Source organism: Aotus nancymaae, unplaced genomic scaffold (genome assembly GCF_030222135.1).
Source record: "Aotus nancymaae isolate 86718 unplaced genomic scaffold, 86718_ANA_hifiasm-v0.15.2.pri h1tg000059l, whole genome shotgun sequence".
Classification (NCBI taxonomy): domain Eukaryota; kingdom Metazoa; phylum Chordata; class Mammalia; order Primates; family Aotidae; genus Aotus; species Aotus nancymaae.
Window position 1 is genome coordinate 60672947 of NW_026988473.1, and position 234533 is coordinate 60907479.

At 39.9% G+C, this 234533-nt stretch overlaps 2 protein-coding genes and 1 pseudogene across 4 annotated transcripts; 2 read left to right on the forward strand and 1 right to left on the reverse strand.

Moving 5' to 3' along the window:
- Positions 1-20565: 20565 nt before the first annotated feature.
- On the reverse strand, positions 20566-22369 carry LOC105729055 (melanoma inhibitory activity protein 2-like; annotated as a pseudogene).
- A 5764-nt stretch (positions 22370-28133) lies between these two features.
- On the forward strand, positions 28134-199104 carry ACER3 (alkaline ceramidase 3). 3 transcript variants are annotated; one of them, XR_010338372.1, is made up of 12 exons: positions 28134-28236; positions 105373-105483; positions 138067-138119; positions 148677-148729; positions 158353-158434; positions 163638-163673; positions 167211-167269; positions 181235-181336; positions 182882-182986; positions 191808-191853; positions 192359-194914; positions 197233-199104. XR_010338372.1 is itself a non-coding variant. In XM_012469609.2 (11 exons), the coding sequence occupies exons 1-11, from the start codon at positions 28134-28136 to the stop codon at positions 192410-192412; spliced, it is 804 nt and encodes a 267-aa protein (XP_012325032.1). In that variant the 3' UTR covers positions 192413-199104. The 3 variants fall into 3 exon arrangements, 2 of the variants coding, with proteins under 2 accessions (XP_012325032.1, XP_064221386.1); XM_012469609.2 differs by having other exon boundaries at positions 192359-199104; XM_064365316.1 differs by lacking the exons at positions 28134-28236; positions 138067-138119 and having other exon boundaries at positions 105406-105483; positions 192359-199104.
- Positions 199105-200926: 1822 nt separating this feature from the next.
- On the forward strand, positions 200927-212302 carry B3GNT6 (UDP-GlcNAc:betaGal beta-1,3-N-acetylglucosaminyltransferase 6). Its single transcript, XM_064365621.1, has 5 exons — positions 200927-201005; positions 201666-201846; positions 210259-210410; positions 210561-210744; positions 211147-212302. Exons 1-5 carry the CDS (start codon positions 200927-200929, stop codon positions 212300-212302), a joined length of 1752 nt encoding a protein of 583 aa, XP_064221691.1.
- The last annotated feature ends 22231 nt before the right edge of the window (positions 212303-234533 follow it).

Sequence of the window (234533 nt, forward strand, 5' to 3'; positions counted from 1 at the left end):
TCTTACGGTCCTGCTGAGATGTGGGCTTGCTGCTCTTGGCCAGGGAGACAGGTTTTCAAGGACTATTCTGCAGTGGGATAACCTCATCCTTTATGCTAGGAGTTGCTAGTTTGGCTCCCTGAGGTGTGGTGGAGAAAGACCACAGGTGTTATCTTCATACAGAGCCAGGTTCCCATTCTGCCCTGTTGCTTCTCTCTGAGCTCCGAATTCCTCCCCTGAAAAGAGAGGATAATATCAAACTGCCTCAGAAATAAGCACTCCTTGGCCACACCAGACCGTTGTGAGACAGAAATTAGGGGACATATGGCATATGTCTGGCACAAGGCTTGCAGCCTGGGGGCCCTCAGTAGTTGTTAATCCCTTCCCCTTGTCCCACGAGAGGGAGTGCTGGGAATGGCATCTGCCTTCTACATGTCTTAATCCACAAAACTGCTGTGACGGTTGAAGGAACAAGTGTGCAGGTATGTGCGCTGTAGAGGGTGAGGAGCTGTGAAGGGCAAGTGGGCTCTGATCACTGGCAGGGAAAAAGGAGAGGCCGGAGATTCTGTGAAAACTTCCTGAAGAAGCAGCCCATCCCCAGGGAAGATTCCTAAGCCTAATCTCCCAAAATATGTGCTTCTTTTGTGGGAATAACTCCCACCCACTAGGTAAAGAGAGCCATGGTGTCCATATTTTATGAAAGTCATGTTGGTTCACATGCAATGTTTCCAGCAAGTTCATGTTTTGAAGCAATCAGAAGCAAACTTTCTCTTAATGAAAGAGGAATTATGAAGGCCCTATAAAAAACTGAAAATCAATATAAAAAGGAGAAAAAAAAAACCCAAAACACTGAAAATCCTGCAGAAGCACTTTCACTGGTAGCTGCTGATTTGGTGTCTTTAAGAACCCAGTATCAGCTGGGTGCAGTGGCTCATGCCTGTAATCCCAGCACTTTGGGAGGCCGAGGCAGGACGATTGCTTGAGCCCAGGAGTTTGTGACCAGCCTGGGGAACATAGTGAGACCCTGTCTCTACAAAAAAGTCTTTTTAATTAAAAAAAAAAAAGAACCCACTACCCTTTCCACTATGTTAGGCTCTTTGGGGGAAGCGAAGAGTGCAGATGAAGAAGCTGTGAAGAGACTTCCTCTTGTATTTAAAAAACTTTAGTTTTTGAAGAAATCTAAACCTTAGATCATATTTTTCACCTTGATGAATCCAATTTCCACTACAATAGTATGCCATAAAGGCCCCACATCTGGGAGAAAATACAAAAACCAAAGGTTTAAAGCTGCCAGGATGAAGTGACTATGATGCTAGGTGCAAATGCTGGTGATTTCACCCATGGCTGTTTTACTAGGATCGGTCCTGTTTTTGTTAGAGCTGTGCTAACAAAGATCATAGGTTTTTTTTTTGTTGTTGTTTTTTTTTAGAAAGAGGAAAAAAGAAAGAAAAGAAAGAAAAAAAGAATGAAAGAGAAAGAAAGAGGAAGAGAAAGAGGGAGAGAGAACAGGACTCTTGTTCTATTGCCCAGGCTAGAATGCAGTCTAAAAATGGGTATTAAAAACCTCTTTTATGCCAATAATTGTGCTTAACAATGGAGACAGGAAGGAATAAGGGAGGAAAATAACAAACAAGCAGCCAACAAATATTTCATTTAAACCTGTGAAATGCTATGCAATTGTTGAGGAGTGATTTACTTCCAATTATGTGGTCACTTTTAGAATAGGTGTGATGTGATACTGAGAAGAATGTATGTTTTGTGGATTTGGGGTGGAGAGTTCTGTAAATGTTTAGTAAGTTTACTTGTTCCAGGTGTGAGTTCAAGTCCTGGATATCCTTGTTAATTTTCTGTCTCATTGATCTGTCTAACATTGACAATGTGGTGTTAAAGTCTCCCACTATTATTGTGTGGGAAAGACCATAGGCTTTAAATGCTCTGCTCCAAACTTTGTTGTTGTTGTTAAGCCCACTAATTTTTACATCACAGTACTTTGCAAAAGGATTTTGTTTTGCTTTGTTTTATTTTCAGGATGACATACATCGAGACAAAAATGCATCCATCAGGATTCCCTGGACAAATCTGAATTTCCCAAATTTCTAAGATGCAAGACTAAAGTACTTTGGGGCTAGTTCATTTCTCCTTAACCACAAGTTTTCCATTTAAAGACATGTTACCAGGAGAAGAAAATACTCTTTACATTAAAAAAATGAAATTCAGTTGTTCCCTCCTCCAGAAAGTGCTCCCTGCAGGTTTCCACCAGACTGGGTTAGAGGATCCTTCAGCTTTCTGCATTTATGTCTGTCTTGGCTCAGCCCACATTATATCATGTGGTCATTGCCCCATGTCCATGTCTGTTCCTACTCCCTTGATATGGTTTGGATGTTTTATCCTCTCCAAATCTCATGTTGAAATATGACCTGCAATGTTCAAGGTGGGCCCAGTGGGAGGGGTTTTGCTCATGGGGTGGATCCCTCATGAATGACTTGGTGCCCTCCCCACAGCAATAAGTTCACACGAGAGCTGCTTGCTAAAAAGAGTCTGGTGCCTTCCTCCTCTCTCCTCTCTCCATTTTTTAAAATTTTTTGAGACAGGGTGTCCCTCTGTCACCCTGGCAAGAGTGCAGTGGCGTGAACATGGCTCATTGTAGCCTTGACCTCCCAGGCTCGAGGGATCCTCCCATCTCACCTGGAGAGTAATTGGAACCATGGGCACATGCCACCATGCTTGGCTTTTTTTGGTTGGCTTTGATAGAGACAGAGTCTCACTATGTTTCCCAAGCTGGTCTTGAACTCCTAGGCTCAAGCAATCCACCTGCTTTGGTCTCCCATAGTGCTGGGATTACAGGCATGAGCCACTGCACCCAGCCCTCCTATCTGTCTTGCTTCCTCTCTTGCCATGGGACACACAGGCTCCCCTTTGCCTTCTGCTATGATTGTAAGCTTCCTGAGGTCTCACCAGGAGCAGATGCTGCCATGCTTCCTGTACAGTTCCCAGAACCATGGGCCAAATAAACCTCTTTTCTTTATAAATTACCCAGTCTAAGGTATTCCTTGATAGGAACACAAAGGGGCTAACACATCCTTGTTGACCTAAGGAAAGAGGCTGAGGCAAAATTTATTTAGAGAGTTTATTCAGGCCAAGGTTGGGGACAGTTGCCTTGGGGAGTTCTCTCTTCCGCCTTTGTTACACACAAGCTTTAAAGGCACAAGGGGACAAGAAATGGGCTGATACAAAGTTGCTTGACAAGGGCCGGTATGGCGCATGCATGTAATCCCAGCACTTTGGGAGGCTAGGCAGGCAGATCACTTGTGGTCAGGAGTTTGAGACCAGCCTGGCTGACATGGCAAAACCCCATCTCTACTAAAAATAAGAAATCAGCTGGGCATGGTGGCATGCACCTCTAATCGAGCTACTAGGGAGGCTGAGGCAGGAGAATCACTTGAGCCCCAGAGGCAAAGATTGTAGTGAACTGAGATCATGCCACTGCACTCCAACCTGGGGGACAGGGCAAGACTCTCACTCAAAAAAAAAAAGGGTCAAAAAGCCCCAGCAAAACAAAGTCACTTGACAGGGATTCTCATTGGCTTACAGAAATGACATTGATTAGTGATTGGCTATAATTGTTGAACTATAGGATACGAGTTATGGTATCCAGTGTATGGCATTTTATGGCTACTTGGCGTCAGTGAGTCTAGAGCCCACATAGCAAGTGGCTTCAATAGATAAGTATTTAGCTCAGGGGAGTGATAAAATATGACTGCTGTCACATGCTGCCACATTTCAGTGCCTCGCTGGGCCTGATAATTAAAGGGGCCTCACATCTCTCTGATGAAAAGTTGGTTTTCTTTTTCCCCTCAGCCTGGGTTCACTGGTCTTTAAGAGTCCACGGCACCCAGGCCAGGGCACAAGGCCAGGCACAATGGTGGCTTCAGGAAGCCTTGAGAACTGAACAGAACGATCCAGCAGCAGGTTGGAGGCTGGTGTGCCTCTTGTAGGCCAGTTAGTAAGCCTGTATACAAACACTTGTTATAAAGCTTGCGAAATATTTCAGCTTTGTTTACTAGCTCTGGCACAGGCTTCCTTACAGCTCAGAAATCCCCCTGGGCCTTGGGAGCTGTGTGGACGTATGTGAAACCTAGTGCAGGACTCAGAATGCTGCGTATGAACAATGGGAAAAACCAAAGCCGCAGCATTCAGGGGGCATCCGAAAGCACTGCGCTACTTCAGTCCTGCTCTAAGCTGCGCTCTGCCATTCGCACGCTGTGTAGCCTGGAGAGTCACTTTGCCTCTCTGAGCTATAGTTTCCTCATCTATAGAACGAGGCCTGTTATGGACGAATGTCTGTGTCCCCCTAAATTCATATGTTGAAATTCTTTTATTAAATACATTTTTTAAATAAAAAGTTTTTACTTAAAAATTTTTGCAGGGACGAGGTCTTGCCATGATGCCCAGGCTGGCCTCGAACTCTGGGCTCAAGTATCCTCCCACCTAGGCTCCCAAAGTGCTGGGATGACAGGCGTGAGCCACCGCACCCACCCATATGTTGAATCTCTAACCCCCAAGGTGATAGCATTAGAAGGTGGGGCCTTTGTGAGGTGATCAGGCCATAAGAGTGGAGCCCCTCTATGAATGGCGGATTGGTGCCCTTATGAAAGGGATGCCAGAGAGCTTTCTTGCCCTCTTCCCTCCGTGTGAGGATACAAGGAGGAGAAGGCAGTTTGTAATCTGGACTAGGGCTCTGACCAGAATGTGACCATGCTAGCAGCCTGATCTTGGACTTCCAGCCTCAAAAATGGTGAGAAATAAATTTCTATGGCTTATAAACCACTCGTCTATAGTACTTAAAAAAAAAAAAAACAGCAGCCAGAACTAAACCAAAAGCCTTGGAATACATTTCACCATTTGTTCAGCAAACAGATTTGTCTTAAGGTCCTTGTGACGCACTGGCTCCCCTTGGCAGGGAAATGATGAAAGACAAAGCTGTCCTCCGGAGGTCACAGCCTGGAAAGTGAAACAGGCTCACACCCACATAGTCCCTTGATGGAGAGAAGAGGAATTCAGATTTAATGAGCACCAAGTGCATACCAGGAAATTTATACCCCATATCTAATTAAATGCCTCATGTAAAGTCAACATTATTATCTCCATTTTATAGCTGCAAAAACTGAGGCTCAAGAGGCTAAGTGACCTATTTGTGCTCATGAAGCTAGCAAATAGCAGAGCTGGCATTTAAGTCCAAGTTCGTCTGATTCTAAAGACTGAAATGGTTCCCACCCAACCTGAACAGTTTGTAATTCCATGATTTAAAAAAAAATTAAAAAGATTAAGTCAGGAGAACACATGGCCATTTTCCTTCCTTAGATCTGGGCTTATAATAATTTAATTTTTATTTATTTATTTTAAGACAGGGTCTTCCTCTGTTGTCCAGGCTGGAGTGCAGTGGCACAATCATGGCTCACTGAAGCCTTGACCTCCTGAGCTCAAGTGATCCTCCTACCTCAGCTGCCCCAATAGCTGGGACCACAGGTGAGTGCCACCACACCTGGCTGATCTTTTAACTTTATGTAGAGACAGTAAAGATATAAACAACTAAATAAGATGATTTCAGTTTATTATAAGTTCTAGGAGAAATACAAGCTAGAATTACTCCGGTGTGATTGAGGGGTCTGTGTAAGTTAAGGTAGTCAGAAATGGCCTCTATGAGGAGGTGAAATTTGAGCAGAGATGAAAAGATTGAGAAGGACCTTGCCATGCAGTGATATAGCAAAAGTGCTTCCTAAGCTTCAGGAACAGCAGGTGCCAAAGACCTGAGGCAGGAACAAGCTTGACTATTTGGCTGGCATAGATTAAAGACATGGAAAGTGACAGTCAACGTGGCAGATAAGAGGGAAGTGGGATCACATGGGGGCATGGCATGGAATTTAGAAAGCAAGGAAGAGTCACTGATGGGATGGAAGCAGGCGGGCGATGTCTACATATGCAGTGAAAGAGTGAAAGTGAGAAAGACCTGGATGGCTTCCATGGACACTCCTGGTATAGGAGGCAAAACGCCATCTTTGGAGGGTTCCCATAATTAGTATGACCTTGGACTAATCACTTTACCCTCCAGAGACTGTAGCTTTAAGATTAAATGAGATAATGCATGCCAAGCTGCTGGCATAGTACCCAGACCTAATCCTTAGGCAGCAAATGTTTCTTCCCTTCTCTCTTCTCCCCACTGGCCTGTGAGCTTGCCAGGCACAGGATCTTGTTAATGGTGCCTGAATCTGCCCACACCCTCAGCACCAGGCACAGAACCCAGTGAACAAACAACAGACATGTGCAGAGTCTTGAGGTTGCCTTTGCAATATTTCACATATCTGTCCGTTCAATTTCATTCTTTCTGCCAGAAGTGTCCCCCAGAGCATCATCTCTTATGGAAGCTATGCCAACGGCCACCTACTGGTGGTTTCCTTCAGGGAAGGGCTTGTCCCCCTCCAGCTATACTGAGCATAGTATGAAATTTGTCTTTGTAAAACACAGCTCAGCCCGTGCCTCTGTGTTGCTTAGAAGCCTTTGTGACCCCTATGACTGGCCCTCTTCACCGCTGCTCTTTAGGCTGGTGTTTGAGGCTCACTACAGTCCACTCCTGGCTGTCCTTGCTATGTCCTCTCTCTCTGCCCCCTCTAACCCTCTGCCCCATACCCGCCACAAGCCACAGTTCCTTAGGCTTTGACATCATTGTGCCTCTGCTCACAATGTTCCCCTGCCTGGAGCAGCCTCCCGTGAGCATCATACACTCCATATTCCAAGGTCCTTCCTACATCTAAGTTTTCACAGCACTTCACAGTCCTGCTTCCTGCACACTTGCTGCTGTGAACCTTGTGTTTACCTGTGTGCATGACCAAGTGGACACTCCATAAACACAATCACAAATGCATGTCCCCACTGTACAGTCATGTCTCTTCTATCTGTACGGAGGAGGAGAATGCTGTCCCCATCGTATGGAGGGACATGTCTCATCCGTCTCAGAACCTCTCATCTTGCTCATGTTTTCTTGAACATAGCAGGAATATAATACATATTTGAGAGACACATCGGTCACCTCGTCTTGTCTGTTCTAATTTGTAAAGGTATCTTGAATGAGTCTCCTGTTCCCCTTAAGCCAGGCCACATCAGCTTTCACTTGGACTGTGACAATGCCCTCTTAACAGTCTCCCCTCTTTCCATCTAAGCCCCACACAGATGACCAGAATGATTTTTCAAAAATGAAAATCCGATCATGTCTTTATTCTGCTGACAACCTGTCATGAGTTCCCCATTGCCACAAGGAAAAGCCTCAGCTGCCTCCCTCTACACCCTGATCTTTTGCTTCCCTCTTCCCCATCTCCCCTGAGACACCTCCTTGGATTCCTCCTGAGCTACCTATAATGCCTCAGCAGCCCTGCGGTGTTTCAGACCTCTCTGTCTAGGAACCTACTGCCTCCTCTTCTTCAAATGACACCCCCACCTCCACTCCCTGCCCACATCATCTGACAAACAGCTGTCCATGCCTCCCAACCTGGTTCTGATGAAAACTTGCTCTGTGAAGGAGATGGCTGACTGCAGGAAGAGCAATCTGCGCTAACCATACCTTCACCCGACAAAGGTTGTTGGGCATTCTCTGTGCTCCAGACACTCCCTCTAGGCAGTACTTGAATGGTCAGGTTGCTATGATTGCAGCCATCACCCCATATGGACATGAACGGGTTCAAACCTACCTCATTTCCTAGCCTGAGAGCCCTGAGGTCAGGGGCTACCCTGACTGTCATCACTGAGTCCTCACACAGAGAACCGTAAGTGAACCACATTGTATACAGGGGAGAGGGAGGGAGGAGGTCGAGTGAGAACCAGAGCGGGACAGCTGCCAAGGTCCCACCCCAGGCTGACAGGGTGTCTCCATCTTATTTTAGAGCCCAGGATCTTACAGATCAATAGCAAAAAGATACTTCAGCTTCTGCTGTTCTGAGGCTCCAGTGCCCCGGCTTCCATTGAGTGGTTCTCAGTGGCAAAGTCCTCGGGAAAATCCGTACAACCCCCAAATTGTTAGATCAATGAACAGGTTACACAGGCTGCTGGCAGCCCAGCACAGGGCAAAATGCATCTTTGTTACCATCCGGGTAGCAGGAAGTAAGTTCTGGCCTTGGCTTCAAATGTGCAAATTCAATGTGTCTGTTCTTTCCTTTAAAAAAGCTTTGCCGATGGCTCCTTTGTGCTTGGCACTGGGGACAAAGGGATAAACTAGACCAGATTCCTGCCCTGGAGAAGCGCCCCATCTGGGGAAGCAGGCCAGTGTGTTCAAAGACACTGCCCTGAATGAGTAAGTCACTGCATGGCTAAGTCCCGAAGAGCGATTCTCCAAATTTACTTTTTTTTTTTTAAAGCTATTTAAAAGAAGTAAATGGAGATTTTCATCAAATGGGATGGCTTTAACAACTTTTTAAGATTTCTAGCTGCCTTTAGTTGACTGGCCTTTACTTTATCTTCAGGATATTATTTTGAGGAACGCTCACTGGGCTCAGACTGTGCTCAGTTCCCAGCTGCTGCAACTGGAGAGATCTGGAGTAGACAGGAGGGACCCCCTGCAAGGAGCGGGAGTCAGTACCAGCAGACGCTGGCCCCATCCAGGGAGAGAGGGAGGCTGGAGGCACAAGAGGACACACAGTCGTCAAAAGGGAGAAGACCGAGGGACAGAGAGAGAGGGGAATTTGCTGGGGAGGGGCAGAGAGCAGGAAAGCCTTAGGGACAGAAGGGGAAATGCAGGGGCCAGAAAAGAATATATCCAGGAGAATTCTTTATATTCCAGAATGTATTATTCTAATGTAAATATATTCTTGAAGAATATATTGTTATTCCTGAATAAGACTTTATCAGTGATATTTCTTTTTCCTAAATATATTCATGAATAACATGTTCATAAATATATTCTGGAATGCTCATATTCTAATAACTTCATTCTTCTCGTGTCTTTTGGTCTCGTCTTCTCTCGCCCCTCACTCTTTCCTCCCTGCTGCTCACTCTCCCCTCTCCCACTCTCAGCCTCCGCTTCTCTTTGACCCTCAGTCTCCTACTCGTTTTGCAGTCAGGCAGTGGCTGGGAATGGAGCGTCCTGAAGGCTTCCTCATTTGCATTTCTCCTGCCTGCACTAAGACTCTAGTAGCCAGAGTTCCTCAGGCTTCTTCCTCTAGTTCTGTGTTCCTTCCCCTCGGTGTCTCCAGCATGCCAGCCCCGGGCTCCAAAGGTGTGTGTTCTAAGAACATATTGCCTTTGTTGACTTAGCCTCATAGACTGTCACTTCCACAGGCCCTCCCAGATCAAAGGGCAGTGAAGATAGACTCTATTGCTCAAAGGAGGAGGATCAATGTCACCCTGGGACTGGCATAGGCTGGTGCAGCCATCTTTGGAAAATACCAACTTCCTCAAATGAGTCTTTAAAACCAGCTATCTGCTGTTTGCCGAATATAAATCTAAGATAAAATAATACAAAAAAAGTGAAAGTAAGAGTAAAGAGAGAGTTACACCTGGCAAATATCAAACAAAAGAATGCTGGTGTAATAGCTATTTTAATGTTAGACAAAAGAGGTTTTAAGGGTAGAGCATTACCAGAATTAAAGAGGGTCCCTAGGTATGATAAAATGTTCAAATCGACAGAAGGATAAAACAATTCTGAATCAATACACATCCAATAGCATGAATATATACTCACATATATATATATATGAGACAGAACACACACAGATACAGACCTGGTTGGTGCTTGCTTACCCATTCTTCATTCTTTCCTTTCTCTGTGTGTTTGTCCAGTTCTTTGTTCAAAACACCAAGAACCTGGACATGCTACACCAGTAACACATACACACATACTATGATCAATAGCTACAATTTCTGTCTCCGAGTATGCAAGCATTACTTTGAACTGCATACACTTGGTTTTTGTGGGTTCCAGGTGGGTCATTACTTGCAAATCAGCGGGTTCTGTTTTAGCCATAAAATCGAGTTTCATCAGGGCTATGCTCTGGAGAGGAAAATGTGGGTCTGTGATATTGCAGATACACCTATTAACTAGCTATGGGTTATTTGAAAATTCTTGGCCACATTTGGCCCAAACTTTGCTGCCTGTTGTGCAATGTGTAGTTTGTCCTGGTTCTACCATTCACTTCAATTCATAAGCTTCATATAATAATATTGAGCACCCCCTTGGTTTCCAACACACTCAGATTACTCATAATGGTCCCAACTTGTGTTTTGTGTCACCTGTTAGTGTGCATACCCAAAACATCGAAGTCCATTGGAACAAATTGTAAAGCAAAGTGCAAGATCATGAGAGGAGTGTGTCTTTATATGATGGACTCATACATAGCCAAATTTATGTGGCACAATCAATTCGTAAATAATGCCTTCAATTCCCTTTTGCTGTATGTGTCAGAACAATTTCCTTTTAACTAGTATCATGTTTTGACTTAGGTTTTTAGTATGTTTTATTACAAATATCCAGAGACAACTTTTTCGGTTGAGTCCATTGGAAGGACAAATTGTTCAAGTGGTCCAATTTTCTTATCTATAAAATGAGGATAGTGATACTTATCTTGCTAAGTGACTGGGAAAATTAAATAAAATAACGCATATAAAAATGCTTACTTATCGGGTGTGGTAGCTCATGCCTGTAATCCCAGCACTTGGGGAGGCCCAGGCAGGCAGATTGCATGAGCCTATGAGTTTGAGACCAGCCTGGGCAACATAGCAAATCTCCCTCTCTACATAAAATACAAAAATTATCCAGGTGTGGTGTTGTGTGCCTGTAGTCCCTACCTGAGAGGCTGAGGTGGTAGAATCACTGCAGCCTAGGAAAGGGAGGTTGCAGTGAGCCAACATTGTGCCATTGCACTGCAGCCTGAGCAACAAGAGTGAAACTCCATCTCAATATATATATGCTTACTCAAATGCCTGGCTAGCAGGTGCAGCGGTACACACCTGTAGCCCAAGTCAACTTAGGGCTGAGGAGAGAGGATTGCTCGAGCCCAGGAGTTCAGGTTTTGTCTTGGCAATGTAGAGAGAATCTGTCTCTAAAAAAAAATAAAAATAAAAATTTTAAATGACTTGGCTGGAATTAAACAGGCACTTCATAAATAGCAGTAGTAGTGGTGGTGGTGGTGGTGCTGGTGGTGGTGGTGGTAGTTGTAGTAAATGGTCAATTTGCATTGAATTTTTGCTATGTTCCAAGACATTGCCCTAAGTACTTTAAACTCATTGTCTCATTTACTTCTAATAGCACCGTTATGAGAGGTAAGTATTAGCTTAGTTTTCAGGTGAGGGAGCCAAGGCATATACAGTGTAAGAAAATAACTCAAAGTCACAGAAATAATAAGAGGCATTGCTGACTTCAGATCCGAGATCTGTCAGGTTGTTCGGATTTGATCCCATGGGCAATGGAGAATCACCAAAGATTGATTGATTGATTGCTTTACCTATCTGACATCAAAGTCTGTCTACCCTATCACTAGTAATCATTCTTTTAAGTGAATGATGCCACTCTACATCATTTGCATATGCAGCAACAAGGCCTGAGAGGTGGACAGGAACTGGGTCACAAAGAGCCTTACCCGTCATGTAAGGGAGTTTGGACTTTATCCTACTCTTTTTTGTATTTTTTGTAGAGAGGTAGTGGAAGGAGAATGGATTTTGAGTTACACAGATGGCTCACTGTGTTAGGCACTAGGGACACACTGAGAGCCCAGACACTTCCCTTGCCCTGAGGCTGCCTGGAGTCTGCCTCAGTTTCTCAAGATGTGAGTCCTGCCTCATAATGACCCAAGCTTGCAGACCCAGGCCTCAAGAGATTCTGATTTTTTTTTTTTGAGACAGAGTTTTCATTCTTGTTGACCAGCCTGGAGTGCAATGGTGCAATCTTGGCTCACTGCAACCTTCAATTCCTGGGTTCAAGCAATTCTCCTGCCTCAGCCTCCCAGGTAGCTGAGATTACAGGCATGCACCACCATACCCAGCTAATTTTTTGTATTTAATAGAGACAGGTTTTCACCATGTTGGTCAGGCTGGTCTTGAACTCCTGGTCTCAAGTGATCCACCTGCCTCAGCCTCCCGAAGTGCTGGGATTACAGGCATAAGCCACCTTGCTTGGCCAAGATTCTGATTCTTTAGGTCTCAGCTGGAACATAACAAGCAGCGATTGTGATACTCTCTTAAGTTTGAGAGCCGCAGATCTTGCTGGTGAGGAAGACAAGCAGACAGATGATTACAATGCAGAGTGATGTTACGATCAGGAAGAGTCTGGAGAAAGTCTGGTTTGAGCTGAGACTTGAAAGATTAAAAAACAGTTAGCCAAAGTGGCAGAAAGGGAAGGGGAGATTCAAGCTGAAGGGAAAATGTTCACAGAAGTCCAGGAGTGAGAGAAGGGGCTCTTTTAGGGAACAGAAAGTATTTTAGGAATGCAACAAGGCTTGAGAGGTGAGCAGGAACTAGGTCATGAAGAGCCTTGCTGGTCATATCAGGGAGTCTGGACTTTATCCCACAGGTTGTGGGAAATCACTGAAAGTTATTTTGTTGTTTGGAGAAGGACATTGATAGAGCCCTCTGGCAGCCACAGTGTGAAGAATAAATAGTTGTGGGGTTGAAGGAGGGCAAGACTTTCCTCAGGGCTATCAGAGGCAATCACAACTTGGACAGAGACAATGGTAGTGGGGGAGAGAGGAAAATGGACAGATAGAAGAATCCACAGGGTCTGATCACTGGATAAGGCTGCATGGAGATAGGGAGGTGTAGCTTCTTTCTTTCTTTCTTTCTTTCTTCCTTTTTCTTTTTTTCTTTCTTTCTTTTTTTTTTTTTTTTTTTTTTTTTTTGAGACAGGGTCTTGTTCTGTTGCCCACAGCTCGCTGCAGCCGCAACCTCCTGGGCTCAAATGATTCTCCCACCTCAGTCTCCTGAGTAGCTGGGACTACAGGTGCATGCCACCACATCTGGCTAATTTTTTAAATTTTTTGTAGAGATGGGGGTTTCACCATATTGTCCAGGCTGGCCTCGAATTCCTGGGCTCAAGAGATCCACTCTCCCTACCAGAGTGCTGGGGTTACAGGAATGTGCCATTGTACCCAGCCAAGGCTCATTCTTTAACAACTGGGTCAATGGTTGTGAATTTCACTATTGTAAAACAAACAAAACAAACAAGCAAACAAAAAACAGTGGAAGAGAAGCCAGTGTGGAGGAAAAATGGGATAACTTTAGAACATAGCAAATCTGAGATCCTTATGAAATACCTGGCAGGACATGGTGGCTCACACCTGTAATCCTAGCACTTGGGGAGGCCGAGGTGGGTGGATCACCTGAGGTCAGGAGCTCAAGACCAGCCTGGCCAACATGATGAAACCCTCTTGGCCAGGCCTGGTGGCTCACACCTGTAATTCCAGCATTTGGGAAGGGCGAGGTGGGTGGGTCACCTGAGGTCAGGAGTTCGTGACCAGTCTGGCCAACATGGTGAAACCCCATCTCTACTAAAAATATAAAAAATTAGCTGGGCGTGGTGGCAGGCACCTGTAACCCCAGCTAATTGGGAGGCTGAGGCAGGAGAATTGTTTGAACCTGGGAGGTGGAGGTTGCAGTGAGCCGAGATTGCACCATTGCACTCCAGCCTGGGTGACAGAGCAAGACTGTCAATAAAGGGAAAGGAAAGAAAGAAAGAGAGAGAGAGAGAGAGAGAAAGAAAGAAAAAGGAAGAGAGAAAGGAAGGAAGGAAGGAAGGAAGGAAATAAACCCCATCTCTAGAAAAATTAGCAAGGCATGATGGCAGGTAACTGTAATCCCAGCTACTCAGGAGGCTGAGGCAGGAGAATTGTTTGAACTCGGGAGGTGGAGGTTGCAGTGAGTTGAGCTCGCACCATTGCATGCCAGCCTGATCAACAGAGTGAAACTCCATCTCAAAAAAAAAAAAAGAAAAAGAAAAAGAAGTATCCAAGGAGAGCTGTCCAGTGGATAGTTGGAAATGCTGGTCTATGGGAGATCCTGTCAGTTGCTTGCTGAATATACTGTCCCCCTACTTTTTTCCTAACAGAAGCCAATTTCGTTGGACAGTGTTGTGCCCAGCTAAAACATCCACTAGCCTAGACTCTCTTGCCAGTCTTCCCAGACTATCTATGGTTGGTCATGATTCCCCTGTTCTGACCAAAGAGCTCTAAGTGAATATTAATAGGTGTAGGTTCTGAAGAGGCTGTTTCCTTCTCCCTCCCTCCCTACCTCCCTCCCTCCCTTCCTTCTCTCTCTCTCTCTCTCTCTCTTTCTTTCTTTCAACGAGACAGGGTCTCACTTTGTTACCCAGGCTGGTCTTGAACTCCTGGGCTCAAGTGATCCTCCCGCCTCAGCGTCCCAAAGTACTGGGATTACAGGTGTGAGCCACTGTGCCTGGCCTGGCTATTGTTTTCTTGATCCTGGCTGGCATTTGCTTTTTACCCTTGCCCTTCTTCCTTTGTCCTGCCTAAACAGAGTTGAGTTTCTCGGACAAGAAGCAGCCATCTTGTGACCATGAGGATGAAGACCATGCCCTAAGCTGGGCAGAGCAGAGAGGAGGACTCTGGCACTGTGGAGCTGTTGCAGGGTCCTGGGCTGTCTACTGCCTGAGAAAAATAAACCCTTCTTTGGTTAAGGCACTGGAACTGGTTTTCTGTCACCTGCAGCAAAACATGATTCTGATTGATTGAAGAGCCGAAGCTGTGGAGACTGATCTGGGTTAGAGATAGAGATCTGGGTCAGCCTCCAGACGGTAAGAGTGCTAGGGTAGATACAAGAAAGTCAGGCACCACGTATGTCAGATAGAAATTACGAGTTAAAGAAAAGAGGGGGCTTGGCTTACAGACAATATTGAAAGGAAGGAATTCCTGTTCACAAGGCCAGTGTCTTTAGGGTACTTTTTTTTAATCGTTGACGTTTCTGTAACCTTACTCGAAACAAGATAATCGAATTAGAGCTATTCAATTGCTACTCCTCTTCATGCAATTTATTTTGTAACAACTTTCTACTGGAAAAAGGCTGTTGACTCTGCTGGTTTGTGTGGTACTTACCTCCCAGGGTGTGGCTCGGGTATTTTGGGCTCAGGAGCTGACTTGGTAAACCTCAGCTCTTCTCCACCAAGCAAGAAGCCCTGAAGTTCTCTCTGGGAAAGCTAGTGCAAGGACTGTCCAGGACCTATGCTGCAGTTTAATCTGACTGTTCGATCCTTTGCCAAGATTATTTGCCACAGCCCTCCAATTGATTCTCCTGATCTCCCCCCTCCTCTCTACCCTGCCCTACTACAAAAAAATCCCCAAATCCAAATTTACTTCCTCTAACACATGGATTTAAACATGTTATTCCCTTTCCTGAACACTAAGATAAACCCCAAATGCGTTATCACAGCATGTTGAGCCCCAGCCTTTCCATCTTCGGTCACTGATGTTTGTCCTCACTCCTCCCTCATCTCTGCACACAACTCAGCCACTCTGAATGTCGCATTCTGCCTGTTTTTCTCTTGCCCTTTCAAGCCCTTGCAGTCTGTTTCTTGCCCAGAAATGCTTTCTCTATCTTCTGCTCTGACCAACCACCCTGAACAACCTACTGCAGCCAGATTAATTTTCTGGTTTGCCGAGCAGCTAGGAATGGCTGGAAACCTACATTTTCCTTCTCCTTCAACCCTTCCACACAGCCTCCCTCCAAATCCTGTTGATTCTACCCTCTAAACATCTGTGAATTTGTCCTTTCCTCTCCAACATTATCGCTACTTGCCCTATCACTGCAATAGTCTGTTCTGCAGACCCCATGTCTTTAGTCTTTCCCAATTCAATCTGTCCTCCCCTCAGCATATGTAACCCACATCAAGCTCTTGCTTAAAACCCTGTAGGCCCTTGATGGTATTGTCCCTGCAGACCTCTTAAGCCTCATTGCCTACACTTTAGATGGAAACTGAAACCAAACACAGTGCTGGCCTCTAAAGAGACCTCCAGTTCTCTCTGTCTAGCATAGCCCCTTCTTCCAAGTTCGCACGGCCAGCGTGGCACAGCAAATAAGAACATGACCTCTGACACCAGACTGCCTGGGTTCCAGCCTAGGCTCAGCTGCTTATGATCTGGCTGCTGTTGGATGAAATATCTAACCTCACTTTGTTAGTTTCATCATCTGTAAATAACAGCTAAAACTAGTTCTTAATTCCCAGGATTGCTAGAAAGATTTAAAAAGGTAATCCTGGGCTGGGCGCAGTGGCTGATGCCTGTAATCCCAGCATTTTGGGAGGCCAAGGTGGGTGGATCACCTGAAGTCAGGAGTTCCAGACCAGCCTGGCCAACATGGTGAAACACCGTCTCTATTAAAAATAAAAACTTAGCCAGGCATGGTGATGCATGCCTATAATTCCAGCTACTTGGGAGGCTGAGGCAGAAGAATCACTTGAACCTGAGAGGCAGAGATTGCAGGGAGCCAAGATTGCACCATTGCACTCCAGCCTGGGCAATAGAGCAAGACTCTTTCTCACAAAAAACCCCATTTTGACCTTTGAGATTTGTCTGTTTTTCCTCTTCTATTGCCTAGAAGAGTGCCTGACGCACAGCTGGGGTTCCTTAAATATTTATTAGAAAGTGAATTTACTAAGTTGTTTTGTGTGTGTTTTGTCGTATTTCATTTATTACCAGGTCAAAACTGGGAGCTATGCTATTTTGCTCTGTATTCCCAACACTAAATCTTGCTTGATAGTAGATGTTCAATTCATTTTGCAGATTCCCATGGAAAGTTTTGAAAGATGTAATGAAACTAGAGGAGACTCCAATTGGGAGTAAACGGGAGAGAACATGGGGCACTGGCAGGAGACATGGCAGCAGGTGGCCTGCGGCCAAGGTACAGAAGAGGGCTGCAAGGGGAAATCCTGGGAGACGAGGGGCCCAGGAAGTCTAGCTCTCTCAAGGAGCTTGAAATTGACTTTTGTTCTCTACAATCCAAGTTTCTTCTGAGTTTAGAAAATAAGTCTTATGAGAGAATCAGGCCTTATGACAAAATCAGGCTCTAGCACTAATGCTGCCTGGAGAGTGGGGCTTGGGGTCCAGCTGGGGTCTAATGCCTTCCTGGGTCATCAGGATGGCATCAGAGTAGAGTCTCAATGTCTGGAATTGGGAGTGATGATTAGTCTAATAATGTTTCTAGAAGCATAAGCATCAGCAGGTTCAAAAAACATTTATTTTTCAATGCTTATCACACATTTTAAATAAAAACAGAAAGCTCCAAAATGATTTGTATTTTATAACTATCTTAATAAAACATGTATATGTATGAAAAATATCTGACTAGTTACACACCAAAATATTATCAGTGTTTACTAAGTGATGAAATTTCAGATGATTCTTGATTCCTTTCTCTCTCTCTCTCTCTCTCTCTTTTTTTTTTTTTGAGACAGACTCTTGCTCTTGCTCTGTTGCCCAGGCTTGAGTGCAGTGGTATGATCATGGCTCACTGCAGTCTTGAACTCCCAGTCTCCAGATATCTTCCCACCTCAGTTTCTCAAGTAGCTAGAACTATAGGCCTGTGCCACCACACCTGACTGGTTTTTAATTGTTTTGTAGAGACAGGGTTTCACTGTGTTACCCAGGCTGATTCTGTACTCCTGACCTCAAGCAATCGTCCCACCTTGGCTTCCCAAAGCACAGAGATTACAAGCATCAGCCACTGTGCCTCAGGTGATTCTTTATATATTTTTTTCATTGTGGATTAGATTTTTTGTATAACTATATTTTTTAGTGTGAAATATAATTTAATTGTGAAAATGTAAATTGGTACAACCTTTGGCATTGTCTACTAAATTTGAAAAAGTGCAAACTTTCATTCATAGGTAATATGCTTATATGTGTGTCAGAAGGTATGTAAAAATAAAAGTTGGGATAGCAGTGGTTATAATAGCAAAAGTGAAAAACAGCTTCATATTCATCTTAGGAGAATTGATAAATACATTGTGGTATTGTCATACAAAAGAAGGCTATACAAGAGTAAAACTTGACCAGGCATAGTGGTTCACACCTATAATCCCAACACTCTGAAGGGCAAGGTGGATTACTTGAGTCCAGAAGTTTGAGATAACCCTGGGCAACATAGCCAGACCTTGTCTCTACAAAAAATAAAAAAACAAAATAAAAACTACTGAGGCATGGTGGTGCGCCTGTAATCCTAGCTACTCAGCAGACTGAGGCGAGAGAATCCCTTGAGCCCAGGAATTCAAGGTAACAGTGAGCTATGATGTGCCACTGCATTCTAGCCTGGAGGACAGAGGGGGACCCCATCTCTAAAAAGATAAAAATAAGAGTAAAAATAAATAAACAAAAGCCTTATGCAACAACATAGATGAATCTTAAAAGTATAGTATTTTAATGAAAAAAAGAGCAAGTCTCCAAATAATACATTTCATGCGAGTCTACTTATATTAAGCTCAAAAACAGGCAAAACATATGTCCAGGGATATATTCATATGATTAATGTATACAGAAAAGTAAAGGAATGATAAAAACAAAATTCAGGAGGACGGTTGTTTATGGAGAGAGGAAAGTGATGAGATCGAAGAAGGATACACAGGGGTTCAAGGAATTGACTAAGGTCCCATCTCTTAAACTGGGTGATCGCTGTGTCAACATTCATTTCATTATTTTTTCAAATACTTTACATAAGTTATATATATTATTTTAGTATATTATATATTTCATAATAAAGTTATTTTTTCTCATCTGTATTTTTTAAATTTTCCATAAGGAACATGCATTACTAGTTATATTGAACAGAGAAAGTAAATAATAAATGCAATAACATTTAAAAAATTTGTACTCTTTTGTGCCTTTTCTCATCCTTGCCTTTCTATAGCACTCATTCACTTTGTATTTATTGATGATGTAATCTGTAGCAAGCTATGTGCTAGGCATACAGGGGTGACATATGATTTCTATCCTAATGGCACTTATCCTCATGAGTGCTCTCTATATCTCTGTAAAATCCTCTGAGTAGGCTTCATTATCAATATTTCACAAATCCATTAGCAATTTTTCTTAAAGTAGCTATTAAGCACCTGTGCTCTAATGCCAGCCTGCTAGATTCAAATCCTTGCTCTGCTATGAACTAGTTATCTATATTCGGGCAAGTAACCTAACCTGTTTGTACTTTAATGTCCCTAACCTTGAAATAAGAAAAGGAACAGTATCTACCTCATAGGATTGCTGTAAGATTTAACTGAATTTATATATATATAAATACATAAAACAGGGTCTAGCCCATGGTAGATGTTCAAAAAACATTAATGTTATGCTGTTCTGTAAATATCTCCTGAGTGCCAATCTTGTGTCAGGTCCAGATGAAGATACAAAGATAGAGTGGGAGAGGGTCTGGAAGACCAACTCATAAACAGACTATTGCCAAAAGTGAGAGGGTTACAGCAGAGGGAAACCAAGGGTCTGCAGGAGAACAGAGGAGGCTCATCAACCCTGTCTGGGGTTCAGGGGAGCCTTCTCAGAAAAGCTAGGGATCTGTCCCCAGGTTGAGGTCTGTTGTCTTTTGGTGACACTCCATGTCTCCCACAGAGAAGTGGCTAGGTAGTATTGAGGGGCTGCCATGAATGCACTGAGCTGTAAGAGGGACCAAGAGGTAACTTGTAGATCGTAAGATCATTTACTCTGTGGTGAGCCTACACATTTGGTTTTTGTGGTTTCAAATTTTTCTTTGCAGTTGTGAAATGGTACAACATATCTCATATGGAAAAATTAATGATAGTTTGGATTTCTTTTGTCATATTGAAAACTGGTAAAGAGAATTTTCAGTAGGAATCTGGTTGAAAGCTTTCAAAATTTTGTTGTTAGTTGAAAATAAATATTGGCATTGGAAATAACCTAAATACTCAGTAGTAAGGGAATAGTAATATATCACAATTAAGTAAATTGTGGTTTATGTATAAAACTGGATATGATGTAACTTTTTTTTTTTTTTTTTAAGAAACAGAGTCTCTGGTGAGCCGAGATTGCACCATTGCACTCCAGCCTGGGTAACAAGAGCGAAACTCCGTCTCAAAAAAAAAAAAAAAAAAGGAAACAGAGTCTCACTCTGTTCCCCATGCTGGAGTGCAGTGACACATAATAGCTCACTGTAACTTCAAACTCCAGCTCAAGCACCCTCTCGTTTCAGCCTTCTGAGTAGCTGGGACTACAGGCACACCAACACACCCGGCTAATTTTTAAAATTTTGTGTAGAGACATAGTCTGACTATGTTGCCCAGGCTGGTATTGAACTCCTAAGCTCAAGAGATCCTCCTAGTTTCGCCTCCCAAAGTGCTGAGATTAGAGGCATGATCCATTGCACCCTCCCTGATGTAACTATTAAAGTGATATTTATGAGTATTTTTTTCATATTTAAATTATCCTTATTTACAAAATAATATCCTGAGAATTGTAATTCCATTAAGCTTCAATTTGAGCAAAAATATAATCACTTAAGTAACAGCAGTTACTTAAACTGAAAATGAGATCAGTCAAAATTACTTTTGAAGAGAGCAGCAAAAATATTATCAGGTTTCTTGCTGTGGTTCTGGATGTTCAGTAGCAGGCTCATTTGAAGGCAGAATTAACCCTTCTACCTTCAGAATATGGGGGTCAGGGGAAAAATCCAGGTCTTGGGGGAAGGTAAGGAGGAAAACCCCTTGGTGAATAGACATTTCTCATTGCAAATGGAGCATGTAGTGGATCAGGGAAATCCCTTGGTGGAAAGTAATCTCGAGAAGCTCCAAACATGGTTCCTGGAGGAGGTGGGAGGAAAAGGAGGTCCTCTTCTCATGAATGGGCCCCTTGTATCCACTGGAAACAATGGACCTCTGATTGGAGCAAGAGGTGGAGGAACAAAGCCAGGGCCAGTTGCTTCATTTTCAGCAGAGAAAAATGCATCAGGCACATTTAAATTACCAAGATCATCTTTGGTATCATTTCTACTGGATTCCACTTCTGAAGGCATTGATCTGTCCATTTTATCCAAAGAAGGCATATTAAAACGTCTGAGTTCTGCTGGTTCAGACAGTCTACAAGAATTAGAATAAAATCTGTCTTGCCTTTGTGGAGGAAGAGCTGAATCAGGATATGATTGTCCTGGTGGAGAAAACATCATCCTATGGTCCTGTTCCTATGGGGCAGGAACACAGTGTCAGAAGGAGCCCTGTGAGGATCGGTTAACATAGCACAGCTTGATTCTTCTCTTTCATTGGTGATCTGATGGTCCAGAGGATTCCCTGGGCCTCTTGAGCCTCTTCCTCCTTCCCCAGGAAGTGAAGGTGAGAGTCTGAGTGGACCCTTGAATAAAATTGGAGGAAAGAGAAAAGCTCTAGTTTCAAATGAAGGCCGACTCAGTGGTGAGGGACCATGTGGGGAGTGCTCTCTGCCAAATGCAATATTTGGAACATCAAGTGCATAAGGGTCTTTTTCTAAAAGTTCAAATTTAAACTCTGTTTCAGTTAATTTTTGTCTGTTGTGATCATTTTCTTTCCTTAAATCATTGAGGTTTCTTTCAGCAGTCTGAGCTGCCAACCAATTATGATGTGCTTTTTTCTCATAGGAAATAATCCATCCTTGATAATAATGAATAGTTATCTCCAATTCTTCTTCAAGATCTTTGGCTTGCTTTCTATAGGTCTCCAGCTTTTCACTGGCTTGGCTGATCTTTTCATCTACTTTAGAAAGTTTCTCTTCTTTCTCTAACCAGTACTTTTCCTCTACTGTTCATTTCCTGTGGAGTTTCATTTCATTTTCTTGATATAATTTAGTCATTACTTTAAGTTTCTGTCGAAGCTTCTGATTCTCATTTCAAAATGTGTGTTTTCTGACTGCAAAGATGCTTGTTCAGTCTGAAGATTTTTAATATGCTCTGTAAGCTCTTCCTTTGTTTCATCAACTTCAGATAACTGAATATTAATTTGGTTTCTTTCTCCTTCTAAGGTTTTTAAAGAAGCGTAATTTAACTTAGCAGCATGAATGAGTTTCTTCAAAGCTCCTTTTGGAGTATGATCTAAGTAAGCACAATTTTCTGATTCACTGTCCACTTCTAATTCCAAGTTACCATCATCCGTTACATTGTCTCCAAGCATAGCAGCCCGATCGTTCATCTTTAGCAAGCGTTCAGTCAGAGTGTTGATGTGATTTTCCTTATCATTTAGAACTTGTTCTGTGTGTACTTTGGAGTCTTCAAATGTTATTTTCTGTTTATTAAGTTCACTCACTTGTTCTTTCCATACTTCAGCTTCTTCCAAAAGCTGTTTCTGGTTCTCCTGAAGTTGAGAATTTTCATTCAAAGCATCTTTTATTGCTATCTTTAGTCAATCTTCATTCATTTGAAATATCTTGAAGATGATTTTGGCTTCAGTTACTTGTGATTTGAGGGATTTTGACTCATCTGATAGAGACTGTATCCTTTTTGAAGTCTCTGTATCTGCTAGAGACTGTATCCTTTTGAAGGTTGTGGTGAGCCGAGGTCACACCATTGCACTCCAACCTGGACAAAAAGAGTGAAACTCCATCTCAAAATAAAATAAAAAAGTTTTAAGATATAATTTACACACCATACATATTATCCATTTAAAGTATACACTTCAGTGGGTTTTTTTTTTTTTGCATGTTCACAGAGTTGTGTAATTATCACCACAATCTAACTTTAGAACATTTTCATCATCCTCAAAAGTTACCCTATCCCCATTAACAGTCACCTCCCATTCCTGCTCCCTTTCTCAGACTTACTCAATCACTGATTTACTTTGTATCTTTTTAGATTTGCCTATTCTGGATGTTCCATATATTATAAATGGAATCACAACATGAGGTCCTTGGTGTCTGGCTTCTTTGATATGGCATAAAATTTTCAAGGCTCATCCATGTTGTAGCATGTACCAGTATTTCATTTCATTCCTTTTTATTGCAGAATAATATTTCATTGAATGGGTATATCACACATATTAATCTATCCATCAGTTGATGGACATTTGGTGTGTTTCCACTTTTTGGCTATTGTGAGTAATGCTGCTATGATTATTTTTGTACAAGTTTTTGGTGGACATATGTTTTTAATTATCTTGGTATATACCTAGGAGTAAAACTGCTTAGGTCATATGATAACTCCATTTAGCATTCTGAGGAACTGAAAAAGTTCTCAAAGTTGCTGCACCATTTTACATACCAGCAAGGTTTGAGGGTTCCACTTTCTCCACATGCTTGCCAACATTTGTTGTTATTTGTCTGCTTGATTGTGGGTAACCCCCCATATAGGCACCGAGGAAAGAGACCTAAGCAGAACCCTGGCACAGTTAGGGCTTGAAGAATATCTCAGTTTATCGTGTTACTACCCAACTATTTCCTTTTATATAATCCTTTATATAATCATATATTAGTTTATAGAATTAGGGCTTGAAGAATTCCTTTATATAATCATATAATGGTTCATAGTATGAGTGCCTAAAGAATATTTCCCTACACATATATAATTATATCTTAGTTCATAATTGGAGAATGCCTAGAGTGGACACAGTACAGAGCATTAATTAAGGAATAAGCAGCTTATAATTGGAGAAATGCCTAGAGCAGACACAGTGCAGAGCATGATTTAAGGGAAAAACAGTTATACCAGGACAAGAATCCATGGTCCAGGTGGCAGCGTTCAGTATCGTGAAGATAACTGCTGTATGGCAGGCCTGGGGCAAGAGCCACTCCTCCTGATAAAGGAGTTGTAGGACCTTGCTCCAGTTCTTGTGGAAGGCTGCCCTCAGACCGGCAATCCACCTTGATGACTGTGAACTTTATCAGCTCTTGCTACTGTGCTGCTCAGAAAGCATTCCCCTATAGAACTCATTGGAAGCTGCCAGCAGGTGGCATAGACCCTGACAGCTCTGTCACTACTGTGTGACTTAAAGCATCCTCCTATAAATCTTCTTAGAAGTAGTTTGCCCATAGATAGAAGTATTGCACACTGCACCCTCTTCACTGCGCACGGCCCACCTTCAAGCCTCAGTGACCTAATGGGAGTGGACCACTTACTGCACACGGCCCTTGCCTTGATGGGAATGAACCCCTTGCTGTGCACTGTCGACCTCCTAGCCTAGGACCACACAGAGAATTGGGAAGGTGACCTAATGGGGGTGGACTCCTTGTTTTATTGCTCACGACCCTATCAGTATCCTTAAAGATGATTTCACTCACTGCCCTGCCCCCTAACCTATACACAATAAATACTCACGCTTCTGGACATTTGGGGCCTCGCCTGACTCTGCTCATAGGTGGCGTGGTCCCCCGAGCCCAGCTGCATTTTCCTTGTACTTCTGTGTCCTGTCTCTTTATTTCTCGGATCCTGCGCCTCAGCACAGCGTAAGGCACACCCCACGACCCTGTGGGCCTTCAGCCCTACACTTGATTATAGTCATCCTAGGGTGTGTGAAGTGGCATCTCACTGTGGTTTTCCCTTGCATTTTTCTAATGGCTAAGATGTTGAACATCTTTACATGTTTTTGCTGATCATTTGTATATCTTCCTTGGAGAAATGTCTATTCAGATCCTTTGCTCATTCTTTAATAGGGTTTTTGGGAGTTATTTATCCTTTGATTATTGAGTTCAAGTTCTTTATATAGTCTGGATACAAGTCTCATATAAGATATATGATTTGCAAATAATTTCTTTCATACTGTGGGTTGTCTTTTCACTTTCTTAATGGTATCATTTGCAACAAAGGAGTTTTTAATTTTGACGAAGTTGAACTTACCTATTATTCCTTTTTTCATTTGTGTTTTTGGTGTTTTATGTAAGAACTCATTACCTACTCCAAGGTTACAAATATTTATTTTTATGTAAACTTCTAAGAATTTTATAGTTTCAGTGCTTACATTTCAGTCTATGATCTATATTGAGTTGAATTTTGTCTATTGTAACAGGAAGGGCTCTAATTTCATTCTTTTGCATGTGAATATCCAGTTGTCACAGCACCATTTGTTGAAAGACTATTTTTCCCCTATCGAATTGTCCTGGCATCCTTGTTAAAAATCAATTGACCATAATATAAGGGTTTATCGCTGGACTCTCAATTCTGTTCCTTTGATCTACATGTCTATCTTCACACCAGTAACTTCATTACTATAGTTTTGCCTTAAGTGTTGAAATTGGGAAGTGTAAGTCCTCCAGCTTTGTTCTTCTTTTTTAGTTTTGACTAGTCTGGGTCCCTCACATTTCCAGGCATTGCTTTTATCCTCAAGGGGAAAATTTTTTAGGAAAAAAAAAAAAAAAAAAAAGAACTGCAGGAATTGTGAAATACATTTTGTGTTTTCTGAGTGATACTTCTGCAATGCACCTTTTCTCTTCAATGAGGGAATTTCTCTCTTTTAAGTTCAGTCCCAGTCATGGTAGATTTCCATTTTCACTATTGATGAACACTGTGCAGAGTATTGACTCAGCCAAAGCCTCATCCTGCCTTGAGTCAGTTGGCTGGGTCAAAGGTTATTTTCACATAGGAGGTTTCACAACACCCTAATTTTTTATGTACTGCTAGCTAAGAATTATCATACTCTATCGTTTTGGTTTCCGTACTGTTTTGATTGTACACCTCATTGGCAAATCACTTTAGAGTATGAGTTTTTGAATATTCATTTTGAGTATACAAATATATAAATATTTCATTTATAAATTATAGATGCTCATGATTATTATATAAACACATAAACAAAACAGAAGTTTTAGAAGATGAGATAAAATGACTAGAAATAGATGGTTCCCCACCTCTCAATGGCTTTTATCTTGCTGGAGACGGCCCTCTTGGATCTTTCCTGTTTACCTCTGTGTGGTCCTAGTACCCAGCCAGCCAAACGGGACCTGGCATACAGCAGAAGCTCAATCATGTTCGAAAGAAAAATTTCAGGCCAGGCGGGGTGTACCTCAGGCTTGTAATCCCAGCACTTTGGGAGGCCAAGGCAGGCAGATCACTTGAGGTCAGGAGTTCGAAACCAGCCTGGCCAACATGGTGAAATCTTGTCTCTGGTAAAAACACAAAAAGTAGCCAGGTGTGGTGGCAGGCTCCTGTAATCCCAGCTACTGGGGATGAGAGGGTGCTGAGGCATGATTCCTGGGAGGCGGAGGTTGCAGGGATCCAATATGGCGCCACTGCACTCCAGCCAGGGTGACAGATCGAGACTCTGTCTCAAAAAAAAAAAAAAAAATTCAGCTAGCTTACTATTTTTATTAAAATACACTGCTTCCATCCCTAAGTTTTGCACCTAGCAAGTAAACGTTCTGCATCTATTGTCTGCCAATTGGCTAGGGTTATTCTGTAGAAAGGCTATGGATCTCTTCATCTCTCCTTGTCTTCTTTTTTACCTTTGACTTGCACCACATCTGACTTATTTAGAAAATAGCAGTTTTATCATCCTTAATTGATACTCTTTATTTCATACCGTGTGGTCAGGCAGAGTCCTGATACTAAGACCATAAAGAATGGCAAGCAAGGTCTCTGATCAGGATGTAGCACAGCAGGAGTGAACAAAAGGCAAGGAAGCTCTAGGGTGTGAACATCTGGGAAGGCTTCAGGGAACTGGATTTTAAAAGAAGAGTGGGCAGTTAGCCAAATGGAGAAGAGAGTTAGGCTGTCCCAGTTGAACTGTGGGAGCAAAGACAGGCGAGCCAGCACATTCCAGCAGAGGGGTAAGTTTGAGTTTGGTGTAGCTGAACACAAGGGGCAAGGGTGGTTGCATCTGTTTTAGGAAGAGCTCTCTGGCAGACCCGTGGAGTATTAGACTTTTTTTCCTTTCTTTTTCTTTTTTTTTTTTTTTTTGAGACGGAGTCTCGTTCTGTAGCCCAGGCTGGAGTGCAATGGCACAATCTCGGCTCACTGCAACCCCCGCCTCCCGGGTTCAAGTGATTCTTCTGCCTCAGTCTCCTGAGTAGCTGGGATTACAGGCCCGTCCCACCACACCCGGCTAATTTTTTGTATTTTTAGTAGGGACGGGGTTTCACCGTGTTAGCCAGGATGGTCTCGATCTTTTGACCTCGTGATCCGGCCGCCTCGGCCTCCCCAAGAGTATTAGACTTTTTATTTATTATTTATTTAGAGACAGGGTCTTACTCTGTACCCCCAGGCTGGAGTGGCACATTCGCAGCTCACTGCATGCAACTCCACCTACCTGGCTCAAGTGATCCTCCCACTTCAGCCTCTCAAGTAGCTGGGACCACAGGTCCAAGCCACTGCTCCCGGCTAAGTTTTGTATTTTTTGTAGACACGGGGTTCGCTGTCTAAGATACTCGCAGACCTGCGCAGTATTAAACTTTTGAAGCTGGAAGTAGGGATAGGCTGTTGGTTGCCTGGAAAGCAGTGCACAATTACAGACAGAATGTGGAAACCTCTGCGCTTGGAGGCCCAAACGAAGCAGGGAAGCTTTGCTTTAGTGCTTTAGCTAGCAGCATTCTTTTTTTAGGATCTCAGAACCTACTTTTTTTTTTTTCTTTCTGTCCTGGGTTGTTTACCCTTTCCCTTTGTCCCCAAGAGACACTTACACCTTTATCAGAAAATTACGGTTTATTTCCTGAGCATCGCGGGGATTGGTTGGGGGTATTCTGTTTTGGGGTTCCATTGAGGCCTGTGGCTCAAAGGAAGACATAGAGGCGCTGCGCTGCACAGGTTTAATCAAGCAAGGGCTTGATTGAAGGCTTCATTCCACCCCCGCCCCAATTAAACCACACACACAGAGTTAGAGGCTCTGACACACCCTGACAGAATAGCCTCAGGGATGCCAGGAATCCCCCCGCAACGGCCACTGGCGTGTCTACGCGGGCCAAGAAACACAGGTCCCAGGCTCCTTCCTGGATTACGCCCCTGCCCCGCCCAAGGGTGAAGGGGGGCGGGGCCAGCCGGCGCCCTCCGGGTGGGCCTTGCGCCAGGTCAGGTCCGGCCCGGCCCGGCCCCATGCCCCGGCGGCGTCGGTGGGCGGGGCCTCCCTCAAGGCAATGCCAGTAACGGCGTCAGGCCCCGCCCCTCGGGGAGGCAGGGCGGGTCGGGAGCGAGCGCGCGGGCTGGGCTGGAGCCGGCCTGGTCGGCAGCCTAGCCCGGCGCAGTGAGCGGAGCGCCTGGGCGGCGGCGGCGGCAGCGCGATGGCTCCTGCCGCGGACCGGGAGGGCTACTGGGGCCCCACGACCTCCACGCTGGACTGGTGTGAGGAGAACTATTCTGTGACCTGGTACATCGCCGAGTTCTGTGAGTGTGGCCTGAGGCGGGGAGCGGGGGCGAGAGGGCACCGGGCTAAGGAGACGCCATGTGAGGAAGGCAAAGGGCGAACCTGGCCGCGAGGGGAGGTGCCAGGCCTGGCCCCGGAGCTGGAGTGTGGCGCCCAGGGCCAGCGAGAGGCCGAGGGAAGCGGGCCGGGAGTCCAGTGTGTCGAGGGAGGAGTGCTGGGGTATGGGTGGGCGGAAGGGGGCCTGAGGATTAGGGGGGCGCAAGAGCAGTGGGAAGTGGCGAGCCCCTGCTGGACCTAAGGGGGAAAGCCTGAGGAGCAGGGCTGGGAATGGGAATTCTTGTCCGAGGGCGGAGTGGGGCCAGGCTAGGAGAGTGGAGGACCCTGCCCCTTGGAATGAGGGCCCAGGACACCTGCTCTGCTGTTGCCACCACTACCTTAGCCAAAAAGGGACCGTTCCTATCTTCGCTTTTTCCCCAGTCCGTGAGAATTCTACCGTGTTTCCCTTCCCTTTTCTGTTCTTATTAGACCTCCTCGCTAACCTCCAGGGAACAGTTTTACCAATCTGAGATCTGAACCACCCCTACCCCCCAGGATGTCTTCAAGTGCCAGAGGTCATCTGCTCTCTGAGTATGATTATTCAACTGTCATCTTGCACCAGTAGTCGAAGGCATCTTGTACCTAGTCTGTACCTTCTGCTCCTGCCAGGCTCCCAAGAGCACAAGGGACCAAGTCCCTGCCCCACTCTGTCCTATCCGACTGTCTAGGAGTCAGGGGTCATTTGAGGACACTGCTTCCACTGACTGGACCTTCTGAGGATTTAAGAATTCTTCTCTAGCTGCTGCTCTGTCAGGCACTGCTGGCCAGGTTGGGCTTATTCTGTGTGTGTGTGTGTGTGTGTGTGTGTGTGTGTGTGTTTCCTAGATGATTTTTCCTGCCAGGCTAGGAAAAATCTGCCACTTCTTTTTCTATCATTTAATCAGGTTTTGAGAGCACATTATCTGATCCTTCTTTTACATACCTGCTTCTGGCAAAGTGCAGAGACTATCCTTTGGCTAAGGATCACTGCCTTCTTTTAGTTGGATCTACTTCTCAGGACATGAAGTGAAACTCTTATTACCTAACCTTCTCATTGTTGAGTTCTGCTCCCAGGCATCTGTGCATGGCTTTGTGGGAAAGAGGTAAACATATCATGACAAGTGGTCCTACTTTATTCTGTTCTGATAATTGGCTAAGTTTCCAAAAAAAAAGAGAAAAAACACTTTTTGCAGTTTTCAGGACTTTAGTACTATTCTCTTATGACTGTGATTTAGGCTGAGACTCACTTTTCTTGAACTATTAGTTTAAATGAATAATTTTTACATAATAATAAATATGGGCAAAGGAATCCTTTGTAATGCAATTACTTGGAAGCCCACATGTTGGCAAAGGAAGCACTTTACCAGTTTGTTAGATCACTTTGGCAAGTCCATGCATGGTCCAGAGGACCATGACAATGAGGGAAGAGATGAAAACCATGCATTCAAAGTTGGAAATGTGGAACATGGAAAAGAGAAACTCAAGAGTCCTCAAATATTGGATGGGCTATCATATAGAACAGCTAATTTTTTTTTATTAGAATCTGGAATTAGGGCCTATGGGCAGAAACTATAACAGGGAAAATTTTGCTTCAATGTAAGGAAAAACCTTCTAACCAATGATATGGGAAAGGTTGACTTAGGGGACAGAGGGCTTTCTGTCACTGAAAGTGTTAAATCAGACATTGTTGAATGAACTCCTGAATATTTTCAGAGGAAAAAAATTAGCAGAGAAAAGGGGCTGGCCTTAGTTGGTCTTTAGATTCTTTGCAGCTTTATGGGTCTACCTAGATAATAATGACTCAGTTTACAACCAAGGTTTTGGATTCAAATCAAAAGAAAAAACTGGGCTGGGCATTGTGGCCCATGCCTGTAATCCCAGTACTTTGAGAGGTCAAGGCAGGAAGATCTCTTGAGGCCAGGAGTTCGAGTTCAGCCTGGGCAACATAGTGAGATCCTGCCTCCATAAAATATAAAAAATTAGCTGGGCATAGTGGTTTGTGCCTGTAGTCCCATCTACTCAGGAGACTGAGGTGGGAAGATCACTTGAGCCCATGAGTTCAAGGTTGCAGTGAGCTATAATTGTGCCATTGCACTCCAGCCTGGGCAAGAGTTAGACCCTGTTTCTACAAAAAAAATTAAAAATGCAAAGAGAGAAAACTGGCAGTTAAGTCATGTGGACTATGAGAGAGCAAGATACCGTGTTCTGGCAGATAGCTCTGAGAAATGGGAAATGAAATTTGTTCTCAGTGTGCTCAGAAGAGGAAACTGCGCAGACTGCAGGGAGGGTTTTTACATAGGAATCAGAGGGGTTGCAAGAAGAGGATGAATAAATGTTGGCAGCCCTTTGCACATATACCTTGGGAGAAAATCGTCTGGAGGAAGTTGAGGTCAAGTCATCTTACCATAGCAAGTCATCTTACCATAGCAAGTCATGAGTATCTATAATAGTATATCTTGGACCAAGAGAATTTGTTCTTTGAAAAATATGCTTATTAATAATAATATGTTTAAAATGTGTTTAAAGCAAATGCAATTTTAGCATCATGATAGTATTTACATTAACGATAGTATTGATGATAATATTAAGGATAGTAATGGCAATAATAGCTATTATCTAAGTGGTCACTATGCGCTACACTTTGCTAAGCACTTCATATATCTTATCTCTTTTGATCTTTATAGTAATTCCAAAAAGAAGGTATTATTGTCCGCATTTCAAAGATAAGGAAATTGAAGCTCTAGGAAATACTTTACCTAAGATTAGAGTAAGTGATGTAGAGATAGTATTCACACTGAGGTCTGACTCTAAAGCTACTATCCATGTTACTTCTCCATCATTACTTCTATCACACATTCGTTGTTTTTCTCTTATATTCAAGAAAGGAAGACAGATATGAAATACTATGGTATCACAGAGGACAAAATGACCAACTATTCAGTTTACTCAACTATCTTTCAACTATCTTTCAGCATTAGAATATATGTATTTTAGGGAATAAGGAATAGTTTAGAGAATTGCATATTCAGATATGGCAATGGTTCTCAGTCACTTTCAGCACCTGGAAACTGTCTTCCTGCATCAGCTAAGATTAGTTTAAATACCTTTTGTTTGAGCATATTATAAGGACCAGGGGAAAAGGTATCTCATTGTGAAATAATAAGCCCTTTGATGTGCCAGAAGTTAAAGGTACAGGTAGTCCATGCTTTGCATTGTAGCGTGGGACCATACAAATGACTATTTAAGTTAAAACCAGGTAACACTATGTTAAAAATCAATGGGAAAAGTTATGATTGTTCTGTGACCTTTAAAACTTTTTGTCAAACGTTGTAAACTCTCTTACTGTTGGTTATGAATATATAGGGAAATGAAAAAAGTAAGCATATTTATTTAGTATACTTTAAAACATTAAAAACATTGAGAAATAAACTTTTTTCTTTATAAAAATCACTTATCAGGAGTAATTTAAACAGTGCTTGCCTTTTCGTCACATAATTATAATATGGAATGAGTATTTTTTCTTGTTTCTTCTTAGTATTTTATTTTATTTTATTTTTCAGGCAGAGTATCGCTCTGCTGACCAGGCTGGAATGCAGTGGTGTATCTCAGCTCACTGCAACCTCCGCCTCCTGGGTTCAAGCAGTTCTCCTGCCTCAGCATCCCAAGTAGCTGGGATTAATAGGGACATGCGACCACAACTGGCTAATTTTTGTATTTTTAGTAGAGATAGGGTTTCATCATGTTGGCCAGGCTGGTCTCAAACTCCTGACTTCAAGTGATCCACCTGCTTTGGCTTCCAAAGTGCTAGGATTACAGGTGTGAACCACCATGCCCAGTCATCTTTTTTTCTTTTAAATTAAAACATTTTTAAAAACTTTTTTTTGGCTTTGTTTTTAGCAAGCTACATCTACACTAATGAAGGCCAATAGGTTTTGGGTTTTTCTTTTTTGAGACAGGGTCTCTCTCTGTTGCTTTAGCTGGAGTGCAGTGGCAATCACAGCTCACTGCAGCTCGACCTCCCAGCTCAAGTGATCCTGCCACCTCAGCACCGCATAGCTAGTACTACGGGTGTGTGTCACCATGCCCAGCTAATTTTTTTTTTGGATTTTTAGTAGAGATGGGGTTTTGCCATTTTGCCCAGGCTGGTCTTGAACTCCTGAGCTCAAGCACTCCTCCCATCTTGGCCTCTCAAAGTGTTGGGATTACAGGCATAAGCCACCATGCCCAGCCAGGATGGGTGCTATCTTTTCTAATCTGTACCACCTTCCAGAATTTATCCTTTGTACTTTTAATATTGTGAAATCTTTGTAAGAGTTCCTTTAATGCAACAATTTTTTTGTTAGCATCATTTCTCCTGGGACATCTTTATCTTTTTCACCACGACTACTTTATTCATTTATATTGATAAGTTTGCCTTCGCTGAGTTTCTCAGGCTGCATGTTTTTGTTTGTTTGTTTGTTTGTTTGTTTTGAGATGGAGTCTCACTCTGTCACCCAGGCTGGAATGCAGTGGTGCAATCTTGGCTCACTGTAACCTCCACCTCCTGGGTTCAGGCAATTCTTGTGCCTCAGCCACCCAAGTAGCTGGGAGTGTGCCACCACACCCAGCTAATTTTTGTATTTTTAATAAAGATGAGGTTTCACCATGTTGGTCAGGCTAGTCTCGAACGCCTGACCTCAAGCAATTCACCTGCCTCAGCCTCCCAAAGTGCTGGGATTATAGGCATGAGCCACCTTGCCCAGCATTTTTGTTTGTTTGTTTGTTTTTGAGATGAAGTCTCACTCTGGCCCAGACTGGAGTGCAGTGGCACAATCTCAACTCACTGCAATCTCCACCTTTCAGGCTCAAGCGATCCTCCCACCTCAGCTTCCCAAGAAACTGGGATTACAGGTACACACCACCATGCCTGGCTAATTTTTGTATTTTTTTGGTAGAGATGGGGTTTCACCATGTTGGCCAGTATGGTCTCGAACTCCTGGCCTCAAGTGATCTGCTCACTTCGACCTCGTAAAGTGCTGAAATTACAGGTGTGAGCCACTGCCCCCAGCCCCTCAGACTACATATTTAGAGTCTCTTGAATGGCAGTAGCGTCAGCATTCCTATGGTCAGCTATTTCTTCTATAGCTCTGTTTACATTTGATTGAAATTTTACTTCCAACATTATATATTTTTGTTTCTCTGCTACCCTTTCATCATTGTCGGCCAATTGCCTCTTTCTGTTACTCATTTTTGTAACATTGCACATAAGTTTATCACCAGGAGACAAGGAGGCAACTCAACTACATACTCTTTGCTTTCCGTGCATGAACTGAATAACAGGTATCACGTTCATTGTGACTGATCACCAACAGACATTGAAAGAAGTGACCTGGTTGGTCACTGATTGTGATATACTTCTGTTACTTGTATAGTGACTTGTGGACTTAAGATGTAGCAGTGAAGTTTGTATTATATTCATCATATTCAGCTACTCACACTTAGTATATAGTGGTAACTGAAATTTGAATTGTGTAATGGGTAATTGGTGTTATTTAACTAAACTATGATAACTGAAATTTGGGCATATTGGAAGCCTGCAAATTGAAGACTGCCTGTATATTTCTAATCCTCAGAATATTCCTATCAAGGAATATTAGGTGTTGTTACCCCATTGTAAATAGGAGGGTGCTGAATCTTGGAGAAGTTAAGTAAGCAGTTCATCATCATACAGCTATTAAGTAGCAGAAATGGTATTCAGATTTAGGTCTCCTAACCCTTTCTACCAAGACATACTATCTCTAGGAAGTAGAGTTTCAGATGCTGTTGATTTAATGGAAGAAATATTACCTAAAGGGAAATGGAGGGGAATTCTAAGCTTTACTTATAGCTTCATGATGTGAGCCATCATGCCCTGGCCAAATTTTCTTCATTCATTCTTCTGACAGTGTAAATTTGGATTACTTCTACCTCTTGGCTGTTGTGAACAATGCTGCTGTGAACATGGGTATTCAGAAAAGAATTGCCCAGTTAAAAATTATTCAGAATTTTTTATTTATTCAGCAGATATTTACTAGTGTCTATTTTGTCACTAAGAGTATAAAGCTTTATTTGAAGACAGCGTCTCTGTTCAAAGTAGCCAAGAGGCCAGATGTGGTGGCTCATGCCTGTAATCCCAGAACTTTGGGAGGCTGAAGCAGGCGGATCACTTGAAATCACGAGTTGGAGACCACCCTGGCCAACATGACGAAACACCGTCTATACTAAAAATATAAAAATTCACCAGGTGTGGTGGTGTGTGCCTGTAGCCCCAGCTACTTGGAAAGTTGAGGCAGGAGAATCACTTGAACCCAGGAGGTGGAGATTGCAGAGAGCTGACATTGTGGCACTGCACTCTAGCCTCGGTGACAGAGCGAGACTCTGTCTAAAAAAAAAAAAGTAGCTCAGAGGCCAGCAGGAGTATGAACAGACAAGTACAAACAGGCACATTCTTTCTTTCAGTTGAAATGCCTTCCTAAAACGTATTTGATCAAAGAATGTCCAAGAATTGACATATTATGAGAAAGGGTTTATCAGAGAGCTTATAAATAAAAAAATAAAGAAAGCTAAAAAATACTTGAAAATTCCCAATTATGATTTTTATGGGACCTATCTGAGTCTAAGGAGGTAACCTAGTTGGTATGACTTTCATGGATGGGAAGAATGACTGTTACGATCTTGTATGATCATCTTGCCATGTCCTTTTGTCTATGAGTAAGAATGATTCAAGCCAGGTATTGTTCCTTCTCATAGGTTTGCTGCCCTTCTCCCCATGCTATTCATAGAAGTGGGCAGAATGAAAGTAGAGCAACCCTGAGTCTTTATACCTTTACTATGGGATTCACTTAGATGAGGGAACGAGGTCTTTTCTTCCTTGCTGCTGCAGCACAAGACAAAAGCTTTAATCAGCTGCCTCTGCCATACAGGTATATGATGAAAGGCATTTGACTGCTTGCAGCCCTTTGCTATCTTTTGTTTCTTTTCCTTTTCTCAGGTTCCTTCCTACCATCCTCCCTGAAGAATAACCTCAAGTTAGTGAGCACATATCAGGCTTCTTTTTTGGTCTTGGAACTCTGTGGCCTGGTAGAGGTGACATCCCTGTCACATTAAGAAAGATGCTTCTTTCTCTGAAGATTATTGACAGGCAAGCAGCATTGCCTCCAAATTATAACTCAAAAGCATCATAAGTCAACTGAAGAATGAAGGCCAAATGAAAGGACAAATTGAGTGTACAAAAGAGTTTAGGTTTAATATATCTGTGTGTGTGTGTGTGTATGTGTGTGTGTAGCCCATGATTCCTGGCTCATAATTCCCATATCCCTTTTTAGAGTCATTTATTATAATGTTGGGGCACTATAGGCCTCAGAGTAGGCCTCAGGAAACAGAATCTCTGTCTCTCTGATCTTCCCTGCCCTTCTTTCACCTGCCCAAAGCAGGACTCTAATCTGACTGTGGGTCACAAGACCCTCATTACAGAGAGAGTCCTGCCCCATACCCTGGAGGTAAGAATGCTGCGCAGAGGAATCTGAACAGATAGGCTTTGCTGGATTTCTCCATTCTGTCTATTAATATTAGATTATACCCTTTTTTGTCCAATCATATTTCAACATGGCTGTTTATACTTCAATTATGCCTATCCAATGAAGTCTGCATAAAAGATTCAAGAGGACAGGGTTTGGAGAGCTTCTGGATAGCTGAACATGTGAAGGCTGACAGAAAGGTGAACAAGAACTCATCCATATATTAGGAGGGTGCTGTACCCTAAATCCATAGGACAGAACCTCCTGTGCTCAGGACCCTTCCAAACCTGCTCCTGTGTATCTCCTCTTCTGCCTATTTGTAAACTTTAAAATACCCTTCATAATAAACTAATAAATGTGTTTCCCTGGGTTCTGTAAGCTGCACTTGTCCCAGCCCCAGACTTGGAACAGGTGTCTAAAGGAAGGGGGCAGTTTTGGGGACTGATCCCTCAACCTGTAGGATCTGACACTATCTCCAGGTAGATAATGTTGGAATTGAATTAGATGACACCCAGCTGGTGTCTGCTGCAGAACTGATTGCTGTAGAACTGATTGGGTTTCCCCACACACACTTGGTCACAGAAGTCTTCTGTGATGATCGTTGTGTTGTGAGAACAGAGGAAAAACACAGTTTGAGTTGGTTTTTGCAGACAGTATCCAAGTCAGACTGCCAGTTAATTGTTTTAGGTACTTTGATATATGTATGGTACACTGGAATGCAAGGAAAGGGTGCTTATTACAAACTTAAAACATAGATAGGTTCATAAAGCTTTTATAGAGTTAGTGCTGCAAGACCTCCCATGTAAGCTACTTACTCATTTTTAATTGCGGAAAAATACACATAACATAAAATGTATCATCTTAACCTTTTAAATGTACATACAGTTTGGTAGTCAGTAGTGTTAAGTACATTCACACTGTTGTGCAATCAATTTCCAGAACTCTTCATCTTGGGAAACTGAAACTCTGTATCCATTCCCCATTCCCTCCTCCTTCTAGTCTGGCAGCCACCCTTCTACTTTCTGTCTCTCTATATATTTAACTACTCTAAGTACCTCTTATAAGTAAAACCATACAGTACTTGTCTTTTTGTGAGTATTTTATTTCACTTAGCATAATGTCCTTAAGGTTCATCCATGTTGTAGCATGTATCAGAATTTCCTTCCTTTTTAAGGCTGTATAATATTTTATTGTATGTGGTTGCCACATTTTCTGTTTTTTGAGACAGGGTCTCATTGTCACTTAGTCTGGAGTGCAGTGGCACGATCATGGCTGATGGTAGCCTCAACCTCCTGGGCTCAAGTGATCCTCCCACCTCAGCCTTTCAAGGTGCTGGATTACAGGTGTGAGCCACCATACCCCTGCCTCATTTTTTTATTCATTCTTCTGTCAGTGTACACTTGGGTTGCTTATACCTCTTGGCTATTGTGAATAATGCTGCTGTGAACATGGGTGTACAAATATCTCTTCAACCCCCAAAGGTGGGACTGCTGGACCATGTGGTAACAGAGTAGCTGTTTTAACCTTTTCATTGTAAAGAAGGCTTTTAAATATTTTCTTTCATGAGTGCCATGAATTTGTTATCACTCTTGCATAAATTATAATTTATTATTACTCCTACATAAATTACAATTGTTAATGTACTTTATCCCTGTTTTAATTAATCAAAGGCACATGTAACTCACCAAGACAAGTTCCAGATACTGTTACCATGCTGTAATGATTCATATGAGATATAGCCGCTAATTACTTTAATGCATTGATATAAAACAAAACAGCATAATATTTTCATTACAGTCTTCTTGTGGATAAATGTGATTTTTGAAACATTAAAAATAGCCAACAGAAATAATGATAGTTAACATTTATGGGGTTTAATGTACAAAGTTCTATGAGTGTATTATCTGATAAGAACTCTTATTACAATCCTTACAACAACTCTTAAATTAGGTCCTGTAGTCCTATTTTAAAGACCTGGAAATTTAGGGCAGAGAGTAATCCCAGCTACTTGAAAGGCTGAGGCAGGAGTATCACTTGAACCTGGAAGGCAGAGGTTGCAGTGAGCCAAGATTGCGCCACCGTACTCCAGCCTGGGCAACAGAGCAAGACTCAGTCTAAACTTTTCCACTTTGCAAGTGGCAAAGCGAATATTTAAACTCATTCAGTCTGACTTCCAGAGTGCATCCTGATTCTCTCTTTTCTTGTTTTACTTTTGCAGTTAGCTTTTTGAGGTATAATTTACTTACAATAAAATGCATCTGCTTTAAGTATATAGTGTAAAGCAAAAAGTATCTGAGACAAGTTTCAGTCAACTTACAAGTTTATTTTGCCAAGGTTAAGGATCATGACCTGTGTGACACAGCCTCAGGAAGTCCTGAGAACACATGCCTAAGGTGGTTGGGTTACAGCTTGGTTTTATGTTTTAGGGAGTCATAAGATGTCAATCAGTACATGTAAGGTATACATTGGTTCAGTTTAGAAAGGTGGGACAACTTGAAGTGGTGAGTAGGGGGTACAGCTTACAGGTCATAGGTGGATTTAAAGATATTCTGATTGGCAGTTGGTTGAAAGAGTTAAGTTATTATTTAAAGCCCTGGAATCAATAGAAATCAGTATCTGGGTTAAGAGAAGGGGTTGTAGAGACCAAGGTTCTTATTATGTAGATGAAGTCTCATTGGAGGCTGCCCTTAGAGGCAATAGATGGCAAATGTTTTCCTTTTAAAAGATGCTAGACTCTCAGCTAATCTCTTCAGGATCAGAAAAAGACCTGGAAAGGGATGAGAATGCTCTATAGAATGTAAATTTCCTCTACAAGAGTCAGCTTTGCAGGGCCATTTCAAATTATGTCAAAGAAATATATTTTAGGTAATGTACTTTGATTTCTTTCAGAGGCTCGCTATTTATCATGTGATGGTATACTAGAGTCAGGTTGGAATTTTGTATCTTGTTGCTACAAAAAGTCTGTTCTGTCAGTCTTAAGATCTCTATTTTTTAATGTTAATGCTGACCAATTGTATGCCTGAATTCCAAAGAGTATAATGAAGCATATCTGACCCCTCTCTCTACCACCCCACCCTATCCCCCTTCATTCCTCAACTTTACCCCTGAAATCCTGGTATGGGCTGAACTTTTTTCTTTTTTCTTTTTCTTTTTGAGACTGAGTCTTGCTCTGTTGCCCAGGCTGGAATGCAGTGGCACAATCTCGGCTCACTGCAACCTCTGCCTCACAGGTTCAAATGATTCTTCTGCCTCAGCCTTTCAAATAGCTAGGATTACAGGCACCTTTTGCCTAGCTAATTTTTGTATATTTAGTAGAGACAGGGTTTCGCCATGTTGGCCAGGCTGGTCTCCAACTCCTGACCTTAGCTGATCTGCCTGCCTTGGCCTCCCAAAGTGCTGGGATTACAGGTGTAAGCCACCGCACCCAGCCTTGAAGTAGCCATTTAATTCCAAAACAATGTACTTAACTACCATACTACCTTGCCTTCCTCCCTTACCACTTTTTAAGATGCCAGTGAGTCCAGGGACCTTATGGTGGGAACTAGTGATCTAATGTTCTCATTTTACAAATAAGGAAAAAGACCTTAAGAAGTGATCTGCCTAAAATTACATTGAAAGTTAGTGATGAAGCCTAGATCAGAATCCACATATAGTAGTTTCTCAGTCTGCGAACTGATGGAGCTGAGGAGGATGATGTCATTATTGTTGATGTCATATTGATAATGGGTTACCAGATCACAGGACTTCCACCAAACAAAAAGTTTCTAATGAACTGTTTTATTATGGTGAAGATACCTGACATCTATGAAGTGTTTTATAACAATGGGCCTCAGACTTTAATGTGTATGTGAATTACCTGGGAATCTTACAAAAACACATTCTGGTTTAGTAGATCTGGAATGTGGCCTTAGAGCCTTCCCTCCCTCCCTCCCTTCCTTTCTTCCTTCTTGAGACAGGGTCTAACTCTGTTGCCCAGGCTGAAGTTCAGTGGCATGGTTATAGCTTACTGTAACCTCAAACTCCTGGGTTCAAGGGACCTCCTGCCTCAGCCTCCCGAATAGCTAAGCACTACAGATGTGTGCCACCATGCCTGGTGAATTTTTTATTTTATTTTTTGTAGAGATGCTGGAAATCTCACTATGTTGTCCAGGCTGGTCTCGAACTCCTGGCCTCAAGCAAACCTCCCAAAGTGTTGGGATTATAGGCATAAGCCACCATGCCTGGCTGAGTCTGCATTTCTTAAAAGCTATCAGCTGATTTCAGTGCTGCTGGTCTGGAGACTACACTAGGAGAAGCAAGGCTTTAACATACACAAAGCACTTTTATATCTTTTATGAGATGTAGGTGTTATCCCTGTTTTTATTTAAGGAAAGTAAGTTCAAAAGGATAAGCAGTTTGTTAAAGATCACAGGGCTGGTATTGGAACCTGGGTTTCTAACTTTTCAAACCAAGTTAGGTGTTGATTACCCTGCATGATAACAGTAGGCTGAAAACCTGTATGTGAAGGAAAGCTTGAAAAGGATCATTCTGGGTGATGAGCTAAATTGAACTTTTTTATTTCAGAAACAGTTTTCATCCCTATTTTTTCTTAGTGCCTTTCTCAAGCTTAAATGAAATCACCTTTTAGACTGAAGTCTATAGTTAGCAGTTAGAACTTAGTACGTACTTGAAGGCTGAGTACATTTGGAAGTCTAATCTTAGTAGGTTTTCAAAGATATTAACCGGGAAGAATTGTCATTTGGTGGCACATTTTGGAAGAAATGATTGATTTTTTTTTTAAGTGGAACAGTAATTGAGGGGTATGTGTGTGTGTGTGTGTGTGTGTGTGTGTGTGTGTGTGTGTGTGTATAAATAAGAACGGTACAATTCCTCAAATAGTAATTTGGGAAACTTCACTGAGATAGAATACATAGTATAGTAAACATTTAAATGAAAGTCTTGTCTAGTGCATTCTATTTCAGGTTAAAATCTTAAGTTGTTTTTTTCAGTTTTCAGAATCTACCTTTGTTCCTTTGCCAGCTATTTCCAACAGTGGAAAAAAAACTCACCTGGAGAGTTTTAGTTAGTGCAGAACATTCAAAAGAAATAAAGGCATGAGGAAACATTTTAGGACCCAGCAAATGATAGATCCCAAAAGGGACAGTAAAAGCATTTTATGGTGGCAGGAAAGTCCTAGATTATTTTACTTTGAGGAAAGTACATGTTATAATGGAACAGCTGCCCATTGGACTTGAGTCAGAATCAAGATTCCTATCTGGACTTCACTCCATTGAGCCTATGACTTAACCTCATCAAATATCATTTTTCTCATTTTATAAAAACTAATAGAAAGAAAGTTTATGAGATTTAAATGGTATAATCCATGTGAAAAGACACCATGAAGTACCAAAATAAGTTTTAAAAAAACAAAATTAACCCATACTTTATTATAGTTGTGGCTTCCTTACCTGTAGTGATTAGTTTTATTTGTGAACTTGGCTAGGCTATAGTATACGCTTATTTAGTCAAACACTTATCTTGGTGTTACTATGACAGTATTTAGTAAATGTGGTTAATATCTATAATCAATTGACTTTAGGTAGAGGAGATTACACTCATAACATGAATGGCCTCATCCAATCATTTAAAAGGTATTAAGTGCAAAAGCTAACGTTTCCAGGAGAAGAAATTCTGCCTTAAGTTTGCAGCATCAACTCCTGCCTGAGTGTCCAGGGCATGGGTGATAGGGATGGGGCAGTGAAACCTTTATTTTGGGAGGTGTACTTGATTCCTTACTTTGGTGGACTTCCCATTTCTCCTTTTCTCCTACCCTTTTTTCTTCCTTCTTTGATTTGTTTTTAAATTCAGGATTTTTAGATGTTTTCTGTGGGAAGTTCAATTAGATTATCTAATGTTACTTTTTATTAACTAAATGATAAAGACCAAATTCTAACATGGCATGAAAAGCACTTCATTTTTTTTTTTTTTTTTTTTTTTGAGACAGACTCTCGCTCTGTTGCTAGGCTGAAGTGCAATGGCGCAATTCAGCTCACTGCAACCTCCACCTCCTGGCTTCAAGTGATTCTCGATTCCTCAGCCTCCCAAATAGCTGGGATTATAGGCACACACCACCACTCCCAGCTAATTTTTGTAGTTTTAGTAGAAATGGGGTTTCACCATGTTGGCCAGGATGGTCTCAATCTCCTGACCTCATGGTCCGCCTTCCTCAGCCTCACAAAGTGCTGGGATTACAGGCGTGAGCCACTGCACCTGGCCAACATTTCATTTTTATAAAATGAAATTTTTTACACATATAACAAAGTTGGAAGAATTCTTCAGTGAATATCCATTTACCCACAACCTAGATTAACCTTTTATTACACTTGTTTTATCACATACCGATTCATTTTTCCATTCCTTTCTCCATCAGTTCATTTTATTTTTTGGTACATTTTGAAGTAAATTGCAGATATCTGTTTGCTTTCCTCTACATACTTCAGCATTCATATCATTAAAGTTTAATTCCTTGTGTTTTTCTTTTGATGTAAAATTTACATTCAATGTGATACACAAATCATTTTTTTTTTTTTTTTTGAGATGGAGTTTTGCCGAGGCTGGAGTGCAGTGGTGCAATCTTGGCTCACTGCAACCTTCCCATCCCAGGTTCAGATGATTCTCCTGCCTCTGCTTCCCAAGTAGCTGGGATTACAGGCATGCACCACCATGCCTGGCTAATTTTTGTATTATTAATAGAGATGGGGTTTCACCATGTTGGCCAGGCTGGTCTCGAACTCCTGACCTCAGGTGATCCGCCCACCTCAGCCTCTCAAAGTGCTGGGATTACAGGCGTGAGCCACCACTCCCAGTTTGTAATACCCAAATCTTAAATTATTGTTGCTGAATTTTGAGAAATGCATATACATATATAATAACCTCTATCAAGATGTAGAACTTTACTATCAGCCGGGAAAGTTCTCTCATGCCCCTTCCCTGTTAATCCCCACCTCCATCTTCCCCGTTCTCTCCAGCACAACCACTGTTCTGATTTTTTTTTTCCATACCATAGATTAGGTTTGCCTGTTTCAAAACTGCATAGAATTGGACTAATCTAGTATTTACTATTTGGGAAGACTTTTTTGTTCAGCATGTTTTTGAGATTCATCCATGTTGCTATGTGGTAGGATTCCACTGTATAAATATACCCCAGTTTGTTAGCTCATTTTCCTATTGATAGACATGTGGCTGTTTTTAGGTGTGGGCAATTATAAGTAAAGCTGTTTTGACATTCTTGGACAGATCTTTTTATGGATATTTTCTTTTCTCATAGGTAAATGCCTAGGATTGGAATAAATGGGTCATAGAATACGTGTATGTTTAGTTTTATTAGATGCTGCCAGACCTTTTTCCAAAGTGGTTGTACCATTTCACACACAGAGCACTTGATCCACATCCTTGTCAACATTTAGTGTCAATCTTTCAAATTTTAGTCTTTCTGGTGGATGTGTAGTTGTGTCTCATTGTGCTATCCAGTTTATTTTTAACTCTTCAGTCTTTCTTTCATTTCCTTGCCCTACTTTCACTCTTGCCAAAACAAACTATTTACATATACATTAATATCCCATGCACTTTTTATTGTTCTATTGTTCCCATAGAACTAATTGTTTTAAAATTATGAAGTTTGTGATGGTTATTCAGCAATAAATAACTGAAAACTGTGTCTGAAGTTGAGTTTTGAGAAATTTTGATTTTCTGTTGTGAAAACTCAGAGTATGTCATCTTATACCATGCCTTTTATTCTTAGAAGATGAGCCTACAGAATAAAGGTTAGTGCTTTTATGAGCGCATCTGAAGATTTCAAAAAAAATTTATAAGCATCATTTTATTTATACCTATAATGTACTCAAGACTCAACAGAGTAATTTTAACCCGTGAAAGCAAGTAAGTACCTCAGGGTTGAAATAATTCAGTTATGAAGCTGGAAAAAAATCTTTGACTCATCATAGGTATAGATTCTTGTTCTAATGTATGTTCTTTAACTTCTCAGAGCATGCTGCTTTTAACAGCAAGTAGAAAGACTGGCTAAAGTCAGCGAACAGCAGAACTCCAAAACTGCATGTTAAAATCTTGATGCTGCCATAAAAGCTGTGTTTTTATGATCTTCATTCACTTATTCATTTATACAAAATGATAAGGAGAGATTCTAGCTAAGATACTTTTCCTGAAATGAAACATTGTAGTTTCTAAGCTATTTCACCTTCTGAGTAACAGTTTTTCCTTTTTCCTCCTTTCTTTTTTTAAGCAGATATGAGGGCAATCTGACTTTGTCTTCTGAAATCCCATTGATCACTAGAGTTGATTCAATTAATCTTGCCATTCAGATGACTGTTTTGTGTTCAGGAAGTCCAACCTAAAGGTTGACAAATGAAGATAATTATGACCTTGATAAAGGAGGACACTCCTTTGATTCAGAGAAGTCATCATTAAAGAAACATTTAGCACCCTCTGTGTTCTTCCCTGATCTTATCTTCTTCCTTTCCCTCTGGAGATAACCAGTATACTTAATTTAGTGTTTACCATTTCCTGGCTTTTACCTCTTTGCATTCCTAAAAATATACTGTTTAGGTTTACTTGTTTTATATTTTATATAAGTGATGAAATTGTACTATGTGTAGATTCTTCTGCAACTTGCTTTTTTTTTTGTAACACAACTTGTGCTTGTTAGTATCATTCATGTTCCTGAGACTTGACTGTGTTAATGGATATAGATATAGTTCATTAATTTTTACTGTTGTTTAGTATTCCACTGTAGGAATATATTGATTTATCCATTCTTTAATCATTGGACATTTTGTTGTTCCCAGGTTTCTGCTGTTGTAAATAAGGCTGCTGTGAACATTTCTGTGCATCTTCTGGTACACAGAAATGTAAGGGTTTCTGTAAACTGAGGAGTGTAATTGTTAGAATATAGGTCATGATCATATTCAACTTTAACTATTAGGTTGGTGCAAAAGTAATTTCGATGTTTGCCATTACTTTCAGTGACAAAAGCTTCAATTACTTTTGCAACGACTGAATAGAATTTCTCGAATTTTTTGGTCTCATGATCCCTTTACACATTTAAAAATTATTGAGGACTGCAGTAGCTCTGTGAGTTAAATTTATTTGGTATTTACTGTATTAGAAGTTAAAGCTGAAAAAAAAATTAAATCTTTATTAATCCATTTAAGATTTGTGCCTGTGAGAAAGGAGATTTATGCCCTGTCTTGTATCAGTAGTACGTTTCTTTAGATTACTGAGTAGTATCCCATTGTATGAATGTAATAGTTTGTTTATCTATTTTCCTATTGACAGATACCTGAACTGTTTCCAGTTTTTGGCTATTATTAATAAAGTTGAACATTCTTATACAAGTCTTTTTGTGGATGTATATTTTCATTTTTCTTGAATAAATGCCTAGTATTAGAATTGCCAGGTTAGGGTTGGTTTATGTTTAGTTTTATAAGAGCCTGTAAGACTTTTTCTCCACAGTGATATATCATTTTTCATTCTCATCATGAAAGTTTTCATCCACAACAATGCTTGGTGTTGTCATGCTTCTTAATTTTATCCATTCTGGAGTGTGTATAGTAGTATTTGATTGTAATTATAATTAGCATTTACCTGATGTCTAATGATGTTGAGCATATGTTCTTATGCTTATCGGTCATTTGTATATCTTCTTTTGTGAAGTATCTTCAAGTCTTTTGCCCATTTAAAAAAATTGGATTGTCTTTTTATAGTTGAGTAATAGGTGCTCTGTAGATATTCTGAATATAAGTCCATTTGTCAGATGGATGTTTTGTGACTATTTTCTCCTTGTCTATGGTTTGCCTACTTCATTTTTTTAAAGATGTTTTTTGACGAGAAGTTGTGTATTTTGCTGAAGTCTAATTGATCAGTTTTTTTCTCTTATCATTATTGCTTTTTTTTTTTGAGTTGGAGTCTCACTCTGTCACCAGGCTGGAGTGCAGTGGCATGATCTCGGCTCACTGCAACCTCCACCTCCTGGGTTCAAGCAATTCCACTGCCTTAGCCTCCCAAGTAGCTGGGACTACAGGCATGCACCACCAAGCCTGCCTAATTTTTTGGATTTTTAGTAGAGGCAGGGTTTCACCATGTTGGCCAGGATGGTCTTGATCTCCTAACCTCATAATCTACCTGCCTCAGCCTGCCAAAATGCTGGGATTACAGGTGTGAACCTCCAAGCCCCACCAGTTATTGCTTTTCATAGCTTGTCTATTCCTATGTTTTCTTCTGGAAGCTTTATAGTTAATTGCTTTATATTCAGGTCTATATTCATCTCAAATTTATTATCACATATGGTGTAAGGTAGGGATTGAAGTTTATTTTTTCCTCATAGGCATATCCAGTTATTTTAGCATCATTTAATCATGTAATCTTCAAATAGATGTTTCACTTCTTCCTTTCCAATTTTTATGCATTTTATTTCTTTTGCTTGCATTATTGCACTGGCTAGGACCTCCAGGGCGATGTTGAGTAGGAATGGTATCATGAGTGGACATCCTTGCCTTTTCTTGATCTAAAAAGCAAATAATTCAGTATTTCATTATTAGGTATAATATTAGCTATAGGGTTTTTTTTGTAGATATCCTTTATTTGATTGAGGAAGTTGTTTACTTGCTGAGATTTTACCATGAATAGGTGTTGGGTTTGCCAAATGTTATTCTGTATTGAAGTGATCATGTGATTTTATCCTTTGTTAATATAACTAGTTGATTGATTTTTGAATGTTGGATTAACTTTGTTTTGCTGGCCCACTTGAACGTGATATGTTATCTTTTGTATGTATTGCTGGATTTGATTTGCTTGTATTTTTGGCAGGGTTTTTGCCAGGATTTTTTGCATCTTTGTTTATAAGAGATATTTTTCTGAAATTCGTTTTTTTGTTAGGTTTCTTACATCAAGTTTTTAAGTTGTTTTTCAAGGAAATTTGTTTATTTCCTCTAAATTATTGAATATATTAACATAAATTATTTCTAATATTCTCTAATTGCTTTTTTAATGTCTGTAGAATTTGGGGAAACTCTGTTCTTTAATTCCTGAAATAAGTAATTTGTATATTCTCTCTTTTTTGATAATTAATCCTAATGGTTTATTCGATTTTATTAATTTATTTTATTTTAATATTATTATTTCTTTGAGATGGAGTTTTTGTTCTTGTTGCCCAGGCTGGAGTGCAATGCCACGATCTCAACTCACCACAGTCTCTGCCTTCCGGGTTCAAGCGATTCTCCTGCCTCGGCCTCCTGAGTAGCTGGAATTACAGGCATGCGCCACCTTGCCCAGCTAATTTTGTATTTTTGGTAGAGACGGGGTTTCTCCATGTTGGTCAGTCTGGTCTCAAACTCCTGACCTCAGGTGATCCACCCACCTTGGCCTCCCAAAGTGCTGGGATTTCAAGCATGAGCCACTGTGCCCGGCCTATTCAATGTTATTAATTATGTCAGAAGAACAACTTTTGACTTTGTTAATTTTCTCTACTTTATTCTTATTCTGTTCTTTATTTTTCCTTCTACTTACTTTTATTTAATGTATTCCTTTTTTAGTTTCATGAGATGGAAACTTTTAATGCTGATTTTATATCTTTCTTTGTTAATAGAAGCATTTAAAGTTGTAAATTTTCCTCTTGGCATACAAACGATTTTTCCTCTGTGCTCACAACACAATCAACACAAAAGATTTCTGTGACCAGATGTGTGGGGATTTCTCCCCACCAACAGACAAGCAATCAGTTTTGCAGTGGACACTAGCTGGGTATCTTTCAATTCAATTCTGACACTATCTACTTGGTAGTATCAGATCCCACAGATTGAGAGCTCAGTCCCACAAGACTGCCCTCCACTTCCCATGCCAATTGGAAGCCCATATTGTTTTACCTGTGTTTCTGACTAACCTGCTATGAATTGGATTACATTCAGATTCTTCTTGGCCTCTCTGTGCAGCATTCTTTCCTCCAGGGTATGGGATGGGACCCCTTCTGAAATGGGGGTCTTGTGATCTGCAATTAGATACAGTAGGTCAGAGAATTTCTTTATGTCCAGCACTGAGACAGAAAGGTGAGGGATGATTAGAGTATATTTTTTAGTTTCTATGGCCTGCCATTGGGAGAAATAACAAGGGCTATGGGAATTATAAGCCAGAAACTGTGGATGAAAACATATATATATATATGTTATGTATGTATACTATCATAGCACTCCCTAAGCCTATTGTGCTGGTATTTGCAAGTGGGGCCTTTGAGACATAATTAGTTCATAATTGTTATGACTAGGATTAGTGCCCTTATAAGAAGATGCCAAGGCTGATGTGGTGGCTCACACCTGTAATATCAGCACTTTGGGAGGCTGAGGTAGATAGATTGTTTGAGCCCGGGAGTGTGAGACCAGCCTGGGCAACATAGTGAAACTCATCTCTACAAAAATAAAAAAAATTAGCCCCACATGGTGGCACACATCTGTAGTGCCAGCTACTTGGGAGGCTGAGGTGGGAGGATTGCTTGAACCTGGGAGGTCAAGGCTGCAGTGAGCTGTGATTGCAGCATTGCACTCTAGCCTAGGTGACAGAGTAAGACAATGTCTTAAAAAAAAAAAAAAGTAGAGTTCCTGAGCAGATAACAATTTAAATGTTCTTAACAGGGCCACAAATTATCAGGTTTATCTTTGCTCTATATGGTTTGGTTTGGGTCTATCATTTTATTATTGTTATTATACTAGCTTTTTTTTGTTCTTCTTCTCCTGCAGTTTAACAATTATTTGAATATTATTTTAGAATTAAAATATTTTACTGTTGACTTTTTAGCCATTCTTCTTTGCATTATTTATTTAGTGGTTACTCTAGGGATTACAGTTTATGTCTTTGACTTTTCACAGCCCACTTCATGGACCACTTCATGAAAAGTGTAGAAGCTTGCAGAGTAAGGCAACTATATAGGATCATATCCAACCTACCTTGTTCTTTATGCTATACTTGTTATATGTATTATATCTATATGTTATAAACCTCCAAATATTGGCATACTAAAAGTAAATAAGTTATAAATAAGTTAAAAGAAAAAGGAAACATTGTCTTTTGTAGCTTACCATTTCCGATGCTCTTCACCCTTGTCTGAGGATCTGCATTTCCCTCTGGTATCATTTTCCTTCAGCAAGTTGAGCTTCTCGTATCTATAAATTTCTATACTTCATTACATTTTGAAAAACTTTGATCATTATGTATCAAATTTTTTTTCTGCTTCATTCTCTCCTTTCTATCCTTTAGCTCCAATTACAGATATGTTGCATAGTTTACAGGTTCATTAGGATCTGTTTAGGATTATTTTGTAAAAAAAAAAAATGTTTTAAAAAAGTCTTTAAAAACATCTTTTAAAAATGAGAAATCTCTCTCTATGCATGTACATATTGGGTAGTTTTGATTGATCTATCTTTATGTTCACTTACTTTTTTCTCTGTCATCTCTTTTGTCTGTTAGGCCCATCTGGTGAATAATTTATTTCAGATATTACATTTTCAGTTGTAGAGTGTCCACTTAGTTCTTCTTTAATATTTCTATCTTTCTCCAGAGATTTCCTATGTTTTTATTATTGTTAGCATATTTTATCTTAATTCCTTGAGGATAGTTATAACAGTTTCTTTAACATCCTTGTCTGCTTTCTCTAACATCTAGATGATCTTGGGGTCAATCTCAATTGATATTCTTTTCTCTTTAGAATAAGAACCATTTTCCAGATTCTTCATCTGTTAGGTAATTTTATACTTTATTCTGGATATAAAGAATGTTAAATTGTGGAGAGTCTGATATCTTTGTTTCTAATGCGTGTTGTTTCTGTTGTTTTAACTGGCATTTAGTTATCTTTACTGACTTGACTTGAACAGTGTACTCTTGTTTCTTGGCCAGCATCTCATTTGTCTTTAGCTGAACTTCTTTCAATCTGTTATATGCACATGTCGTTCATGGTTCAATCAGAGACATCGGCAGTCAGAATTTAGGGATCCCTTCTTTGTTTTCCCTTTCAAGATTCCTCAATTCTCTTTAATGCCTTATATATATTTTTTTCTGTCTTCAGTGTTCTGGTTCTGGTTCCCCAGACCAGTAAGCCTGTGGTGTTACTTTTCCGTTTCTTATGTACTATGTCAGCTGCACTTATCCCAAGGCTAAAAGATGTGAAAATGGGAATTCACTTTGTGCAACTCCCCTTCTTGAAATGTGTACTCTGCATTAGGATTCATCTGCTTCTTACTCTCCCATGCTTCCAGATAACCTCTTTTTGTATTATCCTAGATTTTACCATATTTTTCTGAGGGGGAATTAGATAGTAGGGCCTTATTCTATCATTGCTGGAAGCAGAAGTATATATGGACCTTTTTACTTTGTTTAATTTCTCTGCCCATTATGTCCATGTTTTGTTGGACGTACTTGTAATAGCTGATCTACAATCTGCCAGTTTCATCACTGTCATTTTGGTGTTGCTTCTTTTGAATGATTTTATTGCTTTTTTTTTTTTTGAGACGGAGTCTTGCTTGGCTGCCCAGACTGGAGTGCAGTGGCGTGATCTTGGTTCATTGCAACCTCCACCCTCTGGGTTCAAGTAATTCTCCTGCCTCACTTAGTCTCCTTAATAGCTGGGATTACAGGCGTGCGCTACCACGCTTGGCTAATTTTAGTATTTCTAGTAGAGACGGGTTTTGCCATGTTGGCCAGGCTGGTCTCGAGTTCCTGACTTCGACCTCCCAAAGTGCTAGGATTACAGGCATAAGCCACCATGCCCAGCCAATTTTCTTGCTTTTTAACTTGTTTAGCAGTTTCTGTTTGTATGCCAGACATGGTAATATGATGTTGTTGAGTGAATAGATTTTGTTGTCTCCTCTTAAAGTCTGTTGGACTTTGTTCTAGCCAGCAGTTAGATTCTGATCAGCTGATCCCTTTCAAGGTTTGTTTTAAAGCATATTTTGGGAGTGGTTCTAGAGTTGTTGTCCTTATTCTTTTGCGAGTTTTGCTTCATTATCAAAGGGTTCTGGGATCTCTACTGGATCAAAGTGTTCAGCATGATCACTGTTCTCTCTAGTCGCAATGTGAAGGTCTCAAATCCTGTATGCTACGGTAGTTGTTCAGTTTGCAGCTCTATGGTAGTTATTTCTTCCCCTAGCAGTTCTTTTGTCAGCCTAAGAGACTCTGAGCATGTGCAGTTTATTATTTGGTGGTAGACTGGAAGATTCCTTGCAAATTTTGGGAGCTCTTTCTCTGTAAGACTGCTGTGCTATGCTTGGATTTTCTTCCTTGCACTGAAGTCTGGAAATACTTCTTCCAGAAAGTTGAGTTTACCTCATTTATTTCCCTTTTCTCAGGGGTCACATTGGTATGCTACCTAGTTGTTAAATGCCTGAAAATAATTTTTTTCATAGAATTTGCCCTCTTTTATACTTGTTAACAGTGAAGGAAAATCCAGTCTTAGTTACTCTATTATGGCTAGCAGTAAAAGTCCCCCAAATCATTGTAGTGTTCTTATGTTCATTAGTTTTAATATCTACTGGATCAAGCCCATTGTGATATTAAAGTCTTCTGTAACTGTACTGATTTGGGCAGGGGGACCATGTGAAGTTTGCTTCATCTATTAAATGTTAAGATACATGTATTAAAATCTTCTATCATGTTAGTGGATTTGTTTATTTTCTTCATTATTATTCTGGTATTTTTGTTTTAAGTATTTGGAGGCTATGTAGTTTGTTGCAAATATGTTTAGGATTGTGGTGTCTTCCTGGTGAATTGGATTCTTATTTTTCTTTTTTAATTTTTTTTTGAGACAGGGTCTCACTCTGTCCTCCAGGCTGGAGGGCAATGGCACAATCACAGCTTACTGTAGCCTAGACTTCCTGGGCTCAGCTGATCCTCCCACCTCAGCCTCTGTGGTAGCTGGGACTACAGGCAGGTGCCACCATGCCCAGCTAATTTTTTTTTTATTTTTAGTAAAGATGGGGTTTTGCCATGTTGCCTAGGCTGTCTCAAACTCCTGGGCTCAAACAATCAATCCACCTGCCTTGGCTTCCCAAAGTGCTAGGATTATAGGCATGAACCACCAAGCCCAGTCAGATCTTTCTTTTTCTAGTCTTTTTGTTTTAAAGTTCTTTTGGTTTGAAGCATTTTTATATTATCTTTTTTTTTCTTTACTTACAACCTTTTGGTATTCTCATACGTTACTTGAAATTCTAATGAACAGAAAATATTTACTTTTTAATTTATCCTCTATCTTTAGAACTTAACATAGTAGCTGTTACTTATTAAGCAAAGTTTTATGAATGATTTAATTATTAAAACATATTGAGGAATGGTGAGTAAACCCAGTGTATGTTAGGAACTGGAAGAAGACAAAAGTGATACATTTAACAGATATTTGTTGAGCATGTACTATATGCTAGGGCACTTATTTTAAGGGTACCTGGGATTTGTTTTAATCAGGTATGGTTAGACACAGAGACACAGAAATGACTGTTATGAAGGAAGACTTTTTTTTTTTATTTTACTTTAAGTTCTGGGATACATGTGTAGAACATGCAGGTTTGTTACATAGGTATGCATGTGTCATGGTGGTTTGCTGCACCTATCAACCTGTCATCTAGGTTTTAAGCCCCACATGCATTAGGTATTTGTTCTAATGCTCTCCTTCCCCTTGCCCAGGAAGAATTTTTTATACTTAGTTTCCTTGAAACAGGAGGCATAACACACCATGTAGGGCCACTTGGGAAAGCACCAGCATCACTCAGGGAGCAGAGGAAGTTGGGGGAAACGTGAGCATACAGCTTTATTGTGGTTTCTGCAGGAAGGAACAGGCAAGACATTATACATAGGCTTAGGCTTGGCTAGTTCTGAGTAATTTCAGTGGGCACTGGGACATAGGGGCTGCCACTAGTTGTATGGTACCTGGGCCTTGGGTGATTTATGTAGGGTAATAGTGGCCTAGAGTGTAAGAATCTGATAAATGAGGTAGTTGGGACTGTGGGCTCTGGATTGTTTGGTTTGCATATGGAAGGTGTACTCCTTTGCTATCTGGCTAGCTCTGGGAGGAGCAGTTCCACCAGGGCAAGGCCCCAGATGCCAAAGCATGAAATATAGAAACCAGAAAATGTAGTTATCACAGTATTCTAGGGACTTGTTGATGATGGCAGTGAGGAAAGCAGATAAGAAAGCTGTTGTGGTGAGCATGCATTCTAATGAGAAAAGATGACAAGCAAGTATATAAGTGTATATATTTGTTTCTAATTGTGATAAATGCTATAAATAAAACTAGGTAGTATGATAGAGAATGGCTAGAGGACTTCTTTAGATAGGGTAGTTAAGGAAGGCTTCTCTGAGTTGGTAGCATCTGTCATAAGCCCTGAAGAATGAGATGGCACATGTGGTAATCTGGGGTAATGAGGTTCCAGGCAGTACTGCAAATGGCCTTGTGGCTGGAATGGACTTGGTTTGGTCTAGGAACATTGAGAAGATTAGTGTTTTGGGAATGATGGGCAAGAAGGAGAGTAATTAGAAGAGATAGGCAGGGGTTGATTGTGTTAGCCTTGTAGACCATGGTGAAGAGATTGGCTTTTATTTTATTTGCAGTTGAAAGCTTTTGGAAGGTTTTCAGCCAGGGGAGTAAACTTTTTACACTCAGTTCAGAACAAGTCAGATGCAAATACCAGTGACAGTATAACACTTGGGAGATATATTAGCATGATACAATTACATGATTAAAAAGGAAGATGTTATTAAATTGGAAATGTTTTCATGAAACAAATGGCTGCAAAGGAAGATTTTGATCATAGTGGGAGACTAGGATTGATGAAGAATGAGAATGGAATTTCAAAGGAGAGGAATCATACAAAGCAGGCCTAGGTACTCAAGGTACTATGGGGGTTTTGTTGTTGCTGTTTTTGAGACAGGGTCTGACTCTGTGGCCCAGGCTGGAGTGCAGTGGTGCCATCTCTGCTCACTGCAACCTCCGCCTCCCCGGTTCAAGTGATCCTTGTGCCTCAGCCTCCCAAGTAGCTGGGATTACAGGCATGCGCCATACCTGGCTAATTTTTGCATTTTTTATAGAGATGGGGTTTTGCCATGTTGTCCAGGCTGGTTTTGAACTCTTGAATTCAAGCAGTCCTCCCACCTTGGCCTCCCAAAGTGCTGGGATTACAGGTATGAGCCATACCACCATGGGTTTTTAAGTATAAGAACTTACTGTTGAGAACAATATATACAGTTTAAGAATGGCCAAAATAAGTGATAAGAGAAAATACATACAGAATAGCTACAAATCCAGCCTGGGCAACATAGTGAAAACCTGTCTCTACAAAAAATACAAAAATTAGCTGGGCATATGTCTGTACTCCTAGCTACTGAGGTTGGAAGGCCGCATGGGAGATTGAGGCTGCGGTGAGTAACAGAGCAAGACCCTATCTCAAAATGTCTATATATATGTCAGATAAGGCTTTTTGTTTTTAACTTTCTAGAAAATATTTTCAATCAGAGACTGTAAGACTAAAGATAGATTGGTTTTAAGAGGGGTAAAGGTTATAAGAGTTGGTGAGTGAGAAAGCAAAGGAAAACTCAAAAGAAGACTACCTGAAGTAAATTTATATGCCTTGCATTAGATGGATCAAGAGAATGATCTTCATAAAGAAAATCATAATTGGTAGCTAGCATTTTTTTAAAGTAGTTTTAAATATATGTATATATATATTTAAAACATTAAGAAAAGACATTGTTATAAAATAATAAAATAATAGATAAAATATTTGTATAGAATATTTGTATTGCTTATTATATAAGCATATTATATATACAAGCATGCTTATTACATAAGCAGTGCAAATATTTTATATACAAATAAAAAATATTTTATAATTTGTATAAAATATTTATATACAAATATTTGTATAAAATAAATATTTTAGTATAAAATATTTGTACTGCTTATGTAATAGCATTGTTGTGAAGGTCAAATGAGGAAATTAATACAAATTGATTTTGTATTTCAAACCTTACTTTAAAAGTGCTACCATTCAGAAGTATATATGTGAGTTTTTGTGATGCCCACATATGTGCATAAATTACATAAAACTTCTACATGTCGGAGGGATCCAAGATGGCTGATTAGGAGCAGGTCAGGATTGCAGCTCTCAGCAATAGCACGGAGGGTGAGTGGACGCCACATTTCCAGACGGATTTTTATTGCCCACAGACCAGGAAATTCCCAGGCGGAGGAGCCCCACAGGTTGCCAGCGCTGTTTTGGCTGGCACGGCTGTTTTGGCCAGCACCCCGGCACAGCGGTTCTCCATACAAAATACACGGGTCCAGGTGCCGTTTTAGCTGGTGATTGGAGCTCCTGGCAGACAGTCGCCCATTCAACTGATTAAAAAGGGGACTGAAACAGGGAGCCAGGCCAGGAGATTCCTGGGCAAAAAAGCACCACGAATCTCAGCGCAGCTGTTTCAACCGGCGCAGTGGGTCATCACACAGGAAATCACACAGATCCTGGCACCTTCTCAACAGGTGACTGGAACACGCGGGAGACAGAGTTGACTATTCAAATAAAAAAAAAAAAGGGCTCTGAGGCAAGGAGCCAAGTGATCAGGCTCGGCTGGTCCCACCCCCACAAAAAAACAGCAATCGGAAACGCTCTGGATTGAGAGTTTCACAGCAAGCACAGCTGAACCCGGGATGGTCCAGCTCTGTGGAGGAGGGGCATCCGCCATTACCGAGGCAGCCCGCCATTGTGGAGAGAGTCCGCCATTATAGAGGTGGGCCGCCATTGCCGAGGCAGTTCTAACTACACCCATATAAACAGGACTGCAGGGAAGTTCACACAGCAGCTGGGTGGAGCCCACAGCAGCTCACAAAGCCTCTGCAGGCAGACAGTGACTAGGCTGCCTCCTCACTGGGCAGGGCAGCCCTGAAAAAAGACAGCAGCACAACAGAAACTCATAAATAAAGCCCGAACTCCCCGGGACAGAGCACCTGGGAAAAAAAAAGGGATTTATGAGTTCTGCTGCAGCAGACTTAAACATACCTGCCCAGCAGCTCTGAATGAACAACGGAGCTCACAGCTCAGCACTTGAGCTCCTATAAAGGACAGACTGTCTCCTCAAGCAGCCCCCTGACCCCCGTATATCCAAAGAGTCACCTCATAAAGGAGAGCTCAGACTGACATCTGGCGGGTATCCTTCTGGGACAAAGATAGCAGAAAAAGAAACTGGCAGCAACCCTTACTGTTCTGCAGCTGCTGCAGGTGATCCCTAGGCAAGCAGGGCCTGGAGTGGACCTCAGCAGTCCTACAGTAGAGGGGCCAGACTGTTAGAAGGAAAACTAAGAAACAGAAAGAAATAACTTCATCATCAACAAACTGGACATCCACTCAGAGACCCAATCAGAAAGTCAACAACTACAAAGATGACAGGTGGATAAATCCACAAAGATGGGAAGAAACGAGCGCAAAAAGGATGAAAATACCCAAAACCAGAACGCCTCTCCTCCTACAAGGGATCATAACTCGTCACCAGCAAGGGAACAAGACTGGATGGAGAATGAGTCTGGTGAATTGACAGAATCAGGCTTCAGAAGGTGGGTAATAAGAAACTTCTGTGAGCTAAAAGAACATGTTCTAACCCAATGCAAAGAAACTAAGAACTTTGAAAAAAGATTTGCCAAAATGCTAAAGAGAATAGACAACTTAGAGAGGAATATAAGTGAATTGATGGAGCTGAAAAACAACATGAGAAATTTGCGAAGCATACACAAGTTTCAACAGCCAAACTGACCAAGCAGAAGAAAGGATATCAGAGGTCAAAGATCAACTCAATGAAATAAAATGAGAAGGCAAGATTAGAGAAAACAGGGTAAAAAGGAATGAACAAAGTCTCCAAGAAATATGAGACTATGTGAAAAGACCTAATCTACGTTTGATAGGTGTACCTGAATGTGACGGATAAAATGAATCCAAGCTGGAAAATACTCTTCAGGATATTATCCAGGAAAACTTCCCCAATCTAGCAAGGCAGGCCAATATTCAAGTCCAGGAAATACAGAGAACACCACAAAGATAATCCTCAAGAAGAGCAACCCCAAGGCACATAATCGTCAGATTCACCAGGGCTGAAATGAAGGAGAAAATGCTAAGGGCAGCCAGAGAGAAAGGTCAGGTTACCCACAAAGGGAAGCCCATGAGACTCACAGCAGATCTCTCAGCAGAAACCCTACAAGCCAGAAGAGAGTGGGGGCCGATATTCAACATCCTTAAAGAAAAGAACTTTCAACCCAGAATTTCATATCCAGCCAAACTAAGCTTCATAAGCGAAGGAAAAATAAAATCCTTTGCGAACAAGCAAGTACTCAGAGATTTCACCACCACTAGGCCTGCTTTACAAGAGCTCCTGAAAGAGGCACTAAACATAGAAAGGAACAACCAGTACCAGCCACTCCAAAAACATACCAAATGGTAAAGAGCATCAACACAATGAAGAAACTGCATCAACTAATGGGCAAAACAGCCAGCTAGCATCAAAATGGCAGTATCAAATTCACACATAACAATATTAACCCTAAATGTAAATGGACTAAATGCCCCAATCAAAAGACACAGACTGGCAAATTGGATAAAAAGCCAAAACCCATCAGTGTGCTGTATCCAGGAAACCCATCTCACATGCAAGGATATACAAAGGCTCAAAAAGATTTATCAAGCAAATGGAGAGCAAAAAAAAAAAAGCAGGAGTTGCAATTCTCGTCTCTGATAAAATAGATTTTAAACCAACAAAGATCAAAAGAGACAAAGAAGGACATTACATAATGGTAAAATGATCAATGCAACAAGAAGAGCTAACGATCTTAAATATATACCCACCCAATACAGGAGCACCCAGATACATAAGGCAAGTTCTTAATGACTTACAAAGAGACTTAGACTCCCACACAATAATAGTGGGAGACTTTAACACCCCCTTGTCAATATTAGACAGATAAACAAGACAGAAAATTATCCAGGACTTGAACTCGGACCTGGACCAAGCGAACCTAATAGACATTTACAGAACTCTCCACCCCAAATCCACAGAATATACATTCTTCTCAGTACCACATCACACCTACTCTAAAATTGACCACATAATTGGAAGTAAATCACTCCTCAGCAAATGCAAAAGAACGGAAATCATAACAAACAGTCTGTCAGACCACAGTGCAATCAAATTAGAACTCAGAATTCAGAAACTAACTAAGAACCGCACAGCTTCATGGAAACTGAACAACTGGCTCTTGAATGTTGACTGGATAAACAATGAAATGAAGGCAGAAATAAAGATGTTCTTCAAAACCAATGAGAACAAAGACACAACATACCAGAATCTCTGGGACACATTTAAAGCAGTCTCTGGGGGAAAATATATAGCAATAAGTGCCCACATGAGAAGCAAGGAGAGATCTAAAATCAACACCCTGTCGTCAAAAGTGAAAGAGCTAGAGGAGCAAGATTAAAAAAACTCAAAACCTAGCAGAAGACAAGAAATAACTAAGATCAAAGCAGAACTGGAGGAGATAGAGACACAAAAAACTCTTCAAAAAAATCAATAAGTCCAGGAGCTGGTTTTTCGAAAAGATCAACAAAATAGACCACTAGCCAGATTAATAAAAAAGAAAAGAGAGAATAATCAAATAGATGCATTAAAAAATGATAAAGGGGATATCACCACAGATTCCACAGAAATACAAACCATCATCAGAGATTATTACAAACAACTCTATGCACATAAACTAGTAAACTTGGAAGAAATGGATAAATTCCTGGACACTTTCATCCTCCCAAGCCTAAACCAGGAAGATGTTGAAACCCTGAATAGACCAATAACAAGGTCTGAAGTTGAGGCAGCAATTAAGAACCTACCACCCAAAAAAAGCCCAGGTCCAGATGGGTTCACAGCCAAATTCTACCAGACATACAAAGAGGAGCTGGTACCATTCCTTCAGAAACTATTCCAAACAATCCAAAAACAGGGTATCCTTCCCAAATCATTTTATGAGACCAACATCATACTGATACCAAAACCTGGCAGAGACTCAGCAAGAAAAGAAAACTTCAGGCCAATATCCATGATGAACATAGATGCAAAAATCTTCAATAAAATACTGGCAAACCAATTGCAACAGCACATCAAAATGCTTATCCACCATGATCAAGTAGGCTTCATCCCAGGGATGCAAGACTGGATCAACATATGCAAGTCTATAAATGTAATTCACCACATAAACAGAACCAAAGACAAAAACCACATGATTATCTCAATTGATGCAGAGAAGGCCTTTGACAAAGTTCAACAGCCCTTTATGCTAAAAACCTTCAATTAACTAGGTATTGATGGAATGTATCTCAAAATAATAAAAGCTATTTATGACAAACCAACAGTCAATATCATACTGAATGGGCAAATACTGGGAACATTCCATTTGAAATCTGGCACTAGACAAGAATGCCCTCTCTCACCCCTCCTATTCAATATAGTATTGGAAGTTCTAGCCAGAGCAATCAGGCAAGAAAAAGAAATAACGGGTATTCAAATAGGAAAGGAGGAAGTCAGATTGTCTCTATTTGCAGACGACATGATTGTATATCTAGAAGACCCCATTGTCTCAGCCCAAAATCTCCTGAAACTGATAAGCAACTTCAGCAAAGTCTCAGGATGCAAAATCAACGTGCAAAAATCACAAGCATTCCTATACACCAATAACAGACTTAAAGAGAGCCAAATCAAGAACGAACTGACATTCACAATTGCTACAAAGAGAATAAAATACCTAGGAATACAATTAACAAGGAACGTAAAGAACCTCTTCAAGGAGAACTATGAGCCACTGCTCAACGAAATAAGAGATGACACAAACAGATGGAGAAACATTCCATGTTCATGGTTAGGAAGAATCAATATCGTGAAAATGGCCATACTGCCCAAAGTAATTTACAGATTCAACGCTATCCCCATCAAGCTACCAATGACCTTCTTCACAGAACTGGAAAAAACCACCTTAAACTTCATATGGAACTAAAAGAGAGCCCGCATAGCCAAGTCAATTCTAAGCAAAAAGAACAAAGCGGGAGGCATCACACTACCAGACATCAAACTCTACTACAAGGCTACAGTAATCAAAACAGCATGGTACTGGTATCAAAACAGAGATATAGACCAATGGAACAGAACAGAGGCCTCGGAGGCAACACAACACATCTACAACCATCCGATCTTTGACAAACCTGATAAAAACAAGCAATGGGGAAAGGAGTCCCTGTTTAATAAGTGGTGTTGGGAAAACTGGTTAGCCATGTGCAGAAAACAGAAACTGGACCCCTTCCTGACACCTTACACTAAAATTAACTCCAGATGGATTAAAGACTTAAACATAAGACCTAACACCATAAAAACCCTAGAAGAAAATCTAGGCAAAACCATTCAGGACATAGGCATAGGCAAGGACTTCATGACCAAAACACAAAAAGCATTGGCAACAAAAGCCAAAATAGACAAATGGGACCTAATCAAACTCCACAGCTTCTGCACAGCAAAAGAAACAGTCATTAGAGTGAATCGGCAACCAACAGAATGGGAAAAAATTTTTGCAGCTTACCCCTCTGACAAAGGGCTGATATCCAGAATCTACAAAGAACTACAACAGATTTACAAGAAAAAAAAACAAACAAGCCCATTCAAAAGTGGGCGAAGGACATGAACAGACACTTTACAAAAGAAGACATACATGAGGCCAACAAACATATGAAAAAATGCTCATCTTCACTGGTCATTAGAGAAATGCAAATCAAAACTACATTGAGATACCATCTCATGCCAGTTAGAATGGCGATCATTAAAAAATCTGGAGACAACAGATGCTGGAGAGGATGCAGAGAAATAGGAACACTTTTACACTGTTGGTGGGAGTGTCAATTAGTTCAACCATGGTGGAAGACAGTGTGGCAATTCCTCAAGGACCTAGAAATAGAAATTCCATTTGACCCAGCAATCCCATTACTTGGTATATATCCAAAGGGTTATAAATCATTCTACTATAAGGACACATGCACATGAATGTTCATTGCAGCACAGTTTACAATAGCAAAGACCTGGAACCAACCCAAATGCCCATCGATGATAGATTGGACAGGGAAAATGTGGCACATATACACCATGGAATACTATGCAGCCATCAAAAATGATGAGTTCGTGTCCTTTGTAGGGATGTGGATGAACCTGGAAACCATCATTCTCAGCAAACTGACACAAGAACAGAAAATCAAACACCGCATGTTCTCACTCATGGGCGAGTGTTGAACAATGAGAACACATGGACACGGGGAGGGGAGTATCACACACTGGGGTCTGTCGGGGGTAAATAGGGGAGGGACAGCAAGGGGTGGGGAGTTGGCACGAGATAGCATGGGGAGAAATCCCAGATATAGGTGAAGGGGAGGAAGGCAGCAAATCACACTGCCACATGTGTACCTATGCAACAATCTTGCATGTTCTTCACATGTACCCCAAAAACCTAAAATGCAATTTTAAAAAAAAAGGATAATAGAAGGATATTTGTGGTGATGATATTGTTTTGTATCTTGTCAATATCCTGGTCTGCCATCATACTGTAGTTTTTCAAGATGTTGCCGTTGGTTGAAATGAGTAAAGGGTACACTGGATTTCCCTGTATTGTTTCTTACAACTGCATATGCATCTACAGTGATCTCAAAATTAAAAGTTGAACTTAAAGAATAAAAAAAATACAAAATTTCTACATGTCTAGACAGTACCATAAGTAATTGAAGCTGTTTTGGAGTCTGTGGATGTTAATTAGTGTAAGTAACTTTCTTTTTTCTTTTTTTTTTTTGAGATAGAGCCTCACTCTGTTGTCCAGACTGGAGTGCAATTGCATGATCACACCCCATTGCAGCCTCAACGTCCCAGACTCAAGCCATCTTCCTGCCTGGGCCTCCAAGTAGCTGGGACTACAGGTGCATGCAACCACACCTGGCTAATTTTTATATTTTTTCGTAGAGATGGGGTTTTGCCATGTTGCCCAGGCTGGTCTTGGCAGCTCCTGGGCTCAAGTGATCCACCCACCTCAGCCTCTCAAAGTGCTGGGATTATAGCCTGCCTTGCTTATTATTGCCCTCTGTTAGGAAAGCCTTTTTAGGTTATATATATGGTAAGCATGCGATATAGCTATCTTCTTTAATTGCTCTACCAGCTGTGAAACTGGTACAAAGCTGTTGTGTATAATCAATCTATAAATAATTTGCTTAAGATACTAGACAAAACATGACATTAATTTAAAAAATGATCTGAAATTTAAGCTATATATTAAAGGTATTCCTTAAAATCTATTCTGTTTCTTTTGCCTTGGCATATTTTTCCCTAGTCTTTTACTTTCAGTAATTATATTCCAATATATATTTATATATGGGAATACACATATTTATAGTCTCACAGTTTCTATGCATTAAAAGTCTGGATTCAGTTTAGCTGAGTCCTTTGTTTATGAACTCACAGTGCTGCAATCAAAGTGTTAGCTGGGGCTATGGTCTCATCTGAAGCTTAACTATGGAAGAATCCGTTAGCAGAATTCAGTTTCCTGTGGTTAGAGGACTGAGAGGCTTCAGTTTCTTGTCGGCTTTTGGATGGAAGCTACTGGAGGCTGCCCTTCACATGTGGGACTACCAAAATAGGCAGACCACAACATGGTAGCTTGCTTCTTCAAAGCTAGCAAGGGAATGAGAGACTTCATTCCCTTGATGAAGTGCTACAATCTTAGGTAATGTCATTACATCACATAATCATGTATCTCTTTTCACCTTGCCTTATTTTCTTGGTTAGCAGCAAGTCACAGCTTCTGCTTATACACAAGAGGAGGGAGTTACACAAGGCTATGGATACCAGGGGATGAGGATCTGGGGGCCCCTTTAGAAATCTGTGTTTCACATACTTTCTTTTTATATTTCCAAGTGAAGCAATTATTGTTTTCATTTTATTTTTTACCCTGTAATCAGGTCAATAAAGACGAGTGGTCTTCTTGTTGCTTTGTGCTGGTGGCTGTTTACTTTTCTGTTTCATTTAGCTACTAAGTAGCCCCACAAGCATCTCAGCTCTATATAGTGATCTCAGATCCATTTCCTATCCTTGTGTGGTCCAAGACCTCGTCTCTCATTGCTGTGTGAACATTGAAACTCAACCTTCTATGGTACTGAGACAGGTACTCAGTGCCTTATCTCTTACACTATGTAGGGCAGTTATAACTGAGTTATTACCATATTAGTTTTCAATTGCGTCTTGTTTTTCTTTCCCCCTTCTAAGAAGTACTTTTAGTTTTTTTGGAGCCCAGCTGTGCATTTAAAAATATTTGTTAAATTTTTATAGTTCATCTATTTGTAATGAGAGAATTTTTGGGTTTTCTGTCACATTGCTTAATAACTATTTCTTTGTATTCTTTTAGTCAAGGGTTTATTTCAATGCTGGAAATACTAAATGCTATATACACATATGTATACCTACAAATATATAAGTGCATCAGATAATCAGTATTAGCATACTTGGAAATACAGAGTTGAGAGATATAGCATATGAAGACTTTCACAATCTGCCCCTTGATTCTCTCTTGAATGGCCTTTCTAGACACTTATACTTTTGTATGGTACTGCTTTTGTGTTCCTGAACACAGAATGCAGCTCACAGTTTCATGTATTTGCATACATTATTGTCTTTGTCTGGAATGTTCTGCTTTATGCCTCCCATTTCTCTTTACTTAGTCAACTCAGCCTATTTCTTTTTTCTTCTAAATTCACTTTTTTGTATAGGTTATTCTGTTTTTCATTTCTAGGGGTATTATTTCTTTTTTCAAATCTGCCTGGCCATTTTTGTTATTTTTTTCTTCCTTGGTTATTTTTTCTTGCTATCATTTATTTCCTTAAACATTTCAAAAACACTTATAATATTTCATATTCAATAATTTCAGTATATTTCATTTTTGCTTGTCTAATTCTGTTGCTTATTGTTTTGCTGATTCTTGTTTATGGCTGCATGTTTCCTCATGTATTCTTGTGATTTTTTACCATGAATTCATTGTTTTGGAGATTTGAGAAATCTTTGAGAACATCTTGGATTGTAAAGTCTATGAGGGGAGGGGCCCTGTGGTTTTGTTCATTCCTGTATCCCAGGGCTTATTACATGAGACTCTAGTACATGAGACTAGTACATGAGACTCTCAATAAATATTTATTGGATGAATAAATTATGAGCCCATATCTTACAGACAGTACTATAATTACTTATATATACATTTATTTTCTCTACTATATTGATAATACCTCAAGTTAAAGAACTTTTTGTCTTTAATGCTATATCCCCAGCATTTAGCATAGTGTCTAATATAGATTAAGTTCTCAGTAAATATTTGTTGAATGAATGAGGAATTGCTTGGCATATTCTGCCCAACAAAATCTACAGAATAAATAAGACTTATTTTGCCTGTTTGTCATTGTAAAGTAATTTTAACAAAATGGAGGATACTAGAGAAATGATGAATCAGCTCACATAACTAGTGCGCATATTGGTCATGATTGATTAAAGTAGAACCATTTCCAGACTGAACTCCAAAATCAGAACTTTAAGTCTAATGTCGCTGAAGGCTAATCACATTTACTATTCTGGTACTTATAGATTTCAAGGCATAGTGAGTATACAAAATGTTCAGCCAATAAATATGTACTAAACATCTACTATATGTATGTCAGTTTGCAATGTTATGTGATATATTTTTTTCCCAGTACATTATATACTAGCTAAAGTGTAAACTTAAAAATGTGCAAAGGTAAATAGAACACAAGATAAATGATTTATTATAGTAATCACTGAGTGTGGTGGCTCACTCCTGTTATTCTAGCTCTTTGAGATGCCGAGGCAGGCAGATCACCTGAGGTCAGGAGTTGAAAACCACCCTGGCCAACATGGCAAAACCCTGTCTCTACAAAAAAATACAAAAATTAGCCAGGCATAGTGGCGCACACCTGTAGTTTCAGCTATTCAGGAGGCTGAGGCACAAGAATCACTTGAACCCAGGAGCCAGAGATCATAGTAAGCCAAGATTGTGCCACTGCACTCCAGTCTGGGTGATAGAGACTCTGTCTAAAAAAAAAAAAAAAAAAAAAAAAAAAAAATTCATTACAGTAATAAAACAATTATCTTAAAACAGTAACATTTCTTTAACTTTATAGAATACAATTGAATAAATTTTATAGAGGCTCCGATTAATCCAGTATTGTGATATTATATATACATATATATATTTTTATCCACTGGTTTCTGGTTTATAATTTTCATAATTCTTGTTATAGTCTTTTGTTATAATGTTGGGACACTGTAGGCCTCAGAAGCAGGCCTCAGGAAACAGAATCTCTCTCTCATCTTCTGCTGCCCTCCTTTCACCTGACCAAGGCAGGACTCTAATCTGATGGTGAGTCATCTGGCTATTTATTTGAATACTTTAAAATATCCTTTGTAATAAACTGATTAACACAAATAAGCGTTTCCCTGAGTTATGTGAGCCATTATAGTAAACTATTGAACCCAAATAGGGGAGTGTAGGAACCCCAACTTGAAGCCAGTTGGTTAGTCTGGAGGTCTAGACTTGTGACTGGTGAAAAGAGGAGGCTGTCTTGTGGGACCGAGCTCTCAACCTGTGGTTTCTGAGGCTATCTCCAAGTAGATAGCTTCAGAATTGAATTGAATTGGAGAACACCTAGCTGATTTCTGCTGTAGAATTGATTATTGCTTGGTTTGTGGGAGAAACCCACACATATTTGATTATAGAATCTTCTATGCTAATGATTGTTGTGGAGTGATTAAAATAGGAAAAAGCACATCAAGTGTTGTTTTGTTCACACTCACAAGTTATAGTTGCCAGAATTATATAGTTGGATTGCCTCTTAACAATTATTAGTATAGACCAACACTCATGATTGTATTTCTTCTGTTTTCTTTTCTTTTGCTTTTTCAGTATGAAGATCGTATTTCTTTTATTTTCTTTTTTGTCCTTTGCTTTTTCAGTATGAAGAACACAGCCTCTTGTTAAAGGGACATAACATAAGATTGAATCCAGATATTCCCATTTAGGATCTATTTCACACTGGAAAAATTTCTTAATCTTGTAGAAATATAAACTCAATAAGTCTTGGTTCCCTTCTGTTTTATTCTGTTTTTTATTATCTACCTTGTGTTTTTTTTCCCACTTTCATTCTCTTTATTTTTAAAAAATAAAAACCAGATTTTAAAATAATAAATTCAGTATTTAGATTGAAGCTTAATAGGAAAGACCATGGAAATATTCCAGTTATATGTGTGTGTGGGTTTAACAACACTGCTATTTTAGTTGGATCACAGAGAAACCTCTGTTTGCTGCTGTGGCACACTTGTCTTGGCTGACTGAACCTATTTTCTCTGGTTTTCTTTAAAGCAGTTTTTTTCAGACCTTTAAAAGCTGACACTCGGGCAGTGAATACTCTGGAAAATAATATCTTGTTCCAGTAGAACTTGACCCAAAGGATTCTGGTAGAACTAGCATAATTCATTTGAGAGAGTTGGGAATTTTTAAAATATTTTAAACTTGTGTTTTCTAGCCTTTAATTTTTGTCTTACTGCTGAGGAACTTGATATAAATTAAACATGGCTTATTAAGTTAAATTAAATAATTCAGAAAGTCTTAGAGCAGTTTATCAAGAGAAAGAAAGGAATAAAAAGCATCCAAATTGAAAAGGAGCAACTCAAATTGTCCCTGTTTGTGGGTGACATGACTTTTATATAGAAAAACCTAAAGACTCCACCAAAAGCCTCTTAGAACTGAGGAAGTCCAATTGTCCCTGTTTGTGGGTGACGTCACCTTATATAGAAAATCCTAAAGTCTCTACCAAAAGCCTGTTAGAACTGATTAATAAATTCAGTAAAGTTGCAGGATATAAAATTAATATACAAAAATTAGTAACATTTCTATACACAGTGAACTAGCTTGAAAAGAAATCAAGAATGCAATCTCGTTTAAAATAGCTACAAAAAAATTACATAGGAATGAATTTAACTAAGGAGGTAAAAGACCTCTATGAAGAAAACTACAGAACACTGATGAAAGAAATTGATGAGGATACAAACAAATGGAAAGACATCCCATGCTCGTGAATTGGAAGAATTAATATTGCTAAAATGATAGTCCTAGCTGGGCATGGTGACATGTGCCTATAGTCCCAACTATTTAGAAGGCTGAGGCAGGAGGATTACTTGAGCCCAGGAGGGGCTATGATCATGCCACTCTACTCCAGCTTGGGTGACCAAGTAAGACCCCATCTCTAAAAAAAATAAGTAAGTAAAAGAAAATAAAGTTTATAATCAATATGCTTATATTTGAATCCTGACTTTACCATTTATAAGCTGTGTGATCTTGTATATATTTATACAAATTACTTAGTTTTGATTTTCACCTTCCTTACCTGTCAGATTGGATTGAAAATACCTCATAGGGTGGATGCAGTAGCTTGTGCCTGTAATCCCAGCTACCAGCAAGGATGAGACAAAGGAACGCTTGAGCCCAGAAGTTTGAGACCAGCCTTGGCAAGATAGTGAGACCCTATCTCCAAAAAGAGAGAGAGAAAATACTTCATAGATTTGTTTGAGTATCAAAGTAGACAACATGATGATTTCATATACTCTAAAATGCCATATAAATTTTAGTTAATGGCTTTCTTAAGAATGTATAACATCAGATAATATAATTAAATTCAAACTACCTTCTTTTTTATCCATGAACTGAAAAGTTATTTATTTTTCTGCTTTAAAATATCTGACATTTTAACTAAAACTGAGCTTTACCTAACACAGTGCCTAAGCCCCACCATAGGTGCTCATTCATTTGCTGAGTGAAGGAATGAATATGTTCAACCTCCTGGCGTCGGCATTACATATTACTATTAAAAACTAAATTACCAGCCAGGCATGGTGGCTCATGCCTGTAATTCCAGCACTTTGGGAGGATGAGGTGAGAGGATCACTTGAGCCCAAGAGTTCAAGACCAGCCTGGGTAACATAGGGAGACTATCTCTACAAAAAACTAAAAAATTAGCAGGGTGTGGTGGTGCACTCCTTTAGTCCCAGCTACACGGGAGGCTGAGGTAGGAGGATTACTTGAGCCCAGGAGATCGAGGCTGTAGTGAGCCGTGGTCATGCCACTGCACTCAAGCCTTGGAGACAGAGCGAGACCCTGTCTCAAACAAATACAAAACTAAATTGCCTCTTTAATAATTAGATAAATGCAGATACCATTGCGTCAATAAGCCTCATCGGGATTGAGAGGTGTTACCTTGAACTTTCAAATTTACTGTAGAGATATCATAGACGTGTAATTGTCACAGATGTTGGAGGCCACATAGTATAATTAATACGCTTAGATTTGGGTTTGAATCTATTTCTGCCCCTTACTGGTTGAGCAACTGTTGGTAAGTCATTTAATCTTTTGAGCCTCAGTTTCTCTAGTAAATGGTGAGACTACTCCCTTATAGGATTACTTAGGGAACTAAATGTTAATGGATGTACTTACAAACCATAAAGTGGCATAAAATATAGAAGTTTTTATTTTATTAAGGGTGACAAGAATATGAGCTAGGCCATATGACTGATTTTTTTACATTCATGAACTTGTATAGAAAATATCGCAAAGATTTCAGAAGTTTGGATATTTGAAAGGACCGAAAGTCTCCTTAGAGAATATTTACCTTTTATTTAAAGGCAAAGGAAACAGTATAGCAAAAGAAGGAAGAGGACAGGCAAGCATTGAGGGTGTGGAAGATAATCAAGGAGCAAACTCTCTTAGGATCTTAATCTGCACTGAGGCCTGCTTTATCTCTGGATTGAATCACCAAGATCTGTCTGATAAATCTTGCCTTCAGGATAGCTTAAGGCAGAAATTCCCAATGAGATATTTTATGTTGCTCTGGTCATGGAGTGTTTTTTTCCCCCCTCGTACTTTTAACACTTTATTATTATATTTTTAAATGTATTTGGAATATAGCCTAATGTATAATGTGGAGAAAAGATTCAACTTAATTGTTTTCAAGATGATTTTTATCCAGTTGCCTCAATATCATTTACTGAATACTTCCTCTCTACTTTCAATGATTTGAAATGTCAGCATTATTATATACTAAAGCCCATATGTATTCGGACAGATATCTGGACTTTCTAGCCTGTTTTATTGATCTCTCTCTTATATGACCATATCATATTATGTTAATGATTTTTTGTAACTTCATATTTGCCTCAATTATGAAGTTACATTTTCTACATTCCCCTTGTACCCAGGTTCTCTATGTCACTAGCAGGAAACACTGCACAACATGTAAAGGACTTTGTATTTTTGTTTAGGGCCAGGAATAGAGGAAAATAATTTTTTAATGTATTCTGTAGTACCAGGAAGAGAAAAAGTAGAGAGAGAGATATAATAGGGTTGGGGAAGGATGTATTTAGCCTATAATCAGGACACTCTGATTTGAGTCTGCTTCTGATGCTAACTGTGTACATGTAGTTGACCTTTAAGCTTTTCTGTTTCCAATATTTGCAAAATGAGGAAAATTGATGAGGTCACTGCTTCTTAAATTTTTCCACTGAAGCCCCCTTAGGGGCAGAAAAAAGAAAACATGTAACTGTTTGTGAAGATGAAACTGGTGTGTGAAGATGAAACTGCAAGCAGCCTGCCATAAGTAAAAAATGTTTTTTTAATATTCATGAAAGATTTTTTTTGTAAATTGTTTATTATAGCATTGGCTGACAGTAAAAATTGGAAATAAGCTAAATGTTACTTAATAGACAATTGTGTACATAAAATATGATGTGGTCTTAGAATACTATGTCGCAAGGATTGAAATTATATGTATTGAAAACATAATTCAGGGCTCTAGCTCCATTTCTGTTAGTACCCCTGTTCTTTCCTTGTGTATTTCCAGTTTGTCATCTTGCTGGACAACCATAATCACCAGCTAAGACCTGGGAAAACCCTGAAGTTACGCAATAAAAAGGTTTCATATATGAAACCATTTTGGAACACTTAATTTTAAACTAATTTTTAATAATTGCCCCTTTAAATTTTTGCTTTTTAGAATAGGAGAACTTCTTTGCTATTTGTATATGAAAGGGATTCTGAAAAGGGATTTTTCAACTGTTCAAATTTTTGAAACATCTTTACACAGGTACTATTCATTGGATCCTTACTGTTGTACAAAAGCCCATGCTTCCAGAATTGCATCAGGAGCTTTCATGAAGTTTTATTCTTCATTTTTGCCCTCCTGTGCCATAGTTAAGGGGCATTTAAAAAACTAGCGGGGTGGGGTTGGTGGCTCACGCCTGTAATCCCAGCATTTTGGGAGGGATCACTTAAGCTCAGGAGTTGGAGACCAGCCTGGGCAACATGGTGAAAACCTGTCTTAAAAAAGAAGAAAAAAAAAAAAAAAAAGACTAGTGGAATCCCCCCTCCAAGCTTTTTCACTACTGCCCCACTAAGTAGAAATCTTTGAAACAGAACTATATTATGGGAACTTTGGTAAAGAAGACCCCTCTACACGCTTAAATTCTCCCAACGCTGGCAGCCTGAATAGATTGGCTTGATCCTGTGATAGACTTTGAGAGGTATGTTAGACTAGTGCTGTACCCTCTTTTTCTCAAACTTCTTGCTTTCAGGACCACCTTGTGCTCTTAAAATTATTGAGAACCCCGAAGAGCTTTATATGTGAATTTCATCTTTTGAAGTCAGCTGGATTTTCATATATGCTTTTGTGTTTAATCTGTTGTTTTGGTTGAAGTGTATAAAGAAAATTAGGCTTTACACAGTTATATGTAGTTGTTGAAGGGAGGAGTTTTTTTGTTTTTGGCTTTTGTTTTTTTGTTTGTTTGTTTTTTTATCTTCTTATTTTTCATTCCCAGGAAGTCATTCTTGAGCATGTTCGTTTATTTTTGAGACAGAGTCTTGCTCTGTCACCCAGGCTGGAGTGCAGTGGGGCAATCTTGGCTCACCTCTACCCTCCTGGGCTCAAGTGATTCTCATGACTCAGCCACCCAAGTAGCTGGGATTACAGGTATATGCCACTACACCTGGCTAATTTTTGTATTCTTGTAGAGACAGGGTTTTGCTATGTTGGCTAGGCTGGTCTCAAACTCCTGGCCTCAAGTGATCTGCCCACTTGAGCCTCCCAAAGTGCTGGGATTACAGGCATGAGCCACCACGCCTGACCAGGGAGGAGCATTTTATTTTTATTTATTTATTTATTTTTTATTGCATTTTAGGTTTTGGGGTACATGTGAAAAACATGCAAGATTGTTGCATAGGTGCATATGTGGCAGTGTGATTTGCTGCCTTCCTCCCCTTTACCTATATGTGGCATTTCTCCCCAGGCTATCTCTCCCCAACTCCCGACCCCCGACTGTCCCCCCACACTGCCCCCCAACAGACCCCAGTGTATAGTGCTCCCCTCCCTGTGTCCATGTGTTCCCATTGTTCAACACCCGTCTATGAGTGAGAACATGCGGTGTTTGATTTTGTGTTCTTGTGTCAGTTTGCTGAGAATGATGGTTTCCAGGTTCATCCATGTCCCTACAAAGGACGCGAACTCATCGTGTATATGTGCCACATTTTCCCTGTCCAGTCTATCATCGATGGGCATTTGGGTTGGTTCCAGGTCTTTGCTATTGTAAACTGTGCTGCAATGAACATTCGTGTGCATGTGTCCTTATAGTAGAACAATTTATAATCCTTTGGATATATACCAAGTAATGGGATTGCTGGGTCAAATGGAATTTCTATTTCTAGGTCCTTGAGGAATCGCCACACTGTCTTCCACAGTGGTTGAACTAATTGACACTCCCACCAACAGTGTAAAAGTGTTCTTATTTCTCCACATCCTCTCCAGCATCTGTTGTCTCCAGATTTTTTAATGATCGCCATTCTAACTGGCATGAGATGGTATCTCAATGTAGTTTTGATTTGCATTTCTCTAATGACCAGTGATGATGAGCATTTTTTCATATGGTTGTTGGCCTCATGTATGTCTTCTTTTGTAAAGTATCTGTTCATATCCTTCGTCCACTTTTGAATGGGCTTGTTTGTTTTTTTCTTGTAAATCTGTTTTAGTTCTTTGTAGATTCTGGATATCAGCCCTTTGTCAGATGGGTAGACTGCAAAAATTTTTTCCCATTCTGTTGGTTGCCGATTCACTCTAATGACTGTTTCTTTTGCTGTGCAGAAGCTGTGGAGTTTGATTAGGTCCCATTTGTCTATTTTGGCTTTTGTTGCCAATGCTTTTTGTGTTTTGGTCATGAAGTCCTTGCCTATGCCTATGTCCTGAATGGTTTTGCCTAGATTTTCTTCTAGGGTTTTTATGGTGTTAGGTCTTATGTTTAAGTCTTTAATCCATCTGGAGTTAATTTTAGTGTAAGGTGTCAGGAAGGGGTCCAGTTTCTGTTTTCTGCACATGGCTAACCAGTTTTCCCAACACCACTTATTAAACAGGGACTCCTTTCCCCATTGCTTGTTTTTATCAGGTTTGTCAAAGATTGGATGGTTGTAGATACGTTGTGTTGCCTCTGAGGCCTCTGTTCTGTTCCATTGGTTTATATCTCTGTTTTGGTACCAGTACCATGCTGTTTTGATTACTGTAGCCTTGTAGTAGAGTTTGATGTCTGGTAGTGTGATGCCTCCCGCTTTGTTCTTTTTGCTTAGAATTGACTTGGCTATGCGGGCTCTCTTTTGGTTCCATATGAAGTTTAAGGTGGTTTTTTCCAGTTCTGTGAAGAAGGTCATTGGTAGCTTGATGGGGATAGCGTTGAATCTGTAAATTACTTTGGGCAGTATGGCCATTTTCATGATATTGATTCTTCCTAACCATGAACATGGAATGTTTCTCCATCTGTTTGTGTCATCTCTTATTTCGTTGAGCAGTGGTTTGTAGTTCTCCTTGAAGAGGTCCTTTACGTTCCTTGTTAGTTGTATTCCTAGGTATTTTATTCTCTTTGTAGCAATTGTGAGTATCAGTTCGTTCTTGATTTGGCTCTCTTTAAGTCTGTTATTGGTGTATAGGAATGCTTGTGATTTTTGCACGTTGATTTTGTATCCTGAGGCTTTGCTGAAGTTACTTATCAGTTTCAGGAGATTTTGGGCTGAGACAATGGGGTCTTCTAGATATACAATCATGTCGTCTGCAAATAGAGACAATTTGACTTCCTCCTTTCCTAATTGAGTACCCTTTGTTTCTTTTTCTTGCCTGATTGCTCTGACTAGAACTTCCAGTACTATATTGGATAGGAGTGGTGAGAGAGGGCATCCTTGTCTAGTGCCAGATTTCAAAGGGAATGCTTCCAGTTTTTGCTCATTCAGTATGATATTGGCTGTAGGTTTGTCGTATATAGCTTTTATTGTTTTGAGATACGTTCCGTCGATACCTAGTTTATTGAGCGTTTTTAGCATAAAGGGCTGTTGAATTTTGTCAAAGGCCTTCTCTGCATCAATTGAGATAATCATGTGGTTTTTGTCTTTGGTTCTGTTTATGTGGTGAATTACATTTATAGACTTGCGTATGTTGAACCAGCCTTGCATCCCCGGGATGAATCCTACTTGATCATGGTGGATAAGCTTTTTGATGTGCTGTTGCAATCGGCTTGCCAGTATTTTATTGAAGATTTTTGCATCTATATTCATCAGATATTGGCCTGTAGTTTTCTTTTCTTGTGGAGTCTCTGCCAGGTTTTGGTATCAGTATGATGTTGGTCTCATAAAATGATTTGGGAAGGATTCCCTCTTTTTGGATTATTTGGAATAGTTTCAGAAGGAATGGTACCAGCTCCTCTTTGTATGTCTGGTAGAATTCGGCTGTGAACCCATCTGGACCTGGGCTTTTTTTGGGTGGTAGGCTCTTAATTGCTGCCTCGACTTCAGACCTTATTATTGGTCTATTCAGGGTTTCAACTTCTTCCTGGTTTAGGCTTGGGAGGAGGCAACTGTCCAGGAATTTATCCATTTCTTCCAAGTTTTCTAGTTTATGTGCATAGAGTTGTTTGTAATAATCTCTGATGATGGTTTGAATTTCTGTGGAATCTGTGCTGATATCCCCTTTATCATTTTTTATTGCATCTATTTGGTTATTCTCTCTTTTCTTTTTTATTAATCTGGCTAATGGTCTGTCTATTTTGTTGATCTTTTCAAAAAAACAGCTCCTGGATTTATTGATTTTTTTGAAGGGTTTTTCGTATCTCTATCTCCTTCAGTTCTGCTCTGATCTTAATTATTTCTTGTCTTCTGCTAGGTTTTGAGTTTTTTTGATCTTGCTCCTCTAGCTCTTTCAATTTTGACGTTAGGGTGTCAATTTTAGATCTCTCCTTGCTTCTCATGTGGGCATTTATTGCTATATATTTTCCTCTAGAGACTGCTTTAAATGTGTCCCAGAGATTCTGGTATGTTGTGTCTTTGTTCTCATTGGTTTCGAAGAACATCTTTATTTCTGCCTTCATTTCATTGTTTATCCAGTCAACATTCAAGAGAAAGTTGTTCAGTTTCCCTGAAACCGTGCCATTCTGGTTTGGTTTCTGAATTCTGAGTTCTAACTTGATTGCACTGTGGCCTGAGAGACTGTTTGTTATGGTTTCCATTCTTTTGCATTTGCTGAGGAGTGATTTACTACCAATTATGTGGTCAATTTTAGAGTAGGTGTGATGTGGTGCTGAGAAGAATGTATATTCTGTGGATTTGGGGTGGAGAGTTCTGTAAATGTCTATTAGGTTTGCTTGGTCCAGGTCTGAGTTCAAGTCCTGGGTATCCTTGTTAATTTTCTGTCTCGTTGATCTGTCTAATATTGACAACGGTGTGTTGAAGTCGCCCACTATTATTGTGTGGGAGTCTAAGTCTCTTTGTAAGTCATTAAGAACTTGCCTTATGTATCTGGGTGCTCCTGTGTTAGATGCATATATATTTAGGATCGTTAGCTCTCTTGTTGCATTGATCCTTTTACCATTATGTAATGTCCTTCTTTGTCTCTTTTGATCTTTGTGCTTTAAAGTCTATTTTATCAGAGATGAGAATTGCAACTCCGGTTTTTTTTTTTGCTCTCCATTTGCTTGGTAAATCTTCCTGCATCCCTTTATTTTGAGCCTTTGTGTATCCTTGCATGTGAGATGGGTTTCCTGGATACAGCACACTGATGGGTTTTGGCTTTTTATCCAATTTGCCAGTCTGTGTCTTTTGATTGGGGCATTTAGTCCATTTACGTTTAGGGTTAATATTGTTATGTGTGAATTTGATCCTGCCATTTTGATGCTAGCTGGCTGTTTTGCCCATTGGTTGATGCAGATTCTTCATTGTGTTGATGCTCTTTACCATTTGGTGTGTTTTTGGAGTGGCTGGTACTGGTTGTTCTTTTCTATGTGTAGTGCCTCTTTCAGGAGCTCTTGTAAAGCCAGTCTGGTGGTGATGAAATCTCTGAGTACTTGCTTGTTCGCAAAGGATTTTATTTTTCCTTCACTTAAACTTAGTTTGGCTGGATATGAAATTCTGGGTTCAAAGTTCTTTTCTTTAAGGATGTTGAATATCGGCCCCCACTCTCTTCTGGCTTGTAGGGTTTCTGCTGAGAGATCTGCTGTGAGTCTCATGGGCTTCCCTTTGTGGGTAACCTGACCTTTCTCTCTGGCTGCCCTTAGCATTTTCTCCTTCATTTCAACCCTGGTGAATCTGACGATTATGTGCCTTGGGGTTGCTCTTCTTGAGGATTATCTTTGTGGTGTTCTCTGTATTTCCTGGACTTGAATATTGGCCTGCCTTGCTAGGTTGGGGAAGTTTTCCTGGATAATATCCTGAAGAGTAATTTCCAGCTTGGATTCATTCTCTTCCTCACATTCAGGTACACCTATCAAACATAGATTAGGTCTTTTCACATAGTCCCATATTTCTTGGAGACTTTGTTCATTCCTTTTTACCCTGTTTTCTCTAATCTTGCCTTCTCATTTTATTTCTTTGAGTTGATCTTCAGCCTCTCATATCCTTTCTTCTGCTTGGTCAATTCAGCTGCTGAAACTTGTGCATGCTTCACAAAGTTCTCGTGTTGTGTTTTTCAGCTCCATCAATTCACTTATATTCCTCTCTAAGTTGTCCATTCTCGTTAGCATTTCATCAAATCTTTTTTCAAAGTTCTTAGTTTCTTTGCATTGGGTTAGAACATGTTCTTTTAGCTCACGGAACTTTCTTATTACCCACTTTCTGAAGGCTGATTCTGTCATTTCATCACACTCATTCTTCATCCAGTCTTGTTCCCTTGCTGGTGAGGAGTTGTGATCCCTTGTAGGAGGAGAGGTGTTCTGGTTTCAGGTGTTTTCATCTTTTTTGCACTCGTTTCTTCCCATCTTTGTGGATTTATCCACCTGTCAGCTTTGTAGTTGTTGACTTTCTGATTGGATCTCTGAGTGGACATCCTGTTTGTTGTTGATGGAGTTATTTCTGTTTCTTAGTTTTCCTTTTAACTGTCTGGCCTCTCTGCTGTAGGACTGCAGAGGTCCACTCCAGGACCTGCTTGCCTGGGGATCACTTGCAGCAGCTGCCGAACAGTAAAGATTGCTACCAGTTTCTTCTTCTGCTTTGTCCCAGAAGGATACCTGCCAAATTTCAGTCTGAGCTCTCCTTTATGAGGTGACTCTTTGGATATATGGGGGTCAGGGAGCTGCCTGAGGAAACAGTCTGTTCTTTATATTAGCTTAGGTGCTGAGTTGTGAGCCCTGTTCTTCATTCAGAGCTGATGGGCCGGTAAATTTAAGTCTGCAGCAGCAGAACTCATAAACCTTTTTTTTCCCCTAGGTGTTCTGTCCCAGGGAGTTAGGGCTTTATGAGTTTCCGCTGTACTGCTGCCTTTTTTTTTCTTCAGGGATGCCCTGTCCACATGGAGGCAGCCTAGTCACTCTTGGCCTGCAGAGGCTTCGCTGAGCTGCTGTGGGCTCTGCCCAGCTGCCGTGTGAACTTCTCTGCAGTCCTGTTTATATGGGTGTAGTTAGAACTGCTTCCGTGATGTTGGCCCACCTCTCTAATGACGGACTCTCTCTGTAATGGTGTGTTGCCTCAGCAACTGCAGGCTGCCTCAGGAATGGCAGACTGCCTCCGTAATGGTGGACGCCCCTCCCCCACAGAGCTGGACCGTCCCGGGTTCAGCTGTGCTTGCTGTGAAACTCTCAACCCAGAGCGTTTCCAATTGCTGTTTTTTTGTTTTTGTTTTTGTTTTTGTGGGGGTGGGACCAGCCGGGCCTGATCTCCTGGCTCCTTGCCTCAGAGCCTTTTGTTTTTTAGTTGAACAGTCAGCTCTCTACCAGGTGTCCTTGTCGCCTGTTGAATAGGCGCCGGGATCTGAGTGATTTCCCGTGAGGTGACCCACTGCGCCGCTGAAACCGCGGCTCTGAGATTCATGGCGCTTTTTTTGCCTGGGAATCTCCTGACCTGGCTCCCTGTTTCAGCTCCCCTTGCTGGCTAAGTGGGAACACAGTCCTGTTTACTCTGCTCCAGGAGCTGCTGCACCGGGGCGCAGGCAAAACAGCTGAGCCAGCCAAAACGGCCACCCTGGTGACCCGTGGGGCAGGGAGGAGCATTATAATAGCCTTTCTAGATACTTGTGGATGTTCTTTGTTATTACATATACCGAAACTTGACAAGTCATAGTGTTAAGGTTAATTGGAATGTGGAGTCTGAGATCATATCATTAAATTTTTCTTGCCATTGTACATTAAGATCCATTGGCCTTTCTTGCACCTTGAATGGACTTTTACCCATGCATCATTTTATAGCACCGTGCATAGATCATTTGGAAAATACTGGTTTGCTGTTGATGTAAATCTTCCAGATGTTGAGATATTTCTTTATTTAATATTTTAAAAAATCACATGTTATTATTATCATCTCTAATGTCATCAGATGTCTTTAAGGATTGGGAAGCTGTCAAGCCCACTGTGGTAGATGCAAGTTTTCTGCAATTCTTACTTTTGCTCAAATTTTATTGCTGGCAAAAAAAAAAAGTTGGTTGTTTTTCTTGAAGGGACAAGGCTCAGTTTGCTTATTTCTAGGAAAACATCTTCCAAATACCCAGAAATGAATAATCATATTTACTTGTCAGTTTGTTTTTTAGGTAAAAATGGGGTTCATGAAAAAAAGCAGCTAAGTTGAACTCACATCTCAAAACAGACATATACATGCTATTCCTTGAGACAATGTTATACTTTGGTATATAGTAGAAGTTCTTTATGCAAATTCCATTTAATGATAGAGAGTATTAAAAAGATGTGCAATCAAGAGCTGATATATGATATAATTAGTTATTTTTATTTCATCATCAAAGACACTGTTAATTGAAGATGGCTTTTTTTTTTTAGACTATGAATGTATGGTGGTGGAGAAGAATACAATAATTATAGTACAGATTGGTTGCTACTGCCCTAATTTGTGCAAAAGTGTACCCACCATTGCTTTGTGCCATTAGTGTAAATGTGCCATTAGTGTAAATGTCAATACAGTGCATAAGTTAAATAACTCTCAGTATTATGAAATAGTTTTGACCTCAAAGGCTCTAAAAAGTGTACACCGACCACAGTTTGAGAACTGTTGCTTTAACCTACTAAAAAAGATTTGTCTACCCAAACATAGTATTTACATTTCACTTTTTGTAATCTGCTACTTTATAGAGGAAGGTTTTGTTTGTTTTTTGAGACAGGGTCTTGCTTTGTTGCCCAGGCTGTATTCAAACTCCAGGACTCAAGTGATCCTCCCACTTCAGCCTTCTGAATAGCTGGGACTACAGGTGCATGCTGCCATGCCCAACTTACAGAGGAGTTTTAATAGAGTATATTTTAGCAGTAAGTAAGAAGATAGAATTAGTTTCTCATTTCAGATAATAGGCCCTACTCTATGCACAGACTGTTCAAAATCCTCATTGGTGATCTTCCTACCACCAGAGGAAGTTTTATATATTTTTTCTTCTATTTAAAAGCTTTTTCAACAACTAGATCTGATGAAATGCCTTATAACCCTGGCATCAGGAAAGACTTTAAATTCTGAGAACCCATGCCAGGATATCAAGGAGAAAACACTATTTGTTAATTAAAGAATACACAGATTTCTAGGGAAAACGAGTTCCTTTTGTGCCCTTTTTGCTAATATTAAAAACAAAAACACTAATATAATAGCCCATATCTATTGGTAATTTGTATGTGGCAGCCACCATGCTAAGCACCTTATTATAATGAAAAATCTGCTTGGGAAATATTTATGATGAATGCCCTGCATATTTAAAGTTATTTCTTCCTGTCTTCTATGGAAAGAAAGCAGATAACTTTCTTAATACTTCTGACATTTTATAGTTTTTCAGCAACATAATCATTATATTGCATACTTTTGGTTGTCTTCTGTGTGACCCATTTGGAATATCAGTTGGAAACATATTCTTTCATCATAGAAATCTTAGTCAAATACATGCCTTTCGTCTCTTCCGTTTTTTTTGTATCTCACAGCCATCTTAATTCAAGTCCCCACTGTGATTTATATGGACTATTGCAGTATTATCCTATTTTGTCCTCTTGTATCCTCTTGCTATCATGTCCAGACTATCAGGCTATCTTAAAGTTAATTGTCTTTTTATCCTTCCTGTTTATCATTTGCTCTCCATTTGTTAGGGAGATCACAAACATGTTATCCATGTTTATCTTCTAGTTTATCTAAGTAGCTTTATCCCTTGATGTACCTTTCCCCTGGACATGTTACTTCTCAAGATTCCCTAGGCACACCATTTTCTTTCCTGTTTTTGCACATATATAGTTGACCCTTGAATAACATAGGGGTTGGGGTGCAGAGCCCAACCCCTGACCCCAGTCAAAACTTTGTGTACAATTTTGACTCTCCAAAAGTTTAATTACTAATAGCTTACCGTTGACTGGAAGCTTTATGATAGCATAAACTGTTGACCATTAACACATGTTTTGTGCATGTATTATGTACTGTATTCTTCTTACAATAAAGTAAGTGAAAGAAAATAAAATGTTATTAAGAAAATCAGGGCCGGGGCAGTAGCTGATGTCTGTAATCCCAGTGCTTTGGAAAGCCACGGTGGGAAGATTGCTTGAGGCCAAGAGTTCAAGACCAGCCTGGGCAACATAGCAAAATCCTGTCTCTAAGAAAATCATAAGAAAGGGAAAATATATTTACTATTCACTAAGTAGAAGTGGATTGTCATAAAGGTCTTCATCCTCATCATTTCACATTGAGTAAGCTGAGGAAGAGGAGGGGCTGATCCTGTCTCGGGAGTGGCAGAGGTAGAAGAGGTGGAGAAGGTGGAAAGGGAGGTAGCAGAGGCAGGCACAGTTGGTGTGACTTTATGGAGACACAAGTAATTTCTGTCTGACTTTTTTGCTTTTTCATTTCTCTAAAAATATTTCTATATTATAACAGTATTTTCCCATTATTTTCTTTAGATCCAGTGCTAGTATCATATAAGAGTCTATGTCGTAAGAGGAGTCAAAGCAGTCTTGAATAATAGGAACCCTTTGGGCTGGGTGAGGGAGCTCACATTCATAATCCCAGCACTTTGGGAAGGTGAGGTGGAAGGATTGCTTGAGGCCGGGAGTTTGAGACCAGCCTGGGCAACACTGTAAGACTCTGTCTCAATTAAACAAAATACTAAATAAAATAATAGGAACCCTTCTGTCAGATTGCCTAATGTCAGTTTGCTTTTAGGCACTGCGTCTTCTACATCTTCTTTCCCATTCTGGCATTGGTTCAGAAGCACTCATTTCTATCAAGCCATCTTCTGCTAATTCCTGTGATGTAGTATCTGTTAGCTATTTAATTTCTCCAAGATCTGTATCTTGAAACCCTTCACCCTCTACCTTTTTTTTTGCCATATCCACAATGTTTCGTGATTTCCTTGACTGACCCTGTTGTAAATCCTGTGAAGTCATGTGTACAACATCTGGACACAGTTTTCTCCAGCAGGAATCTATTGTTTTGGGGCTTAATGGGATTCATGACTTTTTTCTGTAATGATGGCATCTTCTATAGTAGTAATCTTCTAGACTTTCATGATCTCCCTATGGGCCTCTCTTTCAATACTGTTGACAATCCTTTCCATAGAGTACTATGTTTACATGAGCCTTAATGGTCCTTATGACCCCCTGATTTAGAGATGTTGCATTTGAGGGTGTAGATCACTTTGATACTTTCTTCTTACAATAAAGTTGAACTTATGAGGTTCTCGGTGACCAGAGGCATTGAACTCATGGGGTTCTCGGTGGCCAGAAGCATTGTCTGACATTAAAAAAACTTTAAAAGGCAGTTTCTTCTTACTGGCAAGATACTTCTGACTTCAGGGACAAAGCATCATTGGAACCAATCTGAAAAAGGGTTCTTGTTTTCCAGGCCTTCTTGTTGCATAACCAGAGACCGGCAGCTGGTTTTGTCTTTTCCTTTCAAGACTCAGAGGTTAGCAACTTTATAGATAAGGGCAGTCCTGATCATAAATCCAACTGCATTTGCACAAAGTAGTAGAGTTAACCTATCCCTTCCTACCTTAAATACTGGTGCTTTCTTCTCTTCCTTACTAATAAAATGTCTCCTGTGACTTTTTTTTTTTTCTGGAATAGGGTACTTTTGTTTGTAATAAGAACCTGTTCAAACAGATATTCTTTCTCCTCGATTTTCTTAATGGCATCTGGGAACTTGTCTTCTGCCTTTTGGTTTACAGAAGCTGCTCCTCCTGCCATCTTGACATTTTTTAAAAAGCCAAACCCCTTTCTAAAATTATCAAACCATCCTGTACTGGCATTAAATCTCCAGCTTTAGATCTTTCACTTTCCTTTTGCTTTAAGTCATCATATAATAACTTTGCTTTTTCTCAAATCATATAAGAGTCTATAGATAGACCTTTCCTATAGCAATCTTTTACCCACATAAAAAAGCTGCATTTCAATAGGCGATAAAAAGATATTTCACAAAAAGTGCAAAGTTTTTGCTCCTGCTGGCATAGCTGCAGTGATGCCTTCACAAATTCCCTTTTCATTTTTTTTTTACAATGGTCCTTTCACTGGATTCATTTATCTTGAAATGGTTGGCAACCATAGCTGCAGACCTCAAAGTATAGTACATATCAAGTAATTAAACTTGTTCTAGTAATGTAATGACTTTTCTCTGCTTCTTGGGAGCACTTCTAGCACCACTAGTGGCCCTTCATCTAGGTCCCATGGCATTAGTCAAGGTTTACAATATTGCACTAAGCATGATAAAAATACATGAGAATCATAAGAGATCACTTTTTACTGCTATTTGCAATTTACTAGAGAGATAAACTGCTCTAGCATCATTTAGTGTTTTAAGTAGATGCTCTTGAGACTCGAGTTCACCATAGTAGTAACAGGAGGTGGCTCTGAAATTATTACAGTAGTTGCAGTATGAACTAGGTTAATCTTATATGATTTAATACTACATCTTTATGTTTGTTTCTATTTCTCTTGACTGATTAGTGCTGTGTACCATTAAGTGTATGTGTAAGTTTTGATGAATTTTAACTTTTTATAATAGATTTGTGTATATGTTAGCAAATGGTAAAATAGACTAGTATTTACATAGGTTTTATGCATACATGACATACCTTTTTCTTATTTTTTTTAATATTTCCAAGCTATATAGTTTGTCCCCAAGTTTTTTTTTCAAATTGTCACAAATCTCCAAAAAGCTTTCCAATATATTTATTGAAAAAAAATCCACATAGAAGTAGACCTGTGCAGTTCAAACTATGTGATTCAAAAGTCAACTATATATGTTATCTCTGCCCTGAATACTCTTCTCCTATGCATCCTTTAAAGCACATTTAAATATTATCACTTCAGTGAAATTTTCATCAACTATACCAAGCCAAAGAAGCAAAAAAGGAAATGTAACACCTTTTGCCCAGCATTCCATTTTACAATGAAATTGCCTTCAACCAAATAAATGGAAACTGCACACCCCCTGCCCCAACACACACACACACACACACACACACACACACAAACCACAAACAAACAAAAAACCCTTTTTTGGCCAAGAGAATCCCAAAGAAACCCGAAAAACTGGTTCAGGCCCTGACAGGAAAAGAGAGGTCCAACATGTCTGCTTATAACCCCTCCCTTTGGAGTTTAGGCACAGCTGACCAGTGTCAACATTAAAATAGAGATCATAAAACACTGAAAACCAGATTCTTTTTGCAATAAGATACCCAGCTCCTACCTGATTCTCTTACAGCATCACATGGTAGATAGCAGGCCTTGAAGGAAATAAAAGTATTTTACCCCAAAAGAATATTTCTTTGACATATTTTAAAATGGCCCTGCAAAGCCATCTCTTATGGGGAAACTTTGCATATAGAGAATCTTCTTCCCTTTTGAGGTCTTTTCCTGATCCAGGAGAGTCTGACATCTTTTACGTTCTGTTAGGAGACATTTACCATCTATTACTCTCTCTGAAGTCTCTAACTTAGAGACTTTGTCTATATAATAAGAACATAACAAAAACTTTGGCTTCCAATTCCCCTAATGTTTTATTTTTTTTTGAGATGAGGTCTCACTCTGTTACCTAGGCTGGAGTGCAGTGGCACAATCTTGGCTTACTGCAACCTCTATCTCCTGGGTTCAAGTGATTCTCATGCCTTAGCCTCTCAAGTAGCTAGGATCAGAGGCCTGCACCACCACACTACAAGATAATTTTTGTATTTTTAGTAGAGATGGGGTTTCACCATGTTGGCCAGGCTGGTTTCTAACTCCTGACTTGAAGAGATCCCCACCTGCGATCCTGCCTCAGCCCACAAAGTGTTGGAATTGCAGGCATGAGCCACTGCGCTCTGCCCAATTCCCCTTATCTTAACTGAAGCATTTCTTTCTGCCTACTTCAACTCTTTAGGAAAATCTCAACTCTTTCAACCATTGTCAATCAGGAAATCTTTAAATCCACCTATGACCTGTAAGCTTTCCCTGCCATTCCCCATAAAGATGTCCCACCTTAATAGGTCAAACCAATGTATACCTTACATGTATGAATTTATGTCTTTGACTGTAACTTCTGTCTCCCTAAATTGTATAAAGCCAAGCTCTAACCCAGCCACCTTGGACACATATTCTCAGGACCTCCTGAGGCTGTGCCATGGGCCATAGTCACTCATATTTGGGTCAGAATAAACCTCTTCAAATATTAAAATAAAAATATAAAATAAAATGAAATGGGTAAAATTGGGACCCAGATGGAGATGAGGCACAATTAAACTGCACAGGCAGGTGACCTAGACTCCATGGTACCACCTCCTACTGTTTCACTACCTCTCTCAACCCACATCTGTGGCCTCATGGAAAAGTTCTTATTAGCCAGTTAATTATTTGCCATATGTCTTCTCTCTAAGTGTGTGTGTGTGTGTGTGTGTGTGTGTGTGTGTATTTTATTTATTTATTTATTTCGAGACAGAGTCTCCCTCTGTCACCCAGGCTGGAGTGCAGTGGCACAATCTCAGCTCACTGCAATGCACTCCATCTCCTGGGTTCAAAAGATTTTCCTACTTCACCCTCCCAAGTATCTGGGATTGCAGGCACACGTCACCATGCCTGGCTAATTTTTGTATTTTTAGTAGAGATGGGGTTTCACCATGTCGGCCAGGCTGGTCTCTAATTCCTGACCTCAGGTGATCCACCCATCTCGGCCTCCCGAGATGCTGGGATTACAGGTGTGAGCCATCGTACCTGGCTGTGTATGTGTATTTTTTTAGTGAAAATGTAATTGTGCATTATGAAATATTTTGTGGCCTGAATAAAGTATGATTTAGAAGATAAAATTTTTTTATTTTACATAAGCTTACCTTTAAATTAAAAAAAATTGAGTCTACATTTCTCTATCAAAAGTGAAACAATATCTATTGACTCCCCTCATGTAAAAAATATATTTAGCATGTGTTGTTCTTTCATGTTTTTCTCACTTTACTTTTTATCATGCCAAGTCAAGGAAAGAGGGCCTGAAATATAGCAGTGATAATGGGGTGAATGGGGTGAACTCTACTGCAGTGAGCATTTCCATCCATTGTCCTTAGATTGTCTGCCTTCTGTGATAGTTCGAGACCCCTTTCCATTTCTTTCTTTTTTTCTTTTCCTTCTCTGCCAACTAGGAAGACTCTTCTATATGCATATAAAGCATGAAACAAGATATTTGTATAAGTGTACATAAGGAAATATAGCCAAGGTTGTTCACTGCCCTATTGTTTAACAACAACATAGGAAACAATCTAGAATGTTTATTAGTATGGGAATGGATAAATAAAATGTGGCATATATTTCTGTGATAGCATACTATACAGAAATTAAAAGGAATTAAATATAATATCTAAGAGATCTCTCAAGAATAATTTTTATTGATAAAAGCTATTTGCAAAATGATATGTACAGTTATCTTATTTAGATCAAGAAAACAGCAAAACTATGTGGACATATATTTATGTAAAATCATTTAAAAATGAATTATAGTAATACACACCAAATTAACACTAACTGTTACCTCTGGAAATGCATGAAGGGGAATTGGCTGGACAGATGGTTGACTTTTGAAACTGCGTTTGCAAAGATTATAACAGTGAGATAAATCTAACGTGGCTAACTCCATCTTGCTTCTAGCTTCACAGACTGGCTGTCTTCGCTCATTATTGGGTGTAGGCAAAGCTAACCATGGGAGGAATTTAGTTTATAGTTTTCAATTTTGAAGCAAGGATGATAATATTCCCTCCCTATAACTGATTCCCTTCTTGTTCAGGGGCTGAAACTGCCTTTGTATGACTAATGAAAGGCTACAAAATTAGGATTATGGGAGGGGCCTGAATTCTGCTAAAGTGTAGGTGTAGTTTCTCTAATCCCTTACTGCTCAGGAGTCATGTGACCAGAGGACACAGATTTGTGACTTCTCTGACTGCTTCCATGATTGGTATTTGAGATTCAGACTTTCACATTCTGGCACTTAGATTCATAACTCAACCGGTCCTGTGGCCCCCTACCCAGAGACAGACTCAGCACAAGAGAATTGTTTTCCACATCCCTATGGTTATATCTCCAACCAATCAGCAGCACCCATTCCCTAGTTCCCTGCCCGCCAAACTATTCTTGAAAATCCCTAACCTCCAAGTCTTCAGAGAGACTGATTTGAATAATAACTCTGTCTTCTGTGTGGCCAGCCTCAGGTCAGTTAAAATCTTTCTTTACTGCAGTTCCATGGTCTCAGTGAACTGGTTTCTCTGTGCAGTGGGCAAGAAGAACTCCTCAGGCAATTACACTTTGACCTTTTTTTTGGTATTATATTATTTTATTTTTATTTTAAATAGTGAGATGGGCTCTCACTATGTTGTTCAGGCTCATCTTGAACTGCTGAGCTCAAGCAATCCTCCCACCTTGGCCTCCCAAAGTGTTGGGATTATAGGTATGAGCCACCATGCCTGGACATGACTGTATCTGCAGTAGTTTTTTTGTCTTTATTAAAATAAAAGTTGATAGAGACATAACAAAATATAAACAATGACAAATTCTTAGATGTGAGCCTGTTTGTTACATTAGTCTTTATTCTGAATTTTAGTTTCTCAAATTAAAAACAAAGGGTCATGTTGTATAGCATCTGGTGCAAAATGGATATTTAATGAATTCAGTTCTCTCCCTGTTTTTTTTTTTCACCTGTTTCTACAGGATTGGACATCAACTTACATTAGACAGCCAGTTTAATACCCCAATTATTTAAAACTTCTCCTGTGACTTTAAAGTGAATCCATCCAATGAGGTACAAATTCAGGAAATAAGCATTCTTTATGATAGGGCCAGGAACTAGTTCTTATGAGTGTGATCAGTGGCCCCATCACAGCAGCTTTTGTATTGTCATCTGGTTATTGTTTCTGCACTTGAAAGTCTTCTGTAGATCGCAACTCACTAGATGCTATTTCAAACAAATTTATTGTGAAACTTGTATTACTTAGCCAATTTGTTCTTAGTGGACATGCTGTTTGTATTTTTATCTCTATTTCTGTGGTTCTCTTTCATATTGTTTGCAATAAGGATCACTGTTAAACTCATGTGCACATTAAATAATATGTGTGTATGTGATTTTCTTGAGTGCTTTCATTGTTTTTACCTTGATTTCTGACTGTTCAGATTTACAAGATTATTTCTGAATTGAATAAAATAAACCAATAAGTCTGGGCACGGTGGCTCACACCTGTAATCCCAGCACTTTGGGAGACCAAGGCAGGTGGATCACTTGAGGCAGGAGTTCGAGACCAGCCTGACCAACACAGCAAAATCTGGTCTCTACCAAAAAATACGGAAATTAGCCCAGCGTGCTGGTGAATGCTTATAGTCCCAGTTACTTCAGAGGCTGATGCAGGAGAATTGCTTGAACCCAGGAGGGAGAGCTTGCAGTGAGCCGAGATCCCACCACTGCACTCCAGCCTGGGTGACACAGTGAGATCCTGTCTCAAAAAATAAATAAATAATAAGCCAATAAGTTCCAGTTTTATAAAGCTATTGTTGCTTGTCATTATATATAAATTATAATTTTCACCAAATGCAGTGGCTTATGCCTGCAATCCCAGCACTCTGGGAGGTCAAAGCAGGTAGATCACCTGAGGTCAAGAGTTAGAGATCAGCCTGGCAAACATGGTGAAGCCCTGTCTCTACTGAAAATACAAAAATTAACTGGGCATGGTGGTGCACGCCTGTAATCCCAACTACTCAGGAGGCTGAGGCAGGAGAATCACTTGAACCTGGAAGGTGGAGATTGCAGTGAGCCAAGATTGTATCACTGTACTCCAGCCTGGGCAACAGCACATGACTCCATCTCAAAAAATAATATTATGATTGTATATTTAGAAAACCCCATCGTCTCAGCCCCAAATCTCCTAAAGTTCATAAGCAACTTCAGCAAAATCTTAGGATACAAAATCATTGTGCAAAAATCACAAGCATTCCTATACACCAATAATAGACAAACAGAGAGCCAAATCATGAGTGAACTCCCATTCACAATTGCTACAAAGAGAATAAATACCTCAGAATACAACTTACAAGAGATGTGAAGGACCTCTTTGAGGAGAACTATACACCACTCCTCAAGGAAATAAGAGAGGACACAAAAAAATGGAAAAACATTTTATGCTCATGGATAGGAAGACTCAATATTGTGAAAATTGCAATACTGTCCATAGTAATTTAGAGATTCAATGCTATTCCCATCAAGCTACCATTGACTTTCTTCACAGAATTAGGAAAAATGACTTTAAATTTGATATGAAACCAAAAAAGAGCCCGTATAGCCAAGAAAATCCTAAGCAAAAAGAACAAAGCTGGAGGCATCACGTTACCTGACTTGAAACTATACTATAAGGTGACAGTAACCAAAACAGCATTGTACTGGTACCAAAACAGATATATAGACCAATGGAACAGAACAGAGGCCTCAGAAATAATACCACACATCTACAACCATCTGATCTTTAACAGACCTGACAAAAACAAGCAATGGGGAAAGGATTCTCTATTTAATAAATGGTGTTGGGAAAACTGGCTAGCCATATGCGGAAAACTGAAACTAGACCCCTTCCTTACACCTTATACAAAAATTAACTTAAGATGGATTAAAGATTTAAATGTAAGACCTAAAACCATAAAAACCTTAGAAGAAAACTTTGGCAATACCATTCAGGACATAGGCATGGGCAAAGATTTCATGTTGAAAACACCAAAAACAATGGCAACAAAAGCCAAAATTGACAAATGGGATCTAATTAAACTAAAGAACTTTTGCACAGCAAAAGAAACTATCATCAGAATGAACAGGCAACCTACAGAATATGAGACAAATTTTGCAATCTATCCATCTGGCAAAAAGCTAATATCCAGAATCTACAAAGAACTTAAACAAATTTACAAGAAAAAAAAAACCATCAAAAAGTGGGCAAAGAATATGAGCAGACACTTTTCAAAAGAAGACATTTATGTGGCCAAAAAACATGAAAAAAAAGATCATCATCACTGGTCATTAGAGAAATGCAAATCAAAACCACAATGAGATACCATCTCATGCCGGTTAGAATGGTGATAATTAAAAAGTCAAAAAACAACAGATGCTGGAAAGGATGTGGAGAAATAGGAATGCTTTTACACTGTCAGTGGGAGTATAAATTAATTCAACCATTGTGGAAGACAGTGTGGCAATTCCTTAAGGATCTGGAACTATACCATTTGACCCAGAAATCCCATTACTGAGTATACACCCAAAGGATTATAAATCATTCTACCATAAAGATGCATGCACATGTATGTTCACTGCAGCACTATTCAAAATAGCAAAGACTTGGAACCAACTCAGATGCCAATCAATGATAGACTGGATAAAGAAAATGTGGCACATATACACTAAGGAATACTATACAGCCATAAAAAGGATTGAATTTTTGTTTGTTTGAGACAGTCTTGCTCTGTCACGCAGGCTGGAGTGCAGTGGCGAGATCTTGCCTCACTGTAACCTCCAACTCCCTGGTTCAAGTGATTCTCCTGCCTCAGCCTCCCGAGTAGCTGGGATTACAGGCATGCATTACCACACCCAGCTAATTTTTATATTTTTAGTAGAGACAGGGTTTCACCATGTTGGCCAGGATGGTCTCGATATATTGACCTCATGATCTGCCCGCCTCAGCCTCCCAAAGTGCTGGGATTACAGTCTTGAGCCACTGTGCCTGGCTAATGAATTGGTTTTTTTAAGTCACCCAGTTTGTGGTAATTTGTTATGGCAGCCCTAGGAAATTAATACAGATGGTTCATAGTATTGTTTTTTTCTGGTGTGAAAACTTGAAAATAACATAACTATCTGCCAGTAAGGGATTACACAAATTATATCCATACAATGTAATACCGTGTGTTCATTTTTTAAAAATGGTGATCTCTATTTATAGATTAAAGATGACAATGACATACTGTTTTCAAAAAGGTTATAGAACCAAGATCACTAATCTTTTGGGAATCCTGAGTTTTGGACTGAGTAATGTGGAGGCAGTGGAGTTGTCAGAAAAAAATATTTTTTTCCTCTTGTGTTTATATAATAAAGAACGGTTTGAAAAACATTTTTTGCATGTATTAAGGCAATTGAGGAAATTTTTATGCCATTTAATGACAATAAATCATAAAAATATTCTATTGTTAGCAGTGGAAGAGATCCAAGTTACTGGCAGTGAATCCATACGGTCCACAGCAACTTCAGTCCTTGCCTCCTCGGAAGACAGAATTCAACTGAGGGCCACAAAGCGTAAAAGGACACTGAGGCAATTTTCAGAGCAGGAGTGGAAGTTTATTTAAAAGGTTTTAAAATAGGAAAGAAAGGAATATTTGCTTGAAAGAGATGCAAGCAGATGCCTGAAGATTCAAGAGAAGAGAGCAAAAGAAGACAGAAAAAAAAAGATCCTTTAACCTTGTTCTTGGACTTTTTGGTCTCACCTCTTTCCTATGATTCTTCCCTTAGGGTGGGCTTTCTCATGTCCAGTGCTTTCCTTACCTTTTGGAATTGAGCACATGCAATGTGTTCAGGGAGTTATACACATGCCCACCCAAGGCTTTCTTCCCTTTTCTGGTGGAGTGTGCCCGCCCCCACAAAATCATACTTCACCTTATTTTTTGGGGGACAGAGTCTTACTCTGTCACCCAGGCTGGAGTGCAGTGGTGTAATCTTGGCTTACTGCAAACTCCGTCCCCAGGTTCAAGCAATTCTCCTGCCTCAGCCTCCCTAGTAGCTGGGATTACAGGTGCCTGTCACCGTGCCTGGCTAATTTTTGTATTTTTAGTAAAGACGGGGTTTCAACATCTTGGCCAGGCTGGTCTTGAACTCCTGACCTCTTGATCCACCTGCCTCGGCCTCCCAAAGTGCTGGGATTACAGGTGTGAGCCACCGCACCCGACCTACCATTTTTGTCTCTTAACAGATGCCCAAGAAGTTGCTTCTCCCTGGGGTCTACATTCAATTAACATTTTGATGTTAACAGGTGTGGACCATCTGGAAATGGCCTCTCCCTGGTGCCCCCACTGCCTAGAGAGGCAATGCGATAATTGCTGAACTATCATCTGACATTTCTAGTGAGTGCAGGGAGAGGCCTCTTCTACCCCACTCATGCCTAACTACCTGTAACAGTATTAGTCCATTTTCACACTTCTATAAGTAAATACCTGAGACTGGGTAATTTATAAAGAAAAGAGATTTAATTAACTCACAGTTTCCTGGGGAGACCTCAGGAAACTTACAGTCATGGAAGAAGGCGAAGGGGAAGTAAACTTGGACCTTTACACGTGGCAGCAGGAGAGAGAGTGTGTGCAAGTGCAGGAAAAACTACCGTTTATAAAACCATCAAATCTTGTAAGAATTCACTCACTATCACGAGAACAGCATGTGGGAAACTGCCCCCATAATCCAATCACCTCCCACCAGGTCCCTCAACACCTGGGGATTACAATTCAAGGTGAGATTTGGGTTGGGACACAAAACCTAATCGTATCAAATATAAAAGGTATATTTTGTGAGATTTTAACAGTAATAAATCATCTGTATTTTTAATAATTAAGGTTTTTAGTCTAAATTTAAAATGCACTTTTGAAGGACTTATACATTCATGATTTTTGGCTGATACATTTCAATTCTGAGTAAATGAAGAGCAAATGAAAAATAATACTGAAGTTTGGGGTGAAGGATGAATCTGTTAAATTAATTTTGGGGAAAAGAATGACTTCATTACATTATAGCATAACAACATCTAAAATAATATCTATTAGATTTTCAATATCTGCACTCTTGAAAATTTGGTACTAGTTTAATTTGCATGCGGGCAGTCTGTCTGGTTTTCTTTTGTATTCCTTTCTAGTGCCTTTTGTAGTAGATGATCAGTGAGTATTTGCTATTGAATGAATATAAGGCCACTGCCCTCAAGAAATGTAACTGAGGAGATAAGTCATAAATATCAGTTGATCAGATTTAGTGAAAAGAGATCTTTCTATGCAAGGCAGTCTGTGCTAAATGCCAGGTGAGAAGTTAGAACGATAAGTGCTGTAAGAAGAGTGGTCATTTTCAGTAGGATGATTAACAAAAATTCACCAAATGTAGGTAGGATTTGAGTTAGGCCCTGAAAGAAGTTTCAGTTAAAGTAGAGAAAAAGAAGGGATTATCAAAATAACCATTTTCAGATTATGTCATTTCAATAATGCCTCTTCATTCCTGAACATAGTTTGGAAACTTTCCCTTTTTGACCTTCGGATAAATCAAAAATGTTCATTTCACCAAATATTTCTCTATGGATTTCAAGACCCTGTTACTTCCCTTGTTCTTCTCTGGATCATGTCTTCATCATGCTTATCTGTTTTAAATGCTCTTTGTATGGAGTCTTTTCCCTCTCCTGTAACCTCCATCTTGTTAGGCAAGAGTTTACCTAAGCCATAGCTGATGTGGAGCTCCCAAGTTCTTCTCTTAGCTCTTTACCTCTGTGTACTTGGCCTTTTTTCCCAAACCTACAATGTACTTCCTCTTGAATTTAACATGAACATTTCCATTTTTACTGGGTTCCAATGATCAGTACAAGCTCTGCTCAGTGAATGGGGATTCTAGCAAACTGAAGACAAAAAGCCCAGACTTCTAGATGAAATTTTCACCATAAACCTACTTAGACTGGAAGTCTTCCAGAAGCCATCTGCACAATTTCCCCTTTGCCCAGGAAATATTTCTGGGTAATACTGGTGGTTTAAAAATATGTTTAGTAATAACTTAATGCAATAAAGTGAACATATAATGCATATTTTAAAAAATAATGTAAAAAAACTGATTTTCCTAAATTAAATATTTTTGAAACTATTATATGTGTCCCAAAGAAAATAGAATGACTTAGGCCAGCCACAGTGGCTCATGCCTGTAATCCCAGCACTTCAGGGGGCCAAGGTGGGAGGCTCATTTGAGCTTAAGTGTTTGAGACCAGCCTGAGCAACATAATGATACCTCATCCCTACAAAAATAAAAAATAAAAAAATATATAATTGGCCAGGCACAGTGGCTCATGCCTGTAATCTAAGCACTTTGGGAGGCCAAGGCAGGAGGATTGCTTGAGTCCAGTAGTTCAAGACCAGCATGAGCAACATAATGAGACCTCGTCTCCACAAAAAAAAAAAACTTTTTTTTAATTAGCCAGGAGTGGTAGCATGTGCCTGTAATCCCAACTACACAGGAGGCTGAGGTGGGAGGATCACTTGAGCCCAAGAGGTCGAGGCTGCAGTGAGCCATGATTGTGCCACTGAACTCACCCTGTGTGACAGAGCGAGACCCTGTCTCAAAAAAAAAAAAAAAAAGAAAAAGAAAAAAAGAAAAAAGAAAAGAAAATAGAATGACTCTTGTAGTAATAAAAATACCGCACTTGTGCATATCTCTTTTTATCTTTCAAGGCATAGCTTAAGTGTTATCTTCTTACTGAAGCCCATCTTGGATTCTCTCCCTCCCCCTAAGTATGTTGGGTTTCTTTGTACTCTTTATTCCTATCACTCTTTTTTACTAGTTGTTTACCTATCTGTCTTTCCCACTACATTTATATATAATATTTCAGGATAGGAACCAAGGTTATTAACTTGTTAATTTTTCTTCTAGCTCCTAGCTTAGCACCTTGCCCGTAGAAAATAATAAAATATTTGTCAAATTGAATTACATTTCTGTTTATCATTTTTTAAAGTAAGACATACTTGTATTGGTTTCCTGTTTTTTTTTTCCCTTCTGATATCTATCTTAATTTAAAGCTACTTGAAGGAGCCCCTTGTACTGTAATATATATTTATATGATGGTTATTTTTTTTTTCTTTAAGCTTAGTGAGCACCAGAGTACCCTATAATTCTTTGTTACTGGCTTGGATTAGAAGGCAAACCTTCTCCCTTGTCGTAACTGTTCTTGAGCTGGTGCAAGTACCAAGACAATGCCCAGATTACACTTTTTTTTTTTTTTACTTTTTATTTATACATAAGTAATTATGTGAGTTTTTAAAAAACTTTTATTTTAGATTCAAGAGTATATATGCAGGTTTGTTATATAGACATTAATTCTTAACACAGCAAGGGATCTTTCTCATATCAAATAATCTTTATATATGTTATTTGGTCATGTTTATCATTTTAAATTATTTAAATATAATTGTTTTTACCCATTTTTCAGGTTGGAAAACTAAGGCTTAAGCGTAAGTTAGTTGCCTAAGTTCACCCAGCTAGAAGGTGGTAGTAGTTATGAACACAATGATGCCTACTTTAAATTGTGGAGATGAATTTAGATGATCTCCCTCTTCTTCCAGCTCTGAAGTCTCTGAAGCTCTGGGAATGTTTAGCATTATTTGAACATCTGGATAATCAGTAAAATATTTGGCAAAATGAACTTGCATTGGGGAAAGTGCTGGGTTGCTTTCAGGCTCAAATCAGTTAACAGCCTTCATCTAGCTCATTTGCTAACTGTGCGGGAGGCCTTTTCACAGCGGCAATGAAGCAATATAGATCAGTTTTTCAGCTTCACTAGATTTTAATGCCTTTTTTTTCAATCTTTAACTCTGGGTGATGGTTTTACAGTTGTAAATACAACTGGGCTCTATATTGTCTATCCAGTCACCTGAGGGCTTTATATATTCAGACAAATGTTGGAAAACTGTTTAAATAGTGGAGCACACTGGCTCCATCTACCGTCATCTAAGAAAACACCTTCCCACTGTAGTTCATACCCTTTTGCACATTGTGCTTTTCCCTAAACTTACTTTCTCATATTTTTGATATTTGAGTTTCCTTTTTGCTTGCCAAAAGATAAATTTACCTATTAAGAAATCATGAAATTACTATAATGTTGTCAATTTTGTCTGTAATTTATATTAAAAGGAGAATGTGTTTGGGGTATAAAAACATCATAGTTTTCAAAAATCTAAATCTATATAGAAATAAGACTTTCCCTCTAGAAAAAAATTTTTTTAAATATGCATTTTCGGAGGCCGAGGCGGGTGGATCACGAGGTCAAGAGATTGAGACCATCCTGAAACTCCATCTCTACTAAAAATACAAAAATTAGCTGGGCGTGGTGGCGCACACCTGTAGTCCCAGCTACTTGGGAGGCTGAGGCAGGAGAATTGCTTGAACCCAGGAGGCGGAGGTTGCAGTGAGCCGAGATCATGCCACTGCACTCCTGCCTGGCACCTGGCAACAGAGTAAGACTCTGTCAAATATATATATATATGTCAAATATATATATATATTAGTACACTATTGTGTGGTGTGTGAATGAATGTCTAGTTTTGATTTACAGAATAGAAATTTTAACTGAATTTTCTGGAACCAGTTAACCTCAAACCCAATTAAATTCTTAGTAGAAGTAATTTTATTTTCTATCATTCATCTTTTTGAATACTTCAGTTTTCAATTATAAAGGCAATATAGCCACATTGTAGAAAATATGGGAGAAAAAAAGGAAGGAAATATCCATTATTTAATGAGCTTAAATGTTTATTCTTAATTTCTTGATTAGGGAACCCTCACCAATTATAGTTTTGCCAAGTCATGATTGATGAAAATATAGTTGTATAATTGTGCTAGTCATCAATTTATTACTTCTTAGCTCTGAATTCACCATTCATTGCATGGTTGATGAAAATGGACCTGAGCTCTTCGAGTATTTTCCTTTGACAGCTGGCTGGATGTTAGACTTTGTCAGTAGAAGGCGCTAGAGAGACATTGCGAGAGGAAGAGATTTTCCTTCCTGGTTTTGGTGTACCGGTTTGGCAACTTCTCTAGCGCCAGCTCTTGTCCAAGTGGCTTAACAGCCTCTGGCTCCTACAATGCTGAGGCTTCCCCAGTGCCCAGCTCTTAAAGCTTGGTCATCTTCTGATATCAGGCTATTGAAGAACGTGGCAGTCAGCAGCACCTAGTGGTCAGTAGCTTCCCCAGCCCACCTGCCTCCCTACTCTATGTGATTAGCTTTAGCTGACACCCTAGAGGGCAGATTTCCGATCAGTAGGTTTTCAGCAAGCTCTGCCAGTTTAGCATCACAGCAACTTCTCTGCTATTCAGTGAACCATGGTCATGCCTTTTCCAACAAGGTCTGCATCTCAGCCTTGGGGAAACCTCTTTTTTAATGTTCTATCTCTGCCTTAGGGGTAGTAGCTGCTCCTTATATCTGCTATTCCTTTATTCTCCTTACTCTTATAAGTTAATATAATAATTATCTATTCAAATTACTCTGGTTTATCTTTTCTGATTGAACTATGGCTTAAACTTTTTTTTTTTTTTTTTAAGACAGGGTCTTGCTCTGTCACCCAGGCTGGAGTGCAGTGGTGTGATCATGGCTCACTGCAGCCTCAAACCTCCCAAGCTCAAGCAATCCTCCCTCCTCAGCCTTCTGAGCAACTGGGATCATGGGCAAGTGCCACTATGACTAATTTAAAAAAAAATTTTGTAGCAACGGGTTCTCTTTGTGTTGTCCAGGCTGGTGTTGAACTCCTGGGCTCAAGCAGTCCTCCCACCTTGGCTTTCCAAAGTGCTGGGATTATAGCCATTATCCACAATGCCTGGGCCGAAACCATTTCTTTACCAAAAGTTTTAAGTCCACGATCATTTTACGTGCATTAGTTTTGCTTAATCAAATTAAATTAGCTAACATTTATAGCTATATGAGCTAAATTGCTTATTTACAAAACAATTACATATCTATTATTCTTTAAATCAGCTTTTAAAAAATAACCTTTTATTCTTCCTGACTTTATAGTCTTACCTGATTTATGAATTTTTTGCCTTTGTAGTTAATCCTTTTCATGTCCTATTTAAAAAAATAATTGCCTCTCCAAGGTAATAAAGATATTCTCCCATATTTTCTTCTGAAAGTTTTATTGTTTTACCTTTTACATTTAGATCTATAGTACATCTGGAATTTATTTTTAATTAAAAATTTTTAATTGTTTATCAAATTGGGCAGCCCCTGAACCAGAATGGTTTCAGAGAAGCTCCCATCTGGAATTTATTTTTGTATAAGGAGTGTGAACCTGGGATCCAGATTAATTTTTTTCCTATATAAATATGCAGTTAATTATCCAGTATCCTGTATTGAAAAGACCATCCTTTCCCTAATACACTGCAAGGTTATGTTTGTCATAAATCAGGTGACTGTAAGTGTTAGTATGTTCCTATAATCTTACCTGTTCTATTTAACCTTGTTAATAGGCCTTGATAACTAGTAGTGTAAATACTCCAGGTTTGTTGTTACTCAAGATTGTCTTGGCTCTTTTTGGCCTTTTGTATTTCATATAAAGTTTAGAATCACTTTTTCAGTTTGTACCCAAACAATTTGGGAGTTTTATTAGTATTATGCCTTACACATCAGATATATTCCTAGATATGTGATGTGTTTTGATGCTATTGTAAATTATATCTGTAACATCAAAGCTGCAATTATAGGTTCAACTTGTCAGTCTGACCCAGGAATCAAAAAATGTTATTAATAATATGTTTACTTAGCTTTATAGAGAGATACAGTGGGTATAGCATGTTCATTTGATCTGGAGGCCCAATTGCTACCCAGATATATAGCATGAAGTATAAAGAAAGAATTCCTCCAGGATCTAGGTGAAAAAAAGCAAGTCATCTAAAAAGGAAAAATTTAGACTGCTTCAAACTTCATAGTAACAGCCAGTCTGGAAGCCTACAGCACAATACTTAGAAACTTTTGAAGGAAAAGGGGATCACAATATTTTAATGTTTGTTTTTGTTTTGTTTTCTATTGTATTTTGTTTTGAGACAGGATCTTGCTGTTGCCCAGGCTGCAGTGCAGTGGCACAATCACAGCTTACTGCAACCCCTGTCTCCCAGGTTAAAGCAATCCTTTCACCTCAGCTGCTAAATTTTTCACATTTTATAGAGACAAGGTCTCCCTATGTTGCTTAGTCTGGTCTCGAACTCCTGGGCTTAAGCAGTCCTCCCACCTCAGCCTCTCAAAGTGTTGGGATTACAGGCATGAGCCACTGCACCCAGGTAGCCAAAACATTTTATAGCTGTCCTTTTTTAGTATAAAGACAAAGGCAATATTCTCAAGAACTTGAAAAGTCAGAGACCGGGTGTGGTGACTCATGCCTGTAATCCCAACACTTGGAGAGGCTGAGGCAGATGGATCACCTGAGGTCAGGAGTTTGAGACCAGCCTGGCCAATGTGGTGAAACCCCATCTCTACTAAAGACACAAAAATTTGCCAGGTATGGTGGCGTATGCTTATAATCCCAGCTACTCGGGAGGCTTAGGCAGGAGAATCGCATGAACCTGGGAGGCAGAGGTTGCAATGAGCCAAGATCACGCTGTTACAGTCCAGCCTGGGCAACAAGAGTGACACTCCATCTCAAAAAAAAAAAAAAAGAAAAGAAAAGTCAGAGAATACAGTACCTATAAATCTTTGAAACAACCATGAAGATGGATGATGAAATATAAACAATTAAAACTTGATTAAAAAGAGAGATAAAACAGGAAAAGAAATGCCATGGGGAAAAGACTAGAGGTAGGTACTGTAGCTGTTAAAATACAAAACAGAGGCTAAAAACAAAGATGAAATATAGAATTACCATATGACCTAGGAATTTCACTCCTGGTTGTATATACCCAAGAGAATTGAAAACATATGTCCATACAAAAACATGTATGTGAAATTTTAAACCAGCATTATTCATAATTACCAAAAAGTGGAAACAATCCAAACAACCAACTAACGAATATGTAAACAAAATGTGGTATATCCATACAATGGACTATTACTTGGCAATAAAAAAGAATGTATCCTAGATACATGCTATGTGGGTGAACCCTGAAAACAGTATGCTAAATGAAGCTACACAGACAAAAAAGACTATATATTGTATACTTTCATTTGTATAAAATGTCCAGAATAGCCAAATCTCTAGAGACAGAAAGTAGATTAGTTGTTGTCAGGGGCTATGGGAAGAAGGTAATAGAGAGTGACTGCTGATGGGTCTGGGGTTTCTTTTGGGGCTGATGAGAATTTTCTAAAATTAAATAGCAGTGGTAAGTCTAAATATGTTAAAAAAAAAACAAACACTGAATTGTACATGTTAAAAGGGTGAATTTTATGGTATTTTTTTAAAAAAAGAAGAAAAAATAAGCATGGAAAATGTGGCTTGCAGAACAAAACATAGATCCTTAGGCTTTGCACAGTGACTCACACCTATAATTCCAGTGCTTGGGAGGCCCAGGCAAGAGGATCACTTGAGGCCGGGAATCTGAGATCAGCCTGGGCAACATGGGGAAACCCATTTCTATAAAAATTAAAAAAAAAAAATTCCTGCCTGTGGTGGTGCATATCTGTAATCCCAGCTTCTCTGGAGACTGAGGTGAGAAGATTGCTTGAGCCCAGGAGATTGAGGCTGCAGTGAGCTGTGATTGCGCCACTGTTCCCCAGCCTGGGCAAAAAAGCAAGACTCTGTCTCAAGACAAACAACCAAACAAGCAAGCAAAAAATGTAGCTCTTTGATAACATGAAACATAAACTACTTGACAATGTGGAAATTACTAATAAAAATCAGTAAGTAAGGCAGAGGAGGTGGGAGAAAATTTAAGACTGAATTTCTTCATGTTTCACAGCAAGGAAGCATTTGCTACAAAAATTAAACATGTAAAAATCAGGACTGTAATCTTTTTAGTAGTTTTCATATTCAGTTTCCCTTTCTTTTGTTAAATTTAGGTATTTTTAATTCTTTTCTATAAAACTTTGTCTTTTCTTTCTTAATTCATCCATCCATTCATCTCTCTCTGTACATGTTAAGCTTAGCAAACATTAATGATAACAATTTCTGGGTTTTGGAATATTTAATTATTTAACTCTTCTTACACTTTTTTTTTGAATTGCTCAAATTTTTTTTCAATAAATATACCACTTTTTGAAAAGAGTGAGGTCATTCTAAAATAAATAATCTGCCATCTACTATACCCATCATTAAATGTAAAAAGCAAGAAGCACATAATTTTTTGAGTAATACCAGAAGATAAAAGAGAAACTTCTACCTGAGAGGTATAAGCAAGCATACATGCATGAGTATATATTATTTTTACCAGACTTTACTGAGTACCTGCTCTGTCCTTAGTAATATGCCAAATGATGGGAATAAAAGGATGAATAAAAAATGATTCCTCATAGTTATAGCTGATAGTCTAATAAAGCAGTTTACTTGTTTGCTTGTTTTTTGTTTTTTTCTGTTTTTTTTTTTTTGAGACATGGTCTCGTTATGTTGCCCAGGCTGGTTTTGAACTCTTGGAATCAAGAGATCCTTCTGCCTTGGTCTCCTAAAGTACTGGGGTTACAGGTGTGAGTCACTACATCCAGCCTTACATTTTTTGACAGCTTTAATTTTAGAATGTTTTGCTCTATAATGAGTAGAAATCTACTTCTCTGTGCCTTCATTGATTTTAATTCTTATATTTTGAGTCATAACCAGCCTCATTAACCTTTAGCTTAAAAATCCTTCAGATATTTGAAGATAGCAGTCATTCCATTCCTTATATGTTGTGTTTTATTTATTTAGTAAATTATGCCTTTATATTAGTCTCTACTCTGAATGCTTTAATGTTTATTTTGTTTAGGGTGCCGCAAATTAAAGAAGCTGAATTAAAGAAGATAACAGTAGGATGACCACTATCTAGCTCTTTCCATTTTTACCTCTAAGTACTACTTTGAGGTGTAGTATATTGATATTTTCCTCCCAGAATAGCCTACTACTGTCATCTTTCTGTCTTTGGAACTTTCTCTCAGGGTTGTCCTTACTCTTTCTAATAATATTGTATTTGTGGTTTGCAATTGACATTTCAGCTAAATTTAATATTATCTGTATATTTGGGCATGCTTCCATTGCTTTATCTTAGTCATCAGTAAAGATTTTCATTAGTTTGAATCTTAGGGCACTCCTGAATGGCAAAACATTCAACATCTCCTACAGGTTTACTTAAAGCTATTGATAGCTGCTGTTTGGATATATAACTCTCAATCTGTCTGGCTTCCCACCTTACATTTTCATACTCCACCTGGGCAAATTACTTTATTCTTTGTACAGTTTGGAATTCATTTAATACATTCTGAGTAAAATACTCTTTGATATAATTTTTAAAACATTATAATTAATAAGCGCCCTCTGTGTGAACAATGTGCTAGTACATCTAGTGAGAGTAGCATTGGTTATAAGGACAGATAGACCTGGAATAAAATCTTGCCTCCACCTTTTGCTTATTGTGAGAACTTGGAATTGTATACTGTTACTGTTTATTTTTAATAGGGACAATAATACTTCACAAGATTGGTTGTGAGAAGCAAGTAAGATAGCACATGTAAAATATAAAGTTCAGCACCTGGTACAATAGCCTCAGCAGGTTTTTCTCTCTTTCTCTCCTTTCAGGGTCTAGCTCAAATCTTACTACATCTATGAAACTATTCCCAATGATCTTACTCCCTTTCCTAAATGGTTTCTGTATTAATTTTTATTTTATCAAAGCAATACATTAAAAAATAGATAAAAAGCTAGATAATGCTAAATAACTTTAACAAAACCAGAAGACAGTGCTCTTCCCCAACCCTTCTTTCCGTCCCACTGTCCAATTCTAGTCCCCAGAAGCAAAATTAAAAACAAACCAAAAAAACCCAGCTTGATTGAGGTAATTGGTATACAAAACAGACTACACCCTATTTAAAGTGTATACATTAAATTTTGACATTTGGTTCATACCTGTGAAACGATCACAAGCAAGATAGAACATATCCTTAACCTCCAAGTTTTATTTTATTCCTTTGTGAGCCCTCCTTAGCCATTAAACTGTCCCACCATTTCTCCCCCAGCAACCGCCGATCTGCTTTCTGTCACTGTAGATTAGTTTGCATTTTCTAGCCTTTTATATGAACTGTTTTAGTCTTGGTCTGCTAATTCTAACATCTGTTCTGGGTTGATTTCAATTGATTATTTTCCTCATGGACCATGTTTCCTGCTTTTTTGTAAGCCTGGTAATCTTTGATTGGATATGAGGCAATGTGCTTTGCTAGGTGCTGAATAATTTTTGTATTACTATAAATAGTCTTGAATTTTGTTCTGGAATTCATGAAGCTACTTGGAAACAGTTTGATCCTTTTGGATTTTGCTTTTGTGATTTGTTAGGTATGTCAGAAACAGGGTTCAGTCTAGTACTAGCTATTCCCTATTACTGAGGCCCGGCCTTCTTGATTGCTTTATTCAATGTCCAGCAAGATACAAATTTTACTATTTCAGCTTGTGGGAATAGGCACTGTTTCTGGCTATGTGTGAGCACCTGGTACTGTTCCTCTAATATTTTCACTATGGTTCTTTCCTGGCTTTAGGTAGTTTGCTCGTATATATCTGTTGAACAGTTTTCTGCTGAATAGTTAGGGGGTCCTTTATAGATTTCCTGAGTGCTTTCTCTCTGAAGTTGTCTCTCATATACTGAAGCCCATGAAGTCTAGTCACCTTGGTCTTCCTGAACTCTCCACTTTGTTTCCTCATCAGGGAGCCTGCCAAGCTCCCCCTGGGTACTCCCTCCTTAGGCTGTGGCTTGAGTACTCCAGGCAGTAAGTTAGGGGCAATCATAGGGACCTCCATTTGTTTCTTGGTTTCTTGGGAATTGTTGCCTGATGTCTATTGTCTTGAAAATAGTTGCTTCATATATTTTGTCTCCTCTCCCCTCCCCTTCCCTCTTCGCCTCTCTTCTCCTTATTTCAGGTAAGAGGATAAATCTGGTTCTTGTTTCTTCATCTTGTGTGGAAACAGAAATCTGACAATAACTTTGTTTTTATGTCTGTCTGTCTGTCTGTCTGTCTGTCTGTCTGTCTGTCTGTCTGTCTGTAGAATTGAGTCTCACTATGTTGCTCAGGCTGCTCTAGAACTCCTGGGCTCAAGCAATCCTCCCGAACCTTAGCCTTCTGAAGTGCTAGGATTACAAGTGTGAACCATTGCCCCTGGCCAGCTATTTGGCTCCAGATTTCTAAATAACTGTATTATAGTGCTATTTCTGGATCTGTAAATTTAAGATATTGTCTGTTGTCTTCTAGTTATGGTGGTTGGGGATTTTGCTTTTCTATACCATCTCTGCTTTCTCCACTATATTTTCTCAATAAAGTCAGAGCATAGTTTTTTTTATTAAATAAGTAGTTAGGCTGTAACATCAATAATATCAATATGGCTATATAAATAATGTGTACTGATAAGCCAAATAGTGTACTCTATGGTAATATTTCTTTCTATGTAGACTACTAAAAATACAAAAATTAGCTGGGTATGATGCAGCACGTGTGTTCCCAGCTACTCAATTAGCTGGGCATGATGCAGCACGTGTGTTCCCAGCTACTCAGGAGGCTGAGGCAGGAGAATCTCTTGAACCAAGAAGGCGGAGGTTGCAGTGAGCTGAGATCATGCCACTGCACTCCATCCTGGGCAACAGAGGGAGACTCTGTATTTTAAAAAAAATCACCAAAAATTTGTCCACAGCAAATACATAGGGCTAATATTAATATTCCTTTTAGAAGAAGAGCTCCTTCTTATAGAATAAGGAAAGACCAATAGAAAAAGTAACAAAGGGCATGAAATACCTTTCATAAGAAAAGAAATACAGATGGCCCTTAAGAACATAAAATTACACCCATTCTCATTCATTGTTAAAGAACCATGCGTCCATGTTTCTTTCACTACTTTTTGGGCCAATAGATGTGTTTATTTTTTGACTTGGCAATCTCATTTTTGTATATCTATTTTACGGATGTACCTGCACTTGTAAATATGTATGGCTCTTCATTGCAGTATTGCATGTGATAGTAAGAATGGGAAATAACTTGAATGTTTACAGTAACAAGAGGACTGGTTAAATGAGCTGTAGTACAGCTTTTCCAACACTTCTCTCAAATGCCCACTGGCATTTTTTTTTGTTTACAAATTTTTTAATTTATCAAATTGTCTGTCCTTTTCTTTTTTCTTCTTAGAAATTTATTTCCTGCAGTTCTTGGTTCTTCTGCTGCAATTTGGACTGTGTGGTCTCTTGTCCTTTTGCAGTCTTGAGCCTTTTCTTTACCCCTCTCCTGTGTTGCAGCCCATGTTTCTTAGCACTCGTGTCATCTTTTCTCATGGTTAATTTCCTTGTTTGAGGTCATTACATTCTCCAGTTGATTCTAGAGAAAATATATATTTTATAAGTATATTATTTTAACCCTTGACCATTTGAAAATATTTTCCTCTAACCTCTGAGTTAATTGATTATTTGTCTTGATATTAGCATCTCTGCTGAAAGTCGTTGTTTTGAAATTGAGAAAATATTGTGCTACTTTATTCTACTCAGAATCAAATTTATAAACAAAAACAATGCCATTTCTTTCTCCATTTTACCTACTTAAATCTTCTACTGGGGTTTTTACTATTCATTTGCTATTCATGTTTGCACTTTGTTTTTTTTTTGTTTGTTTGTTTGTTTTTGAGACGGAGTTTCGCTCTTGTTACCCAGGCTGGAGTGCAATGGCGCAATCTCGGCTCACCACAACCTCCGCCTCCCGGGTGGTTCAGGCAATTCTCCTGCCTCAGCCTCCTGAGTAGCTGGGATTACAGGCACGCGCCACCATGCCCAGCGAATTTCTTGTATTTTTAGTAGAGACGGGGTTTCACCATGTTGACCAGGATGGTCTCAATCTCTTGACCTCGTGATCCACCCGCCTCGGCCTCCCAAAGTGCTGGGATTACAGGCGTGAGCCACCGTGCCCGGCCTGCACTTTGTTTTTATGAAGACAGGAGCAAAAATCAAATGAAGATCCATTAATTAAACCTCCTATGTTTTACTAGAAACAGAAACTAGAAATTAAAACATTACTAGAAATGTTAAAGATACATACAAAATGTAAACTGCAATTTGTTGCTTTTTTATCCCAGTGACAAAATTAAGCCAATTATATATTCATTTTGTCATACTGCATGCATGGACCTCAGTTTCAGTGCATCGGTGTAGGCTGCCTTCCCCAACTCATTTTTTACTGTATCTCTGAGGTTCTTCCTGAGATCCTTTTCCTGCTTGTCATCAGAACTTAGAATTTCCTTTAGTGGGTTTGCTGGTAGAAAATTTTTAGTTTCATTTGCCTGAAATTATCTTTATTTTATTTGGATTATTGTAAGACATTTTTGGTGAGTACAGAATTTTTTTTTCAGCACTTGAAAATATCTTCCCAATGTCTTTCTGAGAAGTTACTTGTTTAATTATTGTTAAAGGCTACATGAATGTATCTTTATTTAAAGTGTTGTTAATTAACCTAAATATCTTCTTGTGTTTTTCTCTTAAAGGGAATACAGTGAGTAACCTGATCATGATTATACCTCCAATGTTTGGTGCAATTCAGAGTGTTAGAGACGGTCTGGAAAAACGGTACATTGCTTCTTATTTAGCACTCACAGGTATGTATACCACTATATCTAAAGAAATGTGCAGTATTCAAATGGTCCATTTTTCTCATTCATTTCTAAAAGCAGTTTTCAATTTTGTGTTATTACATAACTTGAATATATTCTGAAGCTTCTTAGTTAAAACTCCAAAAACCTTGCCATTGAATTGAACTGCATTTTGAATAAAATATTTTAGAACTTAGGAAATATTTTAAGCATACAAAAAATAGAGATAATATAACATATACCCACATATCTTACTACCCACCTTTGTCAGATCCTAACAGTTTATAATATTTGTTTCAGATATTTTTCTTTTTTAAGGAAATTACTAGAGGTAAAATTGAAACTCCTTTGTATTCCTGCCTGAATGTATCCCCCTCAGCCTCACAGTCCATCCCCTAAGAGCTAACCTCAATCCTAAATTTGATGCTTATCATTTTCTCACGTTTTCATGTTTATAGTATGTGTGTATATAGCCTTAAAAGTATATGTAGTATAGTTTTGCATAGTTTTAAACCTTTTGGAAAGGATGCCATCTAACCTTTTGCGATTTACATGTGTTCTACTTGTTTGTGAGGTGGAGGACCGTGTCTTAATCATTTTTGCATCCCCATTGTCTGGCAGTTTAGTGGTTCTCAATAAGTACTAGATGGATGGGTAAATCAGCTATACCAAAGCCTAACGTAGTTAAATCATTTCTGCCTTTTGTCATGTTCTTGTATCATCATCATAAAGAAAAAATTCCAAATAAAGTAGATTCTTTCTAGTAGTTTCTTTTTTTTCCTTTTCTATTCTTTTTTTTTTTTTTTTTTTTGAGACAGAGTCTCACTCTGTCACCCAGGCTGGAGTGCAGTGGTACAGTCTAAGCTCACTGCAGCCTCAACCTCCCAGGCACAAGCGATCCTCCTACCTTAGACTCCCAAGTAGCTAGGACCACAGACATACGCCACCACGCCTGGCTAATTTTTGTATTTTTTTGTAAAGACAGGATTTTGCCATGTTGCCCAGACTAATCTCAAATTCCTAAGATCAAACAATCCTCCTGCCCTGGCCTCCCAAAGTACTGGGATTACAGGTGTGTGCCACTGCCCTGGCCCTATTTCTTTTTTATAACTCTCTAAAGGCTTTTTTTTTTTTTTTTTTTCTCATAGTGGTATTTCCACATTGACAGAAAGGACTTCTAATTATCCCAAAACTGTAAGCTATAGTGAATCATGTCAGATTCTACCTTAGATTATTTATTAGATATGAAAGACTTTAATTTCAGAATCTGTTACTCATATGCATTTTAAGAAAGTTACTTGATTTATCTTCAAAAAGAAGATAATCTAAGTCTACAAACTTATCCCTTTGCTTTTTTCCTTGGGTGTTTTCAGATGTTTATAAAACATAAACAAATCACAATCAGTAACGACAATAAGAATAAAAAGATTTAAGATACTTCTAATTGCTGTAGGATAATGGCGGCCTCCTGAGTTAGAGTTTGTCCACTTACTCTCCCACAAAACCATACAGATTAATAAGGAAAACAAATAGAACTGCATACAACCCACACTTTCAACCTTACTAGGAGAAAGAATATTATGAACTTCAATTTATTTAAAAATGAGAAATAAACACCAGATGCCAACAGAACTGTTTTCAGTGATTCAGACTTGGAGATGTTTGAAAAACTATATGGAAAAGAGAAGAGAGAACTCAAGGGCCTAATTCTGACAAAAATAGCAATAGAAAGATAAAACTCCATAATAAAGGCAGAATCTATGAAAGCCATCTAAGATCTGGTGGATCATAGTACTGTCTAAAGGTAAAAGACCTGAAAGTGTGTCAGACCTAAGGTGGCAGTTTTAGAAAGGCATTACTTCTAGGAAAGAGATAAATAGAAAAGGGGAGGTGCCTTTGGAGATATGTTAGTGAGAGGAAAGAAGAAAGTTTGGGAGAATTAAGATCCTATGGAAGCTATCTGGGAAAGAGGACCGAATAGGAACAGCTCTGGTCTGCAGCTCCCAGCAAGATTGACACAGAAGGCGGGTGATTCCTGCATTTCCAACTGAGGTACCTGGATCATCTCATTGGGACTGGTTGGATAGTGGGTGCAGCCCACGGAGAGCTAGCCAAAACAGGGTGGGGTGCTGCCTCACTCTAGAAGTGCAAGGGGTCAGGGGATTTCCCTTTCCTAGCTAAGGGAAGCTGCAAGAGACTGTACCAGGAAAAACGGTGCATTCCGGCCCAGATACTGTGCTTTACCCATGGTCTTCACAACTGGCACACCAGGAGATTCTCTCTGGTGCCTGGCTTGGCAGGTCCCACCCGCACAGAGCCCAGCAAGCTAAAATCCACTGGCTTGAAATTATTGCTGCTAGCACAGCAGTCTGAGGTCGGCCTGGGATGTCAGCTTGGTGTGGGAAGGGGCATCTGCCATTGCTGAGGATTAAATAGGTGGTTTCACCCTCACAATGTAAACAAAGCCACCAGGAAGTTTGAACTGGGCGAAGCCCATGACAGCTCCCTGGGACAGAGCACCTGGGGTAAGGGGCAGCTGTGGGTGCAGCTTCAGCAGACTTAAATGCCCCTGACTGACAGCTCTGAAGAGAGCAGCAGTTCTCCCAGCACAGTGTTCGAGCTCCGATAAGAGACAGACTGCCTCCTCAAGTGAGTCCCTGACCCCCCATGTATCCAGACTGGTAGACACCTCCCAGTAGAGGCCGATAGACACCTCATACAGGAGAGCTCTGATTGGCATCTGGCGGATGCCCCTCTGGGATGAAGCTTCCAGAGGTAGGAACAGGCAGCAATCCTTGTTGTTCTGCAGCCTCTGCTAGTGATATCCAGGCAAATTCTGCTGGTGATATCCAGGCAAACAGAGTCTGGAGTGGATGTCCAGCAAACTCCAGCAGACCTGCAGCAGAGGGGCCTGACTGTTAGAAGGAAAACTGACAAACAGAAAGGAATAGTATCAACATCACCAACATCAAAGACCAAGGGTAGAGAAATCCACAAAGATGAGGAGAAACTAGCACAAAAAGGCTGAAAATTCCAAAAGCCAGAATACCTCTTCTCCTCCAAAGAATAACAACTCTTCATCAGCAAGAGAACAAAACTGACCAGAGAACGTGTTTGACAAATTTACAGAAGTAGGCATCAGAAGGTGGGTAATAACAAACTCCTCCAAGCTAAAGGAGCATGTTCTAACCCAATGCAAGGAAGCTAAGAACCTGGAAAAAAGGTTAGATAAATTGCTAACTAGAATAACCAGCTTAGAGAAGAACATAAATGACCTGATGGAGTGAAAATCACAGCACAAGAACTTCGTGAAGCATACACAAGTATCAATAGCCAAATCAATCAAGCAGAAGAAAGGATATCAGAGATTGAAGATCAACTCAATGAAATAAAGTGAGAAGACAAGATTAGAGAAAAAAGAGTGAAAAGAAATGAACAAAGCCTCCAAGAAATATGGGACTATGTGAAAAGACCCAATCTGTGTTTGATTGGTGTACCTGAGAGTGACGGAGAAAATGGAATCAAGTTGGAAAACACTCTTCAGGATATTATACAGGAGATCTTCCCCAACCTAGCAAGGCAGGCCAAAATTCAAATTCAGAAAATAAAGAGACCACCACAAAGATATTCCTTGAGAAGAGCATCCCTAAGACACATAATCGTCAGATTCACCAGGGTTGAAATGAAGGAAAAAATGTTAAGGACAGCCAGAGAGAAAGGTCAGGTTACTCACAAAGGGAAGCCTATCAGACTAACAGCGGCTCTCTCAGCAGAAACCCTACAAGCCAGAAGAGAGTGGGGGCCCATATTCAACATTCTTAAAGAAAAGAATTTTGAACCCAGAATTTCATATCCAGCCAAACTAAGCTTCATAAGCAAAGGAGAAATAAAATCCTTTACAGACAAGCAAATGCTGAGAGATTTTGTCACCACTAGGCCTGCCTCATAAGAGCTCCTGAAGGAAGCAGTAAAGATGGAAAGGAACAACTGGTACCATCCACTGCAAAAATATACAAAATTGTAAAGACCATTGACACTATGAAGAAACTGCATCAACTAATGGGCAAAATAACCAGCTAGCATCATAATGACAGGATCAAATTCACACGTAACAATATTAACCTTAAATGTAAATGGGCTAAAGGCCCCAATTAAAAGACACAGACTGGCAAATTGGGTAAAGAGTCAAGACTCATTGGTGTGTTGTGTTCAGGAGACCCATCTCACATGCAAAGACACACATAGGCTCAAAATGAAGGAATGGAGGAAGATTTACCAAGCAAATGGAAAGCAAATAATAATAATAATAATAATAAAATAAAAAATAAAAGCAAGGGTTGCAATCCTAGTCTCTGATAAAACAGGCTTTAAACCAACAAAGATCAAAAGAGACAAAGAAGGGCATTACATAATGATAAAGGGATCAATGCAACAGGAGGAGCTAACTATTCTAAATATATATATACCCAATACAGGAGCACTCAGATTCATAAAGCAAGTTCTTAAAGACCTACAAAGAGACTTAGACTCCCACACAATAATAGTGGGAGACCTAACACCCCAATGTCAATATTAGACAGATCAACAAGACAGAAAATTAACAAGGCTATCCAGGACTTGAACTCAGCTCTGGACAAGCAGACTTAGCAGACATCTACAGAACTCTTCACCACAGATCAACAGAATATACATTCTTCTCAGCACCACATTGCACTTATTATAAAATTGACCACATAATTGGAAGTAAAACACTCCTCAACAAATACAAAAGAATGGAAATCATAACGAACAGTCTCTCAGACCACAGTGCAAACAAATTAGAACTCAGGATTAAGAAACTCACTCAAAACCACACAACTACATGGAAATGGAACAATCTGCTCCCGAATGACTACTGGGTAAATAACAAAACGAAGGCAGAAGGAAAGATATTCATTGAAACCAGTGAAAACAAAGATGCAACATATCAGAATCTCTGGGAATATTTAAAGCAGTGTGTAGAGGGAAATTTATAGCACTAAATACCCACAAGAGAAAGTGGGCAAAAATCTAAAATCAACACCCTAACATCACAGTTAAAAGGACTAGAGAAGCAAGAGCAAACAAATTCAAAAGCTAGCAGAAGACAAGAAATAACTAAGATCACGAAAAACCCTTCAAAAAAATCAATAAATCCATGAGCTGTTTTTTTTTTAAAGATCAACAAAATAGATAGACTGCTAACCAGATTAATAAAGAAGAGAGAAGAATCAAATAGATGCAATAAAAAATGATAAAGGAGATATCGCCACGGATCCCACAGAAATACAAACTACCATCAGAGAATACTATAAACACCTTTATGCAAATAAATTAGAAAATCTAGAAGAAATGAATAAATTCCTGAACACGCACCCTCCCAAGACTAAACCAGGAAGAAGTTGAATACCTCAATAGACCAATAACAAGTTCTGAAATTGAGACAGCAATTAATAGCCTACCAACCAAAAAAAGTCCAGGACCAGATGGATTCACAGCTGAATTCTACCAGAGATACAAAGAGGATCTGGTACCATTCCTTTTGAAACTATTCCAAACAATAGAAAAAGAAGGACTCCTCCCTAACTCATTTTATGAGGCCAGCATCATCCTGATACCAAAACCTGGCAGAAGACACAACAAAGAAAGAAAATTTCAGGCCAATATCCCTGAGGAACAATGTGAAAATCCTCAATAAAACACTGGCAAACCGAATCCAGCACTTCATCAAAAAGCTTGTCCACCACAATCAAGTCAGCTTTATTCCTGGGATGCAAGGCTGGTTCCACGTATGCATATCAATAAATGTAATACATCACATAAAAAAAAGTAATGACAAAAACCACTTGATTGTCTCAATAGATGCAGAAAAGGCCTTTGACAGAATTCAACACCCCTTCATGCTAAAAACTCTCCATAAACTAGGTATTGATGGAACATATCTCAAAATAATAAGAACTATTTATGACAAACCCACAGCCAGTATCATACTGAATAGGCAAAAACTGGAAGCATTCCCTTTGAAAACTGGCACAAGACAAGGATGCCCTCTCACCACTCCTATTCAACATAATATTGGAAGTTCTGGCCAGGGCAATCAGGCAACAGAAAGAAATAAAGGGTATTCAAATAGGAAAAGAGGAAGTGAAATTGTCTCTGTTTGTAGATGACATGATTGTCTATTTAGAAATCCCCATCGTCTCAGCCCCAAATCTCCTTAAGCTGATAAGCAACTTCAGCAAAGTCTCAGGATATAAAATCAATATGCAAAAATCACAAGCATTTCTATACACTAATAACAGACAGAGAGCCAAATTATGAGTGAATTCCCATTCACAATTGCTACAAAGTGAATAAAATACATAGGAATACAATTTACAAGGGATGTGAAGGACCTCTTTGAGGAGAACTACACACCACTGCTCAAGGAAATAAGAGAGGACACAAACAAATGGAAAAATAGTTCATGTTCATGGATAGGAAGAATCAATATTGTGAAAATGGACATACTGTCCAAAGTAATTTATGGATTCAGTGCCATCCCCATCAAACTACCACTGACTTCCTTCACAGAATTGGAAAAAATGACTTTAAATTTCATATGAAACCAAAAAAGAGCCCATATAGCCAAGACAATCCTAAGCAAAAAGAACAAAGCTGGAGGCATCATGCTACCTGACTTCAAACTATACTACAAGGCTACAGTAACCAAAACAGCATGATACTGGTACCAAAACAGAGATATAGACCAATGGAACAGAGCAGAGGCCTCAGAAGTAACACCACACATCTACAACCATCTGACCTTTGACAAACCTGACAAAAACAAGCAATGGGGAAAGGATTCCCTATTTAATAAATGGTGTTGGGAAAACTGGCTAGCCATATGCAGAAAGCTGAAACAATTCCTTTCTTATATAAAAATTAACTCAAGATGGATTAAAGATTTAAATGTAAGACCCAAAACCATAAAAACTGTAGAAAAAACCTAGGCAATACCATTCAGGACATAGGCATGGGCAAAGACTTCATGACTAAAACACCAAAAGCTATGGCAACAGAAGCCAAAATTGACAAGTGGGATCTAATTAAACTAAAGAGCTTCTACACAACAAAAGAAACTATCATCAGAGTGAACAGGCAACCTACAGAATGGAAGAAAAATTTTGCAATCTATCCATCTGACAAAGGGCTAGTATCCAGAATCTACAAGGAACTTAAATAAATAAATTTACAAGAAAAAAAACAGAACCCCATCAAAAAGTGGGTGAAGGATATGAACAGACACTTTTTAAAAGAAGACATTTATGTGGCCAACAGACATATGAAAAAATGCTCATCATCACTGGTTATTAGAGAAATGCAAATCAAAACTACAATGAGATACCATCTCATGCCAGTTAGAATGGCGTTCATTAAAAAGGAAACAACAGATGCTGGAGAGGATGTGGAGAAATAGGAAAGTTTTTACACTGTTGGTGGGAGTGTAAATTCAACCATTATGGAAGACAGTGTGGTAATTCCTCAAGGATCTAGAATCAGAAATACCATTTGACCCAGCAATCCCATTACTGGGTATATACCCAAAGGATTATAAATCACTTTACTATAAAGACACATGCACACATATGTTTACTGTGGCACTGTTCACAATAGCAAAGACTTGGACCCAACCCAAATGCCCATCAATGATAGAATGAATAGAGAAAATGTGGCACAAATACACCATAGAATACTATGCAGCTATAAAAAAGGACAAGTTCATGTCCTTTGCAGGGACATGGATGAAGCTGGAAACCATCATTCTTGGCAAACTAACACAAGAACAGAAAACCAAACACCACATGTTCTCACTCATAGGTAGGAGTTGAACAATGAGAACACATGGACACAAGGAGGGGAACATCACACATTGGGGCCTGCATGGGGACAGGGGTGGAGTGAAGGATAGCATTAGGAGAAATACCTAATGTAGATGATGGGTTGATGGGTGCAGCATACCACCGTGGCACATGTATACCTGGATAACAAACCTGCACATTCTGCACATGTACCCCAGAACCTAAAGTATAACAAAAAAAAGAAAGAAAGGAATTACTGGTGTCATGAAAAAATGCTTTTATTTCAACCCTGGTTTCAAAATCTTGTGTGAATACTTTTTACTTCAATAAATAGTTTACTTCTGTGTAGAAAAGAAAAAAATTCCTACTGTAAACAAAGAATTAAAAAATACATCAACCTCTTCTCCCTTCATTGGTCCCTGAATATATACATATTATATATATATATGTATATATATATGAAACTTCACTCTTCTGACTGAAGTGGACAGTCTTGAATTAGGAATCTTGTAAGGCACTTCAAATCTTTACTCTCTCTATAAAATAGACCCCCCAAAATGCAGCCTATTTCCACACAAAATTAGTATAAAATGAAAACAGGAAATGAGAATCAAAACCATTTGGCTGATAGAATTTCTTCCTCACAACAAACCATGAAACAGAAGGAAGATATAATACAACACTTCTAACTGAATTAAATAGCCTCAAACAGCGAAATGAATCAAAAATTTAAAAACTAATAACAGAAATAGCTCCATTCCTCCCCTCAAAAAAAGAAGAAACAAAATTAGAATTCGAACTTAGGAAAGAAATTAAGACTAAATTACAGTGTGCTTGAAGGAGAGTAGAGTCTACTAAATATTTAATAAGGGCTGTTGTAGGAAAGCAGAGACACAAGCAAGATAATTAAAAGCAGATAAAGAAATAAAAAGGGTCAGAGAGAAAATGATTGAAATGGAAGACAGGCAAAAAAGATCTAATATGCATGTAATTTGAGTCCCCTGGTGAAGTAGGGGGAACCAATGGAACAAAATTATATTTAAAAGCGTAATTCAAGACAACTTTCTGGAAATGAAAAAGACCTTCATATGTATATTATCCAATATGCATATATAGTATGTATATTTACCAGGTCCAATTTTGCCTGGTAAACTGACTTAGAATGATCAATTTTGAGACATAGCCTAGTAAAACTATTGGATTGTAAAAATGAAAATATTCTTAAAGCTCTTGGAAATAAGACTTGATTACTTACAAGGGACCAAAAATTAGATTGGCATCAGACCCTATCAGCAATATATAAAGAAAATAGCAGTGGAGCAGCATTTTCTAAAAAATGAAGAGGAAGTATAAGCCAGGGATTTTATATTCCAGCCAGGTTGTTCTCCAGGTACTCTAGTTATAGAAAAATAGTTTTAAACCTACAAATACTCATTGAATACTGTACACATGACTCCTTCCTGATGAATTCACTGTTGCTGCAGTGTTCAATTTAGTAGCTACTAGTCACATGTTGCAATTTAAATTAATTACAGTTAAATAAAATGTAAAATTCAGTTCCTTTGTCACACTAGCCACATTTCAAGTGCTCAATACCCACATGTGGCTTGTGACTACTATATTGGGTAGTGCAAATATAAAACATCTTCATTACTGCAGAAAGCTCTACCAGCCACACTGTACTAGGAGATAATGTCCATCCAGTCAAGAGAAGACTAGGAAAATGTTGGCAAAATGTCTGATGGTGAATTTACTATATTTAACTATAGATCTAAAACTAAAACAGAAGTGGGTCAAGGGCTAAAGAATAGTGTATGTGAACTATATGTTCTGATAAAATAGGAAGAATACAATCTTTACAATTAAAGGAGAGAGAAAAAGGGCAAAGTAGAATAAATTCATTGGTTACTATGCAGGTAATAAGTGGGGCACTTTAGAATATGATTTAAAAGTAATAAACCAGATAGTAAAAGCTTAAGTAAGGAAAAAAAAAGAGGAGGGAGCCTAAGAGTACTGAAAAAGGCTTAATATAAAAGTAATTCCTAAAACAACAACAAAACACCCTGTATTAGTTTGTTTTCATGCTGCTGACAAAGACATACCCAAGACTGGGAAGAAAAAGAGGTTTATTGGACTTACAGTTCCACATGGCTTGGGAGGCCTCACAATGATGGCAGAAAGCAAGGAGGAGCAAGTCACTTCTTACATGGATGGCGGCAGGCAAAGAGAGAGCTTGTGCAGGGAGCCTCCCATTTTCTAAAACCATCAGATCTTATGAGACTTACTCACTATCATGAGAACAGCATGGGAAAGACTTGCCCCCATAATTCAGTCACCTCCCACTGGATTCCTCCCACAATACATGGGAATTGTGGGAGTTACAATTCAAGATGAGCTTTGGGTGGGGACACAGCCAAACTATATTACACTCCTTTCCTACATATGAAAAGAATTTATCTTAAAGAGTAAAAAGGGGCAGGGGGCAGTGGCTCATGCCTGTAATCTCTGGGAGGCCAAAGCACGTGGATTGCATGAGCCCAGGCATTTGAGACCAGCCTGGGCATCATAGTGAGACCCTGTCTCTTAAAAAAAAAAAAAAAAGTGGAAAGAAAAGAAAGAAAAAAAGTGAATGGACTACAAACATGCACCACCACGCCTGGCTAATTTTTATATATTATTTTTGTAGAGATAGGGTTTCACCACATTGCCCAGGCTGGTGTGGAACTCCTGGGCTCAAGCAATCTGCCCATTGTTGACCTCAAGCAGTCTGCCCATACTGGCCTCTCAAAATGCTAAGATTACAGGCCTGAACCATGGCATTAGAAAAGGAAATAAAATGAAAAACTTTTTTTTTTTGAGACAGGGTCTTGCTTTCTCACCTAGGCTGGAATGCAATGGTGCTGTCACGGCTTACTGCAGCCTCAAACTTCAGGGCTGAAGCAATCCTCCCACCTCAGCCTCTGAAATAGCTGGAACTATAGGTGCACACCACCACACCTTGCTTATTTATTATTATTTATTTATAGAAACAGGGTCTCCCTATGTTGCCTGGGCTGGTCTTGAATTCCTGGCTTGCTAATGTATGTATGTATGTATGTATGTATGTATGTATGTATGTATGTATGTATGTATTTATAGTAACAGGGTCTCCCTGTATTGCTCAGGCTGGTCTTGAATTCCTGGCCTCAAGCAATCTTCATGCTTTAGCCTCCCAATGTGTTCAGATTACAGGCTTAAGCCAGTGTGTCTGACCTTGAAAAACTATATTGATATTGTTAGGAGCTGGGATTCTCACTGTGGAAGAAGGGAGATACAGATTTGGATGAGTGAAGGCAAGGAAAAACCCTGTGGTATTGGATTGGACTTAGAGGTAGCAGCATGATTTTTTTTTAATTGATTCAAATGGTCTATTGTCTGAAAGGGCCTGGGAGCAAAGACTCCTTAATAGCAATGAACATACCTATTAATAGTGCTAGGCTTTGGTTTTTGTCTTTCCACACTGAAAGGAACCAAAATTTCTGGGAGAAGTGGCCAATTTCTGGGCTAAGGCAGGGAAAGTGCTAAAAAAAAAAAAAAAAAAAGGACTCATGTCAAAGTGACACAGAAGGCAATTTGGCCAAACCAGGACAATCTGAACTTAATAATCTGAAAAATAACAGTAATAGATTTTAACATGTGGTATAAAAAAATAATCCGTGAGTTCCTAAGATTCTAAAAAAGCAAACAAATGGAGAAGAGAAAGCTTAAAAAAAAAAAAAAAAAAAAAACAGTAGAATGCCAACTAATAAATGTAAACAGAATGATAAAATAACTGATTCAGGCAAGAGTTATCAGTGAATATAAAACTATTAGGTCAGAGTGTTTGGTCAACAAGATAATTACAGTTTCACAGTATCTCCTCACAGATTACTCATTATTTACAACGGGTAGAATGTTAACAGTGGAGAAATCTGGCAGATACCATCTTGTTTTCAAGCAATCAAAGTTAACAGCATTAATAATGGTACATCCGGCCTGGGCAACATAAGGAGACCTTGTCTCTGCAAAACAAAAATCTTTAAAATTAGACAGGCATGGTGGTGGTGCATGCCTGTAGTCTCAACTACTCAGAAGGCTGAGGCAGGAGGATTCCTTGAGCCAAGGAGGTAGAGGCTGCAGTGACCCAGGATTGTGCCACTGCACTCCAGCCTGGGTGACAGAGTGAGATGCTATCTCTAAAAACAAACAACAACAAAAAACAAAAATAAAGGTACAAACTGACAGCAGGTTCTTCCTGGTGTGATATACTGAAAAGGAAACATCATTATACAGTATTATTGCCAAAAATGCTGAATGAAATTAAGAGAAATAACCAGAAAAAAGCAAACTGAGGAGCATTTTATGAAACTGCAAAATCTCTATCAACACCAACAACTAAGTGCATAGTTAAGTAGTTGTTATGGGTTTTTTGTCAAAAAATAAAAATACTGAAAATCTTGTTATGGTATTCAGCAAATATCCTTGATTTGAAATAAAATCTCATTTGAAATAAAATCCTATGTGCTTCTAAAATGTTAGTGTCCTGAAAAACAAATAATTCATTTTGAACTGTTCCAGATTAAAAGAGACATGACAGCTAAATGCAATATGTAATCATAGATTAGATTCTGGGTTGGGGCATGAAGGGAGGAAGCTCTAAAGGACAGTATTGCATGAATTAGTGAAAGTTGAATAAAGACTTTATAATAGATAATGATACTACATGAATGATAAATTTCCTGAATTTGATTATTGTACTATGATTATATAAGAGAATGTCCATGCTTAGGAGATACATGCTGAAGTATTTAGGGGTAAAGGGTCATGCTGTCTACAACTTGCTTTCAAATAGTTGAGCAACATAACAATGTGTTTATTGCTTTATTTTATATACTTAAAATTTTTTTTTATATAGAGATGGGGTCTCACTGTGTTGGCCTAGGTTGGTCTTGAAATCCTGGCCTCAAGCAGTCCTCCCACCTCAGCCTCCCAAAGTGCTAGGATTATAGGCATTAGCCACTGTGCCCAGCCAAATTTTTTAATATATTGAGAGAGAAAGATAATAAGGCAAAATGTTGATGATGAGTAAATCTAATTTAAGGGTATATGGGAGTTCATTGTAATATTTTTGTAACTTTTTTTTCTAAATGGGAAATGGGTTAAAATATTTTTAAAATAAAATGTTTAATTATTTTAAAAGATTTAATGAGCATTTAAAAAGATTTATTGATATACTATTATCAACTATAAGTATATATAGACAATAGTATGTGTAGCCTATAGCATACCAAGCAACTTAACAATAAATGAGAGGTTTGAAATAAGTAAAGCTAGGAACAGAAGTGGGTAGCAATGACAGAAGTATTTATCTGACTTCTCTTCTTATCCACCAACTCTGGTGGTAAATGACTTTTTCCTCTGTGCTAGTTCTATACCTTATTCTTACTTTTTGGATTGCACTTATATCACTGTATGTGGTACTGTCATAATCTGTTTTTAAGTGTCTGTCCCTTCTATAAGATGAAGCTTCCTAAAGTAGGGTTGAGTTTTATTCTTCTGGATTTTCTGCATTCAGCAAGGCCTGGTACAAACTAAACACATGGGAATGTTCAATAGATAAGTGAATGAAAAAAATGAATACAGACACACAGAAAGGAGGTATAAATACACACACACACACAGAGAGAGAGAAAGGAGGGAAGAGAAGGGCAGAAGAGAGAAACACAACTTTACCTGGAAACAGAGATTTTATTTCAAATCAAGGATATTTGCTGAATACCATAACAAGATTTTCAGTATTTTTATTTTTTGACAAAAAACCCATAACAACTACTTAACTATGCACTTAGTTGTTGGTGTTGATAGAGATTTTGCAGAAAGAAGTGGGAATTTTCACTCTGTGGAGAAGTATTTTGGGAACAGACAATAATTTATGAGGTTTCTGGTTTAGAGCCTAGATTCACTAAGAATTTAGTCATTTTAAAATTTATTTAAAAAATATTTACTATCTATTATGTTCTAGTTATAATTCTCAAAACCAAATTTCATTGGAGCTTATAGTCTAGCAAATGGAGACAAATTAATTAGATAATTTTAATTTTTTATTTTATATTTATTATTTTTTTTGACATAGAGTTTTGCAGTATAATTTGAAGTCAGGCAATATGATGCCGCTAACCTTGTTCTTTTCACTTGAGGTAATATGATGCCTCAGCCTTGTTCTTTTCACTTTTACTTAGGATTGCTTTGGCTATTCTGGCTCTTTCTTGGTTTCATATGAACCTTAGGATAGTTTTTTTCTAATTTTGTGAAAAATGACATTGATAGTTTGATAGGGATTTCCCTGAACCTGTAGATTGATTTGGGCAGTAAGGTCATTTTAATGATATTAATTCTTCTAATCCATGAGCATGCGATGTTTTTCCATTGGCAAACATGGGGTGAAAGAAACTGTGTCCTCTACAGTTTCTTTCATCGGTGTTTTATAATTTTCCTTGTAGAGATCTTTTATATCCTTGGTTAAATATATTTCTAGGTATTTTATTATCTTTATCATTATTATTATTTAACTATTGTAAATGGGATTGCCTTCTTGATTTGGCCCTCCAATAGATCATTGTTGGTTTATAGAAATAGTATTGATTTATATACATTGATTTTTGTATCCTGAAACTTTACTGAATTCATTGATCAAATCTAAGAGTTTTTTTTTGGTGGAGTCTTTCGGATTTTCTAGATATAAGATCATATAGTCAGTAAACAAGGCTAATTTGACTTCTTCTTTTCCAATTTGGATGTCTTTTATTTTTTTTCTCTTGCCTGATTGCTCTGGCTAGAACTTCTATACTATGTTGAATATGAGTGGTAAAAGTGGGGATCCATGTCTTGTTCCAGTTCTTAGAGAGAATGCTTTCAAGTTTTCCCCATTAAGTATGATGTTGGCTATGGATTTGTTGTATATGGCATTTATTATGTCGATCTATGTTCCTTGTATGCCTTGTTGAGACTTTTGTTATGAAATGATGTTGAGTTTTAATAAATACTTTTCTTGCATCGATTGAGGTGATCATATGGTTTTTGTTCTTCATTCTTTTTATGTGATGATTTGCATTTGTTGATTTGCATATGTTGATTTTTATATTTGCATATGTTTAACCTTGCCTCCCTGGGATAAAATGCCACTTGATCACGGTGTATTATGTTTTTGATGTGCTGTTGGATTTGATTTGCTAGTATTTTGTTGAGGTTTTTTGTTTCTATGTTCATCAGATATATTATTGGTCTGTAGTTTTCTTTTTTGTTTTTGTGTCCTTGTCTGGTTTTGGTATCAGAGTGATTCTTGCTTCGTAGAATTAGGGAGAATTCCCTCCTCCTTAATTTTTTGGGATAGTTTCAGGAAGATTGGTATTAGTTCTTTGTATGCTTGGTAGAACTCAGCTGTGAATCCATCTAGTCCTGGACTTTGTTTTGTTGGGAGTTTTTTGTTTTTTAAATCACCAATTCAACCTCATTAGTCATTATTGATCTATTCAGGAGTTTCATTTCTTCCTGGTTCAATTTGGGGAGGTTGTGTTTCCCAGAATTTATCTGTTTTTTTCTAGGTAGAGTAATTGTTTCTGATGATCTTTTGTATTTTCATGGTATCAGTTGTGATGTCTCCCTTTTCATTTCTGATTGTTTTTATTTGGATCTTCTCTCTTCTTGGTTAGTCTAGCTAGTAGTTTATCAATTTTATCTTTTCGAAGAGCCAACTTTTCATTTTGCTGATTCTTTGCTTTTTTTGTTTGTTTGTTTCATTTCTTTGTGCTCTTACCTTTGTTATTTCTTTTCTTCTGCTAACTTTGGGCTCGGTTTGTTCTTGTTTTTCTAGTTCCTTAAGTTGTGACATGAGTTGTTAATTTATGATCTTTCTACTTGTTTAATGTACACATTTAATGCTATCAACTTCTCTCTTAGCACTGCTTTTGCTGTATACCACCTGTTTGGGTATGTTGTTTCCATTTTCATTTATTTCAAAAGATTTTAAAATTTCTATCTTCTTTCATTGGCCTAGTGATCATTCAGAAGCATGTTGTTTAATTTCTGTGTATTTGTATAGTTTCCAAAGTTCCTCTTGGTTGTGATTTCTAGCTTTATTCCACTGTGATCTGAGAAGATACTTAATATGAGTTTGATTTTTTAAAAAATCTTGACTTATTTTGTGGCCTAACATGATCTATCTTATAGAGTGTTCCATGTGCTGATCAAAATAATATAATTCTTTAGTTGTTGGGTAGAATGTTCTGTAAATATCTGTTAAGTCCATTTGGTCTGAAGTCCAACTTAAGTCCAATATTTCTTTGTTAATTTTATCTTAATGATCTATCTAGTGCTGTGAGTGATGTGTTGAAGTCCTCCACTATTATTGTATTGCTGTATACTTCTTTCTTTAGGTCTAGTAATATTGTTTTGTGAATTTGGGTGCTCTGATGTTGGGTGCATATATATTTAGGATTGTCATATTCTCTTGCAGAATTGATCCCTTTATCATTATATAATGACCTTTGTCCTTTTTTTTTTACTGTTTTTGATTTAAAGTCTATTTTATCTGATATAAGTATAGGTATTCCTGCTCATTTTTGATTTCTGTTTTCATAGAATATATTTTTCCACCCCTTTACTTTCAGTCTATATGTGTCATTACAGGTAAGGTGAGTTTCTTATATGTAGCTATAGCTGGATCATGCTTTCTAAAATCCATTCTGTCAATCTGTATCTTTTAAGTGGATCATTTAATCCATTTACATTCAAGATTAATATTGATATGTGAGGCTTTGTACCTGTCCATTGTTAATTGTTTTCTAGTTGTCTTTTTGTCTTTGTGGTTTGATGAAATTCTATTGTGTTGCCATTTGATTCTTTTCCTCCTTTGTGCAGTTGTTTTATAAGACCTATTTTTTTATTTTTCATGTGTTTTCATGATGGTGATTATTGACCTTTTGTTTCTATGTTTAAGACCTATTTTTATCTTTTATAAGACCTAGTTTGTTTATATTTTCATGTGTTTTCATGATGGTGATTATTGACCTTTTGTTTCCATGTTTAAGACCTATTTTTATCTTTTATAAGACCTAGTTTGTTTATATTTTCATGTGTTTTCATGATGGTGATTATTGACCTTTTGTTTCCATGTTGAAGAGTCCTTTGAGCATTTCCTGAAGGACCAGTCTAATGGTAACAAATTCCCTCATTGTTTGCTTGTCTGGGGAAGAATTTATTTTGCCTCCATTTGTGAAACTTATCTTGGCAGGTTATAAAATTCTTGGCTGATTTTTTTTTCTTTTGGCACTTCAATAATGCCATTTCATTCTCTTCTGGCCTGTTAAGGTTTCTATTAGAAAGTCTGCTGTTAGTTTGATGGGGTTTCCTTTATAGGTGACTAGATGCTTTTCTGTTACTAATCTTAAAATTTTTTCCTTGACTTTGACTTTTGACATTCTGGATATAATATGCCATAGTGATGTCCTCTTTGCAGTGTATTTGTCTGGGGATTGCTGGGCCTCCTGAGTCTGGATGTCTAACTCTCTTGCTTGACTTGGAAACTTTTTATTGACTATTTCCTTAAATATGTTTTCTAAACTTTTTGATCTATCTTCCCCATGTTGAAATACCGATAATTTATAATATACTTTATGTAGTCCCAGATGTCTTGAAGGCTTTGTTGATTCTTTTTTGTTACTTTTTTCCCCTATTTTTGTCTAACTGGATTATTTCAAAAAACCTGCCTTCAAGTACTGAGATTCTTTCTTCTGCTTGGACTAGTCTATGATTGAAGCTTTTAAATGTATTTTGTATTTTTTTCAATGAATTATTCATTTCCAGAATTTCTGTTTGGTTTTTATTTAAGATATTTATCTCCTTGGCAAATTTCTCATTTGTATCCTGAATTGATTTTCTGATTTATTTGTATTGGTTCTCAGATGTCTCTTGTATCTCATGGAGCTTCTTTAAAATCAATATTTTGAATTTTTTATCTGGCATTTCAAGAAATTATTTTTGGTTGGGATCTGGCGCTGGACAACTATTGTGGTTCTCTGATGGTGTCACAGTTTCCTGCTTGTTCATGTTTCCTGTGTCCTTCCATTGGTATCTAAACATCTGGTTTAGTATTCACTTGTTCCAATTTTTTGAAATTGCTTTTGTAGGGGAGAATTTTTTCCTGAAGATAGATATATGTTGTTGGTTGAATAGGATGCTTTGGCTTTGATTTTGGGTGCCTGCAGTAGTGTGATCTTTATATGACTTCTTTGGCAGTACACAGGTTCAGTGGTATCTGTTATTTCCTCTGTGGCTTAGGGTATAGTTAGGTGAGACTGTGGTGAAGTTTTGCTGGGGGCTTAGACACCCACTGAGCCAGTATTTATACCCCGGTGGTGGCAGAATTAGACTGTGTGTCTTTTTTTTAGTCTCCAAAGCAGCATGTGCTGACACCAGTGTTAGCGGGTCCTAGAGGGCCAATTCTTGAGCCTGCACTTGACTTTCGTAGAAGCTAGTAGTGGAAGCAGTAGGATGGGTGTGTGGGCAGGTTCTCAGACTCCTGCACAGCTGGTGTGATATGAGTGATGGCAATAGTGGTAGTGGAGCAATCCACTGGGAGCCAAGTGATCTGTGTTGGCATTGCTGGTAGCTGTGATGGGTTGGGCAGGCTAGTTCTCAGTCCCACAGCTGCCTGAAGCAGGGTGTTAGGTATTGTCCTAGTTATGAGTAGGAGAGTCTGGTTTCCCTGTGCCTCCCTTGGCTGGGTGGTGGTTGCAGCCAGGTAGCCTCAAACTCAAGCTGAGGGTATAGTCCTGCATTAAACTTGTGCTAGCTGGGGCCTGTGACCAGAGAGGGCAAGGCCCCTCTCAGGTGTATAGCATGGGCAAGCATGAGAAATGTGGTTTGCTCAAGTCTCAGTCTTACAGCAGAGTAGTGAGTATTATTCTTGTTATATGTAAGAGAGTCTGGTTTCCCTGTCCCTCTTCAGCAAGGCAGCAGCTGCAGCTTTATCAGTTCAAACTGAGCCCAAGGGCAAGGTACAGCCCAGCATTAAACTTTCTAAATGATGCCTTGGACCTGTGACCAGGGAGGGAAGAGTGCATTCCAGGAAGGGAGAATGGGCAAGAAGCTGTGAGGAGTACAATCTGCTTGAGTCTCAGTTTCACAGCAATCCATAGCAGGGTGGTGAGTATTGTCCTAAGTATGAGTAGGAGAGTTTAGTTTCTGTCATTCCTTGGCCAGGTGGTGGCTGCAGCCACATCAGCCCAAACTCAGCCTGAGGGTGGAGGCACAGCCTAGCATTAAACTCTTAATGTGGTGCCTAGGGTCAGGACTAGGTAGGGTTGGGCCTCTCCCAGGTAAGCACTGTGAGCTACAGGCTCTGGAGAGTGTGGTCCACTCTCATCTGTCTCAACAGTAGCCCCAAGCAGGGCAGTAAGGACACTCCCAGGGGTACATGGGAGCACCCAGTGTCCCCTCCCCTCCTTGGAGCAGTGTAGCAGCAGCAGCTTCATCTGTAGATTCCTGGTATCTAGGCTGTCACAAGGGTGTTTAGCCAACACTGTTCTAGTCTTGGATGCCTGTGGGATTTCGTGTTGATTTCCTTTCTGGAGCAATATCTCTGGACAATCTCCAGACAGCTTTCTGTGTCAGGCCTGAGGTCCACAAGGGTTGAGGGGTTCTCCCTAGCCGAGATCATAAAAGCCCATTTTGGAGTGTGGAACTCTGGGGATTTCTCTCTTCTTGTTTTTTTATATCCAGGAGACTCTCCAGGCTTTTGGTCAGTCCCTGGCTGGGCAAGTTGCCTTGAACCCCTCTTTATTTACTTTTGGTGCATCTTGGCACTTCTGTGGTGAATCCTAGTGTTCTCTCCTAGACGATCTTTTTAAAATGTATCTGCTTACTATTCTGGTTCCTCTCTGTGGAGGAGACACACACTAACTGTGTCTTGTCAGCCATTTCTCCCTCTTTTCCTTCAAAGTGCCTGATATTCTTAGGTACTGGCAATGAAAAGAGGAACAACACACCTTCCCAGAGCCAGAGGAATTTATGACAGTTCCCATGAGGAGAGGGCACACTACAGTATGCAGGGCTACATGGGGAAGCACCGGTACCCAAAGTCATTTTCCTAAGAAAAGGACTACTGGAAATGCTTTGCATGGAGCAACCTTAATTAAGTTTAGTGTGATCCTATCTATAGCCTGTCACTTCCAGACTAAATAAAAGTCACCTTAAGTGATCTTAACATTATACCTCTTATCAAGGAGAAGTTGAGTGAATGCTTTAGCATACTATATGCTGGACTAATAACCTTTTAAATTGTAGCAGTATTGAAATAGGCATCAAATCAATGTGCCATGGAAAGGATTTTTGGAAATCATTTTATAGCTTGCTTACTAGCTCATTTATTCCCCTCCCCCTTTTTTAGTCCAGTTTGCCAAAAATATTAGTGATCTCCTTTTTAGTTCATGAAATAGTAACATTGAAGAAAAATTTGGGAAAACAATGAAAAATATTCATAATCGCATCATCCAACAGAACTAATATTTTGATTTTTTGGTTAATAGTTTCTAGTACTTGTGCATATGCAAGTATGATTTTCAGACTACATTTTGAATAAACATGTTCAACCTAGTAGCCCAAACTCAGGGACAAGACCAACCAGAGATGCAGAAATCACAGATAGCTACGTAGTCCATGTAGTCAGTGAACAGGATGGCCAGGTGTGTAGCTTGGTAGAATTGCCTAAGGTGGAAAGCAGGCAGCAATGGCTCTTCATGTGGTTCCTATGAGCCTCAGTTGTGGTTTATGTTTCATAGGGTTTTAGGCTGGAGCTAGAATAAGACGATAATTGAATAACAAATTATTTTCTAAGAAAAAAGCTATAAAAGATTATAACATCTAGTCTCATTTTTGCCATTACCATGTCTGTTATTGCTGTAGCTACATTGTGGCTCTGTGTGTGTGTGTGTGTGTAGGTTACTATAATAAGGTTATATACTAGTTAAAAGATAGATTAGAGAATGATCGGTTACCTGAGGGTAGGTGGGGAACAATTTTAAAAGCTCTTTTTAAATGGCCTAAATGGCTTCTTCTCAGTATAAGCATAAAGTCCAAACTTCTTAGGACAACTTTCCAAGGCTCATGCTTTCGATCACTGTATTCTACTTCCCCTCTAATATGATAGTGTATTTTGTTTCTATTATGAATACCGTCTTCACTTGGAAAGCTACAGTCACACATGCCCTGGAAGTCATAGTTGGCATTGTTTTGACAATACTAATAACACTAAAAGCTCTGACTATGTAGATTTTATGTCATATACCATGCTGCTGATGCCTTGATACATCATAGAAACATGACCTTCTCCTTGTATCATGTATTCTAGGTCCCTTCTTATGCATTATGGTAAACTATAATGTGAATTAAAAGGAACTTGTAACTCTTGGGCTTTTAATTTTCTGTCTTGGCAAATAAGCTAACTTGCTTCCAAAATCTAGTTATATCATCTTTGTACATGAATATTTCATAGCTTGAGTCAGAAACTAGAAAATAAAATTCATTGATACCTATTGTATGCCAGACATATGGAAGATAATCCTCAAAGCAACCTTTCATGACAAATATCATCATTATTTTATAGCTAAGGCAACTGAGTCTCAAAGAGATTTAAGCAGCTTTCTAAAGTTGGTAAGTAATATGTGATAAATCTGAGATTCTAGTCTAGGTCTGATCCCAAAACCTTTGTATATTATTTCCAGTGTGATCAGACGAGTCAAATTAAATGTGTATCAGAGTATATTTGTGTTTTATTATAACCTTGAAAAAGTTTGGCTGGTAGTTTGCCAAAATATCTGAATCCAGAGGTTCCAACTGAATGAAATTCTATTATATACTTGAGAAACTCTTAAAACTATAGTAAAGTGTTGTGAATATGAACACCTAATTAGAAGATGCAGATGGTACTCTGACCTTGCTACAATTTCATTTCTGTTTTGATTGTATCAGTCTTTACTTTGGACATGACCATATGGGGAAACTTATCCCTATTACTTATTTTGTGGAATGTGCTGGATAATTTCTGCAGATATGAATTTTATATTAACTTTGATGCCACAAACAAGCAAGTCAAATGCAGCTCTTCATCATGATGAAATGTTGGCTAAAAGAGTGACCTTGATATTAATAAAATGTTTTATTCTTCATGTGACTAAATCAGTGTGCATGCAAGAAGAAGAAAAGAAAAAAAGCTTAGATTCCTTTTTTAAATTATCTCCAGAATTTCTAATTTTTATAAATTAAGGACCAATAAATGCCATTTTGTTTTCACACATTTGACATTTGTTCCTTTGACTTAAATAACTTCTTCACTCTTTATTTTCCTATTTGTGTTGATATGAATAATTTTTCAGAAAATATGTACTTCCTGATAAATTATAGTGTGTCAATAATGAACAGTTCTACGGTGCTAAACTTCACCTGTTCTCCAGACTGCTTACCTCTTTCTATTCAACCATTTTTTCCTTAAGTGAGATAAACTATTTGAAAATCTGTATTTCTTAGCACACAGCTTCTAATCTGGACTCTGCCTGCCTTGCTAGGTTCATCTTCCGTAACTCTCCCATATGTACCCCACAGTTTAGCTATATCAAACTACTTGCCATTTTCAGTACCATATGTATTTTCATATCTCTGCCTTTAACCTTCTTTGTCTGGTGAACTCTGCATAGCTATCACTTAGGGCTCTGCTTCCTCTAGAAAGCTTTCTTTTAAACCTTCCTCAGTCTCCTGCTAAGATCAGATGACTTTTCTGCTCTCCCGCAGAATACAATGCATATTTTTATTACAGCATTTAGGGCACCATATTGTAATTATCTGTGTACTTCCTAACTTTCTCCTAATATACCTTAGAAGTCAAAAGGGAAAATGGTAGAATATCAGGTTGGAGAGATTTGGGCTAGAACCAGATCATACAGGGCCTTATCATCGGCCAGAGTAGAGTCTAAAGTTTATTCTAAGAACAATGGAAAGCCAATAGAGGGTTTTAAACAGGAGAGTGACATGATCATATATATAAATATGTATGTCTATGTATATCTATATCTAAGCATAGATATAGATTTGAGACAGGTTCTCACTCTGTCACCCAGGCTGGAGTACAGTGGCACAATCATGGCTCACTGCAGCTTCAGTCTCCTAGGTCAAGTGATCCTGCCACCTCAGCCTCTCTTATAGCTGGAACCATAGGTGTGCACCACTATACCAGGCTAATTTTTTGTAGAGACATTGTGTCACTATGTTGTCCAGGCTGGGCTGGTCTCGAACTCCTGGGCTCAAGCAATTCTCCTGTTTTGGCCTCCCAAAGTCCTAGGATTACAGGCATGAGCCACTGTGCTGGGCCCAGAATTTACAAAGGAAGAAAAAAGTTCCAAAGCTGATTTGGAGATTTTCTCTTGATAACCTTGTTGTAACCACAGAAAATATGTTGTATTGAGAGAAAGATAATATGGACTATCTTTTCTGTGTTTTCCTGAATTTACTAGGATCTAAAAATTATTGCCCTCATTTTTCTTCCTATCTAATGAAAATATGTTTGATTCTAAATACGTGCCTTATATTTCCACTTCTGCTTTTTGAATTATTTTATTTGGTTTCTCTAATTTTGTCTTGATTCGTATTCTTACCATGAAATGATCCTCTCCTAAGTTTTGGATCAGCCCTGACTTTTTAAAATTTATATACTAAAATAAGAGGTTCTAAAGTACCTGTATCTTATCAAAAACAATTTTATGTACAGGCTTAAATTACAACTTATTTTTTATCACAAGATTCATAAATAAAAGCCTTAACAGAAATAAATATGCAGTGATTGCTAACTTTGGTGGGATATTTTTATTGCTTTTTTACTTTTGTGTCTTGCTGATTTTTTTTTTATTCGAGACAGAGTCTCGCTCCATGGCCTAGGCTGGAGTGCAGTGGTACAATCTCAGCTCACTGCAACCTCTGCCTCCTGGGTTCAAGGGATTCTCCTGCTCAGCCTCCCGAGTAGCTGGGACTACAGGCATGTGCCACCAAGCCTGGCCAATTTTGGCATTTTTAGTAGAGATGGGGTTTCACCATATTGGCCAGGCTGGTCTCGAACTCCTGACTATGTGATCCGCCTGCCTCAGCCTCCCAAAGTGCTGGGATTACAGGTGTGAGCCACCTGGCCCAGCCATGTCTTCTTGATTTTTACAGCTAGATGGGTTTTTTTCAACATGATGAAACATTTAAAGAGGCTCACAATAGCAGTGTTGATCCTCTTGGATTTCTTTTCTTTCCAGTATTTTAATGTGTCAGGAAAGCATTTGAGTTCATCTTTGACTAGAGAGAAAGTGACCAAAATGCTTTCTGAATTCTCTCTTGATTTCTTGTTAAACGTGGAGATGTGGCTGAGTTTCCCCAATCTGGTTCACTTTAGAGAGCTAATTTCAGGTACCTTATTTGTCCCTTTTCCTTCTTTTCTCCTGCCCTATTTCTTGTGAAATACTGGATTATCAAAGAGAAGGGGAAAAATATCAGCCATTCAGCAAATACTTAATAAGTGTTCTCTATGTGCCTGGCACTGCGCTAGTTTCTGGTGATAGTAAACTGTGGAGACCTAGACAATGCCTTTATGAACCTTAGAATCCAATAGTGATTTTTGACTTTTGATGGGCAACAGTCATTGACAACCCTTTAAAATACATATACCAGGGAACCCACTGAATCAGAAGTTTCTGGACTGGCCTAGCATTTTAAAAGCTGTATGGGCAAAACAGTATGATCCAAAAGCTGATAACTACTGGCCTTGTGAAACATTATTTCTTGGATGCTTTGTATGGTAACTGGAGAGGAAGCAGAGGAAGATTTTACTTAGGAGATGACACTTAAAATGGATCTGGGATATACACTGAAGTATTAAGGGGTAAAAGGACATGATGTACTCATAAATGGTTCAGAAAAATATTATATGTAGATGAAAATTAGCCAGATGTTAAAAATTGGTGAATCTGAACCAATATGTAGAACATATACAAGAATTCACTACACTATTCTTTCAACATTTCTCTAAGTTTGAAATTACTTCAAAAGAAAAAAGTTGAACAAAGAGTGAACAATAAAATGGCTGTAGAAGTTGCATAAGATTTCTTATTTTTTCTTTCTCTTTTCTTTTCTTTCTTTTCTTTTTTTTTTTTGAGACAGAATCTCCCTCTGTTGCCCAGACTGGAGTGCTGTGGGTGTAATCTCAACTCACTGAAACCTCTGCCTCCCAGGTTAAGCAATTCTCCTGCCTCAGCCTCCTGAGTAGCCATGATTACAGGCGCCTGTCACTATGCCCAGCTAATTTTTGTATTTTTAGTAGAGACGAGGTTTCACCATGTTAGCCAGGCTGGTCTCAAACTCCTGACCTCAAGTGATATGACCGCCTTGGCCTCCCAAAGTGCTGGGATTACAGGCGTGGGCCACTGTGCCCAGCCACAAAGTTGCATAAGATTTCAATAAGCAGAGAGATAGGTTGGGGACAAGTGGGATTGAACAATGGAAAGAATAAGTATTCCAGGCAGAAGTGACAGAGTGAGCACAAGATGAGCAAAGGCAAAGCAGACTAGAGTTCATGGTGTGAGATCAGAGACCAAAGGCAGTCAGCTGTGACTGAACTACAAGCTGCAGTGGAAGAAATCAGCGAAGCCGATTATGAAACTCCATGTATGCCTTGCAAGGAGTTTATTCATTACTTAAACTAGCAGTTACAATTAGGATGCACACACTACAGGGAGAGAGAAAAATATGTTGGGATGCAGGAAGAAAACTCCTTAACTTCTATTTGTGGCTGGCTGCGGTGACTTATGCCTGTAATCCCAGTACTTTGGGAGGCTGAGGCAGTTGGATCACCTGATGTCAGGAGTTTGAGACTGGCCTTGCCAACATGGCAAAACCCTGTCTCTACTAAAAATACAAAAATTAGCCAGGTATGGTGGTGGGTGCTTGTAATCTCAACTACTCGGGAGCCTAAGGCAGGAGAATTGCTTGAACCTGGGAGGCGGAGGTTGCAGTGAGCCAAGATTGCGCCATTGCGCTCCAGCCTGGGCTACAGAGTGGGACTCTGTTTCAAAAAATAAAACAAGACAAAAAACTTCTATTTTTATATAGTTACTTCTTTACCTCTTTTTTTTTTTTTCTGTGAGACACAGTTTCACTCTTGTTGCCCAGGCTGGAGTGCAATAGCACCATCTTGGCTCACTACACCCTCTGCCTCCTGGGTTCAAGTGATTCTCCTGCCTCAGCCTCCCAAGTAGCTGGAATTACAGGCACGTGCCACCACGCTCAGCTAATTTTATATTTTTAGTAAAGAAGGAGTTTCGCCATGTTGGCCAGGCTGATCGAACTCCTAACCTCGGGTGATCCGCCCACCTCGGCCTCCCAAAGTGCTGGGATTACAGGTGTGAGCCACCACGCCAGGCCTTATTTACCTCATTTAAAAAAAATATATTTTATGTGTTTTAAAGTGTGGATAGTATCTTAGCACCAGAATGTGTATACAGTTTACAAATAAATATACATATTGGGGTTCCTTTAAAATATTTTTGTTATCAAAATTGGAAAACTAGTCTTTAGACATTTTCCTGCCTTGTAACCAGAGTGGTATTTTTAAAATGCAAAACTGATTATATCAGTTCCTATGTGTATGTGTAGTTTTTTTTTTCTTTTTTTGAGACAGAGTCTTGCTCCATTGCCCAGGCTGGAATGCAGTGGTGCGATCTTGGCTCACTGCAACCTCTGCTTCCCAGTTTCAAGTGATTCTCCTGCCTCAGCATCCCTAGTAGCTGGGACTACAGGTGCCCACCACCCATGCCTGGCTAATTTTTTTGTATTTTTAGTAGAGACGGGATTTCACCATGTTACCGAGGATGTCTTGATTTCCTGACCTCGTGATCCACCCACCTTGGCCTCCCAAAGTGCTGGGATTACAGGCATGAACCACCACATCTGGTGTGTATGTGTAGTTTTGTAACAACTGTTCTTTCTCCTCAGGATAAAGTCCAAATCTGAATCAGATTTTAACATGGCTTTAAAAGTTCTTCTTAATCTAGTTTCTATAAACCATATATGCCAGTTTCATCATTGGATCCCTACACCAAGTTGTTCATGGTTTAAGCTAAGCTCTTTCAGTTCTTCAAATGCGCTTTGTTTTTATTCTAGATGACTCTTCTACATAGAACTATCCCCCCCTTTTTTTTTTTTAAGAAGGAGTCTTGCTCTGATGCCCAGGCTGGAGTGCAGTGGTGCCATCTTGGCTCACTGCAACCCTCTGTCTCCCAGGTTAAAGCAATTCTCCGGCCTCAGCCTCCAAGTAGCTGGGACTACAGGCGTGCACTATGACGCCTGGCTAATTTTTGGATTTTTTGGTAGAGACGGGTTCTCACTGTGTTGGCCAGGCTGGTTTCGAACTCCTGACCTCAGGTAATCCACCCACTTCGACCTCCCAAAGTGCTGGGATTACCGGTGTGAGCCACCGCACCTGGCCTCATTTAAAAAAAAATTATTTCATCTGGTTAATTTTACTTTATTATTCAGATTTTAGCTTAAGTGTTGCTTCCCCAGACAGCCCTCTGTTGATCTGTTGATCCCCTAGACAAGGTAATAACATTACTCTTTGCATAGATTCTCATAGCTCTATAACTTTCCTTTTTGGTGGTTTTTTGTTGTTTTCTTTGGGGTTTTTTGTTTGTTTGTTTGTTTGTTTTTTGTTTTGTTTTTGTTTTTGTTTTTGTTTTTTTTGTTTTGACAAGATCTCACTCTGTCACCCAGGCTGGAATGCAGTGACACAGTCATGGCTCACTGCAGCCTCGACCTTCCAGGCTCAAGTGATTCTCCCACCTCAGCCTCCCAAGTAGCTGTGACTACAGGACTATGCCACCATGCCCAGTTAACCTTCTGTATGTTTTGTAGAGACAAAGTTTCTCCATGTTGCCTAGGCTGGTTTCTAACTCCTGAGCTCAAGGGATCTGCCCACCTTGGCCTCCCAAAGTCCTGGGATTACAGGTGTGAACCACCATACCTGGCCCCTTTTTGCATTTTTAATGGTTTGAAGTTCTGAGACAGGAACCATATTTCTCTTGTACACTCACTTATCCCAGTGGAAATGCTTGGAGCATTAAGTGCACAGTAGATATTTGTTAAAAACAAATGGGGTCCTCATTAAGGAAATACCAATCCAAATCATAATGAAATACCACTTCAGATCCACTAGGATGGCTGTAATCACAAAGACAGCCAGTGATAAATATTGGCAAGATATGGAGAAATTAGTATATTGCTGATAGGAATATAAGATGGTGCCGATACTCTGAAGGACACTTCCTCAAAATAGTAAACCATGTGACCCAGAAATTTCACTCTGAAGTATATATTAATGAATGAAATAAAAACATATGTCCACATAAAAACTTGAATATGAGTCTTCACAGCAGCACTATTCATAATAGCCAAAATGTAGAAACAAACTAAATGTCTTTCTTTTTTTTTCTTCCTTTTTTAAGACAGTCTTGCTCTGTCGCCAGGCTGGAGTGCAGTGGCGTGATCTCAGCTCACAGCAACCTCTGCCTTCCAGGTTCAAGCAATTCTCCTGCCTCAGCCTCCTGAGTAGCTGGGACTACAGGTGTGCGCCACCATGCCTGGCTAATTTTTGTATTTTTAATAGAGACGGGGTTTCACCATGTTGGCCAGGATGGTCTCGATCTCTTGACCTCATGATCCACCCACCTTGGCCTACCAAAGTGCTGGGATTAGAGCCGTGAGGCACTATGCCTAGCTCTAAATGTCTTTCTTAGCTCGGGCTGCCATAACAAAATACCATAGACTGGGTGGCTTAAGCAACAGACATTTATTTCTCACAACTCTGGAGGCTGGGAAGTCCAAGAATAAGGTAGAATTTAATTTGGTTCCTGGTGAGGAACCAAAACCAAAAAACGTATCCTTCCTGCCTTGCAGATGGTCACTTTCTTACTGTGTCTCACATGGCCTTCCCTCTGTTTATGCTGTGGAAAGAGAAGCAAGCTTCAGTCTCTTCCTCTTGTAAGGGCACTAATCCCATCCTGGGGACCCCACCCCCACATGACTTCATCACCTCCAAAGGTCTCACCTCCAGATATCATCACATTAGGGGTAAGAGCTTCAACATATGAATTGGGGAGTTGGGGAGACAGGCATACAAATATTCCGTACATAGAAATGTCTACCTGATGAATGGATAAGTAAAATATGGTATGTTCATATAATGGAATATTATTATGCATCCATAAAAAGGATGAATCACTAATGCATGTTATGACATAAATGAACCTTGAAAATATTATGCTTAAGGGAAAAAGCTAGACATAAGACTATATGATGTATGATTCCATGTATATGAAATGTCCCCAACAGGCAAATCTGTAGAGACAAAGTAGATTAATGATTGCCCAGGACTGGAGGGTTTGAGAGAAAATGGAAAGTGACTGCTAATGGGTTATAGGCTTTCTTTTGGGGGTGATGATAACGTTCTAAAATTGGGTTGAGGTGATGATGTCTGCACAACTTTGAATATACCGAAAACAGTTGAATTGTATACTTCAAATGAATTTTATGTGAATTATATCTCAATAAACCTTATAAACTTCAGCAAAACTTGGTGGTTTGCTTTAAAGGGGCAAAATATAAAATATTGCATAGAGAATGCTGTTCTTTACATGCTTTCGGACTCTAAATGTCCAGCAATGTCAGTTGTGGGAGAGTACTTTTTAAAAGAAAGGAAAATAACAAAGAAAAGGGAAGAGTAAACCTAGTAGCCACCAGAATAGATTTTCCATCAGAATACTTTTTTGTATGTTACCCACATTGTTGAAAGGAAATAAATTGTAGAGATGTCTAAAAAGTCAGACATTTAATGGTTCTGTGAGCAAAAGCAGGGAAAATAATCAGACTTTTAATGCTATATAATTTAACAGTAGCAAGAGAATATTTTGAAAAGATTTTGATGAAAACAGTCCTTGAATAAGACCATTCTAACTTTCAAAATGAATAATCATCCCATTTCACATTTTTTTACTTTATAGTATGTTGTTATGGTGTGACTTTAAATAACTTAAATTTTTTTTTTCCTTTACATTGAATAATGTATCCACCTTTGTTCTTTCTAATTACTTTTTTTGGGAAAAAAGACACGAACCACCCCACTTCCTTATTTCTCTAATGAGATGAGTGCAATAACTATCTTATTTCTCTCTTTTCATTTTGAGTAGTAAAAATTATGTAATAACAATTTATATAGTGATTTTTTTAAAGGCAAGAATAACATATAGTTTGAAATTTTTCTCAGGTGGCTTCATGCAAATTATTTAATGATACCCCTACTTACCATATTTGTTGGGCTAAATCCTATGTATCCTTAAGTTTAATCTGTACCATCATGTTTGCCTTCTTGGATTTCCTTCACAAGCTTTCCTCCTCTGTGCTTCCATGGTACTGAACACATATCTCCATGTACTGGCACTGTCTGTTTATCTGCCTGTCTCTTTTATTAGACTATATGTTTCATTAAGGCCAATGACTGGATCTTATCTTTGTACCTCAGCATCTATAATTGAATTTGGCAAATAGGATGTGCTCAGTAAATTCTGAACTAAACAGAATCAGAAAAAAAGCTTTATTAAATGTTATAGGGACTGATACTTGGTCAGTTAAATTTTTTAAGCTGAAGCATAGAATTTTTTTTAATTTTGGGTATTAAACCTTTGATATATTGAAGCATAGAATTATTGAATACATATATACATGAAGTTTCATTTTTAATTTTTGTTTTGTTTTTGAAACACAGTTTCACTCTATCACCCAGGCAGGAGTGCAGTGGCACAATCTCAGCTCACTGCAACCTCCATCTCCCAGGTTCAAGTGATCCTCTGGCCTCAGCCTCTCGAGTATCTGGGACTACAGTTATGCACCACCATGCTTGGCTAATTTTTGTATTTTTAGCAGAGACGGGGTTTCACCATGTTGACTAGGCTGATCTCAAACTCCTGACCTCAAGTGATCTGCTTGCCTCAGCCTCCAAAGTGCTGGGATTACAGGTGTGAGCCACTGTACATGGCCTGAAGTTTTATTTTTGTTAAAACATATCATTGTATATAGTCTTTGACAATTATTTAACATAGGGCATGACCTTTGAATGAGAGATCCTAATTTTAGTTCTAGTTACTCTTTTTTGCCTTAAAAACAAACATAAAGCCCTAAAATGAAAATAGTTTATTTAAAATGGAGGCACTTGGGAAGAACTTAGGACATGAATACCGCATCTTTTTATTTTTTTGATTTATTTTTTTTTTATGTATTGATAGAGATAAGGTCTCGCTGTGTTGCCTAGGCTGATCACGAATTCCTGCATTCAAGCAATCCTTCAGCCTTAGCCTCCCAAAGTGCTGGATTACAGGCCTGAGCCAATGTGCCCTGCCTACAGAATCTTTTTAGAGTTTTACTATTTTTCCCAGTCTGTAATAGATATCCAATCACACCTAATTCGACAATAATTTTTTTTTTTTTGAGACAGAGTTTTGCTCTTGTCGCCCAGACTGGAGTGCAATGGTACAGTCTCAGCTCACTGCAACCTCCTTCTTCTGGGTTCAAATGATTCTCCTGCCTCAGCCTCCTGAGTAGCTGGGATTACAAGGCACCTGCCACCATGCCTGGCTAATTTTTGTATTTTTAGTAGAGACAGGGTTTCACGAAGTTGGCCAAGCTGGTCTTGAACTCCTGATCTCAGGTGATCCACCTCAGCCTCCCAAAGTGCTGGGATTACAGGCATAAGCCACCACACCCAGCCAGCAACTCATTTTTATTGAGTCTATTTTAAGCATTTTAAATAGTTCTTGGAGAAACAACTCTTTCTGCAGTCATAGTTCTGATAAGCAAATACAGTGGTATCAACAGGTTCAGGAACAAACTGACCGGATCTTAGTAAGCATATACCTTAGCCATTTGGATCGGAAGTGCAAAGGAGTAGCTAACCAGCTATGAGCATTAAAATTTATCCTGAGAAGGTTCGGCATGGTGGCTCACACCTGTAATCTCAGCACTTTGGGAAGCCAAGGCGGGTGAATCACCTAAGGTTAGGAGTTCGAGACCAGCCTGACTAACATTGAGAAACCCCGTCTCTACTAAAAATACAAAGTTAGCCAGGTGTGGTGGCACATGCCTGTAATCCCAGCTACTCAGGAGGCTGAGGCAGGAGAATCGCTTGAACCCAGGAGGCAGAGGTTGTGGTGAGCTAAGATTGTGCCATTGTACTCCAGACTGGGCAATGAGAGTGAACTCCGTCTTAAAAAACAACAACAACAACAACAACAACAACTTATTCTGAGCATCAGATAATATATTTTACAGAAATAATGGAATATTTTTAGTCTAGTAAGTCACTTAGTAGAGAGAATTTAAGAGAACTTATATTGTACTTCTTTTCTACACCAAAATTTCATCAATTATAGCAGTTACTCAGGAGTCAGCTATATCTTGCCACTAGACTTTATAACCTTCGTTATCCTTAACTCAGTGCTGTAATGTCTTATCATCTTTTCAAGTCGCTTTGGCCACCCACAAAGAATTTCATGCTAATTGTTTTTTTATTTGTTTGTTTTAATTTCAGTGGTAGGAATGGGATCCTGGTGCTTCCACATGACTCTGAAATATGAAATGCAGGTTAGTAATGACAAAATTGACAAATACTTATTTCTCTTAATTCAGAGGTAATTCAGATTTGAGAAAAGCACATAACTATGGCTAAAAGATGGGATTTATAATCTCTGGAGTTTTTTACTTCAAGTCTGAGGATCCAAATTGACTAAGTGAAGTAAAGAAATAAGCAGGTGAGTCCATAAAGAAAACAAGTACAAATAGTATAGGGCTTTCTGACCATCTCTGTGCAGGCATATACAATTGAGAGCAGCATTAGAGAGTAGAGTCATGTGGAGACATCTTAAACAGACAAAATCAATTCACCAGAACAATATATTCTTATTCTGAGATACCTGTATTCTTTCATGTCTCTATGGCATCCATTTGAATGGTCTGGGTCCCTCTAGGCAGCAAGACTTTAGAGCAAGCTTGTCCAACCTTTGGGCTGCATGTGACCCAGGATGGCTTTGAATGTGGCCCAATACAAATTCGTAAACTTTCTTAAAACATTATGAGGGTTGTTTTTTTTTAAGCTCATCAGCTATCGTTAGTGTTCATTTTATGTGTGGCTCAGGGAAGCCAAAAGATTGGACATCCCTGCAGAGCTAGCCAAAGATTTTTAGTTTCCATCCTTATTCTGTGGAGGGCATATATGTCAAGTCCTCAATCTTTTGATCTCTTGATTCCTCATCACTAATCCAGAGACTTCTAGAACAGTAATAGAAATAAAATGTGAGCTACATTTGTAATTTAAATTTTTCTAGTAGCTACACTGAAAAAAGTACACAGAAACTGGTGAAATTAATTTAATAATATATTTTATTTAACCCAGTATATCTAAAATATTACTTCAGTATATATCATCAATATAAAAATTTATGAATAAAGTATTTCATATTCTTAAATCTGGTTATATTTTATACCTGCAATATATTTTAGTTCAAGTAGGCTTATTTCAAGTGCTCAGTAGCCACATTGGAGTGTCAAAACCTGCGTGTGGCTTATAGATAGACACATGAGGTGGGGACCATCCATCCCAGAACACTGGCACTTGAGCCAGGTAAAGAGAGTGTCAACATAGGGGGATAGTCCAGTGTAGGATGTCAGAGCCTAATTAGGAGTGAGGAGGGTACTTGCACATCAAGGTAGCCCAGGACAGTGTATTAGAGATCAGGATCAAAAATGTATTTATGCAAAGGGGACAGCTCAATGAGGAATAAGGAGGGTGTCCCCATAAGTGAGGAAGGTCATTTGACATGCGGTTGGAATCTGAGTGGGACAGGGAGAGTGCCACATTATGAGGACAGCTTTGTGCCATGTTTTGGTACCTTGAGAAGGTGAGGGTGACTTCTCCATGGCAGAGTGGCCCAGTGCAGGATCTGAGAGCATAAGCAGAGTCAAGAGGCCATCTAAGTGGAGGTGCAGCAGCCCAATACCAAGTGTTGGAGCCTGAATTGAGTGAGAAGGGCATTGCTTAGGAGAAGGAGAGGTAGCAATAGAATCCTTGTTACATACAGGGTAATTAATCAAATAAATACATATATTAAGGAGAATGGGAGCCAGTTTTCTTACTGTTAGAGAACAGAGTTGCAAATATGGAAAAGATGAAAAGTAGAATGAACTCTGGCGACAAATTGAAATTCTACTTAATAGGGCAAACTCATATGTTCCATACATATATATATAATGGACATAAATATAGATGTGAAAATATATGTGATATGCCTATGTATATATTTTATATATATATGTGTATACATACTTAAATATTTTAATACACATGTATGTACATATATTCTTAAGCTCTGTCCATGAGAGGATCTGGGAACAGGGAACTCCAAAGCCAAAGAACACACCTAACAGTCGGATCTTGTTTTCTAAAAATCATTCTTCTTTAAAAGAAGCCAGGGCTGATTCCAAGGGCTGGGGCAGAAAAAAAAGGACAATATCAGCCTAGGTCATCTTTTTATGACAGAAAAAAATGGAATGGCTCAAAAACTTATGGGAATACGTCAAAAGGACACTGAAGCCAACTTGAAGGGGCTCCTGCTGGCCAAATCTGGGACAATTTGAGCATCAAAATAAATGGTAATGGGTTATAATAGTTATAATATAACCCAATGAGTAATATGGGAAATCTGAGTCCATACTAAGATAATAAATGATGTATTATTATCCACATGGTGGTTTTTAATAAATAAATGATGTATAAATGAAATAATACATGAGTATGAATAAATGAATAAAGAAAAAGTTTGATGTTGAACAGTATATTTACATAGTTTCAAAGTACCTCTCCACAAAATACTTAAAAAGGGGAGAAAGAATACCTTTACAGTGGTGAAGCCTAGTGGAAAACATCTTAAGCAAGCTAATCATCACTAATGGGACAAATCAAAATTATATGTATTAATGGAAAAACCAAACCCTGTCAAATATTTTTATTTTATTGTTTATTTTATTTTATTTTTTTGAGATGGAGTTTCGCTCTTGTCACTTAGGTTGGCATGCAGTGGTACAATCTTGGCTTACTGCAACCTTTGCCTCCTGGGTACACACTCAAGAAAAAGAAGTGCAAGTGTACTTGAGAGAATGTTGTGCAGTGGGGTTTGGGGCTGCTACCTTTATGGGTTTCTCTAACCAAGGAATGGAATATTCATGAAAATTCCTGGAAAAAGGTAGAGAGTTATCAGAACTGTGGTGCCACCCATTTTTACATCAAATACAGGTGTTCCTGGAACTATCATGGTGACACCAGTTTCTGCCAGTGCTCTCCAGTGAAGAGCCCCCAACTGGGCATCCTGAGGGTGCATGTGTCTCCCTTGAGGCTTCCTGAGGCAGGGACATGGCACCTCCTCCATGTGCCAGGGGGTGAGGGGCTGAACAGGGTAGGGGGTTGGGGGGAACCCGTGTTGTTGCTGCTCCTTGCTGCCATCCAGAATCCTCTGCTAAGTGCTGATCCCCTTCCCAAGATGGTGACGATCTGAGGGTCTGACACCTGTAGAGGTGTGTGTGGGACCCCCAAGGTTCCCTGTAGTGACTGATGGTTCCTATCTCCATCTCTGGACTTCTGGGTTTACAGTGCATCCCAAATCTTCCTTTGTTGTGATGGTGACACCACAGGGGGCTCTCAGGATGATTTAGGCACTGTTCTTGGAGTCCTGTAAGTGAGGCCAGGCCCATGGAGCAGAGTACCTGCCCAGGTGATAGCCATGAGTGGGGCCTCTCAAGCTGGAAAAGGCGGGAAATGGATTCCTCTGAAGTCAGCCCCTTGATTTCAGCCTGGTGAGACCCATTCTGGATGTATGACCTCCACAGTTGTCATCAGCTTGTGCCATTTTGAGTCACTGCATGACTTGTTACAGCAGCTGTGGGACACTAAGACACCCCCCTGAGCCCCAAGTCTGTGGTGTCACTGCTTCAGCCTGGTCCTGCTTCTGCTGGAACTGATGCAGTAGCCTGTTGAGCCTGACTGGATCCTTGGTGGCTGTTGGACCTTTTATCTGAGAACCCCAGGGATGCTCGCTCTATGGTGGTCATGATCTTGGTCTTCAAAGGGACAGACATGCCCATACCCCATGCCTGTCCACACCCTCAGCTCCTCCATCCAGCTCCAGTGAAGCATGAGTGCCCAGCTCAGGGTCAGGTGGCAGTCCCTTCCTGCCCTTGGCAGGCCCCCTATACATGCCAAGTTCTACCACATGGGACACAGGCAAGCAGGGCCCTGCAGCCTGCCAGGCTTACAGCATGGATGTCCTGTCTTTTCACTTTCTTAGTAGTGTCCGTTGATGCAAAAAATAGTTTTCAGTTCTGCCGAAGTACATTTTATCTGTTTTTTTTTTCTTTGGTTGCTTATATTTTTGGTATCATAGCTAAAAAACTATTGCCTAGCCCAAGGTCATAAAGATTTATATCTGTGTTTTTGTCTAAGAGTATAGTTCTTATATTTAGGTATTGGTCCATTTTGAGTTAATTATTTATAGTGGTGTGAGGTAGGGGTCTAACTTCATTCTGTAGCACTTGGGTATCTAATTGTCCCAAAACCATTTGTTGAAAAGACTGTTCTTTCCTTATTGAGTTGTCTTACCACTGTTACTGAAAATCAACTGATCATGAATGTGTGAGTTTATCAGCTCTCAATTATATTCTGTTGACTTATGTATCTATTCTTAAGCTATTACCACATAGCCTTGATTACTGTAGATTTGTATTAAGTTTTGAAATTGGACAGTGTGAATATTCCAAGTTTGTTGTTCTTTATTGAGATTGTTTTAGCTACTCTGGATCGCTTACATTTTCATATAAATATTAGGATCAGCTTGTCAATTTCTACAAAAAGGTAGCTGGAACTTTGAAGGAATCGTGTTGAATCATCCATAGATCACTTTGGGGAGTATTGACATCTTAATATTATGTCTTCCAGTCCATGAATACAGGATGTCTTCTCATTAATTTGTCTTTAATTTGTTAAGTAATGTTTTATCATTTTAGTGTGCAAGTCTTGACTTATTTTGTTAAATTTATTCATAAGGATTTTATTCTTTTTGATGCTATAGTCAAGGGAATTGTTTTCTTAATTTCATTTTCAGATTTCTCCTATATAATGTATAGAAATAGCAATGATTTTTTGCATCTTGATCTTTTATTTTTTGTATTCAACCCTGCTGAACTTGCTTTTTGTTTTTAACCTCTAATAGGTTTGTGTGTCCATTCCTTAGGGTTTTCTGTTTAAAAGACCATACCGTCTGCAAATAGAGATAGTTTGACTTTTTCCTTAATAATCAGATGCCTTTTATTTCTTTTTCTTGCCTGATTGCACTGGCTAGACCCTCCAGTAACTGTTGAACAGAAATGGAAAGAGCAGATATCTTTCTCTCGTTCCTTTAGGGGGAAAGCTTTTCAATCTTTCACCATTAATTATAAAGTTGGTTGTGAAGTTTATTGTAGATGCTCTTGATTAGGTTGAAGAAGTTCCTTTATATTCCTAGTATTTGAGTATTTTAATTATTAAAAGGTGTTAGAATTTTCAAAAGTTTCTTTCTGCATCTCTTGAAATGATCATTTTTTTTTTCATTTATTCTATTAATATGGTTTATTGCGTTGATTGATTTGCATGTTGAACCAGCCTTGCATTCCTGAGATAAATCCCATTTGGTCGAGGTGTAAAATACAAGTGAATATCTCTGGTTGAAGGAAACATGCACTAAAGTACTTGAGATTAATGGGACCACTCGTCAGCAACTTGCTCAAGTGGTTTAGGGGGGAAAAGTTCTTTGTACTGTACTTCAAGTTTTTCTGTAAGTTGAAATTATTTCAATATTTTTAAAATAGAAAAAGTATATATATTCTTTTACCCAGTACTTATACTCCTAAGACTGCATCCTAAGGAAGTAATAAGAGACAGGGAAAAGATGTTTTACAAAGGTATTTATCATAGTATTTCACATGATAAAGATTTTTAAACTATCTAAATGTTTAACAATTGGGAGATTATTAAATATACTATGATATATCTTTGAGTTGTAATACACTGTACTCATTTAAAAATAATATTTTGAAGATTGCTGGCATAGAAAAATGTTATGACATAAAAGTATTAAGTAATATGATCCCAATTTTATAAACAATAGAAAAACTACTGAAAGGAAGTACATTTTGCCTCACATCTTCCCTTCCTGTCTTGCATAGTTTGAAATCTATGGCCCAACATTATAACATCTCCCACCCACACAAATATTTTAAAGCCCTTGCCCCTTACTTTCTGAGAAATTTCATTCCAGATGAAACTCAATTATCTGCCTGTCTTGTGCCAGAACTGGCTAATATTGCTCATAGCAATGAATATCTCAAATATTCACTCAATGCTACAAGAGAATATTATTACATTTCCCTAACAATTTCATTTTCCATTCAAAGAACAATGTAGAATCATAGAATTTTAATAGTAGGAAAGATTTTTGAAATTTATTCCAATCCACAGATTTTATAAATGGAAAAACAGGCATAGAGAGTGGAAGTGACTTGACTAGAAGTCACATAGAAAGTTAAGGACAAGATTAGGATCTGAATTTTTTGATATCATGTTTAGTATTCTTTTGTTTCTTTCACTCATCTTAGGGCTTTGTTTTGCATTGATGGTGTTAGGAATTTAAAAGGTTTACGTTTTTGGTAGACCTCTCCTGGATTTTCTTTTTTTTTTCCCTGGATTTCCTTTTCGTTTATTCAACTAATTCTTTTTTGCTTTCACTAACTGATATATATGGTTACTGGTAATCCCGGGGAAGGGGAAATTAAAACAATTCTTAATTTTTTCTCTTGGTGTTTTTCTACTTTTTCTAAACATATAATATATTTGATATTAGAAAAAATAATGCTAGTGAAAAAAGAATGTATTCATCTATTATTCATAAGTAAAAATAAATACTTTTGTCCTAGAAAATAAAACCAAAGACAAATGTTTGTTCACCTGTAACTTTGTTTATACTATGAAACACAAATAGCTTAAATGTTAGGTAGTAATATAAGCTAATTTGGACTTTATAATATAAATAATATATATACATATAATATAAATAATAAATGTTTTAGTTATAAATACTACCTTTGTTTCTCCTTTACTCCTTGTTCCAGTGAATGGAATCACCTTATACTCAAAGCCCAAAAACCTGGGACTCATCTTTAATTTTTCCTACTTTCTCACCTGTGCAACACTAAAACCTCTTGATTCAGCTTTCATAATAACTCTTGAATCCATCAATCTCTACCTGTCTCCATTGTCACTACCTTAATCCATCATCTCCACCATTGTCTCTAACTCAGATTCCTGTAACTGCTTTCTAATTGGTGTCCCTGCCTCCTGCATCCATTTGTCACACTGGAGCAGAACTACTTTTCTAACAAACAAAATTAATTATTTTCATTCTTTGAGCAATGTTGCTAGACCTTATACATGTGTTATGGATGAGCTGTGTAAAAGTTGTGTAAAACACAGTTCCCACTCTCCAGATGGCTTGTTACTTTTTAAACCACTTTAATATTTCCCATAGTTCAAGCTCATAAATTCGAACCACAACCTTTGTGATCTGGTATCTGCCAACCTCTCCAGACTCATCTTCAGACACATACCCTATTTTCCCCTGGACTCTGTTCTTTTACCAGTCATAATTTTGTTGGTTATGCTTTTAAAATAAGACTTTCATATTTGGGCTGGGCATGGTTGCTCACACCTATAATCCCAGCATTTTGGGGAGGCCAAGGCAAGAGGATCATCTGAGCCCAGGAGTTTGAGACCAGCCTAGGCAACATGGTGAGACCTTGTCTCTCTATATAATTTAAAAAATAAAAAATTTAAAAAGACCTTCATATTCATACTCAGATTTGAAAGTCTCTCCCCTTTAAACATACATTCAGTTCAATTTTGTCCCTTTAAACAAATAAACAGGCAGCCAACATCTAGAATCAAGACCTTTCTTCTGAGCTACAGATTTGTATTTCTAGTTGCCTGATTGACATTTCCACTTGGCTATATCACATGTCCCTCAGACTCAAAATGTTGAAAATTGTATTTTTTTTTTTTTTTTTTTTTGAGACAGAGTCTCACCCTGTCACCCAGGCTGGAGTGCAGTAGCCCGATCTCGGCTCACTGCAACCTCTGCTCCCCCAGGTTCAAGCAGTTCACCTGGCACTGTGCCTGGCTAATTTTTGTATTTTTAGTAGAGATGGGGTTTCACCATGTTGGCCAGACTGGTCTTGAACTCCTGACCTCATGATCCACCCACCTGGACCTCCCAAAGTGCTGGGATTCGAAGTGTGAGCCACCATGCCCAGCCGGTGTTTTCATAATCTCTGTAAACTATGTTACCATCCACTGAACTGTTCAGGCAAAAAACCTGGAGCCATCCTTTACAATTGCTTCTCCCTCACCTCTATATTAAATTGATCACAGGTACCAGACAACTAGAGATAGCGCCTACACTCTAGAGCCTGCTGAAATTATTCAAACTAGCCAATCCTAAACCTCTTTACCCTGCTTTGCCTTGCCTTTCCCATGGAAACCATAATAAAGGCTCTCACCCATGCTTTTCCCTTGTTTCTTCTGCCTCCTGACCTCCCCAGTCCTTCCCTGTGTGATGATGTGTGACATGGCATGGTTTACCCCTCATCTTGGGAAGTGTGAATAACAAACTGTCTTTTCAATGGCAATTGTCTCTTCATCTATTGGCCACACCATACCTGAATAATAATAAAACCTACATTTTAAAACACACCATGACCAAGTTTAAACCTTTTCAATGGCTTACCATTGCTTTTCAGATGAAATTAGGAATTCCTTTCAATCTAAAATATTTTTCCTGATCTGTTTGCTCCTTATCTCTTCACCCTCATTTTGTATCTCTTCTCTCCCTCACTAAATAAGTTTCAACATTGTTGAGCTTTCAGTTCTTCACATTTTTTTCTTACCACAGGACCTTTGCATGTGCTGTTTCCTTCAGCGTCTCCTCTTCCCTCAGTCCTGCTTTATCTTCATCACTTCTGCACATTTTTCAGGTTTTATTTTATGTGTCACTTCTTCAGTGAAGGTTTCCATGATTCCCTAAGTTAGGACACCTGTTTTATGATTGTGGTATTCTGTGCTTATCCTTTATAGCACTTATAATTATAAGTAAATATTTATTTGTTCAATTAACTGCTTAATGTCTCTCTCTACTGCAAGATTATAAAGCAACATGAGGCTAAGGCCCATTCTATCTTCAGCACAGCATAATGCCAGACACCTAGTAAGTGCTTAATAAATATTTGTTGAATCTCTGAATAAAAGAATGATAACAACTGTTTCAGCTACCTTTCATAAGCTGTTTAGATAAGCCTATGAGATAATACAGAGAAAGTAGATCTTTTAATATCCTACCCTCTAAATATATAAATAGAAAGTCTGCAAAAACCGGCCCTTTAGTTACCTCAGTAAATTCTGGCAATGTCAAACGGCTATAGTAATATTCTGCTAACACATGAAAACTGAAAAGTAAGGAAGACAAAAGATTAACATTCTGCATATCATAACATTTGTGGTAGATTTAGCTACAGTATACCATGATTCTCTGCCAGCTGTTTTGAATGTTTAAAAGTGATTCAAGGGAAAGGCTTTGGAGGCAACATAATATAGGGGTATGCTCCGGAGTCCGCTGAAACTCTGGCTCTGCTACTAATTACCTCTGTGATCTTGGACAAGTTACTGAAACTATATCAACTTCAGTGTTCTCATCTTGAAATGAAGATAATAATAGCACCTACCTTAGAACTGTAAAAATTAAATGAGATAATGACTAATAACAGTTAACTTTAAGACCTTGTATAAATGCTGTTATTTTCATTATTCTAATAATTTACCAGAATACATCATTCACTCTACATAAGCTCTCTTCCTACTTCCTAGAATGTCTTTCTCCACTACCCCACTTCATTTCATTCCTGCCATCACCTTCTCTGGCTTCTGTGTGCCCTTTTGTTGGAATCCTTACTCTATATTCAATCATGCTTTCATTCCTTAACCTCTAATTAGAATGTGAACTCCTTGAGGGCAGTGACTGTGTCTTATAATTGTATCCTCAGCTCTTAACACACTACATGGCACGTAGTGGATGTTCTATTAAAGAATTAATTAAATGTGTATCTAGTGATAAATAGACTCTGTAAGATTGGTATCTACAATACCTAGCTTAGTGTCCAGCTTGCAGTTTAACGTGTAAGGACTGTAATTATTATTACTATTATCATTGCTAATAATAATAAACGTTATTTTAAGAGGTATACTTTACTTGGATTAATAAAATTATTTCCCTGGCCATTAATATCTCTTTTTATGCATGTTAGTGGACACTTTATCCATTTAACGTGATATAAGAAGGATGGAGATGCAAAAGAATACTGATAGGACCTACGGACCTGTAGATGATGGACATCATTTTTTTCTGGAGGTGCAGTATCATAGTTTATAATACCAGATGATACAAGCAGCACGATGACAAGTCTGCCCTTCAGGAGTAGTGAGTCAGGCACCCTGCTTAGGTTAGGACACTCGGATGATAACCTTGTTTGTTCAAAAACAGTAAACTACATACACTCAGTAAATTTGATGATAAATATGTAAAAAGAATTAGTAAAAGAAATTAAATAAGAGCTGAAACCTTTTTTTTTTTTTTTTGAGACAGGGTCTTGCTCTGTTGCCCAGGCTGGAGTGCAGTAATGCAATCATGGCTCACTGCAGCCTCAGCCACTCAGGCTCAAGTGATCCTTTCACCTCAGCATCCCAAGTAGCTGGGACTACAGGCACGTGCCACCATGCCCTGCTGATTTTTTTTTTTTTAAGTTTTTGTAGAGACAGAATATCACTGTGTTAATCAAACTCCTAAGTTCAAGTGATCCTCAAACCTTGGCCTCCCAGAGTGCTGGGATTACAGGTGTGAGCCTCTGTGCCTGGCATAAGAATTGAAAATCTTCATCATTTTGATATTTTATTTTGATTTGCATAATGATTGCTACTCCATGATATTCAATCCTGTTATCTATCTTTGTTTCTTATAGTTATTGGATGAACTCCCAATGATATACAGCTGTTGCATATTTGTGTACTGCATGTAAGTAGTTTTAAAGTTTCATTGTTTTATATATTTTAAAATTTATATTCACCTCATAGTAGATTAATATAACTAACACATTTCTATTACTAGGAGATTGTAATAATGTAGAAGATTATACCTTTTATGATATCAATGTAGAGTATAATTTCTGGGAAGTTATAATAATGTTATTAACTTTTGTGATCTCAAAACCCTGTAGCCAATTTAGATAGAATCTAAATAACTTAAATTGTGTAATTTGCCTTTCCCAAGTGAATAATGTCTACAAATTTAAAGATTTTCATATTGTGCCATAAAAGTTTTTAGAAAAAGTTTCTGTATTCTACAATATAGTTTAACAAGAAGCTTACCAGAAAAGTGAGGTACACTGCTAGTTGTATAGTGATTGTGTCAACTTAATCCCCTTTTTGTTTGAAATTATCTTTTAAATAGATACTTGTTTTCTTATTCCAAGGTAGACTAAATGCTCTCAAGAATATACTTGAGAATATACTTGATTGGTTATTTACAAATATGGATTGGTTATTTACCATTATGGAAACAGTTTACAGAACATTCCCAATCCAAAGTTTTCTTACTGTATTAATTCTTACTTCATTATCAAGTTAATTTGCATTTCCTGAATGTCAGGAAAAACAAATCAATCTTGAAAGATAAAAATGATTATGACAGTAACATTAATAAATCCTAATATTTATCTACTTTGTACTGTGCTAGGCAGTGTACAATGCCATCTCTAATTCTCAACAATTATGCAAGATAAATGGATATTGTTCCCATTTTATAGACAAGGGAGTAAAGCAAAGAGAGATGTAGTAACTTGTCTATGGACAATAACAGAGCTTGATTTAAAAGCATACTGGCCAGGCCATTGTCCAGGTAAACAGTCTCTAAGGAACACTAAAATATCCCTGGAAATATATCATGATGGAGAAAATTACAGTGATCACAACTCCTCTCAAGGAGGGGTTGGAAGAACACTTTGAATAGGCTGCCTGGGTATGTTGTAGAAGTACAGAAGTGGGACCCTTCCTGTAGTGCATGATCAATTAATGTGCCTTCCAAGGAGGGAAGGTGAGGTTAGCTATAGGCCTTCTATCTGAGTAAGTTAGGGTATGCAGGTTTGGGCTCTAGCTAAGTCACTGGGAACATCAGAGGAAAGCCTCCTTCACCAAGAACCCTGCAGCATAAGCCTTCTCTAAATGTTGGACAAGTATATTAAGAATATGTGTTTGGAGGGGCAACAAATTACTAGCTTATGTAGTGAGGCCCTAGTAACAAGGCTTTTGATAGTAGCAGCAGCCAAGCTGGAACAGCTACTGCAAAGATGCCAGCTAGCAGGGGAGGCGGAGCTGGCAGGGTCCAGGAACAGGTGGGAATTCCATCCACTACTGAGTTGGTGGGGCAGGAGTCCCACACTCCCAGGCATAGCTACAGCTACCCAGCCATAGCTCTGGACCTGGGCATCCTTGCACTCTTGGAGGTCCAGGAAGCCCCTTACCCTTGCAGGCTTGAAAGTACCTGCTCCCACTGCTTGGCCTCTTTCCACTGCCAGTGCCCACTCCAGGGCACAGCAAAGCTGTGACTGAGCCCAGGTGCTGTAGCAACCTGGCCAGGTGTGCATGTGCTTGGGGTGGTGCTGACATGCCAGCCCCCTGCAAACTCAGCCCTCTCTGGACTTTGGGCACTGACTAGTATGAGAGGGAGGCTGAGGAGGTACTAAGGGCAGCTCAGCATGGGCCTGCAGACACTTCTCAGCAAGAATAGCCTGGGCACCATGGGCCATATGTTGATGGCAGCAGGAGGCAGACAGTTTCCTGGGCAGAAAGGGGCAGGTCCCTGGTGAAGCCCCACCTTCAAGCTGGGTACAGCATGAAGGCTGAGACCCAGGCTCTCAGTTCTGGGTGGACTTAGTGGCCCAGAGTGAGAATTTATGGTGCTTTTTCCAAACCCTGCCATGGCAACCCTGCCATGGATCAATCAGGACTCACTTCCTCCCTTCTAAGCCCATAAAAACCCCAGACCCAGGCAGACTCACACAGATGACCAGAGGACCTACCTCAAATAGGAGCTACACACTCTGGGTCTCCTCTCCACTGAGAGCTGAACATTTGTTGGGATGACCTGCCTACAGATAGGAGCTATCTACTTCAGGTCTCTCAAGAGCTCTTCTGTCACTCCATAAAGCTCCTCTCTGACTGTTCACCCTCCAGTTGTCTGCATTATTTCATTCTTCCTAGATGCAGGACAAGAACTTAGGACATGCCAAATGGTGGGCTGAAAGAGCTGTAACACAAACAGGGCTGAAACATACCCCTCTCCCCTTCTTGCCACACTGCAGGTGACAGGAAGGAGAGAAGAGCTGTGGCCCTTCAGGGAGCCCAGACCTAGGGGCTCCACAAGACAGGGCTGTGACACCCTTTTTGGGGCTCTTCGGTTTCTGGCATCTCCAGGTTTCCAGGTGCCACCACATTCCCCTTGTCCAGATGTGGGTGCCCACAGTGGAAGATGCTTAATGGTGTATCTGATCAAACCACAGGGTTGCACGGAGCCAGTGCCTGTGCTGGCTTCTGGAACCACCCACGCTGCTACAACAGCCGGTGTGCCTGGCTGGGCACAGTGGCCAGACCCCAAGCTTGCTCGTTTATGCACTCCTGACCGCTCCACACCTGGCTTTCCCTTGGCAGGCATGGGATCCAGGCTGGTAGCGTGAACCAAATGCAGCCTGCCAGGTCAAGTGGGCGGAATGAACCCAGTGGGCTGGAACAAAACTCAGGCAAAAGCGCCATCAGCCACAGAGGTTTCCAGCTAGAAAAGCAACACCCTAAGGATCCTGATACACTTTTAAGTGGGGGAGCCACCATTTGAAGCAGTTCTTATCAGACTTGAACTTCATGATACCACTCACAAAGTTAATAGTACACAGTAAAGTAGTTGAAAGTTTTTTATCTTTTATTTTTAGTGACCTATAACCACTATATCACTATTGGTTCTTACCTTTACTAAGACTGATCTTTAGCCAGAAACAATAAAAGTAAGAATACCCATCTAGCTGCTATGATTTATATGGTGTTAAGCCCTATTTCAAAGTTAGGTAAGAAGATGCAGAACAGCAGCCTGGCCAACATGGTAAAAACCCATGTCTACTAAAAATATAAAAAATTAATCAGGCATGGTGATGTGTGCCTGTAGTCCCAGCTACTCAAGAGACTGAGGTGAGAGAATCCCTTGAAGCCAAGAGGTGGAGGCTACAGTGAGCTGAGATGGCACCACTGCACTCCAGCCTGGGTGACAAAGTGAGACCCTGTCTCAAAAAAGAAAAAAAAAGATGTAGAATGGGGATCAGCAGACTTTTTCTGTAAAGTGCCAGATGGTAAATATTTTAGGCTTTATGGGACAGGAGTCTCTGTTGCAACTCTTCAACTCTGCTGTTGTAGCTTGGAAGCTGCCATAGATAATATGTAAATAAATGAATGTCACTATGTTCCAGTAAAATGTTATTTTAAAAAACTTTAGGCTGGCCACGGTGGCTCATACCTGTAATCCCAGCAATTTGGGAGGCCGAGGCAGGTGGATCATCTGAGGTCAGGAGTTCAAGACCAGCCTGGCCAACATGGTGAAACCCTGTCTCTACTAAAAATATAAAAATTAGGCCGGGCACAGTGGCTCACACCTGTAATCCCAGCACTTTGGGAAGCTGAGGCAGGTGGATCACCTGAGGTCAGGAGTTCTAGACCAGCCTGACCAACATGGAGAAACCCTGTCTCTAGTAAAAAATACAAAATTAGGTGGGCATGGTGGCAGATGCTTATAATTCCAGCTACTCAGGAGGCTGAGACAGGAGAATTGCTTGAACCCAGGAGGCAGAGATTGTGATGAACCGACATTGTGCCATTGCATTCCAGCCTGGGCAACAAGAGCAAAACTCCATCTCAAAAAACAAAAAACAAAAATTAGCTGGGCACAGTGGCGCATGCCTATAATCCCAGCTACTAGGGAGGCTAAGGCAGGAGAATCACTTGAGCCTGGGAGGCAGAGGTTGCAGTGAGCCGAGGTTGCAGTGAGCCAATGTTGCATCATTGTACTCCCACCTGGGCAAGAGTACAATCTCAAAAAAAAAAAAAAACAGGTTTAGCTGGACACAGTGGCTTATACATGTAATCCCAATACTTTGGGAGCCCAAGGCTGGAGGATCACTTTAGCCCAAGAGTTCAAGATAAGCCTGGGCAACATAGGGAGACCTCATCTCTACAAAAATAAAAAAATTAGCCAGGCATGATAGTGCGTGCCTGTGGGTCCCAGCTACTTAGGAGACTTGAGGTGGGAGAATCACTTGGGTCCAGGAGGCTGAGGCTGCCTGATTGTGCAATCATGCTCCCAGGATTGTGCTACTGCACTTCAGCCTGGGCAACAGAGGGACACCTTGTCTCAAGAAAAACAACAAACAAAAACAAACTAACAAGAAACAGGCTCAGGCCAAGAGATTGGCTCTTGAGCCATAGTTTGTCACCTTGATCTAAAAAAATACTTTGAGGTAAACTCCTTTTGATAACTTTTTTTTTTTTTTTGAGATGGAGTCTCACTCTGTTGCCCAGGCTGGAGTGCAGTGGCGTGATCGCAGCTCACTGCAACCTCCGCCTCCCAGGTTCAAGCGATTCTCCTGCCTCAGCCTCCTGAGTAGCTGGGATTACAGGTGTGCACCACCACACCCGGCTAATTTTTGTATTTTTAGTAGAGATGGGGTTTCACCATGTTGGTCATGCTGATACTGAACTGACCTCAGGTGATCTGCCTGCCTCAGCCTCCCAAAGTGCTGGGATTACAGGCATGAGCCATCATGCCTGGCAATAACATATTTTAAAAACTATTCTGATGTTTAGATATGTTTAGGAGAAGATATTCTTGTGCTAGCAATTGTGACTATATTGAAAAGAATCAGATAACCATCGTATAATGGATTCAAAGAACTCTTAAGTGTTAGTGCTAGGAGCCAGGTGCAGTTGCTCACATCTGTAATACCAACACTTTGGAAGGCCAAGGCAGGAGGATTGCTTGAGCCCAGGAGTTCAAGATGAGCCTGGGCAATATAGTGAAACACTGTCTCTAAAAAAATATTAAAAAATTAGCTTGCATAGTGGTGCATACCTGTAGTCCCAGCTATACAGGAGGCTAAGGCAGGAGGATTGCCTGAGCCCAGGAGGTCGAGGTTGCAATGAGCTGAGATTGTGCTGCCACTGCCCTCTAGCCTGGGGGATAGAGCAAAACCCTGTCTAAAAAAAAAAATTGGTTTTAGTGCTAGGGAACAGCAGATATTACTTAGAAGATAAGGATACTGATGCTATAGTTCAATTTTCAGCTCTGCTATTTATTAACTGAATGAGCTTAATTAAGTGAGTCACTTAATCTTTGTTCCTTCACTTGTAAAAGTGGAGGTTATAATACTTATAAATTTCCCATGAAAATTAAATAAATGATTTATTTGTTTATAAAACAAACTTACTGTATGTTATTCATGTATCATGCACTGTGATAGGCACTGGGATTGGGAAATTAAGTAAGTAGTCCTTTTACCTCAAGAAATTTGTAGTTTAGTAAAGGAAACAGAACAAAAACAAGCAGCTTTCGTGTGATATGAGTAATACTACACCTGAGACATACAAAGTTGAGTGGAGTAGAAAAGGATAGAGCTTGCCATTATATGAAAATGGAACATGGTGTCCTGACTGTCATAGTGAATAAAACAGAATAAAACATAATTTTCATTGTTGCTACCGCCTCAGAGTATAAAAAGGAATATACAAAAAGAGCATGCAAAGCGTTTGTTTCTCAAAGACTATGTCTCTGGATTCTAATCTTTTCTCAGCAATCTTCTGGAGTATCTGTTTATGCTGATATTCCCCCAATTAGAAAGAACCTGCTATAGTACACTTTAAGTGACACTTAGAAGGAAATGAAAGGTTGAAGTAATTTTTAATACATTGTATTGACACATAGTTTACATGTAATAAAATGCACCCAGTTTAAGTGTATGGTTTGATGAGTTTTGACAAATGTATACTCCTGTGTCACCATTACCTTTATGTCAAGAAAGAGAAACAGAACATTTCTGTCACTTTAGAACATTCTTTTCTGACCCATTACAGTTAATACTGACTCCTACCCTGAGCTCCAGGCCACCACCAATCTGCTTTCTATAATTATAGATTAGTTTGTCTGCTCTGGAATTTTATATAAAAAATTTATACAATATATACACTTTTGTAACCAGGTTCTTTTATTCAGTATAATATTTTTTGAGGGCACCAATCTACCAGTTACTTTTGATGAATATATTCATCTATATTGTTACATATTTCAGTAGTATTCCATTATATGATTACACTGTTTACCAATATTGAACATTAAGGTTGTTGCCAGTTTGGGGCTACTATGAATAAAAGGACTATGTGCATCTGTTAACAAGTCTTTATATGGATGTATGTCTTCATTTCTCTTGGGTAAATACCTAGAAGTGGAATTTCTGTGTTGTATGGTAAGTATATGTTTTACTTTATAGGAAACTGCCACACTGTTTTTCAATTTAGTTGTACCTTATTATGGTTCTACTGGCAATATATGAAAATTCCATTTGCTCCATTATCCTGGCCAAGACTTGGTATGATAAGTCTTTTCTATTTTAGTCATTCTAGTGAGTATAATATACTATCTCTGTAGTGATTTAATTTGTATTTTCTTAGTGACTAATGATGATGTGCATCTTTTTATATGCTAATTGTCCATTTGTACGTGTTAACAACTATCTATTCAAACCTTTTTCCCATTTTTATAAACTAGCTTTTTCTCGTATTGAATTGTAAAAATTCTTTATGTATTTTGGGTTCAAGTCCTGTCAGATGTTTGTATTTTAAATGTTTTTCCAGTCTGTGACTTGTCTTTTCATTTATTGTCTTTTGAAGAACAGAAGTTTACATTGTTATGAAATTCAATTTATTTTTTAAATGTTTATGAATAGTGTTTTTGTGTGCTAAGAGATCTTTGCCTTCCCAGGATCAAAGATATTTTATTTGTTTGTTTATTTTACATTTAGGTCCATGATCCATTTTGAGTTAATTTTGTCAAAGATCATGTTTTCCTTACTAGTATCTGGTTGTTCCAGAACCATCTTTCAAGAATATTATTCTTTCTGCATTAAATTATCTTGATACTGTTTTTCTGTTTTATTTTATTGATCACTACATGTATCCTCATACTGTCTAGTTACTGTAGCTTTATTGCAAATCTGGAAGTCAGTTAGAGTAAGTCCTCCAATTTTGTTCTTTTGCAATATAGATTTAGAAATTTTAGGTCCTTTGCATTTCCACATAAATTTTAGAGTCAGCTTGTCAATTTCTACAAAATAGCCTGCTGGAAGGTTGATTGTAATTTCATTGACTCTATAGACCAGTTTGAGGACAGTTAATAGCGTAAAATACTAAGTCTTCCAAACCATGAATGTGGTATATTTCTCCATTTATTTAGTTTTAATTTTTCTCAGTGATGTTTTGTGATTCAGTTAATAGATCTTTGTTAAATTTAACCCTATGTTTTTCATGATTAGGATACTATTTTCAATAGTATTGCTTTTTTTTCCTTTGACATGGGGTCTAGCTCTCACCCAGGGTAGAGTGCATTGGCACCATCTTGGCTCACTACAACCTCCTCATCCCAAGCTCAAGCTGTCCTCCTACCTCAGCCTCCTAAATAGCTGGGACTACAGATGCACTCCACCATGCCCAGCTAATTTCTGAACTTTTGTAGAAACAAGATTTCGCCATGTTGCCCAGGCTGGTCTCAAACTCCTGGCCTCAAGCAATCTGCCCACCTCGGCCTCCCAAAGTGCTGGAATTACAGGCGTGAGCCACCACACTCTACTATAGTATTGCTTTTTAAAAGGTTTATTTTCCAGTTGTTTGTAGCCAGCATTTAGAAATACAAGTGATTTTTGTGTATTGACCTCTTATCCCATGACCTTGCTAATTTATTCATCTTTCTGTTGATTCCTTAGGATATTCTTTGAACATATCAAATATGCGAAGCCATCTAATGATTTTTAAATCTGTCTTGCCTTCTGTGTGCTTATGCTTGTTCATTTGTGAAACATGTAATGGAAAACCTTTTTTATTTTAGGCATGATCCTAGTCTCTGTAGATACAGAGTCAAGGAACTCATTGTCTGAGAAAGGGGACAGATAAGAAAATAACTATATGTAATAAAGTGAAATAACCATGGTAATAAATACAAGCCAGGCCTCCTAAAGACCTTTGGTTTCTTAACACATAACTTGCTTAAGAATTTGGAATAATAGAGTTTAAAGTAAAAACTAATATTTCACCTAATATTTTTATCATTGTCCAAGTCACAAAATTTAAAAGTAAAAGAGATCTTAGAAAATGCCTGTTCTAACAACCTTTCCTTACAAATAAGAAAATAAGAGTTGGTCCAATTCCCACAGCCAATTAGTAAATTGAGAGAACACTCTTCCTGCCTATACCATAGTACTCAAACGTTGGATTGGATACTCACTGATGGCCAATTGTTTGTTCATATTTCCTTATTTACCAGATAACTCCTATGTATCAAGCACTATCTTTGTGCTAGATATATGAAAAAAATAAGATTTATTCCTACACACAAGGAATTCACAGGCTAGTTGGGGAGACTGATAAGGAAAGAGACAATTATAATAGATTGGTATTTTCTACAATAATGTTTCTTAGGAATCATTAGTTCCAAGATATAGAAACCTATTCAAACTAGCTTGAATTATGAGAGATTGTTTATTTACTGTAAGGATATGAAGAAATTATATGGAACCCAATAGCAGGAAGTACAGCCCCACCTTACTAGAACTGGAAGGGCAGGTTCTTCCCTCCTCTTTTTGCCATTCCTTCCTCTCCACGTGGCTTCACGTCTTTGTATCTGCTATATTTTTCTTTCCCTGCAAATTACTTCTGCTTATTCATCTACTTGTTCATTCAATATCAGCCTCAGACCTTGAGTTCATATGACTTTGACTCTCTATAGTGTTTTTCTTTTTGGAGACTGGGTCTTGCTTTGTCATCCAGGCAGGAGCCTCTATCTCCCAGGCTCAAACTCTCCTCCCACCTCAGCCTCCCAAGTAGCTGGGACTAGAAGCATGCATCACCATGCCCACTAATTATTTTATTTTTTGTAGACACAGGGTCTCACTTTGTTGCCCAGGCTGGTCTCGAACTCTTGCGCTCAAGTGATCCTTCTGCATTGGCCTCCCAAAGTGCTAGGATTACAGGCATGGGCCACTGTGCCCAGCTGACTCTCTACACTGAATTGATTCAGTCTTAGCTCCCAAACTCCAGACTTTCAGGTGAGAGCCTTTCATTGTCCCAGTTTAAGTCATGTGTCTACTCCTAGTCCTTCCAGTTTCTTAGAGGATAATAGGCAGTACAGGTTTTCTAAGAATCTAAGTGGAAAGAAAGAATATGAGTGGAAAGAAATGATTGGTATCACTCGATCAAGAGATACAGGCAAGTGGTAAAGCAGCATTCTATTTATGTTCCTACTTATATATTCTTTAAAAAGTTTCTTTCTCTCTTTTTTTCAAGGTTTGAATGTTTCAAGATCAAGAACTCAGTAAACTACCATCTGCTTTTTACCTTAGTTCTATTCAGTTTAATAGTAACCACAGTAAGTCATATTTTGTTTCTAACAGATTAAGCATGTAAATTTGCCATTTATGGAGTTTGGCATATTTTACTTTCAGTATTTGCTTCATGATGTCAAACGGAAATCTTTCTATACAAAACTAGAATATTGCACTGACAAATATTGCTCCCTTGTTCCCTGTTCAAATGTTATTTCTCACTGTAATTGAAATAACTTTTAAAAATCTGTTTAGTTTTTAAAGAGAGAAAGCAAAAAAGCAAATATTTACTAGCAATAGGGGAATATTAACTTTTCTCATAGATGGACACATCTATTTGTTAAAAATGAGAGATTGGCTCAGCTCCATTGGTCGTAATGTGACTATTTTAATGGTTAACTTTTCCCTAATAAGTTGAGACAGCTAGTCACTTCTAATCCTACATTAATGCTTTTTTCCCTCAAGTAAATTGCATTTTATATTGTGAAAATATTTATTTCAACAAGCATATGTTGAAAACCTACCATGTCAGGCACTAGAAATACAGAGACCATTAAAAAGCAGTTGCTTCTCTCTGAGGAGCTCATTCTATTAGAGAATTTAAGCATGTACACAAAAATTTGCATCAAAAGATAATAATTACAATAATAGAGATAAAAACTACTCATACAATGATGAGATAAAGGTGGTTCAATCAAGGCTGCATGCATGTGTCAAGGAAAGCTTCTGAGAGGAGGCACTTGAACTAGAATTCAACTGATGATTAGGAGTTCGTCAGGCCCCTGGGCAATCGTAGGCAGAGAACTTTGGAACAACATAGTAAACTACCATTTTTAATCACTTACTATATGCCAGATATTGTAACTAAATACTTTACCTTTATTGTCTCATTAAATCATCACCACTGGTAGAATTGGGCAAGATTTAATATGGCTGGAACATATGGTAATGGAAGAGCAGTGAATGAGTCTATAGAATTAGACAAATATCAGATTATAATATGCTTGTATGCCTTGTTTAAGCAAATTTTTATCCTCAAAGTAGTGTGGAGCTGCTAGGCACGGTGGCTCTCTCCTGTAATCCCAGCACTTTGGCAGGCCAAGGCGGATGGATCACTTGAGGTCAGGAGTTTGTGACCAGGCTGGCCAACATGGTGAAACCTGTCTTTACTAAAAATGGAAAAATTAGCTGGGTGTGGTGGCACGCCCCTGTAATCCCAGCTACTCAGGAGGCTGAGGTGGGAGAATTGCTTAAACCCAAGAGACAGAGGCTGCAGTGAGCTGAGATTCTGCCACTGCACTCCTGCCTGAGCGGCAGAGCAAGACTCTGTCTCAAAAAAAAAAAAAAAAAGTAGTGTGGAGCCATGAACTGGTTTAAAGAAAAAACATACTCAGATACGTGTTTTAGAAAGATTGCTCTGGTTATGGAGGCTGGATTAGAGGAGTATGAGACTAGACCCAGGGACTTTTGTATTTGCTTTAGTAAGATATGAGACTCAGGTGAAAGTAATATAGCTGTGGGGTTGAAAAGAAACTGTCATAAATAACAAACTGCAGGACATGTGACCCACTTTATAGTAGATGGGGTGAAAGTAGAGTAAAAAGGAGTTGTCTAGAATGACACCTATATTACTCAGGTGAAAGTAATTATAGCTGTGGGGTTGAAAAGAAACTGTCATAAATAACAAACTGCAGGACATGTGACCCACTTTATAGTAGATGGGGTGAAAGTAGAGTAAAAAGGAGTTGTCTAGAATAACTCCTGACCTGGTTGTCAGGATAGATAGCATGTCCTTAATCAAAACAGGAAACTTGGAGGATGAACCTCTTCTGCAGGATAGATAATAAGTATGCTTGCACCTGAGGTAGGGGTAGAGATAAATTCAATTTGAAATGTGTTAAGATTGAGGAGCCTGACATTAATGACATCTGAGGCTTAACAGTTAAGCTGGACTAAAGATGTAGATTTGGGAATTGTGGGAGTATAGATAGTACTAAAAATATGAGAATAGATGACCTGAAAAAGTAGCATGGACCATTAAGATGACTAAAGGGGTCAGGCACAATGGCTCACACCTGTAATCCCCACACTTTGGGAGGCCTACATGGGAGGATTGCTTGAGCCCAGGAGTTCAAGACCAGCTGAGCAACATAGTGAGACCTCGTCTCTACAAAAAATTTTTTTAAAAATTAGCCAGATGTAGTGGCATGTACCTGTAGTCCCAGCTACTCAGGAAGCTGAGGTGAGAGGATCACTTGAGCCCAGGAGGTCAAGGCTTCAGTGAGCCATGACTGTGCCACTGCACTCTGGCCTGGGTGACAGAGCGAGACCCTGTCTCAAAACAAAGACTAAAAGTACAACCTAATGAAATGCTTACATTTGAGGACTAGGTGGAAGAAATGGAGCTAGCAAAAGAGACTGAGAACAAGTAATCAGGTATGTAAGAAAGCTAGGAAAACCTGATGTCATGGAGTACAAAGATTTCTAGAAGTGAAAAATGGAAGAATAGTTGCCTCTGAAAGGATGAATACAATGAAGATTGAACGCTAATAGAGATTTTCAGTTAGAAGACCAGGTAACCTTAATGAGGATGCTGTCAGTAGTAAATTGATGGAGGCAGAAGCTAGATTTCAGTTATTTGAGATGTTCAATAGGAGGTTGAAAGAGCACATACATATACACTATTTACTTGTTTCCACATTACTTTGCCTAAACTACTGTATTAGTCCATTCTCATGCTGCTGTAAAGAAATATCCAAGGCCAGGCGCAGTGGCTCACGCCTGTAATCCTAGCACTTTGGGAGATTGAGGTGGGCGGATTGTGAGATCAGGAGTTCAAGACCAGCCTGACCAACATGATGAAAGCCCGTCTCTACTAAAAAAAAATATATATATATATATAAATTAGCCAGGAGGGGTGGCACATGCCTGTAATCCCAGCTACTCAGGAGGCTGAGGCAGGAGAATCGCTTGAAACTGGGAGGCAGAGATTGCAGTGAGTCGAGGTCACACCACTGCACTCCAGCCTGGGTAAAAGAAGGAGACTCCGTCTCAAAAAAAAAAAAAAAAAACCAAGACTGGGTAATTTATAAAGGAAGGAAGAAGGAAGTTTAATTGACTCAGTTCCGCATGGCTGGAGAGGCCTCAGGAAACTTACAGTCATCATAGAAGGTGAAGCAAACATGTCCTTCACATAGTGGCAGGAGAGAGAAGTGCAGAGTGAAGGGGGAAGAAACTCCTTATAAAACCATCAGATCTCATGAGAACTCACTCACTATGATGAGAACAGCATGGGGGAACCACCCCCATGATATATTCACCTCCCACAAAGTCCCTTCCCCAACACGTGGGGATTACAATTCAGATTACAATTCAGATGAGATTTTGGGTCGGCACACAGTCAAACCATATCAACTACATATTGGCTAATCATTAAAGAATTGTAGAATTTCAGAGGTGAAATGAAGTCTTGTTATGAAAGAAGAGAATCAAGTCCAGAGATTGTCAGTGACTTGCCTGGCCAGTCGTTTATATAGAGAATTGGTGGCAGAGACAGACTTTGAAATCAGATCTCAGTTTGGATCCAGGTTAATTAGAAACTTTGAGACCTTGCAAATTACTTAATCTCTCTCAGCCTTAGTTTCCTTCATCTGTTAAATGAAGAAAATAATAGTATATATCTTATGTTAATTGTGAAAATTAATACCTAACACATACTAAGGACTCCATAATTGTTTGCCTTAAAAAAATGTCTTTAAGAGGCATGCCCTTTTGCATTTCTTTTATTGGTAACAATGGGAATCTGATAGCATTACCTATATGAATGGAAATTTTGAAATAAGAAATTTCAGAGATTAAAAGCATTCTCCCTTACTGGGTTTAGAGTTACAGATATATAATGTCTCATGCACATCATACTTTTAAAGCTCATAGTGTTTAAAGGAAATAATCTGGATTTTTGTTTATTTTGTACTGATGGTAGAAACTTCCTCCAGAAGTAAGAAATTTTGTAGCCAAATAATAAAATTATATAAAATTTTATGAAATTGCCATATTAAATGAGGATGTAGAAATCTCTCAATCCAGTACTTACTATCAAAGATATAGTCCTGTAGGGAGAGAAACAAACTATTAAATGCCACAAAGTTTATACATGAAGAGTAATGGTAGAAAGGAGGGTGAATGGCTTCTGCTGTATAGAGAAAGGATCAGAAAAGGCTTCAAGAAGGAGGTATGGTTTTAGTTTAATCCTAAAAGATGAGTAATGAGTAGAAGAGGATTTCTGAACAAAGTGGAGAGCAGCATGTTTAAAGATATGGAAGCCTGAAACTAGCACATTTGAGGAAGCACAGTACTTTCTGGAGTCTTGGATGAGGAGGAGACAAGAAAACAGTAGTGAGACCAAACAGAAAGGCAGGAGTCATGGAAGGATTTGAATGTTAGGCTAAGAAATGTAAACTTTGTCTTGCAAGTGATGAGAGTCATAGCAGGGTTATGACTTGAATTTTGATTCCCCTGTACCATATCATTTAAAAATTGTGTCCCTGCAGGGCAATGCATGCATGTTTAATCTTGAGTAGGCATTGAGCTTAATCATCCACATGACATTGGAACCTACAACCAGGGTCTGTGTAACTGTGAATACATCTAGAAAGGTTAGTTAGAGATTTTTGGAAGCATAAGAAAGCACAATAAATTTGTTTTAAATATCTTTACTTACTGAGCGCCTACTGTGTGCTAGACACTTTCAGGTATTTTAGCTTATCATTCCTCACCATTATTATTCTTCATTATCCAGATGAGAAAAAATGAATCTTTTAGTTAAATAACTTGCCGAAGGCTTGTAGCAAGTAAGTTGCAGAGTTTGAAATTTACTTCTGTCTCTCAGTCTGGTGTTCTCTCTGTTGTAGAACAGATCTGCTATAGGGATTGTCAGCATAACCTCTTCACTCCTCATGAGTATCCCTGTTTCCTTATCCCTCCTTGATACTGATGCAGAGTCTGGAGTAGTCCACAACATATCTAAAACACTCTACTGACCATAGCAGGGCTAGCACTAAGGTCTACCTATAGATATTAGCCCCACTGTGGCATGCCACTTGATCTGATTGCTTTTACATGGCTGGATTCAAATCTAAGTAGGATGGGGGAAGCAGGAGAGGTTTGGGATTTACAGAGTAGTTGTAATAGGTTTTTCCCCCTTCATAATGTACTTCATTCACATGTGTTTTTTCTAATATTTTGCAGGTTTACCTTAAAGTAAAAGAGCCGATATTCCATCAGGTAATTTTTTGTAAATTATTACACATTAGATTGTTTAATAATACATGCCTGCTTTGTGATTTCCTTGTCTAAGAAATGATACGCAGATAAAATTTTTTTAAATGAAATGGTAGTGTTCTAAGGAAGTTCAGTGTTTAAAAGAGAGGTTACAAAGTCAAATGCCTACAGGACCCAAGTGTAGGTAACAGGAATATACCTGGGATAGCCAATGCACAGGTCCAGCTGGCTGTTGGTATTCAGTAATGCAACAGATGCAACATTGCTATTATAAGCAGAAAGAACAGGAAGCATTATGCACATACACGTAAGCCTTTTTATGACATCTAGAAAAGACAGACTGAAAATTTCTTGAATATTTTCCCCCTAATATATTTTAATGCATTTTTTGACATGGGAGGTGATTTACCTTGAAGGAAACAGATATAGGAAACTTTATTGTAGGAAATAGTGATTTAAGTGCATGCCATTATGAAACCAGAATGAAATAAAGAAACAGGTCTTTGAGTGCTGCCGTGTGCCTGGTACTATGCTCATTACTACACAGACTTCTAATCTCACCAACAGTCCTACTAATTGGGAATTATTATATACATTTCAAGGAAAATGAACTCAGAAATATTAAGTAATTTGCCCAAGGGTGACACACTTATTAAGGGGGAGAGCCAGGATTATAACCTAAATTTGTCTGATTCCTTTTCACCATCCTTTTAACAAACTAGCAAACAAAAATGAATAAATAAGCACACTATGCAGAACCAGAGTTTTAAAGTATTTTGTGCTTATATAAACATTTACTAATGTTCTTATAACTTTTACAATTCAAGCTATACAATAATCATCTAACTGGAACCTGGCTATTGAAATGTATTCTATAACCACATTATTATGCCTTGCTGCAGGTAGATGAACTAAAGTAAATGCTATAGAAAAGAAATGATCATGGCCGGGCACAGTGGCTCACACCTGTAATCCTAGCACTTTGGGAGGCCAAGGCGGGCAGATCACTTGAGGTCAGGAGTCCGAGACCAGCTTGGCCAACATGGTGAAACCCCGTCTTTACTAAAAATACAAAAATTAGCTGGGTGTGGTGGCATATGCCTGTAATCCCAGTTACTCGGGAGGCTGAGGCAGGAGAATCGCTTGAACCCAGGAGGTGGAGGTTGCAGTGAGCCGGGATTGCGCCACTGCACTCCAGCCTTGGCGACAGAATGAGACTCTGTCTCAAAAAAAGAAAAGAAAAGACATCACTTTCTTTTTTATTGTAACTTGAAATGATGCCATTATGTAATTATTCTTTTATTTGGAAAGTTTTATTAACAGTATAAAAAACAAAGTTGGCCAGGCACGGTGCTTATGCCTGTAATAGTGCTTTGGGAGGCTGAGGTGGGAAGAATGCTTAAAGCCAGGAGTTCAAGACTAACGAGGGCAACATAGCAAAAAAAAAAAAAGAAGAAGAAGAAGAAGAAGAAATTAATTGGGCATGGTGGAACATGCCTGTATTCCTAGCTATTCGGGAAGCTGAGGCGGGAGGATCCCTTGAGCCCAAGAGTTTGAGGCTGTACTGAACTATGATTGTGTCACTGTACTCCAGCCCAGGCAATATAGTGAGACTCTATGTCTTAAAATAATGATAAATAATAATAAATGAAGTTAATTTGTATAAATACTTTTTATAAACTTCTTGTTTACCTTTACTAAGAAAAATCAAAATTTGTATAAATACTTTTTATAAACTTCTTGTTTACCTTTACTTTTTTTTTTTTTGAGGCAGAGTCTCACTCTGTCACCTAGGCTAGAGTGCAGTGGTGTGATCTCAGCTCACTGCAACCTCTGCCTCCCGGGTTCAAGTTATTCTTGTGCCTCAGCCTCCCAAGTAGCTGGGACTACAGGCATGCACCATCACACCAACTAATTTTTATATTTTTAGTAGAGATGGAATATCACTATGTTGGCCAGGCTGGTCTTGAACTCCTGACTTCAAGTGATCCACCCACCTTAGGCTCCCAAAGTGCTGGGATTACAGGTGTGAGCCACCATACCTGGCCTAATTTTTGTATTTTCAGTAGAGACAGGGTTTTGCCATGTTGGCCAGGCTGGTCTCAAACTTCTGACCTCAAGTGATCTGCCCGCTTTGACATCCCAAAGTGATGGGATTACAGGCACGTGCCATCATGCCCAGCTGGGATTAAACTTTTTAAAGTTAAAACAAATATAAATATGTTATAGAATTGACTACAATGACCACATGAATTTATAGGATGAAATAGGAAACTTCAAAGAAGTTTGTGTTTTCAGTGTCCCTCTCCCATCTTTGTCCATTGGGAATAAGTCATCCTTCCTTTGCTATTAGGAGTACTTTTGTAGAAAAGTTTTAAAAGCATGGGTATACTATAAATATTTGGTATGGCTGGCCCTAGATATAGGAGATGGGTTTGGATTACTTGTGAGGGGTTAGGTCATGAGGAGCCCTTTATACTATGCTTAAAATTATAAGCAGGCAAGAGCCATTAAAGAGTCTTAAGCTGCAGTATGACCAAATCAGATTCTCATTTTAGAAAGATTCATTGAAAGGCTACCTAGGGGCTGGAGGAAGTAAGTAAAAGGCCAAGGAAAGAGACAAGTTTGATTTCTATTGCTATAGTCCATTGAGAAAGGATTTTTAAAAACCAGTGCTATAGAATGATATGAAACAATACACTATAGATATAACAAGTAAATTTATATTATATAGTATACATACATGTTAGAAGGTAATAACTGCTATAAAAAAGAAAAACCATGTGAGGGTAGGTGGATATCCTTCCACTTGCCTCTCCCTCATTCTCCCCAGTCACACTGAGTCTTGCTTTATATTTCAAACACAACAAGCATGTTTCTACTTTAGGACTTTTGCACTCACTGTTCCACTGCCTAGGATACTAGTACCCCAGCTATCTACATGATTTATATCCTCAATTCATTCAGGTCTCTGCTTAAATGTTAACTTAGCAGAGAGGCCTTACCTAACAACTGTGTCTAAAATTACAGGCCATCTTTCTCTGTGTTGTTATCCTGATTTAACTTTTATTAGTTGCTTTAGCAGAGAAAACACTAATAATATTTTTATAGTCTTTAGAGTTTGGAGACTGAAAAAAACTATTAAATATAGAAAGATAAAATATAGAAAGATAAAATACTGTATTTGTGCTGAAAGCAAAGCTAAAGAGAAGTGGGGAGCTTGGGAATATGAAGCAAAATTACAGCATTTGTTCAGGTTTCAGCAATATTTAAAATTTCATGGATCCATTCAGAGTTAAAATTGATATTGGACTTCTGATATTGGTTATTTAATTGGTTATTTAATAAAATTAAGCAGGCTCTTTTCCTCAGAAGTTAGCATGACTTAGTGATTTAACACATTTTTAAAATTCTATTCTTTAAAATGTAATGAAGGATAAATATTTACATTTAATTGGAAAGGCTATTTTGGTAGGAAAAATAGACTTCCTTTACCAAAGAATAATGATTGTACTAACCACATTTTCCTTTCCTATTTAGGTCATGTATGGAATGTTGGTCTTTACATTAGTACTTCGATCTATTTATATTGTTACATGGTAAGTAGTTTGGATCATCTGCACTATGATTGAAGTATATTCAGACTATGACAGTAAATCTATAGACTAAATTGAAGTAACACATAAAAGCTCACTTCAGTAGAGACGTTGGTAGAAAACTATAAGCCAACATTTATTGTTATATTATAAGGAATACTGGGTCTTCAGACAAATTGTTAATAAGCATCATGTGAAAACTAGGGTTCCAAAATTAAAGACGTGGGAAAATTAAAGAAAGCTCTCTGTAATTTTGACATTTTGTAAATTTGACATGTCTGTAAATTTGCCTCATTTTGAATATTTATAAAGTTCATTAGATATTAGATACCTTAAAAACCCTACAGTTAAAAAAAATTGTTTTTGTCTTTCTTAAACCTACTTGACTGGGGAATTCCTTTTACATAATACCTCTCCAGGAAGGCAATTAATTTTACAAAAAATTAGTATTTCATGAAAGATTGTTTGGGAAATGGGCATAATCTTTAGGAGTTCATGAAAATCAAATAAATAACATTCATGAGATTACCTTAAATAGGGCCTTGCCATACAACAGGTGTTCAATAAATGAGTAGTATGATTTGTGAGTTTGTTCTTTTGTTCTTTTTTTAAATTAAAACTTTTAGTTTCTAGATAATTGTAGAAATGCATACATTTGTAAAAAAAAAATAGATCCCATGTATCCTTTACCAGCCTCTTCCATCTGTAACATCTTACAAAACTATAGTAAAATATCACAACCAGTACTTGATATTAATACAGTCAAGATACAAACATTTCCATCATCAGAAGGATGACTGTGTTGCCCTTTTATAACCACACCTACTTTCCTCCTGCCCCACCTCACTCCTCACTCCCTGTCCTTAACCCCTGGTGATCATTTAATCTGTTCTGTATTTCTAATTTTGTCATTTCAAGAATGTTATACAAATGGAATCATATAATATATAACCTTGTGATTGGCATTTTGAACTCAGCATAATTGTCTGGCATAATCCAAGTTGTTGAATGTGTCAATAATTCATTCCTTTCTATTGCTGAGTAGTATTCCATGGTATAGATGTACCACAGTTTAACCATTCACCTGTTGAGTAACATCTGGATTGTTTCCAGTTTTGGGCAATCATGAATAAAGCTGCTATGAACAGTTGTAAGTAATGCAGGTTTTTATGTGAACACAAGTTTTCACTTCTCTGGAATAAATGCCCAGAATGAAATTGCTACAATTTGTAGTAATTTATCTTTAGTTTTTCTCAAAACTGCTGAATTGTTTTCCAGAGTAGCTCTACCATTTTTACATTCCTACTAGCAATATATGTGTGATTCAGTTTCTCTGCATCCTCACCAGAATTCGATGGTGTCACTATTTTTTATTTTAGTTATTCTGATAGGTGTGTACTAATATAAAGTTTTTTAAAATTTGCGTTTTCCTAGTGGCTAATGATGTTGAACATACCTTCATATGCTTATTTGCCATATGTATATGTGTCCTCCCTGGTAAAAATTTTTGCTCATGTCTTTACCTGGTTTCTCTTTTTTTATAAGAGATAATAAGGACAGTTTCTATTTTTACATTTGAGTTGTGAGATTCTAATTCTTTATTAAATATGTGATTTGTGAATATTTTCTCCAAATCTATAACTTTTCATCCTCTCTTTCAATGAGCAATTTAATTTCAATGAGGTCAAATTTACAATTTTCCTTTTATGGATTGTGTTTTTGGTGTCAAGTCTAAGAACTCTATATCTACCTATAGATCCCAAAGATTTATTCCTATGTTTTTTTCTAAAAGATTGTATAGTTTTGATTTTACATTTAAGTCTGTGATTTATTTTCAGTTTATTTTGTATAAGGTGTGAGGCCTAGGGTGAGGTTCTATTTTTTACATGTGGATGTCCAACTGTTCTAAGATCCATTAGTTTAAAAGACTGTCCTTTCTCCATTGAATTGCTTTTGCACTTTTGACAAAAATTATTTGGGTATATTTGTGTGGGTCTGTTTTAGGGATCTCAGTTATGTTCCATTGATTGAGGTGTCTCCCCCTCCACCAATACCTCAAAGTCTTGATTACTGTGGCCGTATAATAAGTCTTCAAATCATACAGACTGATTCCTCCCACTTCATTCTTCTTTTTCAAAATTGCTCTAGTTTTTCAGGTTCCTTTGCCTTTCCATATAAAGTTTAGAATAATATTGTCTAAATTTAAAATCTTGTTGAGATTTTAGGAATTATATTAAATATGCGTATCAATTTGCAGAGAGTTGACATCTTTACAATATTGAGTCTTCCAGTCCATGAACACAGTATGTCTCTTGATTTATTTAGATCTTTAATTTGTAGTTTTTAATTTTTTTAAGCAATTGTAAGTGATATATTTTAAAATTTTATTGTCCACATGTTCATTGCTATTATACAGATATACAATTGATTATCTTTTTTGTTTTGTTTTGTTTTTGTTTTTGAGATGAAGTCTTGCTCTGTCGCCCAGGCTGGAGTGCAGTGGTGCAATCTCAGCTCACTGCAACCTCCACTTCCTGGGTTCAAGCAATTCTTCTGCCTCAGCCTCCCAAGTAGCTGGGACAACAGGCACCCACCACCACACTTGGCTAATTTTGTATTTTTAGTAGAGACAGGGTTTCACCATGTTGGCCAGGCTGGTCCTGAACTGCTGACCTCAGGTGGTCCACCCACCTGGGCCTCCCAAAGTGCTGGGATTACAGGCGTGAGCCACCGTACCTCACCCTGATTATCTTTTATTCTGCCACCTTGCTGAAGGCAGTTCTAAAAGAGCTTTTTTGGTAGATTTTTATTTTTTTATTTTTTTTTATTTTTGGGGGGTGTTTTTTGTTTTTGTTTTTGTTTTTTTTGAGACGGGGTCTCTCACTGTCACCTGGGATGGAGTGCAGTGACACAATCTCAGCTCACTGCAACCTCTGCCTCCAGGGTTCAAGTGATTCTCCTGCCTTAGCCTCACAAGTAGCTGGCATTACAGGTGCCCGCATCACACCTGGTTAGTTTTCGTATTTTTAGTAGAAATGAGGTTTCACCATGTTGGCCAGGATGGTCTCGAACTTCTGACCTCGTGATCTGCCTGCCTCAGTCTCCCAAAGTGCTGGGATTACAGGTGTGAGCCACTGTGCCCGGCCCTGTAGATTTGTTTTTAAGATTTGGTGCAAATAGAAATGGTTTATATCCTCCTTCCTGATATGTGTACTTTTTAATACCTTTTTGCCTTATTGCCCTGACTAGAACTTCCAAGACTATGTTGAATAAGAGTGGTGACAGCAGATCTTCTTGCCTTGTTCCCAATTTTAGGGGAAAAGCATTAAACCTTTCATCGTTAAGTTAAATGTTAGCTCTATGTTTTTTATTAGGTTGTGGAATTTGCCCTCTATACTAGTTTGATAGGGCTGCTATATATAATAAAATACCATTTGACTGGGTGGCTTAAACAGCAAACTTATTTTCTCACAGTTCTGGAGGCTAGAAGCCTGAGACCAGGGTTTCAGTAAGTTTGGTTTCTTCTGACACATTTCTTTTTAATGAAAAATGCTTTATCATTTGAATTGTTTTCCCCCATAGGTAAGATGTTGTTTGTCTCTCCTTTGTCTTTAGTTTTTATAAGTTCAGCTATAGTTTGTCTTAATGTGAATTTCTTTGGGTTTAACATGTTTGAGCGGGCTCATGCCTATAATCCCAGACACTTGGGAGGTTGAGGTGGGAAGATCGCTTAAGGTCAGGAGTTTGAGACCAGCCTGGGCATCATAGAGATACCCTACCTCTAAAAACTAAAATAAAAATTACCCAGGCATTGTGATACATACCTGTAGTCCCAGCTGCTTGGGAGATTGAGGCAGGAGGATTGCTTGAGCACAGGAGTTTGAAGCTGCAGTGAGCTAAGATTGTGCCACTGCACTCCAGCCTGGGCAACAGAGCAAGACCCTGTCTCTTGAGAAAAAAAAAAAAAAAACTTAAAAAATTATGTTTTGAGGTTGGATCGGCATCATGAATTTGTGTGTTTATTGCTTTTAGTTTGGGAATTGTTGAGTTTGTTTTTGTTTTGTTTTTTAACAAATTTAGAAGCTTTTTTGCCATTATTTTATCAAATACTTTTCAGCCCTGCTCTCTTTCTCCTCCCCTTCTGGGGGACACTAATAACAAGACTAATAACAAGACACTTGGACTTTTTATTGTAGTCCCGCAGGTCCCTGAGCACCACCTCATTACTGCCAGGTACTCCTCCTTGGCTTCTGTTGGCAAGCCAGTGGGAGAAGAGGCTCTTCATTAACTGCTGGGCTGAGATGGGAGCTCCCAATCCTTACTAGGCCACAGCTTTATCTGAGAGGGGAAAGATTAATTTCTCACCATCTGGGGAGACTCCATCAAAAAAAAAAAAAAAGGCCAGTCACTGTTGGGTACCAGCCCCAACCCTGTAAGTGGGTGCCCTTAGTCCCAGCAGTGATGAGGGATTGAGAAAAGGAAATAATGACAGAGACACAAGAGTAGAAGTTACAGCCTGGGTCCAGGGGACCAACACAAGCGTGGGAACCTGTTGGCCCCGAGCTCTGGGCTCCAAACACTTTTATTGTGTGCATGATCTCATTGATCTTATGGGTATGGAAGGGGGAGGGTGAAGGGGTAGGTAAGATGGGGTAGGGGGGAGCACTTGAGATCCTTCTAAGACATGCTAAACTAGTGCTCTGAGTTTATCACAGATTGTTATCAGGGTGCAGCTGCATCAGAAGTATACCGGATTAGGAGCCACCAGGTCTGACCATACCCAGTGCATCAAGGGGCTTTTATCTCCTAAGCATTGATGACATAGAGTAATTAAAATCACTCCATATTCTGAGAACCTATGCAGAGCCTGAGGTGTTCCGTGATCTCTGCCCTGCAAGGCTTTTTTCCTCCTTGCCGGCTCCCATCTGCAAAGACCCTCCTGGATCTTGTGAGCAAAGGTCACCTCTCTTCTCAGAGATCTTTGCCTAAGCCCTCTTTACAAGGCCTTCATGCAGTCTCTATGTTGAGAGGCATTCAGGGGACCAGAGCAGAATTCCCCGCTCTGCAACCACCCCGAGGTATTCCCCGGTGTTACTGCGCTCTTGGATAGTCTTCACCTTAGGCCTCCTGTTGCCGCTTGATTTCTAATTAACTGCACCAATAATGTAGTTTAGTTCCGTGTATAAACTTCAGTGTACTCTGAGCCAAACAAGCTTATAATTATTTAGATCCAGTTATCATAGGTCTCCCCCTGGCCATCTTGACCCACAAGGCACCGTGGCTCACAACTGTAATCCCAGCACTTTCGGAGGCCGAGATGGGCAGATCATCTGAGGTCAGGAGTTCGAGACCAGCCTGGCCAACATCGTGAAACCCTATCTCTACTAAAAATACAAAAATTAGCCTGGCATGATAGTGGCCACCTGTAATCCCAGCTACTTGAGAGGCTGAGGCAGGAGAATCACTTGAGCCCAGGAGGTGAAGGTTGCAGTCAGCTGACATCACACCACTGCATTCCAGCCTGGGTGACAGAGTGAGACTCTGTCTCAAAAATAAATAAATAAATAAATAAATAAATAGTTGAAACAAAAAACTTAAGAAAGAATTAGGGAACTGGAAGATGACCTAAAGAAATAAGCTAGATAACATTATAGAGAAATAATATTTAATTTTGTTTCCAAAATGAGATAATAGCAAAAATGGGACATGAGGCTTGAATTCAGAACCAGTTAAGTGAGGGAAGAGAGGTGGTAGTATGTAACACATCCATTTACTGGTGTGGATCTAGGGTGTGCATCATGACTGGTACAAACAGGTCTGATGGCAGCTTCCTGATCTGTGAATTATACTAAGGTAGTATGATGCTGGGTGCAGAAGTTGGTCCACAGGCTTCCCAATGCTCTAGCTTCCTAATTGTGACAAAGAAAAAAGTTCCTTTGGCAAGATTTTTCTGTGTTAGTGTTCATCAGTCATTCCTGAAAAGCCTATATCTTGCTCATTCAGCATTTCTGTTCAAATTGAAAGCATTAAATTCTTTTCTGTTTACAATCTAGTTGTTACTGTTATCTACAATTGAATCTTGATTGATACCTGTAGAAAAAACACACTGAAATTGCTGAAATCCAAAGACAAAGATCTTAAGAGCATTCAGAGATTAAACACACACACACACACACATACACTACCAACAAAGCAGTAAGAGTTAATCTGCAGACTTACCAACAGCAACCATGGAAGCCAAAACACATATGGACTGTTACCTTTAAAGTACTGAGAGAAATCAACCATCAGCTTAGAATTCTGTACCAGATACCCTTTAAGAACAAGGGTAAGGTGAAAACAATTTGAGAAAAACAAAAATGGAGTTTGCTAATATACCTCACTCAAAGACTTTTTAAGAGATATTCTTTAGGCAGAAGAGCTGAGATGCAAGAAAGAACAATAAAGGAGAAAAAAAGATAAACCAATGGTAATATCTGAACAAAATATTGTGACTGCTTAAAATAATGTGTCATTTGAGAGAATAAAAATATCTAAAATTGAACTAAAATAGTGGACAAAATAAAGCGTACGATGGAAGGGGATAATCAAAGTTACATAGTTTCTAAGGTAAGAAACTTGTTATTTGGGAAGAGAATATATACAATGATTACTTTTCATGTTTACATATGCATTTTTGGTAACCATTAAAAATGGTAATTGACTTTACAACATCTTTCAAAAACATGGAGGAGTAAATAAAATTCTAAAAACTGAATCCAAAAGAAAGTTGGACTAGAACTTTTAATAACCCACAAAAAGTTAAGGTATTATTTAAAACAAATGTGTTCACTAGATTAGTAATAAAATTCAATTTGCCAGAAAGAAATGGCAATTCTAAACTTTTATGGAAAATTTTAAGCAATAATTGACAGAATTTACAAAGATAAATAGATAATGCTCATCATACCGAGTTACTTCAACAGAGTAACTTAGACCAAAAAAAACAAATATTGATATAGATAAAATTTGAGAAGCACAATAACAAAATGATCTCATACTCTTCTTAATATTTAAAATATGTACAACTTTCTCAAGCATGCATAGAATAATTATTAATTCTACTCGATATTAGCTTTAGAGCGAGGCTTGACAAAATTTAAAGCAATAGTCCCCAACCACTTTGGCACCAGGGACCGGTTTCATTAAAGACCATTTTTCCATGGTTTGGGGTGTGGAGGTGGTTTCAGGATGATTCAAGAGCATTACATTTATTGTGCACTTTATTTCTGTTATTATTACATCGTAATATATAATGAAATAATTATACAACTCAGCATAACGTAGAATCAGTGGGAGTCCTGAGCTTGTTTTCCTGCAACGAAACAGTCCTATCTGAGGGTGATGGGAGACAGTGACAGATCATCAGGTATTAGATTCTTATAAGGAGTGTACAACCTAGATCTCTTGCATGCACAGTTCACAATAAGGTTTGTGCTCCTGTGAGAACCTAATGTCACCACTGATCTGACAGGAGGCAGAGCTCAGGCAGTAATGCTCATCGCCCATCATTCACCTTCAGTGCACCCTGGTTCCTAACAGGCCACAGACCAGTACTGGTCCATGGCCCTGGGGTTGGGGACCCCTGCTTTAAAGAATTGGTATCATTGGCCAGACAAAGTGGCTCATGGCTGTAATCCCAGCACTTTGGGAGGCCGAGGTGGGTGGATCACTTGAGGTCAGGAGTTCGCGATCAGCCTGGCCAACAGAGTGAATCTCTATCTCTACTAAAAATACAAAAATTAGCTGGGCATGGTGGTGGGCATGGTGGTGTGCACCTGTAATCCCAGCTACTCTGGAGGCTGAGGCAGGAGAATTGCTTGAACCCCGGAGGCGGAGGTTACAGTGAGCTGAGACTGCACCACTGCACTCCAACCTGGGTGACAGAGTAAGACTCAGTCTCAAAAAAAAGAACTGGTATCATGCACAGATGTTCTCTGACTACAGTGTAACTAGTTTAAACAAAACAGAATTAGTCAAAATGGCCCACATTTTTAGAAACCTAAAATCACATGTCTAAATACTCATGATTAAAAAAAGAAACCATAATGGAAATTTAAAAATACTTAGATTTTTAGAATTTTAATTATGATTCCCTTCTAAGTACAATATAGTTGAAGTGATTCTTTGAGGGAAATTTGTAATATTAGATGTTTACATTAGAAATAGGCTGAAAAATAATGAACTAAACATTCAATTTCAGGAATTAAAAAACAAAGCTCACTTTTTGGTGGCACATGTACTAAAACTGGAACAATACAAAGAAGATTAGCATCACCCCTTTTAAAAAAAATTTTCTAAGAATTAGAAAACAGATCCATAGAGTAAACCTGAAGAGAAATGAAGAATGGAAATAAAGGGCAGAAATTAATGAAAGATAAAACAGAAACATACTACTAAAGATCACTTACTAATTTTGCTCGCTTCTGAAACTCCACTAAAACTACGACAAAGGAATTTACTTAAAAGACATAAGCCCACAAGGAGAAGACTCAATAAAATGTTAGAAGCTGGAATGTAGATGGACTACTGCTAACTGCCTTAACAGTCCCAAGAAAGCCAAATTCTGAGCCAGGAACCTTCAGTTTATATCACAGGATTTTCTCAAGTATTAGGCATTAGCAGTAACAGGCAGTTTGGAAAAGGAGATAGAAGAGAGATCTAAAATAAGGAGAATTGGTTAAAAGCTATTAGATACCCATATCCCCTTATCTATTTCATAGCACTGAGTAATTACAGAAGTCTGAAGGTTTATCCCCAGGAAAGGGTAAACAATGTATCTACACTAAATTTTGCCAGGCATAATTGAGCATGTGAATAACATACTGAAATCAGGGAAACTGAGTGGGGTTATACATTCTGAATGCTGACTGCAAAGAACTCTGGGCACAAAAAAAAAGAACTTTTATGGAATGTGGTCAGCCTAAAAGACCTAAAAACACTGATATTGGGGATTCCCCCAACAACTGTCCCAGCAAAATAGCCCTACAGTGAAGGTTACTAGTCCAGAGACCTCAACCATATGCTTAGGGCTTTTATGGTCACCTTTTTAGTCTCCCTTTTCAGATGATTAAAAGTGAGGAGACAGTGTCACACATGATAAATGAATCCAATATGAAAGGCAGAGGCCAAAACATATAATAAGGGAAGGAGGAGCCAACTTATGCAGGAAGACGAAAGCTTCCAAACAATAAATATCATTAATTTATTAATATTCCTAGAGATATACTGTACCTATAAGTCAAAAATAGGATGGTATTTTTCAAAATGAACATTCAGATAATTTTTAAAGTCTTAAAAATTAAAAATATGAGCCAAGTGTAGTAGCTCATGCCTATAATTCCAGCACTTTGGGAGGCCAAGGTGGGAGGATCATTTGAGGCCAGGAGTTTGACCCAGCAGGCAACATTGTGAGACCCCGTCTCTGCCAAAAATAATAATAATTAGTTTGGCATGGTGGCACACTCTTGTAGTCCTAACTACTCAAGAGGTTGAGGTGAGAGGATTACTTGAGCCCTGGAGTTTGCGGCTACAGTGAGCTATGATCACACCACTACACTCTAGCATGGGCAACAAAGCAAGAGTTTCTAATTTTTTTAAAAATAAAAAATATTATAAAATGAAAACCTGAATTGAAGTGTTTAAAAGATACAGTTAAGTAAGTCACTCTCAGTATAGGGCAAAAATAAAAGCGAAAGAAATGGAAAATATAATAGACTCAATAAGAATATTACTGAATAGATAATGTTGAGCCAGTATAGAAGAACCAATGTAAAAAAGGAGACAGCGGCAGAGAACAGAGAAAATGGAAGGGAGGCAATTACCAAAATAATTCAAGAAAACATTCTATAATTGATGGGCATGCATTATTAGACTGAAAGAGTCCACTGGATACACAGCACAATGAATGGAAATAGACCCATGCCAGTTTCAGAGTCCTAGAAAAAGGAAAGATTCCAGAAGTATGTAAGTTGAGAGGCAGGAATATATACAAAGGATCAGGAATCAGAATGGCTTTGGGCTTGCCAAAGCAACATTGGAACTAGGAGACCAGTGCCTTCAAATTTCTAAAGGAAAATTATTTCTAACCTAGAATTCTACAGGCAGCCAAACTATCAGTAAAATACAGAGAAAAATATTTTTTCATACATTCAAGATCTCAAAAAAAAACCTACATCCCATTAAATATTGCTCAAGAACCTATTGAAACATGTGTTACACCAAAATGAGAGTACTTCAAAAAGGACGAGTGCATGGGATACAAGACAGGAGATCTAATGAAGAGAGAGGTGAAGGCAGTTCCTAAGGTGTAGGTGACAGAAAGGGATTTCTCAGATGATAGCTGTGTGCTAGACAGGCAGCCAGTCTAGAACAAATCAGTGTGATAGAGAGAGAGAGATACAGAGGGACATATGTTGAATGCTTTCTGTATTCTACACTCTTACGCCTGATACTATATGGGTAGTAAGTCCCCAGAATCTTATCTGTGCTTAGCCTTGCATGCACCATGTGCTGATATTCTTGCTCTCTCCTTCGTGCCCTGCTACCTGGATAACCAAAGACATTCATTTCACCCCCACAGAAGAATTTTGCTTTGAACTGCTCCTGAGAGCTGAAGATTGGCCATGGTAAGTAAGTTTAGAAGCAGAAAACAGATAGCACTTTACCCCAACTGGTCATATTCCTGTCATATTTTAGTACCTAGGCTACACTGCCAGAAGCCTTCACTGTGTTGAGGCCTGTGTTTCTTGAGACTCATTCTTGCCTTCCCCAAATGGGGGCTATGATAAACCCTCTGAAAAGCTGAAGCCAGACTGTGACTCTTTTAAGCTCATCTTCTCTTGAGAACCTTCATCAAACAGTGGTAATAATGCCTTTTCCATACGTTGCCAGGTTTGTGCTTTCCTGATCATTTTTAAACTAATCACCTTTTACGTTCACTTACATGCAAATACTTATAGTTAAGTTAGAAAATTTTGAAAAAATTTATTATTGCCATTTACCATATTTTAAAAATAAAGGACAGAGGCAGACCAGTCTTTAGAAAATTTAAATTAAAAATTAAAAAGAGAAAAATTACATGATACCAAGATTTAGACTAAAGCTTTCTGTAAAATTCAACACCTATTTATGTTATAAAACAAAACAAAACCCTTTACAAACTAGTAATAAAAGAGAACTTTCTTAACCTATAAATTCTATAGCATATAAAACACTAGTCATGACATGGTTTTTTAAATCCCTTTAAAAATCAAGATTAAAACTAGGATATATACTATAATTACTTCTATTACCTAACATTTTACTTGCAAATTACATGATCATGTAAAGAAAATATCACAGGACATGTATTAAAAAAAAATGTTAGAAGCAATAAGTGAAATTTAGCAGAGTTACAGGATTCTAGTCAGTATTCAAAATCATATTTCTGTGTTCTAGCAGTGAACTATTAGTAAAATTTTGTAAAGTACAATTTACGATAACATTAAAATACATTATATGTTTAAGGATTAAATTTAACAAAATATGTAAGATTTATACATTGAAAACTACAATTTTTTTTTGTTGAGAGAAATTGAAGAGCTAGGTAAATGGACAGATATACCACTTAATGGATTAGAAAATTCAATATTGTTAAGACGCCTGTACTCCAAAACTGATTTGTAGGTTCTGCAGGCTTTTTGGTAAAAATGGAAAAACTGATTCTGATATTAACATGGAGATTCAAAAGACTGCGAATAGCCAAAACAGTTTTTGAAAATGGACAAAGTTGCATTACTTCCAAGACTTGATTTATATGCTGCTACCAAGACAATGTTGCGTTGCTGGTAAAAATGACACATAAATCAATAGAACATCCAAAAATTGACCCACACACTTATACTGGCCGATTTTCAATAAATATGTCAAAGTAATTCAGTGGAGAAAAGATAATCTTTTCAACAAATTGTGCTGGAATAAATGAATATCCTTAGGACCAAAAAAAATGAACTTCAGCCTCACACCAACATAAAAATTTAATAGAAGTGAATTCTGTTTCTAAATGTAAATTATATCTCTAAATGTAAAAACTAAGATTATAAAACTTCTAAAAGAAAATAGATTTTTTGGTTCAGCAAAGATTTATTAGTAAAAATCACAAACTATAGACAAAAAATTGACAAATTGAACTTCATCAAAATTTCAAACTTTTGTTCTTCAAAAGATAGTATTCAGAAAATGAAAGAAAAGCCACAGACTTGGAGAAACTACTGGCAAAATATATATCCAACAAAGGATCTACATGTAAAATATAGAAAGAATTCTTACAACTGAATAAGAAGAAGGCAAACAACAATGTATCAAAGAAGAGGTATGAATAGTAAATAACTGTGAAAAGATGCTCAGAAACATTAGTCATTAGGGAAATGCAAATTAAAACCACAATGAATACCACTACACACCTACTAAAACAGCTAAAATGAAAAAGACTGACTTCAAACCAAGTGCTGATGAAGATGTGAAACATCTGGAACACTTATACATGCCTAGTGGGAACGTAAAATGGTAGTCACTTAGTAGTACAGTGTAGCAGTATCTTGAAAAATTAAATATTCACCTGCCATACAACCCAGTCATTCTTCTAGCTGTTTACCCAAGAAAAATGAAAGCATATGTCTATACAAATGTTCTTTGTGAATGTTCATAGCTGCTTTATTTGTAATAGTCAAAAACTAGAAACCTGCATTTGGACAGAGAAATAAATTGTGCTGTGACCATACAATGGAGTACCTACTCAGCAAAAAAAGGAAATGAACTATTGATAACATAATAACATGAATGAATCTCAAAGAATTATGTCAAATGAAAGAAGCCATACAATCGGAGGTATATATGGTCTGATTCCATTTATGTAGCATTCTAAAAAATGCAAATTGAGGTTTTGGAGGTGGTAGATATCTTGATTGTGGTGGTAGTTTCCTGGGTATATACAGATGTACGGATCAGATAGACACTTTCAATATGTACTTTTAATGTATGTCGGTCATACCTCATTGAAGCTGTAAAACATAGGTAAGCTGATACTGTTTTCAGTATCTCACCAAGCTTTAATTTCCTCATCAGTAAAGTTAAAAGAGTAATACCCACCTCACAGGGATTATTTGAACATTTTGTGTGTGGTGTGTGTGTACATGCACACCCGTCCACATAATACCTCCATATACTCTATCCTTACCAGGCCTTATTTTTCTTCAAAGCAATTATAATTAGTTATGTATTTAATTGTTTACCTCCCCCAACTATACTATAAATTCTTTGAGAACAAAAACTTTACCTATTGACCTACTTTCCCAAATGCTTAGAACAATGCCTGGTACATATTAAGCACTACATATATATTATTAAGTGATTTATTGAATGAGAGTGAGAGAGTGTGTGTGTGTGTTACATTGGCTTACATGGAGCATATGACTCAATCTACATTAATTCTAATCCACTATCCCCCTGCCTATTCCATAAGACTGAAAAAGTTATCAGGTACTTTCAGATTACCTTCCCAATACATGTATTAAAGTCTTGGTGGCCTATTTCTCAGCTCCTTTTAATGGCTACATGTAGTAGGCAAATTATTAGAAAATTTGATAGGTCTGCATTTACTACAAACAAAAACTTTTCCTTCTCATGGAAGCGATGTCTTCTAGCCAGACGTGGTAGCACATGTCTATACTCCCAGCTGTTTGGGAGACTGAGATGGGAGGATCACTTGAGCATAGGAATTCGAGGCTAGAGTGTTCTATGATCACACCTGTGAATAGCCACTGCACTCCAGTCTAGGCAACATAGTGAGATCCCAACCCTTATAAAAAAGGAAGAAAGTGATGGCTTCAATTTCTGATTATGGCATGACTTGAGAAAATTTTATTTTGCTTTTCTTTTTTCCCTCCACAGGGTTTATCCGTGGCTTAGAGGACTGGGTTATACATCCTTGGGTATATTTTTATTGGGATTTTTGTTTTGGAATATAGATAACATATTTTGTGATTCACTGAGGTAAGATATGTTTTCATTGCTTCAGAAATACTTTTGGAAGCATTTTATTAAGTAGAGAATTTTATAAACATGTAGAAATAGTAGTGCCCTGAAATTAATTTTTACTATTGTTGACATTTAAAAGATATGTACAGTAAAATGAAGTTAAATTATTGGAATATCTGTTTAAATTACCTAAAATTTTGGAGCTGAGGATATTTCATAACCTCTGTAGGGTTTGGGTTTTATGTGTGTGTGCATCATAGAACTGTGTAGTTAGTCAAATGTTGACTGTTCCTTTGAAACTTGTCTGATCTGCTTCATTGAATAAAGAAGACTGATTTATAATAAGCATATGAAATACATGTATGTAAATATATACTTTCATATGCTTAATGTTATTTTCTAAGAAAGCAAGTGTTCCTTTTACCATCTTGTCAGCAATCATACATTGATGGAAGTTTGAATCTTAGACTTAGGTCTCTGGATTCTAGTCTGTCATTAGGCACTGTCCTTCTAGCCCTCATTTTTTATGAAATGAGCATACTGAATAGGTTAAACTAGTGGATCATTCCAACTCTAAATCCTGTAAACTAACAATTTTGCATAAACAGAGGACAGAGGAATGTACTGAACAGTCCCACAGGAAGGCAATCAACAAAATTCAGACTGTAAGAAATCTAAAGAATGAATGACCTGATCTCTTCAACAGATAAATTACAGAGGCATGGCCAGGCATGGTGGCTCATGCCGGTAATTGCAGCAGTTTGGGAGGCTGAGGGGGGTAGATCACTTGAGGTCAGGATTTCAAGACCAGCCTGGCCAACATAGTGAAACCCTGTCTCTACTAAAAATACAAAAATTAGCTGAGCATAGTGGTGTGTTCCTGTAATTCCAGCTACTTGGGAGGCTGAGGCAGAAGAATTGTTTGAACTGAGGTGGTGGAGTTTGCAGTAAGCTGAGATCATGCTGCTGCACTCCAGCCTGGGTGACAGAGTGAGACTGTCTCAAAAAAAAAAAAAAAAAAAAAAGCAGAGGCAGGAAAGAAAAAAGAGGAAGGAGGAATATATAGATTAAGAGACTTAGGTATATCAACCAGATACAATGTGTTGGCCTTTTTTGGACTCTGATTCAAACAAACCAACTGTTTAAAAAAAAGTATGAGAAATTTTGAACTTTGATCAGTAACCGAATATTTTTTATGATATTAAGGGATTATTATTTTTAGGTATGAAAATGTGGTTATGTTTTAGGGAGGTTTTCATATTTTAGAAATACATACTAAAATAATTAGAAATAAAATGATAGAGTATCTGGGATTTGCTTCAAAAAGATATGAGAGAGAGAAGTGGGTGAGGGTTTAGATGACACAGATTGACCATAAATTATCATTGTTGAATACTGTTCCTCAGAATGTAGTTTGGATAACAGTGTGGCAGACTACAGGAAATTTAAGGCAATTAAATAACTGCTGTATTTGAGAATGACATTTCAAAATGTTCTAAGATATCATTACAAAATATTGTAAAAATTTAACATGGTGATTTTCTCCCCCTCTCCACACAGGGACTTTCGAAAGAAGGTACCACCTATCATAGGTATTACGACGCAATTTCATGCATGGTGGCATATTTTAACTGGCCTTGGTTCCTATCTTCACATCCTTTTCAGGTAGGAAATAGAGACTTTCTTAGCCTAGTACTAGAGTTTTTTTTTTTTTCCTTTACTCTTTAAATAGGATGGTGTAAATATTTTTTAAACACTAGAAAATTCACAAACATGAAAATTAAATAGTACACTCTTGAACAACCATTGGTCAAAGAAGAAATCAAAAGAAAATTAGAAAATACCTTGAGACATGTGAAAACAAAAATGACAACATACCAAAACTTTTGGGATGCAGCAAAAGCAGTACTAAGAGAAGTTCATAGAAATTAATGCCACATTTAAAAGGAAGAGAGAGCTCAACAAGACTTTAAACCTCAAAGAACTAGGAAACTAAGAAGAACAAATTAAGCCCACATTTGGCAGAAGGAAAGAAATAACAGAACAGAAATAAACAAAATAAAAAAATGTTTAAATATCTGTGAAACTAAGAGTTGGGATATTGAAAGATCACCAGAATTGGCAAACCTTAGCTAGACTAACAAAAAAAGAAAAGTCTCAAATAAATAAAATCAGAAATAAAAGAAGAGACATTACCATGCTGCCACAGACATAAGAAGAATCACGCGATTATATGCCAACATATAATTGGATGACTTAGAAGAAATGGACAACATCCTAGAAACCTACCGAGACTGAGTTGTGAAGAAAAAGAACAGATTCTAACTAGGTCAAAGCATTCGTAAAAAATTAAGCAAGACACGAACAAATGAAAAGACATCCTGTGTTCATGGATTAAAAGAGTTGTTAAAATGTTCCTACTACCCAAAGCCATCTACAGATCCAATGCAATCTCATTTAGAATTCCAAAGGCATTTTTTACAGAAATAGAAAAAACAATTCTAACATTCATATGGAATCACAAAAGACCATAGGTAGCCAAATCAATCTTGAAAAAGAACAGACATGAAACATCTCACTTCTTGATTTCAAAATAAACAAGCATGCAGAACTTTTTTGCACATTTTAGGTATTATGTTTTTTACAAGTTGAAAGTTTGTGGCAACCCTGCATCAAGCAAGTTTATGGGTGACATTTTTCCAACAGCATGTGCTTACTTCATGTCTCTGTGTCTTATTTTTATAATTCTGACAATATTATTATTATTATATCTGTTACGGTGGATCTGTGATCAGTGATCTTTTTTCTCCCCCCTCGAGACAGAGTCTCCCCCAAACTGGAGTGTAGTGGCATGATCACGGCTCACTGCAACCTCCACCTCCTGGGTTCAAGTGATTCTCCTGCCTCAGCCTCCCAAGTAGCTGGGATTACAGGCATGCACCACCACACCTGGCTAATTTTTGTGCTTTAAGTAGAGACGGGCTTTCACCATATTGGCCAGGCTGGTCTCAAACTCCTAACCTCAAGTGATCCTCCCACCTCGGCCTCCCAAAGTGCTGGGATTATAGCCACCATGCCTGGCCTGTTTTTAGTGATCCTTGCTGTTACTATTGTAATTGTTTTAGGGTACCACAAACCATACTCATATAAGACAGTGGACTTAGGAAATGTTGTATGTTCTGATTGCTCCACCAACTGGCCATTCCCCAGTCTCTCTCCTTCTCCTCCAGCCTCCCTATTCCCTAAGAGGAAACAAAACTGAAATTAGGCCAATTAATAACCCTACAATGGCCTCTAAGGGTTCAAGTGAAAGGAAGAGTGGCATATCTCGCATTTTAAATCAAAAGCTAGAAATGATTAAGCCTAGTGAAGAAGGTATGTTGAAAACTGAGATAGGCCAAAAGGTAGGCCTCTTGTGCTGTTACAGTTGGCCAAGTTGTGAAGGCAAAGGAAAAGTTCTTGAAAGAAATTAAAAGTGCTACTCCAGAAAACACATAAATGCTAAAAAAGTGATATGGCCTTATTTCTAATATGTGGAAATTTCTAGTAGTCTGTGTAAAAGATCAGACCAGCCACAACATTGCCTTAAGACAAAGCCTAATCCAGATCAAGGCCCCAACTTCAATTCTGTGAAGGCTGAGAGAAGTGAGCAAGTTGCAAAAGAAAAGTTTGAAGCTAGCTGAGGTTTAAGAAAAGAAGCCATCTCTATAACATAAAAGTGCACAGTGAAGCTGCAGCAAGTTATCCAGAAGATCTAGCTGAGATTATTGATGAAAGTGGTTACAGTAAACCACAGTTTCAATGTAGATGAAACAGCCTTCTACTGGAAGAAGATAGCATCCATGATTTTCATAGCTAGAGAGGAGAAGTCAATCCTTGGCTTCAGAGCTTCAGAGCACAGGCTGTGACTGTCTTGTTTGGAGCTAATGCAACTGATGACCTTAAGTTAAAGTGAGTGCTCATTTTCTATTTTGAAAGTCCTATGACCCTTAAGAATTATGCTAAAGGTATTCTACCTGTGCTCTATAAAATGGACAACAAAGCCTAGATTACAGTACTTCCATTTACAGCATGGTTTACTGAATATTTTGACCCCACTATTGAGACATACTGCTCAGAAACAAGGATTTCCCTTCAAAATATTACCACTCATTGGCAATACACCCAGTCACCCAAGAGCTCCAATGGAGATGTACAAGATTAATGTTGTTTTCATGCATGATGACACAACATCCATTCTGCAGCCCATAGATTATGGAGTAATTTTGATTTTTAAGTCTTATTATTTAAGAAATATATTTTGGCCAGGTGTGGTGGCTCACACCTATAATCCCAGCACTTTGGGAGGCTGAGGCTGGTGAATGACGAGGTCAGGAGATCAAAGCCAACATGGTGAAACCCTGTCTTTACTAAAAATACAAAAATTAGCTGGGTGTGGTGGCACATGCCTGTAATACCACCTACTTGGGAAGCTGAGGCAGGAGAATTGCTTGAACACAGAAGGCAGAGATTGCAGTGAGCTGAGATTGTGCTACTGCACTCCAGCCTTGCAACAGAGCAAGACTCTGTCTCAAAAAAAAAGAAAAAGAAAAAAGAAATACATTGCATAAGTCCATAGCTGCCAGCGATAGTGATTCCCCTGATGGATCTGAGCAGTAAACCGAAAACCTTCTAGAAAGGATTTACCATTCTAGATGCTATTAAAAACATTCATGATTCGTGGGAGAGCAAGATACTGACATTAACAGGGGTTTCGAAGAGGTTGATTCCAACCCTCATGGATGGCTTTGAGGGCTTCAAGATTTAAGTGAAGGAAGTAACTATACATGTGGTAGAAACAGCAAGAGAACTAGGATTAGAAGTGGAACCTGAAGATATGACTGAATTGCTACTATTTCATGATAGAACTTTAATGGATAAGGACTTGCTTCTTATGGATAAACAGAGAAAGTGGCTTTTTGAGATGGACTCTACTCCTATGAAGATACTGTGGACATTGTTAAAATGACAACAAAGATTTAAAATATTGCATTAGCTATAAAGCAGTGGTGGAATTTAAGAGGATTGACAGGTGACTCCACTTTTGAAAGAAGTTCTGTGGGTAAAATGCTATCAAACAGCACCACATGCTATAAGAATTATTTTGTGAAAGGAAGAGTCAATTGATGCAGCCAACTTCACTGTTATATTAAGAAATTGGTACAGCCACTGCCACCTTCAGCAGCCACCATCCTTACCAGTCAGTAGCCATCAACATCAAGGCAAGACACTCCATCAGCAAAAAGATTCTAGCTAAAGGCTTAGATGACATTAGCATTTTTTGCACACTTAATAGCCTACAGTATACTGTAAACATAACTTTTCTAAGCCCTGGGAAACCAAAGTACTCGTGTGACTCACTTTATGGTGATATTCCTTATTTTATAATTTAGAGCCAAACCTGCAATATCTCCAAGGTATGCCTTTATTACCAAGCTAAAGTAATAAAAGCACTGTGGTACTGGCATAAAGACATATATACAGACAAATGAAACAGAACAGAATCCAGAAATCCACATGTATATTCTCAGCTGATCGTCTACACAGGTGCCAAGAATGCACAATGGGGAAATGACAGTCTTTTCAACAAATGATATTGGGAAAACTGGATATCTATATACAAAAGAATGAAAGTGGACTCTTACTTTACACTATATACAAAAATCAACTCAAAATGGATCAACAACTTAAATGTTAGACCTGAAACTGTAAAACTTCTAAAAGAAAACATAAGGGGAAATCTGCTTGACTTTGGTCATGGTGATGACTTCTTGGATATGACACTAAAAATACAGGAAACAAAAGCAAAAATAGACAAAAGGAACAAAAGAAATATCAGCAGGAAAAGGCAAACTCTGGAATGTGAGAAGGTAATTGCAAAGCATATATTCTAATAAGGGGTTAATATCCAAAATATATAAGGAATTCCTACAACTTAAGAGCAAATAATAATAACCAATTAAAAATAGGCAAATGATTTGAATAGACATTTCTCTAAAGAAGACATAGAAATGGCCAACAGGTATATGGCCAACATCACTAATCATCAAGGAAATGCAAATTAAAACCACAATGAGATATCACTCATGATGGCTACTATGATAAAAATAAAAGATAACAAGTGTTGATGAGGATGTGGAGAAACTGGAACCCTTGTGCACTTTTGGTGGGAATATAAAATGCTGCAGTCACTATGGAAAACAGTATGATGACTTCTCAAAAAATTAAAACTACAATATGATCCACCAATCCCACTTCTGGGTATATATCCAAAATAATTGAAATCAGGATCTCAAGGAGATATCCACTTTCCTATGTTCCATTGCAGCATTATTCACAATAGCCAAGAGGTGGAAACAACTTAGAAATCCCTTGACAGATGAATGGATAAAGAAAATGTGGGATAAACAGGCAGTGAAATATTACTCAGCCTTAAAAACAAGGAAATCCTGCTATCTGTAACAACATGGATGAACCTTAAGGAGATTATGCTAAGTGAAATTAGCCAGTCACAGAAGGACAAATACTGCATGATTCCACTTATCTGTGGACTCTAATACAGTCAGACTCATAGAAGTAGAGAGCAGAATGGTGGCTACAACAGGCTGGGAAGAGGGGGAAATTGTTGTTCAATTAGTATAAAGTTTCAGTTATGCAAGATGATAAGTTTTAGAGATCTGTTTAGTGCCTACAAATAACAATATGGTATTGTGCACTTAAAAGATTTTAAGAGAGTAGATCTCACGTTAAGTGTTCTTACCACAAAAATAGAGGAAGCACGAGGAAACTTGGAGATGGTGCATATGCTTATTACCTTGATTGTGGTGATAGTTTCATGAATGTATGCATATGTCCAAACTCGTCAAATTGTATACATTAAATATGTGTCACTTTTTTGTATATCAATTATGCCTCAATAAAGCAGTTTTTTTAAAGAGTGTAAATTTCGGCCGGGCGCGGTGGCTCAAGCCTGTAATCCCAGCACTTTGGGAGGCCGAGGCGGGTGGATCACGAGGTCAAGAGATCGAGACCATCCTGGTCAACATGGTGAAACCCCGTCTCTACTAATACAAAAAATTAGCTGGGCACGGTGGCGCGTGTCTGTAATCCCAGCTACTCAGGAGGCTGAGGCAGGAGAATTGCCTGAACCCAGGAGGCGGAGATTGCGGTGAGCCGAGATCGCGCCATTGCACTCCAGCCTGGGTATCAAGAGCGAAACTCCGTCTCAAAAAAAAAAAAAAAAAAAAAAAGAGTGTAAATTTCGAACTGAGATACAATAACTTAATAACTGGCACATCTAGTGCAACTAAGCAAGAAGAAAAGAGGAAAAAGTATAAATAACAAGTATCAGGAATATAAAAGGAAACTCCAAAGATGCTGAGAAAGATAAGAAAAATATGAGAAAGATGAGATACTTTGAACTTTATGTGATGGGTACTTCTGTTTATGTTTGAAAATCTCCATAATAAAAAGTTGGATTTTAAGCTCATAGCCACATCTGGACTAGGCACCTTATATATATTACCTCTTTTAATCCTCATGAGGCCAGTGTTATTTTATGCTTAGGGAAAGACAAGCTCAGAGAAGTCACATACTTTGTACATGAGCTCATGGCCAATTAGTGTTATCGCCAGGAAGTGAGCCCAGAGTTTTCTGTTTCTCCAAACCAATCTGGGAGACCTTAGAAATCATCTAACATAACTTCATCTGACGGTAAAGAAAACTGGGGCCCAGAGAGAAGTGACTTGTCCAGGTCACTAACCAGATAAAGTATAATATATTGGCAAAAGATTAGACAGAACTTCAATTCAAATGCTGCTTCTATTATTTACTAGCTGTCATCCTTTGAATGAGATATTTGACCTTTCTGAGACCATTTCTCATGTGCAAAATGGGAATAAGGCCCGCCTAGTTAGAGTAGTTTAAGAATGAAATTATGTAGAGCTCTTGGTCCAGTGCCTCTCCCCACCTTGTAAGTACTTCAAAAGTTGTGAGTGGTGGAGGTAACAGCAAGGACTCAATCCAGGGCTTCTCTGCCCTTGTTCAGGAATCTTCCTAAAGAGGAGGAGGAAGATGGCAACTATATTTTAGGGATTAACGTGAAAAACTGTTAAAGGAAGGTTGTATTTTGAAACAATAGATTATTCTTACTAAAATAATATTTGATGCTCCTTTTTATAGTTGCAGTTTGGAGTACAGTAAAGTGGCATCATAGCCACACTAAATTGTACAAATTCATCTCTCATGCTTTTTCCCCTTTCCTTTCCCTTGTTTAAAATACAGGTTGAGTGTCCTTTATCTAAAATTCTTGGGACCAGATATATTTCAGGTTTGGGGGATTTTGTTTTTGTTTTTGAATATTTGCTATACATAATGAGATATCTTGGGTATGGAACCCAAATCTAAATATGACTTTCTTTTATGTTTGATACACACCTTATGCAAATAGCCTGAGGCTAATTTCATACAGTATTTTAAAATAGTCTTGTACATGAAACAAAGTTAGTGTACAGTGAAACATCAGAAAGCAAAAGTATCGCTATCTCAGCCACCCATGCGGACAATCTGCGGTTTTGACATCACCACCATACCTGACTGAACTTATATGCTACTGATAAGCAATTATTTTATTACACTTTTTTCTCACATAAGTACATAATAGTAAAAAATATATACCTTGTTCAGGGTGACCAAGCGGCACAGCAGCATCACAAAACACCTCCATCAGCTGTCAGACAACAGCAGCAACCAACAAGGGCTGTAGGTTCAGTCTCCACCTACAGTGCTATGTTCTGAAACATCAGAAGCAGTTGAGGGGCTAGGAAGTAGCTCCTCTGGGAAAAGGAGGCATTCTGCTTAGTGACTCTTTAAAATGTTTCCTCCAGTCATCTGTCTCATTAAAAACAGTTTTTGGGCTGGGCATGTTGGCGCACGCCTGTAATCCCAGCACTTTGGGAGGCTGAGGCAGGCAGATCACGAGGTCGGGAGATCAAGACCATCCTGGCCAACATGGTGAAACTCCATCTCTAATAAAATACAAAAAAAAAAAAAAAAAATTAGGTGGACATGGTGGTGCATGTCTGTAGTCCCAGCTACTCAGGAGGCTGAGGTAGGAGAATTGCTTGAACCCAGGAGGTGGCGGTTACAGTGAGCTGATATCGTGCCACTGCACTCCAGCCTGGCAACAGAGTGAGATTCCTTCTCAGAAAAAAAATACAAAAAATTAGTCAGGCATGGTGGCAGGTGCCTGTAATCCCACTACTCAGGAGGCTGAGGCATTTGATCCCAGGAGGGGGAGGTTGCAACAAACTGAGATCGCACCACTGCACTCCAGCCTGGGCAACAGAGTGAGAATCTGTCTGAAAAAAAAAAAAAGAAAAGAAAAATAACAGTTTTTGTCCTAGCCATCTCTCATGGGTTGTATAAACGACACAATTTCTTATTCTGTTATGAATGCACACTGCTCTTGTCCTTCAATAAGTATTTTGATTGCATATGAGGCCAGGTGTGGAATTTCCCCTTCTAGCATCATGTCAGTATTCAGAAAGTTTCAGATTGGCCAATATGGTGAAACCCCGTCTCTACTAAAAATACAAAAATTAGCCGGGCGTGGTGGCGGGCGCCTGTAGTCACAGCTACTTGGGAGGCTGAGGCAGGAGAATCGCTTGAACCCTGGAGGCAGAGGTTGCAGTGAGCTGAGATCACACCACTGCACTCCAGCCTGGACAAGGCGAGACTCTGTCACACACACAAAAAAAAGTTTCAAATTTTGGACTTCAGCTTTTCAGGTTAGGGATGCTCAACCTGTACTATAAAATTATGTTTTGCATATGTAATCACAATGTATTTTACTATGCAGATACATGTAAATAGTATATTATAATAAAACTATTTTTCCTGTATGTTATGGAGAGTTTAATGAATTTTTCAGTAATAAATTCAACTATACTCTGCTGTGTGCACTGATTTTAGAATTTGATTTCATGTCCAGATGTGACTCACTTTAAAGGATACTATGAAGAAGACTTTCTCTTATCACTTTCTATGATCTTCCTGGTTTCCTCATACCTGAATTTAATCCTTATGGAGCTGATATACCCATTTCAGAATATTCTAAGAATACTATAATCCTTACTACCATGTAGCTTTAAAGATGGAATATCTAATTGTCATATGAATCATATCAAGCATTAGTAGAATGCTCACTACTAAACTGCACACATCTTGAGGTCCCAGTCTGTGTGTTAAGTATTTCTCTGTGTTCCATAGCATCTTGCAAAGAGTTTTGCAGAGTAGGTGCTCAAAAAAAAACAGTTGCTTATGGCATATACTTATGTTGTTTTTAGTTTGTACATGCAGAAGCACTATGGTTAAGTTTTTCAGTAAGCCAGTTTGCATGAATTTAAAATGAGTCTGAAGAGCTTTCCCCCTCCCACTTTTCTTTCAGTTTGTATACAAGAACACTTTACCTGAGATATAGGCCAAAAGTGAAGGTAAGTCCACTTCTTAGGTCCTGTGTGTGTATGTGTTGGGGGTAGGGTACTGGGTATAGGATGGAGGTGGAAGAAGAAAGGGAAGTGTGGAGAGGTAGTGGAGCAAACACAGGCTTTGGAACCAAAGGCATTGAATCTTTCATTTACTACTGCATGTTCTTGGACAAGTCTCTTCTCTTTAAGCCTTAGTTTCTTTGACAATAAAATTGAGCTGCTAGTAACTATACTGCAGAGTGTTTTAAAGATCAGAGATAATTTTATATGCCCAGCTTCATGCTTGACAAAGTCAAAGCATAATAAATTTAAATAAACTCAATAAAAAACACTCTCTGATATCTGGTACAAGTCTAGAAGGAATATACTATGCCAAGGCTACTAATACCAGGACAATCACTAGCAAACCTACGTATAGTCATAGCCCCATGGATTCTTTCTCATTCTTTTTCAGGGATAACATGGAATAATTTTATATTTTCTCATTCTGTCCTAATTTGTTCCCAAACAGTTTCTTTTTGGAATCTGGCCAGTGATCCTGTTTGAGCCTCTCAGGAAGCATTGATGAATCATTCCACCAAGAAAACAAACAAGCACCTACCACAGACCTGGCAGAGTAAATAAGGAAATCCTTAAAGATCTATGAGTTCAAATATGTCACGACCATCACAGCAGAGGAGTGACTTTCTGACTAATGCTGCCAGCCGCACAGAGAATGAGGAATGGGGCCTGCTGGGTGTTTAGTTCATGGCTTCATCTCATTTGTCACCCTCCCCCTTTCACCCTCCAGTTTATAAAGAAACAGAGATGATGTGTGTGTACAACCTCAAATGCAGAAACAATTGGGCTTTTCTTAACAGGTTAACAGTTTGTGATGGTTATAAGAAATTAACCTTTTTTCCTTTTTGCCAAGGGTTGCATGTGAATTATACCTTTCTTAATATATGATTAAATAATGCAAACGGTCAGCTAAGGGCCAACAAAACCCCATATTGAGCATATCCAGATAGTTAGCTGTGAGCCAGCACTCAGCTGTATCAGATTTGATTAATATTGTTGTATTAATCTCATGGATGTTTCTCAAAGGTTAAAGAAAAAAAAAGGAAGAAGAAAGAGCTAGCTGTGGGATTCTGTGTAGTTCTTCACTGTCTGTTCTGGGGCTAGTTGGAGTGTCATAAGCAAGCTCAGACCTGCCCCTGGTTCAGTACTTAACCACATCCCAGGATTTATGGTGTCTGCCTATGGCCACAGCCAACCAGAATGAGTGGGTCATCTTATCCCTTTCTGATGCTCCATGAGGACACGTATAGAATGCTGCAACTTCAGCCAGCTCTGTTCCTCTGATCTTTGCAGATCTTTTAAGTTGTCACCATTTTTATGACTAGACAAATATGACTGGTGGTCTAGACTGCCCATAGTTCATCCTCCTCACATAACTTATTTGAAGTTGTCAGGGAATGTCATTACTCTCTGACTTTTAAAATTATGCAGTATTTTCCAGTTCTCAGAGAGGTCATGGTTGTGCCCACGGAAGTGTGTTGCAGTAACTAAAGCTAAAATGATGAGGATCCTATTTACATAAAGCATATTAAACTATCTGCTTCTTAATTTTCTGAAGGAAATAGATATGTTTCTGTACAGAACCCATAAAAATTAGGGTGCTAAGAAATGACAGTAAAATCTCATCGTAAGGCAGCTAGTTCTAATTTGCATTTGAATGTATAACAAATTGCATCACTTTTCACAAACATGACACCTGCCTGGAGTAAAAATCTGATTTTACCCCTCTGCTCATGTATCATCATATTTGTAGCTCTGCATCATTTAGCATTTTTATGACTTTTGCTTTTTATAAATTATTGTAAAATCCAGATTGTTTTTAACCACATGGTGACATGACTCAAGATTAAATCCTGAGCTACAGTTTCAAAAGGAAAATCATTTTTTCATATGTAAAGATGGTAAAACACTTTTGTCATTTTTTCCAGTATTAAGTAGCCTTCATACAAATTTAAAACCAAAAACTATTCTGTTGTTTGTCTTCACCTACTAGCCTCAGTTTTATTAACCAAGTATCCAAGGATGTCAAGTTGGCATCCTTCCCTTAGCATACCAACAAGCCAGTAGACTGATTCTTCTGCCTACTTTTATGGTCCTCCAGGAAGAAAAATACTTTCCAAGACATTAAGAGAACTTTGGTTTTGCCTTAAGAGGGTATAAAACTAAACCATTCAAAGGTACAGCCCATAAGACTGTACTCGATTTTTGCCCCAAGATTCTGACTTCTGGCTACATTTCACCTGCAGTTACCTGGGCTATCAGCCATGATACATTTTTTAATTCATTTGTTATACATCATTATCTTTTTATACTTTTCAGTTAGATATTCTTCAGCATAAATAATATACAGTGTAGGATAAAGGTATATCCTACATGGCAATGCTGTTAAACATGGTAAGACTGAGTTTCTGCAGGATTAAAGTCAAATTAAGGGTACAGAGAGCACACCTTGATACTGAGGACATTTAGAGTAATTTGTTTAACGAGTGATTCATTCACCACCACCAGTGGCCACCTGTTCAATAAAATTGTCCAGCACCTCAGTGGAGAGTCATCTACACCCCAAGGTGACCTATAAGACTGTGGCCAATTCTTTGAAAACCCTTGTTTCTGTTGGGAGAATGGAAAGCAGAAAGGGAAGCCAGGCTCCTTAATGTTCCAAGTCAGCTGTGCCTCATTTTAGCAACTAAGTAAAACACTCAAGACTTTGTATCTGTGCAGTATTTTATGGAAATCACTGGTGACCTATAGGATATTGCTAAATTATCTTCATTTCAATGGCTTTGTTTTTTCCTTCTCAGATTCTAGGTGGACATTACAGGGTTGTATTCCTCACTGTCCCCTCCCGCTGTCATTTGTTTTATTGGAAAACTTTATGTTAACTAGAGTGTACAAAAAAGTCTGTTTCCTGCTGAGCCAATAATGATTTGTTTGCATATCACCTAATGTGAAAAGTGCTCATCTGTGAATCCTACAGTAAATTATATTTTAGAAAATACTTTGTGAGGCTGGGTACGGTGGCTCATGCCTATAATCCCAGCACTGTGGGAGGCTGAGGTGGGTGGATCACTTGAGGTCAAGAGTTTGAGACCAGCCTGGCCAACATAGTGAAACTCCGTCTCTACTAAAAATACAAAAATTAGCCAGGCATAGTGATGCATGCCTGTGGTCCCAGCTACTCGGGAGGCTGAGGCAGAAGAATTGCTTGAACCCAGGAGGTGGAGGTTGCAATGAGCCGAGATTGCACCACTGCACTCCAGTCTGGGTGACAGAGCAAGACTCTATCTCAAAAAAAAAAAAAGAAAGAAAGAAATACTTTATAAGGATGTGAAAGAAGCAAAGTGCTTGCACTTGAATATCCTTGTGCGTCCATTTTAACTCTGAAAAACTGAAAGCAATTTGGCTTTTATTTTTGTTTTTTTAAGGAACAGCTAGGTGAAAGGAGGTTAAGCTGATTGTCCCTCCCCCACTGTGGTGTTTTGTGAAACATCCCTACCACCTGAACTGATCTTTTTAATCCTTGTGATAGTAAATACATTTATAGTTAACAGGAAAAACATTTTTTTAATAATCTACAAATGAAAACCCTAATAGTAGTATTTGGTTTGACAGAAGTAAATCAAATATTATGCTTTAAACATAATGCAAAGTTTCAGGACAGTTAATTTGGTCTTCTCTTACCCTAAGAGGGTTTTTCTTATAATAAGGAGAAGAGGTGTGGTTCAAAGAAAATTAAGAAACAAAAACTTCAAATACATAATGAATGAAAATCTTTAAATGCCTGCAAAAATTAAGTTCTATTTTAATACTAGCCAATCCAAATTAGCCAATGCCCTAAAAGCGTCTAACAATTTAAGGTTGTCTTATGAGTCCCATGAAAACAATTATTTCTGGTTAAATTTGAGTTTTAGCTACCAACTCCATATTTATGTGACAATAAATTGTTTTGGCCCTGTGGTTTATGATGCGCTGCTAGATAAGCATTTATGTAAAACTGACATTTCAAAGAGAACCATTTCTACTTGGAATTTCCACCTATGTGACTGTTTGCAGATCTACCTCTGTCTTCCATTTTGCATCCTGTCAGTGTTATAATTAGTTTGATCACTTTGTCTTGTTTTTTAGTGTCTGCAGTTAATAGCTTATTCACTATGTTTTAACTATTTAAAAATAATGACTAAAATTTGATTTAAAGTAGTTAAACCCCTTTATGGAAGGAGCTGCAAAATGGAAAAAAAAAAAAAAAAAAGGAATCATGTCATCTTGATCCAGCTGACTAGAAATTTTTTTTTTTTTTTTTTAGACGGAATCTCATTCTGTCGCCCAGGCTGAAGTGCAGTGGCACAATCTCAGCTCACTGCAACCTCCACCTCCTGGATTCAAATAATTCCCCTGCCTCAGCCTCCTGAGTAGCTGGGATTACAGGCGCACACCACCACACCCAGCTAATTTTTTTGTATTTTTAGTAGAAACAGGATTTCACCATGTTGGTCAGGCTGGTCTCGAACTCCTGACCTTGTGATCTGCCCGCCCTGCTTCCCAAAGTGCTGGGATTACAGGTATCAGTCACCACGCCTGGCTTAGAAATTTTTAATACTGTCTTTTAACTGTTGCACTCCAGCCAGCCTGGGCAACAGAGTGAGACCCTGCCTCAAAATAAATAAGAATAAGGATATACTTGTTAAAATATCTAACTATGTAATTGTTGCATGAGGAAGCCGCCAGTGTTGTTGAGGTTCTTGGGAGCATTCCACTGGACTTCAGCATTTCTCCAAAATTACCAGCCCAGTCAGCTTCATATACCCAGATATGGACACTTCTTCACTTGAAATTCAAACTGAAGAGAAAACTCTGACTTTGGACAGTAAACCTTTGCCTTGGGTATGAAACCTTGACACTGTTAAAAGAAAAGTGGAAAACTGTAAGGAACAACAAGTTTCAACAAAGCACAGTCTTCTCTCTGATAGTCCAGCAGAGCAGCTAAGGAGACAAATCACTCAAGAACTTAAGTTGTTTGTTAGCTACAGTATTTCTGCTCCTGTGATACACATTCAGCCATTTTGGAGGAAAGCTAGGCAGTACTGACTGCCTATTTTCATGTACTTTAAAGAGTATTATTTCTCAAGGTCTTCATTTTATCATTCAATTCAGCTAATTACTACCTGTGTTGAAAGGTAGCTAGTGTAGAAGATTGGTCACAATTTTTTTTTTTTTTTTTTTTTTTTTGAGACAGGGTTTCAGCATGCTGTTCAGGCTGATCTTGAATTCCTGACCTTATGATCCACCTGCCTTGGCCTCCCAAAGTGCTGGGATTATAGGTGTGAGCCACCGCGCCTGGCCACAATAGTTACAGGCTGCAAAGTAACCTAAAATTCCCCCACTGTTTAGCTCAGCAGCTGCCAGTCAGCATAGCACCAGCCACAGTTCACTGTGCTCTGCATACAGTTCCTTTCCAGCCCTTACAAGACCTGCTTCATTGCTTTAAAGAACATAGTGCTGATACTTGAACTGAATTTAGTCATTGGTAACTTAAATATTCACAAAATTGTCATAAGCTTCTGAAACTCCTGGCAATGCCATATCTGTAGATCATCACTTTTAAATGCAGTTTGCAGAATTAACTCTAAAATTGCAGCAACCATATTTATTAGAGAAATCTTTAAGCATATACATATGGTTCCCTATAAGTATTCATTCAGAGATAATCTGTGCCTAAAAGTAAATGATAAAAATGTGTCATAATATCACAAGGCTCTAGATCAGGGATTGGTAAACTGTAACCCATGGGCCAAATCCGGGCTGCAGTTAGATGATCTGCAAGCTAAGAATCGTTTTTATATTTTATTTTATTTTATTCTATTTTTTATTATTTTATTTTATTTACTTATTTTTTTGAGACAGTGTCTCTGTTGCCCTGGCTGGAGTGCAGTGGCAGGAGCTCACAACCTCCCCTTCCCAGGTTCAAATGATTCTCCTGCCTCAGCCTCCCAAGTAGCTGGGACTACAAGCACATGCCACCATGCCAAGCTGGTCTTGAACCCCTGACAAGTGATCTGCCCACCTTGGCCTCCCAAAGTGCTGGGATTACAGGTGTGAGCCACCATGCCCAGCTGGTTTTTACATTTTAAAAATGTTTAAACAAACAGAGAAAGAAGAATATGCAGCAGAAACTCTATGTTGCCTACAAAGTCTAAAATGTTTACTCTCTGGCTTGGGAGTTTGCCTCCCCTGCTCTAGACTGTCAGCAAATGGCATAGTGGTACAGTACAGTGGTACTGCCCAACTGCACTTCTCTGTAAGGTGATTCTAGTGTGTATTTGTCAGAATGAAAATTTGTTATATATCTGACATCTCATGTTTTTGTTGAATGTAATCACGATTTGTATTTAATATTTACTGAATTATTTTTTCATATCAGTTTTTCTAGATTGGCAATAGCCTACTGCAAAGTGCCTAAACCTTTGAGAAAAATTACTATGAGCAAGGTCCATGATTTAGTTTTCAATATAAAGGGAATTTCATTCTCTACTATAAAATCCAAAAATGCTAGTTGCCCTTCACTTTTGAATTGACTTCCAGAAAGTTGAGATCTTTGAACCATTTCTTCTCATATCATATAAAATGTGCCCCTTGGTAGTTATCACACTGTGGTAGTCATGTATACTTTTTTTTTTTTAACTTTCTAAAAGGAAAAATTCAAAGTTCTTTCCACCGCCAGTCCAAGCTTCTTTTGGGTTTTTCTTTTTAGAGCTAAATTATTCATACAAATAAGTAAGTGAGTCTGTTCTGAGATACAGAGGCCATTATCTATTTTTGCTTATGTACTGATCGGGCACTGTTGTTCACCATCATGCATTTCCATACTTTTAATATTTCTGAGTCGCTTATCAATGTGACCAACAGATAAACTGTTCAAGCTAATATAGCATTTCCTAACTTCATAGTTGTTGCAGATGTTTGTTCTAGTAGTGGTTATTTAATAAACATATACATTGTACTGAATCTTATAAGCAACTAACATTTTCAGATAATCGTCTGCTTATTCACGTTTTCCATTTGATTTGCCAATGCCATAATCATTTTTCTAGAAAACAGTAGGATAATGTATTTTTTCCAGTCTGCTATAATGGAGACTATATTTCAGCATTCATTACCTCTCATAGGTGAAAATATTAAATGATATTGTTTTAAGTAAGACTACTGGTAGTGTTTTATCCCTGATTTATATTTTTTAAATCTATACATTTATATAAAGGCAGGGCTACCATGTGTTATTAGAGAGTTTATGTACTACACAAAGGCACCCAGTTGAGAGAGGAAGGTGGGTGAATCAGGGACTGAAATCTAGTCTGTGCTCAGCCTGCTAAAGATAGGGTTGCATCTTAGAGGACACATCTTTTTCCAGTTTGCTTAAACTGGCAGTATAGGCCAGCAGTAATTCTCTTCATGGAAATGACGTCCAGTCATTATCCGGGGGCTTCTTTGCCATTAGACTCCTAACACTGTACTACGGTACCTGTCTACTCCAAGCCTAAGTATGTTACAAGGGTAAAAGCTAATAATTTTTTAAACATTTATATCTTTATACAGCATCTTCAACTTTAGGAGCTGTGAAGTAAACACATGAACCATCCAGCTTCACACAATGAAGAGGGACAGATCAGGAACAGAAAAAATGGTCCTGCATAAGCCATGTGTGTCTGTGGTTTATAACTTTAACCAAAGTACTATCTACAAGATGTAAACAAATTAGAATTTTCCATAACTCATCTAGTTCCTCAAACTACAGGTTTTCAAATATTAGCTTTCTTAGCCAAACCTGCTGGAATGGTGGTTTTACTTATTGTTGACCATATGGTTGACTCTTCAGCTAGTCCCTCCTTTGTGTGTCAGGGTAGGGCAGCCTTGCCTATATCAACGGATGCTGGCAAGAGGAGAACCAGGAACCTTTACCTGACAAAACACAGACATGAGTTTGCAAAGCCATTTGGGCTGTGCTTTATGAGGGAATAACTGAAAAGGAGTGTGAATGGCTTTACTTCACCCTGAAGAGTAAACACCTGCCTAACACAGGCATCTGTCATTTGATTTAGCAAATTCTGTGGACTTAACTTTGGGCTTCTCTCTAGCGAGGTCTGGGGTGGCCTTTTCAGCTCTTTTTTCTTTCTTTTGCCCTGGACTGGAATACAGTCTCCCTCAAGTGGGTCTTCCTAGGTAAGAGAGAAAGCATGACCTGTCTCACTTAATAGGGTGCTCTAGTCCCAAAATAAGGCTTGATTCTCAAAGGAAATGAGAAAAGAGAAAATGGCGGGGGGGGGAAGATCCATTTATTGAGCCCTACTATGTGCCATCCATTCAACAAACTGGAATGTCTGTTTTAGGTACTAGGAATACCGTGAAAAATAAGGCAACTATCTGCCCTCATGGCACTTAGTGTCTCATAAATAACTGTGCCAATTACATTTGGGATGAGTGTCATGAGGAAAGGTAAAGAGTGTTCTAGGAGGGAATGCAAGGGAGCTGGATTAGGGAAGACATCCCTGAAGATGAATATCTACACCAAGAACCGAAGGATGAGAGGTATTAGGGAAGGTGGGGGAAAGGCCGTTTATAGCAGAGGGAGCCAGAGGTGAGTTTCTGGAGAGATGGGTTGGAACGACATCACATAGGGTTTTGAAAGCCATCTTATGAATTTGAATTTGGTTGTCCTGGTGCGGTGGTTCATGCCTGTAATCCCAACACTTTGGGAGACCAAGGTGGGAGGACTGCTTGAGGCCAGGAGTTTGAGACCAGTCTGGGCAACACAGCGAGACCCCATCTCTACAAAAAAAAATTTAGGTAGCCAGATGTGGTGGTACTCACCTGTAGTTCCAGCTTCAGGAGGGTGAGGTGGGAGGATCACTTGAACCCAGCAGTTCCAGGCTGCAGTGAGCTAAAATCAACTGCACTCCAGCCTGGACAACAGAGACATCATCTCTGAATGAAAAAAAGAATTTGAATTTGGAAAGCTCTGGAAAAGATGGAGAATAGATTAAAGGGAGCCAATATGGATGGAGGGATACCAGATAAAGGGAGAACGGGGGACAGTGGTAGTGGAGGTAGTTTGCAGTCTGTGTGAGACCTAGCAGAGAGCTTCAGGATAATAAATGTGGATCTGGAGCTCAGCTGAGAGACCTGGGCTGAAGATGTAAATTTAAGAATCACATACATGCATATTAATTGAAATGGGAGTGGTTGAGATCACAAAAGGAAACAGGGTCTCAGACTGAGTCCTAGAAACCAAACCATTTTAGGATTAGGTAGAGGAATTTTGAAAGACAAGGGCATCTCAAACCAAAGAGAAACACCAGTCACTTGGAAAGGAAGCCTGGGTGAGGGCCTGGGTTCTACTTCCTCAAAGTCTGAATGTCTGTGGCTGGGCTAGAGACACAGTGACTGTCGGCAGAGATAGCTACATGGCTGAGGGGTAGAAGGCAGTGACCCTGATACGACACTGCACTGAGACAGCAGGGTCCAAGCTGGAACCACTGGCATTAACCCTGACACGGTACTTGCTGTTAGACAAGTTATCTCCTTTCAGGGTGTCTGAAGACCTGGCTTAGGAGCCTCGTCCTTCACTGAAAAGCTGTTTGGTTGTGGCCAAGTCACAACTAAATTTTGGGTTCTACATCTATAACATGTAGGATTGTCTTAGCGGTTAGCATCACGGTGTAGTGTGAATCTAATCACAAGTTTCTAAACGGTGCCTTTCCTATAAGAGTGCCTGGCCGGGGCCTGCAGGGGTACCTCAAAACTGGACAAACGAGAGGAGTCAACCCCTCTTCCCTCTCTCACTGACCAGTGCAGCCTGGAACAAGGGACTGTCCAGCCTTCTCCCCTTCCTAGTCGTCAGGTGCTGACCTGTGCCACGGAACCTGTTTATCTTGGAAGTGGAGACAGGTTTTCCTGCCTTATCCTGCCCCAGTTTTTCAGACTAGGGTGGGGCAGAACACACACTGGACTGAGACTTTTTCTGCTAGATTAAAACACCCACCCGTCGTAAAGGGGAAGGCTAAAAAGGCGCCCAAGGTGTGTTGATCTGTCTCTGAACAGTACACACCTTTCAGAAGCTACCTTTGGCACACGCGTCCGCTACATACATCTCACTAGGTTCCTCCCTGGTCACTTCAGAAATCTCCTGGAGAGGTCAGAGCTGTTTGTATTAAAATCTGTTCATTTTATTCCAATAACCTTACCCCCATTTAACTTTCTCCCCACTTCAAATCATTCCCAAATTTCCCAAAAGGTGTATCTGCCAAGGAGAAAAGGTGAGTTTTTAGGGGGCTTGAAGGAAACGAGTTCACAAAATTCATTCAGTCAACCTGCTCTGTGCCAGGCCCTGGACTCTCCTGAGCGGGGCATAGTCTGGGAGGAAAGTGGTCGTGTCCCTCCCTGGGGCTGCTCTCTTGCCCTCGTTTGTTCCCAGATTTCGTTGGTAATCCTAATCAGCCCTTTTAGTCCTTCACCCACCAGGAAGTTGCCCGTGAGTCTTAGAGCTTTCCTCATCCTCTAGATAAATCTCACCATCCCCACTGGAAACCTGCACTCAGTCCCTCTCCTTCTCTCTCTCTTCCTCCCGCCCCTTTTCCCCTTCATTCTTCTTTCATCCGGCACCTCCCCCTGTAAATTAGTAAGAGGGATGAGGAGCCTGAGAGATGAGAGATGAACATTCTCACAGAATGTCCACTAAGTCACCAAGCTATGAAGATGCTGTTTGGAATGAAACTGTTCACATTCCTCTATCACTGTTAAGGTAGCCATTGTCTCTAGCAGCCGCCAGCTAAGTGAACAGAGGAAACCAAGAGTTTCATTGGAAACAACCGGAGCAGTTGGCAGGACTGTAGTTGCGGCTGGGACACAACCCCAAAGTCTGTTTGCTGTGAGTGGCTAACTCCATATCACACAGCCTGGGGGGTCTGGGTGGCACTCTGCTTGCTGCTGTTCCATCACGCTGCTCTGCTGTCTGCTTACTGCTGCTGTCGGTGCTGTCTTGGGGAGTCACCTGAAACTGCAGTGGCTGCAGACAACCTCTGAACCACTGGGCTCCCCTGCAGCTGTCAGAGGGCAGGTTCTATGGCAAGGAAGTTCCCTTCCATCAGCCTCCCTTCCTAAGAGTATGAGGATCCTAAACAGTGGGCCACTGTTTGGGGGTGTGTTGCCCCTTGAGCCAGGCATGCTGTACCCGTGACCCAGGGTCTCAGTAGTGGTCAGGACTGTATTGGCTATAAATGACGAAGTCCTGGTGTCCAGCCAGAGTGAGGCAGCCAGGACAGTGCGGCTCTACCTCCATCTCACTACTGAGAGACATGGCTTACCAAGCTCTAGGAAAGCAGCATTCCCCCAAGTAACAGACAGAAAGGGGTGATTCAACACCGGGCTCTCTGTGTCAGTGAGTGGAGACAGGGGAAAGGATCTAACTGCCTAGCCCTAGCCCCTGGTGGGGTCACTTCACTGGAGTCCCACGGCACCTCCCAAGAGTCAGGGCTGCTGAGGCCAGCCTCCTGGTCCCCACCCGGATCCCTCAGATATCGATTAGGACACCCTGGAAAGGGAAGCAGCTGCCTGTAGATCCAGTATGCTGGAGGGCCCTCCCACATTTTTTCCAGTAGCAATTTGTAAGGTCAAAACAACAGGGGGTGATTTGATACCACCAAGAGCTTGTTGGGCAAACGTTGAGAGTGAGATAGAGTGTGTGAGAGAGAGAGATCCTCCTATTTAGTTACCTATAAATGCTAACCATTCTAAAAAAAATGTACTTAAGAGGAGAAAAAAGGGACTGGTAATTTGGCAGTGGAGGCCATCCCAGAGAGTGCCTCCTTCCTAGAGACACTGGGCCCCTTTCCTCCTTCCTCTTCTCAAATCTTATCAACTAGAGGCTGAAAGTAACACCCACAGCTTCTGGTGGCTAAAAGTCTTAAAAACAACAACAAAAATCAACAAGAGAGACTGGTGCTTTAGGCAGCTATAATGCCAAGAAAAGCAAAAGAACTATCTAGCTAGCTAGCTCTGTTGCCCAGGCTGGAATGCAGTGGTGCCATCACAGCTCGCTGCAGCCTCAATCTCCCAGGCTCAAGCAACCCTTCCACCTCAGCCTCCCAAACGGCTGGGACTACAGGTGTGCACCACCACACCCCACTGATTTTTTTTTTTTCTGTAGAGACAAAGTTTCACTATGTTGCCCAGGCTAGTCACAAACTACTAGGCTCAAGCAATCACTTCCCAAAGTGCTGGTATTACAGGTCTGAGCTACCGTGTCCAGCCCGGAACTTTAAACTTTAGGTACTGAGCAAACAGCAAGTCTAGGAAACACAATGCTAGCCTTAGATTACTTACTGATTTATGAACAAACTCCTAGATATAGAGGAAAATAAAAGGTATGTATAGATTATATATACATAAATGCATATAATTTATATATAAACTATAAAATAATGTATATAAATAAATTATATACATATTGTAATATATACTAAATAGGCTGGGTGTGGTGGCTCACACCTGTAATCCCAGCACTTTGGGAGGCTGAGGTGGGTGGATCACTGGAGGTCACAAATTTGAGACTGGCCTGGCCAACATGTTGAAACCCCATCTCTACTAAACATTCAAAAAATTAGCTCGGTGTAGTGGCACATGCCTGTAATCCCAGCTACTCTTGAGTCTGGGGCAAAAGAATTGCTTGAACCTGGGAGGTGGAGGTTGCAGTGAGCCAAGATCGACCCACTGCACTCCAGCCTGGCAACAGAGACTTCATCTCAAATAAATAAAATAAATACACACACACACACACACACACACACGGCAAATTGTGTATATGCTGTATTTTCCATCATTTGATTTAATTGGAAATTCAAAATTGCTAATTTATGTACTAAAGAATTTATATAACAAAAAGATTAAATAGAAACAGCACTTACTGGTTTTTGTGCCTCTACAACATAGGTTCTAACTTAACATTTGCGAAAATGCACTAACTGTCAAAAATTCATGGACTTAATACTGGGGCTCAAATTATAATTATGCCTGGGGATCCCACTAATTTAAACACTCTGACCCTATAATCTTGAGAGGTTAACTACATATAAAAGTTTTTAAATGTGTATGACTCAATTTAAGTGTAGCCTTGCCTAAATTTCTCATGGTCATATACCCACTGCTACAAAATGTTTTCCATTGAACATAGATGGTTTGACAAAATAAATAATAAATTAGACTGGGCATGGTGGCTCATGCCTGTAATCCCAGCCCTTAGGGAGACCAAGGCAGGAAGTTCACTTGAGCCCAGGAGTTCAAGACCAGCCTGAGCAAAAGCAAAACCCCATCTCTACAAAAACTGCAATTAACCAGGTGTGATGGTGTGTACCTATAGTCCCAGTAACTCAAGAGGCTGAGGTGAGAGGATCAACTGAGCCCAGGAGGTTGAGGCTGCAGGGAACCTGTATAGTGCCCCTGCACTCCAGCCTGGGAGACAGAGTAAGACCCTGTTTGAATATTAATAATAAAATAAAATAAAAGTGTCTCTTTGTCATTTGCAAATTGGCTTGATAAAATGGGACCCCCATGAGCCCCCATTTTATAGTTAATATGGCCCAATGTAAGTTAAAGCAGGCCCTTCAAGGATTAAAACTCATTATATAAAACCTTATTTTTACTACTCTCCATTTGGCAACCTAATTTTGCCTATGTTCAAATCTGGAAAAACATATATATTTTTATGTCTATACATTTTAATATACATTTATATTTTAATATATAAAATGTACTATATCTAAATTTAATATGTATTTTAAATATATAAATGTGTATATATGGTACCTGTGATGGATCACTACAACTCAACATTGTGGTCCCATCCATTAGGCCCCCATACCTAGCATTAAAATTAAACTGATTTCATTCAATCAACAACTAATAAATACTCTTAAGAGGTGGCTAACCGTGCCTATTTCCACAGCCCTTCAGGCAGTTTGCCTCTGTCTCTGAAGGGACACAATACGCTTTTCTAGGCTACTCACAGGAGACCTCCACGTGAGGTCTGTCATCACACACTGTCTTTACAGACAAGGTGCACCTTCTCCAGGAGCACAGGTACAACACTGCACTGAGAACATCTTCCTCTGAGGAGATTTCATTTGACTCACACTCACATTTGAGCTTAAAGAGGAAGCAGGCAGTCACTGGTAGCTAAGGAAGCCTGTAGCTGCCCTCCCCCTCTTCATCCTATCCCTAAGGAGGAGGGATGATCTCATGGATTGGTCAGATTCAAGTCAAGTGAACAAAGCCAGGGCCTGGGGTGGAATCTCAGTGTGTGAAATAAAGGGGTTAAAGGCTGGTCCCAGGCTGGGGATGGCTCCCTTCTACTTCTCTCTCAGACACTGCAGGTAAGATGGGGGCCTGGGCTTATTCCTATCGGGAGGGAGGTGCATTTTTCCTTCTTCCCATTCCCCTCTCAACAGAGTCCCAAGAAAGAACAGGGGGAGACCAAGGAGAAAGGAATGAGGACAAAACAGCCCCGACTACACAAGTGCAGTGCAGACCCCAGAGGTTAGGGCTTCATGCTGGGGCTTGGGGTCAAAGCCCTAATAGATAATAAAAGGTTTTTTTGCTTGTGAAATCTGCTATACAAATACTCCTCCAGGAATACCCTGGGATAGTAGGGGGTGGGTGGGTGTCCCCGGAATCTGTACTCCAGCCATCCATCTCTCAGCATCAAACCAGAGGAGGGAATGACCAAAGTAGTTTCTGGGAAAAGAAGGGGGAATTCCTGGAGGGGTGCAGTAGCTCACACCTGTAATCCCAGCACTTTGGGAAGCCATGGCGGGTGGATCACCTCAGGTCAGGAGTTGCAGACCAGCCTGGCCAACATGGTGAAACCCCATCTCTACTAAAAATACAAACATTAGCTGGGCGTGGTGGTGGGCACCTGTAATCCCAGCTACTCAGGAGGCTGAAGCAGGAGAATCGCTTGAACCCGGGAGGCAGAGGTTGCGATGAGCCAAGAAAAAGAAAAAGAAGGGGGAATTCTAGGCAGAGTGAATAGCGTTCCAAAGGCAAGCAATAAATGGATGTCTTAATATGTGTGGAACAATAAACAGAGTGAGAAAGGCCTGCAGTTAGGGGATCACAGAGGAACTTAATAAGGTTTATAAAGAGGAACTTTAGACCATACTGTGTGAGAAGTCTAGACTTCATCCATAAAAAGATGGTCTCCTGTGTTAACCAAATGCTTGTGTTATTCTGGTCCTGCTACATGCCAGGCATGGTTCTGAATGCCTTACATGAATTAACTCATATAATTCTGAGACACTAAGATAAAGGACTTGCCCAAAGTCTCACCAACAAGGAACCTGAGGTTCAAAGGGGTGGAATAAGTGGCAGATCTGTTCTCTTCACCGAATTTGCTACTCAGCAGTCATGGCATCAACAAGGAGACAGGTTCTGTTGACCCAGACTTACCGTGAGGTGACCTGGAGGAGGTGGTATCTGAGCTGAGTCCTGAGAGACAAGGGATCAGGGCCAGCAGAGGCTGGGAGAGTTGAAGGTGCATGGGCTCCAGGATGCCTGAAGACTGCTTTGGGAAACAAGGGGATCCAGCAAAAAGAACCATAGAGAGAAATGCCCAGTGCTTCACAGCAAGTCAAAGCCCCCAGGATGCACAGTGCAGCATCCAAGAACAGAGCTGAGCAAGCCAGCACCGCCCTTGGATCAGCGCCTGGCCCCACACCTTTTATTTTACAGCAGAAGTTGGCTGTGATCCAGGATCTTCATTCAGTTTTATCAAAGTAAATGCAAATTTATTTGAAAAAACAAGATTTATTGTTACATTAAGGAGATCATTTTTCTTTCTAGAAATGATGGGGGGATGCTTTTTAATTTTTTTAAGTAGTATTTGTGTAGCACTTTAGCATAACCAGAACTCTTTCCTCATTTCATTAAACTTTCTCAATTTTTCAAATGAGGACATTGACATCTAGGAGATTAACTCAGGAAAGAAGCTGGGGCTCAAATCCAGTTATTCAGACTCCAAATTCTGTTTTCATTCTTTCTTTCTTTCATTCACTGAAAAAAAAAAAAATATACTGCATTCCCCAAATGTACCAGGCGCAGGACTATGCACTGAGTAGATAGCTCCTGGTAAAAGAGACAGAGCTTACCTCGCAGGCCCTCTTCTCACAGTGCTTCTAACACTGAGGCAGGAACATGTGAAGATACATTAGATAATACTCTATGTCATATTTCTAATCAGCACTTGGTGATTACATTGACACTTCTGGAAGGCTCTCACACTTGCATTTGTAGTTAGCTGCTCCCATTCTTTCACTGAATGCCTGCTTTGTGCCCATTCTTCGGTAGACACTGTGTATGGACTGTAATACACGAGCAGCAGAGTTCAATCTGGTAACACCTATGTGCAAACTACCTGCAAGTATTTATTGAGCACATACTTTTGGAAAAGCAGTCTTTCAGCAAATATTTATTGGCACCTTGATAATCCTAACAGCTAATATTCACTGAATACTATGCGCCAAGGACCATAGTAAATTCTTTACACACATTATCATTTGGTCTTCACATTAAGTCTTCAGAGGCAGGTATTTGAGAGCTTAAGTCAACATGCTCAAATTCATGACACTAGAAAGCAGTGGCGGTGGAATTTAAATCCAGGCAGCCAGCATTTCCTACGACTCTGCTGTCCTAACCTCCCACCCTATGCAGGGCACTGGGGATACAACAGTGAACAACACTGGTGCAGTCTCCGCCCTTAAAATGTTTACAGCCTAGGAGGGAAGATAACCTTTAAACAGTCATATGCTGGAATGTCTAACAGGGTACCTGGTCTCCTTTGAGCTTCACTCAAACTTCCCCAAGAATACGCCTTGTCAAGTGGATGCAGAGACTGAGTCTTTACGCAAAGAGAGGAGGGAGGGAGAAGTCAGTCCAGCAGGAGGATAGCACAAAGAAAAGCTCCGAGGTAGGAAGAGGTCTGGCAGCCTGAGGCTATGACTGGGCTGAGAGCAAGGCCAGGTGGATCACAGGGAAGCTAAGGAAAAGAGCAGGAGGAGTGGCATATAATTCAAAGGTTCCTCCAGCTGCAGGAGGGGAGAGGTTGGCCGAGAGCAAGACAGTGTGTGGAGACACCAGGCAGGACACTACTTCATGTGAGGCAGGGATGTTAGTTTGGATCAGCCTGTTGATAGAGGGAATAGCAGCATGTAGGTTGATTAAAAAAAAAAAATGTAGAAGAGAATCAATGGGGCTTGTGTGAGGAAATGAGGGAAAGGAGGGAGTCAAGGAAGATTTTTGGCTTGAACAACCCAGTGGATGGCGGCACTCAGGACAGCTCGGAGGAGGAAGATGAGAGTTCAAGTTGCATCCAGGGTGGCTGTGGACAGCCAAGGAGCTGATAAATCAGGGGGCTGGTTGTTCATGTGGCTCTAGAGCTTGGAGGTCCTAACGGTGAGGAGATCATCTTGGACAAAGGTGAAATGAGTGTGTAAGACAGAGTCCTAGAGGCCTTCCACCATGAAAGGTTATTATTAGAGAGGTCAGGTGCAGTGGCTCACACCTGTAATCCTAGCATTTTGGGAAGCCGAGGTGGGAGGATCACTTGAGCCAAGCGTTTGAGAGCAGTCTGGACACATGGCAAGACCCTGTCTCTACAAAAAATAGAAAAAATCAGCTACACACTGTGGCACACACCTGTGGTCCCAGCTATTCAGGAGGCTGAGGTGGGAGGATCACCTGAGCCTGGTAAGTGCAGGCTACAGTGAGCCATGATCACACCACTGCATTCCAGCCTGGATGACAGAGTGAGACCCTGTCTCAAAAAAAAAAAAAAAAGAAAAGAAAAGAAAAGAAGAAGGTCATTAGAGAGTGGGGATTGAGCAAAGGGAACTGAGAAACATAGTGAAAGAGAAAGGAGGAAAGGCAGGAGAGTGTGGAGTCTGTTTCAAGGAGGGAGTGGGAACAGGGCACAGTGGCTCATGCCTGTAATCCCAGCACTTTGGGGGCTGAGGTGGAAGGATCACTTGAACCCAGGAGTTCAAGACCAGACTGGGCAACATAGTGGGACCCTGTCTCTACCCCTCAAAATTTTTTTAACTAGCCAGGTGTGGTGACACACTCCTGTAGAGCGCCTCAGCTACTCCAAAAGCTGAAGTGGAAGGACTGCTTTAGCCTAGGTGTTCAAGGCTACAGTGAGCCATGATGTCGCCACTGCACTCCAGCCTGGGTGACACAGCAAGGCCCTGTCTCAAATAAATAAACAAAAAGGCAATGGTCTGAGATGCAGAACCTTATGTGCTGAATTTTTAGCAGGGCACAGTTAAATACAGAAAAGGTTGTTGTGACCTGGGATTCGTCCCTGAGGGTTTTCATGAAGGCCATGCCTGAGGTGCACCTGGACAGGCTACCTGCAGGAGAGGGGCTGAGGGTGAATGTTTGGGAACAGCAAATAATATCAGCAGGTAGAATGAGGAGGCAGAGCTAGAGGATTCCATGGAGGTCACATCACCCATGAGGTCCTATCACCCATGTCACTCAGTAACTGGCCACTTCATGCTCATTTCATGCTCACAACAACTCTGCAGTAGTAATTCACTAACTCTTTGTCACAGATGACATCACTCAGACCCAGACATGGGAATTGACTGTTCAGACAGTGCAGATGGAAGTGGGGAAGGTAGAATTCAACTCTGGGTTTCAGGCCAGTGCTATTACCTCACCCTTCCTCGACTTGCGTGGCAACGAGAAGAGATTAGAGAGGATGCGGGCTAGGCAGAGGTGGAGAGGAGGGAATAAGTGAGAGGGATGTAGGATGCAGACAGCAGGTAGCAGCTGAGAAGGACAGGGAAGAAGTTTGGGGCTTCTGGCTGCAGTAGTCAGGTGAACGGAGGTGGGAACAGCAGGGTATGGGTTCAGGGGAAGATGGAGTCTCAAACGATGAGTCCGCTGAGCGGCCTACTGACGAATTGTGGGGCGGAGTTGTCAGGAGGCAAACAGACACACAGATCTGAAGGTCAGAGGAACGGTCCAGCCTGTGGGAGGCCAGAGAGAGTCAGTGTAATCTTGGATTTTGATTCCTTTCTACCACTTAACAGCAAAGTTAAGAAGGTTCTGGGAGAGAGGTGACGGGGTACGGGTGGTGTCCCGCCGGTGTCAAAGACGACTTCTGGCTCACCTCTGACTCGGTTTCCCCCACAGATGGCCTTTTCCCTTCCGCAGGTCCCTGAATCCCAAGACTCTGGCCTGCCTCCTGGTGGGCGTGAGTTTCTTGGCACTGCAGCAGTGGCTCCTCCAGGCCCCGAGGACCCCGCAAGAGGAGAGGCCCCCGCAGGAGGAGACGCCAGAGGGCCCCACCGACGCTCCCGCAGCTGCCGCTTTGCCCTCGGTGCTCGCCCCCGGGCTCCCGTGCGTGGCCAACGCCTCAGCCAACGCCACGGCCGACTTCGAGCAGCTGCCCGCGCGCATCCAGGACTTCCTGCGGTACCGCCACTGCCGCCACTTCCCGCTGCTCTGGGACGCCCGGGCCAAGTGCGCAGGCGACCGCGGCGTCTTCCTGCTCCTGGCTGTGAAGTCGGCGCCTGCGCACTACGAGCGGCGCGAGCTCATCCGGCGTACGTGGGGGCAGGAGCGCAGCTACGAGGGGCTGCAGGTGCGCCGACTCTTCCTGCTGGGCACCCCGGGACCCGAGGACGACGCGCCCGCCGAGCGGCTGGCAGCGCTGGTGGCGCTGGAGGCGCGCGAGCACAGCGACGTGCTGCAGTGGGCCTTCACCGACACCTTCCTCAACCTCACGCTCAAACACGTGCACCTGCTGGACTGGCTGGCGGCGCGCTGCCCGCACGCCCGCTTCCTGCTCAGCTGCGACGACGACGTGTTCGTGCACACCGCCAACGTGCTCCGCTTCCTGCGGGCGCAGCCGCCCGGCCGCCACCTGTTCTCCGGCCAGCTCATGCAGGGCTCCGTGCCCATCCGCGACAGCTGGAGCAAGTACTTCGTGCCCCCGCAGCTCTTCCCCGGGTCCGTCTACCCGGTGTACTGCAGCGGCGGCGGCTTCCTCCTGTCCGGCGCCACGGCCCGGGCCCTGCGCTCGGCCGCCCGCCACACCCCGCTATTCCCCATCGACGATGCTTACATGGGCATGTGTCTGGAGCGCGCCGGCCTGGAGCCCAGCGGCCACGAAGGCATCCGGCCCTTCGGCGTGCAGCTGCCTGGCGCGCGGCAGCCTTCCTTTGACCCCTGCATGTACCGCCAGCTGCTGCTGGTGCACCGCTTCGCACCCTACGAGATGCTGCTCATGTGGAAGGCGCTGCACAGCCCCACGCTCAGCTGTGACCGGGGACACCGGGTCTCCTGAGGCCAGATGGGTGGCCTCAGCCCCGAGCCTCCACCCGTGACGGTGTCCGTGCTGAGAAGGCAGCTTTCCCACCCTGGGTACCTTCCGTCCTGCCCAGCTCTGTGCACCTGAAACCCAGCTGCGCACTGAAATCAGCAGGGTGTGAGGGATGTGGGAAATAACTGCATCCTGGCTGCATGTCCTGAAGTTTCGATTTGATTGGTCTGGGGTGACCCAAGACGTGTTAAGTATTTTTTAAGTTCCTCTGGTGATTCGAATGTGCAGCTAAACCTGAGGACCACTGGGCTAGAATGTCTGTTCATCCTCAAAAACCCAGCTCCACCGCCCCCTCCGCAAGCCTTACCGGGCACCTGGCTCCCACACTCGGGTCCTTGTGGGCAGTGAAGCAAGGGATACCTGGGAGTGTGGGAGCGAGGATCAGCGTGCCCTGCCGTGTGCCCACAAATGTGAGTTGCCATTTCCACCATTTCCTCTACACGTGAGTGGAACTGGAGCTGGGCTGACAGTCGTCAAGTGGATCCCGCTTCCCTCTCCCCCCAGAAGTCAGTCACATGTAGCTGAGGTGCATGTGGCAGCCTTCCTCTCACAGCTGTCCCAGTACTCCATGAGGTAGAAATCAAAGTGGAAACCAGAGGCCTGGTCAGACAGTGACTAATCCAGGGCCATGTCATTCTCAGACAGCACCCCATTTTGATCCCCTCCACACTCACCCCCACCAAAGTTAATGGCCTGGTTGGGTCCTGCCCACCAATGCTCACCTCCACAGGTCAGAGACAGGTTCCTTGCTGGGGTCTGGGCCTCAGGGTCAGTGGGCCTTGGACAACCCAACAGGGAGTTCTAGGGAGTTCAAAGTGGAGAAACGCTGATGGGAACATGGAGGCCAGCGCTGGGGAGGCTGTGGAGGCAGGTGTGTAGAATTGTGTTTGGGAGGTGGGAGATCTGAAACAGAGGTGGATAGTGGTTAAGAGAATGTGCAGGGCTTCCTGGGAACTTGGTGACCGGGGCTCTGAGAACCAGGCTGTGGTCCTGACCTGAAGCAGTTACAGCTGCCAGTCATCTTGGCAATATAGAAAATCAAGGAAACGGCCTAAGGGCAGGCAGAAGTGTGTGTCAGCAAGGTCCCAACTGTATAAGATGGACGCAGGGACTCGCCTTCAGGGAGGAAAGAACCTGGGCAGAAAGTCAGAAGACTGGCCAAAGGATCTTCCTTGCCTTCAGGACAAAGACCAGACTCCTCAGTCTTGCATTTCCGGTTCCACGGGCTGCCGCTCACTGCTCCCTCCCCACCACCGTCGGCCTTCAGCCAGTGGGCAGTGCCCATGCTTTGCTCTACTGCCTCTGCATTTTGCACAAGCTCTGACCTGGTTACTGACATGTCCTCCAACCACCACCATCCTGCATGTGTCTTGCACCAGTTAGGATGCCTGTGGGGGAGGCTACCAGCTGCCCGCTTCCTCCCAGGCACTCACCTAGACTACATTTCCCAGCACCCCATCCCCTGCAGTTAGATGTGGCCCTGTGACTAGGCCCTCATGGATGGACGGAGTAGATGAGGATCGCTGCTGCACCTGGGCCTGCCTATGCTCTTCCTGCTTCCCCTTCGCTGGAACATTGATGGGCCTGGGACTCAGCTCCGACTTTGCAAGTGAGGACAACGCTCCAGGCCCAAGCCAAAATTTCTCAACTATTGACATTTGGGGCAGGACAGTTCTTTGTTGTAGGGGGAAGTCCTGTTCATTGTAGAACATTCAGCAGCATTCCTGTCCTCCACTCACCAGATACCAGTATCACAGCCCAAGTGCTGACACCCAAAGTATCTCCAGACGTTGCCAAATGTACCCTGGTGGGCAAATTCACCCTAGCAGAAAACCACTGGCCTAGAGGAAGGCAGAGAAACAAGAGGATTCCTGAGTTCCTATATGGAGCAGAGGTGCCCAGGTACTGACCCGGCATACTCGGCTCAGACTACTGAGGAAGACAAAATAAACTTCTATGCTTTTTAAAAAAATGATAGCTAGAACAATATGGACAAAAACTTTTATGGTTTTTGAGCCTCTGGAGTTTGTCAACTCTGTTACAGCAGCCTTACCCTGCTAGTATTTTAGTCTATTCAGGCTGCTGTAACAAAAATACCATAAACTGGGTATCTTACAAACAACAAACAGGACATCTCTGAAAGTTCTGGAGGCTGGGAAGTCTAAGGTCAGTGTCCCAGCAGATTTGGTGTCTGGTGAGGGCCCATTCCTCACTGCCTTCTTGCTGTGTCCCTGCATGGTGGGAGGGGCATGCAAGCTCCCACTGCCTCTTTTATGGGGCCCAGATCCCATTGGTGAGGGTTCTGCCATCATCACCTCATCACCTTCAGGGCTAGGATTTCAACATAAAAATTCGAGGGAAACAGACATTCCAACTGTAGCACTTAAGTCATCTGCTGTGTCCCCTGTGATCCCTGTTTCTCACCAAGTAGACTGGCTGCTCCCAGAGGGAGAGGCCACGTCTTATTTACATCAGGGCTGGCACAATTTACACAGAGAGAACCAGTGGCAAGTCCCGTCACTCCCACTCTGGGAACTCAAGCAGGTTGTCTCTCTCTGAGCCTCTTTCTGATACAATTTGGCTTTGTATCCTCACCCAAATCTGATCTTGAATTGTAATTCCCACATGTCAGGGGAGGGACACGTGGGATTGGACAGGCAGGAGGTGATTGGATAATGGGGGTGGTTTTCCCCATGTTCTTGTCTTGATAGTGAGTTCTCACGACAGGTGATGGTTTTCTTTTCTTTTTTTTTTTTTTTTTTGAGAAAAAAGCATGGGCACTGCCCACTGGCTGTTGTTACCCATGCTGGAGTGCAATGGCGTGATCTTGGCTCACTGTAACCTCCACCTCTTGGGTTCAAGCAATTCTCCTCTCTCAGCCTCCTGAGTACCTGAGACTACAGGCACACACCACCACACCCAGCTAATTTTTGTATTTTTAGTAGAGACAGGGTTTCATCTTGTTGACCAGGATGGTCTGGATTTCTTGACCTCGTGATCCACTGGCCTCGGCCTCCCAAGTGCTGGGATTATAGGTGTGAGCCACCACGCCCGGCCGAGGTGATGGTTTTAAAGTGTGGCACTTCCTCATTTTCGCTCACACTCCCTCCTGCTGCCTTGTGAAGAAGATGTCTGCTTTCCCTTTGCCTTCCGCCATGATTGTAAGTTTCCTGAGGCCTCCTAGCCATGCTTCCTGTTGTTAAGCCTGCAGAACTGTGAGTCAATGAAACCTCTTTCCTTCATAATTACCTAGTCTCAGGTAGCATCCTTTATAGCAGTGTGAAAATGGTCTAATACACTTTCCACAGTAATGTTCCATGCCAGGGCCATGTAAATCCTCTGTAAGCCACATAGGAGGGCACTGTCATTCTGCTGGCTTACTGGCAGCTCTGAGAGGTCAAAGGAAGCAGGAGGAGGTGGCAATTCCAATTGACCTTTCTGCAGCCCTTGCCATGGGCCTCCAGTAGCCACAGCCACTTGTCCCTTGCTGGTCTTTTTTCTGAGCAGGCCATAACAAGTACTTCTAAATGATTTCGGGGTGAATGGATGAGTGGATGCATGCCACCTGTCCCAGTGGTGTGGACTGCATCTCTTGGGACAGCAGTCCCCAACCTTTTTGGCACCAAGGACTCGTTTTGTGGAAGACAGTATTTCCACAGACCAGTGTGGGGGATGGTTTTGGCAAGATTCAAGTGCATTACATTTATTGTGCACTTTCTTTCTGTTATTATTACATTGTAATACGTAATGAAATAATTATACAACTCACCATAATGTAGAATCAGTGGGAGCCCTGAGCTCATTTTCCTGCAACTACACAGTCCCATCAAAGGTGATGGGAGACAGTGATAGATTATCAGGCAGTAGATTCTCAGAAGGAATATGCAACCTTCCACTTCTAAGGACCCTGTAGCTACACTGGGCCTACCTAGATAACCTGGGATTCTCTTCCTATCTTAAAGTCTGCTGATAAGCAAACTTCATTCTGCCTCAACCTTACTTCCCTTTGCCATGTAACATGGTGACATGCAACATATAACATTCTCATGTAACATGTAGCAGGCACAGGTTCCAGGTATTTAGTAGGGTATGGACAACTTTTTTGGGGGTCGTTATTATTCACCACAGTGCCCAGTAAATATTTATTGTGGAATAAATCAACAGTAATGAATGCACAAAAATGAATCAATGAACAAGAGTGCTTCTTCCACACAGACCTCCTAGATGCGAACTCTCATTCTGGACTACTGAGTGTCATTGATTCTGAATTCCCGCCCCTAGCTGCCATTTGTCAAGTGCTTACAAGATACGGGAAAACAAGAATGCTGAGGCCAGAATGCGAACGGGTCCTCTGGAAGGTCCAAATTGTGCTTTGACAGAAAATCACACAAAAGGTGCTTTTACAGCCTCCTCCCATTTCCCTGACAGACAAGCGGATTATCCCCGTTCTATTCCTAGAGATGATTCAGGACCTTGCTGGCTCCGAGGCTTGGGAAGCCGCCGTTATGGGTGGGCTGAGTGACTCTGGGTCCTGGCCACCCGGTCTCTGAAGGTTGCACTCGCGTCCAGGCCCAGGGAAGGCTGCAGTACCCGCGCAGCCCCGGCAGCATCGGGCGCCACGTGGCGCATCGCTCTCCAAAGCCCTGGCCCGGCGCTCCCCGCCCCGTTCATCCGGCTCATGCGGCCCGTGGCTGCCAGGGGGCGCGCCCCGCCCCTCGGATCCCGCACACACCCGGGCTCCACGGAGCAGACCCAGAGCGCTGGCCCCCAACGGCCCTAGTGAAGCCAGCATGACTTTGACACTTAAAAGGCTCAAATCCCCAAGGACTCCAGGAGCAGGGAAGATGATGCCCCTATCTCAGGAACCTAGATGAAAACAAAAATCTTACACAAAATGCTAGCAGACAAAATGCGGTGACAGGTAAAAAGGAGAATGTTTTGATTACTGTAGCCTTGTAGTATAGTTTGAAGTCTGGTAGTGCGATGCCTCCTGCTTTGTTCTTTTTGCTTAGAATTGACTTCGCTATGCGGGCTCTCTTTTGGTTCCATATGAAGTTTAAGGTGGTTTTTTCCAGTTCTGTGAAGAAGGTCATTGGTAGCTTGATGGGAATAGCGTTGAATCTGTAAATTACTTTGGGCAGTATGGCCATTTTCATGATATTGATTCTTCCTAACCATGAACATGGAATGTTTCTCCATCTGTTTGTGTCCTCTCTTATTTCATTGAGCAGTGGTTTGTAGTTCTCCTTGAAGAGGTCCTTTACAGTAATCAAAACAGCATGGTACTGGTACCAAAACAGAGATATAGACCAATGGAACAGAACAGAGGCCTCGGAGGCAACACAACATATCTACAACCATCTGATCTTTGACAAACCTGACAAAAACAAGCAATGGGGAAAGGATTCCCTGTTTAATAAGTGGTGTTGGGAATACTGGCTAGCCAAGTGCAGAAAGCAGAAACTGGACCCCTTCCTGACACCTTACACTAAAATTAACTCCAGAGGAATTAAAGACTTAAACATAAGACCTAACACCATAAAAACCCTAGAAGAAAATCTAGGCAAAACCATTCAGGACATAGGCGTAGGCAAGGACTTCATGACCAAAACACCAAAAGCATTGACAACAAAAGCCAAAATAGACAAATGGGACCTGATCAAACTCCACAGCTTCTGCATGGCAAAAGAAACAGTCATTAGAGTGAATCGGCAACCAACAGAATGGGAAAAAATTTTTGCAGTTTACCCATCTGACAAAGGGCTGATATCCAGAATTTACCACGAACTAAAGCAGATTTATAAGAAAAAAACAAACAAGCCCATTCAAAAGTGGGCAAAGGATTTGAACAGACACTTTACAAAAGAAGACATACATGAGACCAACAAATATATGAAAAAATGCTCATCATCACTAGTCATTAGAGAAATGCAAATCAAAACTACATTGAGATACCATCTCATGCCAGTTAGAATGGCGATCATTAAAAAATCTGGAGACAACAGATGCTGGAGAGGATGTGAAAAAATAGGAACACTTTTACACTGTTGGTGGGAGTGTAAATTAGTTCAACCATTGTGGAAGACAGTGTGGCAATTCCTCAAGGACCTAGAAATAGAAATTCCATTTGACCCAGCAATCCCATTACTGGGTATATATCCAAAGGGTTATAATCATTCTACTATAAGGACACATGCACACGAATGTTCATTGCAGCACAGTTTACAATAGCAAAGACCTGGAACCAACCCAAATGCCCATCAATGATAGACTGGACAGGGAAAATGTGGCACATATATACCATGGAATATTATGCAGCCATCAAAAATGATAAGTTCATGTCCTTTGTAGGGACATGGATGAACCTGGAAACCATCATTCTCAGCAAACTGACACAAGAACAGAAAATCAAACACCACATGTTCTCACTCATAGGCGGGTGTTGAACAATGAGAACACATGGACACAGGGAGGGGAGCACTACACACTGGGGTCTGTTGGGGGGAAATAGGGGAGGGATAGTGGGGGGTGGGGAATTGGGGAGAGATAGCATGGGGAGAAATGCCAGATATAGGTGAAGGGGAGGAAGGCAACAAATCACACTGCCACGTGTGTACCTATGCAACAATCTTGCATGTTCTTCACATGTACCCCAAAACCTAAAATACAATTAAAAAAAAAACCCCACTAAAAAAAAAAAAGGAGAATGTATCAGGACAGAGGTGTGTTTATCCCAGAAATTCCAGAGGGGTTTAGCATTAGAAAAACAGCCAGACTACGTAAATAAGACAGGACTATCCGTCAATGCGGTGCATTGCATCAAGAGAAATATGAGCATTTCAGAGGCATGGGAAAGACGTTTATTAAAATTCAACATCCATTAGTGATTTTAAAGAAAATCTTATTAGTAAGAGGTGAAAGCATTTGACAGCATTTCACTTAAGGTTAGGAGCACGATGAGATGTGCCCATCTTCACTACTTCTGTTCAGAATTGTCCAGGACTGGAAAGCACACAAAGATGAGAAAAGATACAGAAATATAATAATTGGAAACAGAGAAAGAAATTTTTCAAAATCTCAGAAGTTTAGAACCCTATCAGATCCAACTTTCCTTTCTGTAACAAATTAATGCCACTCTCCCATTCTGAAATGAAATACTTAGATAATATAACACCTCCACACACATATTTTCAAAAAACCAATACAGTGCTTTAATTGTAATATGAGGTAAATAAAAGAAAAATACCTAAAAATGTTCATATTGATTATGTAAATTCTTAGGCCTAACAACAAAAAATTAAACTCCCTGCAAATTTCCAGATCTCCCCCTAGGGGGCAGTACACCTCTTCGAGAACGATTAGCCTGCATAGAAAAGCCCCCAATAACCAAAGACAGGCACAAACCCTCCAGATAATACACTAGATTACTAAGAAAAAGTAGCAACTTCTCTAGATAAAAAAAACAATATACAAAAATCTAGGCTGAGGCAGATGGACCGCTTGAGCCCAGGAGTTTGCAACCAGCCCAGGCAACATGGTGAAACCCCATCCCTTCAACGAATACAAAAATTAGCTGGGCGTGGTGGTGGCATTTGTAATCTCAGCTACTCGAAAGGCGGAAGTGGGAGGATCCTTTGGGTCCGAGAGGTCGAGGCTGCAGTGAGCCCTGATAGTGCCACTGCACTCCAGCCTGAGTGACAGAGTGAGAACCTGTCACAAAAATATGAAACAAAACAAAACAAAATCTATTTAATTCCTATATAGTAGCAACAAGCAGTCAGGAAAAGTCATTCTTTTAAAGTGTCAACTAAATCTAAAACAAGATATGCAAGAAAATAATTAAAAATTATGTTAAGATATATGTATCTTATGTTTCTTATACGTATATATCTTATGTATTTTTATGTCTTCTAGATATGAGGTATCTTATCTATAAGATATAGAGCTATATAAGATTTATATATATAACTTTATTAGCAATTTATTAATCTTTTTATCAATCTATATATCTCTCTATATATTTCTGAGACAGTCTCACTCTTGTCACCCAGGCTGGAGTGCAGTGGCACAATCTCAGCTCAATGCAACCTCCACCTTTCGGGTTCAAGCTATTCTCATGCCTCAGCCTCCCAAGTAGCTGGGATTACAGGTATCCACCACAATGCCCAGCTATTTTTTGTATTTTTAGTAGAGACAGGGTTTTACCATGTTGGCCAGGCTGGTCTCAAACTCCTGACCTCAGGTGATTCACCTGCCTTGTCATCCCAAAGTGCTGGGATTATAGGCGTGAGCAACTGTGCCCAGCCTGTATTTTATATATCTTAACATAATATATATCTTATATGTTAATATACATATATCTTAACATAATTTTAATATATACTAAATATATTTATATTTAATATAATATTTATATTAAATATATTTAAATATAAATATTTATATTTAATTTAATATATTAAATATATATTAAAATTATTATATTATATATACATAAATATGTATCTATACATTTACATTTATATATATCTATTTTGGAGACAAGGTCTCACTCTGTCTCCCAGGCTGGAGTGCAGTGGTGCGATAGATCACAACTCACTCATCACTAATGGCTCACTAACCCTGTATTGCTCAGGCTGGTCTCGAACTCCTGGGCTCAAGCAATCCTCCCACCTCAGCCTCCCAATGTCCTGGGATGACAGGCATGAGCCACTGCGTCTGGCTGTATTAAGATGCTTTTTAAAATACACAAAGTAATGTAGAGAGACATCATGTTATAAAGTACTTCTAAGCCCCTGATTTCCTTGTGTCCTCACCAAAACCAGAAAACGTGATTATCATCCCAACTTGAAAGATGTGGAGGCTGTGCCCAGGTAGAGAAGAGACCCTGGGCATCAAGGACTGAGGGGCTGGGCCTCCTGCCTGCCGTTCCTGGGCCCTAACCACCACCCTAGCCACCTTGCCTTGGGCCCACTACTCCCAGAGTCCACAGGCCAGCACTGTACAAAGCCAGAGGCCGGGTCTCCAAGCTTCAAAGAAAGGAGGCAGACAGCAGTCTGACTGTCTAGTCACTGGGGCACCTGGGAGTGTTCTATCTCCCACAATATCTCTGAGTCCACATTTCAATTAAAACTTACTGAAAATAGAACACACACCAGGGAGGAAAAAATAAACCAGCCATAGCATTGTTCACACTTTCAGTGGGAGGAAAGCATCCTGGCCCCCAGCATCTCAGCTGCATGAGGAGCTGGGCAGGATGGAGGGCAGAGCTCAAAGGCAAGGCCCCGTCTAGGTTCCCCCACCCCAATGCCACACCTACTCACTCCCCCAAACCCTGAAGAAAGAGCAATAATGCCAGGCGCGGTGGCTCACACATGTAATACCAGCACTTTGGGAGGCTGAGGCGGGTGGATCACGAGGTCAGGAGTTCGAGACCAGCATGACCAACATGGTGAAACCCCATCTCTACTAAAAGTACAAAAATTAGCCAGACTTGGTGGTGCACGCCTGTAATCCCAGCTACTTGGGAGGCTGAGGCAGGAGAATTGCTTGAACCCAGGAAGCAAAGGATGCAGTGAGCCAAGATCACGCCATTGCACTCCAGCCTGGGCAACAAGAGCAAAACTCTGTCTCAAAATAGAAAAAGAAAAAGAAAATATGATTATGGAGAGACAGGAAGTCCAAGCCTGAATGGTTTTGAGAAATGCCCTCCCTGCCCGACTCCCGTGCATGGGAAAGAGGGTCCTGACAGAAGTGGTGGCCAGCCCAGCACCACACAGCGGTTCTGTGGCAGAAGAGGAAGCCCAGGTGTGACCCTCGCTCAGAATCCAGCCCTGGAGAGGGCGGTCTGTGAGGGGTTTGAATGTCAGCCCCTGGCCCCTGCGTTCAGTCGGCCAGGGCTACAGCCGCCTGCCAGAGGAAGACATGGAGCACGGCCAGGGCCTGTAACTGGGGAGTGCTGCCTGTGAGCCCAGACCACAGGCCCCCAGTCTTGAGCAGTAGTTTTCAAACCATGAACTGAGACCCATGTGTGGGTCCTGAAATCAATTCAGAGTCTGAAACCCACATAGAAAAAAATTAAAAAGAGTAAAATAGAAATATCAAGTGAATTACAGAGAGTAAAGACATAGCATCTTGACATAAAATATAATTCTAATTGTGGTTATAGTTTAAAAACAACAACAAATGTTGTGGCCGGGTGCGGTGGCTCAGGCCTGTAATCCCAGCACTTTGGGAGGCCAAGGCAGGAGGATCACCTGAGATCGGGAGTTCGAGACCAGCCTGACCAACATGGTGAAACCCCATCTCTTCTAAAAATTAAAAAAAAATTAGCCAGGCATGGTGGTGGGTATCTGTAATCCCAGCTACTTAGGAGACTGAGGCAGGAGAATCACTTGAACCCAGAAGGCAGAGGTTGCAGTGAGCCAAGATCACACCACTGCACTCCAGCCTGGATGACAGAGCAAGACTCCATCTCAAAAACAGAAAAAGAAGAAAGAAAGAAAGAGGAAGAAAAGAAAAGAAAGGAAAAGAATGTTTTTCCTTGTAACAACAAAATTGCCAGATTCAAGGTCAATAAACAACCAACAGCATTTCTTTATACCAGGCATAATCAACTAGAAAATGTCATTAAAAAAAAAAAAAAATATATATATATATATATATATTTTTTTTTTTTTATATATATATATATATACACCATTCATGATGTCTGAAACTTACTTTCCCATGGTTCAGAAAAAAAGAAGGAATATTTGTGAATGGGGGGGCATAAAGCAAATATAGCAAAACATTAGCAATTTATGAGTCCAAGTGAAGGGCATAAGAATGGTCATTGTTCTAGTCTTTCAAGTTTTCTATAGGTTGGTTTTTTTGTTTTTTTTTTTTGAGACAGGGTCTCACTCTGTCACCCAGGCAGGAGTGCAGTGGTGCAATCAGGGCTCACTGCAACCTCGACCTCCCAGGCTCAAGAAGATCCTCCTACCTCAGCCTCCTGAGTAGCTGGAACTACAGGTGTGCACCACCAAGCCCAGATAACTTTTTTAATTTTTAATTTTTTGTAGAGATGGGGTCTCCCTATGTTGCCAGGGCTAGTCTCAACCTCCTGGGCTGAAGCCATCCTCTTGCCTCTGCATCCCAAAGTGCTGGGATTACAGGCGTGAACCACTGTGCCCAGCCTAGACTGACATTGTAAAGAATGAATTAAAAATTGGGAGAAAATCCCAACCACAATAAGAACAAAAACTAGAAAGCATCCGGGAATTAAGTGACTGTATAAGCCCTCCATGGGCAAAAAAATAAATAAACTCTAATAAAGGACATAGACAATGCTCTGAATAAAATAGACAAAAAGGAGTACTTCTAAAACAGCCTCTAAAAATCCTGTCCTTTGTAACAGCATGGGTGAACCTGGGGAGCACTGTGTTAAGTGAAATAAAGCAGACACAGAAAGACAAACACTGCATAACCTCACTTATGTGTGAAATTTAATAGAGTCAAACTCCTAGTAGCAGAAAGTATAATGGTGGTTGCCAGGAGCTGGCAGAGAGGACAGATAGGGGCAGTGATGGTCAAAAAACACAAAATTTCAGGTAGACAGAAGGAATAAGTTCAAGAGATCTATTGTGCACAGCTAATAACAATGTACTTACTGTATACTTGAAAATTGTTAAGAAGGTAGACTTTAAATGGTTTCACTATAAAAGAAAGTCTGTAAAGTGATAAAAATGTTAATTAGCTTGGCCTGGTGCAGTGACTTACACCTGTAATCCCAGCACTTTTGGGAGGTCAAGGTGGGCAGATCACCTAAGGTCAGGAGTTTGAGAACAGCATGACCAACATGGTGAAAACACATCTCTACTAAAAATACAAAAATTAGTCAGGCATGATGGTGTGTGCCTGTAGTCCCAGCTACTTGGGAGGCTGAGGCAGGAGAATCACTTGGACCACCGGGAGGCAGAGGTTGCCACAAGCCAAGATAGAACCACTGCACTCCAGCCTGGGTGACAAGAGCAAGACTCCATCTCAAAAAAAAAAAAAAAGTTAATTAGCTCAAGTAAGCCATTCCACAATGTGCATATATTTCAAAATGTCATGTTACACATGATAAATGTGTACAATTTTATTTGTTACTTTAAATCCATATATAGAAATATAAAAATAAACTATGTAATATTATAAAGATATCCATTCTTCCCAAAGTCATCTTTAAATTCAAAGCAACTGTAATAAAAAATCTATTTGGATTTTTTTAGGAAGTTAATAAACTTACTCTAAAATGTAAATAAACAGCAAAATTACTCTTAAAAAATAAGAGCTTAATTTGCCTTACTAGATATCACAAATATCACCACAAAGCTGTGGTGATACAAAAAGCCTGGTACAAATAAAAGAACAGTCCAGTGAACAAAGGCGTGAACTCAGAGGTAGATGCTGCCTCTGTGGGAACAGAGCATGTAGGGAAACGATGTCTCTGGTGTAGATGCTGTGAGGAAAACTGGCTCACTCAATGGAAAATATAAAACTGGATTCTTGCCTAATGCTGCATTGAAGAATCAATGCTAGCTGAGTTAGAGACCTAAATTTGACATGTGAAACCCTAAAGATGATGGAAGAAACTATCAGAGACTATCTTGTGGCCTAGGTGTGTGTAGAAAGTTAAAAGTTCCTCTTCAAAGTTTCCCTTCTTGTTAAAGAATAATAACAAAAAATGTTAGAAATAATAGTTTCTTGTAAAGACTAACTTTCTTTAAAGCCTTCTTACTTTTTCTAGTAACACTTTGTTAAGCCCTATCCTATGTAGCTGTTAGATAGAAGGGAATAAGTGCATTCTATGTCCTTGTATTTTAACCAAGATATTTATGCTGGACATGCTCACAGGCATGTCCCAGATAGCAGCCTATGCGCCTTCCTTATTTGGGAATGTTATTACTTTTCTAAGTCCTTTTACAAGCAATTTTCTCTTTTCCTTTGTTCTCCATTGCCTTTACCTATTTAGAAAAGTTTTAAGTTGTTAGCCAATCAGGTTTAGTTTAGATTGTGAGGTCTGGCTCTAACCAACAGAGATCAGACACAGCAGTAAGAATCCAATGCGTAAGGAATAAATATGCTTGCCTTTCCTTTGTTCATTGTACTCTTGTGGCAAAATGGTTAATGAGCAGTACCCTTTCTGCAGAAAGTAAAACTGCCTTGCTGAGAAAACTTTTTTGTCTGAATGCTAATGTTTCCTTGCAGTACTTAGGAACAAGCATTCTGTCTCTAACAGTGTGGGAAAGGGCTTTTCAAACAAAATTTCAAAGCCATAAACCATATCATTTGTTTTTGAGATGGTCTTGCTCTGTCACCCAGGCTGAAGTGCAGTGGCATGATCACAGCTTACTGTAGCCTCCAAGCCTCACCCTCTCAAGCAGCTGGGGCTCCAGGTGTGTACCACCATGCCTGGCTAATTTTTGTATTTTTAGTAGAGATGAGGTTTTACCATGTTGTCCAGGCTGGTCTTGAACTCCCGGGCTCAAGTGATCCTCCCACCTTGACTTCCCAAAGTACTGGGATTACAGGCTTGCACCATCACTCCTGGCCTGAAGTTTGAATGTGAATATATCAAGATTAAAGATTTCTGTTCAATGACAAACAAGGACAAAGATAATAGAGGCTAACAGTGGGAGAGACATGTACACTGTCTAAACTCCACAAGGTATCAATATCCAGGATAAACAAACCAAGACCCCAACAGGAGTGTGCACAAAGGAGGCCAACATCACACTATATTTACAGAAGAGGAAATGCCCCGCTTTCACAGCACATGAGAAGATCCTCAAAATTGTGAATGACCGGAATAAATGACAAACTAAGACGATAAGATATCTGCACTTTTGAATGAGCAAAAATTAGAAAGACCTAAAAATGCCAAGCATTGCAAGGATGTGCAGATATGGGTCAGTGAGGAACGGGGAACAGGGTAGGGGTGGTGTTCTGAATAATATCCTGCCTTTGTTGTTAAATTAGGTGGCCCATGTGTCTCATGCCATTCAACAGCAGGACTCTGAGGTAGGTGTTCCAAGGAGAGCTCATAAGCTGCATGTGGGAGGATGTTCATTGCAGAGTGATTCCAGGTGGCAGGGAGCTGGTGGCCACCTGGGTGTCCACCCCCTGAGGAGCAGGCGGTAAGCTGTGGGGGAGACGCCAAGGCAAAAGTACTGCACCATCATTAGAGCCAACAGTACATTATGCATAGCAGCAAAGAAGGATTTTAAGAACAGTGCTCAGTGCAAAAGTAAGAAACAGAAGGAGATAAAATTATATTTATGTAAATAAGACACATTACCCAAGCACACGTGCAAAAAGATGCACACTAAACCCCTTAGATTGGTTGGCTCTGGCAGGAGTGGAATGGGAATGGGGATAGAGGGAATAAAGCGATTAAACCAGAGCAGGGCTTAGCAACAACCGGATGTGATGGTGATGTTATGCCAAGGACCAAGGAGTGGGCACATCAGCCTCTGTACCTGGCACCAAATCAGCCTGGGAAGCCCTATGCGGAGAAGGCCAGCAAGAGACTTTCTCTAAGCCCAGACCAGACTGGGAAGCTGGGGGAGGGGAGGGAGCAGGGACGTGTTCAAAGGCTCCCAAAAGAGAGTGCATAGGGAAGGAAGAGAAAGACAGGCTCCTCAAGAAATGCTGAACAAACAGGACCCAGGAAGTGAAGGCACTGGAAGCCCCTAGCTAACCAGCCCACTGCAGACCCACAGAGCTCCACCCAGAGCTGAAACACCCAAGGGCACTTGGGGCACCTCCCCACAACACCTTGGCAGCCACATTCCCCAGGTGGGGCACAGAAGCCCATTATCCAGGTTTCTCTGTCAGAGGCTTTGGAACCAGAGTGACTCCATCTTGAACAGGGGCTGGGTAAAATGAGGCTGAGACCTGCTGGGCTGCATCCCCAGGAGCTTAGGCATTCTCAGTAACAAGATGAGATAGGAGATCAGGTGTCTCGGGTAGTGATTATCTGGGGCTGGTGTCATGTGGGCAGTAAAGAGAATTTACCAAGACAGTTGTAGGTAAAGAAAGGCAGATTTATTAAAGTAAGTAGGAAAATACATTGCAAGAAAGCAATGGGCAGGTTGGCAAGAGGGGAGCTGACTGCAAGGAGACAAAGGCTTGTTGGGTATTTTATAGGATGATGCTTGTGTTGTGTGCTGGAGAGGGCTTTGTGCAGTACTGATAACACCAAGGTTGCAGTGAGATAACTTGCATTTTCTATCAGGGTCTGGTGATAGCTGGGCACAGGAACATTGTGAGTTATTCGCGAAGGAGGGCTATGTGTCCTGGAACATGAAGAAATGCAGACTTACAGCTTATCTCCTTTCTCCTTTTGCTTTTCCTCTGTCCCTCCAGCCTGACTCCCTCTCTCTAATTAGAACTCCACAGTCAGTACAAGATACAGGTCTTAAAGACCTCTCTCATAAAACAGGATGCGGTAAAGAAGCTAGCCAAAACCTGCCAAAACCAAGATGGCAACAAAAAGGCCCTCTGGTCACCCTCACTGCTCTTTATACACTAATTATAAACATTAGCAGTCCCATGACAGTCTACAGATGCCATGGCAACATCAGGATGTTACCCTGTATGGTCTAAAAGAAAGAGGAGGTTTTTGTTCTGGGAAAACCCTCACCCCTTTCCTGGAAAACTCATGAATAATTCATCCATTGTTTAGCATATAGTCAAGAAATAACCATAAAAATAACCAACCCTCAGAGCTGCTCCTCTGCCTGTGGAGTAGCCATTCTTTCCCCTACCCCCCGCCCCTCCAGACGGAGTTTCGCTCTTGTTACCCAGGCTGGAGTGCAATGGCGCGATCTCGGCTCACCGCAACCTCTGCCTCCTGGGTTCAGGCAATTCTCCTGCCTCAGCCTCCTGAGTAGCTGGGATTACAGGCATGCGCCACCAGGCCCAGCTAATTTTTTTTGCATTTTTAGCAGAGACGGGGTTTCACCATGTTGACCAGGATGGTCTTGATCTCTTGACCTCGTGATCCACCCGCCTCGGCCTCCCAAAGTGCTGGGATTACAGGGTAGCCATTCTTTTGTTTCTTTACTTCTCTAATAAATTTACTTTCACTTTACTGTATGGACTCTCAGCAAATTCCTTCTTGCTTGAGATCCAATAAACCTCTTTTGGGTTCTGGATTTGGACTGCTTTCCAGTAACATCTCCACAAGGCACTACTTGTGGAGATTTGGAAGCACTACTGGTCCCTTGGATAGAGGAAGCACACTCTCTATTGGATTCTTCTCTATAATTGGATGGAGGGCTCTAATTCAGAGAAATTGGATGATCTGCTACTCTGGGGGGTGGGGCCCTTGTTTGTTCCAGGCCTGAGAAAGCAGGTCATGCCTATTCTATTGATTATATTAGGGAAAGTGGATCACACCGATCCCATAGTTGCCTTTCAATCTGGAGGCAGAGGCTACCCCACAGACCCCATTCCTCCAAGTGAGGACACAACCTCGTCCCTATAGACACCTCCCCTTGCCCAAAGCTGGGCTGTGTGCCAGGGAAGTCAGAAAATTAGGAAACAGCACCTGCTTTGAAGGGTCAGCCTTCTCTGTGCCCCAGGGCTGCAGGGAAAACTTACAATCTTTTAGGGTTAAATCAACATTACCGCTGTGTCTTTAGAGATGTCCCTCTGCACCCCAGGACAGTCACTGATGGAATAATTCTGTTGTGATGCAGGCCCCTCCTCCCAGCAGCCCAGACTCAGCCTAGTCTGTGAATAACAAACAGCAGCTCCATTAACCTATTTTCCCAGCAGAAGAGCAGTCTTTCCAGAAGATTAATTCTGATGCTCCCAAGAACACAGGGATGACATCAGTTTTTAAAATGTCATCTGTGATTCTTGACTCCTGCTTTCAAGAGTTTTTTTTTTGTTGTTTGTTTGTTTGTTTGTTTGTTTGAGACAGAGTCTCTCTCTTGTCACTCAAGCTGGAGTGCAGAGTGCAATGGTGTGATCTTCGCTCACTGCAACTCCGCCTCCTGGGTTCAAGTGATTCCAGCCTCGGCCTCCCAAGTAACTGGAATTACAGGTGCTCACCACCATGCTTGGCTAATTTTTGTATTTTTAGTAGAGACAGTGTCTCACCATCTTGGCCAGGCTGGTCTCAAACCTCTGACCTCAGGTGATCCGCCCGCCTCGGCCTCCCGAAGTGTTGGGATTACAGGTATGAGACACCGTGCCCGGCTGAGAGTTTTAAGCAGTAGAATCAAGGATTGGATTTGGATTTGAGCAAGTTCATGCACTGCTGTGGTAAAGGAATCTGGGGCAGGGAGCCCTTGGGATGGTAGGAAGGTGTGTGCAGGAGTGCACCAGTTCTTGTGGGAAGGAAGGAGTAGAGGGGTCCAAGGGTAATAGGAGCAGGGCCTGGAAAAGCATGGTGCCTTGGTGTGTTGTGGGGCGGGAGGGAGGAGAAGGGGAGATAAGGAAGTGATCTTGGACCTGCAGGGCTGGTCCCTGGAAAGTAGGGGATGGGGATGGGGTTTTGGCTCTGGCCCTTGGAGTGGGGTGATTGGGGTGGAGGGATCTGGTAGACTAGGGCCCCTGGGCCTGGAGCTTGGAGAAGATCTGAGCACCTGTGCCTGGAGAGTGAGCGGTCCTAGGAAACTGTGGAAGCACCTTGGGGCATGGAGAGTCCTCGACACCTCAACTGCCTCTGATCCTACCCCATGCCTCCCATAGCTTCCCAGAATGCAGGTGAGGTAAGGACTCTGAGTATCTCCCAAATGCTCTGTGCCAGGTGTCAGCCAGGCCCCTCCCTGTGTCCTCTTCCTTTACCCTCTCCATCCTCACTGCTGGGTCCAGGCTGAAGTGTTCTGAAACACTGCCCTGCCCCTGCTGAGCAATGCTGGGCTCTGCACAGAAGTGGGAAGAAGGGAGCTCCCTGACCCTAAACTCTCGGGGATGGGGCACATCTGTCTGGGTGGCCTGAGACTCCTGCTGGCAGCCTCCACCCAATCCCTGTTCAAATGGGAGCCCAAGGGGCCAGCTGTGGTGGGGCAGGGACTCCTTCCCACACTATAGCACCCCTCTAGGTGCCAGAGTACTTGAAAGCTTCAGGGAAAACCAAAGCTTCCTAGCAGATGGGCTCCTGTCCCCAGGCCCAAGGAGACACCAAATCTACCCCTCCTCCAGCCCTAAATATCTTAAGGCCCAGCCAGGACCCCTTGTATACCCAGTTCAGTCATATGCCCCCCACCCCCACCCTGCCTCCTTAGTGCTAATTTGTAACCACCCAACAAGTTCATTTTGCTGACTGTCCAGATAGAGCCAATTTATCAAGAGAGGCGCATTGCAATAGAGAAAGAGGTTAATTCACACAGTGCTAGCTGAACAGAAGATCAGAGTCTTATTATTACTCAAGTCAGTCTCCCTGAAAACTTGGAGAATGGGGTTTTTAAAGAAAAATTTGGTGGATAGGCCAGGGAGTAGGGAATGCTTACTAGTTGGGTTAGACATGAAATCACAGTGAGTCAAAGCCATCCTTTTGCACTGAATCATTCCCTGATTGGGGGTCACAAGACATGATGAGCCAGTTTATCAATTGAGTGCAGGAGCTGAAAAATATCCAAGCACCAGTTTTAGTGCAGTGGTATGATCTTGGCTCACTGCGACCTCCACATCTGGCTTCAAGTGATTCTCCTGCCTCAGCCTCCTGAGCTAGGACGACAGGCGTGTGCCACCACGCTCGGCTGCTTTTTGTATTTTTAGTAGAGACAGGGTTACACCATGTTGGCTGGTCCCTAGGCAAGAAGGAGGTTTGTTTTGGGAAAGGACTGTTGTTATCTTGGTTTTAAAGTTAAACTATAAACTAACTTTCTCCCAAAATTAGTTCTTATACCCCAAAATGAACAAGGCAGCTTGGAGGTTAGAAGCAAGATGGAGTCAGTTGGGTCAGATCTCTTTTACTGGCATAATTTTCTCACTGTTATAATTTTTGCTGAAGGCAGTTTTAGAACTGGAAACCCAGAGCAGAATCAGAGTCAGAGCCCCATCAGCTGGGAAGTGGGGGCATGTGTACACATATCAGCCTAGGGACAGGGTGAGGGCAGGTGAGGTTGCCTGTGGGTCTTAGATTGTGCAAGAAGGATATGGGCACCCTTCCCACCCACACTTGCTCCTGAATCCTGCCAGCTGCTGCTGGCCTGTGGAACGCTGGAGAATCCAGGGACCCTGGGGACCCAGATGCCCCTCTTTGGCAATATGCAGGCAGCAGCCCCAGGTGCCGGCCTGGCTCCAGTTCTCTCACTGGCTGGAGCCTTGGGTGGGATTTTCTCACTCCCAAGGTCGAGGGGGCTACAGCAGGATCTTGCAGGGCCTGCCAGGAGGATTTAGGTGGACACTCCCAGCACTTGGGAAAACAGTCTGGCAGTTCCTCAAAAAGTGAAACATGGAGTTACCCTATGACCCAGCAAGTCTACTCCCAGGCATATACCTAAGAGTGCTGCAGACAGATGTCCACACAAAATCTTGCACATGCAGCCTGGATAACACAGTGAGACTCCATCTCCAAAAAAATAAAAATAAAAATTAGCTGGGCATGGTTGTGCTTGCCTGTAGTCCCAGCTATTAAGGAGGCTGAGGTGTGAGAATCAGTTGAGCCTGGAAAGTTGAGGCTGCAATGAGCCATGATTGTGCCACTGCACTCCAGCCTGGGCCACAGAGTGATACCTTGTCTCAAAAAAAAACCTTGCACATGAATATTTGAAGCATTACTCACAGTAGCCAAAGAATGGAAAAATCCCAAATGTCTATCAATAGATGAATGAATAAACAAAATATGTATATTCATACAACAGAATATTATCCAGCCCTAAAAGGGAATGAAGTACAGATTCATGCTACAACATAGATGGACCTTGCAAACATTATGCTAAGAGAAAGAAGCCAGACTTTGGGAGGCCAAGGCAAGAGGATCACTTGAGGCCAGGAGCCGTAGACCAGACTGGGTAACATAGTAAGACTCTGTGTCTACAAAAATTAAAAAGTTAGTGGGGCACAGTGGCACACACCTGTAGTCCCAGCTATTCAGGACGCTGAAGTAGGAGGATTGCTTGAGATCAGGAGCTTGAGGCTGCAGTGAGCTGTCATCATGCGACTGCACTCCAACCTTAGCAACAGAGTGAGACCCTATCTGAAAAAAAAGAAAAAAAAAAAGAAGCCAGACAGACTCAAAAGGCCACATATTGTATAATTTCAGTACATGAAATACCCGTAATAGACAAATCCATTGAGATAGAGATTTGAGGTTGCCAGGGTTAAGAGGAGGGGGAAATGGGGAATGCCTGGCTATGGAGTTTCTATTGGGGTGACGAAAATGATCTGAAGTTAGATAGTGGTGATGGTCACACAATTTTGTAAATACACTAAAAACAACTGCATTTTATACTTTAAAGGATGAATTTTATGATATATAAATGATATCTCAATAATAAAAGTAAAAAAGATATAGTCAGAGACGTGTCACTCCTCTGCTTCCCTGCTATCTTATCCCATTCCCCACTTCTTTCCACTCCTTTCCACCTGTCCCTGTAGGTAACCAATCTCGTCTGTTTCTGATCTTTCCTTCTTGTATTTCTCTGCATAGATGAGCAGACATCTGTGTGTGTTCTTATATCTTCTTCTCTCTTCCGTGTGTGTTCTGGGATTCATGCTGTATCAATTCAATGTGCTCATCCCCATTTTCTTTTACAGCTGTTTAGTGCTCCATTGCCTGAATATACTACAATTTATTCAACCACTCTCCCAATTGTGGGTATATAGATTGTTTCCAGTATTTTGCAATCAAAAAGAACATGTCAGCCAGGTGCAATGGCTCACGCCTGTAATCCCAGAACTTTGGGACACTGAGGCAGGTGAATCACGAGGTCAGAAGTCCAAGACCAGCCTGGCCAAGATGGTGAAATCCTGTCTCTACTAAAAATACAAAAATTAGCTGGGTGTAGTGGCATGCACCTATAATACCAGCTACTGGGGAGGCTGAGGCAGAGAATTGCTTGAACCAGGGAGGCAAAGGTTGCAGTGAGCTGAGATCGCACCACTGCACTTCAGCCTGGGTGACAGAGCAAGACTCCATCTCAAAAATAAATAAATAAATAAATAAATACACAAATAAATAAAATATCGATGAGAAGGCTTTGTATGTGTATTTCCAGGCTGCTGGAGGTATAGGTTCCGGGTAGATTCCAAGAAGTGGAATTGTCTCAGGTTAAAGGGTACATGTGTATGTAATTTTCTTAGGTACTGCCAATTCCCCTAGAGAGTATTGTACCAAACTGTATTCCCACCAGCAATAGCTGTGAGTGCCTGTTGCCATAAAACTTGGTGAACCAAATGTGTTATGATAATTATTATCAGCCTGAAAAGTGAAAAACGGCATCTCACTGTGGCTGTGATTTGCCTTGATCTAATGATCAGTGTCCTTGAACATTTTTTTCATAAGTTTGAGGGCCATTTTAATATCTCTTTTGGTTAATTACCTGTTGGTGCCTTTCCCCTCACTTTACCATTGGATTTGGGGGTTTGTGGTATTTTGTTACAGCAGCCAGAGCTGACTAAGACAGGTGGCTTTGTTTTTTACACTTAGATCCCTAATCCATTCAGTTTATTCTTTTGTTGGATGTATGCTGTGGTTTAGATGTTTGTCCCCTCCGAAGCTCATGTTGAAATGTGACCCCTAGGTTTGGAGGTGGGGTCTGATGGGAGCTGTTTGGCTCGTGGAGGTGGTCCCTTGTGAGTAGATTGATGCCCTCCCTGGGGGTGAGTGACTTCTTACTCTATTAGTTCCCGGGAGAGCTGCCTGTGGAAAGCTTCTGGCACCTTCTCCCTCTCTTTTGCTTCCCCTCCTGCTGTGTAACATCTATCCACACCAGCTCCCCTTCACCTTCCACCATGAGTGGAAGAAGCTTGAGGCCCTCACCAGATGCCCAGTCTTGAACTTTCCAACCATCAGAATTGTGAGCTAAATAAACCTTTTTTCTTTATGAATTACCCAGCCTCAGGTATTCCTTTATAGCAACACAATACAAAATATGACGGTGTAACATAAGGATTTAATTTTATCTCTTTCCAAATGGCTCCCAGTTGTCCGAGCACCATCTATTGCAAAGTCTATGTTTAGTGTGTAGCAAAGGCAACATCTCAAATC

Coding starts and splice junctions, on each gene's coding strand:
- ACER3 (XM_012469609.2), top strand. CDS start 28,134: ATGGCTCCTGCCGCGGACCGGGAGGGCTACTGGGGCCCCACGACCTCC. Junction 181,337..182,881: donor ATATTTTGTGATTCACTGAG/GTAAGATATGTT, acceptor CTCTCCACACAG/GGACTTTCGAAAGAAGGTAC. Junction 191,854..192,358: donor GATATAGGCCAAAAGTGAAG/GTAAGTCCACTT, acceptor GTTCCCAAACAG/TTTCTTTTTGGAATCTGGCC.
- B3GNT6 (XM_064365621.1), top strand. CDS start 200,927: ATGGAGAATAGATTAAAGGGAGCCAATATGGATGGAGGGATACCAGAT. Junction 201,847..210,258: donor TATCTTGGAAGTGGAGACAG/GTTTTCCTGCCT, acceptor CTGAATTTTTAG/CAGGGCACAGTTAAATACAG. Junction 210,411..210,560: donor ACAGCAAATAATATCAGCAG/GTAGAATGAGGA, acceptor TCTTTGTCACAG/ATGACATCACTCAGACCCAG.